The 281,082-nt window shown below is 39.8% G+C and overlaps 3 protein-coding genes across 8 annotated transcripts; 2 read left to right on the top strand and 1 right to left on the bottom strand.

The window, feature by feature from the left end:
* Nucleotides 1-90,907: 90,907 nt before the first annotated feature.
* On the bottom strand, nucleotides 90,908-157,930 carry PHKB (phosphorylase kinase regulatory subunit beta). Of its 5 annotated transcripts, none has more exons than XM_058034364.1 (33): nucleotides 157,808-157,892; nucleotides 154,673-154,785; nucleotides 150,801-150,818; nucleotides 148,664-148,753; nucleotides 147,638-147,776; nucleotides 146,896-146,995; nucleotides 145,091-145,198; nucleotides 143,125-143,205; nucleotides 140,443-140,558; nucleotides 134,894-134,957; nucleotides 132,207-132,302; nucleotides 130,435-130,632; nucleotides 129,802-129,859; nucleotides 127,832-127,909; nucleotides 125,808-125,966; nucleotides 122,738-122,832; nucleotides 115,966-116,021; nucleotides 115,707-115,800; nucleotides 112,221-112,304; nucleotides 111,930-112,034; nucleotides 111,083-111,165; nucleotides 110,912-111,002; nucleotides 108,539-108,600; nucleotides 108,288-108,450; nucleotides 107,402-107,483; nucleotides 105,250-105,307; nucleotides 103,426-103,516; nucleotides 101,679-101,881; nucleotides 99,492-99,626; nucleotides 96,078-96,207; nucleotides 95,580-95,687; nucleotides 94,113-94,253; nucleotides 90,908-91,890 (listed from the first exon to the last, which is right to left on the bottom strand). In XM_058034364.1, the coding sequence occupies exons 2-33, from the start codon at nucleotides 154,725-154,727 to the stop codon at nucleotides 91,753-91,755; spliced, it is 3,279 nt and encodes a 1,092-aa protein (XP_057890347.1). In that variant the 5' UTR covers nucleotides 154,728-154,785; nucleotides 157,808-157,892; the 3' UTR covers nucleotides 90,908-91,752. The 5 variants fall into 5 exon arrangements, with proteins under 5 accessions (XP_057890347.1, XP_057890348.1, XP_057890346.1 ...); XM_058034365.1 differs by lacking the exon at nucleotides 157,808-157,892 and adding an exon at nucleotides 155,519-156,429; XM_058034363.1 differs by lacking the exon at nucleotides 154,673-154,785 and having other exon boundaries at nucleotides 157,808-157,930.
* A 115-nt stretch (nucleotides 157,931-158,045) lies between these two features.
* On the top strand, nucleotides 158,046-228,849 carry ITFG1 (integrin alpha FG-GAP repeat containing 1). The gene is made up of 18 exons (XM_058034369.1): nucleotides 158,046-158,240; nucleotides 161,504-161,576; nucleotides 162,946-163,091; nucleotides 164,777-164,834; nucleotides 165,424-165,498; nucleotides 167,626-167,720; nucleotides 179,815-179,876; nucleotides 181,811-181,895; nucleotides 193,444-193,538; nucleotides 200,827-200,999; nucleotides 207,519-207,669; nucleotides 207,908-208,016; nucleotides 210,592-210,635; nucleotides 212,500-212,578; nucleotides 221,048-221,172; nucleotides 222,030-222,112; nucleotides 223,717-223,834; nucleotides 227,211-228,849. The coding sequence occupies exons 1-18, from the start codon at nucleotides 158,051-158,053 to the stop codon at nucleotides 227,268-227,270; spliced, it is 1,821 nt and encodes a 606-aa protein (XP_057890352.1). The 5' UTR covers nucleotides 158,046-158,050; the 3' UTR covers nucleotides 227,271-228,849.
* Nucleotides 228,850-234,825: 5,976 nt separating this feature from the next.
* NETO2 (neuropilin and tolloid like 2) lies at nucleotides 234,826-265,090 on the top strand. 2 transcript variants are annotated; one of them, XM_058034372.1, is made up of 9 exons: nucleotides 234,826-234,945; nucleotides 246,757-246,813; nucleotides 248,251-248,391; nucleotides 250,188-250,436; nucleotides 252,520-252,564; nucleotides 252,654-252,781; nucleotides 256,996-257,224; nucleotides 261,032-261,145; nucleotides 264,089-265,090. In XM_058034372.1, the coding sequence occupies exons 1-9, from the start codon at nucleotides 234,912-234,914 to the stop codon at nucleotides 264,667-264,669; spliced, it is 1,578 nt and encodes a 525-aa protein (XP_057890355.1). In that variant the 5' UTR covers nucleotides 234,826-234,911; the 3' UTR covers nucleotides 264,670-265,090. The 2 variants fall into 2 exon arrangements, with proteins under 2 accessions (XP_057890355.1, XP_057890356.1); XM_058034373.1 differs by lacking the exon at nucleotides 234,826-234,945 and adding an exon at nucleotides 242,002-243,429.
* The last annotated feature ends 15,992 nt before the right edge of the window (nucleotides 265,091-281,082 follow it).

The following is a 281,082-nucleotide window of genomic DNA, read 5'->3' as shown; positions in this document are numbered from 1 at the left end:
TACATCCAGTGTATTCCCTGGATGCACTTCTGTCCCAAAGTGTCTTGTGGGAAGGGCTTGGCAGATGCATTGACCGTCCCTTCAATCCCGTGCCCTCTGAATTCTGCGTCTCCTTCAGAACGAGACACGGATCCGGAGGCCTAACGTCAGCCAGCCTGTCACCGTAGGGTGCATTCTCCTTCTCCTCCTCCTCCTCTTCCTCTTCCTCCTCCTCCTTCTCTTCCTTCCGGGCTCTGGTGGAGTTTCTCCGCCGTCTGAGCCGTCGTCGTAGCCAGGGTCGCCGTGCCTGGGCAGCCAGTAGGCAGCAAAGAGCACGAGCAGCATCTCTGCAGAGACCCAGAACCACCAGTGCTGGCAGGCTGAGAGCCACAGGCTCTCCTGGGCGCTTTCGGGCTCCTCCTGGCTGCGCTGCAGCATCTCCAGCCGCAGGGCCATCTCCTGGCTGCGCTGCTCCTCGCGGTGCAGCCTCTCCAGCACCAGGGCCATCTCCCGGCTTTGCTGCTCCTCTTGCTGCCGCAGGAGCTCCAGCACCAGGGACATCTCCTGTCTGTGCTGCACCTCGTGCTGCTGCAGGAGCTCCTCGGTCACCTGCACGCTCGGGTCATTCATCTGCACCAGGAAGTGCAACACGCTCAGCAGCGCCGTGATTTGGGTGAAGATCCCAGCCATGGTCTGCAGGGAGAGGGACAGAAGGGGCTCAGCAGGGCTGCCAGGGACACGGCTCCTGGGCTAGTGGGGCAGGACATGCAGGGCCCTGGCAATGGATGGCAGAGGGAGCTCAAGGGAAAGCTCGGGCCACATCCCTGCGGCCCCGCTGCAGCTGGCACCCACTCTGCCCAAGGTGGCCCCTGCACCCTCAGCCCAGCCCCAAAGCCCCCCATGGCAGCCGCTGCTGCAGGCCCAGGCCTTGTCCAGCAGAGCCTTCCCCCCGCTGCCGCACTCACCGCTGCCTCGAGCTGCACTGAGAGTCAGCACTGCCGGCCGCTGTCCTGGAGCTCCCGGCGACGGTTCCATGGCTTGGCCTCCGTGATGTCACAGGCCATGGAAGCCAACGGCACAGCCCGGCCATGGAGCCCAAGGGCACAGCCTGGCCATGGCCGTTGGCCCTGCCTCTGCTGCAGGCAGGGCACCCAGCACCTGCCATCCACGGACCTGAGAGTCCTGCAGGCACTTTCTAGTGCCTCTATTGCTGCCGTCCCTAACAACTCATAAGATGTAGCATAAAATCTCCAGGATATTTTATGTTCCAAACTATTCAAAACCATGATCCAGACCCAGCAGCCTTTGAACTGCAGAGTAAGCTCAGCTTTGAGCTGAATAATTCCATGCTCCCGTGCTACAATCATCGTTCTCCAAACCAGAAATCTCTAGAAACATTCCCTCTACTGTGGCCTTGTTGTTGTCCAAACCAGAAATCTCTAGAAACATTCCCTTTACTGTGGCCTCTCACCCCCTGATGTATGCAAAGGTGCAATGAATATACACACACATGCATATATTCTGTTGGAACATTTTCTGTATTTATCTCCAAAGATAACTTTTTGTCATGGCAGGAAAAAATCCCTCTAGAGGTACTTCTAACGTTTTTTCCATATTTGCCTTAAAGAATAATCTTAAGAAGCTCTGGAAATGGAATATTAACAGAATGACTAATTCAGCACCACGGAAGGCAGATGGACAAGTGAGGGCTCTCCCCTTCAGAAATATGAACCTAGTTTAATAATGATGACGCCTAGCCCCACCAAAGCAAACTAAGTTGCATCAGGAAGTGAAAAATTAAATGCAGAAACAAACAGATGAAATGTCATTAGCGGCAATATTATGAAAGTGTCTTAGCTTGTTTTTAAGTGGGTCAGCGTGTTGCCAAGACAATGTTTTGGACCCCACCGCAAGAGGCAAAAAAATAACTGATGATGAGGAGCTACAAAGTTGCTGAACCCTGCCGGGCTGCCCAGCACCCTGAGGAACAAAAGCGGCGCCGAAGCCCTCCCAAAATGGCGCCCGCGTGGGGGGAGGCAGAGGGGCAATGGCGGACAAACCCCCCCTGGGCTCAGCCTTGGCCCGAACACAAAACCGGGCAGCTGCCGGAGCTGCTGCAGCACTTGTGGAGCAGCAGGCGGGAATCTGTGGCACAGCCTGGGAGCTGCGGCCCCTCGGCGAGAGGCTCGCCCGGAGCCACGGCGCTGTCTGTGCGGGGTCGGTGCTGCCGCCCGCTGCCCTCTGCAGCCCCGCGCGGGCTCCATCGCTGCCGCTGCGGCCGTTCCCGGGCCCTTGGGCTGCGGGGGGAAGAAGGGCTCTCAGCAGGCACCCAAAGGGCCCCGACACCTCGGGCCCCGTCCTGCCCACAGGCCTTGTGAAATTCAGCCGGCAGTGCCGCTGCTCGGCCGCCCAAAGCACGCCCAGAGCGAGCCCCGGCCCGGGGGAAGCCAGGGAAGCGCGTGGCCCGCGCGGCCACAGCTCTGCCGCCACCAGGCAAAGGTGGCAGGGCGCAGCCTGGGGCCTGAGAGAGCATGGGCACTCACTGCATAACGTGCGGCTCGGGGAAAATGTGCTCTCCGTGTTACTGCTAAAGACGGCCTCCAATAAACTAGCTGACAGTGCAAGAAATACATTTTATTTCTTCATTTCTTTCCTACAAAAACGTTTTACACCGGAAAGTCCATCAAGTATATTACTTTTGAAACAAGGGAATTTTTTTTATTGATTTATTTACAGATTCTAGCATCTTAAAAAAGTACAGCTTGCAAACATTGAAACAAAACAAAGGTTTAATTGAGTAAAAACATTTTAATTGAGTAAATACTATGGAGATTACAAAGAACAAAACCTTTAGTGGATATCATATCACATTTAGATAGCATTACATTTTCTACTTTCATAGATCCAAGTTCTACATGCTATTGCTGAACAACTTTACTAATATTCTTATTTCATTAAGATATTCTTTACAATATTCTTATATTCTATTCTTAAAAGGAAAACTTCTTAAACATCTAGATACAATCTGCATTTGGAAAGGTAAAATATCTAGTCTAAAAATGAATACTACTCTATGGCCTAGAATAAACCTGTGCACCTTGACACAGCATTACATTTGCTACTTTTACTGAACTTCTTCCTATTTACGAAAAATTTTACTTCTATTCCTGTACTATTTTTCTTATATTCCTATTCTCTATACATAAAATAAAAACTTCCTAAACGTCTAAAATACAATCTGGTTCTGGGAAGGTAAAAACATCTAACCTGGGAATGAATACATCCAGTGTATTCCCTGGATGCAGTTCTGTCCCAAAGTGTCTTGTGGGAAGGGCTTGGCAGATGCATTGACCGTCCCTTCAATCCCGTGCCCTCTGAATTCTGCGTCTCCTTCAGAACGGGACACGGATCCGGAGGCCTGACGTCATCCAGCCTGTCACCGCAGTCTGCATCCTCTTCCTCCTCCTCCTCCTCCTCCTTCCGGGCTCTGGTGGAGTTTCTCCGCCATCAGAGCCGTCATCGTCGTAGCCAGGGTCGCCGTGCCTGGGCAGCCAGTAGGCGGCAAAGAGCACGAGCAGCATCTCTGCAGAGACCCAGAACCACCAGTGCTGGCAGGCTGAGAGCCACAGGCTCTCCTGGGCGCTTTCGGGCTCCTCCTGGCTGCGCTGCAGCATCTCCAGCCGCAGGGCCATCTCCTGGCTGCGCTGCTCCTCGCGGTGCAGCCTCTCCAGCACCAGGGCCATCTCCCGGCTGTGCTGCTCCTCGTTCCGCCACAGGAGCTCCAGCACCAGGGACATCTCCTGTCTGTGCTGCACCTCGTGCTGCTGCAGGAGCTCCACGGTCACCTGCACGCCCTGGTTATTCGTCTGCACCAGCAACTGGAACACGCTCAGCAGCGCCGTGATTTGGGTGAAGATCCCAGCCATGGTCTGCAGGGAGAGGGACAGAAGGGGCTCAGCAGGGCTGCCAGGGACACGGCTCCTGGGCTAGTGGGGCCGGACATGCAGGGCCCTGGCAATGGATGGCAGAGGGAGCTCAAGGGAAAGCTCGGGCCACATCCCTGTGACCCCACTGCAGCTGGCACCCGCTCTGCCCAAGGTGGCCCCTGCACCCTCAGCCCAGCCCCAAAGCCCCCCATGGCAGCCGCTGCTGCCGGCCCAGGCCTTGTCCAGCAGAGCCTTCCCCCCGCTGCCGCACTCACCGCTGCCTCGAGCCGCACTGAGAGTCAGCACTGCCGGCCGCTGTCCTGGAGCTCCCGGCGACGGTTCCATGGCTTGGCCTCCGTGATGTCACAGGCCATGGAAGCCAACGGCACAGCCCGGCCATGGAGCCCAAGGGCACAGCCTGGCCATGGCCGTTGGCCCTGCCTCTGCTGCAGGCAGGGCACCCAGCACCTGCCATCCACGGACCTGAGAGTCCTGCAGGCACCTTCTAGTGCCTCTATTGCTGCCGTCCCTAACAACTCATAAGATGTAGCATAAAATCTCCAGGATATTTTATGTTCCAAACTACTCAAAGACCATGATCCAGACCCAGCAGCCTTTGAACTGCAGAGTAAGCGCAGCTTTGAGCTGAATAATTCCATGCTCCTGTGCTACAATCATCGTTCTCCAAACCAGAAATCTCTAGAAACATTCCCTCTACTGTGGCCTTGTTGTTGTCCAAACCAGAAATCTCTAGAAACATTCCCTTTACTGTGGCCTTGTCATTCTCCAAACCAGAAATCTCTAGAAACATTCCCTTTACTGTGGCCTTGTCATTCTCCAAACCACCAATCTCTAGAAACATTCCCTTTACTGTGGCCTCTCACGCCCTGATGTAAGCCAAGGTGCAATGAATATACACACACATGCATATATTCTGTTGGAACATTTTCTGTATTTATCTCCAAAGATAACATTTTGTCATGGCAGGAAAAAATCCCTCTAGAGGTACTTCTAACGTTTTTTCCATATTTGCCTCAAAGAATAATCTTAACAAGAAGCTCTGGAAATGGAATATTAACAGAATGACTAATTCAGCACCACGTAAGGCAGATGGACAAGTGAGGGCTCTCCCCTTCAGAAATATGAACCTAGTTTAATAATGATGACGCCTAGCCCCACCAAAGCAAACTAAGTTGCATCAGGAAGTGAAAAATTAAATGCAGAAACAAACAGATGAAATGTCATTAGCGGCAATATTATGAAAGTGTCTTAGCTTGTTTTTAAGTGGGTCAGCGTGTTGCCAAGACAATGTTTAGGCCCCACCGCAAGAGGCAAAAAAATAACTGATGATGAGGAGCTACAAAGTTGCTGAACCCTGCCGGGCTGCCCAGCACCCTGAGGAACAAAAGCGGCGCCGAAGCCCTCCCAAAATGGCGCCCGCGTGGGGGGAGGCAGAGGGGCAATGGCGGACAAACCCCCCCTGGGCTCAACCTTGGCCCGAACACAAAACCGGGCAGCTGCCGGAGCTGCTGCAGCACTTGTGGAGCAGCAGGCGGGAATCTGTGGCACAGCCTGGGAGCTGCGGCCCCTCGGCGAGAGGCTCGCCCGGAGCCACGGCGCTGTCTGTGCGGGGTCGGTGCTGCCGCCCGCGGCCCTCTGCAGCCCCGCGCGGGCTCCATCGCTGCTGCTGCGGCTGTTCCCGGGCCCTTGGGCTGCGGGGGAAGAACGGCTTCCAGCAGGCACCCAAAGGGCCCCGACACCTCGGGCCCCGTCCTGCCCACAGGCCTTGTGAAATTCAGCCGGCAGTGCCGCTGCTCGGCCGCCCAAAGCACGCCCAGAGCGAGCCCCGGCCCGGGGGAAGCCAGGGAAGCGCGTGGCCCGCGCGGCCACAGCTCTGCCGCCACCAGGCAAAGGTGGCAGGGCGCAGCCTGGGGCCTGAGAGAGCATGGGCACTCACTGCATAACGTGCGGCTCGGGGAAAATGTGCTCTCCGTGTTACTGCTAAAGACGGCCTCCAATAAACTAGCTGACAGTGCAAGCAATATATTTTATTTCTTCATTTATTTCCTACAAAAATGTTTTACACCGGAAAGTCCATCAAGTATATTACTTTTGAAACAAGGGAAATTTTTTTTATTGATTTATTAACAGATTCTAGCATCTTAAAAAAGTACAGCTTGCAAACATTGAAACAAAACAAAGTTTAATTGAGTAAAAACATTTTAATTGACTAAATACTATGGAGATTACAAAGAACAAAACCTTTAGTGGATATCATATCACATTTAGATAGCATTACATTTTCTACTTTCATAGATCCAAGTTCTACATGCTATTGCTGAACAACTTTACTAATATTCTTATTTCATTAAGATATTCTTTACAATATTCTTATATTCTATTCTTAAAAGGAAAACTTCTTAAACATCTAGATACAATCTGCATTTGGAAAGGTAAAATATCTAGTCTAAAAATGAATACTACTCTATGGCCTAGAATAAACCTGTGCACCTTGACACAGCATTACATTTGCTACTTTTACTGAACTTCTTCCTATTTACGAAAAATTTTACTTCTATTCCTGTACTATTTTTCTTATATTCCTATTCTCTATACATAAAATAAAAACTTCCTAAACGTCTACAATACAATCTAGTTCTGGGAAGGTAAAAACATCCAGCCTGGGATTGAATACATCCAGTGTATTCCCTGGATGCACTTCTGTCCCAAAGTGTCTTGTGGGAAGGGCTTGGCAGATGCATTGACCGTCCCTTCAATCCCGTGCCCTCTGAATTCTGCGTCTCCTTCAGAACGAGACACGGATCCGGAGGCCTAACGTCAGCCAGCCTGTCACCGTAGGGTGCATTCTCCTTCTCCTCCTCCTCCTCTTCCTCTTCCTCCTCCTCCTTCTCTTCCTTCCGGGCTCTGGTGGAGTTTCTCCGCCGTCTGAGCCGTCGTCGTAGCCAGGGTCGCCGTGCCTGGGCAGCCAGTAGGCAGCAAAGAGCACGAGCAGCATCTCTGCAGAGACCCAGAACCACCAGTGCTGGCAGGCTGAGAGCCACAGGCTCCCCTGGGCGCTTTCGGGCTCCTCCTGGCTGCGCTGCAGCATCTCCAGCCGCAGGGCCATCTCCTGGCTGCGCTGCTCCTCGCGGTGCAGCCTCTCCAGCACCAGGGCCATCTCCCGGCTTTGCTGCTCCTCTTGCTGCCGCAGGAGCTCCAGCACCAGGGACATCTCCTGTCTGTGCTGCACCTCGTGCTGCTGCAGGAGCTCCTCGGTCACCTGCACGCTCGGGTCATTCATCTGCACCAGGAAGTGCAACACGCTCAGCAGCGCCGTGATTTGGGTGAAGATCCCAGCCATGGTCTGCAGGGAGAGGGACAGAAGGGGCTCAGCAGGGCTGCCAGGGACACGGCTCCTGGGCTAGTGGGGCAGGACATGCAGGGCCCTGGCAATGGATGGCAGAGGGAGCTCAAGGGAAAGCTCGGGCCACATCCCTGCGGCCCCGCTGCAGCTGGCACCCACTCTGCCCAAGGTGGCCCCTGCACCCTCAGCCCAGCCCCAAAGCCCCCCATGGCAGCCGCTGCTGCAGGCCCAGGCCTTGTCCAGCAGAGCCTTCCCCCCGCTGCCGCACTCACCGCTGCCTCGAGCTGCACTGAGAGTCAGCACTGCCGGCCGCTGTCCTGGAGCTCCCGGCGACGGTTCCATGGCTTGGCCTCCGTGATGTCACAGGCCATGGAAGCCAACGGCACAGCCCGGCCATGGAGCCCAAGGGCACAGCCTGGCCATGGCCGTTGGCCCTGCCTCTGCTGCAGGCAGGGTACCCAGCACCTGCCATCCACGGACCTGAGAGTCCTGCAGGCACTTTCTAGTGCCTCTATTGCTGCCGTCCCTAACAACTCATAAGATGTAGCATAAAATCTCCAGGATATTTTATGTTCCAAACTATTCAAAACCATGATCCAGACCCAGCAGCCTTTGAACTGCAGAGTAAGCTCAGCTTTGAGCTGAATAATTCCATGCTCCCGTGCTACAATCATCGTTCTCCAAACCAGAAATCTCTAGAAACATTCCCTCTACTGTGGCCTTGTTGTTGTCCAAACCAGAAATCTCTAGAAACATTCCCTTTACTGTGGCCTCTCACCCCCTGATGTATGCAAAGGTGCAATGAATATACACACACATGCATATATTCTGTTGGAACATTTTCTGTATTTATCTCCAAAGATAACTTTTTGTCATGGCAGGAAAAAATCCCTCTAGAGGTACTTCTAACGTTTTTTCCATATTTGCCTTAAAGAATAATCTTAAGAAGCTCTGGAAATGGAATATTAACAGAATGACTAATTCAGCACCACGGAAGGCAGATGGACAAGTGAGGGCTCTCCCCTTCAGAAATATGAACCTAGTTTAATAATGATGACGCCTAGCCCCACCAAAGCAAACTAAGTTGCATCAGGAAGTGAAAAATTAAATGCAGAAACAAACAGATGAAATGTCATTAGCGGCAATATTATGAAAGTGTCTTAGCTTGTTTTTAAGTGGGTCAGCGTGTTGCCAAGACAATGTTTTGGACCCCACCGCAAGAGGCAAAAAAATAACTGATGATGAGGAGCTACAAAGTTGCTGAACCCTGCCGGGCTGCCCAGCACCCTGAGGAACAAAAGCGGCGCCGAAGCCCTCCCAAAATGGCGCCCGCGTGGGGGGAGGCAGAGGGGCAATGGCGGACAAACCCCCCCTGGGCTCAGCCTTGGCCCGAACACAAAACCGGGCAGCTGCCGGAGCTGCTGCAGCACTTGTGGAGCAGCAGGCGGGAATCTGTGGCACAGCCTGGGAGCTGCGGCCCCTCGGCGAGAGGCTCGCCCGGAGCCACGGCGCTGTCTGTGCGGGGTCGGTGCTGCCGCCCGCTGCCCTCTGCAGCCCCGCGCGGGCTCCATCGCTGCCGCTGCGGCCGTTCCCGGGCCCTTGGGCTGCGGGGGGAAGAAGGGCTCTCAGCAGGCACCCAAAGGGCCCCGACACCTCGGGCCCCGTCCTGCCCACAGGCCTTGTGAAATTCAGCCGGCAGTGCCGCTGCTCGGCCGCCCAAAGCACGCCCAGAGCGAGCCCCGGCCCGGGGGAAGCCAGGGAAGCGCGTGGCCCGCGCGGCCACAGCTCTGCCGCCACCAGGCAAAGGTGGCAGGGCGCAGCCTGGGGCCTGAGAGAGCATGGGCACTCACTGCATAACGTGCGGCTCGGGGAAAATGTGCTCTCCGTGTTACTGCTAAAGACGGCCTCCAATAAACTAGCTGACAGTGCAAGAAATACATTTTATTTCTTCATTTCTTTCCTACAAAAATGTTTTACACCGGAAAGTCCATCAAGTATATTACTTTTGAAACAAGGGAATTTTTTTTATTGATTTATTTACAGATTCTAGCATCTTAAAAAAGTACAGCTTGCAAACATTGAAACAAAACAAAGGTTTAATTGAGTAAAAACATTTTAATTGAGTAAATACTATGGAGATTACAAAGAACAAAACCTTTAGTGGATATCATATCACATTTAGATAGCATTACATTTTCTACTTTCATAGATCCAAGTTCTACATGCTATTGCTGAACAACTTTACTAATATTCTTATTTCATTAAGATATTCTTTACAATATTCTTATATTCTATTCTTAAAAGGAAAACTTCTTAAACATCTAGATACAATCTGCATTTGGAAAGGTAAAATATCTAGTCTAAAAATGAATACTACTCTATGGCCTAGAATAAACCTGTGCACCTTGACACAGCATTACATTTGCTACTTTTACTGAACTTCTTCCTATTTACGAAAAATTTTACTTCTATTCCTGTACTATTTTTCTTATATTCCTATTCTCTATACATAAAATAAAAACTTCCTAAACGTCTAAAATACAATCTGGTTCTGGGAAGGTAAAAACATCTAACCTGGGAATGAATACATCCAGTGTATTCCCTGGATGCAGTTCTGTCCCAAAGTGTCTTGTGGGAAGGGCTTGGCAGATGCATTGACCGTCCCTTCAATCCCGTGCCCTCTGAATTCTGCGTCTCCTTCAGAACGGGACACGGATCCGGAGGCCTGACGTCATCCAGCCTGTCACCGCAGTCTGCATCCTCTTCCTCCTCCTCCTCCTCCTCCTTCCGGGCTCTGGTGGAGTTTCTCCGCCATCAGAGCCGTCATCGTCGTAGCCAGGGTCGCCGTGCCTGGGCAGCCAGTAGGCGGCAAAGAGCACGAGCAGCATCTCTGCAGAGACCCAGAACCACCAGTGCTGGCAGGCTGAGAGCCACAGGCTCTCCTGGGCGCTTTCGGGCTCCTCCTGGCTGCGCTGCAGCATCTCCAGCCGCAGGGCCATCTCCTGGCTGCGCTGCTCCTCGCGGTGCAGCCTCTCCAGCACCAGGGCCATCTCCCGGCTGTGCTGCTCCTCGTTCCGCCACAGGAGCTCCAGCACCAGGGACATCTCCTGTCTGTGCTGCACCTCGTGCTGCTGCAGGAGCTCCACGGTCACCTGCACGCCCTGGTTATTCGTCTGCACCAGCAACTGGAACACGCTCAGCAGCGCCGTGATTTGGGTGAAGATCCCAGCCATGGTCTGCAGGGAGAGGGACAGAAGGGGCTCAGCAGGGCTGCCAGGGACACGGCTCCTGGGCTAGTGGGGCCGGACATGCAGGGCCCTGGCAATGGATGGCAGAGGGAGCTCAAGGGAAAGCTCGGGCCACATCCCTGTGACCCCACTGCAGCTGGCACCCGCTCTGCCCAAGGTGGCCCCTGCACCCTCAGCCCAGCCCCAAAGCCCCCCATGGCAGCCGCTGCTGCAGGCCCAGGCCTTGTCCAGCAGAGCCTTCCCCCCGCTGCCGCACTCACCGCTGCCTCGAGCTGCACTGAGAGTCAGCACTGCCGGCCGCTGTCCTGGAGCTCCCGGCGACGGTTCCATGGCTTGGCCTCCGTGATGTCACAGGCCATGGAAGCCAACGGCACAGCCCGGCCATGGAGCCCAAGGGCACAGCCTGGCCATGGCCGTTGGCCCTGCCTCTGCTGCAGGCAGGGCACCCAGCACCTGCCATCCACGGACCTGAGAGTCCTGCAGGCACCTTCTAGTGCCTCTATTGCTGCCGTCCCTAACAACTCATAAGATGTAGCATAAAATCCCAAGGAAATCCTAGAACATACAGCAGACCTTTTATTGGAAATAATCCCTTCATATTTCAGTAGTTCTCTTTCTGTAGGTTTATATATATCTATATCTATATATCTAAGGAATGATTAATATATTTCATAAATATATAAATTACATTTATATTCCTCATCAAGTAGTTATTAACATGCAGCTCTGTCATTACACAAGACTTTTTAGGTCCTAAAGCTTTTCTCCCCACGTTCCTTCACTTACATACTGCAATGATTACAAAAAGGGAAACTTGACTTTTTCTTAGTGAGCAAAAGTGACCTGTAAGAAAAAATAAAATGTAATAGAAGTCACAGTAGCAAACAAATATTCAGTGGTTAAATTTGGAGCATATATGCTTGGAAAAATATGCGTAAAATGAGGTATCACAAATACCACTTTTCAAAGTGTGACACAAGGTTCATTACATTTCTACTTTGTAACACTTATGACCTATTATCTTTTTTATGTTAATTTTTTCTCAGATATTTTAGTATAAGGATATAAGGCTTTTACAGCTTGATTGCAGATGAAGATGGCTAAATTCACAATTGAATTTCAATGAGTGGCAATTTCATTAACTTCTAAGTGTACCCAAATAAAGAATGAGATTTTAACATGCATTAAATTGATTACAATGTACTATTGGGAAACAGCTTTTGAAACAACCACCTAAGCCATAAAAAACTGTGATTCAAATAGTGAACACAACTATAATTGTGGGTTTTTTCCAATATCAGTTCACAAAAACAAGGTGAATTAATGTAGTTTCTGAAACATTTTATAAAGAAGGATCTTTATATATTCCTCTTCTGAGATCTTTTTCCTAATAAAAGACAAAGACAACAAAACATCAGAAATAATCTCAAGAGGGTAGTATTTTTTTTGCTCCATCCCAGTGGAACAGAAGGCCTCTGTAACATATCTGGAGATTCAGATTTCTTTTCACAGTCCTATTCCTCCAAATTTAGTTTTCCTAAATCACTGGGGGCCTTTTAAAATCTGTTACAGTTTTGTAACAAAATGAAACCAAACAATACCTAAAAAGAAAACCAAGTTTTGCTAATGCTTTCTCAGTGCATGCTTTTCCCTGACATCTGGTACCTGATTCACATCCAGTTCAAATGTTCCAAGCACCTAAACTCTTTATATTCATAATTCCAACCATTTTAAAATCCAGACTCTGTCTTAACAACCATGACACACAAATAGTAGTCTCAAAATCACATGGTTCTTCTGAGACTTTGAATTTTGTAACTGATCTTGGAGCATACTAAAGGTGCTGACCTTTAAAGCCTGTAAAGACTTTTATTATTTGTACCATTATTTTCTCTCTGATTTTGAGATACTTATAAAACTCCCAAATCTGCTCCTTTTCCTTATTCTAATCAAGTGACTGATAGTGCCTTAATAATTCTACTCACAATCTCTTTGTTGTTAAAGATATGTAGACCTTTATGAAAAACTCAGATCTTTCTTTAAGTCACACGTATTTAACTCAATCTTTTCTCATAAATTATTCCCTTATTCTCCAAGTAACTTTTCGTGCAGCTTTTTAAACTCATTCCAATTTCCCTAATAAGCATCAATCTTGAAATGCTGATAGAAAGACAGATAAGGAGAACCAGTTTTATGGGACATATAGAACTGGCTGCCATACCCATGTTGGCTTAAGATAACTATTAAAGGCAACAGTGACTGTGAAAATGGGATGAAAAAGGCAAATAATCCACCTGATAAATCTGTAACCCCACTGTTAGGGCAAACTGGCTTATTACAGGAAAAAAAATCCTGTACCTTGTATATACTAAGTAAAAGCTTATGTCAAGTCAGTAACTTGCTGGTTTGTAAATGCTCAAAATTTCAAAGAGTGCTGCTTGTCCAAAATGTAAGCTAGAAAGTGTAACAATTTATCTCTTCTCATACAATCTGTAATTTTAGAACTAAAGAGAATACCACAGGTCTCACAGTAGGAAACAGCTGCAATTCTACAAAAAACACATCAAAGCAAGATGAAGGACTGAACCTTAGTCATGGAGCTGTATGGTTCAGAGCACACATTCTACAATTAAAAATGCACTAAATTTTATTCAGATGGGGAAAAATAAGAAATACTGAAGTCATACTTTCTGATACAATTATGTGGTCTATATACAACCTAGAGTTAGGTATAGAAATTCTTCCTCATGGAGCTAAAACTGAAATATTACAATTCATACTAAAATGCATCCAAATATGCTGCCATTTAAGAAAAAGGGAGAAAAAATAAAAGAGAAAGACTAGATTTCAAATTGCTTATAATTTTTTAAGTGAAGAGAACCAAAACTGTGTTGTAGGAACAATCTTATTGTAGCAATTTATTAATAAAATTAACCCTAAGAAGAAAAGTCTTCAAACATAGCGTACTTTGTGTCTCAGGATTTCTTTCACACACTTATGTTTCTTAAAAATTCTGCAGAGCAGCACATGTTTAGCTGCAGTCAGATGTGAGTTTGTAGCCTGTCAGAATCCTGTCATAGGTGGAGGCCTGAGGATCCAACATGCCCTTGGTTGTATCCATGTGCTCTCCTAAGCACAATCATCTTTGGGATGTATTTTCCTTCTACTGCTGGATTTGCCTCTAATAACCTGAAATAAACTGTGCAATATGTACTCCTCATGGAAGTACTACTACTTATAAATAGCTCTGTGTTTTACCATCTTTTAATATTTTTCTTCTACTGCTAATAAAGTTACATCACATCCTGTCAGATTTAGCAATCAAGCTGGTAAAGCAATGAAATAGAGAGAGGTCCACTGAGCATCTTCATAAAGAAATTCTCATTAACAGGCTCAGGAGAATGATTGTGTTCCCTTCTGCCATTTCAGTGTGGTGACTGCCTGAGAGTCATTTACAGTCCATTAACAAGGGCCAGTGTCTCAGCTGGGGTGGATTGAAGAGAATGAAGCTCTATTATATTATAGCTGCTAAGCATCTGTTACTGAATGTTACAGGCAGTTTCCAAATGGTGAATTAAGTGCAGAATTTTGCCTGTTTTTTCTCTGATCGTGCATTTAAGAGCAAACATTCTGAAATGTTTTGAAATTAGGCATATTTTTTTAACTGACTAATCCGTGATCTGCATTAAGGGATTCAAAATGCAAATGAAAAATTATGCTATGACTGATTAAACTAATCCAGCTACTCCAGAGGCATGCATTTCAAATTATATAGTTGCTGCTAATAATCAGAGCAAATGCTAATGTGATCAGTCACAAAAGTGATACAATCAGGGCAGCCTGGTACACAGCTACTTTGCTCCCCTTAAGATTTCATCCTTCTCTTGTAAAAAACTTGGAATGAGAATGACCCACTTCCAAACTGCACAAGAGGAGAGCTCTGTATGCCAGTTTATAATAGATCAGTTATTCCCTGACCTGACCTGTGCTGAGAAAGGTCTTTTCCTTGGCTGGAGAAGTAGCTGTCAGAAGGATACATTTAAACAGAAGTTTTCTATATTTATATTCCTCTCAACTCACACTGAAGATCGTATATTAATTTCTCCAAGTGTACATTTTGGCTAAACAATTGATAACTGCAACTTTTATTTCAGGTTTGGGAAAGATGGGATTACAGCCTTCAGAAAGATTTGGAATCAAATGCTGTAGCCCAAAAAAATTGTTAAATCTGGGGGGCAGCTGAAATCATAAAGGACCTTTCTACCCATTTTCCATCTGCCCCTTTTACTACCTGCTGATCATCTCTGAAAAGTACTGATTAGCTAACCCATTTTGAAAACTAAGAAAAATCTCATGTGATTTATCTGAGTCAGATAAAGAACAATATGCAGAATTTTAGGAAATATACAGCACTTTGCCTGAGCAATAGCAATTTTGTCAAATGCTATGAAGTAATTTTGAATGCAAGTTACTAATGCCCACAAGATTGAATGCTATCTTTTCTTTTTTCCTTCCCTTCAGCAGCTTTAAACAGCCACAATCCATTTTTCCAGAATTCCCTGCACTAATATGTCTTTTTTTGTTAAAAATTGTAATTTTAGTGACTCTTGGACTGAAGATGGAACAACTGAAGTAGCAAATGACATAAAATTGAAATCTAAATTTCCTGCAAATGTCCCTAAATTTTGGGATTATGTCTATGAGGTTATGCCTAGCTCTGTGTGGGAACAGTTTCTTATATTATTAGCAAAATCAGCAAAGATCACGAGACAGGTGCCAATGCTCTTTTATGAAGATGTGAAACATGAAAATCAGTAACTGCAACACTAACAGCAAAAAAAAAAAAAAAAAAAAAAAAGAAAGAAAGAAACAAAAGCACAGAATAAAGCTTCACAAAATTTGTGTGGGGTTTAATAATTACGCTCCATGGAATGCTAAAACTATATCAGGTAAGTAAACCCTCATCTGATTATGAGCACAGCCTTTTAATCACGGATCAGTTGTAATTTTGCTGTAACAGTGTTTTGTCTAGGTATCCATCCTCTAATTTGTGTAGTTTGCTCTTCCCCCTGCATAGATGAAAGAGGTCTGGTGATCAGCAAAAAGGAATCATCTTTGTGCTTGTTGTTTATGGCAGAAGAGATATTTATTTGTTGGATGATCCCCTACCAGCAGTTAATGCACATGTTGGAAAGCTTATTTTGGAACAAGGCATGAAAGCTGCTCTTAAATAAAAAAAATATCAATAAATAAAAACAATACTGTTGGCACTGCTTTGACTACAGGAGGTAAATAGGGGTCTTTTTATTTCACTTATGAATGCTGTGGTATAAAATATGCATATCTATTTTCGTAAAATAGTAACAATTCTTCAAAAAATGTATGCAAATAAGTATCAGAGAGACACCACTTTCCCTTTAGAAATGGAGCAGAAAGCAAACAATACATCTGAAGGTTGCTGTAGTGCAGGCAGAAGAGAGGGAGTAGCAGGTAAATACAAAGCATTTGACTTTTCAAGGGGAGAGAGATTTTTGTGACAAATTCACTATGAAGATCAGTAACAAGATAATATTAACATTAAAAACTGATTTTAACTTCATGGCTATTACCTGTTGAAATGAACTGAGCTTATTAGTTCTGTCAGTCTCATCTCAAGAAAAGACCAATCTACATGGCTTCACATTTGTTTCTTTTGATTTTGAGTATTTTTCATGGCCTTTGTTTGTTTGCAAAGAGTAAGTACCTTTCAGAAAGTAAAAAAATTGTCCCTAAAAAAAAATTAGCTGATGTACAAATGTCCAAGTTCCCAACTGTTTAAAAATATAAATCATTAAATAAAAAGAACATTTCCTTTTTTGTGTGTGTGGGGTTGTTTTTGTTTTTGTTTTTTTTTTTTTGGCAAGCTAACTAATTGTCTTGGATCCCCAAGGTAAAATAAGGACACTAAACGAGAGCTAATATTTACCAGTTGTGTCACCTCTGTGTGTTCTGCCCACTGATCATTCCAGAACAGTTTAAACAAAAGCTTAAGCTGTCTGTCCTTACTGACAACTCATTTCTTTGAACTTGTACACTGTCTTGACCTGATTCCTGGTTTGCCCCAACACAATCCTGGAACTTGATATTCCTGCAGTTTCAATAAACAGGCAGAAGCACACTTCTACTTCATCATCTCCCATGGCAAAAAAACCCCTCACCAGTCTTTGAGATCAAAGATATTGTAGCATTCCACCTATGACACTGGTTATGGTAGTGAGTTTAGCTATTTGAAGGCCATATTAAGCAATCCCTTAACTAACTGTAGTTTCTGAGTATTCAGTAATCTATGAAATCTATAGATTTCTTCCTCTTGAACTTGCCCAGTCTGCCTTTGGAACTACATAAAGCACAGACAGTAAATTCCAGAGATTTACTGCCTATGCTATAAAGAATCCATCAGCTTTGGCTCAGAAAAGTTTTGGGCATCCCAATTATCACTGACCATCTAGTTCCTACCCATTTTGCTTGGTTTGTTCTCATCTTTTCAGATCTCTCTTACGTCATCCCTTAGCAATTTTCTTTATAGCTTGAAGGTTCATTTCAAGATGACAAATCACTTTTTAATCTATAAAAATTCTGCCCTGCCAGTTCAATTCAGAAAAATAGAAAAGGGGAAGGCAGAGGGGGAAATGAATCTATAACTACTTGTCTATGGAACAAAATTTGGCTTTTGCATTTCTTCTTATTGACATTTTGTTTTGTCAAGGATGAGAAGGGGGAAAATGGAATATCAATGCAGTTCCGTATGCAGACCTACTCATCATTCCAAGTAAGTACATATAATTTATTATAATTTGTTAGTCAGTCAATAAGTGCTACAAAATGGAAGGAGCAGTCACATACAGCAGCACTTAGCAAAGGCAAGGACTCTGTGTATGAATAAGTACATTTCAAAAAAAGTTCCTGCGAAATAGCTACCACAAAGGCACTTTTATGTGGTTATTGTGCTAAAGTTTGCTTGATATTGGCAGACATTAGCACAAAAACGACCACATTTTGTTCTACAAAGCATTTTGGATTGCAGCTCCTGTGAACCACCTGGAGCTCTGCATCCAGCTCCTGGCTCCTCAGCACAAGGAAGTCATGGGCCTGTTGGAACTGGTCCAGAAGGGTCAAAAAACAGTTCAGAGGGATGGAACACCTCTCCTATAGGCAAGAGTTGAGAAAATTGGGGTTTTCTCTTTTTTTTTTTTTTTTTTGCCTGGAAAGGAGAAGACTCCAGGGAGACTTTATTGTAGTCTTGCAAGACTTGAAGGAGGCCTATAGGAAAGCAGTGCCTGTAGCAAGGGGCAATGGTGTCAAACTAAAGGAGAGTAAATTCAGAGTAAATGAGTAAGGAAGAGGATTTTTATGATGAGGGTTGTAAAACACTGGCATAGGATGCCCAGAGAGGTGGGAGATGCCCTATCCCTTGAACCATTCAAGGTCAGGTTGGGTGGAGCTCTGACAAACCTGATCTAGTTGAAGATGTCCCTACTCATTCAGAAGAGTTGGATTGGAAGAGCTTTAAATGTCCCTTCCAACCCTAAACTACTCCATGATTCTGTGTAACTTGACAAATGCATAGGGGGCATGTGAAACTAAAGGAAAGGAAGGAAGAGATGTAGCAACAGGGCTGACAACTGCAGACATCTACATTATGGATACCTGAAGCAGATTATATGAGTTACAGCCTTTTACATCAGGTTTGCTATTACAATACAAAAAGTACCACCTATAAAAGCTCTTACTCAGTTAATCTTCATAAAATGTCAAAAAGCCTCTAACAGGGTGTCTCAGTGAAGCCATCACTCTGTGTAACCTCAGTCTGCAACAGCCTCTCTAATCTGCTTTCACTGATGTTGCTGTTATTTGTGTACAAGACACAGAGCTAAGTGGAGTAGTAGATTTTGTTATGAAATCATCACATCCTTGATATCCTGACTAATGCTTTTCTTTATTTTTCCTTACCTATGAAAGCAACAGGAAGACTTTCAGACTTGAAGAAATTTATTTTCTTTTCAAAAGCATTACTTAAGAATGTGCTTTATAAATGTTCATATTGTAAAAGCTGTAATAAAATTGTGTGGTTCTCCTATAATTTTAAACTCTACCATCTGATTCTGTTCTTTCCCATTATCCACAGAATTTACAGAGTCCAGTGAGTTTCTGTGGTACAATTCCCACTGGCAGCCTAATGAACCATTTTTGCTAATAATACACAAGAATTGGATGTGAGCCCTCCATCTCACACTGAGAATTTTTTGCAGCAGTTTGAAATCTCCTTTATTCTAGTCAAAATAGCTCTTGTTTTTCTTTTTCTGCTAATTGCAGTTGCTATCATAGATATCAGTCTGGGGTTTGTTTATACTGTTTAAGTAAGTCAATGTACTATTCCTTCAAGATATTTTTAGTGGTTTCAATTGTCCTTTTTGTTTGACCAAGAGAAATTTATAGCACATCCTTTTGATTTTTAGCCTTAATCTTCAATTCTTTTGTAAAGGGTTATCAGAAGCTGAGAACAGTAGAACCAAGTATCCTATATAGTAGGCACATTCAGCAGGGCAAGCTGTTAATTATTGTCTGCTTTTTGCACAAAGGGCTCTGGTTAAACCATTTTTTCTGATGTAGTCAAGTGTCTCCATGTGTGCAGAGTGTGATTACAAAGGTTGGTGTCCAGCACTGCTGCCTGTTCACCCAGAGTCCTGAAGCCATCCACAAAGATCAGAAATAGGCCAGTTAGAATGGCAGACTGAAGTGGCTGGAAATTCTCTGCTGTAGCACATGGTAGAGAGCACCCAGCAATGCAAGAATTTAGAAATTTCAAAGCTCATTTCTCCCCTTCAGTCATCACTCCAGAGAACACAGGTGTCCCCTTTTGAAGAGTGTATTCTTGATTAGGTGTGCTGCTATTCTTCAAGTATCTCTCCCCTTCTGACAATACCTATTAAAGCATTTTCACTCTTTTTCTTGTATGTTTTGCCACACTTCAATATTCCCAAAACAGCAGTAATGAAAGGACACAAAATAATGTAAGAGAGGTTTTGCAAGGGAAAAGATCTTGCATTATTTTGTTATTAGTGTATTATGAGTACTGAAACACAACAGGAGATTATGAATACAAAAAAGGTATCAGTAACATTCTCTATGCTAGAAGTTTCAGGGAGGAGATGGGGACAAAGGAGACAGAAGTAGCAAGTGCAGAAAGAGTTTTCAACTGACCTGAGATAACCTGAAGGGAACCAATTCAAGTGCTGGTAACTACTCCCTCAAACAGGTTTTTGAAGGCATCCTAAGATAGATGTGTTAAAACTGCAAGTTGTAAGGCTGTCCTAACTCTCTACATGCCAAACCTACATAAAATTGTCACTCTGCTCAGTGACAGGGGACTACCTTCTTCCTTCTTGCAGATTTCTGAGGGTGCAGGGTATTTTAAAACTCAATTTTACACTAAATTGAAAGCAGAACTCAGCTGATAAGAAAAATCAAAGCAGAGGCCAGAAGAACATGTAGAGTTCTGCATTCTTGGGACATTCAGGCAAAATTATAGAGCACAAATGAGCAGAGGGCTGTCACTGTGCACACACTGCAGCATTTCAGTTCAGATCACTGCATGAGACAGCATCATTAACATTAACAAATGATCAGCTGTGGTTTACAGCCAGGGATTTTACAGTTAGTAAAACTGCTAGTACAGTTTGCATTTCTACTGTTTCAGGTTTTTTCCTGAGAACTATCTAAGCACTAAGAAGAATGAAGACCAGCAGATCTCCACTGCTGTCTCATACAGACTCCTCTGTGCAAGGTCTCACTGTAATTCATGCTATGAAAAAAGACAACTCTATCAATCAGTAAGACAAATACAGTTGAACATTCTGTATTTAATTTTTGCTCTAATTTAGATAGGCAATGCTGCCTTTAAATTCTGCTGGTTGTGGACACTCTAGGCTGATAACCCCATTCAACAGAGTGATAAAACACAGTTTTTCCATCAGTGTTACCGAGCTACACAAGCTGCAACAATCCTGGAGCTTTCTAAATTTACAAATCAAGCAGTAACATGAATGCCACCCATTTCCACTACAGACCTTCTGTAGAATTCAGCACCATGAAATCCAGTCTCACTTTGCCAATCTTTAAACATAGCATATATTTTTACCCTTGAGTTTTAAGCAGCCTTTTGAAATGTTTCAAAGAGAGAAGGCTCGGGGATCATGAGAGGGCTCAGATGCTGCTAACATGTATCCTCACCAAAGCGCTCCCGAGGTTTGAGCAGACCCAGCAGGCACAGGAGAATTCACTGCAGTTCACTGGTAGCCAGTGATCCATCAGGCCAATTAAAACAGGCTGATCTAGCAGGGTTCCAAACAGGGACATAGCAATATGGTGCAGACCTGAGGTGCTCTCATTGTCAGACAGAAATTGGAAATGGGATGGCTCCCACCACATAGAGGTTTGATTCTCAGAAACACACAATTTCAGCAAGACAGGATCATTCTCCTCAAACTTCCCATCTCCAGAGTTCCTTGACTAATCTTTTGTCTAATCTGTAGACAAAGACATACATATAAAACTTAATGCATAATTCTCTTTTCTATGTTTGAGCAGAATTTAGCTTCAATTTCCATGCTTGCAGAGAATTTTTCACTGAATTTACTGAAGTAATTTTACACATCAATCTGTCTGCCAGACTTAGTAAAAAACAGGTAATACTACCACATTAAATGTTAGTCCTTTATATTCAGTAAATAGAAAAAAAAACCAAGGAAGTCTCAAGAAAATGCTTCTCAAAGTGATAAACATTCCATTGGCAATACAGGGCATCTTTCTGTGCCTTGGAAAAGGATGTTTGTTGTTCAGCACAGTTCTGCATGTAGCTCATCTGCGTGTCACTATTACTGAATATGGATTTCATCTCAAATTAATGTCCTCTATAACATATCAAACTTGCTTTTAATATCTTCTTAAAATGAGCTTGGAACTATTTCACTAAAGGCAAAGCATAGGTTGTATTTTCTTTCAGTACCTGTATCCTATTCAGTAAAGTATGTCCCAAATCTGATTACTTTCCTTGAGTGCTGGTAAAAAAAATCAACAAAAATCCCAAAAACTCTGGGTGTTTAGGATGCATAAACATAACTCAATTTTTTTAGAATGCATGAGAGAAAATTATTTTCAGTTTGATTCATTTCATAAAAGGAATTAGAATGGCTTTCTTCATTATAAGTAGAAATGTGTTACTATTGTCTTATCATCATTGTGCAATCTCAGGTTAGTGCCTCAGGTGGAGGGAGAGATGTTCAGTTTTTGGGGATTTTTATTCTTAAATAGTGTTTCACCCTGCAAAAATTTCAAATAAGACCCTAACATGCAATAAGTATCTTTTTTCCATCTTAGCCTTTTTCAACTCAGTCTTTATTTAAGTTTAAAAGTTAGATATCTACTAAAAATGAACTTAGAGAAACAAACTCACTTTAGTAGCATTTACTATTTGATTGTTAGTGTTGCTACTATATGTATTTAGTTTTAAAATTCATGCTAAATGTTCTGTTTATTGCCTTTTAATAACTACATGAAATGTCCTTAAAGCAAGAAGGGAGGCCAGGAAAACACAAGATTTCATATCAAACTGAAAATTATTTTTCTAGCTACTGCAGTTTGGCAGTCTCCACAGGCAGTTCTAATAGCCTGGAAATTGCCCTGGGCTCTGTTGTTAAATTCTGTTGTTGATGAGCTTTTGTATTGCTTCACTCTTAAGCAGCCTTTTTCTTAGATTAGTCATTTTTCTTTCCTCAGCAAAGCTATTACAGCTTAAATGAAGAAAGAGTGATCTTCCAATAATTGTATCAGATTTTTTTCTCCTTAAATTATAGCTGAGTTGTCTCCTCCAGGTGTGTGTGAAAACAGGAACTGAAACAAACAAACAAAATCTACCTCACTTGAGAGATAATGGATTATGCCTTGCTAAGACCTACCTGTAAATATGGCAGCAAGACTCCAGTTTACACAGACACTTTAAATTCTGTTAAAAAGTGATAGCAATGTTAAAGGCACCGTGCATGCATTACATGATAGACTTTTCTCCACTGTTTCTGAGACATATCCCTGACACCCCAAAACACTGAGTCACTGAACTCTCCCAAAGGATGGCCAAGTCAAGTAGAAAATACACTTAAAGATTATCAAATGAAATACAGAGAAAACAGTTCTGGGATTCTGCTAGTATACATATAAAAATGTAGGTTTTTCTTTAAAAATCTAGCCAGTGGTTATGGTTCCCAAAATGTTAATATTTAGACACTGGGAGAACATGTCCTTTTATCCCCTAGTAGGTTCTGTATTTGGGTGCAGAAAAATAGGAAGATGTTATTTAAAATACTGTATTATTGAAGTAAAGTGCATGGTTTTTATTTTTAAATAATTGGTAATAATCTGATTTTACTATCTTGCATTTTGTCTTTTCAAAGGTTATCTCTTTCTCTTTCAGCTACAAACTAGATATTTTCTGCAGCTGTAGAGATGATCAGGTCTGGTAAGCACTTGAAACAACTTTTATGAAAGACACAGAATGTACTTTGAGGTTTCAGTCTGTTTTCTGATAAAAGCACTAAAATGAATTATGGCATATAATTATCATGAAGGCTATCACAGCAATGCTAAATGACTGCTCTCAGGAGTGCCAGTGTGCTACAAGCAGAACGTGCCCTGCTCCTCTCACCTTTGTGTGTGTGTACAATACAGCCAGAGACCCCTGACACAACTGGAAAATCAGACAAATGCACAGTGGAGCACAGTCAGTATAAAGAATATAAGAAAAGCACTGCTTTATATTTTTTAACCACCCTCCAGATGTTAAAACTGCCAGGAAACCTTTAAGCAGCTAGAGAAAATGGATGGGCACAGCAGCTACCCTGCGTGGCAGGAGCACTGCCTCAAAATTCAGAGCTAATTGAAATTAATGTAGTTGAGTAAGAAATATGATCACTGTAATTATCTGAAACTTCAAGTCAAATTCCAAATCAATGTGGCATATAATTCCACAGGTTAATGGCACTAAGAGGTGTGAAGTGTTGCATTACTGGTCATACCTCATATATAGTATTTTTCTTATACTCTGTTAATTATGTAGGATTGAAATTATACTGCACAAGCTGCTTAAATACAGAAATTATTTAATCAAAGTGAAATTCACTGCTGATAGCTCAAAATTCAATTATTGCTTCCAGATGCCAATATTTGCCCAGCCTCCTTTACAGAAGGAATCCATGGATTACCAGCCAAGCCCCATCAGCTGCACAGACAGTCAGTCATACTCTGAGCAGCTAGCAAGAGAGTTCACAGGAGGACCAGGTTTAGCAAAGGCTCTCTAGGGTTTCTCATTTACTTGCAGGACATTTGTTCAACCAAACAGGCACACACAGACCAGCAAAGCCTCCAACTATCCTCCCTCCCTGCAGCTGTGCAGCCTTTAAACTCCATGCAAACAGAACCATTATTACATTTCTTCTCCTGACTTTTGCTTATCCTCCCTCAGGGCTACTCAGACCCTTCTCAAGTTTTGAGCCTGAGCAGACAGCAAGAAAGAGGATCAGGGAGGCCTCTTCCATTGAAAAGCTGAAATCTTCTGACATTTAGTACTTCAGCCCAAAACACAGCTTCTCCCAGTGGGGCTGGCTGGCAAACACTGCTTGGTGCAGCCACTCCAGACACCAGCCAGGGCTCATTTTCTCACTCAGCAGCTCCATTTCCAGCCTCACAGCAAATCTGTGTTGCTGGATACTGAGCAGCAGGTGGTGTGCAAGGAATAGAGATTTTTATTTTCTTTTTTATTTAAGATTTAATCTTTTTTAATTTTGTCTCTGAACTATAATAAGGCTGTGGAGGCAATCTTTTTAGGTGTCCAATGTACCTTCTAAATCTCAAAAGCCAGAAGTGTTGTTTTAATGGAGATATGGAAGAGAAGTCCAACTTCAGCAAAATGAACATTCCTCAATTAAAAACCAAAGCCCCAAAGATGTGAACATAAATGCTCCTGCTGTCTGTATCTAGACTGAAGAGGCCAGACTGCACACAGTAATATGTCAGATATTACTGACAATCCTTGCCATTTATAGGCTTGAATCCTGCTCACCCACAGAGATGCATTTCTCTACCAATTTTACAACAGCCAGACCAGTTCTCTGTCTTAGTTTATGTATGTCTAGAATTTGACAAATAGCACAGACCAGATTTATATAATTCCATTCCCAAATACCCAGAATGCAGAGTCCTTTGCTTTCCCATGGATGGTCATTCTCCTCATTTCAGATTCTAAGCAGTTCCTGTGGGCAGAGATTCTCAATGTCTCACAACAAAACACTGGCACAGCCACTCTGAACATCCAACTCCTACTGTTCACAGTGCTCTTTGGTTTTCCTCTGCTTAGACTCAAAATGGATAGTTTCACCTATTCCATACTCCCAGCAACACAAAGCCAGCTAACCATAAGCCATTAAAAAATCTGCTCCAATTAATTTTAAGGCAAGTTTGTTGCCTTATCCCTGATTTCCCCAAGATCTCAGATATGTAAAAGTCAGTTACTGTATGAGCTCTGTGTTTGTAATCAGTATTATATTACAAATAAAAAGGGGCTGGAACAGTGTGCAGCCTTTTCTTTTACAAATAAACAAACACCCATTCCTTTATGAGGTAGAGTCTTTCATTCACTAACCCTACTTGACCAGAATAATTGGCATAAAAATTACACATCTCTGTGTTTAGCTCCATTTGAATAAATGTGAGCAATGTCAGTGTTAATTAAGTGTAGATCAAGAGCTATCGTTCCACTATTCAAAATGTAAATTCCCTCCCAAAGAGCTGTAAATAAGCAGTCACTGCTTTACACTGCACAAAACTGCAACTGAGCAAACCTGGAGAGCCACAGAGCCAATGTCAAAGAGCCTTTGACAAATCAGTTGGGCTGAAGATGGAAATAGCTTTGTAGATTCAGATATGCTCATTTTTTCCTTATTAACAGTCCTTCCTTACTAAATTAATTTCAGAGAGGCATCTAATGCAGCCCCCAAACCTTGTCTTGATTCTAGTTTTTCACGAGTGTCCAGATTTTCAGAATTGCTCATACCTATGTTCATGTATATACAACTGGAAAGGACTGGGAGGCAAATCCCTCAGTTCCAGCTTTAACATTTAAATGAAGCTAAACTTTCACAACTCATCAGCTGCCATTGTGATAGTCAATGCCAGTTTTTAACAGTTCAGAATATGATTTTTCTGAGGGTTTTCTTTTAAATAAAGGAAGTCTATTCTTAGCCCTGTATCCTGCTGAAATGCTAGAAGCTTCCAAACAGACTGAAATGGCCTTGCTTTCTGCTTTTACAAGTTTTTACACTAAAATCTACAGGGCTCTCTGCAGCCTTAAGCAAGGTAAAAGCTCTGCCATCTAAGATAAAAGTAGAAAATAGTGGAATAGGATACAAATGACATTTTCTAGCTCTTCCCCCAGTATAGCTACCTGAATTCATCCTAAGTTCATGAGAGATACACAATGACTGAATCCCAGTGTAGAAACTATGTGCAACAGCTCACAAGATGTTTCTCTTCAATGCAAAGAAGAATAATATCCAGAGAGACAGACAAACTTCTAGATTTTAATGTCATTGTAACCAAATGAGAGATTACTCCAGGTCTGGAGTGAATACTGGTTTCTAATTAGAAACATAGTTGTCGTATAAATAATATTTAACATCCAATCTCTTTTTTCTACATAAGACAGTTATAAATCTTAAACTATATTCAGCATCCTGCTGAGCATCAGCAACTTTTTATTCATTTTTTAGTTTCACAGATTTCAAAGTGCTTCCCAGCTGCATCAGGTCTGCTCCCACTGAGATTCTGAGCTGAAGATTCCATGGGACTTATTTTGGTGTTTGTAATCAAATTGCATTTAAGGTACTTCAGCAGAAGATATTATGTAAATTACTGTAGCATTTAACTGAGTCATAGTAATTGTGCAGTCATTGCTATGGAATTATGCCATGCATGATCAGAAAGTCTCTCTCTCCTACTCTCCAAACACCCAGACCCTGCTCCTTTTCCAGAGCTGGATGTTTTTCAGCCACTGGGTGCTGCTCTCGTTAGAGAAAACAGAACATTGAAAAGAAAGCTCAGAGATCATTTCATGCCATGAACGTGCAGTTCCACCAGTCTCTGTCAAATCAGCTTTCTCCTTTGTAAAATAGTTTTTAAGAAAACTTTACCCCAGGTTTAGCACAGGGCTTGCTCCACTTGTTTCCTTTAGTCTGGGCTGTGACAGATCTTCCTTGAGATGCTAAGAATGATAACAAGAAACCTGATTGTGCTCTAACACTTTCTTGCTTTTTTACATTGCAACATGTAAAACCAGGCTAAAAAAATCTTTATCTTTGGATTGAATGTACACATATTAAATGACTCAGCAATTTCTTATATTTTTACCCCCCAAAATTTGCTTGATTTTCAGCATTTTCATAGATATAACTTTATTTTTTTAAAGAAAGTAAGTACTGTAAAGTAGTTTCTTATCTTCTACCAGTTTCAATCTTTATGTAAATTCAATGGAAGTCTTATAATGTCATTCCAGCTTTTTCATTTTCTCATCACAAAATCTTCCCTGCTAGAATTCAGTGTACATAGAAAGAATTGTTTCTTTGCTAAATCATAAGACTTAAGGAATGTACAGAAAAATGACAGATTTAATAATTTGCAGAGAGCATAGGTAATGCAACATTTGTTTCTGGGATAAAACCACTATATAATGAAAAAAGAAACAGATAAATATCTCTTACTGTCTTCCTGATATGGCCAAATAAAATGAATTTGCTCTTCAGTAGAAGACTCTTCACACACCTGTCCCACTCAAAAAGTACAGTATAAAGCCAGCTAAAGTTTTTTTTCCCCATATGCAATTATCAGTCAGCATTCCTATCTCAAAAATCAGAGTCCCAACTGGTAATTGAGAGGAAAATCACCTATCCAAATAAACATTTCAGAGAAAGCATTTACCTCTGTTTAAGAAAAAAAATACTTTAATAGAGTAAAACATGCAAAATAAACCTAGGACTCTGTCCTGGACCCAAAATGCACGATTTCTGCTTTTTATGAACACAAATAATATTATACCTCTGTGGGATTGGTGAGACTTCTCCCGTTTATAGACAAAACTGAGTTCTACCATTACAGATTTAAATTACTGCTCATAACAAATCTGACACCCAAATGGGGCTGCAGCAGTACAAACATATGAGTACATCTATCTGCACAGACCCCTATAATAATGTGTACACCTATAAATAAGTAGATCACATGTGTATCAGAAGAGACACATCGGGTATATGAACAAAGAAGAGAATTTGAATTTCACAGCCTCTGCATTGGAAATAAGTGTTCCTTGGGGCTTAGACTGCATCTTGCTCTGTATACATTTTGTGTGGGGAAAAAAACCCAAAAATATACTATAAAAAGAGGAAATTCCAATTAATATTTGGTTAATAGCACTCTGAATCCAGACTCTAATACAGTCATCTGTAGGCTGTTCCATCTCCTCTAAATCTGCTCTTCATTTGAACAAAATGGAAGAACTTGTTTCTAGACTGAGGTGACACTGCATGGCAGGACTTGGCAATAGCAAGGGGACTGTTCCTGCCCAAAGGGCTACAGTCTGAACCAGCAGAGAAAAGGATGAGACAAAATAAAACACAGAGTTAAAGTAACTGGCCAAAAATCACCTTAAAATCAAATTCTTTTTGCAATTTTTTATTTCTGTGTTTTTCTACTGCTTATTGCCCCACCTTGCATTTTCCCAGGAGTTAAACACACAGATATTTTTTGCTGATTATGTAGGTATGCCCACACTGTCATATTATAGGATAACAGAGCTGGAAATACAGTAACTTTCTCCACTGCCACTCAATGTAAAACCATACTATGGTTTGTTTGTTCCAGAAGAGTTTGTGCATGTCACCAGGGAAAGCCTGACTTTGGGGTTTAGGAGTAGAAAATGTCACTGTGCAGCCAGCCAAGCGTGAGGGGTAACAGTGAATGAGGACACAGTGTAAGTCAGTGTGCATGGAAACTACAGTGAGTGTCCTTGTTACTCCATGGAAGCAAAGGGAGGACTTGGGACACAAATCCAGGGCACAGCAAGGAGGTTTCAGATACACTGCTCCCAGATTTTTGTCTCATTTCAAGCTGCTAAAATGAATTAACATTTGGTAACGCCCGAGCAGCTCTTTGATATACAACAGAAGTAAAACATGTCTCTCTAATTCACTTTTGATTGATGTTGCTGAGCCTATGGGAATAGGAACTGTACAGCTGTGGTTGTAGACAGCTTTATTACTTTATTTATCCCTGTTCATTATGTTGAAGTGACAGAGAGAAAACAGGAAAGAGCTGTTTGGGATTCCTTTAAGTGTTTCCTTTCCCTAACCCTCCCTGCAAAGGGCTCCTCAGAGGGGTCTGTCCTGATCTCATATCCATACAGTAATAAACCTGTTTAAGAGCATGACAATAAAATAAATGAGCATGTCAAAGCTCCATTGGGAAAAAGCCTCACTCTTCTCCTGGCTGCTTCACCAAATACAGAACAATGTGGAGTTTGAGATTTAGTCCCATCACTTCCTTGGGGCTTTTGTTTGTTTGCTTTTAAAATACCAGAACTCCAGAAGAATGGCCTTCTTTATATCTCATACTCTATCCCCAAGCCCCTGGGCCCATCTTATTTGAAGGAAGTTGATTCCACACTGAATCTTTGAAAGAACCATTTGCTGCTTCCAGGATTCTCTATGTAAAATAAGAAAAGGCCACAAAAACCTGAAAGCAAGAGCTTTTGTCATGACTGACCTCATGCATTTTACAGACTTCATTAGTGCCCACATTGGAATTGGTCAGTATTTCCCTGTCTCCAGTTCCTGCCACCTGAGCTTTATGAGCTGGATTGAAATACATGGTCTGATTTGACTTTAGGGATTTTTGCTGTTGATGCTTTTGAGTGCAAAAACATTATGAGAAAAAATGAAGCAACAATGAGCTGATTTGTGGGCTCTTCAATAACAAAAAGAAAGCTAGAAACATCACTGGAAGTGATCTGTAACTGCTGATGTCCACTTGTAACTCAAGAGTTTCACCTCACCTATCCACAGCTTCACCTCACCCATCCAGGTTTTCCAGCATTTGCATATGAAGAGCACGCACAAAAAACATGGAAGAGCACAGGCAGCAGAGCCACAGAAGATTTTTTTGAACAGTGATACCATTCACAGACATGAGTGAAGTAACTTAATCTAAATGTAGGTGGCTCTGATTATCAAATTAAATGTTACAAGCTATTATAAAGCTTTCATAAATAGTAATCTAAAAAATGAATATTTGTACATCTAAGATCCATAAATCCTACAATTTCAGAATTTTCTTTACTCTCTGCTCTTTTGTGCAAATTGCAAGAACTAGGAAACATTTAGAGTATTAAAGATTCATTCTGTATCCCTTAAATGTAGAATTAGCTCCTCAGCCACACTGTGTTGGTAACAGTCCATGAAACATAAAAAGGTGATTTTCTTGCGCTTCAGTGGGAAAGAAAAGGTCAGGCAAAGAGGAAGAAAGGTGTTTTACACTTCTTTCTTGCAGAGTAGACTAGCACACAAACAGAGCACAATCTCACTATTATTTCTCATAGGTTAAAGCATTGGAAGATGCAGATTGTCAGCAGCTGAGCTTTTTCTGAGCAGCTGGTATCCCTACAAATGCCTTACCTGGGGTGGTGAGGGTGTTGACATGAGAATCTCTGTGCCCTGGACATTAATACCAGATGAATTTATTATGACCACGTTATGTCAGTGAAAACAGTGCATCCAAATGAATTAGTGTTGCCATGGATAACTCAAAATGTCCAGTCAACTCCAATGCTGTTTATTTCAGATGGGAAGGGTCAATACTTCTGCACTCCAGAATGCTGCTTTTAATTCAAGTTAAATTATATACTCAGACTTTCTTGTTATAATGATTTCTTCCTTTTAAACTACTTTGACCTCCATAAAGTCTGTGCACATCTCAGGATGCTGACTAGCTGGAGGCAGCAGCAAGAGCATCGTTTGGAAAATGTAAAAAGGGAAGCAATTTAAAGAAGATATTTCGCCTAATCTCCCATACTCTGTTGAAAAGATCCAATGAGTTACCAATAAGCCTGAGATTAGTTTCAAGTGAAGTGTCCCACATCACTGCTGCCAGTGGAATTGCTGAGTTACTTTTCTTTATCACACAAAGAAAATTCAAATCCCCCCAGACTTTCCTCACATTTATCCTGAGCCATAGAAAAATAATTTACCCACCACATAGCTCATTACACTTTTGGAGATAACTTAAAAATCTCTTTTTAAAATTCTACATAATGTTGAAAGCATCGCATTAAAACACTGCTGGAGAACTCCATTCCAAACACCAATTTGCTTTGATGTTAGGAACAGTTAAGCTAAATCATGAGCTTCCAATGTGTTCCCAGATCTCTTGTCCTCACTGTGTTTGCCAGACTTTGAAGTCTGGGTGTGTGACTGTTTGGAAGGTAAAGCTCTGCTTAGTGGTAGGATTTATAGCAGAATCCATTTTGGGGTGAATCAAACTACACAGTGATTCATTTCTAAACCAGCCACGCAAAGTAATGAGACATCACAATCCATTCCACACCCTGAGACAGGCAAAGAGTGAACAGAGAATCACAGGACCATTAAGGCTGGAAAAGACCTCCAAGGTCACTGAGCCCAGCTGTCAACCCAGCACCACCATGTTCACCACTAAACCAAAAGCCACATCCACACATCTTCTGGACATTTCCAAGGGCAGTGATTCAGCCACTTCCCTGGGCAGCCTGCTCCACTCTACAAACAAGCAGAGAGAGCTGCTGTGTGATGTGTTCAAGGTATCAGGCACAAGCATGATCCAAGATAAATACATCTTTAAATATTTGTATTTCTATTTCTTCCTGATGTTCCTTTATAGTTTAGAAATATAGCATCACTGAAAATGTATTCAAAACACTTCACTGAGCATGTGCGTCTGTTTTTCCTGCTGGATTTAATTTAACATCACAACAGGCTAAGTATTACAGTAAAGGAATAAAATATGTTTTTCCAGGATTATTTATGCAAGCTGTACATAGGAAATGTAGGAAATTCACACTCAGTGTAATGGCACAATTAATGATCCCCTAAAAGTCCCCTCCAAGTGCAGCTGGACTGACCTGCAGCTATAGAAATTTCTGATACCTGCAACAGCCAGCTGAAATCACTGTTAACTATTCAACATCTGCATCCTTCAGTAGCTGGAATGGTAGGTGGTACCAGAAACCAGGCTTTGGAGAGCAAAAAAGGTGGCCTAGCTCTTTATTTGATGCTGGTCCCAAATTAGACTTATAAGAGCAACTACCTGACAGAAACAGTCCCCTAAAATACATCATAAATACTCACTGGCTTTAATTTGCATCAGGCTGCCATTTACATACTTCATACACTGCTTGAACAGCTTTCTTTGGTCTTCAGGGAACACAAACCCAAGAGGTAAAAACAACACAGCCCACAACAGAGCCATTCATTTGCAACATTCCTGAAATACATCAGAGAAATGAGAAAAACATAAGTCCAGATTTCGCCTTGGAGTGTGTGCACAAACTTCCTATAAAGCCATTTAAAGTCAGATGCAAGCAAGCAGAAACAACTAGGAGAAATTATAATTAAGAATTCATATTCCATTTTATATCACTGAAGCTTCATCTTAATTGGCAGAATTCCAGAGCTCCTACCCAGGGAACACCAATCCCTCTGTCTCTGGTGCAGTGTCCTCTCATCCAGAGTCACTGCACAGCAGGATAGAGCAAATTAAAAAAAACAAACCAACAACACTATTTCAACCTGCCTTTGCACATGCCCACAGGCATTTTGGAGAGTAAAGGAAAAAATCTGGGACTGAGTTCCTTGTATTTAGATATATTGTATTATCAGGAGGGGCCTTCTGTGGCTCTAAAATTAGAGAGGTTGGAGTAGACTGTACCCATTTTATCTCCAGCACCTCATCTGCCAGTTCCTGTGCCAGAAACTTCTGTCTTCCTCCTCTATCCCTGTCTTGTCCCTCAGCAAGGAGCCCTGCAACCCCAGGGCAGGAACACAAAAATCCAAGGCACAGAAAAGTCAATGCTCTGTGCTCTGAGAACTGCACAGCCCTTTCAGGTCAGACAAAGAGGCTGGACAATGGAAATAATGTGAAGAGCTGGTCAGATAAAGAACACGGAGAGCCACTTGGTGAAGAAAGGATTCTAGACATACACAATCTAAACCATGGCCCTTTGCCATCAGTTTTCACTTTTAAATGTTGAGGGGGGTGGGGGGTAGGTGGGGACAGCACACAAGCTTGTGTGAACCTGAAAGCTGTGAAGGGCAAAACTGAACCCAAGTTCATTTGCTAAACAAAGGCCTGATTGGATTTTCTGGTTATTTGCAGAAAAAAATGACACATCTGCATGTGTGTATTTCAACACACTGTCTCACAAATAACTATTTCTTCACTTCTGTGTTCAAAAAGAAGAATGACAGATGTATTCTGAAAATAAGATGTGGTCCCCACATGAAGAAAAAGGAGAGAAAGGATGAATCACAATCATGAAACAGGATCCTACAGTGAGAGTCAAAGAGTTTTTAGCTGTGTTCTTGAAAAGGAGAGGCATGAAAGCAGTGAAACCATTAACAATTACTTCTACATACCCACTGCAAAGCCAGTATAAATGAAAAGTTAACAGGGAGGCACACATAACTTGATTTAAAATGCAGTTCCAGGAAAGAGACTTTTGTAAAAAAAATAGCTTTTTAGAAATACTGAGGATAATAGGAACTGTAGGTGGATTCACAATATTATGTTCAATCACATTTCTGAAAAGCCTAAGATGAATTACAAAAAGTTATCTTAAACACCAAAGACCTTTCAAATCAAAATGAAGGAAAAAGTTAATTTTCAGGGAACTTCTCAAAATAGATCACTACCAATGGATGAGATTGTTAACAACTGAAGAATTTTTTCATGATCTGGATTTTTCCATTTGTTATTACAATTATTAAAAAGTCATTGATAAAGAAATTAATTGCTTTAGTGTCATTCCCAACTCCTATATTTCCAAATTGCCTCTTTTACAGGACACCACTTGGCAATAAAATTGAATATGTAACAGTACACGAGGAGGACTGGAGTTCACCATCTAGATCTTAATAAACAACTGAAATATCCCATAATTTACATTTAACACCCACCAGTCAGTCCATTCTGGAAAATTCATGACAAGCTTTACTGATTGTATCAAAAAAAACCGCCATTCCCAGCTTTCCATCATGCAAAACTGACATCTCTCAGCTTCTGTAGGAATTAAGGTAGCAAGTCAGGATTGGAAAGCACATTTTACCTTTGGAAATAATATGTTCTGTTCTAAAACACCAGAGTGATCTAAAATTCAAAAGGAGCAATACAGAGTTCTTTTTCTTAATGCTCTTAACAGCAGCAAGGAAATTGCATAAAGTTTCTATCTTTATACTGCAATGTTTGACATCAAACATCAACTCAATGAGAAAGAGATCTCAAATCAAATTTTTTCATCCCTTGTATTTTTCCCTACATTGCTCTTCCTCTCTCATTTTTCTTTCCTTTCCTTGCATTTCCTAGTGGTTTTTAGCACCTACTGTACATTCTCTATACTCTCCACCCATTCCTCATGTTATCTCCTCCACCTTGTTTCAGTTTATCTTTCCCCCAATACAGATCCAGCTCTTGTGTGGTACCCTGTGGCCACACTACTGCTGATGCAACAGAAATTATATTTTGGCCCAAATATATGATGCATATAAGAATATATCTCTTGTGGGAGAAAAGAAAAAATGCAGTGCATATGTCTTAATACAGGCAGTCAAAAGTTTTTTAAAACATCCATATGGTTCTTTTACAGCAGAAAGGAGAATGTTTTCTACATTTTATGCAATGTAAATTGGGGATAATTTAATCCCTTTTAGACTTTAACACCTTAGATTTCTACAAGTCCAAAGTATATTCGTGCATCTTCTGAAGAGGAGGATTTTACTGCAAAGCATCTGGGTTTGACTATTAGACATATTTAAATCTAGAATTCTGTGAATGAATCTTTTATCTCCAAGATTTTTACTATTTTTTGACATTTCTCCCTTTGACAGCTACACACTTTATGAAAAACAGTGCATCAGAAAAAAATGCAAATTCAGAAGCTGTCGCTCTCAAGCATTGTTTCACATATACATTTATTTCAATTTTATATATATACTTAAAAATTAATATTATTAGAAGCTTTGCTATTTTGCTTTCCTTCATGATGGGACTGATCATGTCCTTGTCCAAAGCAGGGGGGCTTGAATTAGGTGATCCTTAAAAGTCCCTTTCAACCATCCTATGATTAAGTAAACCAAACAAGGATACTTGATTTAATATGACATGGCAGGACAGATCTAATATTTTTCAAGTGCAAAACCAATATTTACTGTAATAGAAAGGTAATAGAAATCCTAAGTAAGATGCAAGGATAAATAAGATGCTAAAGAAATATCTTACTGTTTTACCTATCTAAGTACATTTCAATACCTGATGAAATCCTACTACCTGGTGAATTCCTTTTGCAGCTGTTCTCAAGCTGAACAACAGAATAACAGATGAACACACAAAATGCTGAAGTCTCAAAAACTGTGATTTTCCCATAGGTGTAGTAGAGGTCAAATAAAAACTCTGAGTGTGCATTAATTACTTTGCAATAAAGCAAATACCAGTCAGAGAAAATGGTACATTTCAAAAGCAAAAAAATTGCAAAAACTAGCAAATACTTAATTAGCCACTGGCAATACCTTTAATGTAGCCAACAACAGAAATTTATGGAACATCTATTGCAATTGTTTTTACCTTATAGACTATACAGTTTCCATCAATTTAGACTGGAGATATATTCTGAGGATGAGATTTTTCAAAAATGTGATGTGCCATTTTAAGAACCAACCATAAATAACACCTATTTGAATAAAACACTGCAATTACATGAAATTATTCTGCCAGTTTTGCAGTCACTATAATTTTAAATGCAAAGTACAAGTTAGAACTAAAAAAAAATAAACAAAAAAGCCTTCAGTTAATTCATGCTTCTGTTCATGCTCAGGGAAAAAGAGCTCTGTGAAAGTAAAGTCAATCACATATAAATCAGAACAAAATTGAAAGTCAATAGTAAAATTTGATATGGCAGTTGAACACATGTATTGTCTTTGTAATAATGAACTGTTTCAGGTACAAGGCATGGAAACAGGAGAAGGTCAAACTGTCAATAGGTCCAACATGTATGGGCTGACAACAAAACTGTAAATATTTATGAATTCACAAGAAAATGAATTATTTGGAAGACAGCAGAAGGACCCAGATCTATGGATATTCAAGCCCACTACAGTGAGATCAGATCAGAGTAAGAGAACAGAATGAAGCACTTTCAGCCAGTGCTGCCCAGCCACAAATGGTGTTCCCAGCTTAGCCAAGTCCTAAACCCCAGCTCAGCAAGGCTCCACATAAAACTCAGGGCCAGCATTTTCCTAAGCATAGTTCCAGTTCGCACCTGGAGAGCTGGAAGGTCAGACAGAACAGCCAGCATCTACCTTCAAATATCACATATCACATACACTTACACCTTGATTAACATAATTCAACATGGTTAGGTCTGCAGTCAAACTAGAACAAGCTGATAGCCAAAGTCCAGCCTTAACTCTAGTCTGGACTAGGAAATAATTCTTGTAGACTCTTAATAATAGTCAGGCCTGTTAATATTGAATGCTTTATATTATAGTGACTGTCTTCATGGGAAAACAGCTACTGCAGAAGCAGACTAAATTAGATAAAAGATTCAAGTTCAAAAATAGGTTACCTACAAAGTGTTTGCTCTTCCAATTAGCAACCCCCCTCCCACACACACTGATTTCATAGCAGTTTGCTGTAGGCTGGAATAGGACATGCTTGACTCATTATCATGGGATTTAAAAATTAGGTTTATATTCGATAACCCTTAAAAGAGTAAGAGAGAAGGAAACAGAGTCTTAACAGACTGACTAAATAGAATACACATCCTTTATTCTGGCATAAGAAATCACATCTAGAATTTGTCATGAAAAAATCCATTAAGAATACCCCACAGCTAGAAAAAAACTCAAGCTGGTGCTAGGTTTTGATTACAGAGGAATAGAGCAGCTGTTCGTAGAAGGAAAATGAGAATACTTTGCCATTCTGCTCTTTTTCATTTTGCCAATAATATAGCTGCATTTTCACCTCCAGATTGGTAAATTTCAAAACCAACAAGCAGGTCAGTAATTACATTTTTGTAATCTTTTTTTTTATTTAACAGAAAAGCCTACTGAGATTCTGCCCAGTCACCTCAAACTCTCCTTTGTCCCTGTTCCAATGTACTTGATCCACTCAAATGTCACGTTTTCATCTCCAAAGCACACAGAGAACATTTTAAATTGGGTCTTTGAGCAAAACAAACCAAGGTGTCTATACTTGTTTCTTTCTTGCCCTTCCTTCCTAAAACCATAGGAATTGCCTGAAGAGGAAAAACAAAAGCATGTATCCTAGCTTCCCAAACCAGCCACTTTCCTCAATTTGATTATTTTCATTTCGGTACTTCTCAATACTGTGAAGTCTGATTTTCCCAAATCCAAGAGTAAGAAATGGCTGGAGGGTTGGCAGGGAGCACTGAAGAGAAAAACACTTCCAGATGTTAATAAAGACTATGGTTGGGATATTCTTGTCACAAATTCCCACCTTTTTCCAGAGAACTCAGCTCTTCTAGTGAGTGCTGCATGGTTCTCCATATTCACATACCCTCTCAAATTTGCTGTGTGCTGCATGCCCTGCTTCCCCTGTTGGTTTCACCCCTTGTTCTCACAAATTTCTACTTTCTTCCATCCACCCTGGCTTAGCCAGGATATTTTTGGAGATAGCTATCTTCACTGTTATTCAATTCTTTTCTATGTGCAGATGTATTTACTGTCAGAAAGCTGGGTCCTAGCAAGTGAAATGAAGACTGAGAGGAATTTGTTTTGTCACATTTTGAAACAGAGCACAAACAGCCCTTCTTCTGTGGCCTCTAAACACATGCTGAAATCTCCTAGTTCTTAAAGAATAGGAGCAGCAAAAAGTGCTCCTGGCTTGGTCAGCAGTTTGCTGGGTTACTTTTGTAACCTTTTTCTCCTTTGGTTTTTTCCCTGCAAAATGCAGAGGCAGTTCTGCACTCACAGCTGTCATGGTTATTATAAAAATGAAGTTTAAAATGCTCTGTGCCTTTTAGATTAAAGGTGCTAATGAGATGAGAAGTGCAATCATCATCTCAAGCCCAGCCTGTTGCACTTAAGCTGTTCATCCTTTGCTTTGATTACACAAAACTTTATCAATGAGGTTTCTCTCTGGCTGTAGCAGCAGTAAGAGAGCACTGGCACATGCAGAGAAGCACACCGCACATCAAGTATCTGATTTTTAAAATGCATGTCTAATTTTCACAGGCCAAAGCCTTCCCATGAACTACAATTCAGCTGCCTGAATAATGCATACAAATGAGACAGGACTGCAAGCCTAACGATTTTTAAATGGGGTGTTATATGCAGAACATGTAAAAACTTTCCCATCTTAGATTGTAAAGCTGTCAAGGCACAGCTTTAGTCACTCTCAGTATAACAATATGAGTGTACCCAGCTGAAAACCTGAAACTCTCTGGAAACTTTTCTAAAATCATCAAATGATCAATGAGAACAGGCTGCTACTCTTGACTTGATCATTCTCTCTCTGCTTGTCACATTCTTGCCATGACTGAATTCCAGGACACCTTCTCTGGCATGCAGCCCCTTCTTGTCTGCATTCAATTTCAACCCACTCCCAGCCAGATTATTTTAGATGATTATCATAGAATAGTTTGGGCTGGAAAGAACCTCAAAGGTCATCTAATTCCAACCCCCCTGCCAGGACCAGGGACACTCTAAACAAGTTATCCCAAAACTCCAGTGCTGATCACTTATTGGTGCTGTAATATTAATTTCTTATTCTATTAATAATAATTCCTAGTCATGAAGGGATGGAGGCTATGCTGTCCCATGGAAAGACTGGGTTCTCTACCTTTGCTTTCCCTTGCCACTCATTCCTTCTTTTAACTCTGGAAAACTGTGGTATTCTACAAAATTTTCCTTACCATGGCTACATGGGAGAAACACTTTCTATTACTGGGTCTGACCTGACCTTTTGGGACACTTGCAATCATTTATTTTATATGTACTTCAACTTATTCACATAAAATAAAAATAAAAAATGTAATATGCTTAAATATTTATGCATATCAGAATCTGTTATTGCTCTTGTAATTTCTATCTGTAAATCTCTGAAAAGACAACCTATCAAATCAAAACTTCTTTTTTTTAAATTAAACTGTATTTTCCTTACTGCTATTTTCTAATATAAAATTTAAGGACAGTTACTGATTCAACATCAGCGTGGCATCTTTTTTTCTCTACAGACATAAAGGACCACCAATTGGGACAGTATCCTAAAACAAGATATATAATTAGCCCAAATGGAACTGGCACATAATTATGATGATTTTATGACCTTCTGTGACTTGCCCTGAAAACCCTCTCTATGATGCTTTTACAAACTGATCTCATCCTTGTCAGTCACAGCCAGACTGTGAGTCTTTAATCAGTGCAGTCCTGCAGTCAGTGAGAGAAATGAACTCATACTCTGTGACAGATTATCAGTAGAATTTCAAAAAGAAGATTAATGAAAAAGTGTAAAAATAGAATAAGCAGTTGCCAAAAATGCAAAGGAATAAGGAGATGACCTTAAGTGGCCAAACCCAAAACCTTAGTGTAGAAGGCAAAACATCACATGGCTTAACATTAAACAGTGGTGATCTTCCAATCTTCAAATGGTCACTAATCTACAGACATTAATATTAATGTATAAATATATTAATATATTAACCTATACAATCTACAGACACTCATCTGCATCATCCACAGAAAAGCCATACACTCCCATAATGACAAAGGCAAAGAGTTACATTCATGTGCAAGAAGAATTTCCATGCTTACAATTCCAGAGCTGCCCTCTAAATGCAGGTAACATTCTTTTCACAGTCAATACATAATTGCTCAAAATTATCAATGCTAACTAAAAATCAGCACCTCTGGATAGACTTGAGTTAAACAGTGGCTGTTTGTTGCAACTTTCAGGACACATATTTGGTGGGGCTTGAGTTTTGTTTGGCTTTTTAAAATATAAAACATACAAAGCTTCTTCCTAACTGTTCTACCATGCAAAGCCTGCATTTCCCACAGGCAGAGTATGCCTTAGCATTCATTAGATGGACAACATTGAACTTGCTTAAAAATAGGCAAGCAGTGTCATAGCTCATTTGCTCTGATGCAATTGTGAGAAGATAGAGCCTGTATGCTCAACCACAGGGAACATCTGGCATAAAAACACTCAGCAGGAACCAAGTTTTGTATAAAACTAAGCACAGTGGTTTGGCAGGTGGGGGTTTTCATGCTGTAGGCAAATGGTAACCTACACCCCTTTTGTTTCTTGCATTGAAGCCCTGCCTGAAATTCAGATGTGGCACTTGGTGAGTTTTAGGAGTTTTCATGGAGACAGTCATGCAACGCATGCTTGCTTTTAACTAGCAAAAAACATCCCACATGAGATGGTATAAACTTAAACCAGCCCCAGCAGTGCTGAGAAGTGTGCTGAGTTATTTCAAGTGCCTCAACAAATCCATAGGAAAGCACTACCCACATAGACCCAGAAAACAGTAGCAGAGTAACAAGGGAAACATTAGAATTTGACATGGTTTTGAGTCACATCTATAATAACATGTACAGCATTTTCTCCTCCTGTTTTTCATACCACTCTTCATTGTTTTCATTATCATATTATGTTGTGCAGAACTTACACCATCATGCACCAAAATCATACATCTGAAGGGTGCTTGCCACAAAAAGTTTCATGTGTACAGTAACAGAATGCACACAAGTGAAGCTCCCCAGTATGAAACACTGCAGCAAAGCAGGTTTGATGAGAAACCTTCCTTGGCTGCCATCACAGCAGGTTCCCTTGAAGCATCTCAACTTCTATGAACCTTTAATAGAACCATGACAGACTCCTGTCAGAGATACAACAGCTTTGTCCTGGAACTGGATTATTTGGGAAGATGCAGAGTCCACCTTCTGTGGGTAGACACAGACAGAAGACCTTGGCCACTGATCACCACCAAGAGCTGCTGAGCTAGAAATAACAACAACAACAATAATAATAATGTAATGAATCAAATAGTGTGTTTTTCAGGGTTACAAGTCTTCTTTTCTGGACCATGAGCAGAATCACTTCCTAAAACACCTCAGGAAATCTCTCTCTGGAGCAGTATCTATGATTTTTTTTTTTGTTAGCTTGTAAAGTAATTAAGTGTGTGGAAAACCCTGATTTAATTCATATCCAGTAACATCTGGGTCTTTTCTATATATTAGACACTTGCTGTGATATATATGTGACACTTGCACATGATAGGAATGCTGGTCTGCAATTTCTGCTGTTCTAGAAACATCAAAAAGCATTTTGTTACCTAGAAACACACTAACCAAACTGTAATTTGCTGCATTATTTTCTGAAAGCTTATCTCTTTTTTTTCATGTTCAAATCATGGGGCAATCACATTTCTAAACAATCTATGAAAATACCCACATATAATGGATGATTATATATGTAAGTATATATAAAATAAGCATAGGATGTAGGTAAATTAATAATACCTTGTTCACTGAGTCATTGTGCAGAAATATTTCACAATAAACTAACATCAAACTCCTTAGAGCAGCTGGCTTTCAGCCTCATGAAATACCTTTGCACTGCCTCGGACATTTGTTTTTTAAACTGATCGATGTATGGGTTAGCTCCTTGATTCTGAAATGAGCATGAAGAGTTTGTTCAGAGGGGAAAAACAGTCAGTGGGGAATGTTCAGAGAGGAAGTATTACAAGAGCTTAGTAAACAGATATAAAAGTACAGCTTGAGGTAAGATTTTAGACAGCCACAGCAATAATAATGCTCTAAAAGGAAGCAAAACAAGATTTAGAGATACTGTGAATATAGATTTTAGAGCAAAGAAAATACAGACAAAAATGGAAGGAAGCCTTATGAAATGCAGAATGCTGGAACCCCAGAGGTCACACAATATAAGAGAGCCATGGGAACTGTGTGAATGGCAGGAGGAAATGAGAGTGAGCAGTGATGACAGCTGTGAGTCAGTAATGCCTTTAGCCACAAGGGTAATGCAGGGAAGGCATTTTTAATCAATAGCTCCAAGATCTTGGAAGGAGCTCTCTAATCCTAGGCCAGCAAAAGGAAAACATTAACAAGGTTCTCAAAATAAGCAGAAGGTGTGTTATTCAGTCAAAACCCTAAAATACACACTTTCTGAAACACAGGTTCTCTTTACTCCCCTGTAACACCCAAGAATTTTCCTGCAATAAAAGAATTTATGGATGAAACCTTGATAGGTCATACAAAGCATTGGGAAAATTTATGTTGATTAATAGTCAGGAAGAACTGAAGAGTACCTGCTTTTGTTCCACTCTTGACACATGTATGTGTAAAGATATATCCCTAGCAAGTGTCTGGCTTCTGCAACTCCAAATATCTTCAGTTGTTCTCTGAAAGTCTGTAAATTCATCTTGGGACATTAAAACCACCAAGACTGCAATCTTCATAATTCCCTTAACAAAATATTGCTGGTGGATTATTTCTCAGCCCTGTCTTGTTAAGCAAGGATGGAGAGTAGCTTCTCAAATCCACACTTATGTATTCATTGTCTTCTCTTGTTCTTTCAAAGCTTGTTTTGTACCTAATCTGCATTTAGATATCCCTGTATACATGTGGCTTTTATAAGTAATAGAAATCTGAGACAGCACCAAGAATTTCCTTTGCCTAAATGACACAGTAAGTGGGGGCAAAAAACCTCCACACCCAAAAGAGTTACCAAAAGACAAATAGATAAAGCAAAATTTTGAAATGATAGCATGTTTTAATAACTGTGAGTGTTTTGCTTCAATTTTTTCATTATTGGTAGAGACAAGTTATCAAATAAAACAAAATTATCTCAGGAGTGAAGAAAAAAAAATCCAACATTTTCCCCTGGACATTGCAAATCAGTACAAATCTGTTTTCTTAGAATCTTTCAGGTCAGAGGGAGCCTTAGAAGGGGATCTAAGTCCAACATTTTTTCTTGAAACAGGAGAAGCATTGGATTCTGACAAGGTTGCTTAGATCTGTGTGTAAACAGGCCAGAAAAATTCCCAAGACACAGATTCCACAACCTTTCAGGGCAACCTGTTCCCACCTCTCCCAGTCTCCAACTTTCCCAATACCTACAGCTTGGCAAATCTAACAGAGAAAAGCTTTGCAATGACATCTGCCAGTTCTCTCAGCTATTTCAAACCCATCCCTTTTGGTTCTAGAGACACATGTAGCTCAAGTTCAACAAATCCCCACCGAGTCCCTGAAAGGTAACTACATTTGTCAGGAAAAAGCAGTCCTGGGTGATACAGTGACCTGATGGAGCAAAGAATCACATTAAAAATTAATTTTCTCTCACTAAAATATAAAAACCTTTTGGGCAGAGGGAGAAACCTTTTAGCCCCTTTGTAGCTAACAAAACAGCATCCCATCAACAGGTGGTCAAAACAAAGGACATGAGCTATTTCAGCAAGGCAGAATCTTATACATCTATCTGTAAGTTCAAGACTACATGCATTTGTAAAGCATTTTTAGACTGATATTTCTAACACTGGGCGCTGATTTTGAAGATCAAGTTTGTTCTTAATAAATACTGTTATTTGGAGATAATGCTTAAAGCCCACATTTGCAGATGAAACATCTACTTTAACTGTAGCTGAAACAACAGTAAAGAAAGGACAGCCCTAAGAATTGTACTAAGTTCAGTATTCAATAAAACATGAAATAACAGAAATTAGATACTGAGAAGCACTAATAATGATGATGATGACCCACATAAGTTATGGTAGTTTTATATCAACATAATTGCAGACAAATGCAACTATCAAATGAGAGTCAATTGATTTCAGCATCCCTTCAAATGTTATCAGTGTAATAAAGCTGGAGCCATTCTCAGTATCTGAAGTGTTTAAAATATCCCATATATTCTGACATTTCTTTTGTGCAGCAGGATCTTCTGTTTTGTCAACTAAAAGAATAAAACCAGTATCCATATCCACTTCTGTGGATACATTCATTTCAGAGAGCAGCCGGCCATGAAAAGCTTCATTTATCATTTTTACCCAAACAAAGATAGGATTAAACACAGAAAGTTTAGGGTTTGCACCTCTGATTTGACTGTTACAAGATGTACTTATATACATACAAAAATTTTACAGATTCTCTAAATGACCACATTATTTTGCCTACCCTGGTCTGTCTTGTTATTGTAACCTCTTCAAAACACTGCAAAATGAAGGCTTTCACAAAAGCCATGCTAAAGGCACAGCTGATAGCAGACTCCAGGATGGAGGGATGAAGAAAACTCCCCAGAGCACATCTTAAACTGAATCACTTTTCTTTAGTAAAATCACCTACAAAGGAAACTCTCAAGGGTGTAAGCAGGAGATGGAATGCATAGACCTAAATTTTGATGACAAGGCTTAGGCTTGTCCTCATAGAGTTTTAGTACAAAGTTTCAGTTTGGGTAGAACCCAAGACAGAGGTTATTGATTTTGTTATTAGCATATATCACTAAAGCCCACTACACAGACTAAGGTGCCTCCATGTGTTAAATGTTTAATGCAGTTAGTTTAACTATAAACTATATCTGTCAGGAGGCAAGCAACCTCTCTTTGTGGCAGTCATGGCCTATTTTGTTTTGTTGATCTAAAAATAGTTGAAACTATTTATTACCATGTTCAGACAATAAATTGCATCCACATATTACGTCTACAAATTCACTTCTCTGAAGGCAGTGTGAAGTCAATGTCAACAGCAAGAGATCCTGCCTGAATTCCTGCAGCAGCCAATACTTCATATCTGCTGCAATAGAAAAATAACCCATCCAGAACCACAAGCTGCTATTTGTCTTACAGCTAGAACTTAAAATAGTGTCTTTAAATTGAAGCTGACGCACAAGCAAAAAACCCGCAGAGAAACAAAGCCCCGAACACGAGCACTGGGAGTGACAGCACCAGAGCACCACCCAGGCCTGATGGGATAAAGATGTCTGGAGATCTGCTGGCAAAGTGAAAAGCACTAGGAAAATATTACCAAACCACATAGCTCAGAGAGGTAATATATCTTTGACTTTTGCTCTTAACTGCTTCCTCAGGAAAAAAAAATCATCCAAAAAATGTAAATACCATGCAGGACAAATGTTAGATTTTTTTTTTTCATGTTATAACTGCCTCCAAGACCAGTAATTGGCATGTGAGCCACAGTATCAAATGCTGTAAAAGAACATAGCAAAATGTACCTCCTTTATGAATTTGCTTACTAGTCCACATGGAAAGCAGAGATATAAAAAGGGAAAGAAAAAAGAAAAGACTGTACCATAAGCTACAAGGGTAAAGGTCTCCTACTGCCATGTTAGTGCTGCAGGTCACTGCTCACTTACTATGCTGATGTGCTTCATATTTTCAATGGAGCTCTGACAGGGGATGCTGGAAAGCAAAGAAAACACAAGACAAAGATTAGATGGACAAAAAAACTTGACCATGAACAGAGAATTAAACCATCTCCTAAGCTGCCATTGAGATGCAGTTGTGATTTTCCCTCTCTTCCCCTTCCAATGCGCTCTGAGGTGATTGCACAGCCTGCAGCACTTCCACAGGCAGGGCCAAAACCTCCTGCCCAGCCCCTGAGCACAGAGACAACTCCTCACACACAGACAGGGCCAGGCTGCAAAGTCAGTGACCAACTCCAGGGGGGAGTTTGTGTAAAACAATAAAGGACTGTGCAAAAAAGGCAAAACTGAGGGATACAAAAACCATACCTGCACCTATTAGGCTTAGAAAATCTTCTTCTTTTGGTATCCAAAAATAACATTTAAAGCAGCTAATTTTTTATTTAATGGCTATTCACTTTTTTCTCTTTCTCCTCACATTTCTTCCCTTTCAGCAAGCCCACCACCTCAGTATGTGTAAGTGTCCTTAGGACGCATTTTCAGTGGGGAAGGCCAAGCAATAACATATGAAAGGGAACAGATCTCACTGTATTACAAGTACAAACAAAGCAAAACAGAACTCTCAAGTGATGAAGCTAAAGCAAACAAATTCCTGGGGTTTACCACACTCACTTACATGCACATTAACTCATCTCTAACGTCACTTTGTTTTTTCAGGAGATTCCTAGAGGCTGACCTACAAGACACAATATGGGAAAATTAAGCTGTCTTGGACCTTTAAGAAATCAAACATCAGTAACTGAAATAAAGCATAAATTTCTAGATAGCAAGCACTACAGTAAACCTACAATAAAACAATTCATAATGTAAGAAGCCTTACAGATGGCATGAAGATAATTTTGACATGTAATCCAACATAGCATAAAACTAAATTAGATCTGTGGGACTTGGAAATTATAGTTCCATATGGCTGCCGTTACACTGAACCACAAGAGATTACTACCAAGTTTGTCAAGCTACTTAAAATAAAAATTTATTTTCTAAACAAGTAGGTTGTAATAATTCTTCAGAAAAGACCCTAGTAAAGAAGTTGAAATTGAATGTTTAACATTTGTTGTGTTACTAAGAATATATGACTGACACTTTTATAAGTCAACTTCATTAAAAGATTATGTACAAACTGATAAAAACACTGGAATCACATAAAATGGGTGTTGTGCATCAGCATTGCATGAACAGGGACAAAGGAGCAAAAGATGCTAAAATTAGCATGCAGAGGCACTCATGTGTTCTGTGTACCAACAAACTGTGGGCACCTGATCCCTCACAAATGCATTCTAGGCCTAAGCATGTGAAGATTTTTCCACAACAGGAATTACTATCAGATCCATGTGCTAATAAAAACATTTGACATTGCTTTCCCTTGATCAGTAAATTGGCCTTAAAAATCCCAGAAGCCAGAAAAGGGGAGATGATTTCAGGGTGTCTGTGTTGCCCAAGCCTTCAGGGAGAGGAGACCCAAGCAGATACTTCTGACAGCACTGACACTGAGAAAAGATTGCAGGCAACTGCTTTTCTCTGGAAGATGCAAGTAGATGACAGGCTATAAAGTCTGCTGTGAGAACAGCAGATGGAAAACTGTTACATTTTTTAAAGTGCATTCTAGAGTATGTGTTAAATGGAAGCAGCAGGTCACCAACAAGATGTGCAAACAAAACCCAGCCAAGTGATTCGGTCTGACCTAGAAAGTGAAAATTCACAGTAAATTTGTCACATTTGAGCGCCATGTGCTGAATCAGCAATAGGATTTCCTACTCCCTATCTTTCCTTTCTTTCCTCTTCCAAAGAGATCACATTCTAGCTGGTCTTGCTATCTAAATGACCACGTATTTTAACCAGCAAATGTTTTTATTTTGATCCATTCAGCCACCTCTAGCAATTTATCAACAGTAACTTTGGCCTTTCTTCCTTTTAAATTTCCTTTTTTTACAAGATTGAAGCATATTAAAAATGCTTTATATGCCCAGTCTCACCCAAGTACTTTAAAAATACAGCTACACAAACTCTGTAAAGGAGGAGCCACATGTTAATTGTCTTGGCTTTCCATATTGCCAAACAAAAGTGGCATTACATAACACATTTTCTCTCAACAGCTACATTGTCATCTTGCTTTTTTAACTACAGGCTGAAGTAACAGGAATAGTATGATGTGGTCTAAAATACACAGTAGCTATAAAATGCCACCTTGATGATTTACTACAGCATTTTCAGGCATTTGGGTGTGTTTACACAAAGAGTAACTAAAAATTCACCTGTATCAAACCAACAGCTTGAGAAACACATGGAGGACACGAGGAAGCAATTGTAAAATGCAACTCCTGAGCACTGAGGAACACAATCCTCCAGTCAGACAACCTGAATATGCATTCAGAGGAGCAGTCATAATTATGTCAAAAAAACAAGGGAGAATCCTATAAATGATTCACCACCAGCTATTTCCCCAGCCAGCCCTCGTGTTTCACACCTCTTTCCTTTCAGCAGAGGGAGCTGAAATGCAGCTCTGAGACCATCTGTACAGCCAAAGAGAGGTTTGAAGAGGCTTTCAGGTCTAATATGCAGTAAAGGAGGAAAATATTCTCACAGCACTATTTTGGCTCTTCATATGGCTTGCCAATCTCCCAGACTCCTGCAGCATTCATGGGAAATGAGGATCATCTAGAGAGGAAGCCTGAATCAGGGTCTTAATCACCATTCACATCCTCTCTGTCTTCAACACTGGCTGTAAAGCAAGCCTGTGAAAGCTACCTTGCTAACTTAAAGCCAAACAGCTGGACAGCAGAACAACTTTCCAAAATCTCCACCCAAGATACATAAAGAGCAACCACCACTTCAAGTGACAGCATTAAATTATGGACAGATAAAGATGGAGCATGAAGATATGCTCAGATGCTCTGCAAAGCACAGCAGGGATACTGAAGAACCCAACAACTGAAGACACACAAATGTGACAATGACTTTGCTTTAATATTACAAATCTAGACACATCCTGAACACCTTGTATTTGGTGTCCCAATATGCTGGGAAATTAAAAGCAGCATAACACTGCAATAATTAAGTAATGTTTTATAATTTATGTATAGCTATAGAAATGCAACTGTACTAACTGAAATAGTATGATTTCTGTAGTTATAATTAATTCATCTACCAATCTACAGCATATTTCATGGTCTTTGTTAAATGCTCCTCCAGGATGAAAAGATCCCACTGTCATGGTAATTGACCTTTGAAAAAAAAGACCCAAGGAAGCAAACCAAAGCAAAAGCAGTCTGAAATATACCACACATACCACAAAGGAAAATCTTGCTAAGACAGTGTTAAATTGTTCAGGCATCTTTTATACATGAGAAAAAAAGGGGAAAAACAAGTGAGGAGGTTCAATTAACCAGAATGTACTCTTCTTGTTACTCAGAGGAGCAAAACACAAAATTCATAGACTGAATAAATACTTCAGAAGTTTCTGATAAGAAATGTAACTCATGGTAACATGAAGTACAAATCTGAGTTCTAAGCTGTACTTTAAATTCTCAAGTTCTTCTCTCAACCACACATGGCAAGAACTGAGGTGGTTGAGAAGTGATTGGTTCATTTATTTTTCCTGTAAGATGTTCTTTACATTCAAAAGTCTTGCTGCAGGGCAAAGAACCAAACTGACGTGGGATGACACCAATTGCCCATGTGACAGAGCAGACACACACCAAATTTCAGAGATCATTATGTGCTGGATGCTGATTACTTCCCTGCTGAGCCTGATGTCACTTAACTGTTGCATTATGCACTCTGATCAGGAAAAGTGTTGGCAATTTGTTGAATTACTTTTTATTGAGAAACTGTCAAGACTGCTGTTCAGAACTATAAATTCTGCTTGCTTCTCAACTATTATTTCTGCTCCCAACTCAAGAACAATGACTAACACATAAGGGTCATAAAATGCAATAGGCAAGAATCAGATTTATTTCCTTTTTGTAATTATTTCTAAAAAGTCAAGCCCTGGATGCCAGAGAAAATTCTCCCTGGATTAATTTTACTTTCTTTTTTGTTTTTGTTTTTTTTTTCAAAGCAAATGTTCAATTTAATGTCTCAGACTAGACAATATCTCCCCTGTTCCTCTCCAGGCTCCTTCTCATATAGACAGCAGCTTATTTTCTTTGGTACCAACTCAACTTTGAATGCTCAACTTGATATGCTTCAGTCACTCTGCCTGCTCTGTTAAATCCTGTGGGTACAGCAGGGTGAAGATCACTGGGTAGAGAGGTGTAGGACCATACTTGGATGACAGCTCTAATGTTCTCTCACTAGCAGTCCTTTGGTGCAGTGCCAAGTGCCTTTCCTGAATAGAATGACATTCAAAGTACAATAAAAGTTGCCCTCAGACAGGCTCTAGAGTAGTCATTGAAATATTACATTTAATAGCTCCAGCAACTGGATACAAACATATCCTTAACATCTCAACCAGTATCAGTGATGATAAACCAGGTAAGAGAAACTGGCACAAACACAGGAATATCTAAAAAAAACATGACACTAGCTCATCAGCAAGAAAATCCAGCCCATACTTCACTAGCTTCTTGGAAATCACTAATTCCATCATGAAAGCTGGAAAATTAAAGTGTTACATAGAGAGGAGCTTAAAGAAAAGATGATCTTAATCTGTCCCACTAGGAGCTGAATGACTTCAAATGCTCATTTTGACTTGATAGACAGAGTGTCAACAATATCATGTAGGTTTTTTTGTTTCTTTTTGGCTCTGCTTGTTCCAATTATATGGAACCTTAACTGCTACTGAGCTATTGAAAGGAATTCTAGTGGAGTTAAATTCCCAGACACAATTCACTTAGAAATACACTGGCAGCAAGCATCTATTGTGCTCAAGAAATGAAGCTGTGTTTCACTGAGTCTTGTATCAGCAGTGGTGGGGCCAGCAGGACCAGGGCAGTGACTGTTCCCCTGTGCTGGGTACTGGTGAGGCCACTCCTCACACACTGGGTTCATTTTTGGCCACTCTCTGCAAAAGGCATTGGGGGCTGGAGCATGTCCAGGGCAGGGCTACAAAACTGGGGAAGGGGCTGGGGCAGAAGTCTGATGTGCAGCTGGGAAAGCTGGGGGAGTTTAGCTGGAGAAAAGGCTCAGGAGCACCTTATTACTCTCTAAAACTTCCTGGCAGGAGTTTTTGGTGATGTGGGAGTTGGCCTCTTCTCCCAGGTAACAAGACAAGAGGAAATGGCCTCAAGTTGCATCAGAGGAGGTTTAGATTGGATATTAGGGGAAAATTATTCACTAAAGGGTTGTCAAGCATTGGTCCAGGCTGCCCAGGGAAGTGGTGGAACCACCATCCCCAGAGGTACTTAGCAGACACAGATGGGGCACTCAGGGCCATGGTTTGCTTGGCACTGCTGGGTAAATGATTCTGTGACTCTGCATCCCCTCTACACCATCATGAGGCTGCAGTGATTGTTCAGACAGTGACAGAATACTGAAACATCAGAGAGCAATAATAGTAGAAATGACAAAGTAGTTTCTCTGCCTAAAAGGAAGTAATCAGTTTTGAAGCTCTTTCAAATTTGTCTTTATAAATTTATAGAGAATGGATGTTATTATATACAAGTGTTTCAAAAATTACCTAATATGGAGAGAACATATTACTCTTCAGTGAGATAAGTGTTAAATGATAAACTGCTCCAGTGCTGACACAACATAAATATGCAGTATCCATCAATCCATAAATCTGCAAAGAGCTAATGTAAAAGCTGTGGATAAGAACTTTAGGAATAGTCAGTTTATGTCTCCAGTGATTAATATTGCCATGTATTACATGAACATAAACATGTCTGTCTCCATGGAAACACAATGCAATGCAAGTTGCAAGTCTGCTTGTAGAATACCAACCGATAAATTGTCACTGAAATGAACAGGAATACTTACATGAAAGACTCAAAAGAATGTTGGCATAGCCATTTTTTCTGTAACTCTGTTCAAATGAATCTTTGGGAGGGGAAGAACCAAAACTGATGCTACCAACAATATCAAGTTTCTTTACCTCCTCTTCAGCAACCAGATCAGTTAATTTTCCATAGTTCATCATGAATATTAATACTCAGTTATGAAACATTGCTATCAACCTATTAGCCACAGAAAGAAAAATATTTAACTTGTTCTAAAAATTCTTTGTATTAATTTTCCCCCCTCTTTCTTTTCTTCTCTCTGGTTCCCCTCATTGCTTGCAGAAGATCCTCCACTGTAACTAAAAACAATGTATAGAGGGAGAGAGAAAGAAGTAAACCTCTCCTGGCTTTTTCATTTTCTGATTCTGAATCACACTGTTTGTCCCCAGTAGCATCAGGTTTTAAGCAGGCTAAGCATGCCTGCTCAAATCACAGCTCAGGAGGGTGGGTGACAGCTACTGAGAACAGTAGATGTTGTACATCTCCACTCTGTCAAGGGCTGACAGACTCCTTATCCCCAATTAGTGACTTGCCAGCTGGGTGAGTGGACACAACGTGCACTGAAAATTGTATGGTCAGAGTGCCAGGCACAAGGTCCAGCTGGCAGCCAGTCACAAATGGAAACAGATCCCCAGGGACCTGTGGGACAACTTCATTAACAGCCTGGATGACTGTCCAGAAGGCATTCTCTGCAAGTGTGTGGGTGAGCACAAACAGGGGTCAGCACCCTGGGGTGCAGGGCTGCCTCTGAGGGCAACCTGGGGAGCATGGAAAAATGTGGTGACAAGAACATTAAGGTTCAACAAAATCAAGAGCAATTTTTTACATAAAACCATGGAATGGTTTGGGTTGAAAGGGACATTAAAGAACTGATTTTGTTGTTGGTTGTAGTTCCAACCATCTGCCATGGGCAGGGACACCTTCCACTAACCCAGGTTGCTCAAAGACCATCCCACACAGCCTTGAACACTTCCAAGGATGGGGCACCCACAGCTTCACTGGACAATGTGTTCCAGTGCCTCACAGTGAACAATGGCCCACGTGGAATGCAGTCAGTCCACAACAACACAGCTGGGGACTGAGCAGGAAGCAGCTCTGCAGAAGAAACCTGGGGGTCCTGGGGGATGCAGAGGTGAACACAAGTGACAAACACATCCCTGCAGAAGAAAACAAGCCTCCTGCAGCCCAGGCTGAGGGAGCTGGAGGGGCCAGGGAAGGTCTCCTCTCCCTCTTTATTTGGCACTTTTGAGTCTGAATCTGGGGTTGTGTGTCCAGCTGTGGCTTTGCAGGACAGACACACCAGAGTGTGTTCAGTGGAGGGTCACTGTGATGCTCAGGGACACAAGGACCTGGTAGGAGGATGCAGAGAAGACAGAGACTCTTCTTAAAGGTGCACAACAACAGTAGGACAAAGAGGTGTGAAGTTGGAAGATTGGAAATTCCTTTTTTTATCTTTTTTTTAAAAAATCAGATGTGTCAAATACTAGGACAATCACCCCAAGAGTTTATGGAATTGCCATCCTTGAAGGTGTTCAAAAACAAGCTGAAATTTTTTTCTGAGCAGCCTGATCTAACTCAATCTGCTTTGAGCAAGGGGTTACAACAGATGGGGAACTCTGGAGGTCTCTTCTAACTTAAAATGTTACACATCCAGACTCCTGGATAAAGATTCTTATCTTGTAATTGATTCTACACTCACTGGAACCCTTCACAGAATCCCAGCCCCTAAGTATCACTTCTGGCTGCTTTCCTCAAGTACCTTGTGATTTCAGATTGTGCATTTTATCCACTTTTGAGGGAGAACAGTCAATTGGAACACAGGCATTAAATTCTCCCAAGGACTCCCAGGTCTCCAACTTCAAACCAGGGTGACTCCCAAATGAAACAAAGACCCCTACAGCCTGAAATGTATCCACAGACTATAAAATGAAATTGAATCTACCACGCCTCTCTAAAGGCTATGGCTTAGTTTTCCTTTCCAGATTCAAACCCTACCAAAATTAATGAGAAATGATAAAGGTCCAGTAATCCTCTGTATGAGTAAGTCATAGCCTGAGTCTAAGGGATGACCTGATGTCAGTGAATGTATAAACCACGATGAAGGAATTTTATAGTAACAAAGAGAGTGTGAATATAGCAGAAAGTAAGGGATTGTTGCCAGAGAAACAGAGATAAGCAAGGATGGTGTTGCCATAGCAACTGGGTGACATCAGAGTTTTCCTATTCAGTGCACCGGGTGATAATGAAGTGGTGAAACAGCAGCTTCTCTCTCTGCCGACTCCTGGGAGGTGGGCAGAACCCCAAGTTTGATTGTTTCACACTTAAGACATGTCTAATTAGGAGGTTTACAGGGTTTTTGACACCACCATGTTAGATCCTCTAATGTCTAGTTCCTGTGTGGGAGTCCAAGGAGAGTCACATTCATTCCAAAACAAAAGCATTGCCATTTCTCTGTCCCTCAGGAGCTAAAAGAGAATTCTAAAAGAGAATGAGGAGAGTCAAGGAAAAGATGGAAATATGGTCCATAGCACAGCACTGTGCCTCTCAGGCATCATCAGGCCACAGCTGATCAGCCAGCTGCACAATGAAATTTAGTACAGGATAAAATAAATTAGGTTATAACTCCTGCCAAATAAATGCTTATTTTTAAGCTTGTACATTTTCCAAGGATAATGGTGTCTTCCTGGACCACCTTGCACCATAATGGACAATGCTTTAAAGACATTTATTTTAAATTTTTTTCTTTAACCTTGGAAAAACCTCTAGGTTGGAGGAATAAGATATTCTCAGTATTGTAGAGGGACAGTAAATGGAAAAGTATTTGTGATAATATAAATAGACATTTAAAAACCCTTTATATAACCCTATTCATAAAATGCAAAAAAACCCAAACAATATTTTTATTTCAAATAATAAACACATCCCCAAGTAGGGACTTCTATCAGTTTAGTCTGCTTCAAGGACTGAAAAAGCTGTGGTTTCATAGCTGTTGCAGAGAAATCCACAATATGAGTTGACATTTACTCTGCAAGAGGGACTACTGAATCTGCAATAAAACCCCACACTTTCCATCCACCTCAGCCTGGGCTATAACTCCTCTTTATTAAGTACACAACAATAAGCAAGGTCTGCACTTCATACACTGGTAAGTTGAGAGCTTTGTTAAATGAAATTGTGCAGGCTGCTTAGGCACCAGCAGCAAAGTAGCTACAGGATCAGAGCCCTCACTGCAAGCTGCAAAACCTCTCAAGGAGCTGAATAAATACCCAAAGAACTCAGTGAGCTGCTGGCTGCAATACTCCCAGTGAGACAGACAGATGGACAGATACACAGGACACACGCCCACAAGCTGTCTGGCCTGGGCAGAGCTGTCACAGCAATGTCCCCTCACAGACATCCAGGTAAGACAGTCCTGGCAGGAAGAATTTATATTATGAGAGCATGAAAAACAGGAGACAGTCTCATAGAAGTGAATGAAAGTTCTTGGTAAAGCAAGGAACAATATAAATGTTTCTTAATAATTCTATTATTTAGATTGTGTTAATACCTGGCATTATCTAAACTTCTGAAATGTTTAATATGCTTGATTTCTATAAAGTTGCATAATGCAGCTCAATTGGAATAATTTCTTGGTATTTGCAACAGCAAAGAGGGAAAAAGGAATAATACAGAAGGAAAGGTATCTGACAAGTTTTGACTTCTGATCTTTGATCTCTCAGTTCTGCCTGGTAAGGAAGTAATTATCTGCAGCCAGAACTGAATTTCATTCTTGATCCAAAGGTGACAGTCCTGCTGGATGTGACATGAATATCTAATGAGAAGTCCATGTGTTTAATCACTGCCTTGTGGCAGGAATACCATCTTGGGTCAAGACCCTCCTTGGATCTGACTACCCTGTGACAAGAATATTTTGCCATATCAAGTGGGTCATCAAGGCAAAATTATCTCCTGTATGAAACAACAAACAAGTAAAAAGGGCTTTGCAATATAAAAAGTTCAAAGCATCACAAGCAAGGCAATTTCAGTTCAAACAAACTTAGACTATGGAAAGTCAAAGAGCTTAGCAGAGATAAATATGACTCAACAAATCTCAGTGTGCCAATACAGAGTTAGATGTATCCAGCTGCAGTAGGGGACTGAAATCCATTTCTTGAGTAACATTTTTAGCATTCAGATACCAGTAGGGATGGTTGTAGATGGCTCAGTTCCTAAGGGAAAAATCCAGGAGACAGACTTTCAACATTCCATGTCTGTCTTTGTAGGATACTGCAAAGTATCTTATTACTTAAAAATCATCTCATGCAGTCATTTAAAGAATTTTTTTCCTTCTTTTAAGTGTTCTTTGCTGGTACCAAGGAGTCATTTTACTGCCAAAGAGCTGGATTCTGACAGCCCACACTAACAAGGAACAATGCAATGCTGAGGTTTAAAGGCCATGCTGAATCATACACCAATGAATTCTGCAAAGTGTGGGCTTCCAGACAGTGGCAATTTTGGATATAAAAAAGATTACAAAACAAACAATATAAATCAACATTGCAAAGCTTAATCAGGTTACTTTTTAGAAAGTGAAGTTAACTTTTTAAATGCCACTTTACAACAGGAAACCTTTTCTGGTAAAACTGAGCAGTGCCCTGAATAGAAGCCTGGAGGTAAACAATGGCTGGGTTTAGATTTTCTAGATCACCTTACAAGAAATGCAGCCAGCTCCAGATAGCAATTCCCCTCTCCCACTTTATCTTGTTTATAAATTTACATCTGATAAGCAACATATCTAAAGACATTTCCTTTGCATGAAATACAACTAAAATGGAAATTGTTTTGTCTTGGGAAATGAAGTGAGGACTCAGATATAATAGCTTTCAATCTTCTTCCTCTCCCTGACTCCAGAGACAGTGGAAATCTCATTGGAATTTTGTCACCACCAATACATAGATGCAGTCACTGATTTTAGGATCTAAAAGCTACATAGAATTCCCAACTATTTCAATGAGGGGCTCTGCTGAAGAGGATTTTCATGTATCCCTCAGGTCTTTTGGACCAAATGATTTATCAGTTTGTGAAGGAGGAGAATGAGCATGAGGAAGGGATTTCCCCAGGACTGGGGGCAGAAGAGAAATGGTACAATCAGAGGAAGATCACATAAAATGACTTGTCATCTCTCCTGAAGATGTTTGCACACAGTTCTGAATATATTCACTACTACACTAGTTGCTCTCTAAAGTAATTCCTAAGATCAAAAACCAGTGGAATTTATGTGGAGTCTTTCAGTTACATCAACAGGCCCCACAGCTTCTTTATTTTGTCAAACAGGTGACACATTGAGCAATTTAGAAAAGATGAAGCCTGGCATTCCCCACCTGCAAACCATCTGTATCTAATTATCACAACACTAATGAGAATCATTATCAAGAGAGACTGAAGCAACAAAACCTGACTCTTACAGTACACTTTGCTCTTTTGGAAAGACAAGGGGAGCTGCAATGCAGCTCAAAGGAATTTGTTTCACTTACCTCTTACATCTGACTTCAGCTGCATAAGTGGCATTTGTCTTGTGCCATGGCATCTTGAATTTTTCATTGAAATAATACTATGCAGGCTGGGAGAAAAAAAAAGTTAAAAAAAATAAGTACTTAGTGTACAACATCATAATTTCTAATAGTCATATGCACCAAAATGAAAATGTTCATTTTCTACATGAAAAATGTAGAACAAGATATGTCTTTGGGAGTTGTTCAGTGAGAGATATTCTATGCATGATAAGGTTCATTCTGTGCACATTATAATATTGCCTTTTTGACTGAGGAAACACTGTAAAATCAAAGAAGATGTCTCATTTATAAAGTACAGGTTGATAATTTCTTAAAATTGCTCAGGTGTGTACAAGCACATTCAAATAGAACCCATAAGGAGACATAAACACTTTCTCAACAGACTCATTAATAGTGTTCTGGAAGAATTGATCATGTTTCTTTCTGCATAGTATGGAAAACTATTCCACTGGTTAGCTCTGAAAAAACCATTGTATAACATTTCTCAGGCACTCAACACACATATATGCAATATTTCCTTTCTAATAAAAGAAAGCCTTGTTTTCTGATGATAAGCTAACTTCATTTTCATTAGCTTCTCTGGAACTAGTAAGTAATTAGGAGTTCATCTTTATTCAAATTTTTTCAATAAGATGCCCAGTACTTCTGAGAACAAAAAATTTGATGCAGCTGGAATGAATCAAAATATTCCTAATGACCTGATTCATGCCAACTTATACAGAGAGCAATGCTGCAAGCACAATTTCTTAATAAACATCAGATCAATAGACAATGCATGCCAACACTGAGCAATTATTCACTAGTAGAGCAGATTAGAAAAATTTAATTGGCTTTTTAAATTTCTACTTTGAAATTTCTTCTTTACTTCTGTATACTTTTTTAAGAGATAATATACACTTCCACTGTACTTTTTCCAAAGGAAATAATGTCTTTAGGATATCTGACTTTTTCTTTCTGCAAGCTTTTATTATTTGGCATCACAAATTTCTCATTTGGAATAACCAAGTTCTGTCTTGCAGATAAAGCAGTGGACAGGGACTTTTTAAGACACCAATTACCATTTCAAAGCTTTGTCTTCACTTGTGTATGCACAGGCAGCAGTAGCTGTGTCCCAGTCCCAGGCCTATGAGACTTCAGAACTGATGTTTGAGAGCAGTTCAGTGGAGGGGCCTTTCTGAGCACCCTTCCCAGAGGAGCCCCCTGAGCAGCCAGCCCAGCTCCCAGCTGCTCCTCCAGGGCAATGGGACAAGCAACGTTCAGCTGCAAACTGAGGGCACAGCTATGTGTGAGACACTGGAAACCAAATCAAACCAAAGGAAATTCACTTCCAGTGCCAGATCCTCCTCACTGATGCTCCCCTTTTCCTGAGAACATCTATAGTCCCACAGGCAGGCTCTTGTTTGGATCAAAAATCCTGCAGTAAGAATTCTGCAAGCTGAGTAATGCCATATGAAACAGTGAGAAGCAGGACCATAATTAGCCTTGCTTTTTATGGAATATTTTCCCTGTTATGTGATTCTTTGTGACTTGGACCACAGCCTGTGGTATAATCATTATTGTTACCTTTGAAGCACCATTTCCTTGCTTTATAAGTTACCTCTATAGTTCTTATAAATATGGTTACATCAAATAGGAATTTAAAGAGTTATAACTGAATAAAGTTAAGTAAACTCACTCATTTTTCAGGTTATCAATATATTGATCAGTTCAAGCTGAATATGGAGTCACTGGATAAGCAATTAAGGTGTGTGATCATCACATGAACTACCAGTTTTGTTTCCCAGATCAATCACAAAAATATAAATATCATAGTTCTGTTCCTCCCCTTTCCTTGTTCCTTCCCCTCTTCCTTCTGGACACGAGCTGTGGTGACACAAGGACCATTTCTGAGTACTCAGGGAAAGCAACCAAATTGCTTCCCCTGGAGTTAGGTGATCCTCATCCTCTATCCAAAACTGCTCCATCTCAAAAGAAAGCCTCTTGTCTAATAGAAACCATCCCAATCTGAAGTGTTCTTCTACAAGAAAACAAAATTATTTCTCAGACGCTACAAAAAACCTCATCTCTGTGTGAAAGTTCTTCTCTCCACTTAGAGGGAGAAGAAAAATAAATCATCATTTTATTCTTCTCTTTCACCCAGGGGAAGCAAAACATGCTCAGTGAAGGTCATTTTTCACTTTCTCCTTTGATTTACCACACAATTAATCCAAATGTGAGGTTTGATTTTAGTTCTTGGTTCCTTATGGCCATATTACTAAAAACTTTAATAGACTTACTATAAGAATTTTTTACAGTTCTTGAATTCCATTTGCAGGGCCATGTAATGTGCTTAATAAAGCACCAACCAAGCCTCTGACCCCAGCACAAATTCACTCAAGTGAACAGAAAAACTGAAGAAAGGCAACAAACAAATTTTCATTTAATTCTGGAAAAATAATAATTTTGGTTTTGTATTATAAATATATTCTTACTACAGCTCAATTTCTTTCCTAGTTTAAATTCTTCAGTCTTCTATGTCTTTAAAAGGAAAGCTTTTGTCAAGTGGTCTTTTATGGCTTTTTTTCTTTCCAAAAGAGTGGGTTTTTTTAAACTAGATTACACTAAAGAAATCCTTACCAATCAAACTTGCAGCATAAGCATTGTTTCACTAAGGTGGGAAGCTACAGATGTTGCAATGACTGTGGCAGTTGAATGTTTCCTTCGGAGGCAGCAGCGCACAGCAGAGGGAGCCTGAGGCGGGCAGGGATCAGCTGTGGGCGCGGCAGAGACAGCGGGAACGGGGAGCGGAGCCCCAGGGCCCTCGGGGCACCCCGCACCCCTTCAGGAGTGACAGAGCACAGGCACAGCATCCTGCCAGCACTGACAGGCACATCCTGGCCACCTGGAGTCCCTGCACCCTGCAACGAGGCTCTTTCCTCTATGTGTAGTACAAAATCCACCTCTCTAAACCATAGCTTTTCCACTTTTTAAACTTGATTCCTTTACAAACACTAAATCTGTTACTACTGAGCATCCTGCTGCTCTCATGATCATTTATTTCCTTCCTCATACAGTTTTGGATGTGTCCCTACCAAATCATTTTGCTGCATATCTGTCCTGTGCTCTTCAGTGATATTCAACAGTGAATCCATGTGAGAACCTTGTCCATCCATCCATCCATCCATCATCCATCCATCCATCCATCCATCCAGGTGTGACACAGCCCATAACCCATGTGAGACCCTTGTCCATCTGTCCATCCAGGTGTCACACAGCCCATAACCCATGGGAGACCCTTGTCCGTCCGTCCGTCCATCCATCCATCCATCCATCCATCTCTCACACAGCCCATAACCCATGGGAGACCCTTGTCCGTCCGTCCATCCATCCATCCATCCATCCATCCATCCATCCATCCATCCATCCATCCATCCATCCATCCATCCATCCATGTCTCACACAGCCCATAACCCATGTGAGAACCTTGTCCATCCATCCATCCAGGTGTGACACAGCCCATAACCCATGTGAGACCCTTGTCCATCTGTCCATCCAGGTGTGACACAGCCCATAACCCATGGGAGACCCTTGTCCATCTGTCCATCCAGGTGTGACACAGCCCATAACCCATGGGAGACCCTTGTCCATCTGTACATCCAGGTGTGACACAGCCCATAACCCATGTGAGAACCTTGTCCATCCATCCATGCATCCATCCATCCATGTGCCACACAGCCCACAACCCATGGGAGACCCTTGTCCGTCCATCTGTCCATCCGTCCATCCGTCCATCCATCCATCCATCCACGTGTCACACAGCCCATAACCCATGGGAGACCCTTGTCCACCCATCCATCCAGGTGTGACACAGCCCATAACCCATGTGAGACACTTGTCCATCCATACATCCAGGTGTGACACAGCCCATGACCCATGTGAGACCCTTGTCCGTCCGTCCGTCCATCCATCCATCCATCCATCCATCCATCCATCCATCCATCCATCCATCCATCCATCCATCCATCCATCCATCCATCCATCCATCCATGTGTCACACAGCCCATAACCCATGTGAGAACCTTGTCCATCTGTCCATCCATCCATCCATCCATCCATCCATCCATCCATCCATCCATCCATCCATCCATCCATCCATCCATGTGTCACACAGCCCATAACCCATGTGAGAACCTTGTCCATCTGTCCATCCAGGTGCCACCCAGCCTATGCCAAGCCTGGAGAAAATGGAAGCTTTTTTAGGCTGCTTTAGGTAACCTGAGGAAAACCAGTTCAGAACCTTGATTAGCACTCATCAAGTCCTACAGAAATTGCTGCTATGTCCTAGTACATTATTAGGCCCCACTTTACAGACAGATTTATGGAAATATGGCGTTTTCTCCCAGCTGACAGGTGCCACAGAATCCCAAATTCAGGAGCAAAACCCTTAATGCAATTTGAGCAACCTCACTCCAGTGTGAATAAATAATTATCAAAGTAACCTGGTAGAAAGAGCACAGTTCTAAACCTTGTGAAAGCATCCCTGAATAACCTTGGGTAAATTATTATCTGCTTTGGTCTCAATGAAATAGAGATAATGGTATTTCCTTCCACCTAGGGGTACTGTTCACATGAATGGAGCCCCTCAGGGAACAAGAACAGGCCATAGGAGTGCCACTTCTAGAACACAAATGTTACACAAGGTCCTTTGAAAAGTCACATTGTTGAAGGCTGTAAAGCATTGTAACAGACAAGAAGTTAAATACTTTGCATATAGCCTGATGCATACAGTTATTATAAATCACTCACAGGGACAGAAACATTCATTTTGAAGATGAATTAACACAAATAAAAAGGACAAAGAACTAAAATTATGGTAAGACATTTTCCACAAGCACAGCAACAAAGAGGTGCACTCAATTGAATACAATGTCTTTGTTCCTTTGTGTCTTTTTTGTGAGCCTCTTAAATTGTAAGGCTAAATATATGGTGTTTAGGATTCTTTATTGAAAGTTGGATGTAGTTAAGCTCAAAACTCATTCAAAATCACTTTTAGACAGCACAATATGGTTCTTAGTCAGTATTTTGTGTAGTATGCCTTCTGACTACTGGATTGCATTACTCTCATTCACAATAAATTTAAAATAAAAAGGAGAAAACCATTGGACCTAGATTTACCAAGTACAGCAAGAATTCAAAGCCAGTAACTACAAAACCACCCTGTGAAAAGCAGCAAGTTCTATTGACTAAAAGCCACTTTTTTTAAAACACCAGAAACTGTACATATAATTAAAACCTTTTCTTATGACAACACTCAATACAATATCACTTAGATACTGAAGAAGTTATTTGTGAAGCTGGCCTTTATGGTATTTTTTCCAAAACTCCAGTATTGTTCAGAGATCTTTCCCAATGCTGACAACTTAACAGTCTCCAATATGCAGGGAAAAGCCCCTCAGAGAAACTCTGAGCTCTCGGGTGCTTAACACTTCACAGATGGGGCCATAGCTGAAATAAAACTGCATTTACTGCACAGCATCAGAAGCAAACATCTGTTTCTAGATTTCATCTTAAATCTTGTTATATTAAAGAAAATAAAAAGTGGGTGGGGAGGGAAGACCACTACAGTAGTTATGGAACACAGTCATAGCCATAAAATGTTAAGTTACATTCAGATTCACAGAACTACCAGGAGTAATTTTTTTTTATAACTGGTATGATACTGATGCAAAAAAAATTTCTAAATCTGCTAGAACAGAGTATAGAGCTGTTACATGATGGTTAAGGGGTATTGTAAAAGGTTTTGCATTAAATGAATTATCTACATGGCTAAACAGCAGCCAAATTTTACAATACTTCCCAGTTCTCCCAGGCATATTTTCAAAAATCCCAAATTCTGCAACTACATCTGTACACAGTCCTGGGTACAATTCCACAGTGACATCTTTCTTTTAATGACAGGGCTGTGATTGAGACCTCTTATGGCAAGGATCATTTCCTTCAAGTTCAGATGATATTCAAATCAAATAATGCTTTGAAGAGGGAGCAAAGAAAACAGAAGAAATAAATTCATTTTTGTAGAAACAGATGGAGAAAATGCAGAACATTGTTATATTTCATGAAACTGCTGTCTGTGTAAGAAATGAAGCACAATTTATTATGTATTCATTTTGCCCATCTGCTAAGTGCATCATTAAGACAATGAATTCAGTTCATTTCCTTCACTCCCCAGCTAAGCAGTGCAATTAGAGTTTTAGAACACAGCTACTGATAAAAGCAACTTTTTTCCATTATTGTCTTTATTCCAAATATTCTATCATTAAATAGCTTGAAAGGTTTTCTTCTCCTCTCTTATTTTCTCTTCTAGTCTCACCAACTTCTCTTCCATGTTTTCAGACATTCTGAGTTGCAGGGTTCAATGCCCTTGGGGGCATTTTTTCCCAAGTGCATTTCTAGCCACGTTAGAACATCTAACATCACTCTTAATACCACAAAAAAGCTTGTTTTGAGTTGCTGAATTTTTTTCCTTCTTTTTAAGAAACAGTGTAATTTTCTGTAAAATGTAACACTTCAGAGATGACAATGTCAATGGTGAAATATGATAACTCAGTAAGACAGGGCTCTTTATTGGTGTTACTCTACCACAGCCATGGAGGTGAGAGGTTGTGGGTAATAAACAACAATAAATTATAAATGTCTCCTCCTCAATGTGGAATCTCAAAGGCTCAGGGATCACAGTAAGCAAGGACCAGGACATTACCTGCTCCAGCACTGGCAGTATAAGCAGCTGGAACAGAGGATGGAGTGGGAACCCTCACATCACCTGAGTGGCTTCACAGAGCAGCACAAGAGTTCCACAGAGCCTGTGTCACTGGCAGTGATGAACACCAAGCCAAAATAGAGGCAAACTGGGCCCTTCTACAATTTTCTTCTGCCCTTTTTATTGTTTTAACAGTATTCCAACACATAAAATAGCAGGAATATTTAGCTATATGCAGATGAGGTATAAAAAATCCCAAGAACAGAGTTCAAAGCTAGCAAGGTAAGATCTTCAGTACCATGATTTCTGCTATTCAAAGTCTTGGGCCTCCCTCACATTGTAATGTCTCATCTTGATCTGTATGAGGATCACTCAGCACAGATCCAAGAGGGCTGCAATTAGCAGCTCCAACACATCCCTATTTTTGGTAGTGTAGAGCAAGCAGCTTTTGTCAGCACAGTTATGCTGGACACAAATTATCCCTCAGATGCCACAGTGGTGTTTGTAGAAGCGTGGTTTGGACACCAAGCCAGACCATGCAGCTTCTCAGCAATCCTGTTTTGGCAGCCACCCTGATAGTTAAAGCTTTATCTTTGACAATTCTGACTTCAGCTTTACTGCCAGGCATCAAATATGTTATTTCATTAACTCCCTGGGCAAGTTCTCCAGCAGTAAAGGCTTTAGATGTAAAAGTACTTGCAACAAAGTGATCAGGTGGGCTACTTCCACAAGAAACCCAGACAAACAACAAAACAAATTTTAAAAATCCAACCACCAAAAAAAAAAAAGCATAACAAAAACAATTTGAAAAAAAACAGTACAAACCTTCCATAGTAACACACAAAAAGCACATCGTTCTCTCAGGATAATGTGCTCCATATGGCTAAAACATTAAGGATGCCAATCTTTGTACATCAAGAAAATTGTTCAACAGAATTCAAATATACTGCAACTGAAAAATGATTCACATTAAATCATTTTCAGCAGAAGTTCCAACTAATATATGCTAGCCACAAAGTTTTCTAATTGTAATCAATGTGCACTACATCAATTCAGCTCAGATGCATTCTTTGTTCAGCTCTCTAGCTGTTCTGACAAAATCCCTTCAAAAGAGAACTTGAATAAGACAATTAAAAATTGTGCTAAATGTCCCTTTCCTCAGTACTTACATCTCTCATCAACAGTTATCTTTACAGATGTAGAAGCAGCAGTGATCTCTTTAAACAAACACAATATTCACAAAAGCAAGAAAATTCCTAATTAAGGCTGATATCTCCAATTCATCCCATCCACCCTCCGTGCCCCTGCTTTCAGAGACTGCCAAGTCTGAAGACTGAAGCTGCACCACAGGATTCAACAGGAACTGAGAACAAGCTGGTTTGGAGCTCTCATGCTTTGAAATGTACTTGAAATTATATCAATCAGTAGTGGCTCCTGTGGCACTTAAGATTTAATTCTCAGTGAATTGGTTTTCTTTTCACAGTATCCAAAATGTCCTGCTGCACTCACAACAGATTTCAATTCTGGTTTCATGCAGATGTTTGCTCTGACTCCAGTACTAGTGCTGCATCTCATGCATGTCTCCTCCTCCTCATCAGGCACCCACTCACTGCTGGGGACTGAACAGGGTCCTTGGAACTCAGCAAAGCAGACACTGCTACTCTGACTGAAACCATCTTAAGAAATCTGATAACAATAACTGGGTTTCTTCCAGGAAGAGCTGACATTTTTCAGGCAGCTTCATTACACCTACATTTTCCCAAATATTCTTAAAGCCACTGCAGACTGAAGCAAGAAGTAAGTTTTAGTCAAGATGAAGTATTCCATTGCATTTATCTATTTGTGATGCAAAGGAAAAACTCGGGGGAGGGGTGGGAAATCAGGGGATTCTCAGGTTTCTGTAATGCCCATTAAATGTTAAGGCAGAAAAAGTATTTTGACATTAAAAAAAAAAAGGACAAACTCCTCATGGCTTCCCTCATTTGTTTGTATTGTTCCACCACATTGAGCAAAGGAAGTTAAGAGAAATAACTTGGATCAAGACTGAAGTTGAGAGCATTCCTTGCATCAAAGTGAGGGAAATGCAGCAGGGAAAAGCCAGGTGAGGTGAGAAACTGCAGGCTCAAGCCTTGGTTTTACAGCTCTAAATGGCTGGTTTAGGAATGCCTGGAGCTAAGAAATGGTAGGAAAGGATATGTCTGTGTAAAGAGAAAAATCAATATAAATATGGCTTGCCTTTGTCAAAGGCAGGGAAAATGCAGAACTGACTAGTGAGGTCATCTTGTTTACATCAAAGTGCTGCATGGCTTTGTTGATTAAACTGGTGAATATGAAACTGGCACAAGTTATGATAAATCCAAAAAACTATTACTTCAAACAGGTAAAATATCAAAGCATTCCTTCACTTAACAGAATTTCTACACAAAAATTTCACAAGCCAGCATCTTTAAATTTTGCTGAACTGCAGCACAGAGTGTGGAAAAAATGGAATCCCACAGTCCCATTACCTAAAGACAGTTCATCCATCAGACACAAAATTGTTTATCACTGGGGTAATTGTTTGAATTATTCCCAGATCCCAAGGCAAAACAGGATGCCCAGATCTAATTTTTATTGTACAAAATAAATTCTCCTCTGGAAATTTTGCCATAAAAAAAAAGTTTTTCTGGAGCCAAAACTGTCACATCTTAACATAACTTGGGATTACAGTCTAAAACCTTTCTCCTTAGGGGAGGCCAAACAGGATCTCCCAATAATGTAAAACTATTTCTGATAAATTAATAAAGAGTAATTGTGGGTTCATTGACTCTTGAACTTTTGCAGCATGTTCATGCCCAGTGGCTGTCAGACATTCCCAGCACAAACTGCCCAACATAATCCACTCATGGGGTGCAGGATGCTCATCCCATGACTGTAAAAGTGGTATTTGTGCATATAAAACCTCATCATGAGGAAAAAGGTTTTATTGAAGCAAGAGTATCAAGATGTTAATGAATCAGAAACAGACAACTCATCCAGGATTAAAGGATATTTTCACTTATTCTCTAAAAGACAATTATCCAGTGCTAAAAGTGACAAAGTGTTAAAACCTGGAGCTCCAAGAGAGGAGTGTGGATGCCCTGATCCTGATGGGCCAGCTGAGCCCAGGATGGAGTGGCCACACCAGCACATCCTTCTCCCACCCTTCTCCTCATTCTTGAAAAACAATGTGAATTCTGCTGCAGTGAGAGCTCATTAAAACAGGTCACTTAGCCAAGGAGAAGCACTAAATATCAGTAGCCTGGAACAGAACTAAAGCAGAACTGCCCTAGCATGGTTGCAATTTTGTGAAAATATTTAGTGCATACACTTTTCTCAAACTGTTCTATTGCTTTATAAATTAAAACAGATTCATGAAAGGTTCTGCTAGAATACTGATGAGCACACAATGAATATTACTTTCTGGTTCATTTCTTGATATTAAAATATTCCCCACAAAGCAAAAGACATTTTTAAATGACCCCTGAAAGAATAAGCTATTTTCCAGGTATCAGTAAACAAATGTGGTTGTGCCATTTCAAACTGCTGATTTCTGAAGCACATCTCCAGCACCTTTATCACTACAGACCTGGCTGCATTTTCCTTCTTATCCCTTCAGACACAATCTTTTTTGTTTTGCTTTGGGTATTTTTTGAGCTGGAAATCAATCAATAATCTTTGGCATGACAAATAGTTTACTTGCATTGTTTCCATGCTGGTGGAAGCAACCCATTAAAATCAGAATTTTCTTTTTCTATGTGAGGTAGCTTTACAGCTTTGCTTTCCAGCAAATAACACCACAGCTGAGAATCACATTTCCCCCCTTTTTCCTTCCACTTTCAACAGCTTTCTGTTATTACTTTTATCCACTAATGTTTTCTGAGTCACTCTGTTTTGCTGACAAGTATGGTCCCTCCCATAATGAGAAGATGTGCAATCTATTGTTCACCAGAGCCATTTTGTTTTTGACAATGACAAAATACCTACTTTATGTCATGTCCTACTGCATGGCTAACAAGAATACAACATTTGAGCTGTACATCTGTATTCTTAAAGCCTCAAATTAGCACCATTTTTAATATAACAATAATCCTATTAGCATAATTTCTCTGCTGTCGAATGATAACACACTCAAGTTAATTTAAGTGGTTGAAATTATAGACTTTTATAGATCATTAAGACTATTAAAAAGACCAAGCTAGCCCATTCTTGATCCAAAATTACATATCAGTCACCCTTACTATGGTTTGAATACAGACCCAAATAGTCTCATGTAATTTTTTTCTAATTGTTTCCAATTTGCTCAGTTCTACTCCTTTGCAGTTTTGTAACCTCCACATTATTATATCTGTTGCAACCAGGAATGTTTACACATGGCAGCTGATATTAAAGAACTGTATAAACATTTTTGGCTTTGTAAGCATTCACAAAAAGCTTTGGCAATTACAGTCTGATAATGCAGTTTGAAGGTGTCATAGCCAATTTTGAAAAAAGTTATGCTGATGAACATCACTGGAATTGATATTTAAGTTAAATAACTCAAATACTCTTAGTTATATGTTTATATCCTTTAAATGAAATATGTTAATTGTTTTTCTTTCCTGGAGTGTACAAAGTGGAAAGCACAAACAACTTTAACTTTTTTGGGGAATTGTAGCATTTTAGTGCATCCGTCTTAAAGCATCAGCACTCTTACATTTTGTTCTAGTTTTCCTCTACATAAACCATGCACAATCTTTTTTCATTTGTAGTTTCCCCAATCCCTAAGCTCCTGAGAAAAGTCCTGTGGAGCCTTAGAGCCCTGTGGTGCTTTGTCCCTCCCCTGATGGAGCAGGGACTCCATCACTGCTGGAACCCGTTCCTCACCTGCTTGGCACCCACCTCCATCCTACGGCTGCCCCCTCCTCAAGGTGCATCCTCGGCTGAGTGGGGAAAACGGGAATTGCCCCTCACAACTTCAGTGATCCCTCACCATCCTCTAGGCCAGGAATGTGTAAGGAGAAGGCTGAAGTGAGGCCGCCCCCAGGGCAGGCCAGCTCTGCTCCCTCACCAGAGCCCCAGGTGAGGACGTTGTGTGGAGCCTTTCCCAAAGCAGCGCCTAAGAAGGGAGCAGAGCACCAGAGAGAAGAGTGAAGACATGGCAGCCGACACGGAGGGGCAGCAGGAGCTTCCCCCGCTCCTCCAGCGGCCATCCCTACCCTCAGGTGTGAGGGGCGGGCCCGCTGCCCCTCAGCTGGGAGCCCGTCCCGGGCACAGCGGGGGTGGCTCAGCCCTTCCCTTTTCCCGGCCCTGCCCTGCCCGCCCCGGGCCTTTCCCATAGAGCCGCTGGGTGCCCCGAGGCCATTCCCGCTTCCCGGGGCTTCCCTCAGGCTCCCCCACACGGCGCCCAGCGGCCTCTCGCACCTTCCGAGCCGGGCAGGCCCCTGCAGGGCGCTGGGGGAGGCTCAAACCAGTCCCCTTAGCGGCTCCTTCCTCTCAGGGTCCCATTTTACCATTTAATCTCTTGAGAAACCAACCCTGCATCGGTCTGGGGGCTTTGCCTCTCCCGGGCGGTGCCAGCTCAGTGTTTGACAAGAGGACTTTGGGCAGCTCCCGCTCCTCCATCCCACAGGGGCTGCTGCTCCTGCTCCTCCAGCTGGAGCTTCGCCAATGACTCTGGAAAGAGCGGCACGGAGGAAATGTCTTAGGTACAGTCCTTGTATTTTTCTTGCTTTGTATATACTTGGTGTTTTACTGCCCTGGCAAGCTGGATGGTTTTTAGATACATAAATATGTAAATCTCAGTCGATAACGTTGCATGAGATGATGTATAGAAAGCTCTCTATATTTTGGTAGCAAGATTTTAGGTGCAGAAAAATGAAAATTCCTGCAGCTAATAGAAGGGAATAAAGATACATCGGGTTGGTTGGTTGGTTGAGTTTTTTGTTTTTGTTTTTGTCATTCAATATCTACTGGCCCTTTTCATTTGGTTAGTGGTTCTAGCAACAGAAATCTCCTTAACAGTTAAATATCTTGGCTTTTCCCCAGTTTTATATCTTATGCAAGATTTCTGCCATGACAAAATCATACATGTAGACACTATGTAAGAATAGCATGGACGTTGCTTCAACCACTCTCGTTGATTTAGCAGAAATAAATGGGGACACAAAGGATAGGTGCAGCTAGAAAATGAACTTTTAACAGAATGAAAAGACTGAAGTTGAAGAGCAGGTATGAAGTTGGATGTACAGCTCAAAGCTCTGTTTCTGTGCATGTGTATTGCTGTGCTTGGCATTAAGGACCATTTGCTGCTTATCTCACTGCTAACTCTGATAAATATCCCTAAAGCAGCCATTTTTCTGCCTAAATCCAACATTCAAAATCAGTAAGTGATGAAAAGCACACTGAGGTTGTGCCAGCAGGAGTGGTTGCTGCACAAAACCCAAAAGCATTCTTATTCAAGAATAAGGCATCTTATATTAAATTTGTGTAGAGGGCAAAAAGATCAGAGCTCCGCTATCAGATGAATTTTAACTTTGGTGACTCAGATTGCTCTAAGGAAGTCATCGTTTCAAAATTAAAACAAAAAACAACCAACCAAATGAAAACAAACAAGAAAGTCAAATCCCAAGGGCCACAAAAGCACCAAATATTTAATTCTTAAGGGAATGTTTTGCTTATGTAAGATTGCACCAAGTGCAGAGAGGGCAAAGAAATAAAATAAACCTGCTACAGGTGTTTCTATGGGTGACATTTCTTCCATCCCTCTGACTGGTAGAGGTGGAGATACTATTCTAAAACACTGCACAGATATTTAAGAAATGGCTAGGAGTAATGTTTGCAGGCAAAACTAAGAAAATAAGATGGGAGGAAGGAGGTCAGAACTTCAGGAAAGCTTTTAGCCCTCTCGAACTGGTGGGTTCTCTTTATCAGAATAGCAGGAAAAGGTTAACAAAACTATCATAATCAAAGTTTTAGTTATCTTTTTGCTGATGCTTGAGTGTTATTTTCTTTGAGCTAGCTGTGCATTTCTCCTTCTGTCTCCTTGTAGTTGATGCATAACAATTTTTAATTTTAAAATATTACATCCCCTCAGTCTGTAAATAGCAGTTTGGCACCTGCGGCTTTTCCAGGACTAATTATGGAGTTTTATTTCCTGATGCTTTAATTAATCTTGTGCAAGCTGTAAATGTCAGTACACAGTTTTACAGCATCTTTGCTGTTGGGAAGTCAAATAGTTGAAGGATTTTCTAACAGAATAACTTCCTCTTCCCTTTCAATTTCCTGGGTCTAAATTTATGGCAAGATGCATCTGCCTGAAATGACTGCAGTGATTTTAGTTTAGTTGTGCATTTCTAAGCTCTGTTTCTTTGCAGACTGTCACTCACTGTTTTGTCTGTGCTCCATTGGAATCCAAGTGATCCATGTTAGCTCAGACTCCATATCCTCTTACCTTCACTCACAATGCCTCCAGGCTGGAGCTGCCCTTCTGATGTTGATGTAACCTCAAGTTTTTCTACTCCAGAAATAAAAATAATGTTTCTGCCCAGTCACAGTTGGAAGAGTTGTTAGCCAGAGAACTGCATAAGAAGCAATTTCCAAACTTGTGTCTCCTCTGGCTATGCAATATCAGAATTATGAGAACCTAATGGCTGATAATGAGCTGCCTGTTTTTAATGAAAACTGTGTGCCAGTCTCACTGATAGCTCTTCCCTGTCCTTTTGCCAAAGACTTTTGGCCTCTTTATATTCTAGATAAAGCTTTCAAAATCTACCCAGTGTGCTTTTGATCTCTTCTTCACATGCACAATCCAGTGTTACATTTTCTGGGAATTGTTACAGCAGGCATGTCACTGTATGAACTATTGGCAATCAGTTCCTAGTTAACTTTCAAAGTTTATATTACTCTATCATCCCAGCAGTTCTTTGCTGGTTTAGAGCTGAAGGCTGATTTGCATTTGAGGGTTTGGCTTGTTGGTTTGGGGGTTTCCTCCTTTGTATTGCCACTGCCACACAAACAGTTCTGTTTGGTTGCTTCATGCAATTTACTGAAGTTTTGTGATGATACCTAAAGTAAAATTAGAGCAAGGTAAACTCAAAGATTTTGCTTTCAGGTCCTGGGCAGTAAATAACTTGTGGCCACACGTGGAAGCAGCTTGCCAGGAACAGCTGCACATCCAAATGATGCCAGCAGCATTTTTCTGGTTATGGAAACAGTGATCTGACAAAAGATCCCTGGACTTTAGATGTTGATATCAAAACTTTAGATGTTGATATCTTTGCCAACCAAGTATTGTAACACCCATGATAAGCAGATCTGAGTTTAACAGTTTGTTCAAGTCCTCTAGTAAAATGCTCTACCAAAACACTCAACTTGTTTCATGCTTCTGTGTGTTCAAGGGGATTTTTGGAGAACATTGCTGTATAAACAAATATGTTAACATCAAATATTTCAGAAGCAATAGGGACTCATGGGAATAAGATCAAAGATTACTTTTTGATGTCTTGAGATAGAAGCCAGACAGGGATTTATGGTTCATGTCATCAGTAGGAAAAACATGGCAGAAACTAAACATGAAAAGCTGTTGTCTGGTCTGACTGCTTTGAAATGGAGCACACCAAGACCTCTCAGTGAGCTGCATTGTAAAGTAACAGGGGCCACTGAGCCTTTTTCATGTGTGTGAAGTTAAAAGTAGTTTTGCTTTTCATTTTGCTTCTCTCTGTGAGTCCTACAATATGCACTTGCATTGATACATTCACAATGTCCAACATAGTTTTAAATAAAGTGGATTTACATCAGTGTATCTGACAATTGCTGAGAAAGATGCTCACTTGCTATTTTTTAAAAACAGCATGTCTCCAAATAACTTTGGGTTTGAAATGTTACTTTCTGCTTCAGTTTCTCCTTTTTTAAAAATTTTGTGATATCCAAGTGTCTGTACATCATTTATTTTCTACTACATTTTTCCCACTTAGTGCTGGTTTTATTTCTTTTCTGCTTTTCTCTTAATTTTTCTTTAGGATTATCTCGAGCGATTGATTTTCATACCAGTCTACTTTTAAAGCAGTGGTTTATAGGACTGTGTTGCCATCCAGAAACATCTTTCTTTTCCCTCCCCTGCTATGTTTTATCAGCTGTGCTGGCAGAGATGTGTGTGAGTGAGGCAGAGGATGAAATCAGGCAGCAGCCTGAGGGGACAGCCAAGGTGGCACTTCCACATCAGGATCAGGATGGCCCTTGCACAAGAGGGGCAGGGGGCACTGGGCTCCTCTGCTCCCTGGTCTCACCTGCTGGACAGTGTCAGTAGAGTCAATAGTTAGATTTTTCTTTTGCTGTACTGTTGCATTAAATCATGTGGAGAGCTGGGAGTGCTGTGACCTAACCCCAGACAGAAATGAGGAGAGCAGAGTAGAACAGAGCCATTTTGGGCTCAGAAGCTGTTGTGCTCCTTGCTGATTCTTCTACTGGAGCCTCCTGCTTTTGGGTGTAGTGTCAAAAAATGTCTGAACTGATGCAGTGGTTTGCTACCAGGGAGGGCAGAACCACCTCTCACATGGATTGACTTTAGCAGCTGTAATCAGGAGCCAATTTGGCTCATTAAATGTCCTCATGAGGATCTTAGGGAAATATAATGAGCCCATGAAGAAGTGTCTTGTGGAATCTTCTTTTTGCCTTTTTCCTTATAATGGGGTCATGTAGTTCTGTGTCTTTAGCAGCAACACTGGCTCATGTCAATTGACTGACATGAACTTCACCATCAGCAAGGGTGACAGATTAAGGGCACTCTGGCAATCTGTACAGACTGAAATGGGTGTCAAAATGCTGCATGCACTCTTTGCATTTTAAGGTTTTAGTTTCATAGATATATATGAGTTCTAAGTCTGTCAGTACATGAACTATAAATGCAGATCCACAAGCCTTGGGAGCAAATATTGATTTGTTTCACTTTAACAAACTTAAAAATTCTGCTCAGTATGATGCTGATGGGATCTAAGTACTCGCTCACAATAGAGTAAAAGGGGTGGAAATCTGTTTCTAACTGAACTTCCAGTGTGTGATTGATGCTGTTGTTGATGTGCATTCATAGATGCTTGGCTCTGGATTATGCATGAGCTAATACATGGAACCAGAATGTCAGCTGAACTGGTGTGGAATTTATGTCCCCCTGTGCAGGAGAATGGCCATGATGGTGATGCAGCTGCACTGTTTAGAGAATGCAGGTGTCAATGAAGTATTTTATCTGGTAGTGGTTTTTCCTCAGATATTAAAAAATAAGCTGATGTTAAAAATAAAATATGTTTCGTGTCACTGCAGCATTAGGGAAGTGCTTTTTCAGATTTTACAGATGACAACTCAGGTTCTGTTAAGTCAGGACGGATTGTGTCAGCCCCTCTCTGTTACATAACAGGGTATGAGTGATAAAAACTGACAGTGTGCTGTGGATGGGAAATAAAATCTAGTTTCCTCAAACCTGGAATAGAATGAATGCAAATTCTCATGAAGCATTTTGGTACTCTTCTTGACACGGAGAGAGCTCTTAAGCAGAAATAACTCTGCTGATGTCTTGGAACTGGTTCTCTGCTCTGTACACCAAGTACTGCTCAATGCAAATAATTCTGCTCCAGTGGTGCTAACAAGAGAGTTTTGTTTTGCTGCTTATTTGTGTCTTTAAAGCAGTCCTTTCAATAAACATATTTAACTCTTCCTAGTTCGGAATTAAAAACCAAATATTTTGTGCTTAGATTATTCTCCTAGCCTGCTTTTATTTTCTTGTTGAATATTCTTTCTGAGGTGGTTTTGCAGCCATAGTAGTAGTAACTGAGGTAGTAACTGCATCCATAGAAACAACTTAATGGCTCATTTTGCTCTTTGTCTTTTAATATCTCATTTCTTTTTTGTTTCTGCATAGCTTCAGAACCTACAGCATGTCAAATACCAATTTCCTATTTTTTGTCCAATACAGATTTTTGAAATGTTGATGTTTTAATTTAACATAAACCTTTTAAATATTATTGTATTATTCGTTGTGTTCTCAATTCTAAATCTATTGAGACAATGAATTTCTTTTTTTACAGAATCACTCCTGTAAATAGTGTAGTTATTGCACATACTCCAGAAAAACACAGTTTGGAGTACAATAAGGTATAAGCTGCACTAAACCTTATTTTTGAACTGGGCTTGGCCTAATGATGGGATGCAAGGACTAGAACAATTCCTGGTCAGACTGGGAAATTCTCATTTGGTGCAGCTGCTTTCCTAACCAGTGCTGGGTCCTTTCCTGAGGCTGACCTGCCCCAGTTTATTCCTCAGGCAGCATTGTGCAGTTTGTCCTGTGCTTTGGGGGGGCATTTTCAGCAGTTTGCCCTAGGAGGGAGGATATAAACTGTAATTCCAAGGCACCTGCTTTTTCTTACCTCTGTCTCTTTGAACTTCAAATTGATCCCTCTGATTCTCCTTTATGTGGAATTCTTTCCTGGAGGAACAACTCCAATCTCCTTTCAGGGTTGATTCTAGACTTAGTGAAGAGACAGAGCAGTTTGGGGCACAAAGCACCCCAGTGATGCCCTAGTTAACCTCAGAGGGAAGGCAGGAGTGCAGTTGCAAGGAGGAATATTCTGAGTCTGTGTTGGTTCAAGATTTGGTCCTGTGGCAGGTAAGGAGCACGGGCCCATGGCTGTGCAGGGCAGTCATGGCAGCTCTTCCTGCCTGTTCCCCTTCCCTGAGTGTTACACACGGGCACTGGGCACTTCTGCTGCCATTGTGTCACCAACACAACACCCTGAGCACAGACAGCAGCTCAGTGGGAGCCCTGCCTGCCTGCAGAGCTGTGCTGGTGATGCTGCAGACTGCACACCCTGAACTGCATTGCTGCTGCAAATGTGCTTTTCCTGTTTGACATCCCAGCCTGGCAGCTGGGATTCATGTACAGCATAGCAGGTGCCACACTTTGGCCATTTTCTGTCCCTTCCTCACACATGGGCAGCTCTGGGGGCTGAGAGTTCCCAGCTGCAGTGTTGGTTATGTGTGCTGCAGTTTGCTTTAATCCATGTGGTAATGCTCAAACTGCAGCTTCCAGCTGTTCCACTACATGCTGAACAAGTTTTTGACAATATTTGGTGTTTGAGGGATCAAACTCCCCTATTTATTCAGTTGGAATAGATACTGTCCTTTCATGGTGGTTGTTTTTAACACTGATATTATCTGTGTCAGTCTGCAGGAATTTCCTGCCACCCTAGCAAGCCACCCAAGGTGTCTGTGTCAATGGGAAGAGCAAGTTTGGTACATAACAAAGGTACAGGCTGTGCCCTCTGCATGCACTGCTTCACTTGTACTCCTTTCTTTTTGATATTGTGTGATGTGTGTCCCTTCTCCCCCTTTTTTTCCACTTTGGAAAATTGACCTCATACTCTAGTTTCCAGTTTTCACCTGATTTTTTAAACTGTGTATTAGAAATAACACAAAGAACACAATAAAACAAAGAAAAAATTTAATGATGGAAGGAGGTTTCTGTTTTGTTTTGTTTTTTAATTCAAAGTTAAAATAATTTCACTGAGTGAATTATAGCCCTTGTTTATGGGGGTTTGTCTCTGGAGTTTGTTTCCTTCTAAATTTCCTCACAATATTCATGTTTTTCACTCTTTATTATACCCAGTTACTAGTGAAAAATACTTCTATACCTTTATATTTTGTGGTAATACCTATTTAATTCTCAGTTATTACTTGTTCTCTAATGACCCAAACCCTGATGTGTTTCCATTCTCTGGTTTCAGATCTCTTAGTTTTCAATAATTTACCAGCCCATACAGAAGAATGGCTAAATCAATAAGCAACCAAAGAGCTCATCCAAGCTACTTAATATTCACTTTGTTAACTGATGTTGGTGAAAGCTACACATTGCTAGAGCCTCATGGGGCTCTGTATAAAAAATAAAATAATTCATTTATACTCTTTATCTCTTTGTCACCAGATACCTTTCATATGTGAAAGTTATTAAATATTCCTTCCCCCTCCCCCCCACCAAATTCTTTTAAATTTGCTGATGAAATATGCTGGCCTAGGTGTTCCTAGCAGATTTTTCTAGATGTGTTTATTGGATACCTGACTGTGTTTCCACTGAAAGTTACAAACATAACAAATGATATTTTCATAGTAACACTGCAACATCGACTCTCAGTGGAACTCTTTGAAAATATGCATGAAATTAACTAATTTATTTTACATTAAAATAATTGTATTATAGGATCATTACAAGTCAGATTTGAGAAGAAGAATAAAAAGACCTAAATGTAAATATTTTCTTGGAAAACTCCATAGAACACAAATCTAATGCTTGCCCAGAAACCTGCATTAATGCATTAAGGGCCTTAGCATCCCAGTTCAAGAGAAATTATTGTAATATAATGGAAAAGAATAACTGAGATGGACATGACCCCAGATTAGGGCACTTTCATTGACTATTATATACTGTTGACTTAGTCTGAGAAATTCATTTTCCAGCTTTAATGGTTTTATGTTCCAGGACATTGTGGACTTGAGGGTTTACCCTTGCTGCTAAAGGGCAGAAGACCATTAAGGTTGTTATTTGATTTTTGTATCAATGTCATATTTTCCCTTGTGAAGTCTTGAGGGCTTGCCAGCAAGATTCCAAAGTTTGTGCTTTGGGAGCAGGGTACAGTAAAGCTTTTGGAAGTCTATGTCTCTGCAAATGGTTCTGTTTTAATGCAGATCTCAGAGCAACATTTTGACATAAGGAAAAGATCTGACTAAAGGCAGGTTTGGTATTAAAGGGACTCAAATTCCTCAAGTATCTTGGACCAGCATAATCTTTTCAGGATAATTGCACCCCATTTTTTCTTGTGCACAAGAATATTTAATGTGATCTCCATAAAACATTAGTCACCAAAGATGTACAGCGGGGTTAAAAGTATGCCTCAGATATTGTAAAAACAAACAACCAATTCAAAAAAAAGAAAAGAGAACCTTAATGCCTTACTAATTACCCTAAAATTGTTCCCATTATCAGGGAATTACAAAATCGGTGAGTTAATTATCCTGTGTAAGGGCAAATGGAAACCTCCAAGGGTAGCTGAGGTATTTTTAGATACAGAATGTGCCACATCTGAGGCTGAGGAGAGATTTGTTGTTCTGCAGAGTACATTTTGCTGAAGCGGGAAGAGCTGTGATTGCCTCAGTTTAGGAAATAAAGGGGGAAATCCATCCTGGAGAGGCTGGTTGTGTTTGGGAAAGAGGTCTGGCTGCTGCTGACTCACTGTGAGGGGAGGAGAAATTACTGCAGCTTTCTGGTTGGTTCTTGAGAAGCTTCTTTAATTATTTTGTAGCACTTCCTGAGTATTCCACCCTGGGGAAACAGAAGCTGTTTTCTCCTATTTCCAGAGGCCTAAAGAGAGTCCCAGAGAAGGGAACTGGATTGAGCACAGCTTTACAGAGTTAGTCAGAAAGATGGGTATAGTACTGACACCCCCAAAATTCATGTTGTGCAGTTTGCCTTGAGGCACACTGGCGCTGCAGACCAAACAGCAGAGGCTGCTCCATGGGCAGGGCTAAAGGCAGGGGCTGTTCACCCTGTGCACACATCAGTTTGTGCACAGCTGTGTGCAGATATACACATTAGTTTGTGCACAGATACACACATCAGTTTGTGCACAGCAATGTACAGATACACACATCAGTTTGTGCACAGATACACACATCAGTTTGTGCACAGCAATATACAGATATACACATCAGTTTGTGCACAGCTGTGTGCAGATATACACATCAGTTTGTGCACAGATATACACATCAGTTTGTGCACAGCTGTGTACAGATATACACATCAGTTTGTGCACAGCAATGTGCAGATCTACACATCAGTTTGTGCACAGATATACACAGTTTGTGTACAGATATACACATCAATTTGTGCACAGCAATGTGCAGATATACACATCAGTTTGTGCACAGCAATGTGCAGATACACACATCAGTTTGTGCACAGCTGTGTACAGATATACACATCAATTTGTGCACAGCTGTGTACAGATATACACATCAGTTTGTGCACAGCTGTGTGCAGATATACACACCAGTTTGTGCACAGCACTGTACAGATACACACATCAGTTTGTGCACAGCTGTGTGCAGATACACACATCAGTTTGTGCACAGCTGTGTGCAGATATACACATTTGTGTACAGATATACACACACGTGCAGCACACACAGGGGCATGACTGAAGCCTGTGGTGGATGTGCTTTTTCAGCTCATGCTTAGAACACCAAACTCCTCAGCTTTAACATTTTCCTCTTTCTGCAGGGGCTGAGACATGGTTTGTGGGAATCTGACTTGGCTCTCATGTTTAAAGAAATCCTGGGAATTGGGGGAGGATGTGAAGGGTCCAGGTCAAGATGAAGATTATTACACTTGCTTAATGTGAAATGCTTTTATTTTTCTGTGTTTTGCAAATATCTGTGTGAGAGTGGATTGCCAGTTATCAGCAATGAATCTGAAATACATGTTGGGTCTTCTTTTGGCTAACATATATGATTTCATAATGCAGGTTAAACCTGGCCTCTTCTCACTTACAACTTAGAATTTTTAGTGTCAAAACCATTTGTACTTTATATGTAAACCATAAAACAACTAATATGACTGGTAGGATTTGATAACAATTCTTGCCTGTCTAGGCACTGGAAAAATGAACAGATGCAATAGATGCCATCAAAGTAATTTTTTGGAAGTAGTGGAAACCCTCTTCACCTCTGGGTTCCATTGCCTGGCAGAAGTGCTGTTGATGCCCAGCTTTCCTCTTATTCCCATAACATTTTATGTTACACTACATTAAAAAGCTCACTGGAAGAAGCAATAAACAATCAAAATTTTCATGAGTTAAGCTTTGAATCCCCCATTTGTCTAACTGATATAGCCTGGATGTTTACTGATATAGCATTCCATGAGAGACAAATTGTCCTCATGTGCTTCTAGGTATCCCCAGAAATCTGTAATAGCAGCCTTTATAGTGACAGCAAGCTAGGAACATAGTGTGTGGCAGGATTAGACAGGGAAAGCTATCTAACAGAAATAAATTCTGCTTCCCCAGAATAGCTGGTGCTATTTCAGTCTTTAAATCATTTCATTTAAATAGTTCCTGTCTTGAATTGTTGACAGTCTCCACATTAATGTCTTAGGTTTGTTTAAACCTTGCCATGTAGACTTGTGATGAATATGTATATGTATATCCCCTGCCCTCTGGTTATGGACTGAGACACTAAACAACATCCAGGAGTATTTACTTAATTTTCAAGGCTTTCTTTAATCTGTTATTGGACTAACTTTTGTAGCACATAATATAAATTGGTCCTCTTCCAGTGGCCTAGCTCTCTCCTTTATAAAGAGAAAAGGAGAGATGTAAACTTGCCTGCTTAAGCTCTAGAGACAGGAAAAGAAAATACAGCAGTGCCAGTGAAGCTGTGCCATTCTCTGGTGGATTTTTCCTTTTTTTCCATTTTCCCACAGTCCTCCATGCCTGTTTTCCTTCTGCTGGTTCTTGCTGACTCTCATTTATAGTGAATATAGGGAAAGCTGTTTTAGAGGGGAACCTGAACAGTTCTTTTTCTCTAAATACAAATCATGTTTGAACTGTTTTGTCCCACAGTGACAATTGGGGTGCCAGCCCTGTCACTGCTCCCTCTGGTGTCCCACAGTGACAATTGGAAGGGTTTGCATCAACATTCAGTTCCCTCTCTCTGATATCTGAGTCTAGCACAACTTCTAAACCTAATTTGTCTCCTTATTTAGTGTGAGACATTCAGTCTTTAAATTTGCATGCTGTGAGAGTCCCTAAAACCCAGTTGTGCCCCAGTCTGTGACTGTGTGCTCTCTGGTGTAAATGCTGCCTGTTTGCTCATCAAAGGATCCACAGAGTGCTTTGTGGAATTTGTACAAAGTGTCTGAGGGTAGAACACTCTGAAAGGGAGTTCAGTTTCAGTGTTGCTAGCCCTTCAATTGGGAAAACTCCGAGAAATCTGATACCACTAGTACAAAAAGGTTATTTGATGTACTAACAAAAAAAATGTAATTAATATTCAAAATATATTGCACTTTTAATTTAAAGAGATCATTACAACCTTGGTTTTGGCTGGTTAATGGATATAGGCTTTGAATTTCTGAGTTACGAATGTTTTTAAATCATGGAAGAATTAATAACACTCGTAAAGGATCTCAGCACAACAGTTCTTCTCAGAGAATTTAATAATTAATATCAAATCTGTAAGAGGAAGCTGTTTGTGGTTCAAAATAAATTATAGGAGAAATCAACAGAGAAATCTCTCCTGGCAAACTTTGTGTGTTTAAGTCTGTAAAAACAGTGCCTGGTGAGAAGGGAATCCAAACTTTCCTTCCTTGCATTCAGTCATGTTTTCCTGCATCTTGGAGCAGGCTGAGCTTTTCAGCTGCCTTCCCACTAGAAACAGAAGGCATTGGATTTGTTACACAGTGATACAGAAACCACAGTGGATGTCTAAAATGAGACCTCTTAGAGAGACCAAAGGTAACAAAGCTTCTGACAAACTGTCCTGATTACCCAAGATTATTTTGTTTTGAGATTTTTGCTCAGCCTTCTATCTTTACAAGTTACCTGCTTGCAGTTATTGCATATTCCTGTTACTGGCTCCAGTGTATGAAGTATTTCCAGTCAGTTTAATAATTTTTTTTTTTGCTTGGCTCAGAATTTGTGTCTGTATCATATTTTGAGATCAGCAGAAGCAAGTTGGATGTATTTGCAAAGCTCCTGTTGCAGTTCTCCTGAAAGTACATACAGCTTCTCTGTTGGTGTTGCTGGTTTGGTTTGATTTCCCCACCCCAGAAAAGAAGGTGAGCTTCTTTCTAAATTTTGTTGCTATTGCAAAAACACCTATGTAACTTGAAATAATTTGAAAGTAAATATTAATAGTAATCTTTCCTTTGCCATGTAGTCTTCCTTATCTAAAATGAGAAGGTAAAATGTTGGATTTATTTTCTTCTCTTATACAACCTTTATTTTAACAGTGTTGCCTCTGTGGGTGGGCTTTCAACTAAAAAATTTCAGTATTTTTAACATGTCTATTGTCACCAGGATTTTTGTGCAGAGGGTGATGTAAAATACTATTCATTTGAAAATTTCAGCTGCTTTGTTTGTGCTGATCTAATTGTTGTATCCATGGAAACTGCAGGGCTAATTCCAGACAGCTGCTGAGTTCTCTGCTAAAATGTTATTGAAGTTTGTCAGTACACAACTTCATGGGCCAGTTGCCAGCGTGCAGGCTTGGGGAGTGGAGATTTTCTGAATGATTATCTAAAAGGCATGGTGAATATTCTAAACTAATTTTTTGTTTCCTATCCCCCTGTAGACTGTTATTGAACAAAATGAAAATTTGAGCTGAAAGCCTCGAACACCCAATGCTGTAACCTCTGGAACAGCTGGATGGAGCAAGGAGCAGAGAGGAGTGACAGCAGTCACAGGAGGAGTCAGTGGCAGCCTCAGGGGAAAGCAAACGTGGGTAACACTGGGGGAATTGTTCATTATTCACTCAGACACTAATGGAAACCTTACCATTGGTGTAGCAGAGAGCAGCATCCCACAGTTCAAGTGAATGGATTTGAAAATCCTGTCCAAAAATAGCCCCCCTTGCTGGCCTGGGTGCATTTTTAATAAAAGTAGTTTAGTAGTGCTGTAGTAAAACTCATGAATTTGTTGTAACTTTATGGCAGAAGTTTTTTAGCAGAAAAAAGTAAAATGTGGTGTATTGAATTACCATGAACAGGCTGCAGTGGATTTCTGCATTAAAGAACTGTTGTTCTAGGAAAGTCTGGGTCTAGCTAATACTTTCGTATAGGTGTGGCTTTATTCATGAGCTGTCCTGAGTCTGTTACCAGGGCTCTTCTAAGACAGGATCTAAAATAAAGTTTGTATCAGTTTTCACTTGACTCTTTGATCCAAACCACTGAAGGTTTCAGAGGAAGTGTGATTTGTATTGAAATTTTACATTGAAAGTGATTTGTCAGTGGGATTGTATTGGAGTCACCTTTCTGTACAAGACCTGGTTTTCAGCAATCTAAAATTGATTCCAGTTCATCTGCTAGGAAGCTCTGAGTAAATTAGTCTTACTGCCTTAACAGATCCCTGACTGAGATACAAATGAAATGTTGCCCATCTTGTCAGTGGAATGAACACAGGAATTGTTTGTCTAAAAGTCCAGTAGAATTTGAAGTTCTGATTCTGTACCTATGAAAGTTCTGTAAGAATAGAATACAAATAACTTCCTGTGCATTAACTGTCAGCTTTGAACTACAATTGAAAGCAGACTCAAGCCCTGCAATGACACCTTTGTGAGGTTTTTTGCTTCCTTGTCTTACACTGAGCCTATATCCTGTGGAGGCCTTTGCACTGATGACAAAATCCTCTGCAAAAGCTGTTTTCAGGAGAGGGCTGGGATGGAGCTGTGCTTTGGGGTGAAGCCCATGACAGGGTTTGGAAACAGGCCAAGTCTCCCCTCTAGGTTATCTACAGTGTAACTTGCTTATGAGTGCAGTGAAAAGGGAAATATTGCTTACAGTATGCCAAGGTGGTATTTTTTTTTCATGGAGATGTCATTCCATCTTCCAGCAGTCATTACAGAGCATTAATGTTATAACTGGTGGCTCTAGTTGGCAGTGCCATGTAACAGTCTGCTCAAAGCCACAGCAAAACACAGGTACAGCTTTGAGGGAGCTGCACAGAGGTTTGTGCCAGCTCAGGCCAGAGTGACTTTGGTCATGGAAACAAGGGGGGCCACTAACAGAACATCCTACAAAAGCATTTTGGCTGTGTCTGCTCCTGTCTTTGTAGGAAGCCAAATGTTTTGATATCAGCTTTAAATATTTGCGTGTGAAATTTTATGTATGGAATTTGCAAGCCCAAAAACTGTATGTGTAGAACTAGAACTCAGCTTAAAGGTGTGCAGGAATGCAGAACAGGTGTTTGCTGGTTTGTTGACTGCAAATTTGAGTCTTTTATGCTGCTTTTTAGTCTCTTGATATTGATTTCAATCACTTAGTGATGGTTTGGTTGTCAGTTAAGGCATAGGTGATTCCATTCCAAAGCAATGGCAGCAAAAATCTTTAAATGATTGGAAAGAATGAATGGTTACTGCCTGTGCAGTGTAAGGACAGGTAAGCAGTTCTTGATTTGTCCTTGTCCTCCATCTTCTCTCTTACATAACATCTTCCATCTCAAATTCTTGCTTTGCAAGGAACTGCAAAATACTTGTCAAGCAATAATTTCTGTAACTGGAGCTTGGTTCAGAGCAGCATTCCAGTCTGACAGTGATTTAGGTACAGAAGAAATAATAATGTATCATGATGGACTGGAAGAGCTTGCTGACACCCATGGACAAATATTTACCTCTGCTTTATGCATTTTTGGGTGGGTTACATTAAAATTAATGAACTGCTGCTCTCTTTGAAGGTTTCTCCTTTTCTATATGCAAATTGCAGTGTCATTAGAGCAGTTCCACTGCAATCTGTGTGAGGGGGGAGGTGTCAGTGACCACAGAACATCCACTCCAGCTGTCTCTTAACCTCTGTTATTTATATCCCAAAATGTGCAAATTTTGTGCATTTTGTTTTATTTTTGCATGACAAGTAAAATGTTCTAAAACAAAAGCATTTCAAGCAAACCAGAGTCAGGTCCAATACAAGACTTGATATTGTAGCTGGATAAAGACTTTTTTTAGTCAGTTGAGGCAATGGGATATTTAATATAAAGGCTTCAAGATACAAATGAGTTCTCATGAGCACACAATTAACCTGATCTAAGGTAATGAATAGGAGGCAGATAGCATTAAGCTGAAAAAATAAATATCCAGAAGCAGTAAATTCATTTTGTCACTTGAGGCTTGATCCAAAGCTTGTGTGAATCATGGAACTGAAACAGAGGCTGACAGCACTGAATCTGAAACCTGCATTGTGAAGAAAGCTTAATTTGAGAAGAGTTGATGAGTTTTCTCTGTCTTGGCCAATGCTTCAAAGGACAAGAAGGACATTACAATTTCTGCATGATAAGAGGATTTGGGAAACAACTTCAAAGATAAATGAGATCCAAGTACTATTACTTGTTTTCATATTCTCATATCTCACTATAAAATGTTTTTAATACATCTAACAAAAATAAACTTTCAAGGCTAAGGCTTCCCAATCTATTTGCATTTTAAAATGTATATATTAAAATATTCCAATACTTTTTGTTTATATGTGGCATAAAAGGTGTTAGCAGAAAATATACAGGAGGAGGGACTGTAGCCTCCCCAAGCATGGTACTTGAGCAGGTGCCTTCCTGCTCATAAAGGAGAGGCTCAGGAACCTGCCAGGGCTCTGGAGCAAAAGTCTCTTGGATCTTTGCTGTAAAACCTATGCTTTGAAGAGAGAGAGCATCTATTGCAGCTGGAAATACAACATACTTAACTGGGTGCTGTGAGGGCAGTTGCCCATTGGTTGGTTGGGAGAAGAAAAATTTCTAACCATGGATCAGGTTCTCTCTAGCAGAGATCAGAAAATCAGACTGCCAACCTGGACTTCCCATTTTGAAGGATTCTTGTGAATACAATAATTTACCATTTCCAGCAGCACACCAGTGAGGTGTGTACAATCTTTGGGGAATATTTTTGATGTTACTGCTTTGGCTGAGTGAAATCAGGCACAGGAACGTGGCCAGAGTGAGGCTGGTGAGCAGCAGCCTCTGCTGTCTGCATGTCCAGGGGCAGCTTATGAGGGATCTTCTGATCCTGCCCAAAATCCTGTGGCCTCCCAGCCAAGAGGGAGCATCATGGGGGCTTGTCAGCCTGAGCTCCAGTGCAGATCTGGCTGCTGACAGTGGTGGGAGTGCACTCAGGTGAGGATGAGGGGATTCATTGATATTTTCACTGCCATATCCTGCAGGTGATGCAGGAGAAGGCTTGAGCATTGATTTCCCTGTGTGTGGTGCTTGCAGGGCTTACAGCAGCATGCTCAGCCATGTGACAAAACACCTTTCCTGAGTTCCTTTGCCTGGCTCTCTGTGCATCTCTTTTCTCTAATTTTACACTTGGGTCTTCTTCATCCTTGGAGAACAGGAAATCACCAAAAGTAAGACCAAAGTACAGCAAGTGCTTAAATCATTTCACTTGTATTTATACCTCTGAGGTCCCTAGCACTGCAGAGAAAACAGCATTGTGGGAGGGGTATTTGTTCACAAAGAAAAGCATTTGGATTTAGTGGATTTAGTTAGCTAGCTCAGTCTGGAGATATGACATGAAACTGCAGGGGTTCGTTTTTGCATTCTTAAAGGCAGTTTTCTTTTTTCTTGCAAGGCATTTGTGTCTGAGCCAGCAATGTTAAACACCTTCCAAGTACATGAGAGTCTTGTTAACATTTTCTTTCTGCTTTGTTTTTATTACTTACCATTGATTATAGAGAGGATGCACAAACACTCAGGTTCACAGAATGTGCCACAATCTTCTCTAAGCACATGGTTAAGGTTTCCTTTAGAACTGCTGCAGCATAATTTATCTTAGGCAGTGCACAGTTCATCTGTGCAGCTCACCTCACCAAACACACCTGGCCTGTTACAGGAACTCACAAATCTGCTGGGTTTGCTCAGCCACAACTCAGATTAGTCCTGTGAGGGTCTGAGTGCAGCCAGGTGACCCCTCCATGGGCAGGAGCAGGAATTCCAGCTTTCCTGGCACTGCTGGCAGCCCTGCTGCAGGGACCCCTGACTGATCCAGGAGCCTCAGCAAGCAAAGCAGGAACCTGAGATGCTTGTGGGCATCTTGGGCAACAATGTCAAAAAATACACACTTGGACAGAAAATCCCAGTCCTGTTCAAAGAGCAATTATGTTTTAACTTTTGGAACATAACCCAGGGGGACATCCATACATTATTCTTCAGTGATGGGGTAGAAAGTGGGTTTAGGAGGTGTTATTTACTTGCAAGTTCTTTTTTAGTAAATTGTGTTTCCTGCCAGAATGGAGTGATATGCAAGGTTTAGGTCTGTGGTGCAGGTACAAACCAGCATGATGTCCTCTCCTCATACAGGCCCTTGCACCTGGATGGATTTCCTCATGTGGCAAGTGGATTTCTCAGTGGATTTCCTCAGTGACAAGTGGATTTCTCAGTGGATTTCCTTGTTGTGGCAAGGCACAGAGACCTCTTTCTTTTGTTTCACTGATATGAAAGTAAGAAATTATTCCTACATAAATTTTTTTTCCTATGCATGATGTCACCCTTTCCCTCCTTCTGTCTGGCCTCAATTTCCCTAAAAACATCAACTATGGCATTTTTTGTGGGCTTCCTGAGCTTCCTGCAGCTTTCCCAAAAGGACAAGGCTGAGGTGAGATCAGTCCTTATTGTTGGGTGGTAGCAGGACCCCCTGTTCCAAAGAACATCTCTTTTGTCTCAAAAGGCTGGTTTTTTATAAAATGAGAAACTTAATTTTTGACCTGATTTGAAAAAAGTAGCAATTATCCTGTATGTATTTATGTGAAGGGGGGAAGGAAGTTTTTAGTTCCTGTCTCCCTCCCCTTGTCAGAAGCATGCACTGTTATGGAAGGTTACAGAAGGAACCCTTGCAGCCTTTTAGGAGACCCTGATTCAGGAAAAGACCCACCACATGGAGACTTTTACATTCCTTATGTCTGCTTTTTCTGCATTTGTTTTTGTTCCAGCTCCTGCCAATGTGCAAGAGGAAGAAGCATGTTCAGGTGGAGAGAATACCATTGGTAGTTCCTAAAGTCAGAATGCTGCATGGGTAAATGCACATTCCTTATTCCACTCCCAAAACCAACCCCATAGGGGAATCCTTTAACTTCTCTCCAGCCAAGACCCCAGCTGTGTTTCCTCCTTACCTTCTCCCCATATTCACACATCCCCATGACTGGAACTGAGTGTAGGTATGGACAGTGGATATAACAACCCTGCACATTTCCTTTGGGCTCTCAGCTGTGTTTTCCAACATTGTTGCATTTTGTGTTTATAGCACAGCAAAGATTTTCTTGCTCATTTAATTTTCTCTTCCCATGCTGCAAGGCTTAGTTCATTAGCTTAAAAGACTGTCACGCTTCTGGAGAACAGAATATATTTGGCAGGAGTGGATAGTAATTATCTAAAAATTCAATCAAGCCATTTTTTGATTGATTTTTGGGAAGAAATATATGGGCTTCAGTGGAATTAATTGCATCCTAGTATTTTTTAAATTTATGTTTTAAGCATCAGATTGCCCCAGCACTCCCACTTTCTTTGGTACATTTATTTTTTCCTCTTACCAACTATATACAAAATCTCTTGTAGGTAAATGCTCTGACTGTATTGATTTTTTAAAAATTACATATGTCTTCCACTTCCAGTGATATTAGTATTGTAACACCCATGTAGCTGAAAAGAATTTTTACAGAAGGATAATTTTCAGTCTTAAAAATGCCACTGGCCCAGCAAGTAGACTTTCTTGAAACCTGCAGAAGGTGCATGAACATGACACTGATTCTGACTGATGACCATTTCTTCAGGAATTTGTTTTCATGACATGAACTTAATGTATAAGGCTTAAGGAAGTATTTTAAATAGCAGTGAAAACAAAAAATATGAGACCTAAATTACAAAAGCAGAATGGTTTTATGACAGTAATGCTAAAGCTGCTGTTATCAGACACTGCTTGCTGATGGACCTTGATGAGAAAACATTGCTCAGAAAAATGCCCCATCAGTGCTGTGATACCATCACATCCCCTGCTCCAGGGCCGAGCCAAAAAAAGCCTGCTCAGATCTGCATCTCTTGCTACATTCTCAGCTGTGATAGATTAGGAAGTAATGAAGAAGATTTCTCAGAGACTGATTTATTATTAACCTGATTGTGCATTTTTTTCTGTATCTGTTCTGTATCAGTTGTGCAGACTGATTTGTAAGAGAATAAGACTGAAAATTCATGTGGAGAAAAGCAACAAAGCCAACAGCAAAAATGCCAAGAGAGCCTTGAACTGCTTGTGTCACCTTCTTCCCTGCTGAATTCTCCTGAGGACTCCTGCAGTCTGAAATGTCTGATGCACTGGGAACATGACACCTGTTAGGGGCACAGGAATCCAGTGTGAGGACTGGTTTTGGTAAAATGGAAGGTGACTGAGTTTGGGGGTGGAGAGGGGAGTGGGGTTATGTGTGTTTAAATCAGGAGTTGATACTGGAGATTGGTATATCCTCTTTTTCTAACAGTAGAGGATTTTTTTTCCTATGGTTTACTTAACTAAAATAATTTGGTCTTCTCAGGAGTGTCTGATAGAGGAATCTGGAAAAAAAGTGGTGCTAAAACCAACCTGCATTTACTGCACAGCTGAACTTTAAGTTTTTCAGCTGCTGTTTTCCTATTGTTTTAATGGATGTCTCTTCCCCTGGAAGCAGAATGGGTTCTCAGGTTGTGGAGCACTGTGAAGGTGTGTAATAAGGGACCTGAATGGTGTGAACCCTTTGGGACTTTCTCCTTTCATACCTGGAGCAGCTCTATTGCCAGTAGGTCCTGCAAGTACACAGGGCCCTGCAGTGACTGCTGCACTGCAGTTACTCCCTTGTAACCCCAAAGGGATCTCCTTCCTTATCCTTTTGAGGCACAATGTTTTTAAAGAAATTAGGACCAAGTTTGTTAAATATTAATCACACATCACTCGGGATGTGACTGTTTAAAAAATGTCTGGTTTACCCAGAAAAATATTGAATATATTTTAGTTTCTATTCCAATTGCCTTGTGTTATCTTATAAAACTATAATTTAAAAGGTTCTACAAGAACCATTTGTGGCAAGCTCCTGTGTCTTGCTCCTGCTTCACCAAGAGAAAAATTAATGGTGTTGTCCCTTCAGATTCAAGAACCTTTTTCAGAGAATATGGACTCTGCTGGATTTTGGTGTCTTCATCTTCCCATTTATCCTTATTTTGTAGCAGCTGAAAAACTGTCCCAATCATAATTTCATAAACCATGTGTTCAAGGTGATAAAGGAAAACAGGAACAGTTTGCATGCATTTTCATTCCAGGTTTGTGTAAGGGTAAATGGTCACTGGCATTTTCATTCATTTGCAGTTCCAAAGTTCAGACCAAGATCAGCAAACCTGAGACTTGCCAATAACTGAGGTGCAAATGGAAGAAGAGAGAAGGAGAAAGCCAGGGGTAAGAATTAAACTGAGTTACACTTTAAATCATGTGCAATTGCAAAACCAGAACCTGAGCTGCTGTCTAAGAAACTCCAGTGCTCCTGGAGTCATGGGGAGGGTCTGCATGTAAAGGATTGTTTCCTTTCAATAGGATTTACAGTTTGCAGACAAGAGTTATGTTCTGGATTATATGGCCAGAGATATGTTCATTTCAAATATTATTGGTAAAATCTGCTGGAAGCAGAGATCTTGGTGCTCATGTGGTCACTGAGCCAGGGCCAGCTGCAGGCACCATGGAACAGAAAGGACAAGGGGAGTCCAGTGCAGTTGGTACCTCACCCCCAGGGCAGTAATGCAGTTGGTAACTCACCCCCAGAGCAGTAATGCAGTTGGTACCTCACTCCCAGGGCAGTAATGCAGTTGGTGCCTCACTCCCAGGGCAGTAATGCAGTTGGTAACTCACTCCCAGGGCAGTAATGCAGTTGGTAACTCACCCCCAGGGCAGTAATGCAGTTGGTACCTCACGCCCAGGGCAGTAATGCAGTTGGTAACCCCCAGGGCAGTAATGCAGTTGGTACCTCACTCCCAGGGCAGTAATGCAGTTGGTACCTCACCCCCAGGGCAGTAATGCAGTTGGTAACCCCCAGGGCAGTAATGCAGTGAAGTGCCAGGTCCTGTTGCACTGCTGGAAGCAGTGGTGGGGCAGTGTGCTCAGCACTGCTGCCAGCTGGGGCTGCTGCTGAGCTGTCCCCTCCTTGCTGCTCCAGGGACAGGCCCTCCCCAGCCCCCCTGAGCCAGGGCTGTCCTCTGGCTCTGCTTCCCTGGGCCCTGGCACCCCCTGCGTGCCCAGGGAAGTGTGTCACAGCCAGGGGACAGCAAGGGACAGGGGCTTTGCCCTCTGCAAGCAGCTGCCTGTGACAGCAGTGTGCCAGCAGCTCCTTCACAGGGAGCTGCAGCTCCTCAGCAGCAGGTTAATTAGCAAAATGTTTAAGGATCTGATCTAGAGCTTAATTGTGTTGTGTGCTGCTGGAAGTGGCACTTCAGTGCTGCCAGGTGGTTCTAGTAGCAGGTCAAAGGTGGCCACTGCAGTCAGCAGGAGGCTCTTTGCATGGCACTTAAGAGTATTTCTGACAGGTTTTTCTTTTTTACAAGCATTTGCTTTTTATTATTTCACCAAAATAAAGCATATAGCATACAGTGTTTTCACACATTTAGGAGATAAATAAGTGTATCTTGGATTCTTTAACACCATGATAACATATGTAATACAAAGTTATTTCTTCGTTGATTTTAATTTAAATACAGCTTGTTTGCCTTTTTTTAAAAAACAAACTTTTATTGTGTTACATTTCCCTTGTTAACTTACAGATGTTTAAATAACAACTGGGAAAATACAGTGATGTGTATTGCTAGAGATAAAAAGTTGCTCTGTTAGGATGAAACCTGTATATCAAGTTACCAGCCTGTAAATTAAAAACCCCAACACATTAAATGAATGCTCTCACTTGAACTGATAAAGAAAACCTTAAGAGAATAACAAATACTTCACCTCCAATTTGTTTGTAGAATAATAAGAAAATAATCCAGTTTTTGTATTTCCACACTGATTGGTATGCATATTAATTTATCTTCTACTTGTTTGCAATTATAAATAAATAGAGGTATAAAGACAAAATCTCATACTGCCTTCCCTTGAATTTACCAGCTACAGTAGATGCATTTTTAAAATCATAAATACATTTCCATTCAACTTAATCAAATACCACAGGACTAACTTCATGTGCTCAGTTTCATGCTGCATAGCTGAGAAAGGAGAAAATCTGGTGGCACTTGGTATCTTTAATGGCACTTCTTTCAGCAAAGGAGAGGATGCATTTGTGTCACTAGCCAGGGTCACCCTTCAAACCAGTCCCTTAGAATTGGCCTGAAAAATACATGGAGCACTAAGTAAAGCAACAATTGCTGTGCTGTGTGCCAGCCTTAGCTAACGGTGCAAGGATCATCGTGGCTTGATTTCATCTCCCCTTCCAGCAGCAAAGTGATCACAGCCTTGCTCAGGTAGCTGCAAGTTCCCTTCTTTCCAAGTGGGTGGGTGTTGTAGAATGCAGTCATGTCACTCTGCAGAGGAACAGAGGCTGCCATTAGTGTGAATGTGCAAAGCAGCCACACACAGGCAAACAAGAGCAACATCAGGATATGTTCAAAATGCAAATGTGCTTTTTGGACTCTAAAACTAGAGAATAATTCTGCTCAATTTTCAGAAATCTCCCATATGTACTTACCTGCTTCTCTTTCCTCACTGAGTTTTCCAGGACTGCACAGATTCCACCTTCTTAGCATTTCTGAAAATGTCAGAGCTGTCAGAGAACAACTGCTCTGCTGAAACATGCAGCTGTGTGGGGGAATGGTGAGCCAGGGCCTTGGGTGTACATGAGGTGTAAACTGACTGAAGATTTATTCAGAAGGAAAGAATCCAAGATCCAAACCACAGGTAGCACATGAACTCATTCATTAATCAGATCACCAAAATAGGTGTCCTTCACTGAACACCTGTTTTTCTCAGTTAGTGACATTAAAACACCTGCTTACTCTCAAATTATGTATTAGCTGCTCTAAAAAAGGTTTAATGCCTTAATTCAGGAAATTGGTTACTTTTATTAAATCAAGGGCAGAGATTGTGTGGAGAAAGTAATAAGACTTTTGTAGTTTTAGGGTGTGTCTGAACATACTAGAATAAATACTTTGGATATTTATTACATATTAACAGGGAATCAACAAAGTTCAAAGTATTTGCAAATCCATTTAAGGGAAGACCATATTTCAGACAGATCAGGAGATTTTAGCAGTGTTAGGAAACCTTGAGGCAGCACCCTAAGAACAATCCCAGCCAGGGTTACAGCCACTGCCAGCAGGGATCCACCTGGGAATATGGGAGAGCCAGGTTCCAGAAAATTTCCATGCAAGGAGCTGAATTTCCAACAACAATCTTAAATATTACTCAGAACTCTAAATTGGAGGCTCTTTCTGAGAGACAAAAAGGCATTATTCTAAGTAGGTCTGGGCTTGGAGAAAAAAAAAAAAAATCTGTCACTTCAACAGAGGCCAGAGCAGCATAAATAAAAACTGGGGTTTGCATGGAATTTCCCTTTCTGTTTGTAGCCATTGGGGATTTGCAGCTTGTGACAAAAGTCAGCAGCAAATTCCAAATTCCAGGTGCTGTGTGGAGCTGGCACTTGAGAGCCATTTGTGTGTATGATGGCCACAGAGTCACTGCCCTCCAACATGGACCAAAAGGATCATCACTTCCAGGAAATTGTGTTATTTTCTAAACAAAGGCATTGTGCAAATTGACACACTGCTGGGGCTGCCCATCTGCCTTGCTTTCAAATCTTAGTACAAAAAATCAGTGGCACAGGAGTGAACACTGAAACATTTGAAAGAGCTCTTAAGCAGCACATCCTTCCTCATCTTTTAAAGGAACTAAAAATTCAGCAAGAGGAAGGGCTGCTGCATGTCAATGTTATGAATCAACACATCCTTCACAGCAGCACAGATAACTTCAAATATCTGGTCCACAATAAAATGCCAGCTGCAGTGAGGAGGATCATCCTCAGTAGCTCTGGGACTTGTCCCACTGTTCTACTCTCATCTCCTCCTTCTACCAGGCCAATAAACCTGGCTTTATTACAGAATTTCAGAGCTTTGAGGCACCAAAACTTGTACTGAGACTATCCAGAGATCTTTAAAGCATAAAACCTGTAATTCTAGTGAAGAAAATACTAAAAGCATTTATTCCTTTATTTGAATTTTAGTCAAACTTTTGCCAGTTCATGAATGCAAATCTAACAGAAAAATCAGTAACTAAGAACAGTTCTGTATCTCAAGTTCTTACTTTAATACTGTCAATATGAATTCTTTGGTTATTAAAGTTTTCTTGGTCTCTGTGTTCATAAGATCCTGAGTTCACACTTCCTTGCTGAACTTTAGTTTCTTTTATTTTTAACTCTTCTCAGTTCTAGTGCCCCTCCTTAATGAATCCTTTCCCCTTTGAGGAGAACTCTCCCAGCTCACTGTTGGTCCCATTTCAGAGCCATGGAACACAGAGTATTCTCCTTACTGTAGCATTTTGAATTTACAACTCAGCAATAAAGTGCACCTCTTTCATCTCTGCTTAGAGGCTCTTTGCAGACCTAGGCAGCACTTGGGTATATTAATTTCTTATTTGTGTTCCATTCTGAACTTCTGTCAATTGCTTTTTACTCTGAACTGTACAGAATTAACATTTAGAAGTAACTTCAATAAGAATGGTAAATTTGGTAAGACAGCAATATTTTACTCACTTGATTTTCAGCTCCCTTTGGACTGCTGTGATCTTTCAGAAAGTCATGAAAAGCTTCTTGCACCACCTTGTCCAAGTCCACTTTGTCCTGGAACTCTAGCTCAGGATTTCTCTCCAGAATAACAGATATAACCATCAGCAACTAGAAGGCAGAAAAAGATTGTAAAGCTTGAAATTTCATTTTTTAAAATTCAGGTTACATAATAGCACTGTTAGTAACTGCATATGCCTCTCCCAAGCAGGAAGCCATTTAATAATGGCACAGGTAATAATGCACAGATAATAGAATCCTGACTTGGATAAAAGAATCACTGGAAAAGCAAGCTTTTATCAAAGGTTACAATTGCTGGGGACTGCCTGGGTAAGGGCATGGTGCAAATGATTGACATTAACATCCAGCTTGGCTGGGAGCCAGGGAAGTTATTTTCCATTTTATTCAGTTCATTCTGTGGCTGCACAAATCCTGTGGAGAGAGTGAAAGGCAGCAAACACTGAACCTCAGCATTTGGTGTTCTGAGGCACAATCACAGATGCTAAAATTCTGTTATGACAAAGTTTATCAAAACCAAAGAGAACAGCCAGCAGCAAAGCCTCAGCTCATCAGAATTGATGTTACTTACATCTGAAAAGGGTTTAAAATAGGAAGGTGAACATGAAGAGTGTTCTGTTTTAACACCTGCAGGCAAGCAGTGGAGTCTGCACTGGCCACCTTGGGTTTGGGAATTTTGTTATCTGTTAGCAAAACCTGGGGGTGCTCCAGCAAGCAGGCTGAGCATGAGCTGTGAGGCAGAGTTTGGGGTGGGATGTTCCTGGGAGGGGCACAGACCTGGGCACCAACAGTGAATGCTGCTGAAGGTACCAGGTACCAACAGTGCAGTGCTCCTGGTCTGTTCTAAAAGCAAACCTTGTGTGCACTGGGGGAAGGATTTAAACAGCACTGGGGGAAGGATTTAAACAGCACTGGGGGAAGGATTTAAACAGCACTGGGGGAAGGATTTAAACAGCCTCTTGCCCTCCTGTGAGGATGGGGAACACAAGGCAGTGGGAAGGTGGCTGACTCAGTAGTGCAAAGCTACTCACTAGGCACCCTGAGCACAAAGGGAAAGAAGAATCGTTCAGGGGGCAAGCTGGTTATTTTATTTCAGTTTTCCTTAGATCTGGGAAATTGTTAGGAAAAGGCACAGGCTAAGGACTTGAAGGAAAGCTACTCTGGAATTATCAGATTTTTATCTCCTCTGACCTAACTGTATTGCTAGTGTCATTAATATTTGCTGAAGGGGAAGAACACCAGGAACTCACTCTGTTCTGAACATGTAACAGGAACCTGTTTAATCATCAAAACCTCTGAAGCAAGTGTTTCTATGGAAAATCCTGTTTCTTCAGATATTTGAGTCTAGGTTATTTTTTTGTTTTAGGCTGTAACATACTAATGCACAGTATAAAATGTCATTTATTATTGGCCACAGACCTCCACGATGATCTGCCTGTATTGAGGCTGGTCAATGTTCTGCAGCATATCTTCAACTAGGAGGGAAAAGTTCATTTCATACATCGTCATATCCGATAAGGTTGGTTGCTGGAAAACAAACCATACTTTTATTAAAAGACCACATGCATTAAATCAAAGCCACCCCCAGGCAGAGCCTACTGGCTTGCTGAACAAATAATATTCAACTAAGAAATAATAACCTTTTTGTAGGATCAAAAAGGCTGCAGATTTCAGAGTTCATGACTTGGAAAGAATCTTCTACACTTACAGTTTTATAAATGTGCTTTAATAGAAATTATTTGCTTTCATTCTATCCCAATTGTATTTTACTCCTAATGAAATAGAAAACTTGAATTTTTTTTTCCCCAATTAACAAGTTACTCTAAGTAAAACGTGATGGCACAAATAGCCATTAATGATAATGTCACCATAGCTGGGCAGGTGGAACAGCAGGGGCTGAGCCTGTGTTGGGATTACCTGGGGCAGGAACCTCCCTGCCACGATGAGGCCGTTGGGGGTTCTCTCCAGGATCTGCCACACGCGGTCGTAGAAGCCTGCAGGAGTTCTGTTCAGGGAGCCATCCAGCTGCCTCCTGTTCAGCCAGCTCCTGGGGACACAGGAGGGGACAGCTCAGCACACCTGCACCCACAGCCTGGCAGCTGAGCAGTACAGACCCCTCTGCTGCACACACAGCTCAGCATGCAGAGAGCACGGGGGCACCCCTGGGGCTGGCTGTGCTTCATGGAGCTGCAGAAGAAGCAGCAGCTCTGAAATCCACCCAGTGCAGGCCAGTAACAGTAGCAGATCAAATTCATCAGGTCTAATCATATAAGAAAAATGCATTGCAGCAGAATTGTTGAGGGCAGGGGTTTTTCCTGATGGTCTGTAGAAAACAAGTGGCCTGCAAATTTAGAAAATTCAACAGAATGGTTTTGTAAAACTAAGGCTTTGAGCAAACTGAGTCACATTCTTCATGAATCACAAATCCTTTTTGCCTTCAGAAAAAACCAGCTTTTTTCTTTTTTACTTATGCTATCAAGTATGGAATTTAATTTTCCTGTTTTTTCTTCTCAGTGTTACTAGAGAAATGGGGCTTTAGCCAAAATGTTTAAAACACCAGCAATGGAACTTGAAGAACTGGCATCCATGGGTATGAATTAATTACTGGATTCACCAGGTAAATTTAAGTCTTGTGTGACTGTCCTGAATGTATTTGACAGAGAGGAGTTCCTCAAATTACTTAGTCCTTAGATGCTTTTTGAATTTTAAGTAGAAAAATCAATACACATTATTTTTTAGAAAAACTACAATTAAATTCCTGCTTTGCAACATGCCTCCTGCCTTTCTGTATTTCTGAGACCTGGTTCTGGTAGGCTGCTTGAAAAGAAAAAAAAAAAGGGAAATTCCCTGGTCAACTTGAACAATGTTGTTTTGCAGCCCTTTCTCAGCCTGGCTCAAATGAATTCAGCATTAATAACCTTGGGGGTTTAGGTTTTGCTCCATATGTATTGGGAGATTAACATGACATGCTTAGAATAAAAACACTTGTCTATAAAATTATCTGTTCCTGCAGACACCAGTGTGCTGGATGAAATTGCTAAAATATCTTGCATTAAAAAACTCTTATTAAATACTGGAGAAATTGTGAGAATTCCTTCTGAGATACAAACAGTAAAGAAAACACTAATTCTGACAACTGCATGCATGGTTTTACAGTTAAGTTTCTTAGTGTAGCTCAGTCCCAGCTACACCACAAGACAAAGCAGTGTGTTGGTTTAGGTTTTTTCTGCGTTTTGTTTTTGTTTTGTTTTGTTTTTAAGAATAAAAGGGAAAAATTATCACTAGGTGGTGCATTTTCTGAGCAGGGTTGAGCTCTGGGTAATTGGGGTACACGTTCTGAGAACAAAGGAGATGTTTAAAGTTAACCCTATAAAGCCAGGGCTAAGCCAACATGCAATGTGGGCTCTTTCCCTGTATAACTGTATTGGATAAACATGGCAAGGGAAGAAGAAGTTTCTCATAAATCACCTCTCAATTAAACACTAAACTACCAAAAAGTCATGTCTACTATGGCAGTTTCATCTTATTCTCTGTACAGCTCTGTCCTTGGATTAGGATAAGAAAACTTCCATAAAAGCAAAAAGATCACTGGTGTATTAAAAACAACAAGTTGTTTTCTCAAGACAAAAAAAGAAGAATTTGAAGATGTCAGAAATGCTCTGACCCACCTACATTAATAGGAATTACCAGGAAGAGTCTTGCAAACTGAATAAGCAAAGTGAGTTTCAGAACTGTTTGGACCATTAAAAGAACAATGCTCTGTTTAAAAAAGAGTTTCTTGCAGTCTTGTGACCCACATAAATAGATTTAAAATGTAATATGTGGAGTCTGTGCTTGCAAAAATGTCTTCTGTGAAAACCTGGAGAGAGGTGAGTTGTGGAGAGACTGTTAGGGAGGTAAATAGACCATTAGCCCTTTCTGTATGACAAATTAATTGGCAGTGAGCTATGGTATCACTTTACCAAAGATTTTTTTTTCTAAAAATATCCTAAGAGTAGGAAAAACTGTCCTCAAAAAGAAAAAAAGAAAAGGAGGAGGAAAAAGAAAAGGAGTATTCTGTATTTCCTGTCAGGAAGAAAACTTGTAAAAACAAGTCACTAATGGGCAAGGAAAAATGAGTTAGCAATACTGTACAGGAAGAAGTTAGAAAAGAAGTTAGAAGACTGAAAGATTTGAAGGATATGCTGGTGAGTTTTTGTACTCAGATAACCACACAAAGAATCCTCATCCTCAGAAACTCAAGCCAGTGCCCTTCAGTGACCTACCCTGTGTGTTACAGGCATCAAAAGCAGCAGCAGCTGTGGCAGTGCAGGTAAAATCTCTGACAAAAGGTGGTGCTTGAATTCCTTACTGAGACTGAGCAAGTGCTTCCTAAAGAGCATTAATTCTGAGTGGAGAATGCTGCAAAAGGTTCTGCTGTGGCTTCACAGGACAGTGGCAGCACCAACATGAGCAGAGGCAGCAGCAGGGACTGCTCAGCACAGCCAAGGCTCTGCAAAGCATCTGGGAGATGCAGAACAGAGCCCGTGGGACTGGGAGATGAGGCAGTGACTGAAGGAGCTCTTTTCTCAGGGATTATAGACTGGGGAAAGACACAGGTGTGTTTTGAATGAAGCAGGAACATAAACAGCAGGATGTGTGCTGTAATTCCTCTTTGCTGAGAGGAAAAGCCCATCACCCATTCAGTCAAGGACTGTGGAAATTATCAGCAATATTATGTGCCAAAGTTTAACTTAACCAGAAGTAAAACCAAGAGGAAGAGCTTTGACTTCACTCTTATCAATAAAGTTAAGTGGAAATATTGCAATTTTAACTTTTGTCTTGCATACCTGGTATCACAATGAATGTTCTTTTTGCAGCTGGTTACAGCTTGGAGAAAAGATTGCAACTTTCAGGCAGTACCACTGTCTTTTAAGAATTCTAGAGAACATCTGCTCTTACTCATACAATAACCTAGAAGAAAGCAGGCACTGAACAGATAAACTGTTCCTACAAGTCACTTAAGTGGAGGTACTGAGTAATTTTTGGCTTCTTTCCCCACATCAAAGAGTGTAACAGTTCACATTATAGCAGACAGATCTCCATTCTCTGGCAGTAAAGAGATTTCCACAAAGATAAAGCTGAAAAGGGAATATGCAATAGAAAAGAAACAATTCTATAACCTGGGCCCATGTGAAAGAATGAAAAAGTGGTTTTTTGCTATCTTCCCTTTAAAAATTACAGATGATTACAGATGCCTGGTGATTTCAGGTGCACACAAAGCAGCTCAGGAATGAAATGCACTTGAACTGTTGTGAATGAAATCAGGAGCCCCAGCTCAGCCCCCGTTACCTGCCCGGCTGCTGAGGCTGCAGAATGTCCAGCAGGAGCTGCTTCACCTCGCTGGGGGACATCTGGTACAAGTCCTTGGCTGGCATCTCCCCAGCTCTGATCTGCAGTTCATACTTCATAGCATGGATAATCCATCTACACAAGGAGAGGAATACAGTTAGTCATTAAATACAAAGTTTCCAAACAGGAAAAATTAGTCTTATAAAACAGCTCCTAAGAATTCCACACAATCCTGCTATTTGGCTGTCAGGACTTGCATAAAATATCAGACAAATATTCTCCTACTCTTCCTGTTTGATTGGAACATGATACAAACTGAAAGGGATAATGCAATTAAGAAATGTGTTGTGGACCATGTTTTCCATAGAGAAGATTGACTGGACTACATTCCCTGTATTCCATGTTCATTAAAACCAACATTTACCTGCCTTTTGATGTTCAAATTCCTATTCAGAATTATGCTCTGCCTATATATGCATTTTGCTGATGAGTTTTAAAAAGCCATAAAATTTACAATATTTTACATTTACCAAGACTTCGGGGCTTATTTCTAGTTTTAGCCTTTGAAATTCAATTTTGCAATCTATCACACTTTCTTTTTCTGCTCCTTTTTGAAAAAAATTTGATTCAATAAAAATATAGCAGCAGTGAAGATTTTTAGCCTGAGGTATCAGAGGAGCAGAACTTGGCAAAGTGTTGAAGGAAAATGCTGAGCTTTATTGTGCATATTATGTAAAAGCAGTGCTCCAGCCTCTGATGCAATATCAAAGATGAAACAAGGTACATCAGAAGCCAGGTAAGCACAGAGCTCAGCCTCTTACCCTCTCCACTGGTTCAATTCCAGTAGGCATTCCTAAAAAAAGGAAACTGAACTAGCTTTTCTTCAAACAGTCCATAACAGCTGATCAGAGCCTTTCTGTGTTTATCTGAAAATGCAGTGAGAGATTCAGGCTGTCATCTCCACAGCCACATTCCATGGTCATTTACCTGTTTAGCTAGCCAGGTGCAGAATGTTTCTGCTTACATAAGTCAAGTCACACTCCTTCCCAGGGAGTTCTTAGGAACTACACACAATTTGGAGATGCCTGGCCAGCTGATGCAGTGTTGATTACATCTAAGGTTTCCAGGACTGTGCATTGGGAGGTGCAAGATACCAGGGAGTATTGAGGTCCATTACATTAGCAGAACATGCTACTTTCATTTAATTTAGCAGGTGATGAGCCCTTCTCTTGTTACTGATGAACAACACAGCTGGCTGAGGAGTTCTTTCCCCCTCATGCCTCAGCTGTGTCTGTGTGAGTCCCTCACTGGTATTTTCCCTTTGCAGTGGCCTGCAAGCCACACCAAAGTCAAGGGTGGAGCTTCTGCTGAGCTCTTCACTGATAAGAGGTGAATTCAAGTCACTTGGCTGGGAGTTTTTACAGTAATAGGGCTGTCAGAAACTTGATCTATTTCAACATGAAACCCTGAAAACAAATCAATAACAAGACACTAAATCAAATCATTATCAAACTGGAACGGCATTTCTGTGAGAAGGTTAATTTTGCTCACTGGAGTGGGTGATAACACTGAAATAAAGGAAATTGAATCTCTAGCATTAACCTTGGGAGAAAGAAAAAAAAATTGCAAAAAGGATTAGCTATAGAGAATAAGGAAGAGGAGGAAAGAGGAGTAACATGGATCTGTGGAGGGGACAGAAGAGCATTTAAGTGCAAAAGGATACTTCCAGTTAAATGTAATACAGGCAATTTTTTGTTTTATGATGACTGGAATGTACTGCTAAAGAAGAAATACGAATCTTGTATGCTAGAAAAAAGGCTGCTGGTATCTACCTTCAGTGCTGAAATGCTGTATTTTTCTCTATGGAAAAAAATATGGAAAATGAAACACTTAAGTTCTGATTCTAAAGCATGCTCAGTGATTCAGTAAATCTCAGTCAGTAGCACCTGGCCTCTTCAAAGGAGTGCTTATTCAAATGCATGTCTCTTCCTAAATGTGAAAAAAATAATTAACTTCTGTGGGTAGCAAAGTAAGTGCAGATACCATGGAATGTGACAGCACTCCAGCACAGCCTGTTTGTAGGTCACCTTGTCAAAGAACAAAGAGAACAGGTGGGAGGCAGATGATGTTTGAACCTTGATTCAGGTTTGTGGCTCTCTGAAGTCTCCATTCCCCTGCTTTACTGACCCAATCCGTATCTTCAGCATTCCACTGAAGAGTTCTGGGGAGTTGGAGATGATCCAGCCAATGTGGATGACCAGCTCCTGCTGCAGCACAGCCTCTCTTTCATCCTGCAGCCGGCGTTTATCATAGATCATGTCCTTAATCACTGCGGGTGATAAGGGGTTAGAGATAACAGCTTCCTCCTGGCCAAACGCTCCCAGCGTCACCTGTGGCACAGGGAAAACAGTTCAGAGGCTGGGGCAGCAAGAACAGCAAAGCAATTCAGAAACTAAACTGCACCAACTTTCCTTTGTTTGTTAAAAGTTTCACAATACAAGGGTGATTTTATGTCAATGGCTGATGCTTGTTAATACTGTTAATTAGATGCTATTGAAGTAATAAACTTCAATAACAACCACAGTGAATATGGAATCTATTTTTCCAAATTAAAATAAAAATACAAGACCACTGCTTTATAATCAGGACTGTACATTAGGTTTAGACAGTTATATAATTTCATACATTTCAGCTGTAGAACTCAATTAAAATTCAGAATTAAATTTATAGTTTTGTTTTCTTATTTCTACTAGCATGCTAAAAGTTACAGCCTTAATTTTAAGAAAATATATTGCTGGTACCAGATTGTTTAACCACAAAAAAGGAATTTTATTAGAATTCTGTTTTGTTTTTAATCTACTGTCATTAAGACAGCAACACTAGTTTTTCTGCTGTAATAAAGACCAAGGAAGGGATGTTAGGTTAAAAAGTTGCCAATAGCCTCAAATTCTGCTGCATGCAGGTGTGACCTCCTCTACAGCAGAAGCACAAACCCAGACCTCAGTCTGGAGTAAGACAACAACATTGCATGGAAGCAGGTATACACATACACATATTTAACACAAAAATACAGAAATATTCAATTTGTATTATTTAGAAGCAACTGTTCATGAATTTAATTAAAATTACTATGCTAGGGAAGAAAAACAATGTTCTCCTAGGAAAGGAAAAAACACAAACTTTCTTTGAAACAGAAAACCCTGACAGACCTTTTGCTCAGCTGCCACCCACGTGTTGTGTTATGCTCAATCACACAGAAAATGATTACATTTTCATTAAAGAAGTCTCTCAAGAGATGCCTTTATACTTCATCTACTTTTGTCAAGTAAGAGGGCATATAGATGCAATCACACAAAGGTTTGGGTGGGAAGGGACCTTAAAGATCATCATGTTGCAACATTCCTGCTCCAAACCCCATCCAACCTGAACATCCCAGGGATGGGGCAGCCACAGCTTCTCCAGGAAGCCTGTGCCAGGCCCTCCTCACTCCCACAGGGAAGAGTTTCTTCCTAAGATCTAATCTGAACCTGCCCTATTTCATTTTAAAGCAATTCCCTCTTGTCCTGTCTCTACATGTCCTTGTCAAAAGTCCCTCTCCAGCTCTATGAGCCCCTTTAGGCACTGGAAGGGTTTCCAAGGTCTCCCCAGAGACCTTAAACCCAAGGAGTTTCAGAAATCATGCCCCTTCCTGTCTTCCATAAATGCTGAACAGTCTTTTCAGTCTTATTCTTTCATTAATTAAAATTATTATTCAATTCCAAATACAATTATTAAACACATATTTATTTTCTCTGGATTTCTCTTCTTTGGTAAGGTTTTTTTTTAAGCCATTGCATACTTTTAAAAGAAGCATCAGAGGCCTTGAAAATGAACAAGCCATTTGTTTAGTTTCTGTTATCATTCCTTAATGCAGTTCTGAGGAGCAAAGACTTACCTGCTTGCCCTGAACTAAAACATTAGTAATAGATGGTGCAAGGCTGTCCACTAGTTTACCTAAAAGACTTGCTGCGAAGCGCACAACAGACCTGAGGGCAGAAAACAGAGCAATCCCACTACATATCACATGCTAGTTTAATGAATTCAGATAGAAAGCTGCAGTCTGCCACAGCAGAATCTCAAAATTAACTCAGTGAATACATACAGTATGTACAAAGTGGAATTTGGATCAGATTTTATGCAATCTTCTGTAGGTTCTCATTTTTTAGTTCAGATATAGGTTAATGGATCAGAAGTATATTTAGTTAGAACTCATTAAACTACCAGTTCCATAAAAAGCTTCTTGTTCTCTTCTCAACACCATCTTAACCAAAGGCAGGTAAGAAATGCCAGCTCCTCTTTTATGACATGTTCATCATTTTGCAAAATAACTTTGGTAATTTTAAAATCTATTTAAAAGAGTCAGAAAGATTTTGCAAGAGAAAGTATAACACATAACACCAAAGCCTTGCTGTGTGTTCCATGCTGAGGTAATATTTTGCATGTGCAGCATGAAAAGAAGAGGCTTGTGTCACCTGCCAGGTTAAAACAAGCTGTAACTTCTAAGAACCACATTTTTCTAGGTATGCAGTAGGTGGTTAAAGATATGAACACATTTAATAGCAATTTTCTGACAAAATACAAACCTAACAGAACTGTAATTGAGCTTTTCTAGCATAGGTTTTGAGGCTACTAAGAATCATTTATTCACAGAGATGAGGAATAAGCTGTAATATTCTAAGGTGTTAGTAAAAAACTCAAACAGTTGATGTTGATTCCTGTGAAAAGTGCTACACACTCCTTAAGATCAAGAGCAAAGCATTTCAAAAATGCATTAGCTGATACTATCAAAATGCAAATAAGCAAAATAAAAAAATCTCACAGAGCTGCACTTCAGATTTCTGGGCACTTTACCTGTTTCCCATGTACCAGTAAAGTAGTAATATGTGGGGTTATAGAAGAAGAAAATTTCTGTGCAAATGCAGCACTGTAGCGCAACACCAACCTATATGTGTGTCACATGGCAATCAGGGAAGAGAAATGAAAACAGTTTACATATTTTGTTCCTAAAAATACTTCTGATTTTTATTAATTACAAAAAATACCATCAAGGTATTTTGGGTCTACCTCATTATTGGCAAAGGCCCATTTAACCATACGTAGAGACAAAAACAAAAACCAAATTTATATTTACTGACCTGTTAGGAATAGTTACAGACTGAGAGAACAGAGTTCAGGACAGGCTTGACTTTGATAAAAAGAAATTAAACTTCTACTGAGCTTCAGGGCAAAGAAATTAATAAACAACATGTAAATATCAACCTACTTGCTGAAACCTTTTAAAGTTATTTAAAGTGTCAAAGTCAGGCTCAAAGCAAATGACTTCAGGGCAATAAATCTGAGTTAGTGCATCAGCTTAAATGATTTATATCTTATCACCAGCCTTCCTACATGGAGCTATTGACAATATTTTTTCATGCCCTGTAAGAAATAAGAATATTAACATTCTTCTCACATTATTTCAATGTAATGGGGCCTGTGTATTGGCAATAGCACTCAGTGCAAAACCAGCCTATTGGTTTTGTATTTCAAAAGACAACAGTAAGAAACTGCTTCTTCATTTTTTAAACCAGACCTTCGGCTGCCATGCACCAATACAACTGTCAGGAAAGCTGCCATTTTCCTCCTTTAAGTGTGTGAGAATCCAGCCTTACTTTCTATATAAACATTAGGAAAACAAAACTGGTGTAAGCCAGAAGGAACATGATATTTGTATACAAACCAGAGCTTTCTGCTGCCAGCTCGTCTGTAGATTCTTTCAATGTGCTCAGCAACAGTACCTAAAGGGAATGAACAAAGAAAAGAAAACAAAACACAAGCAAAAAAAGATGCACAGGCTTTCACTTAATAGTAATAAGGCAAGTATGATGAGACCAGTTAATTCTGAAGCTGCTTTATAAAGCACTTATCTATTATGCTGTACATCTAAAATTCAGATGCAATCAAGTCCCATCTCCTAGTTTATGTTCTTATGAAAAAGCCAAACCAGATTTCAGCTGAATTTGCTGTGCCTGCTGCAGAGACACCTATAATATCACCTGCTCTTGCAATACACTGGGGAAAATTAATCTACATATAGATTTGGCCTGTAATGGTACACCCCATCACAAAGTACATCCTCATACTGCAGAACCTGAAGTTCTTCAGCCTCTGTGTTCAGATTTGTGTTTTATTGATTGGGTGATTACTGATGTCAGTCTCAGCAGTGTCCATGCACAGAACTCAGTCAGTGACTCAGCCCATCCAATCCAAGGTGCATGTTAAAAGGTGATCAGCAGCACCATTCCACATGGGATGGCACTGAGAGGTCTGCACAGGTTAGCTCTGAGCACCCAGAGGCACAACTGCACATTTTTGGATTGAATTGATTTCAACAGCGTTTTTAAGTTCATCATCACGACCCAGTGGTTGTAGTGGTAACACTGCTTGCTCACAGGGGTTAGGGAATCTGCCCTGAGCTGTTTCTAGAGCAAAGAACACAACCTGCAAAGGACTAAAGGAAGCTCCTGAGCTCCCAAAGCCTCCCAACACTCCAGGTGACTGCTGGAAAAGGCCCCTGCAGAGCCCACATGGCCTAATGTGCAGATTGCAGCCAGGACTTGCAGCAATGCACTGGGTTTCCAGCCAAGGGGCTTTATTCCCTAGAGGTGGCTTTCCAGTCCTGTGGGCAATTTTGGGCACCACAGCAGAGGAAAGATAAAAAGATATTAGAAAGTATCCAAAGGAGGCACGGGAAGATGGTGAAGGATTTAGCAGGAAACCATGTGAGGAGAGGCTGAGGTGACTTGGCTTGTGGAGCCCAGAGCAGAGGGGACTGAGGAGGGACCTCACTGGGTCTGCAGGATCCTCATCAGGGCAGCAGAGGGGCAGGAGCAGATCTCCTCACTCTGTGACCAATAACAGGACTCAAGGAGATGGGTGGAGTTGAGGCAGGGGAGGTTTAGGCTGGAGATCAGGAAAAGGTTCCCCACCAGAGGGTGGCTGGGCACTGACCAGGCTCCCCAGGGCACAGCACCAGTCTGGCAGAGCTCAGGAAGCTCTCAGGCACATGGGGGGATGGCTGGGGTGTGCTGTGAAGGATGATGATCCTTGGGGGTCCCTTCCAACTCAGAATATCCTATAGATTCTATGATCTTTTTAACACAGCAATGCAGATATAATGTATGTTTATGTCAATATGACAGCTCTTCTCCACATGAAGCAGCCATCTCCTACCAAAATTAAGAAGCAGGACTCTGTAACATGAGGTGGGAAGTCCCACTGCTTGATGAATAACTAAGAGTATATTATTTGATTTGAACAGCCCTCTTTTTCTCAGTAATCATATATAAAAAGGCAACTAGAAAGCAATCTTTGGGAAAAAAGACAAAACAGCAAACTTTGCAGCACAAAACCCCAAAGCCTCAGTGGCCTTCTCAGAATTACATTACAGAAATTTAGACCCTCTGCTCTAAAACAAAGCCATAACACAAAACCAGAACTTCACCGAAACATTGAACTCAAGTGAGATTACATCAAAGCAGAATAAAAATTCAGTATAAAGCCTCATATAGTACAGACTGTTACAGACATTTAGACTTGTCTTTTGTTTGTTTTCTTCGTAAAGGCAAATCCTGTATTTTTTTTCTAATCTATGCATTCAGAATTACAACCAGATACAGCACTGGCCTACAAACAGTCTAAAAGCATTCATATATCCAGCAGCTCATTCCCCACCACACCATCAATCAGCATCTCCTATTTAATGCAGAAATTGCTCTAAATGGCAGAGAAAAGAGCTCCACAACTGCTGGCAAGCACAGCTGTTATTCCTGTTCATTGCAACTGAGCACAGAGCTGCTTCCTCAGGACAGTGCCATGGCAGGAGCTCTTACCTTCCTTGGTGATGAAATTCGGCCCTTCCCTTTTGAGCAATATACTGGAGAGTAACACTTGGCTTGCCAGGCAACTGCAGTCCTTAAATAAAAAACAGCAACAGCAGAACCATAAACTGCCTTCAGATTGTCACTGAAGCAAAGCCAGAAGAGCTATTAAAAATTTCAGGTGAAACCAAAGGGCCTTTTCTTCTTTTCAATTTAAGGAAAAGTATAATTATTTTATTTTCAAGGGTTTTCCAATTATCCCATACCCTGTGTGTGCTGTATCCTTGTCACTGCTGCTTGAAGAGCCTTCTCTGTGGATCATATTAAGCTGTAATAATTTGACCTTGGAAAAGTTTCCTGATTTTTCATTCTCAAGTCCTTTAATTTACAGCAAAAATGCTTGTAATGAAATAGGGAACCAAGCAGAACACTTGGTGTGTTTGTATCAACACCAGACCTAGAACAGTCACTGGTGGTTTTCCTCTAGGTACAGGAAACAAGTGGCAGATTGGAACTGTCCCTTGAGGCTATTAAGAAGTTCCCAGTCCATCCTAGTAAATACCCATTGCTCAAGTCTCTTTTGATTAGCAGTTTATCAATAAAATATCTGTTCTTAGGACACATGCAAATGGATCCAGAGGGTCACCTGGCACCAGGGATGATTGGGGCACCTGGGAGAACTGAGAGCCAACAGTTACATGAAGGGCCAAGGAGCCCTGTGATGAGATAAAGAAGAGGATTCCCTGAGTATGGACAGGAATATCAGATATTTCATGTTACTAGCTGTACCCCAACACTGATCATGCTGATCTAAGGCTGCTGGTAAAAAGAGTATCAGCACAGAATTTCTTATTCCACAAGAAAGAAGTTACACTGTACTTTTAGCAAGTTTTCTTACATGAAGTTTCTGCAGGATCTCATATGTTGACTTGTTTATCCAGTCATTAATATTTACATCTGGTTGCTGCTCAAGTTCAGAAGCATTGGGAGTACTAGATTGTCTCTTGACTTTTGAATGTTTTGGAAGATCCAGCTCCTCCAAACTCTTAAATACAGGGGCCCTGAAAAATAAGTATTTAATTTCTTCATGGTTCAGAAAGTATTTTAATAATCACATAAATCATCACTACTGTTTACACATAGCCTTACTCTTCTGTTTCAGTGATGCTTAGGAAGTCAAGTTGTTCAACAACTGCTCCAGATATTAATGTCTGCAATGAAAAATTGAAAACAAATTTTAAAATATATACAGAACTATATAGCTGTCTTCTAATCTCAGTATGTTGCTGCTGGTTTCCATTGAGAAAGTAGTTTTTTTAACTAAAGTTCCAAATATTTTATGCTTTCAGAGTATTTTTGCTCTTTCATGAGGAAAAAAAGCTTAAGGCAGCAGAAGTCTCCTGGGGCTGCTGTCTCCTTTTTCCTTGTGTTCCATTGTTCTTTTGTCCTGTCCAGCCCCATCCAGCACTGCCCACCCCAAAATGGAAACACTGAGACTGAGGATTTGCCTTCCTCAGAGTCCTGCACAGTCCCCACGTTCTGGAGCCCAAAGCTCATTCCTCCAGGCATGGCTGAAGGCCAGGAAGTTTTCCTGTCAGCCTCACTGATGTTTCAGGCAAAAACTACAAAGAGCATTCCCACTCTCTGCTCATTCCCTAATCCAAGCATGCCTGGCCTAAGTCTGCACATCAAATGCAGTTTACAAATACATCTCAAAAGATTACAGAGCTGAAACTCAGTGCTGCATTTATCTGATGTCATTACAATTCATTCACTCTGAATCTATAGGAATTCCCCATTTATCTACTGCCAGAGGAAATGTACTGTAATACAGCATTTTTAGGACTGCTTTTGATTGTTCTCATTAGCTAAATAAAACTGAGTGTGTTTTGTGAACTTTTATATTCCATTTTCATTGCACATGAGTTGCAGTAAAACATTGATCTGTTACACTGTGAGATGACAGAATATAAAAACCCTGCTTTGCTTTTATTACTGGTGCCATTCATTCTTTGCCTTGCACATCTGCTTGAACACATGATGACAATGAAGGTAAAAATCAGAAAAGAGCTACAAAACTTCTGAGCATACAAATTTTTAAATCAGATTTGATATACTTTATAGGAGAAAAAGAGCATTCACCCAATTAGAGATACACATTCTCTCTCAGGCATCTTTAACATGTGCACCTAAATGAAGCAGCTGAATGCAACTGACAAAGATCAATATATATTTTGTTGGAATAAATGAATTATTCAAGAAAACACCAGGAATTAGACATGTCCCTTGTTCTTTTCCCAAATCCTCCCCTATAATGAAACAAGACTGTTAATGAAATGCCAGCTGTGCAGTAAGACAGAGATTGCAGCTCAGCTGCTGCAGAGGCACAGGGTGCCCAGCAGGAAAGGCACCCACCACCTTCTCACTGGCCTTCAAGTCAGACAAACATTTGTTTGTATCTTCCCATGTGCTCTGTTTAATGGCTAACAAATAAAGCAAAGACCAGTGACTGTCACCATCTTAAACCCTTTAAAACAACTCCTTACTGTTTATATTGGAAAAAGATCTTTCCAGAAGGACAGGGAGTATGAAGGCAAAGTTTACTCCCCAAAGGCTGTCCAGTGTAGTGCTTAGAATAAGGACACAGGTGGATGGAGAAATTTCTTGTCTGATAAATCTTTCTTGCAAGGCAAGAAAGTCATTGCAGTTGAATTCAAAAAACAATAACCAAACCAAATCACAACAACAACAGCCCTGTAGCCAAATGAAAGGTTTGCCATGGGCAGTGATGGCATCTGCTATAGGAACAGTCAGTGGTACCAGGAGAGACTCCATGACCTGCATGTGAGCCCTAGAAATACATAAATACTTAAAGATTGCAAGGATATCTTAAACCATCCCAGCTAGAAGCATTCCCTTTTCCAAGCTCTTCTACAAATTAATAATCTTGTAGGAAACAAGAAGGCATTACTCTGTCCTTAGTCTTCTCTCTTACATAAAAAGTATAGTTCAACAGGTGTAAACTCAGATTAACTACCACACAGGAGTATGTAAAATCAGCACCTGTCTTGGTAATTTTCACATTTTAATGAAGGAATGTTCCTGCTTTAAGATTCACTCAAACAGTAAAGATGTTAAAACTAGACTTTAGTTCTTGTAAGAATTTTAATATATGTGAAGCACCTTTTTTCCCCCTCTGTGATTACCTAATCAAAAGAAATCCCTCAGTGCTTGACACCGTGGCTTTATGCTTTGGTAGTAATTTCACAAGATTGCCTAACAAAAAACACCCCTTTCCCTTCTGAAAATCCTCTGTGAAGATTATGACTTTCAAAAGACACATCAAAAGGAATGAAAATAAACCCATGTTTCTGTTGAGACAAAACAAACAGTACTAAATGTCTTGACTCCTTATTTGTATGAAACTAAATAAAATCAGAAGTCACATAAAGCCCCAAGTGGTAAGAATACATGTAGCAGTACCAGGAGGGAAGAACAGAGGAGTCAGAAGAGACACCTTACCTGTACTCTGTCAACGTGAACCTTCACTCCTCCAACGAGTCCCTTTCTAAAGGCTGCCAGCATATCCAGTATGGGATTGAATCTGCTCCCTCTGCCATGTGAAACAGAACTCCATGAATCTTGCCCTCAGGTGAGCCCCACACTGCAAATGCTGCTTTCCTCCCTCCCTACCTGATGTTGTCCTCCCGGATGAGCACCACGAACAGCGGCCGGCCGTGCATTTTCCAGTACTGCTTAATGAACTGCAGGGCATTCTGGGCAAGGAGGAGCCTCAGTCACAACACACCCCAAAGAACACAGCCAGCACAGCACACAGTGCAAGACAGCACAGCACCTACAGCCCTGAGAACCCAGCAGCCTAAAAACTCCTCAGCTACTACAGCACCAACAGATTTCTGCAACAGAAAGCTGCTGTCAAGCCCTGCTATTCCCTAAGTGTTCTGAAAATACTCCTAAGAAAATGCATGGATCATGGAGCAAAGCATGAGACAGGGCAGTACTCTGAACTACAGGCAGCAACCTAGAAAAAGTGTGTGGGGACCCAGGGCTTAAATCCCAGCCACTGGGATGGAAGCACCAGGGCCATCTTCTGTGCGTGTGGGGAGTGAGCTCTGAGCTGCTGTCAACCTTAGAGCAGGTTTGAATATTTGTGCAAAATCAAGTAGTGTTTCCTCCATGTAAGGCTTTCATATCTCCTGTAAACACCAATCTTGTTCCTTTTTTCAGGCAAGAACATTTGTTCTCCCAAAGAAACTAATGATAATTTGCTTGCTGCCCTACAGCATTCCCAGTCACTTGGGGGGCAGGATTTTTTGTCACAGAGAGATACTCACTAGAACTCATACTGGGCTGACAGGATATTTGTCTCAATACAATTTCTAGCTGCAGGTTTATTTTTTTATTATAATAATACACACTGTACTGTGTTCCCCTTTCAGTCTCCTGTTTCATCAGACTGCACAGTTAATTCTTCTGCAGACTATTTTTGTCAGTCACTCAAATGAAAAGTTACAAATACCTTAATGTCATCAATCAACATCATAACATCCTGAGACATGTAGAAATCACTGAGATCAAAAATGATCGAGTAGCAAACTACAGTCTTGCCCAGGATTCGATAAATCTGTTGAGAAAGAAAACTTCCATTAATCTTGTCCTTAAAACATCCATCAGAGCCAAATACCAGGACTTGAACATCATAAAATATGTATAAAATAACATTAGATTTCAATTCTAGTTAAAATTACAGACTAAATGTTTATCTGAAATATTTATCAATAATAAGAATATAAACTTTTCTTGTAACAACCTTTGATGTTCCAAGGCATCCTATGGGTCTGTCTGGTCTTCCTGATAATCCCAATTTCTCATTGACTCCCAAATGGAAGTAAGCCTGTGAAAAAGAGTCATGAAAACTGATAAAAACCTAGATCCCAGCCTTTTTCCTGCCACATCTCACAAAGAAAGCTGTGTGCAGTCTGCTTTGATTAGAAAATGATTTAGAAAATGTGGCTGCTATTGCTGTTCAGGGCTGTGTTTTCTAAAAAACACTTGTTGTTTCCTATAGTAGGTCTTCTTTTTAACTTCTTCCTCTGATTACTTTTCTATTCTCTGTAAGTAAAATATTTATTGATTTTTCAAATTGCTTATTGAAATAATTTTAAAGGATCATTTGCATTTATTGGCTAGCCAAATTTGCCTTCTGTAATGCTTTTCCAGAGTGGATACAAAAGTAAAAGAGTAATATAGGAACCCTTTAAATATCTTTGTACAAATTTGTAAAATTAATGCATCAGCAACACAAGCAAGAGGGAATTATCTCATTATTCACAGCTTGATTCTTATTAGTTATTTGTGCCTGTCATTCAACTGATGCAATTTTGCAAAAATAATCTTCCCTTATTACACTGTATCAGTACATAACCATAAGGAAACAACTAATCTGTGAGCATTACAGTATAAATGCATCAGTTAAACCTGACTGAAAGATGTAATTTGTCCTTACTTGGCCTGTTTTGGGTAAGGAACACACCATTTCTGCAGAATATTCAGAATTCTGAACATTTTCCAAAGTTCAATCTTTCTTTGTGTTATAGGAAGATAATTCAGAAGCAAGTGAAAGCAAACACTTGAACAAACATTACACTCAATAGCTTTCTATTGCTGTCAGCTTGGGGTCTTCCTGATCCTGCCCATGCTTCTGCACTAATACCAAGAGCTATCTAAAAAAGAAAATAAACAAAATTACCTACAAGACCTGTTCATCCAGAGTAAGGAACTGGATTCAAGTGGGGCAGGATGGAGACATCAGAACACTGATAGCCTTTAATAACCCACCTGTACATAACAAACAATGCTGACCCTCTGCTGGGGTAAATAAGGGAGACTGGAAGAATGGCAGCAGTCAGGGCCAGTTCATGCTACAAGGACCTTCATTCTACTGGAATGCAGGACATGATTGCAGTATTGTCTGTTTAGCTTGAGGCCCCTGTTGGCACACAGGCTGCTGCAGCACTTTCCTCCTCTAGTGAGAGTTCTCCAGCCTGATCTGTTACAATCAAAGCTCAGATGCAGCACCAGGCACAATTCATTCAAGTCCAGCTGCTTCAAGCACCTTTGGGTTTTTTTTATTAAAAAGCCCTTCAATTCTGGATTATTAAGCTGCTAATAGCAAGAAATGGCTGTGAAAGCAGACTGGGCTGTGGGGTTGATTTATGAGCATGACCCAAAATGCAGCTGTCTTGCACACCATCTGCTTCTGTGCTCCCTCTCCTCCTCTCAGTCTGTGCCCAGGGGTTCTGCTCCTCTCCTGTGCTGTAATTCCACTCCACATGTGCTTTTTTCCTGTGTATTACATGTATCTTGTCCCATTTTATTGTTTATCACTTTGTTCTCTTTTCCCCACTGCCCTCTCTTTGTGGATATCTTTACATGGCTTCAAGTTCTACTTTCAGTCCCCATCCATTTGTTTTACAGTACTTTTTTGGACACATGCTTGTTAATAAGTCTAGAGATTTAAACTGTTACCATGTGCTACTAGAGCAGTTCAAAGATTTCTGATTAAATTAAATTCTCCTTAGAAATGACAGCATCAGAGTAGGGAATATTGAGATCCATATTTTCCACAGATCAACCTTCTATTCCCCAAAATACATTGACTGTTCCACTGTTGGCTTCCTTTCCCCTCAAAGGATGACAAATACTGCCAGGAGCTTTTGTTTGTTTGCTTTTTGGTTCATTTTGGTTATTGGCATAAGCCCCAAGATCAAACCCCAGTTCTCATAACATCCCAAACACTCTCTTTACTTCACAGCTCTGGCAGAGCCTTTATTAGAAGCCCATTAAGAAGAGGTTTTGTACCAGGTGAATTAATATTTTCATGGCACTCCTTCACATAGAAAGTTTTGATGAGGCAGCTGTACCTACCCATCACGAGGATAAAGGAAGTGTCAGAATTGCCAGATATCTCAACAGCTTTAGAAAAATAAATCCTAACACAGACTTTTCCATAGATAGGAATTTAAGTGATAATAATAAAACTTAATGAAGGTCTCATCTTTCTGGCAGGGAAACCAAAAAAGTGATGGATGACAGAGAGACAATGTATACCTTTACAGTAAAGTTATGGAGTATTCATTTGTTAAACCAAAGTTTCAGTACAGAATTTCAGGACAGATACAGACAGAGAGAACATATTTTGGAATATATTATCATGAAAGCTACTGAGTAAAAATGGGTTCAGAAATGAACAAGGATGAATGGAAACATGGATTTTTCTCTTCCCCCTGTTTTAGTCCTTCTCAGGTGTTAGTGGCAGCCATTATTTGGGGTAAGCATTTTTCTGAATAAGCCACAGCCAGGTTTAGCACATCCTTCATCCTCACAAACTTAAGAAACCTGAAATATGCTGCTATATTCTCTATTTTTGGGTTGATTTTTTTCTTGTGTCCTACAGATCCTGATACATCATGGCACTGGCCATGTGACCTGATTTCTGAGGGAGAGCCCTACACAGAGATCTGTTCTACAATGGGGCTGACAAACAGGATTTGTCACTGCACTGCCCCAGACATTCATCACTCTCATGTGTGACACCATTTGCACAACACAGGGCCAGCAGGAGCTTTGTGTCTGACCTATAGCCAGGACCAGCAGGGCCAGCCCAGGCCTGGAAGGATGTGATTGACCCTAAGGAGACTCCTTGCCCCAACAGAAAACAGATTCTTCAGGGAGGATGAAGGGGATGCTGAAGATGATCCTTCATCCCAGTCATTTCTAACTGAGCTATGTTAAATGTGCTCAGCTAAAGGGGTAGACCAAGAAGGATTTCAAACCCAAAACTTCCTGGATATAGTCAATCCAAGGAAACCAGTGACAGAGCTGTGGATATTGCCTGTTCCAGGGGCTGCACTATGAAATCCTATGATGGTTTATGCCTACTGCCTTAATCTATTTCTTTGACTATTGCTTATTTGCTTGTTTCTCCATCAAGATTCATTCAGTTTACCAAGCTACTAATGTTATTAACATTTTATTATTCATTCATTATACTTTGAAAGTGGCTCAGGCAATAAGCCTAATCAGATAATACAGAACATGTGGGCTCCTACATTTCCCTGAAAGCTGCAGGAATCTGTAACTTCCAGTGCCAGCACACCTTGCAACTGCTTTAGGAGGACAGAAATATGTAGACAACAGCTTAGGGAGATACAAGGCCAATAGCTTGATATAAATCTTTGTTTTTACAAAAGAAATACAGAGATGGAGAAATAATTTTAAATGCAGAATTCCTTACTTTGACAAGTTCTTTCTGAGCCCATATCTGAATTGGTTCCACCTGCTGGGGGGTCTGAGTTTGGATTCCATATGTGTTCAGAAATACTTGCAGGCTACAAATCAAATACAGATAGATTTAATGACAAATCACAGAATAGTTTCAATAATTCTCTTGGCAGCAGATGTATACAAGTAGCAGCATTTTATTCTACACCATTTCAGATGTATTGTTTAACCCTTCCTTAATACACAGGTACTCAACAAAAGCAAATACATACCGCTGGCTTTCTGCTATCAGGGCCACATGGACCACCAAATCATTTTCTAAGGGACCCTGCAAAATAATGACAAAATCATTACTGGCATTGCTAACTAAAGATTTTATTCAATATAGCATGACCAAGGTCAAACAATCCACAACTATGACAGACAGCACTGCCTGCATTGCTTTTTCTTGTGAGCAAAGGTGTGAGCAAATTGAAAGATTTATAAATCTTAAGAGTACAGGAAGCCTGTCCTACCAATAATAATTCTGCAAAACAAATTTTGGAGAATTAGTAATAAACAGATTTCTGTAATCATTACACTGCTTGGATTAGTTTGGGGGTTTCTTTAATTAAGAAGAACTACGTAGGGAAAACATTTTATTTCATACAAAAAATTGGAATTTATCCAATCAGTATATCTCCTATATGCCTGATATGACCTAATGTTTTGATAAATATTTTTGTAATGAGCAAAATTATTCAGCTTTTTGGGTAAACAATAAAATTCCCTTAGAAATAATGACCTATGATTTCAAACCTTTACTGTGAAAAATTGTCATCACACAGCTGCTCTTTAGTGACATGAAAGACATATTACATTTACTGCAGACAGCTCCATTTCCTTGCACTGCTTATTACACTGACACTTCATGTCTGAAATAAATACCAGTATTTTACATCAGGAAACCATGCAGATAGGAGTGAATTCAACATGCTGGGTGAAATCATTGACTTGACTCTCTGTGTTTTGATCTGGCAGAATGAGCCATGAACACCCCCTGGTCCTTGTTCATCCTCTGGCATTCACTGACTGTAGATCAACACAACTAAGAGCAGCTCACATTTTCATTGCTAAAATGCTTTTGTCTGCTTTTGTCTAGAAACTACCAGAACATGAATGACAGAAGTTAAACACATCTTCTATCAATTGTACAAAGAGACAGCATTTTTTGTGATGATAGAGGGATAGACATTGATTTAGAAGGAGAGGTTCAGAGGGAACACCTTGCTTGCTCAGGCAGCTGTGAGCTGTGAGCCTTCATATCAATAAAGATCTTAGGGATTTGCAGGAGAAATTCTTGGTAACTTTTTCCCAGAAGTCTGCCAGCACTACATTTGCACTAAAAATTCTGGACTTTTTGCCACATGAAATGTTTCTGATGAAAGTATGTGCACAGAAACTAGATGAAGCAGTCAGAAATTCAAGCAACATTAGATTTTCCTGCTCAGAATAAGATCATTGTGCTATCACTTGTATTTATACAAACAATAGGGAAACTCAGCCAAAACTCAGCCATAATCATTGTGTATAAACAAAAAGCAGAGCCCCCCCAACCTGAAAATGAGAGAGCCCTTCCAAGAGTAATGATTTGCAGACAGCCTGTGATCTAACCTGGGCAGTGGCCTTTGAGCTAAGACTCAGTTCCCCTCTCACTGAAGAGCTGAGCAGGACTGTGTAAGCACAGCCTGTAAATTGTACATAACCCATGAGTTCTGCCTCACACACAGCCAAGGACAGGATTCACTTACAGCCAATCAATGGTGGCTCTAACACAGGCCAGAACTACATAAATGCAGCTACAGCACAACTGGCACAACACAAAATCTGTGTGAAAAACTACTAGACCTTTCAGAGTATTGTGGAAAAAATATAACTATCATTGCAGTACAACTACAGGACTGCTGCAACATTCAACAGAAAGTTACTATCATTTGACATGTCACAGCCTGGAGGATCACAAGTAGTGACCTAGAGAGACACAGATCAAAATAATAGATAAAACACTCAAAAAAAGGAAGGCACCTTTTCCAGTGGTGATTGTGCTATATAGTATTTACTGTGTATTTTAATAAAAGAGATATGGAAAAGCATTAAACTGCTAAATATTCCACTAAATAAATCTTCTTGCTAAAAATTCCATTGTAATGTCTTGGCTTTCTCATTTCTAATAAGGCCAGCTCAGGTATTGTTCCCACAACATCCATCACTGTCTCCCCAAGACACCAGGACAGCCCCCCTGCCCAGGCTCCCCCTCCTGCCTTGTGCTGCCCCTTGGATCCTTGGCAGAAGGGCTGGTTTCAGCTGGATTCTGCATGCTGTGCAGATGATAAATATACTTCAGAAGAACAAGATAAAAGACTGATTAGTTGTTCTTCCTCTCCAAAAAGGAGAATAAAAAAAGATTAAAAAAAAAAAATTCACAGTTTTTAACAAGGTTATAAACTGCTGGAGGTAGGATAAAGGGAAAAATCCCCGACTCCATTCCTGGCACAAGGAGACAAAGCAGCTCAGTATCAGCCTCTCACTGCACAGATGTTATCACTGTGCCTTTCTGCTTCCAGTGCCAGGAAAGCTCAGAACTCTGAAAAACCATTCATTGAGCATGTCAGAAAGGGGGCAGAGCATTGAAGAGCCTGATGGAAATGGCACCCACAGGGATTCCTGAGCACACGGAGTGAGGAGAGGCAAATGGGAACAGCTCACAACAGGAGAGGCTGCACTGCCCCCCCATGACCCCTGGCTGCTCCTGAGCCACACCCCAGCTAACCCAGGGCTGCCAGGCACCACTGACCACTGCTGACCACCCCGTGCCCACTGGCACTGAGCTCCTGGCACTGCTGACCACCCTGTGCCCACTGGCACTGAGCTCCTGGCACTGCTGACCACCCCGTGCCCACTGGCACTGAGCTCCTGGCACTGCTGACCACTGCTGACCACCCTGTGCCCACTGGCACTGAGCTCCTGGCACTGCTGACCACCCTGTGCCCACTGGCACTGAGCTCCTGGCACTGCTGACCACCCTGTGCCCACTGGCACAGACACACCAGCCCCTGAAATCAAACACAGCATACTTATGTGCCTCAAATTCCAAACCAGCATTGGCAGGTTTAGAACTGTGTTAACTGTGGTAGGCAATTGTATTAAAGGGAATAAAGCAAGGACATGTTTACAATTAACATGACAAAACAAATCATCCAATATGGCTCCATCCAAATTAGACAGGCTCTAATCCTAAACATAAAAATCTTAAAATATCTCAGTCTATCTACAAGTAATAAATTTAGTTCCTTATTTACATGTTATCTACTTCCCTGAATAAATAAACAAAACAAGCAGTTTATTATTTTGACTATTCTCTTCCCAATTCTCTTCATCACTAGGCCTTAATCTTAATTCCCAGTACCTGAAATAAAATCCTTACAAATGCTTATTAACTCTACACAGTAAAACATTAAAAGAATACAGTAATCACATGCAGAGAATCCACTTACTTAACTGTAACCCTAAACACATATTTCAACTTAACTCAGAACATAAAATAATCCTGCTCTGGCAATTTAGTCAGATTATGATTTTTTGCTAAAGATGAAATTTACACAAGACAGCAATAAATCAGCTTTCACATGTGCCAGTAAAATACAAAATTCCAGAAAAGCCCCACCCTAGCTCACTTCTCAAATGTTATTGTTACCATCCAGGCCCTCTCCTACACCACATCCTCCCAACAGAGGATGCAACAACCCCAACCAAGACAGAATCTCCTGAATGTGGAGGCACTAAAGAGGAGTCACAAAAGAAGCTCTTGAAGGAATTCAGCTCTGAAGAGTCTCCCTGAAGCAGAACCCTGCAGGATCTCCTTTCAAAGTAAAGGGAGTATGGCTGGTTCCATTTCTCTGGAACTCCTGGAGGGGCTCTGAGCTGACTGTCAGGAGTACAAAGCACACACAGTGTCCCAGTGTGCTCTGAACACAGACTGAGCCCACAAACACAGCCCTGCTCCAGCACCACACTGGCACTCCCCCAAGAAACAACATATGGACACAGCCTCCTCAAAGTGGGAAATAACAGGTTCTGCCATTGAATTAGGTGAAAAACATTTCCTTCAAACTATAAACACACCAAATGAGTACTGGTAGCCATTATGTTTTTACTGTACTGCTCATTTGAGGCCTGTTTTCTACAAGCAATGAGATTGTCCTTGATCTGATTTTCTGATGCACTCCCACTGTAATTATACACAGTTATATATACACAGCTTTCATAGAACTTTTACCTTTGGAGGTCTATATTACCTTACTTTCCTTTACCTAATTCTTCATTGATGCTTCTAAGCTGTAAAAATAAGGTTGGAATATTTGAAACACTTTCCATTGCTTGCTTAAATCTACACTATTGTGTGAGTATCAGACATATTTTTGTAGTGGCACCAAAGCCACAAATATATTAAATTAATCAAATTTTCAGTGGCAAGTGTTTAGAGTTTATAATTAATGCAACCACAAAATAAAAATATGCCTACATGGAAAACATATTTCTTGAAGAAATATTTACTTAGCACAGAGCTTCAAATAAAAATTTTAAAAGCCTTCTTTTTGGTACATCTCCTTTCAAAACACAGTATCACAACAAAATTTATAGACACAGGCTTCTGAAATGTTTACATATCCTTGTTTATTGCTTACAGGAATAAAATTTAATACAAATGGAAATAGTTTTCTGTTCAATTTAACTGACTAATTCTTTAGCTATATGGAAAAGAGAAGACATCATTAAAGAGAAGAAACTACTTTTGATTTCTAAAGACATCATTAAGATGTGCTGTGTTCTCATTTTGTATGGTATTTTTAGTCATTTTTCCCTGCACTTTAAGGCAAATATGATACTGATTTTGCATAAATTAGCTCAATTAGATAAAATGGCATAATCAAATATTCAGACAAACTGGTTAAGCAAATCTAAAACATGGATTAAAAAAGCCAACCTCAAGATTCTTGTCTGGAACTTGAAGACCTTTGCTGGTACAGCTCCCCTGAGTCATGTCAGGGCATCTTTAACCTTCTCTTAACAAGGACCCATTTGACATCTGCATGAAGGAATATTTTGCTCTGATACTGCAGCAGTAAAACCACCCAAAATACTGCAGCAGCTGTTCCAGTACAAACTATCCCAAAGAAATCCCACAGCCTCCTGGCTGCCATGCCAAAGGCCTGATGCCACAGTCTCTATTTCCCACTAATTCAGAAGGGCATCCCTCCCTTCTAACCCCCACTGGGTACCATATCTTTAGTTCTGGCATTTACATTTCAAAGAAACACATGCACAGTCATCTCTGGCAAAGGAGTATCACCACTGGGAAGAACACAGCTAGAAGCAGACCTGGGCATGCCCAGAATTTCCTTCCTTCTTCATGTACTGTCTGAAGATGAAGTAAAATATCAAAATGCAACTGTTATTCTCAACACTGCTGACTTTTAAACTCCCTACTGCATTGCTGAGTTTTACTGGGTAGCTGCATTTTACTAAGTTCTTTAGTGACTCACTAAGTGGCCCTCAATGTCTAAGCCATGAGAAAACAAATTATCATTGCATTATTTATTATCACTTTTGGGAAGCTCTCAGAGCAGAGGCTATTTCTCTCTGAAGATCTGCAAACTGCCTGTCACATACTGGGTACCCCAAATAGTTGTAAAAGTGCTTTTCTGCTAAGACACTTCCTGATGAGTCACAGAGTGCCTGCAGAACAAAGCCTCATCTTCTTCAAAGTGCTCAGCTGTGGCATATTAAAACTGACTGGTTTGAAGAATCAAAGCAAGAGGAATCAGAGGGGCTGACTCAACACAGGCCCCTCCTGAGGGCACCCCAAAAGGGCCAGCAGCCCCCAGGTTCTGTCACATTCATAATCCCATGATGAAGAACAAACAAAGAAACCAGCAACAAAGGACATCACTGAGCTTTCATTATGTCACAGGAACATGGCAAGTGCTGCACTGTGAGCAATGAAAGTCTCCTTATGAATGAACCAACATCAGGCACATGGATTACCTTGGAAACAGGAAATAGTAGCAAACTGAGGGGATAGCAGCATTTGGATAGAACAAGAAAAACATTGTTCAGGTCTGAACTTGGAGTGAATCTTAAGATAAATACTTCATCTCTTATGCTTCAGTAACAAATTCTCAATGCTGAACAAGGAACTTCTCAAATATACATTCCTCATACAAAAATAAAAAAGGCTGAAACACATCTTTGAGCTAGACATTTCCACAGTTCTTACGTGTTTAACTCAAGGAGGTCCCTACACACAGACATGTACATATCTTGCTGTCTCATTCACTACAGATTTGAATTACCATGTTTCAAGCATTCCCCATCCCTGGTCACTCATTCCTGCTGTGCATTTAATCCAAATACAGAACATGGAATCATAGAATCATTAAAGGGCCTTTACAGTCAGAGTCCAACAATTGAGCCAGCACCCCTAAACCCACTGAACCCTGTCCTTAAATGTCACATCTGCACATCTTTTAAATATCTTCAGGGATGGTGTATCAACCATACAAAAAGAAAAAAAAACCCAAAAAACCCAAAACCAACAAAAAAACCCCAAAACCCTCATTCTTATAGCTCTTAGGAGCTCCAAATACAAAAAATATTAATATATTGCAGTTGAAATTACTTTGAAGGAGTAAGAAAAGCAGATTCATTCTTGCCTTCCTGACACAACTTAAAACTCGAGACACATACCTGTTTATTAGCAGTTATTGATATTTACATTTTATCTATCATTTTCACTGCATCACTTAATTTGAAGGCAAACGCTCATCACTTCCTCAAAACTGAAGATGTTATAATTTCCTTCTAAAAGCAACCCTCCATCAGTTCAGAAAATGTACACACACTGAATATTTTCTCTGCACTTTAGCTGCAATATCAGAGGAGCATGCATAGCACCTAGATGACAATTTTTCAGTACAAATATAATAACAGCAGGCTGATGCTGACCTGGTTGGAGAACCTCATGCTGACGTTGCGCTGGTCCTGGGGAGCCACGTAGCGGCCAATGGGGTCCAGATCTTTAGGGCTCACTAATTTATCAGCTGAAAGGAAATGAGGATAGAAATGCAGAATGACTTCAGTACTTTCTGCAGCTTTTGTGAAGACATGTCAACTTTTGTGTTGTAGTTGGTTCTGCTTTGTTTTAGATCAATGATTCATAAAAGCACATTTTGAAAAATTCAGAATTCTATTAATTTTAAAATGGATGACTCAGGCTTTGTTCTTGCCACAGCTAATTACAGCACTGTGGTATAAAAACTCAAGCCTTTATTTGCTCACAGGGATATGTTAATAGATGATATGCAGACACCAGACTCCACAACATAAGTCACTAAAAAAGCCCTTAATCCACAACCATGGAATTATTCTAGAGCGTTAACTATGAACTCAATAACCAGAAAAACAGCCTCTATTTTAAGGTAATCACATGACTTGAATCCTGGAAAGAACAAGAGATATCAAAGGTGCCTCTCAATAGGTTAATTCAGGAAGAAATTGTGAAAAAAAACTAATTAAAAATATTTGAAATCTAGCAGTTGCTACATGGAGTTCTTTTACATGGGGGAGAAAAACCCCACTAAACCTAAACCCCCAGTATTTTAACCTTCTCCTGAAAAAGCACTCCAATAAAAATACACAAGTAAAAACTTTCAACAAATTCCTTGAATACAGGTTCATAATCTAGTATGAGCTATTATACCCTTAAAATAAGCTTTCTTCTACCAAAATTGTATTTTGACAGGAAACTGTCCAAACTTGATCTAATTTCTAACACAGAGTAAGTCACAATATATCAACAGACTAATATAAAACTTAAGCTAACTGCTAGTGAATATTCATCACCATTAGCACAAGTATAAATGTGCTGGACTGCAAAAGCAGGTTCTTTTGTTAGCTCCCTATCTGCATCAGCAGCAGCTGACAACATTTAATCCATTTGGTTTACAAAAATATTTCTAAAATTCTTAGTTCTAGGCAGCACTGAATCCACAGAACAAGATATAAGAAGTCTAAGGAAAAACAAAACAAAAGGAGCTACTACCCAAAAGACTGAGTGAATTTTCAGTTGCTAAATACCAGGGACTCCTTTCCCTTGCTCCAAAATGGGGACCTTAACATAAAGGTTTTACAAACCTCATCCAAAGCAAGAAGGAAATTCTGTGGAAAACAGCATCACCACCTGCAAAACACATGCTTTTTTCCTTCATAAACAGTTTTTTCAGTTGCAGAAATGTGCTCTCCAACAGTGACACACAGGCACTTTCACTCTGTTACTCAGCATTTGTAAGCAGGATCAAGATTTTGACTTCCCTGTTCCTGTTTGCCCCTCTGTGGGAGGGTAAGAATTGACTCAGGCTCACGTTGCTGCATTCAGAAATATCTGCACCTCGAGAGGCAGAGCCCAGGCCCAGAGACAGCAGCAAAGGCTACAAAGGTGGTACTGTGTGCTGCCTACACAGCACGAGCAAGGAGGCTGAACAAACACAGATTAATTGATACCCTGGAGGCAACACAATGATTTCTGAATGGATAATGAAATGGGAAACCAATACCTTCCCAGATATCAAAGTATTTGGAGCCAGGCTTCCACTTAATTAGCAACCACCAACAAGCAAAGTAAGACACACAAACACTTTCACCAAGGACAAGATTGTTATTCCAGTAGGTTTTCACCAGTAAGGAGCAAAATTGAATGCACCAAACTCTAAATTAGCAGGAATAAATGGAGTCCCTGATATAACAACCCCTGATGAACACACTATGAGAGAAGCAGGGAAAAATTGCTATGAAATTTTGCATATTTTGAAAAAAAAAATTAAAAAATAAATAAAATAAAAAAGCAGTGTGTAAGAATGCTCAGCAAAGAACTGAAACACAAGAATGTTTATGTTACACAAACAACAGCTAGCAAACTATAAATAGAACTTATTAACCAGCATTCTGCAGGTACAGAAACACACAAAGATCAGTACAAGATCAATACTAGCTGAACTACTACAGCAACCTACACACACACTGGAGGATTACTTGGCTAATACTCTTATAAGATAAATTATTGTTTTAATTATTAGTGAGATTGCCTGCATTTACTTTGAAGTGTTGGCAAAAAGAGGAATTTTGCAAGCAAAACCAAACAGGTGGAGTACCAGACAGACTCTGTCCCTCTATACCTAAAGATACATCCACTCTTCTTGCCAACTGCTGAATTTTTAAACTCCTCTTAAATTTCTCTCATTTTTATTACCAACAACCTGTTTCCCTTCTGTGCTAACAGAAAAATAGTTTCCAGAACCCCATCTACTGATTACTAGGTAACTGCTGATCATGTTAAAATAAAGTAATATATATTTCTCCTGAAAGAAATACTAAAGGAGAAACCCAACTGTGAAGATTTTTCTGGATTAAATATTCTTTTTGCATTAGCCTATAAAATCATTCCAAGTGAGACTGAGAGTTTGTGACTGAAAATCACCAAAACAACCTTCACTGGTCAAACTTTGACACACACATTCAATTGCTCATACAATTGAAAAAGGGTAAAAATAACACAGACGAATGAATCATTGCCTTTCTCTGAGACTGCAACGACTCAAAGTTTCAACTTGCCTTGCTTAAGCAGTCAATAATTGGAATTAAATGCTATAAATAATTTACAATGCAATGTTAGTTCATAGGTGTTAGCATGAGGAGAGGAGGGTTAAGGGGAGGAGTATTGCAGTTGGGGTGATGATTCTTAGTGTATCTGTACAGTGATGAAGCTGATACACTTAACCCAGAAAGCATCACATTAATATACTCTGTCATGAAGAAAAGGAAATAGGAGGGAAAGCCAGAAAAAAAAGAAAACTCATCATGTTTAGGTTTTCAGTACTCTATGAAATATTCCACTAAGCTGCATAGTACGCAGCATAAAACCAAGAAGACTGCAAAGCAATTTTGATCTGTGCCAGATAAAGGCAATGCCAGGTTGGATTGAGGAGGAAGGCAGGGCAAAGGGGCAGGAGGCAGCTCTCACCCAGCAGCTTGGCAATGATGTACACGGCCTGGCCCCACAGGAACAGCTTCCCGTCCCGCCCGTTGTTGCTGGGGAAGCGCCGCTGGCTGCCCGGGCTCCTCTGCTCCGCCTCCACAAAGTCAGCAGGCACGTAGTAATACTTGGGGACAACAGGGCACCCTGGGGACAGCAAGCACAGCCAGAGAGTAAACATCACTGCCAGGACGCGACTGCAGTGCCCTAAGAAAGCTGAAGTGGATCCAGACCAGGAAATCTTGCACCCCAGTAACAGTTTGAACAGAGATTGTCATTTGTGTTATCTCAGTGAGCAATCCCAGGGCAATGTTAAACTGCTTTGGATTTCACCAGACATTTCCTCAGAATTTCTTCCCAGAACAGGTATGTTGTCTGTGCAGCACCTTCTGTGCCAACTGAAACTAACAGAAGTCACCTGAAGGAAAAAGCAGAAAGCCTTAAACAAAAGCCATGAAAGCTGGGTCCCAGTGAAACACTCAGGGTGCTGTGCCCCCAGTTAACACAGGCTCAGTATCAGACAACTCTTTCTAACTAAAACTCCTGCTCAAAAAAGAGTCAACTTGGTTTTGGATCATTTTATTCATCAAATGTTTAAAATGATTCTTGAAACACCATGAAACAAAATGGCATAACTTCTCTACTAAAGATATATACCTTGTACCTAGAATTATGCCACAGGTATTGCTGATCATTTTAAACTTTATTTCAGAACTTTTTAAGTGGACATGCATCAGGAATTTAGAGACATGATTACAAATGACTGACCTAATTATATGAAATTGAAAAGCAAATTAATATGCTTCCTGCATAATTAAATTCCACCTTAATATTGCTCTACTCTTGAACTAATTTGGATAAACAACAGGTGATAAACAGAATAAAGCTGCAGTGTCTTACTATTTGCTTAGGAAAAAATCAAATTACGGGGAAGAAGCAGAGAAAAAATGGAAGAGCAATAGTTATTAGAGATATTAGATTCAAATGAGTGAGGCACCAAACAACACCCAGAAATTTTAAGATGTGACATTTGTGATGACATGCAACAAAAGGAACCACAAGATTAATTTAGTGTGCACAAAGCTTCACATACTCATTATTAATCAGAAAAAAGTGACAACCAGCAAGAAAAATTTGCTACATAATGCAAATTTGGTAAGGGAATGTTTGACTGCCTTACAGAAATTAGTTCACTTCAAAAAGTTTAAAGAACAAGGCATATTCTGCATGCACTTGTGTAACTGTACCACAGATGTAAGAACAGGTGACTTAAATGCTGAGTTTTAAAATTGGATTGTTCTGTTCTCAGGCCATTTCTTTTCCTCCCACTCAAACTTATGGCCTTTTTCTTTTTTTAACTGAAGTTTGGATGGCTGTGCCTGTAGGCCACCACTAGCCTTTTCTGCAGTGCCACAAAAATTCTGAAGTGCTCACTTTAAATAAGAGAACATTTATAATAAAATTATTATGTAGCCACTTTCCCAGCTCTAAGGTAGAAACAATTTCACATGCATATTCCAAATTATTTTTTAGAGCTTGCAAAATTAAGTGACAATGAATGATGAGAGTAATTCTCAGCTGGGTCCAGGTGGGACATTGAGACAATCTGACTGCTGGTAGTTAATATTTGCCTGAAAAGAAGTGAACTTTGTAAACAATGAAGCAGAGGTGAAGGAGGGGAGGAACGAGTGGGCACAGTGTAAATCTTACTTTAGGATCACATAAATTGTGATAATTAAAGTAACATTTCTCTGGGAAAATGCTACTGATTTTTCCAGAAAAATGTTACCTTTATTATCACAATTTATGATGCAATATATCTACATAAAAGGTAATTTTAGAATTAGTATTTTTCCACTAGGAAACATGTTGATGCCCTTACTTCTCATTTGTTCTGACCACAATATACATTAGGAAAGCAATTAATACATTAATAGGTAAGTCAGGATTTTTACAATTTCAGGTCAATAAAAAGGTACAATTGTTTCAGAAGAACAATTTCCAGATAATACCTTCAGGTGTATGTTGAAGCAAAGGGTCCAGAAGATCCTGATATTCCTTTACTTGTGTAGGATTTCCTCTAAAAATGCCTAAAAATAACCAAACAATAATTGATTTAATGGAAGAAATAATTTTTCTATGACCTCAAGGTTCATAAAAGAGGAATAAAAAAAAATCCAGTGTTTTACTTTTCAAAACTATTAAGTGCCTAGACAGTAAATAGCTCACAAAAAGGAAAAGACTGAGCTGTAGATCACAACAGTCAACTCCCTGGTGCTGCTTTTGGGGAGACACTGATATGTTAGGGATTACCAGTCCCTTAAAAGCTGTTTTAGCAGAACTTCCCAAGATGAATCTGATGAATGCTAGCATGAGTAATGTTCAGTTCATGGAAAGTTCTTAAATGAAAACACATATTAACAATACAAACCCCATTTCTGTTCATCAAAGAAAATATTGATCTATTTGACAAGCAAGATGATGTTTTAAAGCAGAATATTTTTTAACATTCAAAGAGGAACAAGCTAGATGAAAACTTGGCATTATAAATCTTATACTAATATTCCCTTCTTCAACTATCAATTTTTTTTTCTTTCCATGGCTCTTCAACACTCCATCCAAACTCAAAGTTTAACAAGTATTGTTCACCATACTCTCAAATCTTCCTGAGTATATACACAGGAATATTTACAGCTATCAAGAGACACAAATGCAATCAAAGTTTGCACACAAAAAGGTGTGTGACAAGTGACACACTGAGCATTTCCAAACACTTGAGGATACTCATGACATAGGAGCAATGTCTGCTCCTCCCACATCCTTGTCTTTTTGCCATTGCTGCACTTCAGATTTTGCATTCAGGAAGTTTGTGGATTTGGAGATATTTGCACAAAATCTACCAACAGAAATGTTCGGTTTCCTAAAAGTGTGGTCCAGGCAAAAAGGACAAGGACAATATGTGCAAAGTATGTAATTTTTAGGGTTTTTTGGATACAAGAAGCGTAAAATGCTTTTTTTATTATTTTGTTAAGCTCAGTTGAAGATGACTATCTTTTTGTTCTCAAAACTGCAAGTGGGCAGCATTAAATGTCAGTGCCTTTCTCCTCAGTTTTGGGCCTCACTCTTTGAAAAATGTCAAATATTTCTTTAGAAATATCAATTGTGAAACCTTATTATATCTTCAAACACAACATTTTAATCTGTGGGTGGCCACTGAGCAGTTGGGGCTGATGGAAGATTTCTGTGCCCCTCACTGTCTTCATCTGCAAACTATTCAACATGCTAGAAAAGATGGACAGATTTTAATCCATTAAAAAATCTTTGCAACAATTGTAACCCTACTCATGTTTTTATTCAGACTTCTGTTCTATGCAAGTTCCAGCTTCCATCCTGAGATCACCCCTTGAGCTCCTTTGCTGTGTCTCCCGTGCTCACGTCAAGACCGAGGGAGGGTCATTTTTGTTGGTTTTGTTTTGATGTTTTTATTTTGTTTTATTATTCAATCAGACTGACTATGTGAAAAATTGTGGCTAGAAGGAAATGAAACCTTTCCTGGTTGCCTTTCTTCTCTTCTGAATTCTGATTGAATTGCCACACAATGCTCAACTTGAGAAGCCCTGGTGCACATTGAGTGTGGCAGTGTGCTCTCCCTCCCTTTTCTTTCCCGTGCTGCTCTGAAGTTCTGATACATCTGAAAGTTTTTCAGGCTTAAAAGGCAATGCAGAACAATGCCACAGACTGAAGCTTTTAACAAATCCTTACCAAGTTATATTCTAAAAACAGTTCACATTAGAAATGCTGAAATATAGCGGGTTGGGATGCTTGGGGTTTTGTGAGCCAGGAGGCAGAACTCTCACTGAGATATTTAGTGCCACTGCATTATGGTTTATTTTGGCAGGACAGGAAAGTAATTTTGTATCTTTCCTCTAAAAGCTCATTTCTCTTATGCCTTTAAGGAGCAGGAATGTAAAACTATACTTACCATCAATTATCATGAAAATAAAAAAAATAGGGAATTCACACTCAATGCCATCAAAAAGCTGCAAAGAAGAAAAATTCATCAGACATTTCATCATTTTCATTTAAGTAAATATATATCTGAATAATCCTGCAGAGTAATTTCCTAGCAACAAAAGGCAAACTTGAATGCAAAAATATTTTAGTACATTTAGTATCAGTTAATTCTATGGGCACTTTAACTGTGCCTTTACATCTGCTGTGGCTTTTTCTCAAGCAGACTATTTAAATAATCTACTTTTCATTTTTTAGAGAGAAGCTATGGGGGAAAATATAAATAAATTTTCATTTAGATAACCTTAACTGATAAATACTGTGATCAAAAGCAAAATTGTTTTCCACACACTCAAACTGTAGTCAGCTGTGAAATTAAATGAAATGATAAATAATTTCCTTATTTGTTATGTGAAATCAACTGTACCCTAAATGTAAATGAAAGCACATTCATTACAAAACAAGCCAATGACTCAATGCTGACTGAGCAATCTCTGAAAACTGCAGATGCAAATTCCAGCAGGCACCTCCTTGCCTTGGAGGCTGTGGGAGCCCCTGAGCAGTGTGGCTGCAGGGGCTCAGGGTGTCAGGGGGGCAGATTTACCTTGATCTCTGCTGGTTTGTAGTAACGCCGTGTCCTGTCCTCCAGCGCCGTCCTGTAGCCATCCCTCAGAAACCTCTTAAACCCATATTTGCCTTTCAACTTCCTAATAATTTTATCTAGTGTTTGACCAAACAGAACCTCATCATCCAAAGCAAATCCAGGATAACTAAGGCAGGGCAGAAGAGCTGCATCAGTATTCTGTAGGAGAGGGAGAAATGACATTATGAATTTAATTAGATCTCTGACAATTATTTGATGCACAAACAAAGACTGTTTAACTTACTAAGTGAAATATACATTTGGAACATTATCTTATCAAAATCATAGTGCTAATATAGGAAATAGTGTGCAAAATAAGACTTCTTAGGAAGTATCAAGATAAACTACAAACCAAATGTGCAGATATACAATTTAGAAGATAACTAATTTCATTCAGAATGTCACCTGTTTTACGGCTGATAATGTGCAGGCACATTTGAAAACATAAAACTTTGTGTTTTGGGACTTTTTTGTTTGTTTTTTAAATACATTCTCCAGATTATTCCCAGAGAAAACACAAACATGTGGGTATCATATGCTCAAAAAGAAGCACAAGTATTTCATAAAGGTGCAATGCTGAGAAGTATCTGTGATTAAATCGTCATTTTTGAACAGCTTTTTCAGAAACATTCTTAGGGTGCTGGAACAAACAAGCCTATCTGATTTACAATTAAGAAGATAAGGGAATAATTCCAGGAAAAAATATGAGAAACCTTCTCAAGAACCATGCAGATCGCTCATGAATTACAAACACTAGAAAAATTACTAATTAGTGCATCACCTCTACAGGTAAGCTTCCAAAAACACACAAAAAGTATCATTTTCTGCTGATATAGTCAGGATACTTAACTACTTAAAATTTCTGCCAATATGACTGAAATTAACCCAACAAAGGAAGAAAAGAACACAAAGATTTGTATGGGAGAAGTTATAAAATCAGCTTCTATTGGAATATTTCAAGTCTCCAGCAAATAACAAACAGCAAGAGTTCAAAAAGACCATTTGACTATAGAAAAAGTAGCTGACAGTGCCTTTTATTTAAATTATCCAGCACTACAACTCTGCTATAATTCTTCTACACAATAAGTAAACTATTAATGTTTCAGATTAATAGCCTGTTTCATGAACAAAACTGCTATTATATTCCAGAATGAATAAAAAAGCAGAACCCTATTATCACTCATTTTAAATTACTGATTCTCTACCACCAAATTTACCTTTGATGGTAGCACTGAACTAGATGTTTTTTTAGCTCATCTATATTTATGTCATTTAGATTTACTCACTAAGGAAATACATTTGTAACGGTAGTTTATAACAACAAGAAATTGTTCATATTCAGCAATTTATGATAAGCCAAGCTTAAAGGCTTTTTTCCTAGACAAAAGAAAGAATTAAAGCTAAAACAAAGGGTTTCAAAAGTGCAGACACTGTGTATAGTGGAAACTAGGCCAAAAGAAAAACAAATCCCCAAGGCTGCAAATCTCACTTAAGTTATTTCAAATTTTATTTTAAAATTGTCTGGAAAGCTACCAAGAGGTTACCATTTTAATCTAACTATTAAAAAAATAAAGAAGATCATATTAATTCCATATTAACTACAACGCAGTGACACTTAACAAGCAGAACTTTAACAGCTTCCCAGCAAATTTCACATTTATCAAGCAGATCAGAAGGTCATATGCACTTGCTTCCCCCACACTCTGCTGAGGTGAATTTCTTTAATGACTTACATGAGACCTTGACTCCCGGGGCAGCAGCGAGCACAGGGTCTGTCTGTTCCGGTTATGGGCATCGAAATCCACAAATATGACAGACCAAGAGCAGCCCTGGAACACAACATTGCATTTGTTTAGGCAATTTTTTATAATTTGTTTAAGCTTGGTGCATCCTGCTGAAACACTGCTCCTGTGTTTCATTTAGGTTATGTTGTCGTTGCTGAAAATTCTAATCAGAAAACACAGCACAACATCAAGTCGAAAATATTTTGATTTTTCAATATATTGAAGTATAGCCAAAATTAGATGGCTTTATCACTGATTAGTAATTATATGATTCATTCAAGCTGTTAACTCTTCTATTAATACTTGAAAAATGAGGCTTCTATTAAGGACAAACAAAAAAGAGTAGTTGTTCTTCCCTGTGAATACAGGAAATGTTCTAAACAGTGATGCTGAATATTTCATTACAAGTCAGAACACAAACAATTGGATATTCAGCACAGGTACTGCTTTGGAAAAGGACTTTCATAGCAAATAAAAATAGTCTGCTTTTAAGTTATTGTAAGGTTTGCATTATCAACATCTATTCCTTGGTAAAATTCACTTCCTAATAAAATCAGTAATTTCACACTGTATTTCTCTGTCAACTTCCTGATACTTCCTGAAACACTAAATTCCCCTGGCTGAGACAGAGTTTAAATAGAATCAATATAATTTAGAACTATTACCAGGAGGCAACTTCTTCTTCAGGTTTGTTAATGAATAGGTATCTTCATAAGTGTTGCAACTGATAATGAATTTCAGAACGTGAATCTCAGTCAATGTGAATTCATTCCACTAATGGTCATAAATCCTAGAAATTTTCATAAATCCACCAAATTTCTCCTAAACAGCAGCCAATTTTTTTGTATACAACTTTCCTAGGAAGACTGTTCCAGAGCCCACCATTCTAATTATTAAAAATTTCAATTTCCAGTGAAGTTTCTACATAAATACCTCACCACCCTTCTTTGTGTGCCAGTACCAACATCCACTAAGATGCTTCTCCAAAGGGTTTTATTCTTACTTATACTTTACTGCACTCTAATTATATATAGTTATCATAAAAATGCACAGCTTTTGCTTTACTAGGGTAAACAAAACCCCAATTTTTTCCACTGTCCCCAGGGGAAATAATCTGTTTTCTCAGTCATTCTAGCAAGATACACACTGACTAGTGTTGCAATAAGAATGTACACAAAAAATAAATCACATTGGCTTTGATGGTTTTAACTTTCTTCTTAATCCAGGTTCTGATTATTCACAATTCTCTAAACTCACCTACAAACCCTGAACACAACCTGCCTCCACGTGCAGTTCCAAAGTCTGTGCTGCAGGGAAGGATCCTCTGGGGGTTCAGGAGCAGCCTCATTTGCATTCCCTAAACCCACAAGCACCTTGTTTGACAAATGAACTATTTTTCACTTATCTAAAGACTGTAAACTTCTGGAGTAAGAACACTGTACAGAGACTTGATTTATGAAAAAAAAAAATTAAAAATTGTTTTTGCCCAACCCAGTAGAGGGCATGCAGCTCATACACAAACAGCTCTGCCCAGGTCAGGCTTCAATGTGCTGTCTTGCTGTGAGCAGTGCTCCCCAGCAGTGATTTCTGCAGGCTGTACCTGTGCAGCTGCAGGTGCAAACAAATCTCTTGAGGGGCTCAAGGGGATTTCTCAGACCCACTGGAACACAGCTGGAGCTAAGCACAAAGGCAAACTCTGCATAGACTGAAGGTCAAAATGGGTTCTGTTAATGCCGGCTACAGATCTCAGAAATAAACTCTCAAACAATCTCTTAAAGCATTTAAATGGGTCTTGCTTCAGCAATTTATTCATCCTTTTTAGAATTCAGCAAAAAAAATTGAAAAAAACCTCAACAGCCACATTTACTGGTGCCTGAAACTATTGGGAAGGTAAAGATTATAGATAAATGTCATTTCTGAAAGAATAACAATGCATATACAGTGTGTGGTCATTACTAAAGATCCTTACTACTCCTAGTTCTGAACACCTGACATCAGCTTTTAGAATGCATGGCATCTCTCTCCCATATATACATTTTCTAAACCATTAATTTGGAAGATTTTAGCTACAGACTACTGTATAGCACCAAAGACAAACACGCACACAGAAGGGGAACCCACAGCAGATAGAAAAGTCTCAGAAAAGGCTTGCTTCCCTAATTGATCCAAGCCATATAAAGGATGAGAAAAGACTTCACAGATGTGCAACACACTGAAATTAAAAACAGGTTAAAAAGTGAGATTATATAAAAGCAGCTTGTTTAAAGTCTTGATCAAAAGGCACATGAAGGAAGCAGACAAAAGGAAGGTAATGCTTGAAGGGGGAAGTATATTCTAGTATCAGCAACAGATACAGTTCTGAAGGAAAAAACATTTTGGCAACAAAATTCTTTTTCAGACTAAGCTACAACCACTTTGGAATTTTTCTAAGGAAAAATCTCAAGTGATTCTTGATAGAAAGGGCACTAATGATTTTATCAGATAAATTCTGTACCTGAAACAGCAGCAAGCAGTTTGCTGACTTTCTTTAAAGCTGGACTCTAACAAACTGTGCTAGACACTTCTAAATATCCTCTGATTTACCTGGTAAATCATTATTGCTAACAACAAAGGAGGGAAACAAACACTTCTATTACCTGATTTCCAAAGAGATTGAAACCATTAATTGCTTCTAAAGCTGCTTTTGCCAGTCCCACGGAGCTGAGGAGAAAGCAAAACAAAACCCAGAGGTATCACAATTCAAGCCCAGGCTAAAACTTGACACACTTGATAGCTTTGAGTGCCAGGACCTTTTCTTGATTTGAATTTCACGCTTATCCTTCATGTTACTAAAATGATGATGCAGCAAATTTGGGGTTGGTTTGGTGGTAGGTTGGGTTTTTTTCTCTGAAGTATTACTCAGCATTTTTATTTGTCTTCAAATGTCAGAGACCATCTCATAAATGAACTTTTGTTCTCACCTTGCTATCAGACATTGGCATTATGCATTTCAAGGTCTTGCTAATATCACAGAGACAGAGGATTTAATTCAGCACAATTTTTCAAACCAGCTCTCGAGCATTAAACTTTAAAGACTGATTTCTAGCTTTCAATATAATAAAAGAGCTCATCAATCTGAACTCACAACAGAAGGATTTTCTGATGTCAACCATATAGTGACACATCTTTAATTTCACTTCATCACAAAGAAAACAGGACCCAGAAATTCCATCAACAATTCCACTCACATTTTAAGACACTATGGATTAAAATCACTAATAATTATATAATTAAAAATATCAAATTATATATTAAAATTATTTATTAACCCTTATGTAAATGCCACAGTACAAATAAAATACATTTTAACAAAGTTTTCAACATTTTCATTTAAAAAGTGTCCTTTTCTATTTACCTTGTGAGAATTATTTAAAAAAAGTGAAGGAGCATTCTTTTCCTTTCAGCTTCACTTCTCTTTTTCTCAGTTTTTAAGATTACATAAATATAGATAAATATTCAGATAATAAGCACTAACTCACACTTCTATGTAAGAGGTGTTGTGACTGTATTGACAAACAACATCATCATCGAGCCCCCCACCAAAAAATTGACAACAATAAATTGGCAGAAATCTGCAAACAGGGACTGCTTCAATCTTTATTTTTCTATACTCCATGCAGCACTCTGGGATGGAAGCAAACATTTTACCTTACTCTAAATAAACTGATTTTTACTATCTAGTATTGTAAAATATGTAATTTCAAATGATTACAAACAAATTCATATTATTAATATGGGGTCTAATTATGATTACACAGGAAATACTGAAAAGAATGAAAATAATTCAATGCAGTTCCAGAATTTGGTTTTTTAAGTATTATTTTACCTGTGTTAGTTCTAATATTAGAAATACTTTGTACTGTTTTCACACTTTATCATTTACAAACCCCCATGCTCCTCTCTGAAACACTGCCAGGAATGATTCTCCTGGGCTCCAGTTCTAATTGCTCAACAAGAGAAGGCTGAAGCAGCCTAACCACAGCCTGCTCTGAGCAGCTGCCTCTGCCTGGTGCCCTCTGATGCTGAAAGCTTTGAGAGCTGCAGAATGAGATGAAGAAATAAACTGAACTCAGAAGAGCTGGGAATGTAATTATTTTTCTGGCTTTGTTTCATACCTAAAAAAAAAAAAAAGGTAATTGTTCTAAAAATTGCTTTATTCTAATTATCACCTAGCCATTGACCAAATAAATTGGTATGATGACTCAGAACAGAACTTTTCAGACGAATTCAGTATTATCAAACTGCGTATACAGAAGGTAAAAATCAGAGAAATCTTGCACACTTGAGGTTGTATCACATGTTAAAATCTCATATTTTCCTTTCAAGTAACAGTCCTAATATCAACATGATCCATTTTCAGAGTGAGAAAAAACTTACTGATACAAGGTAGAGAAGTAATAAATGTTCAGTTGGTATTCAGATAACGTAAAACTACTCAACCTGTCTACAAAATAGGCTGATACTGCTTGAATGACATTCAAGACAAACATGTATTCCTTCCTTGAAATCATCTCTGCTTTGCAGACTCAATCATTATTCCACAATAATAGTAGTAAAAAATTTAGTAATTTACTGTAATTTATCAGCATTTTTCTATCTCTAGTTATTGAAAGCCCCTGGAAACTTCATTATTCTCACAATTACTGGCCAGTGACCATATAAACATCCCAACATTGTCAATCACTCTCTTCACCACACACACAAGTACTACTTAAATTATCAAAAGTTTTATTGGGTAAATGACAGGAGGAAGTCCTTTAAAAGAAAAAAGAAGTCTGTGAAGAGCCTTTGTATCAAGTGTGTCTTTACAAGAGTGAACAATCACAGCACAGCACTCTTCAGGACTGTGATCACACTTCACACTCATTTCATTGCTACTGATTAATGCCTTCCTGTTGGGAAAATTGCTAAAGAGGTTCTGTAATAAACGTTATGCTTATGTCTTTATATAGAAAATACATTCCTCAGACTCTACAATTTAGTAACAAAAGAAATGGAGTGTCTTAACTGAATGGATGAATGGCAAAATGTATTTTAATAAATGTGTTGCTTCCTCCACTCATTAAGCCACTATGAATAGAGCATACTGACCTGTGGGACTCTGCCTGGAGAAAAAGGAGATGGGCACAAAGCAAAACCTCACCCAAACCCTCTTCAAACAGCCCTCTAAAAATGTCACAGGATGATGAAGTCATTGGCCACAAGGGACATATGGAACTTATCTAGCCCAACACACAACCTCACTTGAAGGCCAATATCTAACCAAGACCAATTTAAGTAAACCACAGCCTATACTAGACAAGTCTCACAAACCTCCAGGGATGGTGACTCTGCTTTGAGCATCCTGCTCTTTCCTTCTCTGTGCTTCCAATGAAAAGGTTTCTTCTTCATGTCCCCACTGAACCTCACCAGGTGCAATTCTCAGACCTTACTGGAGCTGCCAGTTATTTCAGTGTGTCAAGGATTATCAAGAGCAGCCTTTCAATCATAATGCTGCTGCAAGGTAACATTTGACCTTGAGCCATATTTAGGGCAGGGCAAGATGAGACTAACCTAGAGGAACCACTTCCAGCTTGCTAAAAGAGATTTACTAAACACACTTAAACAACAGTCATAATTCTCATTACTTTTTAATTGTTGGATTCAACCCCTCAGTAAAATACCTAAGGGCAAACACTAAAATTTGCACATTTTTAGCAAATGTAAATCAAAATACACCTTCAAGTATATCCATCCTTAATCCTCCTCCTATTCAATTTCTTGCCTCTATCTGAATGCTGTGCATTTCAACTGGAACATCAAGCAGATGTGAAAAATAAGCAAATGAGAAAAAAGTTTCTACATCACTAATAATTTTGTAACTCTATAACCCAAAAAACAACAAGGAGGGACAGCACTACAGCAATGTGCTATATACCCCAGAGAAGAGCATGACTGAGGCCCTGCAGCTCCACATTTGGGATATGAGGATGCTGCTTTGGTGATTTCCTGATTCTCAGGGTGCATATGGGAGGTGTCAGAGGCACTTTGCACAGCTCCTCAGCAATGCCTGCACAGCAGCTGGATCAAACAGCTACAGGACAAATTAATTTCTGTCAAGTTCAGCCGTATGGGAAGGGATCTCACTACAATAAAAGCTGTTACAAATCTTGCCTTTGAACCAATAAAAGACATCAATTTGCATACATCAGTGCAGACGTGCTCCACAGAGTGTTCTGCTATTTATCATTTATCACAAGTGTTTGGAGCTGTACTAAGAGACTGTGAAGGCTTAAAAATATCTGCATCTTTTAACATGGGCCATAATGTGCAGCTATTATTCACAGACTTCCAACTGTAAAATATCTTCTTTGAACAGAAAGCCTCTTTCAATAAAACACAAGAATTACCTACTTATTCTGAAAGCAAACACAGCCTGTATGGAGATTTCCATCACAGAATTTAAGGGTCAGGAGTGCACCATCCTTAACACTGCCCCTGAAGAGAGCACTTTGGGGTCCCTAATCACAGGAGACCCCCATATAGCATTTGTGGGTAGACCTGATATTCATAATTGCTTCATCAATTTGAAACAAAAGGGGGTTTTATAGCTCTCTTTGGTAGATACAATTGGAACATAAAGTATAAAGAACATTTCAGTGTACACAGAGCTTTCCTCAATAATATCTAAAAATGCCTTTTGATGCATGTTGCCCTCCCATTTTTCCTGATTTATGAGAACCAGGGAAATTGCCGACCAGCTTTCCACAGCGAAGCAGAGTATCCACATGTACACCAAGAATGATAAATAGAGGCAATACTTGTTTCTGATGACCAAAGTCTACTTCTTCAATTAGGACCAAGCTCTGTGCTTCCCCTTATGCTAGCTCAATGATCTGTTAGATTGGCCCAGTCCATCTCACTAAACTTTACCCTTAGAAAAACCAACCTATAAATGTCAGCCTAGATTAAGATAAAACAACATGCCCATTTCCATCTGTTTAAAAGATGCTCAGTTGTCCCTGAAGAAAATTCACATATTGAATAGCCAGGATGCTGAAAACAGGAGACACAGGAGTTTCAGTGCTCCTTTTGCACATTTTTACAAGGTGAGATCTGGAAAGAAGCATTTGTTTCTCTATGTAGTCTGGCATTTGACAATTTTACAGACACAGTAGGAGAAAAGAAAATCAGCAAAGTCAAAAAGCAGATTATATAACAACTCTTTTTTTTTTTTTAGCTCTCATATTGATAAAAAGGTTCTATAAAAGCCCTGAAAAACAGCCCTACATTAATAGTTTTTCTGCAAGGACATGTAAGTATATCTAAAGGTTAAAATATACATGCCTGCATGTGGGCTAAGAAAAATAATTCATTCTCAAATGACATGACAGATTTCTTTGGCAATATTGAAGGCTGGAAGAAATGTGTATTCTTTACAAGCCCTTGATAATAAGGATGATCAATAATGTTTTCAAAATCCAAAGATATCCAAGCTATAGCCATTTTTATGATTATTAAAACCTCAGAAGTCAAAAGGTGAAGGAAACAATAGTAACACTGGAATAATCAAGTTGTCAGATTACAGATTTGATCCTTCAAGGCAGAGAGCACATGAGTGATTCCACTGAGGTGAGCAGGACAACTCCAGCATTAAAATGCTCCCAGGATTGCTCCCTGTCCCTGACAGGACTCAGAACTTGCAGCATCTGAAGAACCTGGAAAAGAGCTTGGCCCTAGGCTGCTTTCCAGTGTACAGCATCTCCTTCCCACCACAGTGCAGAAGAGAAAATCTAATCTCACGATTCCACACCTTTTTAAAGCAGGATAATCCTAACCAGTTTTTTGAATATGATTCCAATCCCACTGCACATGCCTAAAGACCCTGAGCTGCTCTGAACACAAGTCTCAGAATTATATACATGCAGCTGCACATAATTACTGGAATTTGAATACTCAAATAGCTAAGCATCCATGTGGTTATTTCAGCATGCATATCATGATGAAATTATCCTCACATTTTCCCAAAATACATCCCTCAGTCTTTAGAGAACCTTAATCTAGTTCAAGCAGTATTTTCATGCATTATTATTTATAGCTTACCCATTATGAATTCTTTCCATTGATTTACTTGCCCTGGCTAACAGAGCTGCATTTGCTCACCCACCTTGAGTGCAGCTCTGGACAGCCATTGTTGTACTTGCTGCCTCTCTCCCACACACCAAAGTCTGGCACACGATAGGCTCTCTCCACACAAAACACAAGGTTCTGGATAAAGGACACCTACAGGGAAGAAAAGTGACTGGAGGAAAATGAAAGCACATCTTTTCTGTCTTTTTCCAAAAGATAAACTTGCTATTCCTTGTAACTGTTCTTTCCATCCTTTTCTGTCTCAACTCAAAGGATGGTGTTCTCAAGTTCAAATATTCTCCTTAAAACCAGTTTTTAACCACAATATGTTAAGAGCTGTCCCAACTGATGTGTGAATTTACAGAGAAGTTGCAACAAAGGCAGGGATAAAAATGATTTCATATTGAAGACACATATTTGAAGAGCTCCAATAAGCTCTTCAAAAAGGTGATACCCAAAAAGGTGATATTTTGATATTTTCAAAAAAAATTATACTAACAACATCAGAAACAAAACCAAAATTAGAACACAGAAATCCTGGTGCTTTTTCTTAATTCATTTTAAGAGAACTGATATGCCAAAGTTTTATTAAATAAACTCCAGATAACATATATTTATGCAGATTCAAACACACTCCTTTGTAAACATAAATAAAACTCTAAGCCAATTTATTATAATTAAAATCTCTTCTTGGACCAACACATTTCAACTGAATACCAAAGTACTGAAGGTATTTAAGATGTATTCAACTATAGCTGGGAACTTATTTAAACAGATAATTTTTCCTGATTTACACTGTTGAAAGAGACATTTGGAGTTGCTTGACTGTAGAAAAATGAAATTTTTCTATAAGTTTTATAGTTCACTTTAAAGAGTCCACAGATTGGAGCTTAGAGAAAATGTAACCACAAGCACAAGATTTACACTGGTTCATCTCCAAAGCAGGGATTTCATCCCCTCCCATCCAAATTATTCTAGGGGACTGTGGAAAAGAAAATACTGCAATGGCTATAAGTAAAACCTTACTGAGGAACTACAGAGAAGCATCCACTTTGGTTTTTTTTTTTCCAATGAGCTATGTAACAAAACCCCAATCTTTTACTGAAAGGTATTTGCCTGTAAACCTTTGTTTTGCCTTTTTTCTCCATTTTTCTTAAAATTTTAAAAATTTACTATTTCAGATTTACTCTTTATATTTTTATATTTACTCTTTTATCTCATACCAATATTATAATTCTAGACACACTGGTCTGTCTTTATTTAATGTCTCTGCTAAAATGTCACTATGAGGTTCACAATTATCTGCACACTAGATCTGGTCATAGTTACTGCTTCCAAGAAACCTCTGTCTCACTCTTCAGCTATGCCCAGTATATTCATCCCTGTAATTTAGCATTTGGTTCTATTAAAATGAACTTTCTCTGAATGAAGCCAAACACCCAAATATTAAGAGTGTGGCTTTTCCCATGCTCTATCAGTAAGTGAAATTTCTATGAAGGAGCAAATAGCACCACATAGAATCAGCCACACAAACCCAACAGAAAGTGCAGGTCTGTGGTAAAAAATCTGAGTATGAATGTCCATAGTGCAGACATTTAGAGGGGACAGTTGCTAGGATAAGGACATCCTGGCAAGGAAGAGGAGAATATCCACTGATGGAGAGTCTATAAACATGCACTTCTTCTGCAGAATCTGTAATTAAATGCAAACATCTGGAGGATAACATAAATTATATATCAAGCTAATTAAATCCTTAATTATATACATTTGCCTCCTCACAGATATAAAGGCAGTTCAGAGGAAATAATATAGGCCTATCATATGATCTAAGAAAGAAAGAAGGCATGTTGCAAAATTTAGTTTTGTAATTATGTAAAAAAATAGATTACTGAAGATATATGTTATACAAAAATAATGCAAATTCACTATTAGTGGAAAAATCTTTCTTTTTAATAGTAGTACTGCAAGCACATTTAAGCTTTTTAAGGCAATACAGCAGCAACTATCAAACAGAACAGAGTAAATTTAAACAAATCCAGATTAAGAAAATTGGAGAAAAGAAGAATTAAAAAAGTATGTACATCTGTGCTTTCTATTCCAGTTTCAAAACATAACCTCATTTTAGAGCAGGCCAGCAGGTTGTCCTGACATGACTTGTACTCAAGCCAAGGCTATTATTATCTTATTTACAGAGGAGTTAACACTCTCTAGAAACATCCCTTACTATGATATAAAATTCTTTTATTTTCAATTAAAGATACAGCAAAAATTCTTAACACTCATATTCATATTGTTTGAAGAAAGCCCTGCAGCTTCCCTGAAAATTAACCCCAGTATTTATTACACTGAATTTTCATTGGACAGGGTGAACTGACAGAGTTTGAAATAATGTGAAAAGTGAGAGCAATGTAAGTAGAGGTTAATTGTCCTAACATGTTGTAACTTTGATCTTTTAATTCTTGACATTGCAGCTATCAGAAATAGCAGAGAACTATAAAATTTTCAATGTCATGTTATATTTACTCTTTGCACATCTAACACTTTTTTAGCTATTATTTCACTATCCATTCATTCCATTACTTTTTCTGAGTTCCACTCAAAGCACAGAATACCTGCAGCATATTTTCAGAACAATTAATTTGCAGTTGGTAATGAAATAAAAGCCAGAAAAAACAGAAACAATTTGAAGCATGTTTTAGGACAGGAAATCAATTTGTACCTCATCTGTGTTGTAGATAATCTGCAGCCCCGAAGAGATCATCTCAACCAAATAGAGAAGAAATAATGACAAAGCATTGATCTGGAGCAATTAAACACAGAAAGGAAACTGTAATTAACTTTATGTTCATTGGAGTCATGTAAACAAAATAAACATGGTATAATTCACTAGCAAAGATGGTCCCACTGTAACACACTACTGCTTCTAAAAAAGCCTGCATCTAATGATGTGGAAACAATCAATAGGAAAAGGTGGCACAAACAAGCCTTGTCTTCTAGAACCTCTGATGTTTTATGACTTTTAAATTTCAAACTGTGCTAGCAAAATGTTCTCCCTTAGGCACATGCTTTGACCCACAGGTAATCACTTTGTCCCAAGCTGTTTTCATGTTTCCATACATGACAACTCACTAGCCAGTGGGTTACCAGAAAGGCAAGCAGCACACTGAATAGTGCACAGCACACCCAGAAAGCAAATCCCTTCTGCCCTGGTGGGAATTTTGGCATTATCAGCTGACAGGAGGAGAATTACAACATTCAGATATGATCAGATATTGAAAAACTATATTTTTAGTACCCATAAGCAGCATTTATTGCAAACAGTAATTACCTTCAGCAGCTGAACATCATCATGTCAACTCACTGAGGAATCAAAGGAAACTGCTGGTTTGGTTTTTATTACAGAACTTTCCTATACTTGAGAATTTCTATAACTTCAATAGAGAAACTAAGCTTATCACAGTATGAGGTATAAAACAATCTCATTACATGAAATTTAAAGAAACCATCTAGAACAAAAAAAAAGTGGACTCTTATCTGGAACATAGCAGATCAAAAATTCGGTCCAAATTCTAAAAATCTATAAATATTTAAAGACAATTGACTCTAGTGTCTTAATACAAACTGAAAAGCACCAAATAGAGCAGTAAGGGCTAGATAACATATTCAGTGTTTCCCAGCTGAGCCCTCTCAGTTACTCTGTACTCTTGTCTCCACAGAGCTGAAAACCCTCTAATTCTTGAGGTATGCAGATGACAGATGGCAATGTGCATTCGTGTTTATGGGAAGGGTTGAGCTGCCACCAAAAGCAGACTCTAAACTGTCATACAGTGCTCCCCAGGTCCCCAGATTGTCTCCTCTCATAGATAAAACATGTGCCTTTTCATGACATTTCCCACAGTCCAAAATGCTAACTTAAGATAACTCCATAAAGCATTTTCCCCAGAACATACAATTTCTGAACCCAACACATTCACTGTACAAACTATTTAAGTAATACTGTCACCATGAAATGAAATAATCATCAACCCACTGTGTCAGTTCTGAATAAATTCACTAGCAATTTCTGAGCTAGAAGTTGTGTGCAGACTTATGGAATGCAAAATAACAAGATCATGAAAGGAAAGGTGGGTCTGAAAGTAAAGAGAATGGGAAATAAAAGGAGTAAAGATTAAAACTCTGGAAAATGAGAGACAACAAAACAATCAGTTATGCAATTAGTCTGACTAGGAACCACTATGCAAAGCAGGGAACAATTCCTAACTGCTGTCAATGTGCATTAAATGAATGAAAATTGCTCAAAATGATGGAAAATGAAACTGGGAATATTCACCATAAGATTACTCTAAATCTTTCACTTTCCTGACCACAACATTCTTTTGCCAGGATTATTTATTGACAGCCATCTGTTGGTTTCAAAAAGAAGCAACTCTGTAAACAACCAACCATCTACCTCTACAATCTCACAGTTATCTCAGTCCCTTCTGACCAAAGCACATCATTCAGTTATGTTTCAAAACACTCTGTCTTTTTCAGCAGAAGATGCAAAAGGAAACTGACTCACTTTTACCACACACAGCACATCTAACACAAATCTAACCAAACTGAGACAGCTGCATGGAAGAATGGAAGACAATATTATTAAAAAATCAGCCAAACTTGGATTTACAACAGCATGGATGTGTTACCTGAAGGTGTCCATACTCCTCATGGGAGAAGACCTCATCTCCAGTTTGTGCATTGAACACAGAATGCAGACATGCAGATGGTTTGGGGTCTTGTTTAAATTTCTGAACCTAAAGGTGAATGAAAGGCAAAACATAAAAGCAAAGGCCATAATTTCAGTATGTTTGGCAACCACAAATTCACCATATACCTTATTTAAATTATTATTACTATTGTTATTATTTCCAAACTAAAAACTTTTTTAATTTGACCACTATGTAAACCTTATCATCAACAGTGTATTTTCAGAACAATTACTTTATAGCTGGTAATTAAATGAAACCAAGATAACTCCATAACTCTTTAAGTCACACTTTGCTCTCCAACAAATTTAAAAATTTTATAACCATCATTGCCAGTACCTGATCCACATTTCACAGAATTGTCAACATTGATGCTACCTTCATAAGATTTTCTTCTCTACCAACAAAACACAGCACGTGCCTCAGAACAAGCAAACAAGTACTGTATTGGAGTCTGCTCTACAAATACATTTAATAGGCTTCAGGTCATGACTCACATTGGCAATAGAATGCAACATCTGCATTTTTGCTAAAAGCAGCAGCATTTGCTCAAGTCATGTCTTAAACAAATAGAACTAAAAAATATCTTCCTTTTGTGAGGCCACACAGTCTCTCAGAATAAAGTCCAGCTTGACTTCTGTCTGTTGGCTACCAGAAACTGTTTATTACTACACTGTAGGAAGAGAAAAACATCTGTAGTAAACAAAGCAAAAGCAGACAGGCAGTGTGCCAGCAGTGGGACACCTCTGGTAATTTAATGCTCATTATTCTTATCTGGCACTCCTCACCCCAGAACAAAAACTACACATCAAAGAGAAAAACAACAGCTTAAATGTAACAAGATCAATTTAGGTCAAGATTATTTAAAGATATGAGACTCTCAAGAAGCAATCCAACCCCTCAGAAAATATATGTCAGCATATACTGTGGCAATACAATACTTGCTCATTATTACTGCTACTGATACCCCATACCTGTGGGCTTCCCATTTCAGATTGTGTGCTCAGTTGTGAGGGAAGCTATGGACTTACACAAAAACTATTTCTAATAATACAGTTAAAAGTCAGCGACCTGAAAATTCAAATAACCACATGGAATATGTGTATCTAACTACTTCTAGATCTGCTGCTGACCAATATGCAAAATTTATCCACCACATCAAATTTTAATAAGAAGGCCTGAATATTCAGAGTATATTCACAAGAGAATTAAGGGCTGACTAAATCAACTGTGTTGCAACATAAGTAGACTACTCTGTTTCCTTACTCATTTTGGAAATGTGTGCCCTTCTGAAGTTATGTCATTACATAAAATAGTGCTGGAAAATGTCTGCTAAAGAAACCAAGCAAAAAATTAAAATGATCACCTAGGTAAGGAGAACAACTACAAACACAATAACCAAGACAACAGTGCAAAAAAACCCTCTCCAGCCTTAACAAAAAGTACTTCTACATCTTTCCAATTAATCACTATAAAAAGACATAAAATCCCCCCCAAGTACTAATGGTGTAATATTTGAATGGGACAAATAACTGCAAAATGAACACAAAGAAGTTTCAAGCGTACCCTGCACTTTCCTACCCAAAATGCTCACATGTACACCCTAAATTGATGCTGCCACAACAATGAAGCAGCTGCTCTGTTAGGGGCACCCTAGCACTGAGAATTTGCTGTGTATTTAGGATTTGTCTCCCAGCTGAATGAATCCCTGGAGGGAGGCAAGGCTGTGCCCACAGCAGTCTCACCTTATCGGCCTGGCGCATGTAGCAGTAGAGAATTCCCCTCATGCACTTGATGGCAGAGTGCTCCAGCTCGTGGGTCCTGCCCTTGTCATCATCAATGCGCCTGCACAGGGAGAGAACTCACAAACAAACTGCAAATGCAGCACTGGGGGGAAAGGGGGACATTGGTGCTTGGGAATACTCAGTATTTAACTAACGCTGGTGCAGAGCGGTGCCCTCACTCATATTTATTTACAGCCCTAGCCATCCTTCCTCATTAATAAAAATCATCATAAAAATAAGAAAAGGGGTTTTGTCTGGCAACTTGCACAAGCATTCCTCTTTCAAAATTTAAGAATTAAAAAAAAAGTCCTTCTTGATATTATAACATCCAGTCCCTTGCAAGTAAATGATTCTTAGGACCAGCAACAAGGCTGCCAATGCCCTGAACTCTCCTGCTAGATTTAAAAGTATCCCCTGAGTACAATTTGCCAGAAGAAGCTCTATTTTTAGTAGCAGGCATTAATTCCACTGCAAAAAATGCTGGCACCAATTACATTATATGAAAACATGTTTACTAACCTAAAGAAGAGTGATATTTTTAACCTAACACCTTCATAAATATTTTTACTGAGATTTGGAAATGCACCATTCCCTATGGGTTTACAAATCTATTTTTGATAAAGCTTCATCTTTTAAAACTTCCCCAGGGAGCTGAATAAGAGAGGGGTAACCTGGCAGAGACATGAGGGTAGAAGTTATTCACCTGTAAGCAAGGGCCAGGGCCCAGGCACAGGCAGCACAGTAAAGGCTGTCATGGACTTTTGCCCTTTGGTTACTCCCAAAAGTCTTGGTAGGGAACAGACCTGTGGTTGGGCTTTGATAGACCAGCAACGTTGATTTAACTGGAAAAAGGAAAAATAAAAAAGATTGTTAACAACATTTGTATTTCTTCCAGATTCTAAACAGATTTCCAGGAATAGATCAAGGTGTAAACAACCTGTTAGAGCATGCACAAGACAAAATAAGGGAAAGAAAGGTAAGGAGAAACACACACAAAAATTTGTTGCATTGTTTTTTCAGACAAATTAGACCTTTTTACACAAAACCCCAGCAGTATTCAAAATTATTTCTATGACTGTTCTAGCACAACCCACTTTGTACAGAATTTCTACAAAGCAACCCAGTAACTTCCTTTCTATGAAAACAGAAGAAAAAAGTGACTACAGTATGTCAACTGCCCCCCAGTCAATTAAATGCTTAAACTCTCCAGAAGTCTACATTCATAAAAATTACATTTTTAACTCAGGCCTGATGATTGTATCAATACTTATATAAGTAGAGGGGAGTAAGCAAGGAGAAAGGACAACTACAATTATTTAACTCAGTACCTTGATATGAAAATAGATTAAGACAGGAATTTTCAGGTTGCCAAAACCAAAAATACATTATGGCACCATTAATAACAAAAAAGAACTGCCAGACTGTTCCAAGTACTACACAAAAGCTTTTGTCCATTTAAATTTTTCCTCAGCTGGACCTGGTCAGTGCTACAATACTAAGCTACCCCTTTATCCAAAATAATTCTAAATTCATACAGCTGAACTGGAATTTCAACAGACATTTTGATTTACAGAAAAAAATGTAACTCAGCCCTTCTCTTTGCACCTTCCAAACTTCCAGCAGAAGTTTAGGAAACTATCCTTAAGTAGGAATAATGCAGAGCTGATATTTATCATGCAAATATCAATTCTAACTCACATCTGGGTTAGTTCAAGCATTATTAACTTACCAATTCTATAGTAATGATTTAATTTGTCCCACAGAGTTTCCCCCTCTGGCTTTGGGAGGTTAATACATTTAAGTGGCTCATAAATTGAACCTAAAATAAGAAGAAAAAAGAATACCAAAATCAAGATCAGAATGAGTTTCATAATTGTAATATTGCTAAAAATTACTGTGATAAGGCATTTCTTCATGTTTGTTATTCAAGAGCACAATTTATCAAATTTCAATTGAAATAGAAAAGTTGTTATCTCTACAGTCTCAGAGAATTTTTTTACACTACCTGTCTACAAAGCAGACCTCCACCTGTATCTCCAGCAGATACAGCAAATGCTACATAAGTGTAGAATTAATTATTGAAGACAACTATTAAATGTTGAGAATTTTCTATGAACATTTTCTTAGAACTTAAGTATGTTACAGAGAAAATTCAAGAAGTAGGAAAACAGAAGAGGGACAAAAGTAGACCATACTCAATTCTTAGTGCCCTACCTGCCTTCTAAATTGTGAAGGTGTTCAACACCCTCAGTGTTTCACCTACCCAACCCTGTTTGCACCCACCAGCCAGCCCAGCTGATTCATGTCAGTACAGGGATTGGCTTGTTCCCACATGCTGCTAAAGCTTAAACAAGTTATCCAACAGATAAAGCCCTCAAGTCACCTCTATTCCAGAGAAATCCAATGCTATCAAATCCCCATCTTTCATTCTCACTACTTTCCTATCTGCACCTGAAAAGTCACTTTTACTGAGAGCTGAAATGAGCCACCCATTCCAAATTATTGGGGTGAACCATTTCCAACTTCTGATTTCACAGTAATCCTGCTCTCCCCCACAAATCACTCAGGATTTATTCAGTGTTCTGGATGGCAGGATCCCCACAAGAGCCATGTGCTAACAGAAGAATGAGAATTTCCCTTGCCAGCCTGCACCCTGCCCCTTGGGACAGCTCAGGGGATGCAGTGCCAGGGCAGCCCAGCCAGCCAAGCAGTTCTGGCAGGACACAGCCAGTGCTCCTTTTCCCAGAGCCTCCTTGGCAATCCCAGCACCCTCCCTGGCATCAGACTCGTGACTGTCCATATACAGGACTCTCAGCCCAGGAAATAAAAACACAAAATGAAGAAAAAGAAAAGTGTTCAAGAAACAAGCGGATGTGGGACTCAGTGCCCTGCCCAGTTGCCAAGATGGTGTTTGGTCAGATGTTGGAGTTGATGACCTCAGAGGTCCTTTCCAACCTAACTGGGATATGTGCAGAATGCTGACAGAGCTTCATGAATCAAGTCCTTTGGGGGACAATGAAAATGTGTAGCCATTCAAGATTGCAAACCTCACCCCAAGTTAGACTGCCTTGGCTTTGCCAGCACAGGAGAGAAAAAACCCCATCCCTCCCCAGGCAGGGCCCTGGGTGCCAGCTCTGCTTGATGTCCTGGTGATGCTTCCCAACCCATCTGAGCTTCCCAACCCATCTGAGCTGCCCCTCCAGCCTTTCCTCCTTGGGACAGGTTAAATGAGAAATAAACACCTGCATGTAGGAAAGGGCCTGAAAGGGAAGCAGAGAGAGCCCAGTGTATTTAAACTGCCTTAAAAAACAAAGGCAAAAGAAATGAAATTGTTCTGTAATGGAAAATAAAAACTTGCAACATATCACAGCTTTTGTATCTTCTATTAAAATAAATAAATAAATAAATAATGAACATTCTGAACCAGTTTAAATCCATTTTTGAAGCTATTTTGTTTTCCTACTTCTTTTAGCCTATGAATCCCTGTCCATGAAATGATTAATAATTTATACAATTAATTACTGTTACACAATTAATTCAGTTATCTTGCAAAAGCACACAATACAGTGAGCTGCAGTAACTGTAATCTTGTACAGTGTTGTAGTGAAAGCACAGAATAGACAAAAGAAAAAAATCTTCATAAAGAGCAGCAATTTTATGAGAAATTCACTTAGAAATTTTCAAAGGCAAAATAAAGATTCTAACTCTTAGATTAGCTGACTGAATATCCACCATTGTTTGTGTGTGAAACAGGTTCAGAACGTTCACCTCCTGCAGGCTGCCCACCCCAGTGTGGCACAGGACACACAGGCACACACACAAGTCAAAAGGTCCTGAACTAAAATTGTTTTCATTTAAATACTCACCAGACAAACTGTGACCCTCTGTGGCCAACAGAGAAACAAAACAAAGGTATCAAGAACAAAAAGCAAGCATATTCTTCTATTTCAGAGCATTCAAAGATTTCAACTTAGTGCAGAAAGAAGATTAAACAGAACAGAAAGCATGAAAATGTCAAAATGTCACTACAAATTACATTATTCTAGATGTTTGAAACTTTAATACAAATATAGTAAAACAGTCAGAGTAGAGTGCTGATGGAACAGAAAGGTGAACAGAATTCAAAGTCTGAAAAACTGAGAAAGAATAGTTTTAAACTTTTAAGTATTCCCTAAAATTACTCCTACTATAAGGAGGAGAACTTGTTTAAATCAAAGTTTTTTACATATTCTTCATTAATTCCTTATTAGCATCTATATAGTTTATGTTTTGCTTGGCTGTTACAGCATTCTCCTGGAGAAATCATGTGGTAAATTGCATTTCATTATTGCCACAACCTAATCAAAGCAAGGAACAGTCAGGACAAACACGAAGCTGCTCCTTCCTTGAGCTTTTGGAGAGAGCCCATAACAGAGGAAGCTATTTTAAGGATGGCTAAAAAAAGCCTGACTCCAGTCTCATCTAAAATCTATTTGAGCTCATTTCAGCAAGATAAAAACCTGTCACAGAAAGCTATTTTCAATTACATATTTAAAATCAATTTTCAAACTAAAGAAAAAAAAATTAAAGAGATGACAACAGCAAGACTGCAGCACTCTAAACATAACAGAGTGACATTTGCAAATGGGAGCCTGGAGGTCTCACTTTGTACAGCAGCATTCAGAAGAAACAGAGTGAGGACATCAATTTTAAATACTGTTTTTCATAAATACATCACTTTGTTATAACCATACAGTGGGAGTTTTATTTTAGGCAAACAAGTAGGTATGCTAGGAGGAACACAAAAACCTGTTCTGTTGATTTACTAGTTCGTCTGCTGTCTAGGGGTGTAACAACCCCATCCAACATTTAAATAGGTTATTTGGGAATTCAGCTTTTCTTCCTACAAAGAATGAAGTGTGCCCATTATTTCCTTACACCACAAGAGCATTGCTGCAGGCAGTACCTACTTCACAATCAGTAAAAAACTGACCAAAACTCCCAGTGTCACTTTCTGGGTTAATATAAATAATGTCTGATAAGAGAACACTCAAAGTCTTGATCCCAAGTCCAATTAAATCCCTGTTTGTCATCAGACATTGCACTGACTAAATGCCTATATTCCTAATCTGAAGGAAAACTAATCCCCTTTCATTTCCCACCATTTACAGCTCCCAGAGTAATATGATTTCAACTCTCTTCGAGTTGATTAATCACTAAAAATGATAGAGATTCCTGTCAAAGTAATAGAGAACAGGAAGAAATTTCAATTCTATGCACAACCTCTGGATACTGAATAAACTGTGTCATCCTGATGCTACTTTCCCATCCCCCTCATTTTTATTCCAGTTACACCTGAGATCAGCATTAACTGTTCTTCAGGGAAGAGATGTGAACTGCCCAGATGTTTGGATTCAGAAGCTATGGCCAAAATGGCTTTAAAACAGCTCTGTTCCAAATTTGTATATATGGAAGCTTTGGACACACACACATCCTTGGAGATGGCAGTAATTGTGCAAATTAAAGAAAAATAGGGATTAGAATGGAATTCTGCACTGAGTCTATGGATAAAGATTTGCATATTTCAACAAGGACAGTTTATTGAAATCTTTCAAAGTACAGAATTAATATAAACAAACACTTCCACAAAGCTAATCCCACACAAATGGAAGCAACATGGCAAGAAATTTATTTCTAATATTTCACATGCCAGAATAAGAAAAGAAAACATTGCTTTGCCTAATTCTATCAGGCCAGGCCAAAAGAAAAAAGCTGAGAACACAAGATTTCTTTGTATATTTGATAAGAATGAAAACTGATCACAGGCTCTGATGTGACATTAGGTCTGGACATAATCTAACACTTGAGACAGAGGAGCCCTGGAGCTCAGATCCCTGTAACTTTCATTACCCAGTAAGGGCAGTGGTAGCTTCACCTTACAGAAGGCACTGGGACCAAAGAGGATTTGATTTCTACTCACAGCAAAGTTTAACAAAAGATATCCCAAGGGGATTTTAATCACTACATACAGGAGGAAACCATGATCTCATAGTTGATCCTGCTTTGAGCAAGAGGCTGGAGTAGGTGACATCCTGAGAACCCTTCCAGACTGAACTGTTCTACAAACCAGGGTAAGGAAACACCAGGAGAGGGCTTGGAGAGGCAGACAGAAAAGGTATTAAAGTATTCCTCTACCTGAATACACAGCAGAAGTAAGCAAAAAGTCATAAACCTTGGTTGAGTGACAATTACACATTAAAAAAATGAGTAAAATCTTGTAATAGTTTAATTTAAATAACACTAAAGAGAAAAGCTTTAAAACTATAATTGATCAAGAAAAATCACATGTTACACTGTGCAAGTAATTCAGTCAGTATTTCACAGAGTGACAGAACATCCTGAGCTGGAAGGACCCACAAGGACTGTCGAGGTCCAGCTCCTGCCCTGCACAGAGCAAGCCCAGGATGGCACCCTGTGCCTGAGAGCATTGTCCAGACCTTCCTGAGCTCTGTCAGGCTGGGTGCTGTGCCCACTGTCCTGGGGAGCCTGTTCCAGTGCCCAGCCACCCTCTGGGTGAAGAACCCTTTCCTGATATCCAACCTAACCCTCCCCTAACACAGCTCCAACCATTTCTTCACTGAGCACCACAGGGGAAAAAGAAAAAAATACACACCAATTTATTCTGTCCTTTCTCTATTTCCTACTCATGCAAAGGCAGCTCTTTGTCAAGTATATTGCACTTAATGGAAACTATGATTTCAGGATTTACAGTAACAAACAACAAAACCAACAAAAGCTACTAAACAGCAGAAATAAAATCCTGACCATCGTGCCAGTACACAGGAGCTTCACACAACCAAAATGCCAAAGTCTACCACACCAGCCTTGTAAATGCTACAAGCAAGGCTGGAAACCACTCAGGATATTCAAGGCAGGCATTGTCATTTCTGAGAATTCAAAACAATACGTGTCAAAACTATTAAAAATGTTTATTTTGCATCATAAAGGAGAAACATCAAAGATCTTTACAAGAATTAGGAAAGAGTAATTTTTCTTTAATGCTGTCAACACGTGACATTTTTTGATGGGTCAGAGAGGCACAACTGAAAAGCCACAGGAAGGGCAGGGGAGTCCAAGCCACCCAGTTGTGTTGCCTGAAACTTGTTCTCCTACTGAGTTTCAGCAAGGACTACCCAAAAGCTTCCCCCATCACAGAGTGTCACATATGGATACACCTCATCCCAAACTCCCTTCAAAACACTCAGGAATGGCCTTGACAGCTTCATATATTCCAGCTTCTGCTGCACCTGAGGAGAAGCTGTGCCAGGGGGCTTTACTTTGCTTCCACTTAATTTCCAAATGTCCAACTTTGTAACCAGTGACTGACTGACTGGAAATTTTACTTCTCTCTAAACTTGTCACACTGGGGTTTTTTAGGAGTCAATTACCAACAGCATTCCTAATGCACCTTTTACATGACTGTCATCTTAAAAGAGAAATTAGAGGTCAGAGGTGGTTGCACTGAGGGGTACTGACAGGAACACTAAACAAACAAAGCAGGAAGATTTGATAGTAGATTTCAATCTAAGTAGATTACAATTGTCAGAAATTTTTACTGAAAGAGTTCAAATTTTTAAGTTTTATTGTACAGTACTAAAGAGCTACTAACACAGAACACTGCATGAAACAAAACATACAATTATTTTTTGTTGAATTAAATAGCCACAAACAAAAACAAAACACAGAACTGCACACTTACCAAATTTTAAAAAAGCATGCGCAGAGGAGGCTCTGTCATCATCCAAACTGGCCATTTCAAATTGGTGCAGCTAATCACAAACGGCTCAGGCTAAGCTACAGCCATTTTCAAAACTGTTTAGTAAATGTTAAAGGCAATCAGCATTAAATTAAGTGAAAGCAATGTTAGTGGAGTTATTAACACAACACAGTGCACAGCACAAACTTTCATTACATCTTATGTTTCTTTCTTCTACACTGACCTCTTGGTTTTATTTTGTTTTACTTCCATAAAACTTAGTAGTTTACTCCTTCTGAGTGAAAGGACACAGTTTACAAAAAATTCCATCTTTTGGATATTGACATGAGCTTCCTTATTCAATAGGGAATTAGCTACAAACACCAAAAGGTGATCAATACCATCTGATATATTTCTAGATGAAATACAGATACTGATTTAACTAAAGTGTTAAGGAACAATGATAAGGAGCTAAAACTGCTTATGGACAGTGCTGCTTTCATCCCATGTGAAATCTACACCAGGATGTTTCCTGCAGTCATACACATTACTTATGCACTGAATATCTCAGTTATTGGGGGTAAGACATCTTCCACTTTAGGAAAAACATGTCTGCAATTATGATAACAAGTTTTTCCAAATCTTTAAAGTTTATCTTTTTTAAAGTAAGAAAAATTTTGTGGGCTTTTAACTAATTAACTACTATATTTAGAATCTGCTCCTAATCAGAGTAGCAACAAATGAAACAGTATTTTATTGCTTCAGGAAGGGAAATGAAAATTTCTGAATAAAATTTGGTTTTACTGGAAAAAAGTAATTCACATTTAATACACATAAACATGAGGATACAAATTCCCTCCTACAGGATTTGAGTCTTACATGATCCATTGCTGCAGGCTATAAAACATGAGTCACTGGTGCATTTCAGGCACGTGTGTCTATACTCCACATTTACTACATCTTACTCCAAAAAGCACACTAGTAAAAAAAAAACCCAAATCAAACAAAACAGTGCTGTCTGTGAGCTGGGACTCCAGCACAGGCCTCAGCCAAACCAGGAACATGTGGGGGACTTTCAGTCACTTCCTATGATAATCCCAACCATGTCTCCTTCTGACAGGGCCAGGAAGGAAAAAAAAGCCCTGAAGCTATACAAATTTCAACATAAAGATGCAGCAGTAAACTTGAAATGTAAGAACATTATTCTTATTTTTAGCTATGAATGTTACCTGAAAGATATTAAATAAAATTTGATTTTTAAATCAACTCTTTAATCAGGAAAACTTTTCAACTAAAAATAATGTTTATTTCTTGACCAAATTTATTCAGTTGTTATGTAAAATGCCATGAACAAATCTCTAGACAATGGGAAAGATGGAAGGGAACTACAACCTGTCATTGCTCAGAATACAATTCTTTATATATGTAACAAAAAAGTAACAGGCAGCAGCAGCAGCAAAGAAAACGTGAAGTGTTTGAAACCATCAAACACCTGCAGGCAGGCTTGACCCTGCAGGGGATTCCCTTAGCCCTTGGCTCCCTGAGGCCTGACCCTGCAGGGGATCCCAAACCCGAGTGCTCCCTGAGGGCTGACCCTGCAGGGAAATCCCAAACCCTTGTGCTCCCGGAGGGCTGACCCTGCAGGGAAATCCCAAATCCTTGTGCTCCCGGAGGGCTGACCCTGCAGGGGATCCCAAATCCTTGTGCTCCCTGAGGGCTGACCCTGCAGGGAAATCCCAAACCCTTGTGCTCCCTGAGGGCTGACCCTGCAGGGGATCCCCAAACCCGAGTGCTCCCTGAGGGCTGACCCTGCAGGGAAATCCCAAACCCGAGTGCTCCCTGAGGCCTGACCCTGCAGGGAATCCCAAACCCGAGTGCTCCCTGAGGGCTGACCCTGCAGGGAATCCCAAACCCGAGTGCTCCCTGAGGGCTGACCCTGCAGGGAAATCCCAAATCCTTGTGCTCCCTGAGGGCTGACCCTGCAGGGAGATCCCAAACCCGAGTGCTCCCTGAGGGCTGACCCTGCAGGGAAATCCCAAATCCTTGTGCTCCCTGAGGGCTGACCCTGCAGGAGATCCCAAACCCGAGTGCTCCCTGAGGGCTGACCCTGCAGGGGATCCCCAAACTCGAGTGCTCCCTGAGGGCTGACCCTGCAGGGAGATCCCAAACCCGAGTGCTCCCTGAGGGCTGACCCTGCAGGGGATCCCCAAACCCGAGTGCTCCCTGAGGCTCGGGATTCCCGATCCGCCCGGGGCTGCACTGCCCGCCCCGGCCCTGCAGAGCCCCACGCTCCGTCTGTCAGTCACACTCCCGGCCCCGGTAATGGTAACCGGCCGCCAGTGACACCTCCTTCAGCGGGCAGTCCTCAGCGCGGGACTGCCAATCAGTTTATGCACAAACCGAACTTTTAAAGCCAAATTAATCGTACCAGACTTTAAACAATCAATTCTTTAGAGCCCTCCTAAAGCCCCGTTTTGGTCTCACAATGTCTGATCAGTTACCAGCAAAACAAAACTAACCAAACATGCAAATAAGCAACAACTGAGTGTTGCAAGCATGTGTGGTGTATAAATAAACACAGGGATCTTCCCGAAAAGTTTTTCCGTTAGAACAACTAAACGCCTGCTATGACTGTACTTTACTTCAAAAAAAAAAAACCCCAAAAAAAACACCTACAAAGTTTTTTGAAGTTTAGAAATTCAGGCTAACTCAGCAAACATCACCCTTTGGTTTAGGCCAGAACGAGCTGCCCCACGCTCAGAACACGGAATTCCCACGCTGTATAGCAGTTACCTTTAGCTAAGAGAAACCTGCCAAGAGCTGGGACTTTCCCCTAAACACTGTATCTGCTCCACAGCCGCAACACTTTATACAGCTGCGGGGCTGAACACGCTGCCTTTGCTACCGTGGGCACAGGTGGCACCTGAGGGCACCAGGGGCTGTGCCAGCCGAGGAGGGCTCGGGCGGGGCCGCCACCCCCAGCCGTCCCCTGCGCCCCTCAGGGCCGGGCCCGCCCGGGCACCGCCACCCGCGGTGGGGACGGGGAAACAGCCCCGGGCCGGGCCGGGAGCGGGGCGGTGAGTGACAGGAGGCACAGGGGTCCCCGGAGCTCCTCCCGGGCAAGCCAAGAGGTCAGACCTGAGCGTTTGGAGCGAGCGCGCAGCTCCAGCATCTTCCAGCTCACGTCAGCCATGTGAGTCGCCGCCATGGCGGAGCGGTCCCGGAGAGCCCCGGGCGCGGGTACGCGGCGCCGGGCGGGCCCTGCCTGGCTCCCGCCGTAAAGCGCTCGCGCAGGCTCCGCCGCCGCTGCCGCAAACCGCGGCCGCCGGGCCGGGCCCGCCCCGCTGCCGTCAGAGCGCGGGCGGGGCGAGGCCGTGCGCGATGGGGGCCCGCGGGCCGTGCCCGCCGCTGGCCCCGCTGCTGGCCCTGGCCCTGCTGGCCCTGGCGGGGCCCGCCCGAGCCCTGCAGAATGTGACCACTCAGCTCTTCGGGCCCGAGGCCCGCGGGACCCTGGCGGCCTTCGGCGACTTCAACTCGGACAAGCAGACGGACCTGTTCGTGCTGCGCGGCGGTGAGTGCGGCGCCGCGGCGGGCCCGGGGGCTGCGGGGCACGGGCGGTGTGAGCTGGGCTCCCCGTCCCTCATCCAAGGGGGACAGCCGAAGGTGCTGCCACCCCCGGGGCCCGGCAGCCCGTGCGGGGTGATGGCAGGGCTGGGGCTGCGGGGCAGCGCTGCCGGTGCCAGATGCCCGGCCCGAGAGGGATGGGCTCGCCGGGCCCTGCAGTCCCTGCGGTCCCTGTGGCCTGTCCCTTCCTGGCTGCTCGTTCGCTCCCCGAGCACGGCCCGAGTGCCGGGGCTGTGCTGCCAGGGCCGGCGCGGTGAGCACAGCGTTGTTTGCAGGATGAAATTGACACTTGTTTTGCTCCCAGGTATTTCCTGTGTGACATACGGTGTTCGGTTTGCACTAGAATGGTTCACATAGGGCGCATTTGTTTTTAAAGTTGAATTTCTGGTTGTGAAATAATGTAGAGACTTCATCCTACTACTTGAATGGTCACAAATTGTTGTTTTGCTCCTGCTTTCACTCTAGTTTTGGAAACAAAGATGAACATTTCACAGATGTGAAGGAAAAATTGCACATTGTTCTACTCTGACCATTAAAAGTTAAAGTGCCATGGTAGCTGTCACTTGCCACAGGTTTCTCTTCAGGCTTCAGATATGGGGAGACTTCAAATCAGGATTTATTTTCAGTGGTCAGTGTTATTTGCAGACATTAATCTTAGAATATTTTACTTTCTTGAAGCACATTAAGATAGTAAATTTATTCTCAGATTCACCTTTTTTTATTCCTTCCATCTCAGAAATTTTTTTCTGAGTAGCTTTGGTAAAGCATGAGTGATTTTCCCATCTAGTTGAGTTATTGAAATGCATGGCTCCCTGGAAATGCTCTACTGGCTCATCTACTGAAAAAATGGTCAGACTTAAAATGAATGTCTATGATAAGAGATTTAATTTTTACTTTCTTATCTTTCAGATGAGTGTGTATAAAAATGTGAATAGTTATAAGTTTCAGGAATGAGATTTGTGATTTCTTTAGCAGCACTTGATAAATAATTTTCCTATGTGGTACTTACTGTAAAAATCTGATTGAAATAACATAGTTATTCAAACATTATTTTTCATACCATAAGCCTTGGTGAAAAGTAACTACAGAATACTCTCAAAACAAAAGGTAGTAGTTCTAAATGGTGGCATTTATGGCAGCCAGTTGTAAACAGCATGAGCAGATGAGCACTGGAGATGACATGAGACTTTGAGGAACAGGAGTCTGTAAAGCAGCCCTGTCCTAATAATCCTGACCCTTAATAAAGAAATGGGGATGATGCCTTGGACCTTTGGCTGGATATATATTATTTTTCTGATCTTGCCTTACTTCAGTTGAGTGAGAGTAATGTTCCCTATACTCAGATACAGAAAAGAAATTCAGATTGTGCTGATACCTTTGTAAGAAATAGTCAGCTCGCTGAATGTAAGGGATAGTCTGGATCCAGGAGTATCCCATTGCAAGGCTAATTCCAAAGTACCAGTGGCCTCTGTGTTTAGTCACTTTTTGAAACTCAGAATCTACAAATAAATGGAATTGTGCATACACTTACCTGTTTGTGGGTCTGTGCATGTAACAGCTCAATGGGGAAGCTTGTGCTGGTTGCTTGTTTCATGTACCAGCTCCTGGCTATGCTTGATGCCTCTGCTGGAAGTGAGTGAGCATTCCCTGTTCACCTGCTGCATTTCATTGGGGAATTTGGGAAATTTCTGTGCTATTTATTTCATATATACATATATATGTGTGATATATGTCACACAGATACTCAGCCTGAAGACCTCTAATCTACATAATTGTTGTTTGTATGGAAACTGTTCCTGTTTTTTCACACCCTCCAATGCACTGATTTTTTCTTACTGTCCTCTTATCTCAAAAAGAATACAGAACTGCAAACAGCTTTTAGGATTGATTTTAGTGGCATAGTAATTCTCTTTTCTGTTCATGTAATAAATAATTTTTAATGGTTAATTTGCTTTGACTTGAGCACTGAGCTGAAATTTTTATATCTCTATCTTTAATGACCAAAAAAAATCTCATTTCTCAGTGTTGCAGCTAACTTGGAACCTGATATGTGTAAAAACACATTTCCTTCTTCATCCTAGTCATTACTTTACCAAGTAACCAGTAAAAGGGCAGGTGAGAGTGAGGGGTGAGAAATGGGAACTCAGGTTCAGCAGGCAGCCCCCAGCTGAGGCAGCCCCAGGTGAGGCAGCCCCAGGCTCCCAGCCCTGGCCTGTCCAGGCCTTTCCCTGCCCCAGGAGCGTGGCTGCAGCTCAGGCAGGGTCACTCTGGCCTGAGCTGGCCTCTCTGAAAGGGCTCCTGGTCATTTGCTCATCTGCTGCTGGATTCTCCTTCTCCTCAAGAGGTTTGTGGCAGGAGCCTTGTGTTCCCTGCTATTTCCCAGCTCTGAACTCTGCCACAAAACAATACTCTAAAAAAGTACTGTGGTAGCTCAAGTTTGGAGCCTTAGAATTATTCTTTAATAGAGAATGATTTTGTGGTGCTGGAGGTGGGTTTATTGGAGAATGAAGCAAAGAAAAAATACTATTGTGGCACTGTGAGCTGTGTTTTACTTACAGAGGTGTGTGTGTGTGTTTTGTGGTTTACTGACTGAAAATTTTTATTTCATCACTGAAGTTGAAATTCTTCCTTTCCTCCCTGAATTTCAGTTATTTCTTCAGCATAAAATATGGGCTTTTATTTAGATTATCCTGAAATAATGAAACAATACTTATATCATTGCCTCTAGATGGGGAGATGCTGCAGGGAACCAAGTAAATTCTGAGTTTCCTTTAAAGTGCTTTGGACAGCTGACATGGGAGAGCAGTATCAGATCCTGCTATGTGAGACATACTATGAAAAGAATTAATTTGAGTTAGACTTTAAGCTTTAATTAGTTTTGTGGAGCTGCTGCCTATTACTTTTCCATGTGTAATATTTCTTAATTCATTACAGAAAGTTTTATTTTAAGCAATGTGATAAAAATAACAGAGGGAAAGTTCTAACACTAAACCCCCAAAGAAGATTTGTGATATTAGCATTCCTTTAAGATGCAACTGAGTTTGTGTTGAAGTGCTCCTTTTGTCTCCTTTTGGATGAGGAGGAAGTAGTGGTATGAGATGTCTTTGAAAGTTCTTGCTGCTGTGGGGAATGGTCATTTGTGGCAGTTGGGTTTGTATATAAGCCATTTCCAGTCTTCCTCTGTTGCTCATGGTCTGTTTGCCTTGGCAGGAAATGAGCTGGTGATTTTTTTGGCTGACCAGAAGGAGCCCTACTTTAAGCCCCGTGTTAAGCTACCAATGAAGTAAGTATGGCTGTTCAGAGTTTGCTTGGAAGGGCCTCTCTGCTCTCAGGGGGAGCTGCTGCACTTGTCTGTGCTCTTGTTGCCTCTTTGACTCATTGTTCACTTGTCATTCCAGCTCTGGTTCTTTGACCAACTTCCTGATCCATGCCCTGATGCATTTTTGTTTTGTTGGTCAGATGACAGAGTCTATGGAGATGAGTTGTGTCATTCAAGTTGTTTACTAAAAAGTGTTACTTCCCAACCCTTATGGAATATTTATGGTTTAGGTTTTGTCCTCAAATTAGTATTTAAACTACCCATATGTGAAATATCTTTGCAGTTGATTTGGATTTTCAGGACTGTATTTCCTAGTGAGGTAAACTGTCATTCCGTGGCATACATAGGTCTTTGTGGTGGGCAGGTTTAGTATCAATGCCAAGACATGTTTTCAGGGAAATTCATGCATTTGCTGTAGTTACTAATGGAATCCAGCCAATATCATCTGATTTAGAAGAGATATGAAAGGTGGTGTTCTGGTGTTTCTGTGTAGAGATGTTCCTTTGTCAAGTTTACATGTGGCCTTTAAAAAAACATCAGCTTTTAATAAATGTAAACCAATCTGTTTATATGTGCATATATATATGTCTAGCTTCAATATCCTGTTATATTATTATGGCTGTTGCTTAGGAATAATGCTTACCAATAGTATTATGTTTATTAAAAGTTAAAATGCCTTTATAGCTCAGCTTCATCTTCTGTACTCTACATATTTTTATTTTTCCTTATTCCTTCCTGTCTTGGAAGGAACTAATTTGTTTAATGCATTAGAAAGGATCTGCTTTTAATCCTTAATGTGACCTGTGTTTGTGTGTGTAAAGCAGAGTAGGTAAGCAAATAAAAAAAGACAGAACAAACAAAGGTAGGAAGGAATAGTAAGACCTGGCAGAAGGTGTAGGAGGAAATGGAATTGTCTTAAAAAATCCACCTGTGCCTGACTCCTGCTGTTTAAACAGCTCCTGTTGCCTTATGTTCTTGCTCTTGGAATGCAACCAGAAGATCCTGCTCTCTGAAACACGTTTGGTTGACTGGTTCTAAACAAATGTGAGGATTTAATGAAGTGTAGATAGCATTAACAGGATATGGCTGAAGAATGTCTGGTAGCTGAAGTTTGAAGTGTCAATTTCCTTAGACAGGGACAGCCGATCAGGTGCCTGACTTTGAGATACTTTTGCAATAGGTAAGGACTTACCCTTCAACAACCTGGTTTAGGATTAAGATTGTATTGGACCAACTAATAATAATAGGGCAAGCCTTTGACTACACAAGTGCTTTTTACATGCACACCTTTTTACCATTATTTGCATGTGGGGGCTTTTGTTTTTAATTCCAGATCCCTTGGTGTCACCATAACCAGTGTAGTTCCTGGAGATTATGATGGAGATTCCCAAATGGATGTGCTCCTCACTACCCAGGCCCCAAGTCATGGCAAAGATGAACTTTCAGTGTTTATTTTCTGGGGACACAACCAAACCTTGGGTGAGTTGCTGAGACTGGTTCTTAGTAAGATTGTTAGATTTCCTTATTCAAAGTATTGTCAAGAAGTTACAACTCATTTTTACAGTGTAATGATTGTTTTTAGCACTAAAATAGGGATTAGCAGCTATTCAGCTGCACACCCATATATTATCCTGCTGTTAAACTGTGTTCAATAATTAATGAAAGAGAACAATACTTGCAGTGTATTATGCAGCAGATAGAACCAAACATTATTCTGATTTGGCAGTACCTATTAACTGAAGAGCTGCTTCTCATGGCTTCCCCATCATGCATGTCAGCTTCACAAAGACTATCTCAAAAAATTTATCTTCAGTTTAAAATGCACAGGGAACCTGCTGTGAACTTAAGTGCATCAGCTTTCAAAATCACATCCCTAAACCTACCACCAGTAATATAATATTTGTGTTAAACAAAATTCTTTAAAGACGGTGACACACTAAAGTGAGTATTGGAAGAAAGGTTTCTAGAGTCTCTATTGCTGAAAGTTTTCAAGACCTTTAGAATTGATTTTTCAGGAGTCTCTTAGTTGTGTTCAAGTTGTAGCTGATTCTGTCTTGGGGTAGAGTTATGGATTGTGTGAACTCTTGAGGTCTCCTCTGTTTTCTGTTGACTTTGCTAGGAAAGGGTTTGGGGAGGAATTTAGGGTTTTAACAAGGACAGATAAGCAAAAGAAAATACTGTTTAATCTACAAAAACTAGTGAAGAATAATCACTATTGTAAAGAACTGTGTCATGGCATAGTTACAGGTGAGGCAAGTTTGCCTCAGACACCATTGCTTCTGGCTTTGATCAGAGCTGAAACAAGCAACCTGGAAACGTGCAGTGGATCAACATTAAGTGAATAGCAGGTATCTCTATTGGATTGGGAAGAATATGAGGACTTGAATTAGGTTATTCTGTTTTGTTTCAGAAAAAAACCCAAGTGTTGGGGGAAACGCAATGAGCTATGGGGGCTGGAGGAGGAGTCAGAGGTTAAAAATTCAGGCAGTGGTTGGTTTGTGCTGAGGCCACTGGCAAGGTATGGGGTGTCCCCTTGGGTAATAGGAGTGTGACACACAAGTCAGTAGGAGGGGACTGCTGTATGAAATGTGGAAATTGTAAAGACAAACATTGTGGAGAGAGAAGGGAAATGGGAATAATCTGGCAAGGAGTTTGGATTACAAGTACAAGTGAAGTCTAAGGTGATAACCTGATTGGAGCTTAGTGCTCACTTCCCATTTAGAAAGTCTGCCTTGATTGCTTATTGCAAATACTCAGTGTGTATAATTAAGAATGTTATTTAAACAGAAGTCTACCATACAATTAATGTTAAACTTCTAGCCTGTCTTCATCCCAACTGTTTCAGTTTCCCTGTATTGAGTTTGTAATCAGTTTCCTGACTGAGTGATTGCAGTCATACACAGAAATAGGTTTCACCAAGATCTACTTAGAATAATTTGTTTAGGAGTTTGGTGGAGAGAGAAAAAGCCTGCAGTCTTTTAACTGTAACTCACCTTTCCTGCAAAATTTCAGGAAGCCATTTAGTTTTTTATATTAAGTGGTGCCTTTTTGTTTTAATCATATGACAGATAGTTTTAAATAAATAGAAGAATTATGTCTTAGTTGCAAATGCAAATGTCAGAATATATTGGTAACTGAATCAAGTTAATATTTTCATTTTTCAGATCTTAACCATAAAACTATGTTAAATAAGACTTTTCATGATGAGCCTCTAGTAATGGAGTAAGTATAACCTACTTTTTTAGAAAACCACATTTATAATGGTGACTAAGAGCAACTTAAATATATTTTAATGCTAAAATTTGAAACATATGCTCATGTTCTTTATCTTTTAAGAACAGGGTGGTTTGTGTAATGTCAACTAATCCAACAAAAGATGATGAACCAAAATGGTTATCTTTACAATTCTCTCTGTTGTATATTATATTATCCTGGCAATAGCAACTGCATGATCTTTTAATTTCTTTCATTCCAGTACTGTGAGTATTCATTAAAAAAGCCATTCATTTCTCAGTGAATTTTGTAAAGCAAAAACCTTACTGGTTTACCACAGTGAGCAAATGTCCCTTTCACAACGTGCTTGCCTGTGTGTGAAATGCTGAACAAAAGTGGAGGGCAGTAGATCTGTAAGGCAGAGTGGGAAGCACTGACAGACCTTTACAGCAGCTCAGACAGGAGCCAAAATTCAGAGCCACAGCTGAGAGTTCTGCACGGCCTTTGTGAAAATGTCCCAGTGCAGATGAGTTTGGGAACAGGTGGTTTGAACTCCTGTGGGGACTGAGGTGGCACTGACATTGTGTTCCATTTTCAGCTTCAATGGAGACTTGATTCCTGATGTGTTTGGTGTCACCAGTGACTCGAGTAAGCCACAGATCCTGCTGGGAGGGTAAGCTGAGGGCTCAGCATGGCTTTGGAACTTGGGCATTGTGTATTCACTTCCCATTAAAGTGTAGGATTTGTGTGTGACTCTTCTTGCTGTCCCTGGCAAACACTCAGTGACACTCTTCATCTGCTCTTTAAAGTGCTATGTTATAGTGCAAGTAGTAATTCCATGAGAGCCGAGGAAAACAGAGCCACTGACACTAGACATCAGAAAGAGGAAAATTGACTCTTGGAACAATTAGTTCCTAGAAGTTATAGTCTAGTCCCATTTGTTTAGTACATTTTTGGTGTTTAGTATTATAATCTGTTATGGAACTTGTGCTGTATAAAAGCTGCTCTCAGGTTGATGATGCAAGAACTGCTGAAATAGATTTTATAATAAAAGGGATGGCAAAAGAAAAATCTGCAGATGTTTGGGGTAAACTTAAAAAAACATTCATTCATCCTAATGGGAAGGTTGTGCACCATAGGAAATCAAAAGCACAGGAAGTGCAGGATGTAAAAGTATTGAACTAGATATATAAAGAAAAAGAGGAAGAGATTTCTGAAGTGGCATAAAGCAGAGGTGACTAAGCAGCAGCACAAGTGTGCATACAAGTGATGTCTGTATCACATCCCTTGTGTTAAGGAATGCCTCAGGCCACTCATGAGCAGATAGAAGTTGACTGAAGCCTTATTAGATGAAATTGCAGCAAAGGGGACTAAGTTTCATGATTAAATTTCTGCTAGCCCTAAAATTTCTAGAATGGGCCCAGTTATCAAATACTGGAGTAAAAATAATGGCATACTTAAATGTTTAACAAGGACTGTGAAAATGGTTATTTTTAACTGTCTTGGATATGAATGCTGAAATCAAAATATAACAAAAGATTGTCTCTACTGGCTCAGAAGAACCAGTCTGTAACCAAGTAATATAGAGTAGCAAAGTCTAGTATTGGGCAGGATGCCAAAGAACTTAAAGTCTATAATTTGAAAATAAAAAACCTTATACCTGTAGTTCCTGTCTCTTTTCCTTTCCTAGGTTAAATAACATTTGACTGTGTCAGTGGAAGCTGTGCCCTTCTTGGCAGAGTGCTTTTGTTCATTAATCCTAACTTGAATTGTATCACCATCCTTGTACTGGTGGCTTATGAAACAGATTTCAGGTTCACAAGGATGTTTCTGAGCACTTTGTAATGATTATATATAAAATAAATATATATAGAAAAACCTGGAGAAAATAATTATTTCTTTTGGATTAAGGGATGCATTTTAACATTTCTAAGACTTGGTTATGATCTTTGGGAATTAATCAGAATATTATTTATTTTCTTACCATAAATTAGTCAAGGAAGATAAGGACTTCAATAAAATGTATGTAATGTCACTGGAATAAATAAAGCAGCTCCCAACTAGTAGTAGTATTTGTACCTGCTGTTGTATAGTGCACATTGAGATTTTCCTGAGTGTTTTAGGTAAGGGTTCTGAAAGTCATATTGTGACTTTTGAAGGATTTGTTGCACTTCAAATCACTGCTAACAGGGAGGTGTGCTGGAATTTCAGCCATTTTTAGAACAGACACCAGCAGGGCATGTATATTTATAAATAAATAAATAAAAGTATCACCTGCTTGGGAAATTACATAATTAGCTAGTAGTCCATCATAATGTGAAAGTTTAATTCATATGTTGATTTTTAGGTGAGCTGAAATAAAGTGAATTTTCATGCAGCCGGCATGAGCTGCTCTAGCAGCATGTGCTTACTTCTGCTCATGTTTATTAATCAGAAAGTAAATTCCAGAAGTACTTGCAGCAGTAAAGCTGCTTGGGGAAACTGAGGACAGGGATCAGTGTCTCAGAATCTGCAGTACAGGAGCCTTGGCACTAACTATAACTTCGTGGCTAGTGACACTGTTCTGTGCAAAACAAAAAAAGTTGCTTTAGAAAATTAATAAAATGGAACTCACAGAATCTTTCAAGCAATTCCTGGAGTTACTGAGTATATTGTAAGCTAAACATGAATTTTGTTTTAGCATTGGGAGAACATGCTTTCTGTCCCATTTTTATTTAAATTTTCACTGTTTTTTAAGCTATAGTATCATGATTAACAGTCCCTACACATTGATGAAATGTATTTTTATTCTTGTCTGTAGGAACTTGTCATGGCATCCTGCACTGGAAACTCAAAGTAAAATGTATATACCACACTCCCATGCCTTTATAGATTTAAATAATGACTTCACTGCTGGTAAGTCATAGAAGTGTTAGATATCATCCTAAAAATAATTATCACTAAGTGTCAATGTCATGTGTTGCAGCTTCCTTCAGTAATTATATGGTTTTGCTACTTCTGATTCGGGTTTTCCAGTTACTTAATTTTAAAATCTATGATTTGAAAATTCTGGGTTTTAAAAAACAACTTTTAAAATAAATGTCCTAATAGCATTTGCTACTTCTTGATGATAATCATAACTGCTGCATGTTCTGAATGATGTTGTGTTCACCCTTAAAGTGTTGTTTGCTGCTCTCCACAATTCTGTACTCTAGTATTTGTGGCAACTGCTGCAGGGCTGCAGTTTTTCATTTGAGTATGGAAATAGGTAGTTTGATTCAGCAGAAGGTTTTTAAGACTGGACTTAAAATTTGCTTTCAGGATTTCATTATGGCTTCAGTCTATTATGTTGTAGTTAATTCTATCACTGATAGAACTAACTGTGTTCTCCCTTTATTTTGTTGGGGTATTTTGTCAATGTGATTCAGTTGCCATGGTGAATCTGTTTATCATTTCCATACCTGGCTCATATTTCCAAGCACATTTAAATATTGTGATAAACTTAATTTCTTCACACACTAAATTAATTCTGAAGTGCTTTATCTTCTGCTAGATGTGCAATGTACACCAATTCATATATGGTAATTTTGGAAAGAGAGCTTATCTTTTTCCTGTTTAGTTGCATGGGAATGAGAGAGGAATGATTCCATAAATTTAATTAAGATGCTTATAAATGTTGGGGATTAAGTTAATTGCTTTAGTATGCAGTCAAACCTTAATATCCAGTTCTGGCACATTGCTATGTGAAGCTGTCAAGTGGAAATTCCAACTAGAAAATTAAATATATGGTTGCTTACCATAATCAGTGTCATGTAATAACCAGTTCTAACACACTTAGCTCTAGAAGCCTTCTGGAATTTTTTTTTAGTGGCATAAACAGCATAGATGAGCATTCCAGGTAGCATTTTAAGTGGAGTACATTGAAATCTAAACTCAGAGGTGAGTAAAGGTAAGAAGTCTAAGATCCTTGCATTGATCGGTCACACACTGATCAATTTTTCAGGGTTTTTGACAGCTGCCAGACTAAAGAATGTTCCAAGAGTTCTGGTTAGTGCTGCTGCTGTGGAAGCTTCTCTATTAAACAGAAATGAGAGTCAGGATCTTTGTGTGGGTAGTGCTGGGAGCTTTTATAGAGTCACATCTATTTTTATATCTCAAGATGGGAGTAGAAGCTCCTGTGAAGCTCTTCCCATAAAGATCCTGGCTTTTACTTTCTTGTAGCAGCAAGGCTGTGACACCTCAAGCTGAGGTACTATGTTAGGGTGTTAATGTTTAGTGCTGTGGGAAGTGTTTGTTACAGGAACCTGGGGAAAATTGTAAGGAAAATAATTCATCCTGACAAGAAAAGTGGAGAAACTATTGCAGTATTATTATTTTTTTAAGTAATGTTTTACTTCTAAGGTGGGAATGATAATTTTTTTTACTGTCCCTATGAAGATGGGACTAACCAAAAATAATGCTGAAAAATAGTATCAGTATATCTGATATTTCATGACTGATGTGTTTTTCCTGCCAAAATGAAAAGTTGCCAGTTTTCTAGTCCTGCCTGTGCATTTGTGGCAGTTCCCTGACATCAGCTCTAGTAACTGCTTGGAACTGGGGCTGCTGAGGAGCACAGTTCATTGTCACTGGAGTTATTAAGTTGATCCAACTCCCTATGCAGGATTGTCAGAGCAGATGTAAGCACAGGGGAAAGGTTGACTCCTCTTTTAGTAGCAGCAGTTGTATGCTGCCTTTAACCAAGCATGAAATTGTACCTTGAATCTCACTGTGCCTCTTCCAAAAAATACCTGTGCAGTGTTCTCACCACGTCTGCTCTAATTGTGTCTGTACAGGGCTGGGAAGTGACTCACAGGCAGTCATCAAAGCAGTCAGGTGATAGAAATTCAGGGGAAAAAGGGCAAAACAACAGGAGCTGGAAGTGTGTGCAGGACTGGTGGGAATCCCTGGGGCAGGCAGGGCACAGCAGTGCTGGGTGCCAGTGTTTGCCATGGGGCTGCTGGGGAGGGGAGTGTTCTGTGACTCAGAGCTCACCCACACAGCCACTCTGCAGGGGGAGCAAAGCCTCATCAGGAGCAGGGCTGCTGCACGTTACAATTGTATTAATTAAAAAGGAGGCATTCACAAGATGCAGGGGAATAATCTGCCTGCTGAAATCATGTGGCCCAAAACACTTAATAATCATGGGATTTGATGCTGCTGTGGGATTTTTGGACTGAAATATTCAGGCTGTTTACTCACAGGCAATGCTACTGTTCATGATTATAAGGATATAATTGCACCTAAAATTGATGGAGTGATTTTTGTTTACAAATAGATCACCAGGACATGCCATTTTACTTACTCTCCATGGGGTTTTTTTGCAGGTATTTTCAAGGTTTTTTTAATATTCTGCAATATTTTGGCACTCTTTGTATTCTGTAACAGATGCAGCCAATTTGATGATTTTTAGCTGGGCTATTTTTGGCAACTCTATCATTATAAACAGCTTAGGAGATTTAAAGTGTGCTTGACATAAAACAAAAAATCCTCTCTGGGCTGAAAAGCTTTTTGCTAGTTTATTGCCTAACCCGTTTTCAACCTGCTGATATTAAACACTCAGAGCAGAGCTTTTAATTGCCACACTTCTCATGCTCTGGGTGAAATGAAGTTGAATTGTTATGATTTCATTATATGAGAACTTGCTCATAAAGATGTGTTTAATCCCTGACAATGCTTCATGAAAGGCTAACAGTGTAAGGATTTTATAATCCAAAAATCCTCTAACCACAACAAAGATAATACTAATCTTTCTTGGTCAGAGATAAACTGGGCCATTTCAGAGAGTAATGCTTCTGCTGTTTTTAAAGAAAGCATCCTCATGCAGACGTCTCAGCTCCCTATAGTTATTAATTCAGTAAGGAATTCTGAGTTAGACCAGGAATTTCATTAAAACCATGCAAAAATTTGCAGGATAAAACCTTTACTAAAGGGTCTGTATGTGCTTAATGGATAAACTAAATAGCAAACTTTAAAGTATTTTTTGCATGCATATTAAGCATGTGTTGCTCCAGAGAGGAGTATCTGCTTCACAGAGAGGCTGAACTGGGAGGGATGTCTGGGAATGGGCTGGTCAGGCAGCTCCCATCACTGCCACTGCTGGGACAATGAGGCTGCAAGGTGAGGAGCAAATGTGCTGGCCCCTGGTAGAACAGGGCTGCTGGGTGTCTGGAAATTCATACTCACACTTGTCATTAGTTCTTTTTCACAGCTGGCTTAGGACAATGATCTCCAGCTAATAATAATAATAGGCTTGTGTGAACAGATTAACATTGGGTGTATTTTAGGAAGCAAACAGTCCAGGTGAGCATTTCCAAAGAAGGATCATCAAGAGGCCTTTCTTAAAAATATCACAGTTGAAATTTTTAGGATAGTGATTATTTTGCTGTGTCATTTTTTTCTAATTAGACATCTTCATAACTTTTATTGTAAACATCCTACCATGTCAGGTATTCACTTAGTGCTAGTGCTCTCTTTTTAAACTTGAGGGGAAAAAAACCAGAATTATTAAACCATAGATTAGTTTGCATTCAGAAATACAAGTCTTCTACCAAGAAGTTAGGCCCCACAAACACTTTTAAAGTGCTCAAATACATGAGACAAGCTGCCTTGGACTGTGAGTCCCACTGTAACTTCATACTGTACATGTGTCACTGTATCCTTGAATGCTGTGAAAAATAGCTGATGTATTAAATACTCTGTGTGTCACTTGGATATGTGACTCCACAGCTTGGAAGTCCTGATCTCATGTTGAACACTAGCACGTGGTGCGTATAGTTGGAGATATTTCTGGAGCTGTTTATATAAAATGAAGGAAAAATCATAAATTTGGGTTTGGGAAAACTAAAATGGAAAAATCATTAGTCAGAAACAGCTTGCTGTAAGCTAATTGCTAGTCTCTTTACTGATTTCTGGTGTTAATTTTCTTATGTTGTTTTGCTTTGGGAATTTAGAAACCTAATGTACCAGAACGTTCACAATGTGTTTTCTTTTTGATTCCCACTTAGTTTAAATGTATAAATGTAGATTGGTTTGCAAGAAGAAAACTATCATTCAAATCACAGGTGATATTTCTGTTGTAGTCATTTAAACCTAGATTCTGAAAATAGTCTAATGCTCAGTGTCAGATTCTCTGGTCATATTTTCAGGGAGTTTGCTCTTCATGGAAGCTGGTAGTCTCTCTGCAGCTCATATTACCAGCAGAGCTGATTTTCTGCAGTAGATCTGCATTTATTCACTATTCAAATCACTGGCACCCAAAGTATCTGGTGGCATTTTAAAACTTGGGTGGGGCATGGGGGTGTGTACATATATTTGAAGTTAATTTGTTCTCTCTGGTTCTGCCTCCTCCCTTATATCTCTTCCTGAACAAATATTCAGTAAAGCCATGTCACCGTGTCATTTGTTGAACAGGTACAATTTCTAAAATTTCTCAACTGTTTTAGCTCTGATAGCAGAGCTTACCTCTGAGTTTACAGCAAATAATGGAGGCAAAAAATGTATCATGTAAGATAGACAGGATATATTTCAGAGGGCTTCAGTCTGTAAAGTTTGGTTTGTTTTTCATTACTTCTGCTCCTTACGTGTTTGTTATGTCTAATTAAAAATGTTTAGGTTATATGATACCCTGTCACCCTCATTCCCCCACTTGCTCCTTCCCAGGGTTCAATCCCACAGGAAGTTCCAGCTCATAAAATCAAACCACAGCTGGGTGTAGCTGCATCTCCTCCTGCTGATGGGACTGACTTTTGCCAATGCCTTTTCTTACTCACAGCTTTCCTTGCAGAGAGAACCAGAGGATGGATAGAGATCATTAGAGAAAAGAAAGAGCTTTAGGTTTAACTTTTTTCCTAATCTTTCTAAAGAAGCCCATAATCTCTGCTATCTGCTTAGCAGTTTTAATTTTAAAATTGCCATTATGAAGTGTCTCAAAAGCTATTCCTTTTGCAGTTTTTAATTATATACTGATATAGTTATATACACTGGGGAGTTATATTATATTTTTATGGGAATCAATAACTCAATACAGGTGAGAAGTAAATTGGTTCTGCCCCAAATAGCATTTTGTTGAGAAAACATGAATGTGAAAATGGGTTCTGAAAGCACCCTTGAGGGACATTATTTTTTGTTCCTTAAAACAATGTTGTTGCCCATATTCTGAAAACAAAGAGCACTTTCTGTCTGAAAGCTCATGTTTAACAAGTACCACATGTAGAGGGTTTCTCTAACTGAATAAAATACTTAGAAGCATGAAATTTGTAAGATTTTGTTTTCTATTTTGATGTAGTAAAGAAATAAAACTCATTATATCTAACTTTTTGTGTAAAATTAGGTTTGTGCATAGTAGAAGTATTGTACAATTAATATTGTGTAGTTACAACAAAAAAAATTGTAAGTAATGTTTGGTTTTGAATACTTTCTTTCCTACCAGTGTTCAATCTGTAATGTAAATAAAGTTATCTTTTATTTTGCCTTGGGTTCTAGGGTATTTAATGATTTAATACAGTTGTTACATTACCATTCTGTCAACACACTGCAAAGCAGAGATTTTTACTTCAGTGCATTATTTACATATAGATAAAGCAGGCACTTCTATCTCCAAAAGTAACTCCTACTTAGAGAATATGCACAGACACTTCTGTTCTTCCACACTGATGAAATCATTTTTAGGCATGTTTGGAGTGTACACATAAATGTTCTAATTGGGAACTGCCTTCTCCATGGCAATAGTGTTTATAAAAAGGGCACTTCCCCCCCTCCTTTATAAACTTAAACTTCTAAAGTCAGTGTGAAATCAAACAGTTACTTCGTGTTGCTTGTACCCTGGTGGCTTCTCAAGACAGTCAGGTGCTGGGGGGTTTTATTCTGAAATAAAGCCCTCTGACATTAAACAGAAAGGTCAAAACAGTCATTAGTGAAATTAATGCTCCATCTAAAAATAGCACTATTTTTATAACACTCAAAAGTGACAGAAAATAACAAGGGTAATCAGAAGTGAACTTGCAGCAGGTTCTGTACAGTTAGGTTTTATTGCAATTTCTAGTTCTAGTAAGTAAAATCAGGGGAAGCAGGGTGAGACTGCACTGTACTTTTTTACCCTGACCTGTTTTATTTACTGTTGATTCGAAGATTCATTGAAGCTAACCAGTTTGAAACAGGTTTCAAATTCTCAGCTGGGGTGCTGTTGCTGTTTTCCTTACTGGCTCTCACTGCCTTTCTCAGGCAGCCATCAGGAGAGGCCAGGGGTTGTGGAACCTTTCCCTTGCATGGTGCCTCTGGGCTGTGGTCAGTGTTTGGGTGCTCAGCTGAGAGCAGGGGCACAGGCAGGAATGGCTGCACAGGAGTGGGAGGGGAGAGGAAATCCAGACTGAAGGCAGAGAATTTAGTTGGAGATGGTGAAGAGCAAACCCTGGATGAATTTCTATAAAAGAGGATGTTCATTTCAGATGGACTTGAAATTCTGAGAGGAGGACTGACCTTAATGGTGTGTGGGGTAAAGGAAGCACAGCTGCATAAGGCTGGGTTGGGGGGAGTCTAGGAGTCTTTCTGTGTGACAGAAACCATGGGATATGGATCAGGGCTGGACCTGCTGTTGGGTGTGGAGGTGGGTGGTTGGAAACTGCCTATATGTTTAGTTCTGCAGCAAAAAGATTTACAGGAAAAATAGAAATGCTTTCATGTTTAAGATGTTAGAGTGCTGTCCTGCATTTTAATCTGTCTTGTTTATGGATTTCCCTTGTCATGATCCATAAGCTGTTGCAATTATCTCAGAGTTGTTTGTGTTAGAAGGTACCTTAGATCTCATCCAGTTACAACCCCTGCCATGGGCAGCACACCTTCCACTATCCCAGGTTGCTCCAAGCCCCATTCAACCTGGCCTTGGGCACTGCCAGGGATCCAGGAGCAGCCTGTGCAAGGCCTCACCACCCTCACAGGGAAGAATTTCTTCCTTGTTTCTAACCTAAACCTGCTCTCTTCCAGCCTAAGGCCATTCCCCCTTGCCCTGTCTCTGCATGTACTTGTCCAAAGCCCCTCCCCAGCTCTCTTTATGTCCTGGAAGGGGCTCTGGGGTTCCTCCTGCAGACTGAGCAGCCCCAGCTCCCAGCCCATCTGCACAGGAGAGGTGCTGCTGCCCTTGATCAGTTTGGTCCAGGCACTGGGTTCTCAGCAGCTGCTTCTCTCCAGTGCAGCTCTCTGGTTCCCAAGCCCCATGGCACAAAAGCTGTGCTCTTGCTGCCCAAGGTGGGCACCACAAGATGGGCTGTGCTGTGTTCAAATTACAGTTTTAGTGTTTGTGGCTGTGTCTGGGGTGACTTGGACATTGATACAGGGTAGCTCTAAATGCACTAAATAAACTCAATGCAGTCTAGCCAGTCAAGTTTTATGTTGCTTTTGGGGGAGATTTTTCAGTCTTCAGTGGGCAGTATGTTGATGCAGTGTCAAAATTCCCTGATCCTATCAAGAAAAGATGGATGGGAGTGCTGTGCTTCCTCTGGAGCAAGCTTTAGGATCTTGGAGCTAGGAGCACTGTACTCAAATAGCTTCCCTTTTACAGGCAGAAACATACATTCTAATAATCTGTTTCCTTTTTTTTGTAAGAATGAATGCTGAATTCAGTATTTTTATATATATATATTAACTGGTGATCAGATGTAGCAGAGGTGGGGTAGCAGCATCTTATTACTAAGCCAGTTACTAAGCTAAATTCAATTATAGCCAAATTTGCTCACCAACTCACTTTTTAGGGTGAGTTGTGAGTAAAATGCTAATACACAGTGGTTTTGTGCTGCTGCATTATGAGATATCTTTTGTATTAAGTGTCTGGTGTATATTTTAGTTGATTTTCAGTATTGTAGATCTAAAATGCTGGATACCTTCCATGCTTCCTTATTGTATTCTCAGGCTGTTGAATTTTGTTGATGAATATTCCAATTGCTTATCTTGTATTTATGTTAATCACTGGCTGTTAAATCCAAAATAGGAAAGTGTATTTAAATGTGAACACATTTTGCATTTCTTTAAGAGAAAGGTTTCCTCTCAGGCAGTATTTGTTTTTTACTTCTATCCATTCATTTATGCCATAGGTGCTACATCTCAGGAAATCTGCCTGAATCTGACAACAAGATCTTCCCCCGTCCCAACTATTGAGTGTTTTCCTTATCTTTGCTGCATCATGTCACAAATTAGGGATGCAAGAAATGGCCTGCAGGCTTAGTCTAGTGCTCCATCCAGCTAGCTCAATATTCTTTCCCTGGCAGCAGAAAAGTGGATTTTTTTTCCCCTTCCTTTTTCATATTTCCATTTTTATATCTATAGAATCTACAACTACCCTAGGGCTGTTAAAGGTACCCCCTTGCCTTTTATTTTTACCATCTCTTCTTGTACCTGTTGTCTGGTAAAACCATCACCTTTGTATTCTGTGAAGAATTGCTTGTTGAGCTCCAGATTAGTTGGTTTAATAACCTCAGGTTGGAAATATCTCTCACTATGCTGCCATGAGGGTCATAGGAATTTGAACAGCCCTCAGTACTTTGTCTGTGCTTTTTAAACTCAGAGATCTTTATGGAATAGATTCTAACAGCTGAAATTGCAACCTGAACTGCCTTCCAAAGGCAGTGTGCAGCATAGCTACAGACAAGTGACTTTTTCTGAGCATATTTAACATGATAGGCATTCCTTGTAGGAACAAGGGGCTGAGTTTTCTTGATGCAGCCAGAAGCAAAACAGAAATGTTGCAGTTTTCAATGTGATTAGTGTATTGTAACACAGAAAGTGTAGAAAAGAACTGTACATGTCTTCATTGTTGTGTAACCCCAGTACTGATCATAGAGATATTAATGCATTTGTTGGCTCCATCTGTTCTCCTGCAGCTCTTACATCTTTAGGAATTTAGTAATAATAGACATGGAAAGCGGTGACAGTGAGGTGGGAGATATGTTGTGGACACCATTCTTTTGGAGAGGAAACATTTGCAAGGATTCTTTGCTATGGCTGTTAGGTATTTTAAAGTGCACATATTCTTGTTGCCTCTCTCAGATTCTCTTGGGGTCAAAAACTTACATAATCAAACCAGAAAGAATCATGAAGTGAGGTAGGTTGAAAGTAAAATTTGGGAATTAACTGATCTAGAACACTGTTCCAGACAGGACTTGTGTTTTCTTACACATTTCTTTCACAAACTTAGGAGAAAATACTTGTAATTCCGAACTATACAAATTTGTGAGTAGTTATTTCAGGTGTCTAAATTGCATCACCTTTTTATACTGCTGTTGCAAAGAAATGCTTTTGTTTTCCTTGGTTTGAAATCTGACATTCTTGATCCAAATGGATAATTGCTTGTAAATATTAACAATTTGACTTGGATTCAGTGCAAGAGAGTTTAATCCCAGAATCATGCATAAGCATTTCAAACTTGTAGCTTCTAAGAAGGCTTAAGGATAAGAAAGAGGACAATTGGCAATAAGGTACCAGTGGAGCTGGCTCAGAGGGCTCTAGAACTAGAGGTGGTGTTGTTGTACCTGTATTAAGTTGTCCTGTGGGAAATCACAGCTTGTTCCTTTAATGCAGGAGCAGCGTGGCACCAGCTCCTCTAGACTATTTTTAGAAGATTATCTGCTCTCTTAGCCTGCCTTTGCATTTGCCAGTGTGACATTACAGCAGCCTTGGAGCTGCTCTGCTGTGTTGGTTCCATTTGTTCTGTACAGTGTTATGTGCCTGGAGTTAGGAAAAAGGAGATGGAGGAGAACAGGGAGAGAGGCAGAGAGCAAAATTATTTACTGACTTTAAAGAGAAGCTGGTTTGGGGGAGGGAGTTCAGTGCAAAGCAGGAATGTTGCTGAATGGAATTGTCTTTAAGCTGCCGGGGAGAAAGGCAGAGCAGGGTCCTGGGCAGGAACAACCCCAGCACCAGCACAGGCAGGGGGTGACCTGGAGCAGCTCTGAGAGGGGGCTGGGGGGTCCTGGTGGACAGCAGGAACCAGCACTGTGTCCTTGTGAGGCCAGTGGCATCCTGGGGGCTTTGAGAAGAGCACTGAGCAGCTCAGGGAGGTGACCCTGCCCCTCTGCTCAGCCCTGGTGAGGATCACTGGGAGGCTGTGCCCAGCTCTGGGCTCCCCAGTGCCACAGTGACGTGTAGCTCCTGAGCAGGGCCAGCTGAGGGTGACACAGATGGTGAAGGGACAGGAGCAGCTCTGCTGAGGGAAGGCTCAGGGAGCTGGGGCAGGTTCTGGCATGGTGCCATTGGGTGAGTTCTGTCTGGTGTTGGCAGCTGGGCCACCTTGTCTCAGTCTGGGGCAGAGTCCCAAAATGTGGGTACAGAGCATTAGCAGAGGGAATGCTGAGTTACCCCTGGCCAGGATCTGCCCTTGCACCGAGGACTGAGCAGAGAGGACTCACTCAGCAGTGGAGATCAGCTCTGCAGTGAGAGATGGAGTCAGAGGTGCTGGGCAGAGGTTACAGAGCAGACAGGATGGCTGAGGGTCACCCAGCCTGCCCCAGCTGGGGAGCAAATGCTCATCCTTGGCTGGGCATTTCAATAGAACACTTCAGAGCATTGCAGCATAACCTGGGAGCACTTGTAACATAACCTGGCAGCAACAGAGCCCAGAGCTCAGAGTAAATTTCAGTAGCAAGTACAGCAAGAACCCTACTTGAAATGATTATTTAAACCTCAAAAACATTTTTAAGAGATAGGTGCATTTTGACCTGTAGGAAAATTAGTTAAGGCTTCTGTTATTTCATGTTTCTCTTTCTGCCCCTATGAAAATACTGGATTTTTAATATTTTTCTGGCTTATACCAATGGTAATCAACAGTATTGCACAAGCTTCCTTCTAGATGCAAAGTTAATATTTGAAAGTATATATAAGTTTTCTAACTTACATTTATAGTGTCTTCAGATTATTTTCATTACTTCTGTCTCACCTTCAGGAAGTCCTTAAGTATCACTGTAATTCATTCCAATGAAGCACACACTATCATGCTTTTCATGCTGTAAAGGAAATAGCCATTTCAGATATTCAGAGGAATAAAATTAAATAGTAAAGCTTTTAAGCTGTGGGGGAGAGACATCTGTAAGGAGAATCTTTGTTGTTTTTTGTGAGTATGTGGGGTTTTTGTTTGGGTTTTGCTTGTTAGGTGTGGGGAGGTTTCTAGTTTTGTGGTTGTTGTTTGTTGCTGGGTTTTTTTCCCTGGAATACAATATCCCTTATTGTGCCATTTGAAATTCCCTGTACAGCCATCTACCTGCTTATTCAGTAAAACACCTCAGGGTAAAGCATTAATATTCTTTTTTTCTTTTTTTTTCTTTTTCCTGCAAAGTAACCATTGTGTTCTAGCTCAAAGAATGGCAGTTGAAATTGCAGGGAGGGAGGAGACAAAGAAAAAGAAAACAGGTGTTTAAATCTTAAAGAGTGGTTTTCTTAAATCTTGATTTCTAAACACTTGACTTAATTTTTAAAATTTTTTTTATTCCTCAACTGTAAGAGACAACCACTTTTTTTTTTATTTATTTTTAATAAAAGCTTTTTCTACCCATTTTCCTCATTTGGGGACTTCTCTCAAAGGCAGCAAATAAGCTTCTCTGTAGGCCTTGCCAGATAAATCCTTTGAAGCTCTATTTTGCCCTGGTTTGATGTTTTAAAGAATTTTAGTGTATAGGAAGCCAGAAATATTTCTCCATCTACTTTTCTTCTCCTGTCAACAGTGTATCTGTTGCTTAATTCACCATATCCCAAATAAAAGGCTAGTTGGTATTTATTGATATCTACTTGTACAGAAGAGTACAAGACATGAAAATAGTTTTGAGGGCTGTGGTTTTAGTCTTTCTTCCTAATTTATCACTAGAATACAATGTATTTATAACTTCTAAAATACAGGTAATATTTTTAAACAATATATATTTACTAAGTGATCATATATTTGAGAGTGTGGTCTACTGTTAAATATCTCTTTTCTCTTTTATTTTCCTCACAGATTTGTTCCTTACCACATCACCAAATTCCAAAACCATTCAGTTTGAGACATGGGTAAATAAGGTAAGAAAGAAAAAGTTATAAACACCAAAGAGTTCTCTTCTGACATTTATGGTGATTTATAGATAGAAGACTGATCAGTTTGGTTTAATTCTTGCTGTCTGAAAGATTTTTTTTTATTTTAAGTGAGCTTTATTAGATATATGACTCTAGGTGTTGGGTGAGATTTTCTGGGACAGAGGTTCAAAATGTCACTTCTGACTGTGCAAGTTACATTTGAGGAAATCCCAAGTCCTGTGTTAACTAAATATCATAACTGAAATTCAGGGGTGAGGAGTAATAGATCAAGGGATTAATAATTTATTGAGATTCTGCTTTTGTATTGTCTAACCTGGCCAGGGGCATCCTTTGTACCTTGTTATCCAAAAGGACTAGAGCTATCAGTTCACTTTTTAATGATGATGGAAAGTGCTCAGTGTGTTTCTTGTTAGTTAAGGGATGAGGTTTTGCCTGAAAATGAATCCAGCAGATCACAGTGAGTCACTGCAGAACAGAGTCTTGTCTGAGATAACCTGGCCATCTTCTCCCAAGCAAGAGTACTGAAAGCACTGAGTCATGAATCCTGGATTTACAGCTTTAGGTAGACTTTAAAAATCATTGCCTGGTGAGTGTTTGTTAGTACACAAGGTGTTTGTCCCGTTAGGGGGATTTCTTTGAATTTTCTTACAGATTTTGGACTCGTATTGTAAATATAATCCTGCATTATACATTTTGTACTGATAGATTTGCTTATCTTTAGAAAGAAAGAATTCTGTTCTTGGGAATCAATCAACCCAGGAAAATAGGTTATACATGTAAAATGATTGGACACGTGTATGAAACTACAAATACTTTAACTGATCCATTAAAAGCTGGTAAACTGCTCTTTATAGAAAAAAGTAATTCCCTTCATTGATGCACTATAAAATGCTTTTTAAATATTTGCCTTACACAAGATATGCTTTTAGGGCCAACTCAGGACCTCTTCTATTTCACTGCATGGAAATGCTTCGATATTAATTTTTCTCATCAGAATCACTATAAATTATGTGTCAAGGTAAAGATAAATAGTCAGACATGCAGTACAAGTACCACTGTGTCCAGAGTTGCAGTGAAGTCTGCAAACTAAATATGATGTGGGTCCTGTTGGATATGGATAACTCTGCTCCTGTTGGATATGGATAACTCTGCTCCTGTAGGGCATGGATAACTAACTCTGCTCCTGTTGGATATGGATAACTAACTCTGCTCCCTTCCCAAGCCTTTGGCTCTGTGCCTGTGTGTGCAGAGCCCTGTGCTGAGCTGGTGGCAGTGCCTGGGGAAGGAGCCTTGGCTCCTCTAACATGGCTGCAAAAACTCAACACCTTCAAATGGGTTTGTGCCAGCTGTGATCCAGTTCTGTGATGAACAAAAACTCAGCACTTTTTATCTTTCTGATGGTATAATGAACTGTTGTTTTCTCCAGGCATAGATTTTAATAAAGGATAAATAAAACAAGTTCTAAGCCAGACCTAATAAAAATCAATTTATTTCCTAATTAGAAGGCAAATCAGGACCCTATTTTTAATTTTTATGCAGGTGTATTGTTATATATTACACATGTCTATAAAATCACATGCTAATATGCAAAAATGCACAGTTGTATTCATAATCATTTAATTATCATTTAGATAATGTTGCTGAAATAATCCAATCTCTTCCTCATCGCACAGCAAAATTTATGGAAGGTGTATCTGAATATTACTATGGATGGATTTCCACAAGAATCCAGGAAGGATTAGAAATGCAAAATCTCAGTCCCAATTTTTGAAGAGTGCAGTTTTTTCCATAGCTGAGATGTCTCTCTCTTATCTGCTAAAGCCCTTCCCTAGTGATCTGTATTTTCTTTGGTTCAAAAGTCAGGTTTTTTCACTTACTCTGCAATTCAGTCTTTCCATCATCCTTGTTCTGTTTTCCAGGATGGGAACTTCTCTAAAGTTGGAAAAAGTAAAGAAATGCCCAGTGGTGCCAAAGCTGTTGGACAGTCTGTGTTTGCAGATTTTGGTGAGTTTGCTTCTTTTACACTGCCCTTGGTGTTGCTTTCTCTTGTTTTGGTTAGCTGCTTTACACCAGAGAACAAATAAATGTGCTTAGCTCCAAATGGGGCTTTTATGTTTCTCTGCTTTTTCTCTTTAATGTGTTATATTTGTTTGTAAATCTTGAAATGTCTGGGAATAATTATTTACAAATTCAGCTTTGGTTATCCCAGTACATTCTGCCTCACATGTATCTAATTTTAGTTGCTTTGAGGTGTGATGCTACACTAAACTTAATTTTATCACACACTTATTTTATTTGTCATGATTTTAATTTTGTTGTCTCTAACCTTGTTGAGAAAACATTATCTGATTAAATGTTTCTAAATTCTTCACTTGCACAAACTAATAAAGACTAAATGAAATAAAATTACTTGAATAAAAATTGCTGGAACATGGTAAAATCTTAATGGTTGTAATTGAAAATTCTGGAAGGCTTTTGGACAGAAGAAAAATTTAATTTATATGTAAATCTATTTTTGCAAGGGTTAGTGAAAGCCTATATTTTTCTATTAGAATGTACCTTCCCAGTCAATTGTGGCTTATCAATGTTTTGTCGTGTTACAGAGAATGGGGCATGTTGGTTTTGTAGTGCTGACAATAATATTTTTCTATGCAGTAAAATAGCAATTTTCCAACCAGAGGCAAGGTGTTGCAGGCCTGACTCTGCTGATATAATTGACTGTAAATAACATCTTAAATAAAATAATTTACTGTATTTATACAACACACTTGTTACAATGAGACTGACCCTGTCTTCAAATGTTGAAACAGTGCTATTGTTTGACAACATTTCCTTCAAAAACTTATTTTAAAGAAAATGACAATTTTTAAACTCCTCAGAGTGTGACTCACTTGCTCTGTGCTGCCACTTACAAGTGTTTGGAGGCTGACCTGTGAATGCAAGGCACCTCTGCTGGATGGGCAATGGTCCCTAGATCAGATCTACAGGAGATGAACTCAGGTAGAACCTGAACTGTGCCCCAGGCTCTTCTGTGAAATGTTTGCCCCATTTTCTAAAATCTTTGGCAAAGTTTTAATAAAATATTTTACTATTTATCTTCAAGTTTGAATACTTACCTATGTAATATATGAAGGAAAGAATAGAATAATACAGCTTTTGCAGTTAAAAAAATTAAATGTGCTGGGTCTTTTGTAATAATTTTCCAAGCTGATGTTCTGAATAATGTGTCTTAATAGGTACTAAATAGAAATTTTTAATAAGTTTTTAACAATGGCAATGTGAAGAGCTATCTTAACGTAGGATAATTTTATCTCTAATGAGCCCAAATGATAAATCATAATCTTAGAAATTCATAGTAATTAATAGAATTGTAATAAACCCTAGATGTCTTCACAAAGAGAAGTGGAACTGTTCCAATGTTAAAGTTAAAATTTTGACTGTGTGGCTAAATGGAGAGCACAGTGCTGTGGCAGGGCAGTGGTTGGTACAGCTGAGCTTGGGAGGAGGGGCAGTGGCCCAGGGCCTGCTGGGCTGGAGCTCCAGCACCCTTGTTCAATGCCCTCACTGCTAATTATCATCAGATTGATTTGTTCTGCACCAGCCCAGCCAAGGGGCAGCTTCTCCCATGGTGGGTTTGCTGCTCTGGCACAGTACCTGCATTTCCCCCCTGTGCTATGTCTGCTCACATTTAGGTACTTCACAATGCTGGCTTTGAGCTTACAGCTGCTTGTGCTGAGCTGCAGTTAAAGACAATGATTACTAGAAATGGATTGTCAGACTTGAACCTCTCCTGTTTTCAGTTTTCCATTTCAAAACTGACAGAATCATGATTGTGAGTCAAAGGAAGTTAAGGTGTGGTGGTTTGCAGTTTGGAATAATGTGGCCATCTATAATGGAGCTCACTGATTGCACAACAAATCAAAATACCACAATGAAATGGAAAATGAGATATATTAGAAGATTGTGCTGCCTCTACCTTTGGCAGGTTCTGCCAAGCTGTGCATGATGCAGAATGTGCTGTGCACTCACACTCTGCTGTGCCACAGGCACCCTGCTCTTGGCACGGGGACACAGCCACTGGCACTAGAAATGTTCAAAACACAGCACAAGCCTCTGACATTCTTACTTCTGGCTTGCCTGCCTCTATTTTTCTTCCCCTCCTTGACATTTTCTGTACCTCACAGCTGATGTGCCAGCTTTGCCATTTGCTCAAGGTCTCAGAGGGTTCTGTATCTCTGTGCTTTCCCTCTGGCACTTGCCATGAATTAACTGTGTGCCTGTTGGGCTCTGCAGCAGTGTCAGACCTGAGCTTGGGGCTGCTGCCTTCCCTCTCACACCCTCCTTTGTGCTTGTGCCTTCTTGCACTCCTGCAGTGCAAGGTTCTGATTTACTGATCACACCTGCCTCTTCACAAAACAAGCATTGTTTCAAAAGGTCACTTTGTCTAACATTCTTTCCTGCTTCTGAAAATTTTATTTCAAATACCCTTTCCAGCCATGAGTATTTACAAGTCATTTGAAAAAAGGGGGGAGCTTTGTATAAGCTCTGACTGAGCTTATACAAAGCTTATTCTGACTGAGAACTTCCAAAAGCAACTAATTTGGGGTAAGATTTCCTTTCTTAAACTAAGCACGTTGAACAACAGCTATCAAGTATAAATTATTTGGCTAAGTGGAGTTGGAAAAACCAGCAATTAGGTGACTCATGAGAAGCTGTCACAGATGTTGGTATAATCTTAGTACCAAGTGTTCCTGAATACTGAAAAAATAAAGATTTTTTTTTTCATTAAAAAAATATGCAGATCTATGTTTGTATGCATCTGAAAGTCCAGTACATTTATATGTGTGTGTGTGTGTGTGTATTTTAATGGAAAATTACATAGAAGGATGTGTGTGTATATCAATACACTTATGGTAATGGAGTAGACCTTACACTTTATGACTGAGTTGGAACCTCTGTAATAAGTAGCACTTCCCCCTGTTACATGATAGCAGTGATTTGTACATCAATCTGACCAAAGGACAGGGAACAATTGACAAATTTGTATTGCCCTTTTAAAAATAAATCAGAAATGCTTTTTGACATCTATTACAAATGGCATTTCAATTGATTAAGGTGAGCAGAGTTGGACGCTCGAGAATTCTGCACTTATTTAGTTGCCACATTGCTCCAAACAAGTAAGAGCTCTTCATTATTACTTTTTCTATTCTTCTCATGTCACTATGGTAATTGCAGTGCAGTGGTTGCTATAGCAAAAATGATTAATCCTGCACTGTTGTTATCTGTGAGCTGGCAGAGGAGTTTTATAAGATCTGCTTGTACTGTCTTTAGAGGAAATCATAGATGTTGTCTAGAATCCTGATAAATACTTGCAAGTATATAGAGAGTTTTATTAAATGTCACTTAAATTACTAGGAAAATGCTGTATTTTTAAAGAAATTGAAGGATTTCAATGGGACAATCTGAAAATGACCAGTTTTTTTAGCATTAGATGAATGTGAACCATATTTTGGACGCAATAACCTGCTATTTTCTCATTAATGTAAAGATTAATGACATGGTTTTGAAGTAGTGAGTCAGAAATTATTAGCACAGGATATTGTGCTGATTATACGAGCCATTAATTCATTTCTATAGGAAACTAGTGTTGTAATTGGTATTTAACTATGATTGCTTCAGTTGGATAGCAGAGATTTAAGATCATCCTTTGGTATCTGAGACTGTGAAAGTTTGATTAATCACTCATTGATTTTGCTTAGTTAAGGCAAAGAACTTTGTTTTGGCCTGTATTTAAAGGAGGGAGAAAATGGCTTTTTGAAATCAAACTTGATCATGGTGTCCTCATAAGTAAATACAGTGCAACTCCTCGTTTCTCTAGGTAGCTTTTAGCCAACCCAGTCCTTTATTTTTTAGTCACCATTTGATTTCTTAGCTGCTGCCCTTTCTCTTCTCTAAGAAGTTTGCATTCACCTCTGCTGTGCACACTTTTTGAACTATGCTATGCTTTTTGAGCAAATATGAGTTGAGTTTGTTAAAGTTCCATCAAAGTCTTTTGAACTCAATTTCTTCTCATATTTAAAATCCAGTTATCCAACTAATAATCCTAATAGAATCCTCTCTGTTCTCCCCCCTACCAAGTAATTGAACTATTTGATGGATGTTAACTACTTGTATGACATGTGGTAGTAATTATCACTTTCCTTGTAGGAAATGATAGCTCATTATTGCCAATTAATTATGTTTAAAAAGGATAACATAGTGCCTAACCTTTGGGGGTTTTTCAACCTTTCATTGCACAGTGCCAAATGCATTTTGTTGAAAGATTTTTTTAAGGTAGACATTAATTATCCTGCAGCTGAATATACTTTAAATGCACTGCTTTTCTGCCTGCAGTTGCATTTTGATTTTGTACCTTTTCATTTTATCTGTCAGCTTCATTCTAACATCTGAATTTCTTTTTTCACTCAGAATGTTGCATGCTCAAATGCAGTAGCAATGTATCAAAAGGAAATTTTAATATTTCATTTTGGTAAATATGCCCTTAAGAAAACCATTCTCCTTTGAGCACTGTGTTGTGAAAATATTTAGTGCTCCTGTAATCAATGGAAGGATTCTCTAAGAACCTTAAGATGCAGGGTGACAATACTTCTGTGTGTGAAATGCTCTGCATATGAGGATAGCTGGGTTTACTGGGATCAGTTTGGGTGGAAAAGGTATGAAAGTTAATGGAAATGAAGCCCTATGAGAGACTTTAGATATGGAAGAGATTCTTTTAGTACCAGATGCACCTCTGAAGCAGCAGTGTATAGAGACATAGCAAGATAATTGGCACTTGTGTTTTGAGTCTGGGAAAGTGTCCTTAGGAGCTAAGTCTGTCTTCTTTGTTAATTTGTAACCAGCAGTGCTCTTCAGTGATACCTCAATGTTTTAAATGTAGGTCCCAAACAGTGTCAGTTTCTGAGGGGCGAAAATCAGGTTCCCATGTTTTGCCAAGGTCTTTATGTCCAGACAAATGCTAGAATCTCCTGGGAAAAAGAACTGCTGATGCTTCATATTATTTTTTGTCAAAGGGGCTTGAAACTTAAGAAGAACCTTTCTTTGTATCCAACAATAAAATTGGTGTAGTGCTGCATGTGTCACTTGGTTATCTGTTCCTTGTTGAACAACTTCACAGGATTGAGTTTTTCTTTGGCCCTGTTGATGGTTGGTGCAGGAGGAGCTCTGGGCCCAGGCTGAGCTGACCCAAGGCAGTTCCACCAGTGCCTTGCCTTGCTTTGTGTTACCCATCCCTTCCTTTGGCAGCACCTGGAGCTTTGTTGCCATGGGAGCTTTGAAGATGAGGAGCATCACAGAGTTCCAAAAGTACAGCCAGGCTTGGGAGTTTGTTTTAATGTGAAATGGGTGAAACAAGCATCTTTCAGCAGAAACAGCCCAGGAGTTCAGCAGTGATTTTGTGTGGTGTGGGGGCAGTTCACATTGTATTTGCTGCAGTTTCTTTTCCCTGCTTGGATCACAGCTAGTGCTGGAATTGCCATTTGAGGCAGAAGGCTGCTCTGTTGGCTCTGCTGCAGCCTGGAAGTCTCACTGTGCAGTTTGCTGGCACGCTGTGTTTAAGTGCTTCTATGCAGTGGAGCTGTGAATATGCCTTCTTTGGAAGGACTTAAAATCAGAATTGATTTAGTGTGAAGAAGAGGGTTATGAGACTTTCTTTAATGTCCACAGAACTTTGAATCATCTGTAAAAGCTCTTTGCATCTGTTTTTTGAAGTTATGATTCACATTTGCTAAAGGCAGCTGACATTGATTGTTTTAATAATGTGTAATTATCTTAGTAATTTATTATATGTCATGACCATCTCACTGAGCACCTAAAGGCACAGAGTGACAAAAGAATTGTAATGATTTAATTTAATTAATAATTTAATTCTAACGATTTAATTACTTGAGAAGATAAATTTAAGATAATCAGCTTTCAAACAAACCTTTATTTTATTTGAATATCAAGCTCAGTTGTACTTATTGTAGGCTTCTTGCCTGCCCCAGAAGGGTATTGCTGTAGTACAACCCTGACAGGGCTTTTTTCTTCTTTTTCCTGTTATTGTTCTTGAGAGCTGTAAATTGGAAGAGTCATGAGAGAGGATACTGAGAACTGAGCAAAGACAAGAGGGAGAGATGTATGAATGAGAACTTTGTGGTACATGAATGTTCTTGTTTTTATGTTCAGAATTATGAAAGCTGACTTTCTTGGCCTGTATAGTTAACATATTTCCATTTCACCAAATAGGGTTAGAAAGGACCTCTACAGATCATCAAGTCCAACCCCAGCTTGCTAGAAAACTTCTTCTCTATTTAACAGAACTTTCAGAAGTTACAATGATCAGTCTGTGATCTCAGAATAACCCCAAAAAGTTGATTCCATTTTTGTTTTTAAAGGAGCAGAAGATTACACTGCAGCAAAAGTACAGAGCATTTAAATTAAAAAGGTTTAGATCATACACCCACCAAAAGCTGTCTTGCTCTTCATAGCTACAACTTTTTCTTGCAGTATTATGAAACAGTTTTGGAGTGAGTGATCACAGAACTTGCCATTGCCATCACAGAAATTGCCCAAGTGCCATCTTCTTTTCATAGCCCATGTTGGAAAGTACATTGCACAAGCATGAATCTAACAGTCCTTGAACCTGGTGTCACTTTGTGACACCTTTTTCTATGTTTGTTAAGGAATTTGAACATTGAGGTTGAATTTCTTTTGCCTAGGTTTACACATGCTAAGGAAGTTACAAGTGTGTTTGTTTTATAAGCACCTCTGATAGCTCTGAGTTTGGGAAGAAGTTTCTTGTGTGGAGCTCCTTTGACCATTTGCTGTTTGTGAATTCAGTTTAAAATGTGTTCTCAGACTGCAGTTCCTTGGTATTGCTTTTGGAGCATCTAACAATTCCAATAACATTATGTTGTGTTTAATCTGATTGACAAGACTTTTTCTGCTCACTCCCATTCAAATTTACTTTTAGAACAGATTGAAAATACTTGATCTGTGTGAACATTGACAATCAGTGTTAAAGCTCAGCAATGGCTCTCACACAGCCTGTCTGTGCAAGGTGTGCTCCCAGGACAGTGGTTTTGGGGGGCTGGGATGGGGCTGCCAGCCCTTGGCAAACATGGGCAAGTGTTGGAAAGAAGGTTCTTGTTAGAAATACAGCAAACAGGCAGTTGTAGGTAATGATTGTCACATGATTCCTAGATGGAATAAGACTTTTCTAATTTTATCTTTACATATTTAGACATAAGTGCAGTTTTGCAGGTGATGAGTACATAGGACTGTTCTTTTTCTAACCCTTTTCAAGCCTACAAGACTTGATCTTTATTAACCATGGGGTTATGCTGGATCACAGTCAAGCCAGAATTTATGTGTAGAGAACTTGCTCATTAACAGTTGAGTTTTTGTTTCTTGCTCCAAGCTGAGTGCTACTAGCACAGGACATTTGGAGTCTGGAGTGTTGGGGCACACCTACTGCTGCAAATGATATTGAAATTGCAAATAAGATTTCCACCAGTTTGGAATGAGATTTCAGTTTTAAATGAAAGGGACAGAAAGACAGAGTGGTAGACCCCAGAACTCAGTGAAGATTACAGAGGGTCTCCATGACAGGTTTCCTAGGTAGGCCTAGGCTGCAGGAGATTATTAAAGACATGTATTGCAAGGTATTTTTCATAAATACTTGAAACCAGCCTAGGTGTGATGGGATCATCCAGCTGTTGTCACCAATGCATGTTTTGTCACCTGTGCATACCTAATTGCACTGATCAGTTGTGCTAATGATACTCCTTTGAATTTGTGTCTTCCTTTGTGGAGAAATTTAACTTCAAGATCAGAATTAAAAACTGAAGGATGTTTATTTACATTGGGATTGAAACCAGGCAGGAAGATAGGAAGTGTTTCTTCGATCCAAGGTGAATTTGTTGTTAGTTAAAACTCTTGAATTAGCTACTGCTGGGGGTGTTTTTTCTGTGGTCTTCAAGGCCAGTAGTTTGCATTCCAGCAGGTGCTTCCAAGGTAGAATCATGTAAAGATGAAAAAGGAAATATTTTGGAAAAGCTGCTGTATCGATTTGTTGGTTTCACAGTGTCTTTGAAAAAGCTTCAGAAATGCAGGAAATATTTTATTTCTGGTTATAAAAGATGGATATGTACATCCTAAGATGTGCTTTAGAAATAAAAACTTTAAAGGAAATAAGATGAAATATTATGATAGAAATGAAGAATATTGGGCTTTTCTTCCTTTGATTGCTACTTTTCTGTAATACAGAATTTGACTAATTGTGGATTTTCTTAAACTATTTAGGTACAACTCAGAAGATATTCTTGTTTCATTGATGTCCTATTTCCATCTACATGTTCAATGCTGGAGCTTTACTTGAAACCTTTTAACATTTGTTCTGGCTGCTCTAAGTGCCGAATTAATGTTTTTATATCTCATCTTTGTGATCTTTAAATTCAGCTGAGCAGAGTGTAAAAGAGGAAAATAAAGACCAAACAAACAAAATCCAAGCAATCTGATCCAGTCTCCATAGTATGGATGCCTTTATCTGGGAAACTTCTGTGAGGTGGAAACAACAATAATTTGAGTTGTGTCAGCTTAAGAATGGCCTCTCATCTTGTTTTCAGGATGCTTTTTGACAAAAAATTTTTTAAATAAATATTTTTTTCAAAACTGTGCTGTAAATTTTCAACAGATTTTTCTCTTTATCTTGAATTTTTTTTTTGACTACTGGATTCTTAAATATCTGTTACACAGAACTGAAGAGAAATTGCAACTGAAAACATGATTCTGTAAGAGAAATTATGTAAATGGAGATTTATCTTCTGGTCAAAGGAACTGAGGAAACTCTGGCCTACCAATATGGAATATATATCCTAGTATTTTCAATTTGCAGGGACAAAGGCGTGGTGTTTGATGCATATTTGTATTTATTTATTCTTTGATCATACTGGATATTTTAATCAAATCTTTTAATCAAGTCTTGAGCTTGTAATTTATCTGCAGCACCTTCACGTGGAAGGTGATGGCTCTGTGTGTAATTGTGTGCCAGTTCTGTCCCTCCTGTCCTATGCATTGGTTATTCCTCAAAGCTCCAAGGGTGTTTTCATCAATGTCCTGCCCTACTCTGAGCATCTCCTACCCACACTATCAAAGTGAGTTATTGGTATAACAAGATGAATGTTTGCAGTATAAGTAGAATCAAACATTTTATATTCTCCTCTGCTCCATAGCATAATTTAAAATGAGAACATCCTCATTCTTGTCCCTTTCTCAAACACAGGAAGGTGGCTCTTTGTCCTTGTGTGTTATTGAAAAACTTCTAAAATCACTTCAGACTGAAACTTTTGTGGAAATGTATTTAAAATGTTAGGGCTTAGTTTACATTTTATATTCAGAAAACACATATCTCTGCAGCATTAATTAAATTTTAGCAAATCCTTCAATATTCCCATGGTTTATAATTTGCAAATTGAACACTTTCTTCCATTTAAGTTTAGAAAAAACTGTAGTCCAACAGCATTTTAATGTGTTCATGCAAGCAAAGATTGAAGATGACAACATGTTTTAATTGTTGTTCTTGAATGATGCAGAAGGAAAACCTGTGCTGATTTCAGACAGATTCAATAGTTGCTGTGTTGATTTCTCTGTTCAAGAGTGGGGATTCCCTTTCCCTTCTCTTTGGGTGTGAACTTCCTGGATTTCTATCACCTAGGCTACTTCACTTCCTAAATTCTCTATCCTGGAGCAGAGAGCTGCCACGAGGATTTGGGAGGGCTTTGGTGGTGAGATAAAGTAATTCATGAGGCAGATGGGATGTAGGAAGCCACTAAAAGTTTGGCTTTATCACTTGGAGATATTTGGGGAAGTCTGATATTTTCATCACTCCTCCTCCCCTTATAACCCTCCTTTCCATCTCCCAGCTTGCTGATGGAATAGGGGAGGGACCCAGAGCTGCAGCTGCCCAGCCATGGATGTGCACACAGCCCCAGAGGGAGTGCAGCCTCAGAGTTATGGGCTGGCAGCTGAGGGAGCTTTCCCATGGGGCTGGTGAAGTATGACAGGACCTCTGGGCTGGGGCCGGTTCTGGACTGGAAAATGAATAAGGGCTTCAGTGACAGGCAACTCTGGGTTTTGCATATTAGCTCAGGAGATTTCATCAAGGAATTTTACAAAATCCACTTCCCTAAATAAACTGGTTTGGATTTCTGCAAAGCCAAGCAGTAGATGTGCTTGAGGCCCCTTGGTGCTCTCAGCACCTTTGTGGTTCATACAGAAATCTGTTTTGTAGCATGTTCCTAAGCTGCATTTCTGAAACATCAGACCAGCACAAATTTCATTTCTTGTGGGATAGCCAAGCAGCTGTCAGGGAGCCAGACTGAGAGGATGTTTGTGGCTGTAATCTGCAATATTTTATAGGTATAATATAAATCCAGTGTGGAAATGATTCAAGTAATTAACGTGCCAGCTGAGGACATCTCTCTGTTTCAGTGCTCACAGTGAACACTGGTTATCTCAAATGAAACCCCCAGCTCCTCAGAGCTGCACAGGCTAAGGGGCAGGGTGAAGAGGTGTTTTTGTTACACTGTGAGCTTTGGTTCCATGGGCTGGAGAGGTGGATTGCCTGCAGTGTGCCTGAGCTGGGGTACCATGGCAGGCTGTGGTTCTGGTGGGGTCTGGCAGCCCAGGCTCAGTTCCTGCTGCTGCCCTGGGCACTCTGCTGCTCTCCCTCTGTGCCTCCCAGGGAGCTGCCACTGCTGGCCTGGCCCTGGAGGAAGGCAGGGCTGCAAGCTCACCATGGCAACACTGAGATTTCTCCTGCACTAGATAATGGACAGTAAATTATTACTTTTTCCCCACTCCATGCTCTGTGTGTCAGAACTCCAGATGCAAATAGTCATTGCTTGTTTAAATATTAAAAGGTCATTATTCTACTCAAGGTTTTGGAAATCCATGGATTAAAGGCTCTTAAAGAACATTTTTGAAAACCTGTAATTTACTCAAATTTACCTAATTCTGTAAGCCTGGGATTTATTAGCCATTGTGTTAATCAACTCCCCAGTGTTGTGTTTTGTGTTAAGTACAGATTAAGATATTACTTGTGAACTCATGACTCTTTCTGAAGTCTTGCTGACAGCACAAGAGTTTAAAACTAGTTCAGAAAATTAAATAAGTTTTTATGGTGGACTTGTAATGGTGGACTGGTATCAAAGGTAATTTTTTCCCCAACTGAACACAGGGATTAAATTACTAAGGACTTCCTCTTCTCAGTATGTCAGGAAAATTTCAAATTCTCTCAATATTATGGGTCAAGATGAAAGTACATTAGCAAAGGCAATCTTCAAACAGAAGACATAAATTATTAGGTTAAGGATTTGAACAGGTCTAGTTTATATAATGTAATTTTTTACATTTAAAAAAGGTGTAAATTATTCACAGCTGATTATTTCATATAAACAGGGTTTCTGATTTTGCAGATACAAAGCTGACAAGCTTTTTTTTTTCTTTTTGACAGATGGGGATGGACAAAGTGAACATTTATTACCAGTCTGTGAAGATGAAGCATGTCAAAGAAGTGCCATCTACCTAACCAAGCTGGGACTGGACCAGGTAATGAGAATTTGGAATAGCAAACACAAAGCAAAGTACTGTGTTTATATAATTATATAAAAGAGAAAATTTTCAGGAAAGGAATAAAATCTCCTCACCTTTAATTACAGAATACAAGAGACTTGTATTTATGTACTTGTGTGTTCCATATCTGAAAAAAATATGGGTTTGGTGAAAGAGGTTCCTAGAATTTTTTATAATGGATAATTCTACTCAAAGAAATGATGGAGGCTCCTGAAGAGTGACTTTCTTGTAAAACACTGCTTTCTAAGCACCATAACTGTTCCAGCATGAGATGAAAAACAAGGTTTGTGCTAAGAGCTGGAAACAAATCTAATTCAAATGAGCTTGTTTAGTTTAACTTGGGGAGTTATTTCAGAGTAAAAATAGATATGCACACACATATATCATTGAATCAGCCCTCACTTCTTACCCCTAATTTCTACTTTGTCTTTGTTTCTTACTAATGAAGTAAATTTCCAGGTGGTACAGAACACTTTTTAGGCTGTGTGTCTTCAGGGCTGGGATCTCTTAAATTATTGGAGGGTTGTTTGTTTGTGACACTACTGGCTTTCACAGACTTGGTTATAATTCATGGAATAGATTATTATATGTTCATTTATTTAAGGATGTGATCATCTGGTTTAAGAATATACAGGCTCTAATAAAGTTGCAGCACACAATAAATTAGCCAGATGTCTGTTGGATGGCTTAATAAATGTTTTACTAAATTAATACTTTGCAATGTGAACCTAAAGGCCAAGATGATATGTAAAGTGCTTGTAGCTGACAGCAAAACCCACTGTAGGGTACTCAGAGAAATCTAAAATGTGTGCCATACATGTTGCTAACCATGTTATGAATTACTGATTATTCCCTCACTGAAAAATTTTAAGTTGAATTTTGTGCTAAAAGTAGTACCCTCTCTGACCTAAAATTCAGAATTTATAGCTGAACTTGTTACAGTCTGCAGCCCAAGTTTAGAGTGTAGATTTTGTCATTTAAAGAATCAAAATTTATAGAATACAGGCTGTGGCCTGCTAGTGAGGAAAGTCACTCTGTGTAGGAAAGGAAAGCACAGAGCTCCCAGTGAGTGCAGGGGGGATGACTGGGATGGAACATGATATCAGAGTATGAAAGAATAACTCTAAATTTGGTCATTTATATCTTTCAGCCTTCTGAGCTCAGCAGCTCTGTTCTCAAAACCCTCTTTTGCTGTGCACACTGGTTGGTTGGTTCTGGGTTCTTGGGTTCTTGTTTGGGTTTGGATTTATTTTTTTTACATTCATTCATCCCCTCTACACACAGAGCACAGCCAGTGGAATGGAGCATTGCTGGGTGCTGGGGTACAGCAGGGTTTGAGTTAAGGTCAGAGCCTTTGCAAAGGCAAGGGGATGCTCAGTTTGTGATCCTTGCAGTGCTCCAGGAGAACCAGGCTGTGTGGAACAGGGGTGCCTGGGCTGCTCCTTGCAAAGGACAGCTGCACTGGAGCCCTCAGCTTACTTCCTTACTCTGGATAATACAAGAATTAAAAGGAATTTGAGTTTTGCTCCTCAAGTAAATTTGAGACAAACACTGTAAATTAAAGTAATTTCTTTGTAGAAAGTGAACCCCTCACAAACAGCTGGAACCACTGGGAGCAGTGGGGTCTGAGGGTCCTGTTGGTCAGGTTATGTTCCCAAAAGGAAGTGGTGCAGTAGTGCCAGAGGAAGGTGTGGGCCAGTTTGCATAATTTCAGAAAGTTTCAAGATAGAGTCTGTGATTGTAACCTGCTCTGATCTAACATTGCATACAGCCAGTTTTTATAGTGCTTCATAAGTTCAGTTTTTGACAATAAAAACTACTAGTTTGAATAAACTACTTAGTCACAGATACATCAGATATTTAACCTGTATTTAATTTGTTTACTCAATTTAGCAATTTCACCGTGTTGTTTCAATTTGAAAAAAAAATCCAAGTATAATGACTTCTGACATAAAAATTAGCAGTTAAATATTGCCCCTTTATTTTAAACAGTAAAGAATCCAAAAGATTCTCACCCTGCTAGGAAAAAAGTGTTAACAAGTATTTGGACTTACCTAGAAACGTTAAAGCAATTTTCCCTCCCTATTTTTAGAATGACTTTAATTAAAAATGACAGTATCAAATGGCATGCAATAATGACTTATTCTGGTCTAACCTTTTAAAGAATTATATCTGGAATACTCTTTTCTTGCACTCATCTGGAGGTGATGCAGCTTTTTGCTTTTGAAACTTTTTCTCTTTTCTGTTCTGAAACAGTGAAAAGTATCATGTCTTCATTCTGCAGCTTTTCCCATGTGCTGCATGCTTCCTTCAGGTAGAAATCTATTCAAATATGCCAATTCTTATATTTATTTGGAAATAAATGTTTCATTTCACTGAATTTGGTCATTGTGAGGTCAGATGATTTTACTAAATCAGTTACTCTTCATGAGAAATGATAAACTTTGTGGCAACAGACTGGAATAGATTCTGTTCACCAATCCCTTCACAGTTTGATGGAAATAATAAGGAGCCCTTGTAGTGGGCAGAATGTGTTTCAACAAGGCGATGGTACTGGAGGGGAATCTGTGGGAAACTGAGAAATTGCAGGACTATTATTAAAAAAATAGAAGGCTTTGTATCTCCATTATCTTTGTTCCATTTTTGCTGTGGGGTTTTGTGGCTTTTTTTTTTTTTTTTAGTTAAGGGTGTAGTAACAAATTCTTGTTTTCAGAATTTTTTATTTTTTTATAAGAAACTGATCTCAAATCTGAAAGACCTCAAATGAGATTACAGTCTTATAAAAAAATACTTTGCCTATTGGGCCTGGTTCTGTCTTTCTTGCTTGTTTGCTGTAGCATTTGATAAAACCAAACCGAAACAGTTACTGCAGTTCCATGATGGTGTCTGATGCTTTGGGATGAAATGCATAAAAGTCAGAAACACACATCTGTACAATTAGTGGCTCTAGAACTTACACTGAGGACAGGCAGGCAATGGCTTGTCAGGCTTTGGTGTTGTTCCAGAAAGATCCTGTCTGTCAGGATATTTCTCCTGATGTCTTTGGCACAACTGGATGGCTCCTGGAAAGCCAGGCCAAGCTAGGAGAATTATTTCAAGGATAACCTTTCATCATAGGTTTTAATTTATGTGATGCTGGTTGGGGGGGTTAAGTATTAGGAATATCTCAGATTTTTTCTTTCAGATGATGGAGCAGAAGTAAAGGCCAACAAAATACACGAGTGGCTTAAGGAGATACAGACCTCCTAAGGTTTTAAAGGAATGTGAGTGTTTCCATAGCAACAGCAGAATTGCTGTCAGATCCAAGTGGAATCCTATATGCTGTTTCAGATTGTGGCAGGTGTTAGGACACCTCAGACTTCTTTAAATTCACCTGCAATAACTACAGTCTAATCTGGGAAATGTTTTGAAGTCCTTGGTACTGTTTAATGTAGGAACTCTAGATGCTGTGATATTCTTAGAGATGACTAATTCTTCTTTAATTTTGCCAAGTATTCTGTATGATTTTTCATTTGTTTCCTGAGGCAAACACTATTATTTCAGTCCCTTCATCTGAGAGTTTCTTTGTGGGCTTGATAGTTCTCATAACCTTTTTCTGTACAATAGGAAGGTTATAGCTTTATTCCTCTAGGAAATGGAGCAGGTCTGAAGTAGAGCACAGCAGTACATGCTGCAGCAAACCCCAGGTCTTCATGGTGTCATTCTCTGGGCTAGGGAGGGAGGTGGCAGCATCGATTATCAGCTGCACTCAGTCAATGTCAGAAGTTTTTCCTCATTCCTGTGTAGCAGTTTAAAGGGGGAAATGGATTCAGCTGCTGTAGTTTTTATAAATGTCATTTTCTGCAAGATCCTCTCATCATTTCTAAGTTGTTTCTCTTTCTGAAAGCAGCTGGGGGCTGTGAGCATTGAAAACATGACTTCTACTGCTTTGGTTACTTTTTTCTGTGATTCTGAACCAATGCTGTGGATTGTCACCTTCTGGGCTTTGAACACCATAAGTTAATGGTGCAAAGCACAGTAATTTCCTCAGCTGTTGAGGGATTCAGGTGCCCCTTGCATGCACTGAGAGCCTAATGCATGCTGAAATCCTGAGTTATTTGCTGTGTGCAGTGCACTGAGAGAGGGAAGGGACCTGGGGTACTGCTGGTCCTGGGGCAGCTCTTTCAGGCCACTCCTGATGCTCATCTTTGGCATTCCCAGGAAATGCATTGGCCAGGAAGGGGCTACTCATTTCCCAGCTTTGTGACTCTCAGCTGGCTCCCTGCCTGTGTTCTGTGGCCTGGAGGCAGCAGCTGGCTGGGGGTGGGTTTTGTGCTGCTGGGTTTCTGGCCATAATTTAAAAATGGAGACGTTAATCCCACAGGTTGGGCTCAAAGACCAGCTCACAGGCTTTTGAGCAAGAGAAGTGCCTTCCCCAATGTATGGCAGAGTGTGAACTTTGTAAGAAATGAGCCCTTGACAGTGACTGCAAGGAGCTTTACATTTTTCTCAAATCCCTACATCTTTTTCAAAATGAGAATGATGCTGTTTTCACATTTCCCAGCAGGAAAGCATTCTCCATTCTGCTTCTTGAAAAACAAATGTTTGAGGAGTTTAAAATTTTCAAACACATAAATATTTTTCCTGTATTAGCCTACAAATCATTATTTGAAGGATCCAAAATATCTATATAAATGTTTTAAGTGATGTTAGCAGTGATGCTATGCAGAAGAATTTAACAGAAAAGGAAGAAGTGAATCTGATTTCTCTGACTGAATTTTATATGTTCATTTAAAATTTCTTTTAAAAATACACTTACTCAATTTTTTTGTCTTTCTCATTTGAGCTGTGTAGGAGAAATCATATGATCAGAAAACTGGAAAAAAATAGCTTCATGTGTCCTCATTATACCCTCCAATTTCTATCTTAGAAATTAAAAAATTAGTTTTAGTCTTTTCCTATTAACAGCAAATATGAAGCTTAAAGTAATTGTCTGGATTATCAAATACAAAATAAGCAGGAGATTTATATTGTTGACAAACACATTTTCATTTTTCTGCCTTTTGTACTTAACTATATGTCCCGAGGCACAGGAACAAATAATTTTGCATTACATTACACAAAGTGGAGTTCGTAGTAGAAATCTACAGAAGGAGTTTCACCAAAAGCATGGATTACTCTAAATTTAAACTGTCAGTAAGGCACAGCTGGTGCTGGGATGTGATCTGGTTATGCATCAACCAAGGCTGATGTTCTGGGATGTTACAGAGCTGCTTTTGGGAAAAGTCCCACAGCTGCTGCAGTGGCAGGGATGGATTTGCTCTGTGGTGTCAGGGGTGCTGGTGCTTGGTAGCAATAGGTGGTGGTGTGCTCACCTGTTGTTTTGTATCTCATTGTAGACCTTAGGAATGTGAAATTGCATTCTATTAATCACTCTGAATAGAGGGAAAATTTGTATTTCTACCTAAAAATTCATTTTTAATTTTGTCTCTTTAAGATAGTATTACCATACCTGGGAACATTTAGGAAGTATATGATGGATATAATTGGATTTTACTGCAATGACTGTGTGAATGATACCATGTAAAGGAAAAGCTGTATTATATTTCATGGTTCTGATTTCAATCACTGTTTTTCAAAATTAGACTATTTTGCAATAATATTGTTTCATCTGTCTTCTGCATGACAAATAAGTGCTAAGAAATCCAACCCTCTGAAAAATTTCCCTCAGGATGAGAGTATTGTCGTTATTTTCTGTTTCTTAGATTCTTCCAAGCCTTCAGCACCTCCAGGTAACTAATGAGACACGTGCACGTTGTGGGTGTGAGGGTCCAAGTGTGTTTGCTGTCAGTGGAGTTTGCAGCAGGTGCTGCAGTCAGATCCAGCTCGGGGCCGTGGCACACGCTGGGTGTGACAGTGACAGGCAGGACTGGCCCAGGCTCCTCAGCCATGGCTGCACCCAGCAGCCCTCAGTGCACTGCTGCAGGCATCTGGGGCTTCTCCCGTCTGCCTGGGGTGGTTTGTAATCCCAGGGGAGCAGTCCAGTGTCACACACAGCTACCATGTGGCAGGAGTCCTGCTGACCACTGGACTGTGCAGCAAGGGAGTCTTTCCATGGCAGGATATGATACTGCCATGATCTCATTCTGGTTCCTGAAACAGTTGAATTGAGGCTTGGCTGAGAGAGAGATGCAAGATCTGTTAAGTGCTTTTGATGTTGGTGATAGTGATCCTTTAAGATGGCACCCCTCTGTCCTTTTGAAGGCATTGTCAGTTAGTTGACATATAAAATTACTCCTGACTTTTAAAATGACACTGATGGTTTTTTCTGTAGCATTGAAATGTTAACCCTGCCACTTCAGCTTCATACTAACTTGCAAAATTACCTTGATTTTAATTAAGATAAATTTTTATTTAGCACCTCGGCAGTACTTTGGAAAGTAAGTGCAGATGCATTCTATTTCCTGTCCTGGAGAAATTATACTTTGCATTTCTTTTGTAGTCTCAGTTTGATACTTTAATCTTAATTTCTTATCAAACTGTTCAGTATCTGATGCTTCTGGGGATATAAGAGGGGAATTGAAGCTCTTGAACTTCTAAATATCCATGAATAATAAAATTGTTCAAGCTGAATTGAACCTTAGGAGATCCAGCCTTCTGCTTTAAGCAGGAGCAAACTGAATTCAGACCATGTTGTTTAGAGCTTTGCCCAGGCAGATTTTGAAAACCCCCAAGGACAAAGATCCTGCAACTTCTCAGGGCCTCGTTTGCTGTTTAATTAGGTTGTTTATCCCTAGTCAGAACCTCCCTGGTGTCAGTCTGACCGTTTTCTCTGGCTCTTCTGCCATGTATCACAGCAGAGAGCCTGGCTCCATCTCCTCAGCTTTAGTGGTGCCTATTGCATTGCCTTGCAATTCCAGAGGAAAAAAGAGACTCAAGATCTCATAGCCCTGATGGTTTGGTCTTACCTACATTTAAAGATTAGTAGAAATTCCAGGCAAGCCTGAATTTCAGTTAAGGTGTTCCTGAATGTTTCCATATTCTGGTTGTATTCTTACAACCTTAACTATATTTCCCTGTTCCGGAATAACTGAGTGCATAAAAAATACTTCAAATTATTTTTTTCTTTTGGTGACAGAGTTAGGAAATAATCCTTACTTGTACATGGTTAAGAATCCTGATGATGTGGTGTCAGCTGTTTTAAATAGAACTACATTGTTTAAATAAATAAAATTAATTTCTTTACGTTGTTGTTCTTTTTTGTTTTTGTTGTTTCACGTTACAGTGGATTCCAGTTTTGCAAGACTTCAGAAATAAAGACACAGTCTGGGGCTTTGTACCATATCAAAATGACAAATCTTCAGCAGAAATTTCATTTCCAATTACACTTCACATTGGAGATTACAATATGGATGGCTACCCTGATGCACTTGCTATATTGAAGAACACTTCTGGAAGGTAATGCAAACCTAGAAATAAAGCTATCAGATTCATGTTCAATCATCAGTCATGGAAATTACTAACTTTAGTGCATCTCATTCATTTTATCAAGTGAACAAGACTTTTGATCTCTGCTAAGTGTTTTATGTTGAACCCAAGAGTGCATTTACATGCTGTATTCAGAATACATCCTGGGACTCTGGGTGGGGAATTCCATCAGGGACTGGAGTATGAGGCAGCATCTTAGGCACTCCTCCCAGAGCTCAGGGGCTGATTCTCTGCCTTTCTTTTCCCACATCATCTTCTGTAAATTCCTGACTTCAGCTGTCAGTGCTGACTAGTAACACCAGGCTGTGTGAGCTGGGGAACCTGTTCTGTGCTCTCATGGAGTGAGCACTGACTGGTGACTGCTGGAAAATGCAGCCAGTAGTGCTTTGCCCTTTTTGAGAACCTGGAATTTACCAGTGATTTTTACATTGTCCAAGAGAACTGAAAATAGCACACACATCCAAGCCCCTCCAAAAAGAAACTTCTAACCCTTCCTATTAAAATTTTCTGTGTAATTTTCTCATCCTCCTTTTTTTAAAATTTTTTCATCATTGCTTGCTTTCCCACTACTTTCTACTGCTACCATCTGGTGCTAGGTGGAAGAGGGCATGTGGGGATGCTCTCAGGGAGCCTGTTGTACACAGAGGAGTCAGTGATCCATGTAAGAGCTGACCTGGGTAGGTGAGCTCGTGCCGCCAGTGATGGGAACAGATCAGCCTGTGGGCAGCTCCCACCTGGCACCTGGGGATGCTGCTGCTGTCATGTCCTTATCTTTACCTTCAAGTGCAGCAGCATGTTTGCATGTGAACATGCTTCTGCTTGACAGTAGGGATGATGAATAGACTTGTTTACTTGGGAGAGAAGCTGAGAGCCCCAGAGACCAGGATGCCAGGGAAGCTCAGCAGAGGCAGGATATGTGCACATGAGGGCAGTCTGTCTGTGCTGCACAGCTGACTGCCAGCCTCTGCAGGGATGGAACCTTATCTGTGCTGTTCCCTTTTGCTTCATGTTACCACTTCTAAAAGGTTTTTTAACCCTTGCTTTGTGGAGTCTTGATGTCTTCCTTACTTGACAAATACTTGCACTAATGCATTACAAAGCAGAATAAGTCTCTCATAGGTGTATTTGGTATCTTCCTCTTGGTATTTGGAATGATCTTGGGTGCATAGTTTGAATGTATACTCCATATGGAAAACAAGTGAGGACCTCACTTTGATGCATCTGATAGTAAGAGAATTTGGTGCTGAAGTCCAAGAAGTCAATTCGGGTCTTCTAGTGGTTGCCTAAACATGAGTCAACCCACTGACATTTTTGTGTTAGAACTCTTCAGATAGTGACACACCTAAAAATGACCCAGTTTGAAGAGTAGCGTGCCTGTGTTCAGCCTACATGATGTGATTCATGACAAGGCTGTGAGCAGCTGAGCTCTGTCTGTACCTCTGAGCCTTAAAATAACAGCAGAGCAGCTGTTTCTATTCAGACACGGCAGACGAGAGGGAGGTGATGCTGGTAGGGCCCAGACCTTGCCAGGCAAAGTTAAAGCGCTCAGGCCCTGAATGTCAGGTGTTGCACTGCTTTCCTCAGCTGGCACTTTGCATTTTCTATTCAGCAGTCACTGAGCAGAGGCTGCACAGAGTCCAGAGAGTGAGCTGGAACCTGCCTTCCCTTTGCCAAAGTAACACAGTGATGTGGGAGCTGTAAAGTTGCTGTCTTTGCTTTTGCCTAAGCCTCAGAAATTTTGTGTTTTGATACATAGCATGTGTATCCTGATAGCTGGATAGCCTGCATGAAGGTGTATGGAGTTCAAAAATGTACTTGAAGCTGTTTTAAGTCTTAAGAGCCTCTGTCCTCTGGCTGGAGTATAATTACACCAATGTAATGTCATGTAAAATCATTAAACAGTTTGTAAATAGTTACTCCTGTAGAAGCCCAGAAGTCACCTATGTCTTGTTGCAATGAACTACTTGATACACTTTTATTCTCCTTGCTTCTGAATTGTTTGCTTATTCAATTGAGTGCATTCAAAATTATTTTTAAACTTGACATCAAAGTTGAGTGACACAATAAGGCATAAGGACTGAAAGCACTGGCAGATGATGTGACAAGCTATTAAAAGGAGATTCAGAAAACTGAGGAATTCTGGCAAAAACAGAGTAAAGTAACCTAAAAATCAAGAAATAAATTGCATATTACCATTGTATCTATCCAGTATTTCTAGAGAAGGAATGGAAGCATACTTTGTAGTTCGAGATGGGAGCAAAAGTCACTTTTTTTTTACTCTCACTATGAAATGACACATTCAATAATAATTCATTGGTTCTGAGAGACTTAGGCAAATACTTTCTTTTAAAATGTATAACTGGGTCACTGATTGGAGAGTATTAAAACAGTGTGGGAATTAAATTAAAAGCTGTCCTTAAATTAGAGCAAATTAAAATGAAAACCTTATTTAATCGATTTTAAACACTTCTGGATCAAGCTGTTTATTTCTTTCTCTGAAGTCTTTCATGCTACATCTACAGATCTAATTTCAGTGATTGATTACTGTGATTAAATGATAAAAGCATTTTTGTAAACTCTTGACCTCAATCTGTGCTATCGTTTAGGAAGCCTGGTTTCTGCTTGCTGTCTGTAATGTAAAGAAATTAAAGCAGGCAGAAACAATTTTGTTCATCTGAAGGTATACCAATACATGATAATGGAAGAAAAGGATTAAAATCAATTATATGCCTCCATCACAATTCAAGAAAGTACTTTCAGATCAAATCCTTACAAATCCCTACAAAAGACTGAAATAAAGATACCACAGTTGGGCATTATGTTGGTTTAGTGTCCTGCCCAGTGAACAAGTCAAGAAAATTATCAACAGCTTCAATTACTGCCACAGCCATTTTAAGACTCTGGTGTTTCATCTCCTGCCATAATCCTTTGATTTGGAATTACACTGTGTAATATTCTGACAGTGTAGGGACATTTCTTTACCAGAAACAGCAAAAAGGAGTCTCACTTGTGGTTGCAGGTATTGTGGGGAGTTGAACCTTTATTAAGACTCAATGAATTCCATCAGGTACTCAATAAATTCCAACAGGTGAAGGTGCTAAATGCCCTGTAGATCTTTACGTATTTATCTGTTCAGTCTGAATTCTTGTAACTTCTGACTTGAGTCAAAACCTGCACATTAGAATTCAAGTCCATGGGTTTTTCTTCAGGCTAGATATATACATGAATTCTGTATTAGAAATTGTGTGTGTATATAGAATAATAATAGGTGAAGGGATTTTATCAGTAGTTAGTAATTGGTTCACCTATACCTCCTGTCTTACCTAAATGAATTCATTTTTTCACATGCTGATTTTAAATTGACTCTGGTAACATTGGAATTGTAAGTACAGCATGTGAGTTTATAAGCATCTATCTCCCATCTAATTAGATGAAAGGAATTTTGTTTAACAATTGTTTCCAATTAGACACTAGTAATTGGCATCTGGCATTGTAAATATGTAATCTAAGTCTTTCAAATCCATTTTTATTCAAAGGGAATGTTTTTCACTGCTCAAATTGACAATACTTTATCTCCAATACATTGATAACAGTAAAGACTGAAACTTGGAGACAAAAAGCAGCTGGATATGGAAAGCTGAATAAAAAACTTATAAGTATGAGAGACTTCTAGAAAGTTTTCTAGGTGTCCATGCTCAGTTTTAAATTAATGTATATATATTAATCCTTTATATGGAAGGACTCTTATTTGACCAAATTATCTCTTCCTATATCATTATTAGCTGTCACTTGTCAGAAGGAAGGTTGGATAGAGGACTTCTTTTAAATGAAGGATTGATGAGCACCTTGTAATTGAGCAAATCTAAAAAACCAGAGGCAAATTCAATTATTCTGAATGTCTGGAGTAAGATAGTGGTGATTTAGATGTCCCTGGTATTACTTTAAATGAACTACCCTAAAACTGACAGCATGAGAGATGAATGAAATTAGCAGTAAATATTTAATTCTAATTGCAAAGGAATATGTTAAAATAAAACTAAAATAAGTCTTCAGTCTGTCTTTGGTGTTAAGCCTTATTAAATCTCCTTTTCCTGCACAGATGCCTTTGGTCAGAAGGTACCAAATTGGGATATAATGTCCTTTGGAATAAAGCTGTGGGTAGTGCACCATTTATCTGCAGCTGTGGATTGGTGTGTATAGCTCAGTATCTGAAGTGCTGCAAATGGCATGTTAAGGGCAATGAGCTGGTCTTAGTTCAGAGTTCTTGTGCTCTCTCTTGTAGCATTGAAGCTGAGTTGTTTGGTATTGACTGTTACACTTTGTAGAGCACTTTAGCATTGATTTTTTAGGTTTTACCATTACAGTAGTGTCTGTCTTTATAGGCTTTCAAGGACATTGTTTTATCATTTTAAGGATGCAGATGATTATCTTTGTTACAGGGAGATTCTTTCTGATGGGAACTCTTCAAAATTATGTTCAAAATAATAGGAAGGTCATAAGCTTGCACTTATTTATTACAGTATGCATCAGAATGAAACATGGCAGTAGATACTTCAATTCTAGGGATCCTTATGTATCACAGGCCTAAATCATAGAAGAATTCAACTGGCAGCTCACAGACCAAATCCTAGGAACAACCCGAGCAGCTGAGGAGGCAGAGAACAGCAGGTTCTCTCCCCCCTGCAGAAAATCAGGGCCTGCAACTCCTGTGGCTGCAGCATGGCCTGCACAGCAACATTTCCTCCTCCCAGGCATATGGGACAGGGGATGCTACATCTATGAATTAATTCATTTCCTCTACAAGAGAGCTCTCCCACATTGCATTTCTTGGGTCTTCAGCATCTGTTTAAGGTTTCAGATTGCTTTTTTCTTCCTGCTGTTTGTCTTCTGTTTCTCTTGTAGATACAGAAGGGTGAAGGAAAGTGGCATTTCCATACTCAGTGCCACTTTGATTAATGCTTTCCTTTTTTCTCAGTTGTAAGGAAACAAAATAAGAAAGTTTCCTGTAGTGAATAAACTACGTGTGTCTATCCATTCACAAGGCTTCTAGCTTAGACTTGAGTAGTGTGCAGAGTATAATGCAGACGTCTTTCATTATTAATTATTATCTAAGTAATTTCTGACAATTTAAAAAAATCTGAATGAGTCTTTGAGTCTTAAAATGAAAGAGTGTTTGTAAAAGTTTGTCCAAATTTTAAAAAGCTCTGTTGAGATAATGAAAAAGAGAAATTGAAAAAAACTGCGTAGCTCAGCTTGTCACCTTACCTTGGAGTTGGCTATTCTGATGTGGTCCTTAGGTAATACATTAAATGAATGTGAGCACTTAAGAATTTCAAGTTGTGATTATGAGCTCTCAGATACAGATAATGCAGCACCTGGAATATTGCAGATGACCTCATTTCCCTTTGGCCATAGTTAATTCAGTGATTTGCCTGAGGAGAAGTGCCTGTGTGTGCCTGTGCATGCTGGCTGCTGCTGAGGCACAGGAGCCACCTCGCTGTCCCCACAGAGCCAGCAGCGTGTGCAGGGTCACACTGAGGACATGGCTCTGGTGTTGCCCTGGGCTCTGACAGCTGAGCTGCCTTTACACAACACTGCTCTGGCTCCTGGCTCTGCCCCCACAAGGAGAGGAGGAAACTTCATCTGTTTCCATTGCTGAGGCAATGAAGGATTTTAGCAGGCTCCCAGGATGCAAACCTGCCTGAGGAGTTGGAGGCTGGTAAAGTGTGAGGTTTTCCCAGTTCCAGAAGCACTGATACATTCTCAGGGAGAGTGGGAACCTTGTGTCTCCCACTGACCCATAGGCACCTATTGGATAGTCTTAAGAGGGGAGATTTTCCTACACTAGCCCAGGCACTCTGCTTGGTTTCTACATTTCTTGTTTAGTTTTGCACCTGTCTTTGTGTTACGTGTGCCTAACTTGGTTTGTATTGCCCTATTTTTACTGCACTTTAGCAGGTTGGGGTTTGTGTTTTGTATTTTGCTTGAAACAGTGGAAAATATACAAATAGAGGTTTGGTTTAATCTCAGATTTGCTTAAAACATGCACTGTGTAAGAAAAAGTATTAATGGAGCTGGGATAGGAAGAAGCTGTCATGCAATAATGAAAAAGCATGGACATGTTTTAAATAATGTTTAAGCTGACAGACTGTGGCAGGGATTAAGAAAAATGGCAGATAAGTTCATTTGTAGTTTTTTCAGAATAAAGTAAGGATATGTTCAGTCCTTTGACTGAATGGTTAAGTTACTCCTGTTGGTTTGGATCCATTTATTTCTTTTTTTCATTGTTCTAAGTCAGGCATGACAATGACTGTAGTTCTGTCTGTAAAGTTCACATAAGTACTCATGGATTTTTCAATCAGCTGCTAGCTGAGCTTTTATTACATCTAACTCCAGAGCACTTAAACTATTTAATGACAATATTTTTAAATTTCTGTAATTTAGACTTGTCTCAAGTTGGTTTATGTATTATATATGTATGTTTTACAGCAATCAACAAGCATTTTTGCTAGAAAATGTCCCATGCAACAACGTGAGCTGCAAGAGTGTGCGGCGCATGTTCAGGGTGTTCTGGGAGCTCTCAGATCTCAATCAGATCAAGGATGCTGTGGTTGCCACCTTCTTTGACATCTATGAGGATGTAAGTGCAGCTCCTTACCCAGCAGACAGGCTCTGGGTGTGACTGTGCCCATCCCTGGGCCCTGCACAGACCTTACTGAGCTGTGGATGGCCCTCTCCATCCCAACTTGGTTTGCATGATATTCATAATGTTTGCAAGATATTAAAATAAATAGAAAAGGTGTAAACTTTGCTGCACAGCTTTTTTTCCCAAGAGTAAATAAGCATTCTAATGTAAACTTGGGATTTTTTTCCTCCAGGGAATCTTGGATATCATTGTGCTAAGCAAAGGCTACTCCAACAAGGACTTTGCTATCCATACATTGAAAAATAACTTTGAAGCAGATGCCTATTTTGTTAAAGTTATTGGTAAGTTATCAATGCACAATAAAGTCAAAATGGAATATTGTGAATATTTGAGCCTTTGCCTATGAAAACCGTATGGTAATGTTCTGTATATGTGCCATGGCAAGCCTGCTTTGCTGGAGTTCGTGTGTGTGTGTCATGTGGGAGTGATGCAGAATCACCTTCCAAAGGGGCTGCTTTCATTTCAGGGACTCCTGCATGGTGTAGGACCCTCTGTTCTGAGGGTCACTTTGCATCCCTGTGGGAGTCACTTCTGTGTTCCAGCCCAAATCCATGTGGCACAAACCACACCTTACCCTGAGAGCAGAGTGGCCATGAACATGGCCAGGGTGTGTGAATTAATGAGAGCTGGTTTAAAAGGCTTCAGTTAAATTACAATATTCATAATTAGGATTTTTAACTGCATGCCCTTCTGTGTTCTTCAACTGCAAAGGCATTGAGCTTTGAGCTCATTTCTCGTCTGTCTTGCTTGGTTTTTTGAGATTGAGTGAAAAATGAGGCTGTATGGGAGCCTATGAAGACAGAGCTCAGTAGCAACAACTGGAGGTTCACCTTCAAAAATTGTATTTGCCTTCATGTTATTTAAATGCACCCAGTCCTCTAAAGCACACATTCTGCACACCAGAAGAGAACAGAACTGCAGCTACTGCTGGGGGCTGATGCTATTATTACTTTGTCCACAGCCTGAGCTCTGTTCTCATCGTGATAGTGTTTAATCATTTATCATGTTGGTGGAAGCCTTCTTTGAAATAATACCATGTATCTGTAGTGTAATTCACAAAAGCATGCAGAAAATCCTCTGGGAAAATCTTGCACTTCACAAAGCCCTACCAGAACTACAATTTTGTGATATTTTAATGGGGAAGGGAGTAATTTGCAACATGCTTTTTTGATTCACTCTGTGTAAATCTGTCTTAAAAACTGGGGCAAGCCTTTTTTTAGCACCCTTTTAGGGTGTGAGTATTTTTGCATAGAAACTCCAGGAAATGGGAATTAATGAGAGTCTAAAAATATTTTTGCTGTGATATTAGGGAAAGTATTTCTAACAAAATGTGCTTTGTGTGATTTAGTGTATCAATAAATGCATTGTGTTCACTTATTTGGCATATGGACAATGAGAACAGCTTTGCTCATTATAACTGATGTCAAATATACTTGGCCAGGTAATTTGTTCCAGGGGTGAAACTGAACAGCAAATTTCAGTGTGCCCTTTTGCATCAAAATGGGAAGAGTTGGATCCACTTGCAGACTCACCTATGTTTAACAGATAAAATTAAAGCTGTAATGTTGAAAGTCTATCTGTAGGTGCATATAGTTCTCAAATTCTGCTTTGCCACACACATTTGCCTTAACCGTTCAGATATTGGGGGGTTTGGACTGCATAAAATATTACATCTTACTGTATATAGAAATTTCAACATTTTGAAATCACAAGCAAAGAATGGTAATTTAAGAGTCTTGACAATTGTTAATATTCACACACTAATTATTAGAAAACTTCGTTGACTAGAGCAGTGCCATTTCTGACTCACACAGGGAGTGATTTCTAATCAGACTGTGAACATCTTACATGCACCTTTCAGTATTTCCCTGGTCCTAAACATTTTGTACCCTTAGCTCAGTGGACCCTTAAAGAAGACAGCAAATGCTTTAAGAAGCTCCTGATGGTTAGGATGACCTGCCCTCAAATCTGGTCCAAATCTTCATTTTCTGTCTGCCATGTTTGCTTTGTGATACCATAATTCATGGAGCAGTAATGTTTTTCCCTGGCCTCAGTACCTGGTGTGCATCCTCCTCCCTGCCCATGGCCATTGCTGGCCTGCTGCTCAACCAAACTGTTGTCATTAGAAGTCCAAATTTTGCACCAAAATGGACCTTAGATTATTGTATGTGTGTGGGTTTTGTTGTTTTCTTCTAATACTCAGTGTGACAGGATGTCCTGGCTTACAGAACAGATGGCTTTCACTGTCCCTCATTTAGGCTTTTAACAGAGATTTCTGAATGTAACTGATTTTTCAAACTAGTAAGTTTTAAACAATTAATTGGAACAAATGTCACAGGCTTTAGATATTAATTAGCATTATATACACCTGCTTATAATACTTTTGAATTAATAGACTAAATTGGTAATGGGATTTTTGCTTGTTACAGCTTTTTTGAATTGCTTTAAACCAAGTTCTAAAATGATGCTTTGTATAGAGGGAAAAGCCTTTATCTTTTACCAGTTAAAACAGTAAAGCTGAATCTCTGCCAGTATTTTAAATGATTAGAAATGAAGAATAATGAATAAAATGTATAGTTCACTGTTTTACAAATGTTTTAATTTGGAGTTTTTCTAACTGGGAAATTTGCCCTTTTGAAGCTGGTTTACCAGTGAGGTGGAGTAAAACAGTGATGAATTTCTGCCAAGTATGTTTCCAACTGATTACATTACCATAAATCACAAAGAAGATATTTATTTTCTTTGTGTTTTAATGACCACCTGACACTTTTACCAGACTTTACCAGATTCCAAAGGTGGTGCTTCTAAGATGGTTTGTGAACATAAACACAACATGCTCACTTTTTGTTCTTGCAGTTCTCAGCGGCCTCTGTTCGAATGACTGCCCTCGGAAAATAACAGTAAGTGCAACCATGGCCTTGTTTAGTGTTTAGCCTCAAATCAGCTGAACTCTAATTATACCAAAAACTCTCAGCATATTAAAAGAGCTATTGACTGGAATAATGTGTAATCCAAGTCATGACTGGCCAACTTCTGCTTCTGTGAGACCCATAACTCTGGGCAGCTGCTGCTCGGAGCTGGAATCAGTTGATGGTTGTTGTGCAGGAGCTTTGTTACCCACACTGGGGGCTGGGTGGTACCAGAGACAGGAGGAACTTGGGTGCCCAAACTGTGAATTGTGCCAAGTCTTGGTGGGCACTTAGAAAGTCCAGGCAAAACTGACTGTGGGGTAGAGGCAGCCACTTCTGGGCCCACCTCCAGCAGTGGCACAGCCAAGGAAAAGTGCACTGGGCTCTGATGATTCTGCAGACAGTCATACACATGTGGTGTTTTCTGTTTAGATTATTTTATTCATCTCCAGAGACCTGCAACTCACCCACCAAACTGCCAATTAGCAAATTGTTTAGCAATGTTCACAGTGAAAGTTGGCCTGAAAGAAGAGCTTAGAGTAATCAGAGGTAGCAGAAGCACTTTAGCGCTGCAAAAGTTTCACATTTAATTTTGACTTGAAAATAGAAAAACTGCTTCAAATGGGGCTAACCTTTGCTTCAAGCCTATTTTGAGACATGGGGTTTAATTTCTGTTGTAAAATAATGAGGTTTGATAGTATCATTAACTTAATTACAAAAATCGAGGGTTTAAAAAGCGAATCTTCACAGCAGATGTTGGTGGAAATTTCATTATTGAGATCACTGAAACACCATTGCTCCCATTGTAATAGGAGTTCTCTGACAAAGTAACATAAGGCACATTTTGCCAGAGTACAGCTATGTGGCACCAAAAAAAATTAAATTTCACCTTATTCACTCATCTTTCATAGATCTGCATTAGCATCACCTCTGTGGTCTCCTTACTTTTCATTCTAATCAGTTATTATTGTCAGGCTTTGATCTCATCTGTCATCATTATCACTTACTCTCATGGTTTAAACTTACTACTTTTGAGGCATGGTGTGAAACATGTCATCATCTCTTTTAGTGTTCCTTCTGTAACTTACTTGAAAGCTCTCTGTTGGATTTGATGTCCTAATATCAGCTTGAATTCAGACCTAGGAAAAAAAAAAAAGGAAAATTCCTTTAAAATCTGTTCTTGCAGTTGTCTCTCATCCTCTCCCTTCCCACCCTTTCTTACTTGGGTGCATTTCTTATGGTTCATCACTCAGTAATGCACAACTTCCTTGGGTGTTTGTTTGTTTTATTTTTCCTCATGACTTTACTTTGATGCTTAAATACATTTTCCTCCTCAAGAAAATTTGCTTAATAGATAACACTACTTGACAAGTAACTGTTCAACCACTTTCATTAATTAAATTAACTACTGCTAAATAATGATAAAAAAGATGAAATTTGTGTTGTATTTTTCAATTCAGAAATACCAACAAGATAGTGCATTTTCTTGATATCAAATGCTCTGCTTTTCCAGAACATGCAGTTATTTCTTTGAATTTTTAGGGGGTTTTACTTTATTAATAGCTTCCAAGGAAACATTAAACCTTTTGCCAGAGGACTGAATAGTAGAGCTTTCTTCATGAGAAACTAAACATTACTTAGCCAGCTGATTACTGTGATTTTGAAAATTGATTTCCACATAATGCTATGACCAAAACAGTTGCAAGATTTTGAAGTTAAAATATAAAAAATAAATTCTTGATATAAAAAAATGAATTTCTTAATGTAAAAACGTTTTTCTTCATTTTACTGTTTAATTACTATAGCTTGTTCTGTTCCTAAAATATTGCCTGCCTTTTTCTTTGACCCCTTGTAGCCCTTTGGAGTTAATCAGCCTGGTCCTTACATCATGTACACCACTGTAGATGCAAATGGGTACCTGAAGAATGGGTCAGGTAAGAGAAACTCACTGTGGGAGTACCCTGGGCACAGTCTGGCTGTGCTTGTGCTTCTCAGCAAGCTAAGGAGTTGGAAAGGTGGCAGAGGGAATGGGAATGGTTTCAATGTTGCTTTCAGTTTACAATGCCAAACCCCCCACTGTTCTCTTCCTTCTTTACAGATTGCATTTTTATTACAAACATTGCAATTGCATTATTTTTTCATTTGTCCTGTGCCAGTTAGGTTTGAACAGTTGGCTGTAGCAAAAAAATTGTTGGGTAAAATATCACCAGTTTGTGAAATAGCATAAGCTTCTAATTGCTTCCTAAGCAATTATGCATTAAGAAACAGCAGAGGCCTTGAAATAGCTCAATACAGTCCTAGCAGCCAGATGAGAAAGGGTCAGGATAATGTTCAGGACACACAGGATGTGTTTGTCTGGAGTTGTTCACTACCACTGGCAGGTAACAAAATCACATTCTGAGTAGGCTGAGGAAGCTGGAGAGGGAATTCCTGTGTCCTTCCAGGTAAAGCAGGGAATCAATCCTCAGGGACCAGGGTCAAAATCAAGGGGAAGGGGTGCTTGGTGCAGCTTGGAGCTAAAGCTTTAGTGGCTGAGATGGGGCAGCTGCCACAGGAGCAGGAGTCCAAAAACAAAGCAGCCAAAGAGAGAATCATCCATTGGGCTGTGCTCCAGGCAGTGCCTATTGTTAGAATGTCCTGGGGTTTGTGCTGCCTTCCTAGGTATGTACTGATGGCTCCTAGAAATTACAGGAGACTGTACAAAGTGGTTTGTTAGTCTCATTTATGATTGGTAATCTTAGGGCTATAATGGACTCATTTCTTGCTTAGGCAAAAATCCCAAACTCATAAGCTGAACATGATCAGTAGGTGCAGTCATCTGTAGCTGTCACTCCAGTTTCAGTTCAGATTAAACTAAGATTTTTTAAAAATGGTTCCAGTAGTTCCAGATTATATTCTGCATAACTCTAACTTAAATAAAAGCAATAATTTAGAAGGGAAAATGCTGATATGTTAAGGTCCTGAGTCAATCTGAGTCACTGGCAATGCTCTCACCATGAGTAGTGTGCTCAGGACTGTTAATTCCACCTGGGAAAAATTAAAGACAAAGAAGATGTACTGAAATACAAACTAGATAGCTTCAAAAACATATCTTGATACTCCAGCATTTCTGTGTTTGTACATGCTTAAATAAAGACATTTTTCCAACTCTGCGTCATGGAACAATTTACATCTTACAAATTGAATAAAACTAGCTGAAAATTTGGACCTATTCCATGTATCATTTTTCTAATTTTTTTCTGTTTCTCTCTTCCAAGAACAAAAGCAAATGCATTTTCCTTAAACATTTTCTTTAGGGTGTGCTGAGTTTGGTTGGTTGTGGCTTTGCTGGTTTTTTGTTTGTGTTTGGGGTGGGGGGAGCAGTTCTTCTAGAAATGCAATGTTTTTACTATTTACTCTAAGAAACAGTTATCAAATGTGATTTAATACTGCTATATTCCCTTCACACCATGTTTACAACAATAAAAACCTAACAGAGTCCAGGCATGATGAATTTCCTTTTCTGTTCTGACATTATGAAATAACAGTAATGAATTCCAAGGGTATTTATGACCCCAGCAGCATTGCTACAGGGAATTTTCTAATGCTGTCTTTGATCAGTTTCTCAACACTAATAAGTTAATAGATTTTTTTGAGTCTGTATAATTCCTGCAAGAACTTTTGAAAGTCATGTTTTCTGAGGGTGTGACATTACATTTGTAGCTAGATTTTCTTCTCTTGCAAATGTTATGTGTAAGATTCAGTAAATGTTCTAACTAGAATTACTGGCCTATACAGGCTGTTGTCTGGAAAAACAACCCATTACATCACAATCCTCTTTCATTTGACTATCAGGATAAATCAGGATAGATCATTTGATATATCAAATGATATCATCATCATTTTTGGGCCATGTATAAACCTTCAAAACATCTTTTCCACATTAAGCTTTTATTTGTATAGCATCCATATGCTATTTTAAAACTAATTTAATTTTCATCAACCTATCTGCCTGCCTTATGTAATATTACAGGACAATCCATGCTTGAAGCTTTTAATTTTCTGAAAGGAGTAATGAGCTAATCAAAATTTTAAAATAATTAATCCCTTTCCCAAGAAATAACATGAGTAAAAATATAGTTATTTTTCTGGTGAAAAGCAAACTCAGCATTCCTTTTCATGTCCCTGCTGTTATTTATTGCCTTTATGGCTGCACTCAGTGGGGGAACAGTTGTTGGCTGGACACTGCAACCAATCACCTTAAGTTATCCCTCCAGCCCTGGGCTTAAGTACATCATAAAGTACTCAAAGCCATGGTCCCCACTCTGTTTGTGATCCCCTAAATCCTGCAGGACTTCAGTTGTGAGTTATGGCATCTTTCATATAGGCAATATTCATGCAAAGAGTAAAATAAAAAAGCCCATATGGCTGTCCTTATCTAATTCATTTTAAGGTTCTTTGATCTGCCAAGCCTTAACTACAGGAAATTTGCATAATTATGAGGGTTTTCTTCAAAACATTGTTAGAATTGTTCTGTCTCCTATTAACATTCCAGTATGTTGTTAAAAGATAGCAGAATAATAATTAGCATGTATTCTGTGCTTTTACTTTCACATTGCTCAATCCACTTGTAGTCTTACAAGAAATACTGTTAAATTAGCTACAAGGAGTAGCAATTGCCAACATGGGCATTAAAATTGAGAAGTTCTGGGCCTTACATCTGCAGTAAATATCTCCACAGAACTTCTCTTCCTGAGAGGAAAATCAACTGCAACAACTTCTTCAAATATTTAAGGAATTTCATGCTTGAGATCAGACCAGGTCCAATGTAAATTCAGGAGAAGTACACCAACTCAAATTTAAGTCATGCTTTCTGATCCGTGTCCTGCAACCTGCCTTCTCCCTTTTCTTTTGGAGTTATTATTTTTAAGGAGATCCCACAGTTAAGTGTGAGTGTCAGGATTTTCAGCTCTACATACACATTTCCAGGCTTTTATTGGGAGAATATCTTCTGTGTTTCAGCCTGTGCTATGCACATCTGAATTTTCTCTCCTGAAGTAAAAATATGCTGATAGAGTTTGGAATAAACAGGCTCATACTTGCAGCTTGTGTCTACCAAACATTAATTCTGTGGGCCAGGAACAGGTGGCAGTAAATATCTCAGGTTTCCTCAAAGCTCCATATCCATGGGAAGATGATAAGAGTAGTTTCACTGAATGGCTGATATGCATCAAGTCATAATTTGTTTAAGCATCTGTATGAGTGAAGCTGTGTGGACTGATGGCTCTCATTCCAGACCTCTTTCATTTTGCTGCTTTTGCTTTGTTTTGTTTTAAACCTTCCATGGCAGAATGACCTTTCACATGCTGTGAAGTCGTGCCCTTCTGGTTTTTTGAAATCTGCTTACTCTTCCCTGTTGTTGCATTGAGTTCTCCTGCTGTTTAACTAAATTGAATTGTGAGGTGAACACAAATGTCTAGCAGCTATTATAGTCGTGAATTTAAACATAAACATTGCAATATGTACCAGAAAAAAAGCAAAATAAGCTTATTTTCAATGGCCATTTGACACTGCAAGGTTCATTGTGTCGAATTCACTACACAGAAAGAAGAGTGTATTCATGGAACAAGCTGGAATAATTTAATAATTGAATAGCTGCATTCAATGAGAGGGATTTTCTGTTTGCTATAGGTAGGAGTAGCCTTCTAGTATGTTTTTCTGTATAACTCTGTTCTGTTTAGAAGGCTTACTTGAATTTGTAATGTTGCTTGCAATATTACCAAACCTTGGACATTTGGGCATTACAAATGACACAGCTTCCCCTATCAGCAATATGATAATTTTATTGTTTGAGGGGGTTTTTAAGTTACCAGTTTTACTTTTATAATTTTATGGTGTAAAGATATTTTTCACAAAAATACATATTCTCATAAAAATGCATCAGGTTTGGAGTTTGGGCTTGCAGAGGTGTCCCAGGTGTTGGCAGCTCTGCAATCATTGGTGTCCAACTCCCAGGAGTGCTCTTTGAATTCCCTTTCCCATGTTTGTTATTTCTGGTACTCCAGAACCAGGTATTGCAGAAAAGGTTGAGAGGTGAAGCTGTGTTCTGCATTAATCTGGAATTTCCTATTAGGGAGACTAAGGAAAAGAGGCAACCAGCTGGGGAAAACAGGGAGGCACTCCCAGCCCTTAGAAAAATGAAGTTACCATTGCATATTCTAAGCAGAAAAAGAACTCTTTGACCACTACATTTCTTTTTTCCGACCAGTGACCCCAAAGGCAATATGAAAGGAACTGAAGTAAAGCTTTCAACTAAAGCCAAGCAATTCAATTTCTCCAACTTTCTATGAAGCTTCCAAGTTTGAAGTTGTTGGGGTTTTGTTAGATTAGTTTTTTTCCTGCAAGCTTCTTTGTAAATTCTTAGGCACATTCCATGGGTTTTTCATTACTATCAGTTATATTTTCCCTTTCTCTTACCAGCAGTAAGTGGTTGGCATATTTTCAAATAAAAGAAGGAGCTGCCAGCTTTGAAAAAAGGGAGAATATTCAGTGCACTTTATGCCAGTGCTGGTAATGGCAGCAGTGGAAGCATCACTGCAGTGCTCCAGCTGTGCAGGGAGGGGACACTCGGTCACTGTGTGCCCCCAGACTGCCTCTGTCCTGCTCCAGCTTGGCCTGGGTGCTGCTCCCAGCTGGGCAGCAATCCATGCAACCTCTGCATGGCAGCTTTGGACTAATTTTGACTTTTTCTAGGATACATGTGTTTGTCTAATCGACCTAAAATGTCATTAATGTGCTGACCTCAGTTATGATACAGAAGAATTTACATGCAGGTCTGAGACTAAAAGATACACTTTTGGAATCCTAAATAGTATTACTGAATTTTGAATTACACAGAACGGCTTCTAATTGGCTAATTAAATGCAAATAATATTTTGTTAAGAAGAGCATAATAAAAATAATTATAAGGAATGCTTTGGGAAACCACAAGTTTGAAATCAGATTTTCCATTAGTCTTTCAGTTTTGTGTAGTGATCTTGCATGTTCTGCTGTTATTTCACAAAATAAGTGTATTTAAACTGACTGAACACTATCAGTATTGTGCATCTATTTCTGTGGGTTCAGTGAGGCTGTTCCTAAATCAGCACCAGGTGTTGTCAGTGCTGTTTAAACAAGAGAAGGCATTGCTCCTACACGTAACTGCAACCACTTTGCCCTCACAAAGTTAAATTCTCCAGCCTGAAATAAGCTGTTGCGGACATTTCAGTTCAGCTCAGGGGAGAACAGGCTACCCTTGAGCTTTCAGCAAGTTTACATCAGGATAATGGAAACAGAAGGAAAATGACTTAATTCAGGTATAAAAGAACAAGTACTGGATCTGTCACAGACAACACATGGCTCTGGTTGTCAGACAAGACTTTAGAAAGGTTAATGATATGAATTGCTTCCAATTTTATATGCCAGACTTCAGAGGTAAGGAGATTGATTCCAAAAGGTCCAGAATGGTTTCTGAATATCAAACTCTGCAAAATCTTCTGAGGTTTGGCTGCCTAACATCATTAGCTTTTTCTACAAATTTGATCTCCGATAGGCTGAAACCACAGAAAACCATGTCCTAAAATGTTGGGGATTTTAGTCTGCTCAAGGTTTTTTGAAGCAATAAACTTAATGATTTATTATTTAAGACAAGAATATATATACCACCACTAATACCAATACCATAGCCCATGATATCTGCATGCTTTGAAATGGCATTTTTGAAACAAGAAGCTTAAGGCAAAAGACATAGTATTGAATAGTCTTAAAAGCAATATTAAAAAGATCATGTGTAGCATGATCAGGAGAAGGTTTTCAAGTCTTGTTTATAGTAACAGTTCTATGGATGAAGTAAAACAAACTGTGAATCAGCAGCCACTTCCTCCATCTTGCCTACACTGACCTCCAAAAACCTAAAGAACAATTTGAATGTAAGAAATAAATCCCACTTCCCTCCTTGAAGATGTAAAACTATTTTCAGATTTTCTTGAAGCAAGTAGAAAGTTGTTTCCAGTAGTTTTACAAGAGGGGAAATTGCTGTGGTTGCCATTTAATTAAATTTTAAATATTTTCATAAATAAATTAATTACCAGTGACTGGGAACCTCAGATAATGTCAATAAACTGTTGACAGTACTCTCTGTAATTTCTCTTTTTATTTTTCATCTTGGTTCAGGGCTTTTATGTTTCTCAGGTGAGCACTTGTCATTCTTAATTACTTGGTTGCAATTCTATGTGGAACTTTCCAGTAAGCATCAAACAGAATTTATGATAGAAATAGGCTGAGGAAAGCAAGGAACAGTCTCAAATTTCTGTGCTTAGTCAGCTTTAGTAAACTGGAACCTTCTACATGCTATCATCCTGCTTAGCCAACACCTCCCAGTTTTAAAGGCAAATAGAAAATAAGTATATGCACATTTCTGCCTGCTGTGTAGAAGAAAACATTCTTCTCTGACCTTTGCAAATGATCTGTTTACATCCTGAAGCGTAAGATTTTGTTATCTTTATCTTAGGCATAAGAACCAGCATTAGTAGCCATGAAATTATTCAATGCTTTAAGAATTCTGGATGCAGTATGTGACTCTCTAACCTCTTTAAGGCTGACTGCACACAGTATATGACATTTTCTTCTATTCTCTTTAATTTAGTTGACATTCATTTCATTTGTAAGATGAAAGAAAAAAAGCAAGATCTTAGTTGCAGTCTTCTCATGATCCTAAATATTTCACTCAAAAGTAATTCTAAAAGCTTTTCAATGTTACAGCAGTACCTTGTTCTTTTGGGGAAAGTCCTTCAGCATGCAGCATTAGTGAAAAGATGCTAAAAGAAAATCTTTCTTATATTGCAGTATGATCAAGTAACATACTTGGTTTGTTTCTATAACCAAGTCAAATTAAATACACCCACCTTTGCTCCTGAATATTTGTGTGTTGGTAACTGGAGGTGTCAGATATTATGTACTTTGACAATTACTACCAGTTTAGATTTGGATACTGACACCTGGAGATTGAGCAGTTAAGCCAAGATGATGTTAGGGAAGTCGCTGGCAAGGCAGGGACAGACTCAGGACTCAAACCCTTTCCTGTCCTATCCTGTGTTATCTCAACTTCCTGGAAAAATCCCTGTTCCTAAAGAGAAAAGCTGCTCAGTCAGTGCTTTGTGCCACATCTTCTGTAATTGAGAAATCTACCCAACAATGTGCACAGTGCACCTTGTCCTCCCAACAGAGACCTGAAAGTACAAATCCAACTTCAATATTTCCTCATCTGCTTGCTCATTACATGGTTCTACGTGAGGAAAAAATAAATCTACAATGTATATTATCATTAGGAAGACCATTATTGTTTCTTTTTGCTAATAGCATTTTTGCTTTATAACAAGATAATTGCATCAAGCTGATTTTTCAGATCTCAGTTGACATTTACCTTGCTTTTTAAAATATAGTTATTATAATTCTAAATGCACAATAATACAGAATATTTACCTCCTGATTAAACAGGCCTATCTCAAAACATGCCTGACAGCATAAGGCAAGTGGGTTCCTCCAAAGCTGGTAGGGGAAGGGAGGTTCACAAAAGCAGAGCCACGAAGCAATCACTGTAATGAGCAGTGTCAGAATCCCCAGCCTGCACTACCAGTTTGCCCCCAGAGGAGCGTACAGGAGCTGAGAGAACAAAGAACCCACACAGGAGCTGAATCTGTTGGCCAGAAATTAAACTACTAGAAGATCTTTTTATTTAAATTGAATACCTAGATACTTTGGAAATGAATCAACAGTGAACTTGTTGATAACTGCAACACTTGTCTGTTTCCCCACTGCCTTTTCAGGAAACCAAGAATCTTATTTTCCATCTACAGTTTCTTCTAGAATTAACTTGCAACCACTGCAATCCTGTTTTCATTAAATTAATTTATTCTTTGAAAATTTGTTCATGAGAATTTACTTAGCTAATTTTATGACAGTAGTAATTACAGTTTAACACTGACAAGAATTAAAGTGAACCTTCACATGTTGAGTCTAATCTTGTAAATCAGTGGGCAAGAAACTTGGCACTAATCATATAAAAATACATGCAGATAGTTGATTTCTTCTCAGCTTGTAACAAATAATGGAGATTTGAGTTAACATAGAAATAGTACTCAAAAAAATATTTAAAGTATTTAAGCTCTTCTCCAAGTGAGTACTCACAGATGGTTTGGAAATGTGGGACTGCGCTTTAAGAATTAAATAATCACGCAATTGGTGAAAATCTTCAAACATTTTTATTACAGACGGGGTAATGTGTACTTGTGTAGCAAGTTGGTAGTTTGGGGGGGTTGATTGGTTGATTGACTGGAGGTTTTTTTCCCTAAAATACCCACTTGGCTTGCTGTGTGCTTTGCTTGCAGCTGGCCAGCTCAGCCAGTCAGCACATTACGCTCTGCAGCTGCCCTACAACGTGCTGGGCCTGGGCCGCAGCGCCAACTTCCTCGACCACCTGTACGTGGGCATCCCTCGGCCCCTGGGAGAAAAGGTTGGTTGGCATTTAAGGTTGTCAAGCTAATTGTTTATGGTGTTGCCTTTCCTAAGAGACTTTAGATGGAAATACTGCTGGGACACTGCTTTTTCATTTGCTGAAGTAAGAATATCAAAGAAGTTTGCATATAGAATGGTTTGCCCCAAAGAACCAGTTTGCCCAGTTTTTTGAGGAGTGTATAAACTCTGAAGCTCTGAAGCCAAAATAAAACCAAAAGATGACTGAAACTGTCTATAAATGGTATTCAGTGCTTGTTTGTAAAGCAAATGGGTATTAGGTCTGAGAGTCCAATTATTGTGGACTGCAGTAGCTGCAGGGCTTTCCCAGAGTTGCTTGGGCTGGGCTCACGTAATCCCTTCTGCCTCAGTGATAAAACCATGGGCACTGTCAGGATGGGGGGAGATTGCTGTGATTCTCTAATCTTCACATGAAACATAAAAGTGGGGTCCTCACACTTTCAGTCTTTAAAGATCTGATGGTACTACTTTGAAAAGTGAGATACTCAAATGGGCCAAAATTGTGGTTTGGATAATTGTTTTCCTGCCTCCTTTGTAGAATCAGCTCTTTTCTTCTTGCCCTATTATGTTGTTGCTTTGTACTTTTAAAGCAGATGCTGTGTTTCATGTCATCAATAGTTATTTTGCTTTTTACTTTTGAGGAATGGGTTTTAAAGCATTTTGGAGCTTTTAGAGGAACAGGCAACAAAGATGAAGGGATTAATCACTTATATTTAAAGTTTTTTTAAAAACCCACAATGTTTTTATTTCTTCTTTTGTATGTTTCAACAGAGAATTTCTTTGCTTGTATATATGTTGATTTGTTAGGAATTGACACAGCCTTTGTTTTTCTTTCAGTCCATAAGAAAACAAGAATGGACTGCTATCATACCAAACTCCCAGCTTATAGTCATTCCCTATCCACATAATGTTCCTCGAAGGTAATGGCATCATTTGGATTTGCACTTCCCAAAATTGCATTAATACACAGGGTAAATTAGGCATTCTGTGTAGGTTTAGAAATAGTTACTTGTATAGAAAGTTACTGAAGAAGAAGGGCAGGGGGTCAGTGCTGAGCTGGAGCTGAAAATGCTGCTCAGGTATTTACAGAGCCTCTCAGATGGTGCCCATAAACAATCTACTAAAAAAAAAACCCTATTACCAGCTCAGGCAAACAATCAAAATGTATTACTAGCTCCACTCCTGTAAATAATAACATACTTGCTAGATTTAACAGCATCCTCGGTGACAAATTATAAACATGGTAATGGTTGAATTAAGCATTTTTGTTTCACCAAACATGCAATTTCTGTCTGGTTCCATAGAAGAGCTTTGCTTCAGCCCTTCTGAATGCAGTAGCTGTTGCTACAGGAATTAATGTTTGACTCTAAGTAAAGGTGAACGGGTTGGTTTCATGAGAGCTTGAACGTGGAATTCACTTTGCAATTAAAATGTTTCTCCCAGAAAGAGAGCGTGTTTCTCTTTTTGCTATTAGAGAAAACATTAGTCAAATATTCCAGCTGCATTTTGCCGCTTGATCTACCAGTGAGGTCAGTTGCATTTATCATGCAGAAATGATTCTGACATCAGTTCAGCAGTTAATTTTACTAGAGAACAAATAACAGTGGAGAATTGATGTGCTGCTTGAGTTGCTAATTAACAACCACAGAAATAACATCTGCCAGATGAAAATTTAGTTACAGTCTTGCTGTATTTAAAGGTACGTGTTATGCAAAACCATTTCTGTTATAGTATCCTTAAACTATTTGTGCTTTCATATAAAGTCTGTTTATGGACATTGTAGAATAGCAGAGGATGGAATCCCCAGAAGAAATCTGATTTCATAATAAAAGCTTCTTAATTTATATATTTTTTAACATAGTATGTGATTGCCTGAGAGGCCTCAACACAGAGCCTGCTGCTGACAGCTTTCCCATGATAGGAAAGCTGTAGTACAAAAAAGGGGTTCCCTGGGACTCAGGACCTCACATGATTTGAGATGTCTTCCAGGAGCCCTAAAGGGTTTAATTATGTTGATCTTCAGCCATAATCAACTGCTTATGTTTAGAACTGCAGTTGTCCCTGGGTAAACTTCAGAAAAAGGCCCATGAGCCTGTCCAAGAGGAGCTTCCCATGTGGTGGAAAAATCTTCCAGAATTATTTTCCCCTGCTGTTCTGTGTCCCCAGGCCCTAGGCATTCCTGTGAAAGGTTTCCCTATGCATTTTGCTTCGTCCTAGGCAAGGGCAGGAGATAAATCTCCTAATGAGAAAAAGCTAATTCCCTGAGGATATCCATAGCATTCATGAAAAGTTAAACAGAAACTGTACTTAGACATGGTATTGCTCAAAAATAATTCTATTAAGCCATGTATTTCCAAGTAAACATCATTAAGCTTCAGTCTCTAAATAGAGCTGCTCATTTCTGTAGACCAGGTTGTCACCTGTCTTATCCTAACAGGTTCTTTTCATCTTTGTAAGCAAAATCTGTTTTCTGCTTCTTAATGAAGGGTATTAATGTTTCCATGGATTTTCTTCTTTTGTATAGCTGGAGTGCCAAGCTGTATTTGACCCCAAGTAACATTGTACTGCTAACAGCTATAGCCTTAATTGGTGTCTGTGTTTTCATCCTGGCAATAATTGGCATATTACATTGGCAAGAAAAGGTAAGCTAATTTACTAGAATATTTTACACTCCCTAATATTTTACAGACCTGTACATTAGTTGTTTTTTTTTTTTTTTACATTTTTCTACAGTATAGTAACTTCTGACACAGACTGAATTGTCACAAAAGGTGTTACTACTAATTCAGTGTTTACCACAAGTTTAAAAATTGGCATTATTTTTATTTAAGTTCTAAGACACTTGAGCTTGTCCATGTTGCTCTTCATTCCTTTTTTCCATTAAGCTGTTACTTCCAATTGAAATGAGCCATCTTTGTTTTATATCTAAACTTTCCATTTTGCAGTTTTAAGGAGAATTGTTTTGGAAAATGGAACATAAACTCAGTTTACTTACCTTAAGTTCTGCTGGTAATCTAAAAACAAGGAGAAAGTCTTTTTTGTGTAACCCTCTTAGCTGATTGCACTGACATTAGCATTCAGGAACATATAGGGAGTCAACTGTGCATATTGGCTGCTTTGCTGTCTGAGTCTGAATTACACATGCAGGGTATAGAAATCCATTGATTTGAAGAAGCATTTTGAAAGGGGCCTTTCTTGTCACAAAAGAAATGCATTCCCATTTTTCTTAACTATGCTCAGTTCACAGGCATACCCAGCTGGCAGAGTTGCCAATAAATGCTACTACATACCCAAACCATAATCTTAGCTGTCAGATAAAATTACTGCACATTCTGACATGGAATAACTGTTTGTTTTTGTGATGGTGGAAATAAAATGACCTTGTTAAACATTCAGACAAGTTTGCGCATGCTTCATATTTAAATGTTATTTGTCTGCCAGTCTTCACTCTTCAAAATTTTAAATATAGTCTCCAACTAATAACAAAGCTGGGAATAAGACATACAAAGCAAAGAAATACAAAGCTTATGATGGCTGTCATTAGCATGTCCTGTTGTACCAGGAAAGCACTGCTCACTTGCAGCTCAGGGCTGGGCACTGCCTGGGTTTGATTCTCTTTCCAACACATCTTTAGCAAACAAGGAGAGCAGAAAAGGTACTTGGACTTAAGTTGGGGAAGGATTACCTGTGCATAATTCCATCTGGAGAAATGGAGATTTAATGGCAACATTCAAAACAGTTTCTATACAATAATCCAAGCATTGTAGTGTAAGGAAGGACTGAGCCCAGAGTGCTTTTAGAGCTGTTTTCAGTCCCAGGTTTGTGTGAATGAAACCTGGGATTTTATATTGTAAACTCATTTCCAACTCTGCAGCACAAAATAGGCACAAATATTTGGACAAATTGTGTGTCTTTTCAAACCATTGTATAAACAGATGTTAATTCCTATATTCTTCCTATAGATTTTTACCTTCCCAATGTTTAGAAGTACTTGAGATATTGAACAGATAAGAATGTTCACCAAGGCTGTGTTGTGCATCATTGACATGTGTAAAGTTAAACTCCAAACAAAGTTCCTTGTTTCTAAGCTTGTTCTTAGTTTACTGTCTCTCAGCAATCCTCTCCTAAAAATCCTGTCCTGGCTAAATGCCTGTCCCTTGCAGATCTCTGGAGTACATGTAGCAAAGAAAGGCAGGGGAAATGAACTGGTACTTAAAATCTTTTCTTTCCCCCAGGGAACATATGTTACTGTAAGCTGCAGTGTTTTATTCAGCAGTTTAAATAAATCCTGGGCTTTGACCTCTGCAGATAAATAGCAAAGCCCTTTGTCTATACTAGTTCTTACACACTCATCTCCAGCCAGGTATTGGAGTACTGAAATAACTGTAGGGTTTAAGGGTAGGTGTTGCTCTGTCTTGCCTTAGAAATTTTGAATGCATTGAAGAAAAAAAAAGCTTTGAAATCTCAGTTACCAGATTTTAGTTTTGATACACCAAATGAAAGAGAAAATGAGGAAGAATTGACACCATTATTCATCCTACAACAAAGACAATCCTGCTACATTTGCTACAGCCCTCCATAGTCCTTATCCTCATTCTTGAGAACTTGCTTTGGGGTCGTGAGGCCAGTCATGGAAACACTGCACAGTGATGGAAACACTGCTGGAAGGGGTTTGCTGGATCCAGCAGAGTATCAGTTACTGTCAAATTTGAAGCAGTAATTTTTTCAGGAAGCATACAAGAAATGGAGTGGAAATTGTTTTCTAAGTGAGACTGTGAAATTTTGTGGAATGTGACAAGCATTTCAGTGTAGGAAAGAGTGTGCCACTCCCTCCTTCCCACCCCTTTTTTGACATGCAGAATACTACTGACACTGATAAAGTCCCTGCCAAAAAAGCCAGACTGATATATCTTAAACCTCACTGACAGCTCTGCTGCTGCTACAAAATGCAGTAAAATCCATATTTAATCCAGTGGAGTTGCTATCACACATAAACATTGTGTAATGAGGAAGTCTTTGGCCTTGAGCCAAAGCAGAAGATGAACTCTCATGGCAGAAGACGGGCACCGATTTCTGCCACAATTGTTGTGTATTTTTATCAACTGAGACACAGTTCTGAATGCCCACGCAGCACCTACTGGAGAGGCTTTTCTTCATTTTACTCCTTAAGAAAAACAAAAAAGAAAGAAAGAACATGGGTCTGTGCAAGCTAAAAAGCATTTCAGTCTGCTTTGCCAAATTCTCTCATGCTGGGATTTACACATACTGTCTGTCATGACACAAGCACAAGTTTGCACTCTGTGTTCAAGAATCTTGAAGAAATGCTTCCATCCTCTGCTAAGTGCTTTAGCACACGAGAGCAGACGAGTGGGAGAGGACTTGTTTTGACACATGACATGAATTCTAGGTGCAATTTAAATGTGCTGTTTTTTTCCAACCACCACCCAATTCATTCTTTCAGCAGGTCAGTGTGTGTTCTGCATAAATAAGCAGGGAAATGCATCCTACTTCACATTTTCATAATACAAACAAAAGACACAGAACATTTTTCACCTACTTGGTGCTGTTAGTTGTTGGTTGAACTGCTGTCTTGCTCTGAAGTTGCATTTAACAGAATGTTTTTTTAAATGAGATTCTTTGTACATGTAACATAAATTACATTTACAGTTAGTCCAGAGTAATTTCATTTTATATTTCTAATGTAGACAAAATGGATACCAGGAAACAGTCTTCAGGTTTGAATCATTCCTTTTAAAAAGCATTATTAGAAATAACAGAAAAGAGTGGGTCGTAAATACTACGACAGCAGAGCAGTAACAGCAGAAGCCAATTTTGCCTAGATTATTGCTATTTCAAGCTGACATCATTTAAAAGTTAATTGTTGGGGCTTTTACTAAGCCTTTTTGCCTTTTGTCAAATGGCTTGAAAAAATCAACCATTCTCTGACACTTGACAGCTCATTTCTGTAACAGTGTTGCTCTAGATTCCACAAAGTGTTTTTTTATTATTATTTTTCAGAAAGCAGATGACAGAGAGAAGCGACAGGAGGCTCATCGGTTCCATTTTGATGCTATGTGACATGCCTTAATATTTATGAAGGAGCTGCTACTCATTTGCTTAATTGAAAGACTAAATTCTGATTTTTAAAATTATTACCATGAAAGTACTGTTGGTGTGTTATTTGTAAATGTTGCATTATCTGGTATTTATTTGGAAAGTATTAAAATTAGACCTGAATGTCTCACAAGGCCTTTCAGTTAAGAGACTGTATATAATAGCATTTGGCCTTTATTTAACAGAACTGTAAATTTATTTTTCTTAGTAAAGGGATCAATTGCATGTACCATTGTTTATGTACCAATTCTTTAGTAATATTTGATAGAAAGAAAGGTATGTAAATGAAGTGTAGCATTTCAGCGAGCAGAATACCTTGTATCACTTGAATTGGTCTTGTCCTTTGTTCATTCTGCAAAACAACCTGGTTTTTGAAAATTAAACTTGTGCAATTTCTCAGATGACTTAATTGTTAATTGTTTTGATTGTATTAAATGGTGCTTAACCTAAAGTATTCTGTATTTTTCTTTGTTTAAATCCATATGTGCAGTAGTTAAAGAGCTTAGGAATTAGAGAGCCAAAAGGAACCTGCAGTGTGATGTGAGTTCAGTCATCCTGGGATGGATGCAGTATTTATGTGTGCTACTTCAACAGAGAAGACAACGCATTAAAAAATTAAAATCATAAAAATGTATCAGCATTACATAAACTGCTTTTATAATTAAACTACAATTACATTTGTTTTAGAAAGGCACAATGTTGTTATGAAAGTAACTATTTTTTTTAACATAAGAAAGGTATGGGATTTTTTGTTTGGTTTTGTTTTTCAAGAAGTTAAAAGAAACATTTTTGAGGAGAGATTGAGGATTGACACCCTAAAATGTATTGCTAAGTGATGAGATATGCAAAGATTAAATTAAGAATGTAATAGGACACTCAGAATAATCAATGCACATTTTCCATGTACACTGCTATGCCCAGATTTCCTGAGGCTGTAATAATGACAGAAGACGTATTGCTCAACTTTAGATATTTTTAGTGGTGATAAAGTAATGGTTGCTCAGTGTACTTGGGATCCTGGAAGAATCTCTGAGAATGCTTTTACTTTACATGAGTTTACACTATTAATTCTGGAGTTACATCAGTTAATTTGCATTCCTAATACTGTTTGATAACCTAGAACATCTTTCTCAGCAAACTGAAAGTGTTGGCCATCGAGGCACTGCCGTGTGCAGGGGGTCCCTGCCGGGGCTGGCCCTGCCTGGAGCGCTCCCTGTGCCCCTGGGCAGCCCTGGGCACGCAGGAGGGAGCAGGTCCAGAGCTGGACCTGCTGGTGGTGCTCAGCTGAGTGCCAGTCAGCCCCGGGGTTAGCATGGCAGTGCTGAGCACTCACCCATCCATACAGCAGCGCCAAGCACCGGGCACAGCAGCCTTGTGTGCTGTGTCCTGAGCTCTGAAGGGTCACTGGGTGTTTCCAACATGCACTGATCAATGCCAGCACAAGAGACTCTCGTGTCACATTGCTCTTATTATTCGGGATAGAATATTTCCTTCATGCACACCTTCAATTTTTCTCATGAAAAGCTTTTTTTTTTTTTTTTTTGAGAAATACTTAATGCTTTTGGTCTTTTTAAAGCACATTGATAGAATCGGCTCCTACCAGCAAAAGAAAGAACTAATTTCATGATTAGGAGGATCCACAGTTCAATATATTTTCCTGTCTTTTTCAGATGGTTGGAGAATAATGCTAAATGCATAATGCACTGTGGTAACAAAGTTGTTTTTACCTTATCACAATACAGTACACATAGATTAGCTTCCTTTTGTTTTTGAAAAAGCAATTAGGAATAAAATAACCTCATGCTGACATTTAAGCTGTTGTACAAAACAATGAACTTGGTATCTTTTGCTCTGAGGTGTTTTGCATGCTCAGTAGTGCATCATTGCATCACTATATACAATATAATAAAGTTTACCCCAGGTTCTAAGTTCTTGTAGCATGGCTCACAGTCTATGCATACTGTTTTGAATTAAGGCATTAAATATTGTTGAACCTGTCATCAGAGGTTTCATGTTGTACTTTGGTTCTCTATTCTCTATTTGGGTAAGGTTATTGCCCTTCTTCCAGAAAGTTTAAGAAAGCAGCATCAATTAGAAAGTTGTAGTTCCAGGTGATTGTCACAGTAACTGAGAAGTGAGAAATAGTTTGAGCTACATAAATTTTCAAACTGCAGCCACTGTAACACAGCCCTGGTGAGAAATGCTATTGGAAGCTTCCTCGGTGTGAAATTTCACCTATATAAAAACACTGTTGACAGGCCAACTGACAGATGGCTGTTGAAATACCATCTTTCTTTGTTCTCATTTTCCATGAGAAGCTTTAAGACTGAATCTTCCTACCAGATTTATCATTAATGCACTATAATCCCCCAACAAAAGAACCAAGTTTTCTGCTGCAGATTAATAGGCATATTCTATATAGTATGATATTCCTCCTGTGCTGAGGCCATCATGCTTAACAGAGACATTAAAAACCCTACAGTTAATGGAGAAGTAATCACTACAAACACAGCGCGTTTGGTCAGTTCAGGGCTTCTGTAGAATCACAGAATGGTTTGGTTGGAAAGAACTTTAAAGATTATCCAATTCCAACCCCCCTGGTATGGGCAGGGACACTTCCACTATCCCAGGTTGCTCCAAGCCCCATTTTTCACCTGGCCTTGAACATTTTCAGGGATCCAGGGGCAGCCACAGCTTCTCTGGGCAGCCTGTGCCCAGCCCTCACTGCCCTCACAGTAAAGAATTTATTCCTAACAATCTAAACCTCCTCCCTGCCAGTGTGAAGGCATTCCCGTGTCCTGGCACTCCATCCCCTGTGCATTGTCTCTCTCCATGTTTCTCTGTAGGCTCCTTTCAGGCCCTGCAAGGCCACACTGAGCCCAGCCCAAAGCTTCTCCTCTCCAGGTGAACAATGCCAGCTGTGCCAGCCTTTCCTCCCATCAGAGCTGCTCCATCCTCTGCTCATCCTGGAGCCCCCTCTGGCCTGGCTCCAGCAGCTCCAGGTCCCTGCTGTGCTGGGGCAGCTCTGCAGGTGGGGTCTCACTGAGCAGGGCAGAGGGGCAGGATCCCCCCTCCCTTACTGCCCCCCCTGGTCCTTCTCTGCAGGTTTGCTCTTGACCTATTGCCCCAGGCTGTGCCAATATTTGATTTTGAATAGATACCAATGGATTGTAATTGATATATAACTTCTTTCAAATTAATGCCACAAAAACAGAGCAGGAGAAGTCAATCCATAAGCTTCTGCTATATTATAATCAACAGTGTAAAAGCATTAACTGTCTCTGTTTTGAAGGTATTAATAAACAAATATTTTTTTAAATTCAGAAAATACAATTATGCTTAAAATAATCCCATACTTTGCAAATATGTAGTACTAGTTCTATAGGGATTCTATAGGGATAAGCAAATATTTTGTTCAAAGAATTATGTTATGAAATCAAGAGCAGTAGAGGAGTTAAATCTGGCACTGCTGTGCTGCTCTAGTAACCCTATTATCCACAGGAATAGGATCTAGTTGTTGAAGCAGTGGTAATATTGGCCTCCCTGTCACTTGAAAATAATCAGCCACACAGCACTATTTTTATAATTAATTCCTGACTTCAGTGAAAAATGGGATCCCATCTATGATACAATCCATAACAATTATAACCATTATAACCTAATGTTCAAATTAATGAGTTTTTCAACCTAAGCCAAAAAAGTCTGTAGGTATATTCTAACAGTCAGATCTAATGATATTACCTACCAAACAGAGAAGTACACTGTAAGCTTTCTGAAAACTATGAGTTTCTTCCTGACTATTCAAAAGTTTGCAGTGTTCATTACTTAGTAGTAAATAACAAAGCCAACTGTGCATATTTATGTATGATTATGTATTACATATTGTAATGCAATTACATTTGCATTGAAATACAATACTGAGGTACTTGCATCTTCTATAATTTTCTAATTATAGAAATTATATCACAAAATTAGGATTTATCAAAGGCACCTAAACTGTACTGACAAAACCAAGTACCAGAACATTTAAAACATAATTCCTCATCTCCTTTCATAATTATCCACTGTTGACATCTATATTTTGCAACCTCTTTTAAAAACAATGTCCTAATAGCTGCTGGTCTAAGGCTGTTTGGGTTGTACACTTTGCTACTCAAGAGCAGAAAATATTTCAGGTAAATTAAAGTTAAAACTTCTCACAGAACAGCAAATCAAATGAAGTTTTAAGGAGGATGCAAACCCAGTTCTAATAATTCAAATGTAAGCCTTTAGCTGCAGTTCTAATAATTCAAATGTAAGCCTTTAGAGCACTGTTGTGACTCATTCCTCAGCTGCTCATGCAGGTGTTTACCTACATCAGAATGAGTCCCACTGCCTTCCCTGAACTACTGCTACTCAAAAATAATCATGAGGATAGAGCATCAGACCAATCCACAGCTGGCTGTCCAAAAGCTGTTTTCAACCTTTCTTGACTCCCAAACTTCAGTTTAATTAAGTGCAGCTTACTGCCGGCGTGACCCAGCAGCAGAGAGTTTTCCTCCCTGGAAATCTGCACTCTGCAGGCTCAGAAGACAAGAACTGAAAGCTCCTTCAGACCTGTCACCAGTGAAAGCACTGCCTGTAACAAGAACTCCAGCAAAACAAAGCAACAGGGATGTCCACGGGAGAAATGTCTCTGAAAGCAGCAGTAAACAGGGGCAAAATGTGCTCCAAATCTACAAATTGGTGCTACTCCCTGCCTCTCCCACACTGACAGCTTGACACAGCCCTGGAAAGAGAGAGGATGGAAAAGCTGTTCACTTCCCCAAGTGTGTAATAGCTCTGTTCAACCTTCTAATGGACAAACCAGAAGTTGAGCTCTTCAGTTAAATTGACTGTAGCAGATTGGGTCTTTGCAATTACAACCCAAACTTGTACTGAGCACACAGCATTACAAGAGTTTTCTCTCGTCTCTTTGGTGAGAGACAATTGACCACAAATAGTTCTCTTGAATGCAAATTCAGCCCAAGATCTAAGAATTGGGCCAGTTCTCATTTCCTATATCATCATGAGTAATAAAAATATCCAAGTCAAATTTTGCCATCAGCTGTACTGTTCATTCCAAAAAAATAAAAAAAGCAGGCAACCCCCTGTTTCCTAACAATCTGCACAACAGCACAGTCAGATTTTAATGATGTACTTGCAGAGAGGATAAAAAATGTGAACGATGCCAGATACAGCAGTCTTGGATATTTTCTTGCATTACTACAGTAAACATTTTTGTTAGTAAAGAAAATGTGAAGTAGATACGCCTACTGAGGACTTCTCTATGTATAGGAGTTTCCACTAAAGAACTTCACATTTCATCACACTGCCCTAAATACATGGTTAAGAGGGGAACAGAGGAATCGCTTTGTCCACTGCTGGAATGTAGCAGCTATTTCACAATTCATGGAAAAACTATGCTTGGAGGAGGACTGTATCATCTCTATTTGAAATTGAAAGGACAATTCAAGTAAGTAGAATAATATAATTATGTAACTTGGGATTTTGCCAGACCATCAACCTTAATACTTCATGAAGCTTCTTGCAACACTGAAATGGATCTTTAATACCCAGAAAAGCTCAGGACCTTTGCTGCGAGGTCTCGCCGGGGGTCTGGGAGGAGCTGCTGCCCCCGGGCCCGCTCCCTCCCGCTGCTCTCCGCTCACTTCTCCATTGAAATCGCCCTCGCTGACAATCACACTGACTTGAAGCGCCTGAAATATTTAACAGATAATCTGAAGCAAGAGAATGACCTTTTCTAACAGGATAGGCTGACCTTTGAACATTGTAGAAAGAATTTAACATTCAAATACACAGCACCTAACCACAAGGAAATCAGAGCTTCACCTCGCACACTCGTGTTAGACACTACTGAGCTGCCCTACTCCTTACGCAGACGGACTCCCAAGAGGCAATTACGCATATAATTTACAGTTGGCACAATCTGTTGGATGTAGCGAGTGGGTTGGTTCCGAATTGCTCCCACAAAGTGCCTGCTCTGGGGCAGCTGGAGGTGCAGCCGCGCTTCGCTGCGCAGGACCCGAGCGGGGACCGGACCTGCTCCGTCCCGGGGCAGCTCCGGGCACGGCGCCCCCGCTCAGCTCCTGCGGGCCCGGACCGCTCCTGCCCCCTGCGCAGAGCTTGGCAACACGCACAGGTCTGAACATCTCCGCGTTTCAGCACTCCTGCAGCCTGAGTGAAAGATCCCAGCCTCGCCTAAATCGGCAGATGCAGGGAGGAGACATCCTGTAGGAAATGCCCAGCGATTCTTCAAGCCGTGTTGCTTATGGGAGATTTGAAAGCCTCTCTAGGGGACTACCGTGTCGCTATCATTTTACACGTAGCCTATGGGCAGCACAGCCTTCTCCGGGCATGCCCCGGCTGTCCGGCACGGCCGCGGCTCTCGCCTCACGCACCGCCCTGGGCAGCTCGGAGGGCTCTGGCAGGACGGAGTCCCCGCGGCGGGATCTGCTGCCCTTCCCCCGACATCGCCACCTGCCTCCTCCTCGGGCCCTTTCCCGAAGTAACATCTCCCCTCACAAGAGAACCCGATGTGATGGATAACCAGAGGGACGGGAGCCAGGGCAGGCAGCAGGCTAAGTGCGCCTTTTTATTAACTTCTTGTAAAGTAATAGCTCCATTTTAGCTGTCACTCTTATCAAACAACAGCCGCACAATAGCGTGTGATGGGCTCTTGCCGGCGCCGGAGCTGCAGGCAGCACACTGCAGCCAGGCAGGCAGGCAGGCAGGCAGCTGGGCACGCCGCACTGCCGGGGCCGCGCGGGCTCCCTGCCACCAGCGAGGGGGCGAAGGGGAGCCACGGAAGACCGAGGGAAGCGCCGTGTCCCTTTTACCCCATGGGGACACACTCAGATCTCAAAGCCGAGCAGCCGGGATTCAGGCTTATCCACCGTGTGCTGGAGTGGGGCCGCACGGCTCGCCCCCAGCGCCGCGGGGGACGCTGTCCGGGCACCCAGCACCGCACACGGGAAAAGCCCGGCACACGGGAGCAGGATGGGCCTGGGCGTGAGGCACGGCGGGGGCCGAGGTACGGGACCGAGGCGGGGCGCTGCACCGGGGCCAGCCCCGGCTCCCCGTGGGGACGGGGTGAGAACGGGCGCTGCTCCGGCGCTGTCGCCCCCGCCTCGGTGCCCGGCCGAGCGGGAGGAGCACAGCGGCCCCGCCGGCTGCGGCTGTGGCTGCTTGCGGGGCTCCGTCGGGGGCGGGCACATGCGTACAAGCGGCTCATCCAGGCAAACACCCCTCACATCTTAAATGAGCTTCATTTAGCAGCAGCCGCTTCAGTCGGGCTGGGAGCTGCCGGGCTGCGCTCCGAGCGCCGTGCGTGGAGCCCCCCGGGGCAGGCCAGCCTCGACGGAGCCCGCCGCGCCCCGCTCTCCATGGGACTGAGCGCGGCGGCGGCTCCGCGCTCGGGCGGCGGAGGCTGAGCGCGCCCCGCGGGGGCGCCGGGCATGGCCGCGGGCGGGCGGGGGCCGAGCCGTAGCCGCGGGCACAGCGCCCTCGCGGGGGGCACCGCCGCGGCCATGGAGCGCCGCTGATCGCCGCCGCCGCCGGGAGACAATGGCCCTGCACAAACTCTGCTCGGTGCTGGAAGGTAGGAGCCGCGGGCGGCACGGCGCCCGGCCGGAGCGGGGACCGCGGTACCCCCGGCGGTGCCGCCCCTTCGGCCGCCCCGCGCTGCCCCCGGCGCCCTCCCCGCGCCGGCAGAAACTTCGGGGCTGCGGGCGCGGGGGCTGCGCAGGGGCTCCGCTTCTGCCGGGGCTGCTCTTTTCGGGCAGCTGCCGGAGCTCCGCACCTCCCCATCGCACCGCCCCGCGCCCCTGCCCCGCGGCCGCCGCTCGCTGGCCCCTCTCTGCCCCACGGCAGACACAGCGCTGCGGCGCCGGCTCGGGGCCGCGGCTGCCGGAGGCCAGCGGGGGTCGGCCCGGGGGCCCGCACCCATCCCGGGCTGCCCCCGGTCCCGCTAGTGCGGGCGGGCGGCCGAGACACCTCGGGCTTGGGGAGGGTCCCAGCGGCGGGGACACCTCCGTACCTCGAGTTTGGGGGTTTTAGGAACACCTCGGGTTCGGGGGGGTCCCAGCCTGCAGAAAGGTGGGTCACAGTAGCAGCGACCCTACCCCGGTGACCCGTATATTGTCGAGACACGCCGGCGGAATCCTACGCTCGTCTTTTCACAGTAAAAATACTCTCTGCTTTCGTGACTCTCCTGACGAGCTGCTCCACACTGTTCAGCTTATCACACTTGTTATCGGGAACACGGTCTGGTTTCAGTAAGGTTTTCATAAAATCAGTCACCCGAGTCACAAGCTACACGCTGACCGGTGTTTACATGTGCTTTTCTTCTTGAGGCTTTTAAATCTTGTTTCTAACTTATTTCTGTTCAGAGGTAAACAACGGAGCAAGGCTCCTCATCCGAGTATTTCTTTGTGCTATTATTTATGCAGCTCGACAATGGGGGAGAGGTTTCTGTTAGGAAAGAAATCTTGATGTGGCACTTAGGCTTGTGCCTCAAGAGATCATTTCTAGCATTCTGTATCTTCTTGAGCAATAGCAGACTTGATGGGGGTTCCAGTCTGTTGTTGTTTTGTTTTGTTTTTTTTAATGATGATTGTTATTTTAAATTATTCTGTTAGGAGATGTTGTGACTGCATGCATTATTGAAGCCAACAAGGCACTACTGCAGAGTGGAGAATTGTTTAGTGTATACATTGATGTCTTCTCACAGTATGAAAGTTGTAAAGAAGTCTGTTTTAAATCCAGAATGTTTCCATGGGCCATAAAATCCCATGTTCCTGGCATGAAGGACTTTATGTCTTTAAGGTTTCAAAAAATATTTTTCATTTATTAACATCATAACTGAGAGACAGAAGATACTTGTTCTTAATAAATGTCTGTCTCTATATTGTTAACCACTCACGGAGTTTAGGAACAACGTAGGAACATATGGCTTACATGGGGAATACAAGGCATTTAGATTCTTTTTTCTACTACCTCTTTTAAGTAACATATCTAAATATCAGAAGCCACTATAAAACAACCATAAAATACATCTGTTGTATCTACTACTTAAATACTTTATACACATGCTGGTTTAATTACATTTCCAAAATATGTGATTGCTGCAAAAGTGACTGTACAGGTTTTCCACTGAACAGACCTGTATATTTTTTTATGATCACACTAGTGTCCGGGTAAAAAGTCCCTCTACAGGAAGTTTTTTGTATTATCCATAATCCATAAATTGCACAAAGCCATTAGTCAATAAGCTGTTAGTATTCTAAACACATCCCTTGCCATGACTACAGAAACAACCTATCATTACTTAGCATCATAAACTCCCTTTTAGCTCTGCTTCAATACAAGTCCTTACATAGTCCCATTATTACACCTAATCAGAAACAAAAAAGTGTATTCCTGTAGATAGGGGTATAGATTCAGTTCCAGAAGGAAATTGCTGGGAATAAAATTCAAAGTAAGCATCCATATTTTAAAAATGGCATCTTAAATTCTGCATGGAAGCTCTACCTAGATTGGCAGTAATTTTTTTTTTCTCCATACAAATAGCTTCATGTGCAGAACTGGGGGAGTTCTGCTAAACCACATGTAAAGTACTATGAAGCTTAGTGTATCATGAGAAGTCATATTTTATTTAATACTTCTTAGAAACAGCTTCTGTTCTTAACAGGGAATGCACGTATACATTTCTGTCATCCACAGAGATTCTATTTTGTGGCTGTTACCTCAGAGCAGAAAAGAGCCCCTCATACTTTGTGGCCGTTGGAATTTCTTACATTAAGCTTGTTCAGAGCTATTCATCTGTTTTTCCTCAGCTATCAATATCAAGGACTATTTAAATAAAAACCTAATGTAATTCTTTGTCTGCAGTGTTCAGCAGAACTTTTAAAAGTCTCATCCTGAGCCCACCATCCTGCCTGGATTCTTTGCTCTCCTCCAGCTCTCCCGGGCAGCAGTGCTGCTGGAGCACGACAGCCCTGAGATTTCAGTGGCTGCAGCTTTTGCTCGAGTGGAGCTCAGCCAATGCCCACCTGCCTTCTCAGTGGGCTCTGGAACCCTTAGGAGGCCAAGAGCTTGCTGCATTTGGGCTGTTGGAGGACAAAGCCTTTGCCTCCTGCCTTCAGTTCTCAATGCCATCTTAAACATGCTAGAATCCTTCCCTGAGCCTGGCACAGCTTGCAAAATGCAACTGCTCTACAAGAGTGAAGCACCAGAACCTCCAGTTCATGAGAGAGAAAAGCAGCTGCTTTCGTAGTAAAGCCATGCCCCTGTCAGGCTTAGGAAGTAAATATACCTACCTTGAATTTCCTCATACCTGGTGTTCCCCCAAAATGGGTTTGCTAAGGGCTTGTTCCCATGCTTCAAATATGCTCCCTCTTTCATTTCCATATGCTGTTATTTGCTTTAAAAAACTGTACAAGCTGTCAGTTAAATCCTTCCTCTACATTAGTTTTGGTCTATTTCAGTTAATATATTGGATTAATTTAGAAAGCCAAAAAGAGAATTCTCTAGCTTCTGACCCAGTAATTCAACAAGCAGCCAGGGGTAGAACAAGTTACTGCTACATTCTCAACCTTCCAGTGGACTACAGAATTATTTCCAACTCCATCAGGTTGCAAGAATGTGGACTGCTATGATTTAACTTCCTGCCATTCTGCTCCAGCTCCTCATTTGCATTTTGGCATGATTTTAACAGTTAATTTCTCACAAACAAGTAGTGTTAGGAAGTAATGCTTCCTTCCACACAAAAGCTAGAAATTATGGCTGCCTATTTCCAAAACCAAAAGGTGTAGTAATGCCACAAAAAGCTGAAAACAAGCAGGAAAAAAAGGTTATTCAAAAATCTCCTAATAGTTTCATGATTTGTTCATTGAAGCCAAAAGCAAAAGTACTGACTGTAGAAGCTACAGTGACCCTAATAAAGGCAGTATCAAGTGATACTTGATATTTTTTACTTAAACAGTATCTACTTTCCACCTTTTCTGCTGCACTGAAAGAAAAAAGTGAAGCTCCAAACTGCTTGCAGTGCTAAGCAGTTCAGCAAAAGTAACTCAGGTAACTGCAGACCAGGATTCAAAAAGCTGCAGTTAAAAACAAGGCAAGTGTTTGGTGGTGTGTATTACACCTTGCTCTTCATACACATACAAACTTCATATTCAAAATGCACCACCCTGAAGCATAACTTGAAATACATTAACTCCCTCTTTTTCCTAAGACATAGATGACAGTGACTGCTAAAATTCTTACAGAACAGCTTGGTTACAATTACATTGATATTAATAGCAAATTTTGGTGGGTAAGTCATGTATATGGCTGTAGCCAGAGTATACTGTAACACTGGGTTGAAGCTAAAGGAACTACTAAATTATGTATCCCTATCTAATGAAAAAGTTAAGATTTTCAGCATCTTCCTTAAGGTTTAATTCACAGGGAGAGATTAGACAGAAAAATTACCCTTGAAGTAAAACTTTATAAGCTATTCATCATTTATGAACCTGTCAGAAAGTCATAATTCACTGGAGGAATGAAGAGAGCTGCTAATTGCACATACTCCAGTACTTGCAGTTTACATACAAAACAAACCCAGCACTAGGAGTATAACTTGTCTGGACTGAAGCAAAATTTCAGTGTCTTGGATTCAAGCTGGGATTCTAACACTGCAGACAAGCTTGCTGCTTGTCTGCCTTGTACATTCCAATTTGGTTTTTTTTAACTAACGAAGCACTTAACAGTTTAGGACAACTTAAACAGCTTGCTACCTTTAAACAGCTTGCTGCCTCTGTCAACATACAACTGGCAACTGCCACCTCAAATACTGCAAGATATGGGATTGGGTGAGTGTAAATTTTACAACAAAAACCAGCAGGTAACTTTTAATTTAAAAAATCCACATTTCTTTCAGATTATCTTTGTGCTTCACTCAGTTTTCTCTTACTACAAAGCTGACTCGACTATGCAGCAGTAAAGGATGGCCAATATGTTAAGAAAATATTTCACAAAACCTCCTTCTATATCATATGGTAAAATTGATGAACACTAAGTTAAGTCTCTTTTTAAGGGACTGAGAGTGAAAAGGGGGGAAATAAAAAATTATAGTCTGTACATAAATTGTTGCTAGACATGAAGGAAGATAGCAGAAGAGAGCTTTAAATACTAATTTTGTAATAGACATTCCAGAAATTATTTCCACTGAAAAATATAGTATATTGCTAATAAATAAGAGGAGATAAAGAACTCTGGTATAATCTGATCGATTTTTAAGTCAAAAGTATCACTATCCAATTTCTCTAGGAATAAGCTATTTCTGGGAAAGATGTATTCAGAATAGTCATATGCAGCAGGATTAGCTCTTAGCTCTGTCAGCCAGAGGGAAGTCATCTGAACTTAGAAGTCAGTGTACATATTTTAATAAGGTTTTGAAACCCCTCATCAACATGGTTTGCACATGCAGTCTTCTCATCAGTCTCTTGCTGCACACAGCTTGGAGATGAAAAAAGGGCTCTTCCATATAAAAAGGAAAGTTTCTATTTTAAAAATGAAAGCTATCATTATTCTGGCAGAAGTTTTGCTGGCAGACAGAGCCAGGGATGGATTATAAGTAACAGGATGTGGAGCAACTGGTAAAATGAAGCAGCTCACAGCTGCTTATACATTTCTAATGGGGGACAGGATCAGAAACATTAAATGTTCTTAGCCAACCTAGAGGGGCCTCTGTCACAGATCCATCCAAGCATGAATTGTTCTGGAGATGATTTTTATCAAAGGGACGTGGGAGAACTGCACTTACTTCCTGGATCAGTTAACCTGGTTTCTCTGCAGAGATAGAGTCCCAATTTGTTTCTCTGGCAATCTTAAAGAGAGGAATCCCTACTGGAAACAGCTGGAGTGAGATGAAACTGTTATATCTGAGAATAGACCTGAGTGCATTCAGATACCCTGCTGGCAGTTAATGGCTAACAAGATTTGGATCTTAGAAGGCACCAGAGTCACTGTTAATAGCTGGTGAAGCCCACTTCTGCTATCAAGCTTCTGTGAGAAGGATTAAAAATGTGTTGGCAGCTCCACTAGCATGCTCTGGGTAAGACTTAAACCAGCTAAAATATGTCTTGCCTGATGCACACCTTCATCTCTGTACTTTATTCTGTGACAATCCTGCTGTATGTTCCAATATGAGGAAACCACTGGAGCTGTTAATAGGATAAGTTGTAGGCAGCCACCTTAAATGCTCTTTGATACTCATTTTACCAATCTGCAAATGTTCTGTTGAGACTGCGATAGATTAAGAAATGTATACAGGCTATGAACTATAAAAATGTTGGGGATTCAAAAACTGCCATGTTTTCATCCTCAGCAGCAGAACTGTTAGCCTTAAATACAGCAGCAACAGATGCAATCCAGTATTCCTTTTGTCAATTAACAAACACAGCAAATGCTAGGAAGAGAGAGAAAAGTCTCATTCCTTGAAATTTACAGTTTCTGTTTCTGAGCTAAAAATGGCTTGAATCCTAAAGCCATTAACAAGCTTTTTGAAAGAAAAGGAGGTGACCATGCACACAGAATTACATGAAATCCAAGGTGTCTGGACACTTTACCTGTCTGTCTAAATTGTACAAGTTCTTTATGAGACCACCCATCAAGGATTCACTTTGAATTTGTGCAGCAACTAATCCTTGATCAGAGTCCTTACAAGCAACCAAACATGTAGTTAATGTTGGCCAGAGAATAGGATAGGATATAATAATCATAAATGTCCCCAACTCATTAATAGCTAATATTACTGTTTCGATGCATGAGTAAAACATGGATATAAAACCTGAAATACTGTGATGAGCAGTTGCTGAAAGTAACTCTAATTTTAGTACACAGGGCAAATGAGGAGCTAAGTTTAAGAAGAACACACAGAAAAGGAACCATTCCCATAAGGCAAAACAGAGTACATAATTAAGATCAAGCATTTGTTACTCCAGGCTGTATCTGCCAGAAAGAAGCAGGCATCCTGGCAACATCTTCCAACATGCATGACCCATGTGCTGCCAATTACCATCCCTCTGGACTGTGTGTGTACAAGGTGCTGCCTGATCCAAGGAGCAGAGCACAGAGATATCCAATGAATCCTGCTTTAAGCAAAGCCTGTCATCTTTATCCCTAGGATTCTGGCTACCACTATACTAAGAATGTGTAATACTCTAAATGATTAAGTCTTTATTTTAAAACATGGTGGAATGTTTCTCAGCTGTGCCTGACTGCTGCCCAGTTTGATATTCAGCTTGCCCTGCATGCATAGATCCCCCATTGTCATCACTGAAGACAGACACTGCTCTCAGAGCCACACAGCAAATCGAGTCTGCTGTCTCTGTGGGAAGATCCCTAGAGCATGCAGAAAGAGCAGGGGAAAGATGGATCATAGGGAGCTCAGAGCTGAACTGTATCCCATGAAATCTGAAGAATGTGTTTTGCCATAAAGTACAAGCATATGTCAGATTTGCAGCCTAAAGCACTTGTTTATCCAAGCAACATGCTGATTTCTCAGTATTGGGTTGAGCACCCATTTACTACAAAACTAACTATAGTATTCTCATTTTTAAAGAGAAGTAGGAGCCACACATTTCTGAGCCTCCCTCTATACTCCAATGCAGAAATTGCCTTCATTTTTTCTTTTTTAGCTTAGATTTACTTCATAAAATTTGGGAAATGCCAACAAAGAACATCTTGACTTCTGCAAACAATGCAGTTTATTACACCAGTTCAGGGGCTTCTTTTATGTTATTCTGTAAGCCTACTTCAGCAACAGAATAGTAAGAACTTGAATTGCATGTTTAGTGTCTTCACTTTTCAAAATGTATACAGCTGTCTGCAGGCTATGTGATCTAAAATATTTAATGCAAAGAAGTGAAGAAAATGAAAAATCCATTATTTGAAAAACAGACAGAAGCTGGCTGCTTTTTCTGTGTTTCTAGTTCATGCTCACACAGGTATAAACTATCAGAGCTCTAAATAGGAGTACAAGAGTGTGCACCATAATTCATGAAATACAAGTACAAATAGCAGATTCATGAATAAAAGAAGCTCCTCAATCTCTGCCTTGTGTGCATGCTGCTGTTGGCTTAAGGATGGCCTCTTCTGCAGGGTACAGATCATCAGGGGGAAGCCCACTGTAAGGTGCAGAAGCACTAACTTTTATTACATTTATCACCTAAGTGTCTCTGAGTTGATAAGGTCAGTGTCCCATAGCTCAGGCTCCTCTGGGAGAATTGTCATCATACTCCTCCAGTGAAAACAAAGCCCCCAGCTCTCCCCCTGAATCCCTTGGATATTCAGTGCAATCCTGCACTGTGCTGTTGCTTACATCAGCATGCCATGTTCCAATGGCATCACTACTTGTGCTTCCTGTACCATAATAGACTATGGAGCTAAGCCTAGACTTATCTTTCATCCACACTGAAGAATAGTCATGTCAGAGAGATCTGTGAGAGGCTTTAAAAGAGGAAAAAAGGAGCAGAGGAGTACTGTGTCCCATTTCAAGTTCAGATGCACAATAAATATTTGAATTGCAGTTTATTAGAAATAAAAAGATCATTCTTCATCCTTCTGGAAGTGCTACAAGACTGTTAGTGAAAGTGTTCAGTCTCTCATGTCTGTTCCAATTGCTGTGACTGTGTCCCTGCTGCAGCCCCAGGATAGTGGTTCAGCAATGGCTCTCTAATGCACCAACTTCCAGGATTTGTCTCTTCCCTAGACATCTTCCTCCTTACGGATTTGTACTGTCCAAATTAGTCTTTGAGATCTGAAATTATTTTTCCAGGAAGTAGTATGAATTTAGGACACCAAGAGATTGCTTTGTTTTTTTTAAAATGCACACAAAAATGGAAACAGTCTGAAAGGTATCAAAATATCCTGATTGATTATTTTTTTCCTTTTCTTTTCCTCCTGAGTATTGATAGACCATGTTTACAGCCCCTTAGCTCCTGTTGGCTTTCCCACATGATACTGTGTCATGTCAGTGCACTCAGTTCAAGGCAATACTACCTCAGGCAATCCTGCCCAGTACTCTCAGGAAGAACAGGTAAGTCCTCCCCACCTTTCTGCCAGCAGTGTCTCTCTGATGAAGACAGCACACATGCAGACCATTAGCCAGAGACACCTCTTTTCTTCATCAGACTGTCACCCCAGATAAAAGTGCCAAAGGAAGACCCTGGAACATTTGCTACCTGGGCTACTGAATGCACCTTAAGGGTTGTTGAGAGCATGAGGAGGATAGGCACTGCCAGGGAAGGGCAAGAACAAGGTGTAAGAGATTAAAACTGAAGAGGATGGAAAGGGCAGGGAACAAATGGAAGGTGGCCCATACCTTCCCAGTCATCCACAGAACATGACAAAAGAAGCCAGTAAGACAAATATTCAACCCATATCTTCTGCAGTTGCCTGAATATCCATGTTCCTCTGCAAGGAATAGGCTCTGTTTGTTTGCATTTGCACACATACAGGACTATTTATAGAAACAGCACAGCTCTAGTGAAAGCCAATCAGGCTTTCTGAAGTCCTTTTAGGGGGGTTGTTGCTTTATCCACATCAGCAAGAAGGGAAATCAATGGTTAGTGTAACAGAACATCTATTCTTATGTTGTTTCCACCAGTACAATCACTGAAATAAATGTAGATGCATACTGAAATTTTTAAAAAATACTGTATTGGAACAGTGGTAGCCATAGGAAAGAGCTGTACTAAATAAAAACCAAATCAAACCAACAAACCCTCAATTTTTCACTGTTACTTGAAAGTGACTATTTGCATTCATTTTGTTAGTCACATGTTAATTTCACTCACATTTCTCTGTGTGTTTGCTTTAAGAAAAAAAGTCAAAGCTCGTTTTGCATTTTGAGAAGCAGCATAAGTTACACAGAGCTTGCTCTGTCCTTGCGAAACAGAGGGTGGGCACAGCTCATCTTTAAGAAAGGTGAATTCAATAGAACATACTGCCACATGATTTACACAGGACTGGGGAAACTGCTTTACTTTAGCAATAAAAGTCAACATTGAAGTGTTGCACCAAAACCAGTGTAGAAAAGAGAGTGACAACTTCATAACCACTGTCAAGATTCTGTGTAAGGGACCAGCGATCTCAGGAGTAAAAATGCATTGGAAGTTCATGCAATGCATAAACTCAGATTCTTCAGTGTACAGTTTAAACAGAGGAGATGCAAAAATAAACTGTAAATAATTGTAAAATAATACCTATGTAAGGAATAGTAAAAACTAAAATCAGCTGAAAACTGTTGTCAATCATGTGTTAATAAAGATGGGATATTTGTTCATTTGCTTTAAAGACATCCATAACTGAATACCAGTAATGGGTGCTAGATACTTTCTTCTGAAGGAGGAATTTTCAGTTTAGGATGAGTCAGTAATGATTAGCAGCATCTGCTTTGTATTTGGATAATGACAGATAGTATATTTTTAAGTATATTAATATTGATGAAAATGCAGAATTATTGCAAAAATGGAAATTAAAAAACTGCTTAAATCTTCACCTACTCTAACATAATCCATCTCTAAAAATCAAATAAGCTTCTAAGAACATAGCACTTGTTTGCAAGACCCATATGGTATTTTAGAAGACACCCACAACTATGAACTGACTTACACAGGAAAAAGCAGTTGTTGGTGAGGAAAGTTTCAGAATGAAACACAGTCTACTTCAGTATGCGTAGAGAGAAGAAAGGGCAGCAGAAACATACAAAATAAAATATAAATGCTGGATGGACACTTTCAGGAGCAGACTTTGATCCCTTTAATCTTTTCCCAAGGTGATATATCCATGCCAGTGTTAGAGGAGCATCTGGATGAGTTGAGTCAAGATCGCTGTGGTTCACAGTCAGTGCATGCTCACTCTGCAGCTCCAAAGGGCTCAGAGTCCAACAGCAACACAGGGAAAAGCACAGATGGAAAAAATGCCATTTCAACTGAGCCACTGAAATGCCAGCAACAAGGCAGGAAGGCTGGGAAAATAAAATTAACTTCTTGAAAGTGACAATAAAATTCCTGCTGAAATCTCTTTTTTGCCCTGCAGTGCTAAGGCCATGCCTGCCTGACAAGTAGATTAAGAACATGGGAAGGGCCATACCAGGTCACATCAAAGGTCCATCTTGCTTGGTATCTTTTACAGAGATATAAAAGCAGAATGACTATAAAAATAGAGCAAATTATATTTGCCCCAAATACATCCCAGAATTCCAACAACTTATGGCTTAAGGGGTTTCTGAAACAGAATTTTCTACCTCAAGGATGCATTATGAATTCTGTGCATTTAAAAAGAAAAAAAAAAAGAAAAAGCTTTGTTTAATTCAAGCATGCCACCTGCTTGCTTTGTCTCACACCCCCTGGTTCTCTACTGGAAGAGACAAGCAGTAGTTGCTCAGTTCCCAATCTCAGTGATACTTGTGGTTTTGGAAATTGTCTTATCTCCCCTCAGCTGCCTTCTGTCCAGGGCAGTCCAAGCCTGCTTAGGTAGTTCTGTAAGAGCTGTGGCCAGGATTTCTGAGATACTCCAGATGCAAGCAAATGGAAGATTTGAAGAGTGGCATATTCATTTATTCAATTTCATTCTCTTTTCCCCTTCCAGGGAATCCTAAACAATTTGAAGTGACAACGTTGACAAAGCATTTTAGGACAATCTAAACATTAAGGCTGCTTTAAAATTGCTGATGGACTGTGGAATATGGAGTTTTTCATATGGATGCTTCTTGGGTGCAGGGAATGTGTAAATGTAAGGGAAAGGCCAAAAATAAAACAGCCAGAAAGGAAGGAAAGGAAGAAGGAGGCTGTCCATCTCCAGAACGTGCATCTGCCCATTTTCTACTGCTTCATCATTTGCAGAAACCACTGCTATTGTGTGGCAGCACCACAACAACCACTCTTGCAAGCACAAATCTGTGAAATCTATGGAGGGGTTAAGACCACTCAGTGTCTCCTGTGGTCGGGATTAATTTCCTGGAAGCTGAAGAAGTCTTTTGCACACATTGTGCAAATAGAGTTTTAGGATAAATATGATTGATTGTAGCAGTGAAACATCTTGTTGCAGGATATAAAAGTTTTATAGACAAGAGATACCATGTAAACTCTAGAAAATATTCTTAGAAGTCCCCTCAAACAATGAATTACTGTTCTCATTCACACTTTCCTGAGGAACCTAGAAGAAGGACCAGCAGTGCACATAGACTGCATTGGTTTCATAAGTTGAAATTTAAAGAAAACACATTAATTAATTACATCCTTTGTGTGTTCTGAGTTGTTTTGGTCAGTGATGCCAGGATTTGCATGAACTGGGACTGCAGAAAATGGTCTGTAACTTTGAAGAATTACTGATGTTTCTCCTGTCCAATTTCTCTCATCAGTGTTGCTTGTAACAATCCTGGTAGTGGAAGGCATTGCTGTTGCACAGAAGACACAAGGTACAATTTCAGTTTGATGATTTTCTCTCAAAAAATTGAACAGTTTTATAACTTCTAATTAAGCAATATAAATGAAATGTTTGTATTCAGATATGAATAGCTCTTGAATTACCAGTATGAACTTCAGGATTTTCCATTTCCCCCCATTTGCTGCATTTTCTCCCAAATGAACAAGGCCGTGCAGTCACAAAGAACATGGAATTTCACTTTCCTAGGTAAAGTTCTACACTTTTAGATGTTAGAGGTGGGAAAGAAACCACCACAGAAATTCATGTTTTCTGTATCTGACAACAAGCTTTTCAAATAGTCCACCCACAAACATTTTTGAAACCTGCTGAGTGGGGAAGGAATCAATTGCACAAACCTTGTTTTTTCATATGTGGGATTACCCACAGTTAAGAGAGAAGAATTCCTTGAACTGCCACCTACAGAATTTCCTTGAAAAATTTCTGCAGAATAGAGAGAGTTTTCACCCCCATAAATCAAAAAGCTGTCAAGGTACCAGTGGAAGGTGATGTAATTTACTGGGGGCATCTAAGACCTGTACCAGCATGGATGTCCTCTCACAGGTCTGCAAATTAAAACTGTGCAACTATAAATAACACTATGAGTACCCTGTGAGATTTAGGAAATACCTAGCTGAAAATATATATCCTGTATCTTACTCTCTCCAATTCTGTGGATACCAAGGAGAAGGGCCAAAGGTACTTAAGAATGTCAGAGATTCCCAACCTTATCTCCGTGGATGAGGAAATCTGAACCAAGCTCTGTGAATGATCCAGCATGAAGAATTACCTTACTAAACTGCATAATCTCAGTCACAGAACACATTTCCCTGTAGATCCAGAAGAGGAGCTTTGATCCTAAATGAGACCTTTAGCTACCAGGGCAATCTAGGAATTTCATAAACTACCATTGCTGTGTTTAGTGTATTTGCATATTGAAATTCATTCTGTTACAAACTTCCTGTATTCCAGCAAATTACTGTAAATAGATATCCCACCTTAGCATGTTCTGGAATCAGGGTCAAGACCAATGAAAGCTGACAAATATTTCTGATTATATTTACATAGGAATGGAGATGACATAACCCATAAAATAATGATATTGGCAGCCACTGTGACTGTTTAACTTAGAAAGAAGAGTATCAAAAACATGAACTGAGTTGGGTTTAAAAAAAAAATTACTCCCTCTCCTTTCCAAGGATCTCTGGATATATTTGATATTCAAAAACTGTGATTTCTTTAGGATATACCCCACCAAAAAATTAAACATAAGATTTTCTTAGATAGATATTAATGAGTGCTTTACAAGAGGGCAACCAAAATAAATTACTTTCTTCTTTATAGGCTATGTGTCATGCCAGAATTTTACTTTATCAAATCTGCATGCTTGCAGAAGAAACTTATTTGATCATTTTTTTTCTTTTTGCTTAAGGTGGGCAAAACATTGGAGTGAATCGCATTCCTCCCACCCAGTGTGACAACTGGGTCCGGACCAGTAATGGAGGACATTTTGCTTCACCAAATTACCCAAACATGTACCCACCCAATCAAGAGTGCATCTATATCTTAGAAGGTACATGCTTCATTTCTGTTTTGTTTTGCTATAATCTTGCTGTTAAATAGAAAATCTTGAACTGTTAAAACTGTCATCTTACCCTGCTGTAAAGTATTGCCTGGCCATACTGGTAATATAATGAATTTTGCAGTCATTTACTTGAACAAGAAATGAAAATTTCTCTCTTAAGTAATAACAACAAATAAATAAGAAATGCAAACATTAAGAAATTAGCTATGTAGAATAAGACATATCCTCACAACCAGGAAAAGGAGCAGCATATCTACTGTAATCCATGAAGATATGGAATTAGTAAGATAAAAATTGTAGCTTGTTACCTTAATAGCATTAATAATAGATTGCAAAAGAAGAAGGCTATTTCATACCATGCTGTAATGTTCTATCTCACCAGCAGAAAACCTTTATGCTGTCCTTCATTAATAAAAAGATATATCTGGCTGCCATAGCACTGTACTAAAAATACAGAGATTTGTTAGCACTGCTGAGGTCACTATTAAAATAATGTGATGAGGACAAAAAATGTCATTAACTAGAATAAAACCATATTCCAATGAGAATGTCTTGAATAAAGGCTGCAAGACTTGAGACACTCCAATTATTTTTCCTCTTATTAGAATGCACCCAAACCCCACTGAAGTCAGCTAAAAATACTAGTCAGCCTAATCATCAGATTCATATCAATTAATTGAAATATTTCAAGTAATGAGGTTTGATGAGTTTTTATTTGTACAGCACAGCGGTGGTTCACAGGCCCCTCCTTTTTGCTTGTTCCCATGCACATCCTGGTTTTGCACCTTTCCTGCCCAGGAGTGCCCCAGGGAGCAGCCAGGCTGTCCTGCTGCAGGGCTGGGGCACAGGAGCAGTTCCAGCTCTCCTCATCCTCCCACAGAAACACTCTGGGTGCCTGAGAGGGGCCAAGGCCCTCCAGAGCTTCTAGCCAAGATCTGCTCCTTCATGCAGAGCACTGCCAACATTGCCAGCAGCTCCAAATGCGTGTGGCTCTTGTGAGTGAGGCAGAAGATCTGCTGGGAGGGATGGAGATGCCAGAGAAAATCCTTCTGGCACTCAGGACAAGCAGCAGCGTGTGATTCCTCAGGGCTGTCACTCCAGAGCCAGCCAGGATTGGGAATGCAGCACAGCTGATGTCAGGAGTGAGGAACACTGAAGCCATCCATTCACACAGGAGAAGGTTCTGGGATCCAAACCATGGATGTGAGAGTCAGGACTTAGGGCTCTGATCCCAATCCTGATGTGAGGCTGCCATAGGCTCACACTCACCTCATTGATATATATGAAGCACTTTCACTTCTCTGAATATTCTAATAAAAGATGTCTTCTGTGAAAAGATCTACAAATTTGGACTTTATGTTTAAGAAATATTGAGTGCTTATTCTTATGTTTCTCTTTTCCGTTCTTTTCTGCATAGCTCAGTGCTTTGTCCTTTTTTATGTGTTTTGCTTTCACAGAACACGTTTTAATTTATATCTTAATATTTAACCTTGTTTGAATACCTTTGTACATATGTTCATAGCTGTTATATGTGCTGCATTCAATTAATGTGATTTCTGAATTTTCAACAATTAAGATGAGCAAGCAAAAAATGTTGTATGATTCTATGCAAAAGTAACTTTTAGAAAATAATTTTTTAAATTTTTGTAGTTGTGTGTTTTGAGAAGTTTCCAATTTCTCTATTATCTTGCTGTTTTGGAGGCCTGTCTCTTCATTAATTAATGTCTTTATGTGTTTTATCAAGATCTTCATTTAATCTTTTGTTCAATTTTTTTTATGTCTAGCTGCTCCACGACAAAGAATTGAGCTGACCTTTGATGAACCTTATTACATAGAACCCTCATTTGAATGTCGGTTTGATCACCTGGAGGTTCGAGATGGACCTTTTGGGTTCTCCCCTCTCATTAATCGTTACTGTGGTCTGAAAAGTCCTGCACTAATTAGATCAACAGGGAGATTCATGTGGATCAAGTTTATTTCTGATGAGGAGCTGGAAGGAAAGGGATTTCAAGCAAAGTACTCATTTATACCAGGTAAAGATGTCTAAAATTCTGATGGAGTTAGTGACTGTCTGCTCCCATTGAGCTCTGTGGGTGTGCTTGTCCTCTCAGCCTAGAGCTGCATTTCAGCATGGGCACTTACAGAGGCACAGTGACAGTGTGATAGCTGCAGTCTGAGTCCTGCTAATCCTGCTGGGCACATGGCTAAAAAGACTTGGGGAACCTTGACTGAAGGAAATTACAGATCTGTAGTTTGCTAGTGAGGAAGACAGTTGAGCTTGTCCATGCTGGTCTTCCGCAGCACCCTTCTTCATTTCTCTACTTGTGCCAGTGTCACCAGTGGTAGGAAAGGAAAGACAACGTATGCTTGAGCTGCCTTTTCACCAGCCTCTCTTCTGGGCATGTAAGGCACTGGACAAAAACACCTGAACCAATTTACAATAGCACTCCAAATGCAAAACATTTATATCTCCATTCTGAAAACCCAGAGCAAATATCTGCACAGTCTAAGCACAAGCTCTCAGTGTAACTGGATTCCCTCAAACCTTGGGCTCAGACAACAGAGCTGCTCTTTGCTCAGAGTGCTGTGTAGTTCGCAGGTGCAAAGGAGAGGACAGTGTGCTGACAGTGCCTTTAGACAAACAAAAATTACATCTGCTCTGTAGAGCTACTTAAACCTGGCAGAGCATCCTTCTTACATGAAAACTTGACCTGATGTCCTTGTGCAGTGCTTGACTATTGTATTCATAGATACTACACATGTAGTTATCAGCATTTTATTGTCCTTTGGGACAAAAGGCAATATACAAATGTCAGCTCTACCACTTCAATAAATGTATACACAAACATAACTTCTTAATGTTATCCTTACCCCTACAGCACATGAAAACACAATTCATGATTATATGTTACTGCTTAGGGATTTAGACTCAGAAACTGCAGATTAACATGGTGACCAGACCATTGGGAATTACATGATAAAATGTTTTCATGGGGACAGTACTTATGCATTGTGCTGAGTCCATTTCCAAAGCCATTTATTTCATCAAGATCACTTTCAAAACTAAATTACTGTAGTTGCAGGGCTGGAATTTTAAATACACATTTAAACTGTATATTATTTTCACAATAGATTACAACAACTGAAGGACACATATTTTTCTTTTCCTTGCTCTTTGTTTATGTGAAGTGTGGTAAAATATTTTACTGTTTTAAAAATGAAAGGGAACATATGCACATACTCCTGCTTCATAAAAAAAAGCTTGCAAAGAAGGTTGAAAACCTTGCAGAATTTTGCATACAATGATCATAGATTTTCATTATAGGTAAATAAAAAGAGGAGGACAAAGTCATGTCCTGGACTGTGCTGAGTCTTAAGCTCAGGACTGAGGCATTCTAGGGGAAGTGATGAACTTCCTATAGAAAAAATAATTTATAGGATCACAGAAAGAGCCAAACTCCGGACCTTCATTTGGAAAAGAACTTTGTACCAAACCAGTGTGCACTTCTGCATGAACTAGGGCTTTCTTTGCCTAGAACAGCATTTCCTAAACCATGTCTAGAGCTGTTCTGCATGGCCCAATAAAAGAGATAGATAACCCAGGGAACAGTACCTTTAGGATTGAGCAGCCTTCTTCCCATACTTTCTAAAGAGCAGTTAGCAATTTCTAAGTGTTGATATATTCTGCTAAGCTCAGTTCAGATTGTTCAGAACTATATAGACAGCAGTCTGATAAAATAAATCTAAATAAGCTTTTTGCACAGAGAAAGATCCCCTGTACTCTTGTGGAGCTCCAGCAGTTTCAGTGAAAACTAACACGGTTAAATTCAGAATATAATGTCGGAATAAAATACTGAATAGCAATTTTTGGTGTTGTGCTGGAAATCTGAGCTGTCAGGGTAGAATTATGTTTTTCAGATAAGGTCAATCTTTGTGGAATAATGTTCTCATCTAAAAAAACTTTGTCTTTATATGCTCCAATTGATTCAGTAAACTTTCTGGCAATTTTTTTTGTGACATAATAAAAAATGGACATAATCTGCAGATAATACTAAAGCTTGAAGTGATTCTCAAGCACTGATAGCCCTTGTGATTCATGACTTCTTTCTATTACAGATCCTGACTTCACTTACCTAGGAGGTATTTTAAATCCCATCCCAGGTATAGTATTACAGTAACAATTTCTTTATACATGAAATTTTAAATTAATGTCATATTGCATTTGACAGCAAGGTCTATCTTCTCCCTAGACTGCCAGTTTGAGCTCTCAGGAGCTGATGGAATAGTACGTTCCAGTCAAGTAGAACAAGAAGGAAAAACAAAACCAGGACAAGCAGTTGACTGTATCTGGACAATTAAAGCCACTCCAAATGCTAAGGTGGGTTTTGTTCATGTAATTCAGTATATAATGGGTTTCTGTGGCAGCAGCAACAGGTAATGGTCACTAACTGTGATTTACATAATGTTGTACTTGACTGAAGTGAGTCATGTAGCAGTGGCTTAGGAAATCCAGAGAGAGAATTGTTTCTCAAATTAAATTTATCTAAGTCCATAGTGCTGGCTTCCTATTATTTGAAGCTTCAAATACCAAATAACTATGAGAACAGTTTAAGCTACAATTTTCAGGGGCATTTGACTTGGATCCTGGTTTTATTGGAAGACTGCAGGCAAAAATGCTGGCTGACATCTTCAGTAATTTCCAATAAATCTCACTGCCAAAACTGAATGTTTTGCCTCCAGTGATTCTATTGGAGAATTTGGTTCTGTTCAAAGTCAACAGAACATGTGCCTGCTTCTCCCATCTAATTCACAATCCTGCACCTTGAACCCCACTTTCATCTGCAGTCTGAGCTAAATGGAAAGGCTTTACCTTGTTAGGCAGACAGCACGATAAAATCCTGTTCACAACCCCAGAATACAAAAGCCTGAATCATATTAGTTTCAAAATAATATTTGTTAAATATGTTGCACAGAAGAGCACCTACTTTTCTCCATAGAGCATACACATCTTTAATTTTGCTTCTGCTTGCAGATACATAAAAATTAAAAAATATTTTGAAGCAGTAACTGCCAAGATAACAAACCTTCCCTCTGCCTTCTTACACACTCCTAACACTTAACTAACCAGCCCTGTTAACCACCTTGCAAGTGCATTCTAAAACAGTAACCAAAAAGATGATGAGAAGAGGACAAGACATGAAAGAAATTAAAAGTCCATTAATATATTTGAGCCTTTGAGGAAGTGAGTCAATTCCCAAGAGCCCTATACTAGGCTAAGTAACAGACACAGTTCTTCCAGAAACAATAACAAACCTATTTTCTCTCTACATTGCCATTGAGTGCACCAGGTCTTGTTCTTAAGTATTTTAATAAATTATTGAACGTTGCCAGAAGGCAGAGTTATAGTTGGGTGAGTCCTGAAATTAGATCATCATCCTAAATTATTGATTTAAAACATTACAGAAAAATAATTCTTAGTATTCTGACAGTGGTTTCTCAAGCTTCAATTCAGGCAGAATTATGATGATAAAATCCATTAGATCTGATACAGTGCAGTCTCTTGAGAAAAATAAGCATAGACATTTTTAAATTCCTCAATTTGATTTTGTAATAAAAATAAAGTTTTAAAACTGACACAAGTGTAGCTATGAAAGTACTTTTTAAATGTGTATAGCAGACACTTAATAAATTAAATCCAGATTTCATAAAATTACTATAATAATCAATATAATGTAAGAGTGAGGACCTTTTATACTTGCCTAGCTCATTAATCCAAAGGAGCATGTGAAGAGGTGAGCACTTTTAATGGGATTATTCCTTTGTTATCATACAAATAATAGCTCCACTAAAAGTGTGCTAAATTATTTTTAGTTTCCATTGTAATTTTGTAGCAGATATATGAAGTCAATCATTAAAGGAAAATACCATCTCTCAGCCCAAATACTAGCAATTACAGCTCCCATCTATGTTTTTGAGAGAAGTCATCAATGGAAAACAGGTTCTCCATGTAGCTGAGAATTTCCAGCAGTAAGTCTTAACAAAAACAGCAGGAAAAAAAAAAAAAAGAAAACGGAAGAAAATAAAAAATACATATGCTAAAAATCACAAAACAGTGAGGTGAAATGAGCTAATATGGCACTGGCTGCACCTTCAGACAGAATGTGCAAGGGAAGGCAGTGCTGGCCAACCTGCCTCTGGAAGCACTGGAAAGGAAGAGCCATGGGCCACCAGTGTCACCTGTCTTTCTTTGTTCTCATGTTTTCAATAAAGCCTGAGAGGTGTAGGAATGGGGAGGGGAATATCTTGTTTTGTCTCCCAGAGGTGTTTGGTAGTGAGCTATGGCAAAGGGGCAGCAAACTGGGTTCTAGAGCCCAGGAGTGGGATTCATCTGCCCTGACCTCCTGCACCCCACCTGAGCAGGGGTCCCAGAGCCCTTGGGCAGATGGACGGCTTGGTCCCAGCCCTTGGGCAGATGCTCACAGCCCCGTGTGCAGGGCTCTGTCCTTGGGCAGATGCTCACAGCCCCGTGTGCAGGGATCTGTCCTTGGGCAGATGCTCACAGCCCCGTGTGCAGGGATCACTCCCAGCCCTTGGGCAGATGCTCACAGCCCCGTGTGCAGGGATCACTCCCAGCCCTTGGGCAGATGCTCACAGCCCCGTGTGCAGGGATCACTCCCAGCCCTTGGGCAGATGCACACAGCCCCGTGTGCAGGGATCTGTCCTTGGGCAGATGCTCACAGCCCCGTGTGCAGGGATCTGTCCTTGGGCAGATGCTCACAGCCCCGTGTGCAGGGATCTGTCCTTGGGCAGATGCTCACAGCCCCGTGTGCAGGGATCACTCCCAGCCCTTGGGCAGATGCTCACAGCCCCGTGTGCAGGGCTCTGTCCTTGGGCAGATGCTCACAGCCCCGTGTGCAGGGATCTGTCCTTGGGCAGATGCTCACAGCCCCGTGTGCAGGGCTCTGTCCCAGCCCTTTGGTAGATTCATTCAGCCCCGGTGTGCAGGGGCTCTGCCTCTGCAGCAGCCCCGGTGCTGCGGGACACGAGGGTCGGCAGCGGGGCTCGGGCAGCCCCGGGACAGTGCTCACACAGCCCCGGCGCTCAGACAGCCCCGGTGCGGTGCTCAGACAGACACAGTGCTCAGACAGTCCCGGTGCTCAGACAGACACAGTGCTCAGACAGACAGTGCTCACACAGTCCCGGTGCTGAGACAGCCCCGGTGCTCGGACAGCCCCGGTGCTCGGACAGACGCAGTGCTCGGACAGTCCCGGTGCGGTGTTCGGACAGCCCCGGTGCTCACACAGTCCCGGTGCTCACACAGTCCCGGTGCTCAGACAGACACAGTGCTCGGACAGTCCCGGTGCTCAGACAGTCCCGGTGCTCAGACAGACACAGTGCTCACACAGTCCCGGTGCTCAGACAGACACAGTGCTCAGACAGACACAGTGCTCGGATAGCCCCGGTGCTCACACAGTCCCGGTGCTCAGACAGCCCCGGTGCTCAGACAGACACAGTGCTCGGACAGCCCCGGTGCTCACACAGCCCCGGTGCAGCAGGACACCCAGGAGAGCTCATGGACAGAGGAGCAGCACCTCAGCCTCCGCCTGGGCACATCGCTTCCCTGGCAGCACAATTTTACACTTTACAAACAAGGCCTTGTTAAAGTGTAAAATGGCCTTTGGAGCATGTGTAAGTGACTTGGTTTCATATCTTAAAATTTTCAGAAGAATTTTGAGAATTCCAACACAGCCATTGAAGATTTCCAAAAACCTTTTGATGTGTTAATGTAATTTTGACTGAATTACAATCTTGCACAAGTTTCCTGCTCCAGCAAAATAAATTATTTACTTACTCTTTAAATACCATCCCAATCTTCTAATTTCTTTGCTGCATGCGTTCTAACACATATGCTGCCTTCTCTTGGATTAGATTTCTGCTTTTAGAAGTATTAAGATTAGCTTAAATTCATTAATTCTTCCTACACAGCCAGCTTACTTCTCTCTCATTTCCATTTTTATTCAAATTACTCCTGACTTCATGGTTTGTGTCTTCCATAACACAGCTATGGTTCAGTAATTAGCTTTCATTCTGAAGCAATAAATTTTAATTTCCTTATTTTACTTCTGAGCTTTTCTGACTAGACTCCTTCCTTCCCCTATATTTTAACATTGTTTTTATGAATTAGAAAGGAAAGAGAACAGTCAAAATACTTTAAAATTATTTCAGTACATTTATGCATTCCTTATATCTCTTTTTAGAGAAACAGACTTCACATTTAGCATAAATTTTTGGGGGGTTCTTCACCAAGTGTGTTGCTTTGTAGTGTTTTTCCAAAGGGAGCAGAAATAAAGTAAATTTTTAAATTAATATTGTTTTGGGGAACAGGAAGAAGTGAAATAGATACCCAAGACAAATGTCAGGTAATGCTTCACATGGACATCTAATGAGAAAATCTAAGTTTAAAAGTGTTGTGAAGTGGGACTTAGATTTATGTGTAAGGGAAGAAAACATCTTATTCAAGATTTGCTAAGAAAGACAACTCTCCTCTCTGTATTTCTTCTCCTAAAGACATTGATTCCTCTTTCCTACCAGATCTACATGCGGTTTCTGGACTATCAGATGGAGCACTCCAACGAGTGCAAAAGGAACTTTGTGGCTGTGTATGACGGGAGCAGCTCCATTGAGAACCTGAAGGCCAAGTTCTGCAGCACGGTGGCCAACGATGTGACGCTGCAGACGGGCACGGGCGTGGTGCGCATGTGGGCCGATGAGGGCAGCAGGCTGAGCCGCTTCAGAATGCTCTTCACCTCCTTTGTGGATCGTGAGTACACTCAAAGGGCCCATTCTCCTGCTCAAGTCTCTTAGTAAGCAGCAGGAAAACATGACAAAGGTTGTTTCTGTTTCCTTCACATACTGGCAGGTAAATTAGATAATTGCTTTATTACATTTCTAACATGGTTCCTGAAGAAAAGCTTTCCTGCATCCTTAAAAGGTTTATTTTCCATTTGAATTCAGCAATACTGCCCTAGGCTACATCCTCCTCACAAAGACACATCCTTCCCTACAAATGAGCACAGAGTTATTTCAAAAAGACAGCAGTGGGATTGGAGCTTGCTCTCCCACCAGCGCCCAGTTCCCTGCCAGACACCACAACAGGCTCTTCTTAAGGCCACTCTGGATGTTCAGAAGAACAGAAAACATGCCTGATCCTGTAAAGTTTTTCCTTCCTAAACACAGCTCTGTCTTCAGTTGTGGGTCTGGACCTACAGCCCCTCCAGCCAAGCTGCTCCCTTATCCTCAGCTGCCTTTGGCTCTGATGGACCCCACATGTGCTCCCTTAGCAAAGCCCTGTGGTGTGGCACAGTGATAGACAAGTGGTTAAATTCAAGTTTATTCAAGAAGCCTGTAATTAAAGCTGAGTTGTAAATGCCATCTGGATTTTTGTTTGGATTCCATAGCCTGGGTTAGTTTTTATTCTCATTGTAAATTAAGATGTCTCTCGAAAGCAGATTTTTTGTGAGATTTTTTTTTCTTCTAAGGGTGTTGTACCTGAATGGAATTTTGTTGCCTCACATATTTACAGAAGACAACACTGTCCACACTGCAGAACCATTGCACTGGTGTTTATATGGCACTAATGCAGACTGACTTCAGAACTGAGAGCAGATCTGAGATACATGGGGAGAGCTGAATGAAATATTCCCATTTCAGGAAGTCAGACCTATGCTGGTGCTAAAGGTTTTCAAAAAGTTCTGCTTGAAGAATAAACAGTACAGATTTGCTAACAAAAAAAAAAACTTTTCTGACAGAACATGTCTGTAGCCAGTCCTGAATAAGATCCTGGTCAATAACTTGCACAAAAGTTCAGGTTACAGGTAACAGGTAGACTTTATGTTATGTTCCATAAACCAGTGAATTTTAACATAGGAGAAAAGCTACTTTTTATAAAACAGCCTTTCTTAAGTAACAATATATATAAGAGAAGTAGATTTTGGCTTACTTTGAGTATATGGTAGTAAGGAACAGTTGCATGCTCTAGAATATTGCTTAGCCTACAAGAAGCATTTAATAAGCTTTAGATATTCAGAATTTAAATAAATGTCAGTTTTAAGTACAGCTTGCAAAAATTGATAACTGCCTTTCCACTAGCTTTTATTTCAATACAATTATTAACATTGGTGATAGTGCAAGTTATTCTAGCTTTCAATGTAGAAAATGCTATGAACTTTGCCAGGGAAATTGTCTATTTATATTACAATTATTGGAGTGGCTTTTTTGTTGTTGTTGAGCTTGGATTTTTTTTGGGGGGGGGGTTGTGGGGGGGTTTTAATGCAAGAGGTTGAAATACTAAATACTCCTAAAGGCAGATAACTTTCCAAATTCATAAGTTTAAAGCAACTCAAAAGTCATTGGCAGAAGAACATCTGCAAAGGTATGTGGTTGTTATTTACCCGAGATACTGCCTCTCTTGGGTAGGGCCATTGAAAAGTATGTGGCTGTAAAGTGTTTCAAGTATTCTTACATAATCTAGTCATAAGCAATGAAACTAACTGAAAAAAGTGAATCTGAGCTTATCTTATTTTCAGATCGTTAAGCTATCTTTCTCTTCTACCTTGCTAATGATTTGTAATTACATGAAGCCAACCATAAAAACAATCAATATTTCTGGAAAGATTTCTATAAATGAACTAATAGTGCATGACAGTCACCTAACACACACCTAGCACTGTTTGCAGGTTTGAATAAGTAATTCAACTAACAGCAATGTGAAAAATCAATGTATTTGATTCCTGGCTTGATTCAATAGATGAGTAATGCTGGATACAAAGAGCACTGTGAGCGTTGCACCACTTTTGGGCAGCTTTTATGAGAGACCAGCTATGTCCTTGAAGTCCTAGGCTGGAATTGATCAACCATTGTCACTTTTAGACTTCAAACTCCCCAAATAACAAACAAAAGGAAAATGAGTCCATTTGTCCCATCTTCATGAACTGTGAAAAAAAGCCATGCCCACAAAAATTTAAAGGAGTACACAAACATGTGAAATAGAGCCTGTGCTGGCAGATGGAGAAGCAACAGGAAAATTCATCAACCAAATACAGAACTGTAAAAAAAATTCACCTGTTCAGGGAAATGAGAAGGAGAATATGTTTAATATGTTTACATTATGGCACAACTGACAGAACAGGCCTGATCTCAACCTTCCAAAGGAGTGACCCTGTTTTAAAGCAGTGCTCTTCAGGCTAGAGCTGCTCTCCAAACAATCACATTCTCAACTCACTTGAGCAAGGAAGTGATGTGATGGTTACTGCTACATTTTTAAGCACTGAGATTACATAGATAAAGTGTTTCAAAATACCCTCTAAGTATGTTCTGTATTCATACTTGCACTACAATTAAAGCAAGTTTCTGTATGGAATTTCTTGCCAGATTGCCAGAGTTAAGCAGTAACAGCAAATACAGAGCTTAAAACCAATGAGTGTAGGTTACCCAGCTTCAGTGGAGTAAGCCATGGAAAGACAATAAATATTTAATTTAGGAATGCAAAATCAAAATTATAACTTTTAATGTTCTTTTTTTTCTTAGGCATAGCTCCTTTTTTTGTCATTGAGATTCTCAAGCCTAACAGAATGACTAAGTGAGAAATGCAGTGCTCAGGAGCAGTCATTCCCTCTGCTCTACCCTTTGGGTTTCCTGTGATGTTCCAGAGAATCCAGGCTGCTCAAGAACACATTCTTTCTGTGAAACCAAATAGCAGAATGTCTACCACACATCTTTGCTGTTTAATATATGTGACTCCACTAATAACAAACATTTCCGTCATAAAAATACTCCATTACTGAAACAAATGAAAAACCAATTTCTTGGTTTCTTGGTGCCCTGAATATATAAATAATTCCCTCTGTATATGCTACAACACCCTGAAAAGAATTTTCACTACTTTCTAATATCTTTTTTCTTATGTCAAGGAGCTGAAACAAATACAAAACCATGGGGCAGCCTTCTAGTTAATTTCTTTCTTCAGATTTCAGACTATATATAGATAGATACATAAAAAACTAAACTGTGCTCTCTCAATCCCTGCATTAGCTCTAATAGGAGGATCCAAGAGCTTTTGATTCACAAGCAGGAATGACTTAGATGCCTCTAGTTACTGAAATCTCTTGCAATTACTGAAACAGTCCTCCACAAGCTGAAATCTGATTTGCCTTAAGATAGTAATGGGCTCTAAAATGCAGATGCTCAGGGAGTGCTTCACAACATCCACACAGCAGATGCTCCAGAATAAATATATCATTGATAGTGAGCATTGGATTTTTAAGTATTAAGTTTTTAAAGACACAAACTAAAACCTTCTTCCATCATCTGTGTTTTGTGACTGTCTCTATTTGCTCCCTACCCCTTTGGAGCAAGAATGGGTTTGTAGCATTGATAATACTGAAATTGCTGAAAGCAATTACACTGAGGGAGAAAAGCATCAGATAGTGACGAGCAAGAGAAATGATTGTGTTTGAACCAGAGAGGAAGAATGCATGTTAAAAACCCCAGATACAGAAAGTTAATAGTTTTATTGCAAGGCATCAGTTACTGAAAATTCTGAATGTTTTCTTTCTCTTCTCTCCTGCAGCTCCCTGCTCAGGCAACACTTACTTCTGCCATAGCAACATGTGCATCAATAATTCTTTAGTCTGCAATGGCATTCAGAACTGTGCATACCCTTGGGATGAGAATCACTGCAGAGGTGAATATAGTGCAAACCACAGCCTTTATGAGCTAGGCTGGTCAGTTTGCCTTTCAAGAAAGTCATGAAATGTCTTTTTCCTGGAAATATGCTGAAGACAGCTATTCTACTAATCTCAGGAAGGTGTTCCAAATTTTTTATTTAAACTCAGGACACATGTAAGCATCCTGGATATTGCTCTTACTGCTTTTAACTAAATTTCTTCCTCTTCGGCATATACTCTCTATTTTAAAAGGGTATCAGCTTGATAAGAAGTAGAATTTAGTATTTTTGAGGCTGCATCCTATCAATTTCTAAACTGTAATAAAGCAAGGATTGTAGGGACAGGTAATACCTTTTAGAGATAAAAATAAAGAGCTGAAAAAACACAGAACTAAGTTTTCAAGCACAAAAACCCTCTCAGGGTTGAAATAGAAGCAACAGTCCTCAAAGACAATTTCAAAACATTTGTTTAGATGTGTAAATCACAGGCTATTTCAGGATAAATTCAGCTGCTGTATATGGTGTGAGGAAGGATGGGAGGAAGGAGGAATAGTTAGGGAGCATGAAACAAACACTTATGGAATACAGACACATGTAAATTTGTGCTTCTAGAACATGGCTTGGGAGTATTATTTCAATCATTACAACTACAGTAAAGACCTGTTTCAATATCAGGCTTTGTAGGAAAAATTCTCATAATTTGAAGAAATTGTTATTCTGTTAAAGCACAGACTTTCTCCTGTGCTTCATGAATAGCTCAGTTGTCAGAGTTAGAACAAAACCAGTCTAAGGTCAACCATTTTTCTTGCTAAAGAAAACAATAGAACAAAATCACATGAGTTGTTTGCGTAGGGTTTTTTGACAAATAGAATGGCAACAATAGGTCTGAACACAAAACTCCAGAAGATTTAAGTATGTATTCCATTTCAAAGAAAACTGACCCTGCAGAAAAAGTCAAAATCTTCTCTATAGAAAGTCTTGAAAGAAAATTTCTTTTCAATGCAAAAATTCTGCTTGCATTTTTAAGCAAATAAACATTACAAAACCCCTACTTGTTAATTGTATTTTGAGTAAACAAAAAAATTCACACCACTAGTAGATATTCTAATGTAATACTGTGGAAGTTTTCCAGTCAACAAAACTGGTCCATAACTCCCAAGTTTGCAATGTAAAACTAAGCTTCCTCTAAACAATCCTTACCTTTGATAATACTCAATATTCCCTCTTAAGTTTAATTTCTAGATCTCTTTCCCATCTTTACCATTTTCTAGACTCTCCCCTAGAATTCACACATCACTAATGTACTTCAGTATTAAAAAAAATAATTCCATAAAAACTGTGTTGTTCCCAATATTTATAAATTGCTGTATCTGATGTTGAATAACTCATCATGTTTTATGTTGAATGCAATCTAAATTCTGCTGTAATACTTGCACAGCAGAAATTAAGAGACAGCTGAAGACTAGAGCCACATTGCCAGCTAAGGGAGACTGATGCAACCAAATAAGCAATTCTTAGCCTTAGAAAGAGCGGCTCACAATTGTGCTCAGTTCCTGCAGGCACCCAGAGTTCTCATTTAGTCCATATCAATAGCTGCATAAATCTGAGCATATTGTGACCTACTTATGCCTAAGCCCTGTAACACAAAAATTGATAGAGAAGTCAGTTGTGTGCAATTTATTTTAAGAGACTGGCAAAGACATCGCCTTTTGCAAAACAACTTTTTGATTAAAATATCTGCCAAGAATTAAGAAACCTCGATGCAGACAAGAGAACTGCCATAGCAGTGAAATTCATACCTCCCACCATGGATGGCACCACTGTAATCTGAGATAGTCAGGACAAGGGGAGAGCTCTTCCTTCACTTCAAAGGTAAAAAGTAGCTCAAAGGAAACAGCCCAAGCTCTGAAGCAGAAATGGAATTTCTTATTAGCCAGCTACTTGGGAGTCTCTGCTCAGCATAAGGATTGTTTCAAATTACATATGATGGTGTGTAACTCTCCCCATGCACTGTGTGTATGTTTAGGTACATAACACACTTATTAAGATGCCAGGAGCCAGATATCTGAAAACATTATGCAAGATTTAGGCTACTACATTTTCTTCTTCATAGTCTTGAATTCTTCTCTGCCACTAGCCAGTGTTGCAGTGTAGAAATCTCTCAGTCCCCCAGGACAAAACATTAATGGAACAGAAGTTCAACTGGAAAACTTTAATCTTCAAATAAGAATTTTAAATATGGAAATCCATCTTGTTCTGATGCTGCCATCTTGTGTGTTTTCACATGAAGTACTAGTCAAAATTGCCAGATGATTTGGGTTGGTTGGTGTATCCCCCTACCTTTTTTTTTTCAAGTAACTTTATCACTGGACTCCTAGAACTGGAATAAGAGTTTTGCTAAAGCTCCCTGTGATGAATTAGGTGTAACTGACTCACACAATAGACACAGCCATTACATTTCCAAGAGATGTTACAACAGTACAGTTATTCTTATCCCTGATAATATTTCACTTTTAAAGAAGAATGAGACAGTTTTAAATCTAGGTTTCCTACTACTGACATCACTGACAATGTTACCAGCAGGAGCCAACCATGGTAAGAAAAACATCATCTGTAGCTGGATTAAAGCTATTTAAGGTTAATTTAAGCCTATTTAGCTCATGGATTTAGGAATATAGACATCAGTAAAGGTTCAGGATGGAAGGCTCATCCCAGCTGAGTCAGCAGGCACTGGTTCACAGAGTTACACCTGCCACTGACTTATCCTGAATTATCATATGGTAGCCACTAATGACAGGGAATTAGACAAATCCCATTGACATACAGCTCTAGTCTCCAGTCCCATTAAGTAATTTTATCACTTGCATGGCAATCACAATACAGTCTTGCTTTGTTTAAATACATTATCAAGAGTGTAGAAACTAATAAATGTCTGGTCATAATCACTTTCTTCCTTTGCAGAAAAGAAAAGAACTGGATTGTTTGAACAAATCACCAAAACCCACGGGACAATCATTGGCATCACAACAGGGATAGTTTTAGTTCTTCTCATCATTTCAATTCTAGTGCAAGTAAAGCAGCCTCGAAAAAAGGTTATGGCTTGCAAGACTGCCTTCAATAAAACTGGTTTCCAGGAAGTTTTTGATCCTCCTCACTATGAACTGTTCTCACTGAGGGACAAAGAAATTTCTGCAGATTTGGCAGATTTATCAGAGGAACTTGAAAACTATCAGAAGCTGCGCCGCCCTTCAACAGCTTCCAGATGCATCCACGACCACCACTGTGGCTCCCAGGCCTCCAGCATGAAGCAGAGCAGGAGCAACCTGAGCTCCATGGAGCTGCCCTTCCGCAACGACTTCGCACAGCCCCAGCCCATGAAAACCTTCAACAGCACATTCAAGAAAAGCACTTACACTTTCAAGCAAGCTCACGACTGCCCCGAGCAGGTGATAGAAGACAGGGTGATGGAGGAGATTCCATGTGAAATTTATGTCAGAGGAAGGGAAGATACAGCACAAGGTTCATTATCTATTGACTTTTAACTTCCTGCTGAAGGTGGTGTCGGTGTATATACAAAGTGCTCATGGTACAATGACAGTGTATATATTAAAGGTGTACCATACGCAGCGTGTGAGATGCACACACTTTTAGCTTACTATACTTCATTCCAAAAAACAAAACCAGTCTTCATAATTAATTCTTGCTGGAAAAAGTGGTGGATTTCCTCCCATCTTCCCAAGCTACCTATCTAGTGGAGGAATAAGATGGAGACCTGCATGGAAATTATCAGATAGGATGGTGGAAGAAAAAACCCTACAACTACTAATCATTGAACACTGAAAGCAATGACTACTACTCTCTTCTTCATACCATTTACTCTTCTTTAGATGTCTGCTTTTCAAGACAATTTTAATACCTCACTTGCATAAATAAAAGTAGTTAAGTGCACTATGTGTATGTCAACATAGGTGTCTTATTGTATTTGTCAAATTGAAAGTAGAGTTAGTGTTAAGTGCCAGTTAAGACTCACGAATTATGTTACAGCCATCTGTTTCACTTGCCTTTAATTATCATTTCCACACTCTAGGCTTTGTGAGAAATAAGTGAAAAGGGTCACTGCCTTTTAACAATATAAAGTTATAATAATTTTAGGACATGTGGAAATAACTTTGCAGCTTTCAGTTAAAACACAAGTGAGTAGTCATTTTATTCTAGATGCAGACTTTTACAACAGTTTTCTTTCAAGAAGGTTTAGGATTTTAAAATATTCTGCCATATATTATAGCTCCATATGGCACATTGATTTCACAGCTCTGTACTTAGGAAACAATTTTGTTCCTGAGTTTTCCAAGTATTTACATAAATAGATTGTACTGTACATTTGTCTCTTAAAATAGCTTTTTACTCCTTGGTGCAGCCAATCTTCCCTACTGAAATCAGCAGTGATACTTTTAGCTCATGTCCTACTTGCCTGAAGAGAACTGCTCTGAGGTCTGTGTGATTACTGGGTGTATGAAGGAACTGGAAACAAAGAAATCACAAAGCAACTCTAATTAACCCCTATGGAATCCTTCTTGTGCCCCTTGTTTCCATTTGCAAAATTGCACATTTCATACCTTTTTAAATGGTGGTTTGGACCTAATTTAAAAATTTTTACAATATAGAAGAAAATTTTTAAAATATATTCTCATTGTGGTTTTTAAGCTTTTTATATAGTTTGATACTGTACAGCCTCTTTCTTAAATCCCAATCTAGCACCTGGACAGCAGGCTTCTTTCAGGGTCCCTCTTAGCAGTTCTGACTGACCTGCAGTTGCTGCTGCACACATCACAATTTCACAATTTGCCAAGAATACTTGTCCTGACTTCCACATTAGCCTACACTTTCTTCCCTGGGTAGTTTGAGCTTATTTGGGTATTGTGTTTACAGGAAACCTTTGACTAAAGCTGATGCCCCAGCTAGCACTGGGCACAGCCTTTATTTACAGATGGATGTCAAACCATAGTGTTTGTTGTGCTGATTGTAGTACAAAAAAAGCCCCAAAAAGTCTTAACCTATGACTCTTGCAACTGAAAATAAATTCTTTGAAATAAAGATGAAAAACAGCTGTAATCACAGATTTTCACTAGAATGATAAAGATTTTTTCAAATGCTTAAAATGTACAACACTTGAGGGGAAAAAAGAAAGGGGAATTGAGTTTCTTCAGCAATCCCCAGCTTCAAAATTAACCCTGTGTCTCCTGTTTAAAAAGAACTTAATCAGCTCTTATCTTAGACCCACAAGGCTGGATGTACCCTGGTGCCAGTTTTTGTGCTGGTCCCAGAATGTATTTCAATCTGAATGAATGAAAATGGGCTTTATTTTTAGATGCACTACATGCAGAAAATAAATGTTAAAAAAGTCTAGTTAATTGTTACTTGGAAAATTTTGAATATTTAATGCGAACATTTGGCAGATTTTATTTACTTCTCATTGATCTAAGGATGAAATATCTCACCATGACCTATAGGACACACCATGCTATTTGTGACAGTTTGTTAGTTCCAGATTCTTTCAACAAGTAATATGTAGTTTTACATGGGTCATTCTAATCCATATAACTTGCAAATGCTAGGTTTGCATGCCTGAGTTTTCTTTTTTAGGTGTATTTATCCATGTGCTAAAAATAACATGATCCCTACTCTTTCCCAAGCTAGGTTGCCTTTGAGCAGTAAAGCTGTACTAATAAAACAAACAGGAAGCCTGCAGAGCCCAAGTGTGTGGAGAAGAGGGAAATTGAAGAAGTTCCCAAATGGTTTGAGTAATATTTCAGTCTCTGTGGTAGCCTTGTGATTACATGGTCAGAACACAGCTGCCTTTTGGCTGCCCCAGAGCACAGCAGAGCTCCCACAACCAGTCCTGGCTTTTGAGCATAACTGGTTCCAATATCCCATGGGGTGTTTGAAAACCAATCTGCCTACACAGCCCATGGCAGGCTGGGCTTCAGTCCTGAACTGTGCTTTAGGAAATGAGTCAGAACTACTAGAGCCATACTTGCACTTGCACTAAAATCCACTTCCCTTCACTGCAGAGAAAAGCTAACTGGGTGGGCTGCTGGGTACCACGGTACAGAGAGCTGACACATCTAGAACATGAATCTAGCAGTGGTTTGGCAGTCTCAGTCCTGTTGAAGCTGATGTTGTGGTCTTTAAACTTTTTGGGGGCATTAGTGAAAAATGTCACATTTCATACTACTGCAGTATCTAAACACCATTAGGCTATTTCCATTGTGTCCATCTTAAATCCATGCATTTCTAGGATCAGCCTCATTTTGCACTCCATTGTACCCATACCTGCAATACCCTCTGCTAGCACTGAATGCTCCTTAGCAATGTCACACTCACTAGGAACACACACTGAGCAGGACAAGACCAACAGCATTGATCACTTTTTGGGATTTCAAACTCATTTTTACTTTTATCATAGTAGGCTAGATTATCTGAACAAACTAACATGAAGAATGAATTCTGATGAAAGTTGTACAAGTAAACCTACAGCCAACATGAAAATAAAAGTGACTGTGATTCACAACTCCAGTTCTCTGAGGAGACATCTGCATTTACCGAGGTGATGGCAGTGGCACAGGAAACTCAGGTTTATTGCTGTTCCTGACTCCTCAGTGATCACAGAAATACCAATGTGTACTTAAAATGCACAGGATTCTCTTGTCTGCTATAGACAAGATGACCTCACAGTATCTACAAATTCCAATGGCACATTGCAATAATGACTGTCTATTTTTACTGAACCAATAGTAGGAAGGGTTATGAAAAGAACTGTCATTGATTTACAAGAAAAGGTGCTTGTCATGTGAACACTTCACAGAATCTTTTTGTCATTAAAATATGCTTTGCTTTGTTTTTCACTTGGTACAAAAAATTCTGTGCATTAACAGCAAACCCGTTGAAAGAGGGGGAAAGGTTTGCCTTATTTGTAAAACTAATTTGTCCCTAAATAAGTTCTTACATCGTTGATCACAACATTTAATTTTCCAAACTAAGTACAATCCTTTATCTGAAAGGATATCAACAGCACAAGTAGTAAATAAAAAGGTTAAAAAAATTAAAATATTCAGCACATATACCTAGGAAGATGAGTAAATTACTGTGGAACAACTGAATTCATGTGGATGTACCAAGCCACAGGTACAGTCTGAGCTTCCTGGATGCTCAGGCTCTGTGTATGTGTTCACAGCAAAACTCAGAGAGCCCATTTACTTTTCCATGTCCTTATTTCAAAGTTGACATGTAAGCCCTATGATTGCTCAGGTCTGTAGACTGTTTATCAAAACAAGATTCCTAATCCATGCCAGCCTGAAAGATAAGCTGATTTTGCACTGAGATCACACTGCTAGAACTGAATATTAATTATAATAGGAGAAAGGATTTTAAAATTAAAAACCTGGATGAGTTGATTCATGCTTTGAAAATTAGTATTTACAGCACCCATCTCAATCTAACAATATAAAAGCTGCTATTTTTGCAACTGCAAAAATCATTCCTGTGATATCTAATAAGCATCTCTGTACAGCATCAATCCCCCTTGTAAATGCTTAAATCACATGTCAATATGCTGTAATATTCTGTGACAGGTTTATTTTCATATTCAAATTCTTTTGCTACATTCCATTTTACACAATCAGCTTAACAAAAACTCTTTTCCATCTGTTTCATAAGTCAACAACAGTAATTTCTGAATGGTCAACTTGTTCCCTCTTATCTCACTATTGAAGATAATCTACCATATACCAGATAAATCAGATTAGTTTTTGTAAGTGTGTTCTTACAGGGCCAGGCTCAGGGAGAAACAAACTTGATGTCTTTGTACCTCTTTCCACTAAGATGCCATAATTTATAGTAATAACTTGTATATGGAGAAACCCCAAGAACCCTTCATGCCAAATTCTGTTCAAGAACTAAGTATTGTGATAAACCAAATAACAGGCACCTAAGACCTACATACTCAAAAATTCAAAATAATTTCCTGGTTTGGAATATGTATAATTTCTTCTGAAAAATAGAATTATGTCCGTGCTCTTAAAAGATGCACATCACATCACTTTCCCCAAATAAATACTTCTCACCCAGATTTCCTAGACATCTTTTATGTGCTAAAACTTATTTCAATATTTTATTAATTCATATATAGAAATATATGCATATTACAACTTATAATTAGCCTCCAAGTTCATAATCACCTACATAAAGTTACTTCTGTGTTCCTTGCAAATGTTATTTAGGAGCAAGGATTACACTGCATTTATCACTAAACCACAGCATTTGAGAGATGAAACATTGTGTTCATTTCTGAGACTGTACTGCAGCTTATTTTCCACCAGAGAAGTGAGAAACTACAAAGGAAATTCAAAGCTCACAGGATTATCTGCTTAGCCTCAAATGAATATGGCTAAACTGGAACAAAGTACATCAGTGTTCTAATACTCAAGGTTTAGTGTTTCAGGGGGGAGTAATATCAGCATTAAATGGGGCTGTGGCTTTTTGTGAGCAGATTCTGTTTGCCCCAGGTTTGCTCATAACACATCTGTAATAAGTGCTACATTCACTGTGAATAACACAGGAGCCCAGGGCTTCAGCTGTTTGCAGGGACAGGACAGGAGGTGACAGGTAAAGAATTCATTGTTTAAAATACAAAAGGAGAAACAAACAAATAATAATCACTGGACATCTGATACAATCACCCCCCAATGCAGTTGAATTACCCTCAAGATAGTAGAGTCCATCATTCTACCTAACTAATATTTTAGGCTGCCTCACTTCAGTAAGCACCTTCAAATACTCCTAATAATTTGGAAAAAGCCAGGTGTTAGGACTGAGTTTACTGGCCAGCATTCTCAGCTACTACTGATTATTATAGAAAAAGATGTTTCAGTGGTTAATGGAGGTGAAAAAAGCAGGAAAATACTCTTGAAAGCAATTATGAGATAAAAAATTCCTAGGAAGACAAGTCAATAAATCCCAAGTCTCTTAACCATTGTAATCAATCTTCTGTTTGTAAAGAACAAACAGCCAAGGTACATAAGGAATACCAGTCATTACTGGCTCCTCACTGTATTTTTTATAACCCAACAGAGCAATTGAAGGCCTGAGGCCAAATCAAATAATTTTAATTTTTCTCTAGTAATGAAAAACAAAGAGATCCAGTAGCATGAAGATGTTTGCTTTTCACTTACCAGAGGCGAAGGATTCTGCACAGGCCATTTAATCTTCTGCCATCATTAAATGCTATCTTTAACAGTAAAGGGAATTCTGGAATATAAAAAACAGCACAAAACATCTATGTATCATTCAAGTGTATAGTAGTGTATAGTAAACAAACCAAAAGCAACATACACTTAAAATAACCTCATAGATTAGGTAACTCTTAGAGCTCTGTGTGACCCCTAAGGTTATCACGTTCTCCCAGACATTTCTGCATTCTGTCTGTTTTAATACATTTGAACACAAACTCTCAAATCTGTGCAAGAGAAGTAGGAATAAAAGAAAACTAAGTTCTCTGCCTTTAAGATCCAGACTTATTAAAGCTTCACTGTACTACACTTTCCTCACAGAGTAGAAGGAAGACAGACATTAGCATAAGGAAAAGAAATCCTTTACTTGAACTATCAGAATCCAAACATGGCTCATGAATTGTTAGAACATACAGTTTGGTGGGCTTGGTTGTTTTTTAATTGTAGTTCCAACTTTCTTTCAATTATCAACATTTTAAGATAAAATGCTCTCTAAAGCATGTGTGGAGCTTTGCCCACAGAGCCATAAGAAGTAAATTTAAATATTGCATGACCACGTTTAAAATTAAGAAAAACCTGGTGTAAATGCCAACTTATAAAAGCACAAAAAGATGTACTACATACATTCAGAGAATAGATTCCATTACAAGTTGCCAGATGTGTAACATGAGGATTTAATGACATTTTAGCAGCACCTGTAACATTACTGCAGCTGAAAAATACTAATGCTGAACAAGAGGAATAGAAAGCATAAACCCACTCCTTGTCCAGAACACAAGAAAAGGCTACCAACTGTTCTTTAGCAACTGTACCAAACAAGGAGCTCAAGGTAAGAAGTAGCCCTCAAGGCTTAGGGGAACATAGCAAGCAGTAGAAAAAAAAAGTTATTTCTGCATTAATTTTCCTATTCCTACATAGCTTGTGCATCATTTAAAACCAAAGAAAAATATGCAGAGAAATCATACAAGGACCACACTTACTGAGGGAAACAGATGCAATCGAATTTAGTTTTATGTGAATCAGAACTGGAGGTCATGGCTTATCCTTGCCATAGAACTGCACAGAAATTAATCTTGCCAAAAACCCCAAAAGATAAGAAACAGTCACTTCAGACTGAGTATAATGGAATATTATTTCTGTACAACTGCAAGAAACTGCAGCTTGTTTGGCTGCCTTGTTAAGTTACAAAGAACAGCTGACACCAAGTGAAGGAAGTGGCAGAAAGCCAAGCCTGTCTAAAGCAGAACCTCTTGTCTGCTGGATATTTGAAGGTGTAATAACCTGGCTCCTGCTTGCCTAACCATGGGGCTGCCTTCCCCTCTTTCATCATGGAAGCACTTCCAGGACTGATGGGAGAATATTTGAACTCAATGGCAATCCTACCTGTGGGCCCCAGGCCAGTCTTAACAGAAATACCCAATATGACAAATCCAGGGGGAAAAAAAATACAGCTTTGATTCTCTTTCAGACAGGAGTCAAAATATAGGGTCTAATATAAAATCCACCAGATTCAGTGTAAAAGCATCAAAAAACCCCACACACTCTCCTAAGGAGCAGGATCTGGATGCCCTATGAATAATAGACATTAGCTTCACTGACTGTTCTGGAATACTTTTCTACACAAAAGTACACTCAAGCTGAAAGATTTCAAGACAGAGCCAAACATCTAGAGTGCTATTTTGAAGGGTAATTCATTATGGTAGTGATCCTATTGATTAATAGCAAACCCCTCTTATTAAGGTTAGATGTGCCTATTGATTTTTTTCTTTTTAAGGAAGACTTTGTATGAATATTAATGGCTAATGCCTAGAGTTGAAAAACTGAAGGATGATTTAGCAAATTAAATGAAGCCGGGTTCTCTGTTCCCAGCAGCCAAGCTACCTAAGCAAAATGCCACATCTGATCTAATGCTTATTTTCACTATTTTTAAAAGGATTTTGGATGAAAATCTCTGTTGCAACCTCTTATAGAAAGGGAAAAGTTAGGTAGGAAAGTATAAACAAAGAAAGGTTAGGTTACAAATGTATCAGAACAGATACTACACAACCACAGCCTACAAAGGGCTGAGAAATTGAATTGTGGAAGTAACCCAAGGCATAACTCATGTGTCTCTCTAATGCCAATAGAAAGCTGCAAATTGAAAATAGGTTTACTTTTCTAGAGCTCAGAAACACTACAGCACCACTGAAACACCCCAGTCTTCTAGTGCACGATTTGTTTCGTTTATTACCAGTGAAGTTTATCCCCCATCTTTGGGTCTAATTTTCCTGACACCCCCTGAATCCTTTACATTGTAGCATTTGGCTGCAGAGCTGCATCTCTCATGATCCTGATGGGGCATAAAGTAGATAAAGCACCAAGTTCCTCATTTCTAGTGCAAAAAACCTCTTAAGCACTGACAAATCTGATTATTCAAGAATATTGTCCTCTTTAGCCTGCTCCAGCAGCAAACATTTCAAAAAATAGCTAAACCTATTTTCTCATCAGATGGGGCCATGTGTCGGTAATGTCTGCACACAGCACATCTCAATAAATGTATCTTCATTAGTTTCATGTCAGTGTTAGCTCAAATAATAACAAAAGTACCCTCAGACTGAATGTGCTGCCAAAGCCAGCCAGCTCTGCTTTTTCCTACAGCATTATCATCCATTAAAGCTGTTGATTATGAAATTATTTTCTATCCCTGTCCTTCACACTATCTGACCAAGCCCAGACTACTGCTCTCTGCTGTCTGCATGCAGATAATAATTCATATTCCAACTCAAATAAACATAAGTAAGTACAATGTCATGTTCCTGTAGCAATAATTTAAAATACTGCTCCATTAATATCTGTCACAAATAGGGGAGACAATCTAAACAGTTATCCAGCAACCCTATAAGAATGCACACATATTTCAAATACGTATATTTTCATCTTGGACAACCTAAATTTAAAAAAAAAGTATGTATAAGGGAGAGAAAGTAGGATCTTGTGGAAAATACAGCAGAAGAGTTAGATATTTCCTGTTTTATTAGCAGTTTACTATCAGCATAAAGATGAATAATGCACGACTATCTAGAAATTAGACGTGCAAACAACTGAAGAGAGAGGTAAGCTTGAATAACCATCACATCAATCTGCAGGGAAACAAATTAGGGTACATTACTGCCACAGCTTTTGCTTGACATGGTTTCAGATTTTAATCCAGTTACGTGGAAAGCCTTGGGAACATCAAAGAAATAACTTTTCCCCCCTCTCCTGAACACAAACAAGTGAAAATGCTTTTAATAAATCCTTTTAGCTGGATACATAGCTCATACAGAGGGAAAGAGAACATAAAAAAAAATATTTCTCTAAATTCTGATTCACTCTGCGAGAAGGAATGATGCCTCTGTTACACCCCTACCAAAAGAGAAGCTTTCAGAAAAGTCTTTCACTAGACAGCAGTTCACTGAATTGCTACATTAATGCACCTTTCAGGCTTTGAAGTCAAGGGGCCAAAGCAGAAATTACTCAAGAAAAAAGGCATGCTGTGCTCTCTTTACAATTACATTAATTATTTTTCCCATCTCCATGGAAAGGTTATTTACTGTATCCAGACTTCTCATTTTCCTAGCAAGACTGAATGGGGAGACAAGATAAATACTTGTTATCTCATTTAGAGAACTTGTGCAGCTCACTTATTTCATTAGATTTGTCATGGCAATCAGTGGTCAAAGTAAGAGCAAAACTCCTTTTACATCCTGATAAGCATCCAACAAAGGCTTCTGCTCCTCCCAAAGGCCACCCAAAGCACCCTGAGGGCAAAATAAATAAGCAAAGAACAGACAGGAAAAACTTGCTTGCAATGATGAAATATTCTGGGAATAACTATGTCACAGCATTGCCATGGAAGAAAAATCTCAGGGGTCAAGTACCTAATTCCTGATCCCACTCCACCTGCAGACTCAGAAATCATTCAGTAAAGATTGGGAGTAAAGGTGGATCTCTGTTTGTGCCTTTCTAATTAAGTATTTCAGCAATTTCAAGGTTTTGTCTGCAGCTGTGAAGTGTAACTTTAAGTACACAGCTGTACTACATTCTTATCATAAAATTATACTGCTTGGATGGGGATATGGATGGAGACAAGTTCCAAAAGACAGAACAATAACTTTCCTCTCAGGAGTCATGGTTTTCCTTCCCACTTCTGCCATTGCTAACTGTGTTTTCTTGGTTGAGGCATTGGAGATCAAATTATCCAATTCGTCTATTATTTAATTGATGCAGTAATAAAATGCAACTGTCTGCCTAAATATTATCAATGATGTAACAATACCAGTTTCCTCTAAAATTCAGTTTTGCTTCTAAATGTTACAGCAGACATGAAATATTCACCTGAAGCTTTTCAACTTTAGACTGCTGTGTGCTCCTGAAACAAGACAGCATCAGGAATCTGCATTCTTGTCATTATGTCTTCCTCCAAAACAATCTCGGGCAATTTTTCCACACCTACTTTCCCAGCTTAGAAAAAACCCAAAACAGCAATGAAGAAAGAGGAGTATTAAAAAACCACATACAAATAAGCATGTTAGCCAGGCTAGAGGAAAGAAAGAAATCAGCAACACACAGAAGTGCTCCAGTTCCCAAACAGTTTAACCATCTTCCACTTCCTTCCATGTGATTTCTTCCTGCTGTCTCTGGGCAGAGAGTAACCACTACTCTCCTTTGTGCTAAAAAATCAATAAAATTGTGCTTTGGCATACAAGCAATGAAGAGCAGAACAAAATCTGACCACACTGTCCCTTTCACAATGCAGGGCATGATGATTCTGACACGTCTCAATCACAAGATCTCTTTAAAATTAGATTTTAAACCATACAAAGGGAACAACCAGAACAGCAAGAAGGTAAATACAACTTTTTGCCAAAATGTCAAGTTATCTGAACACATTAGCAGGATCCTGACTACACAGCTATCACATCTTGTCCAAATTCTCTTTACTTTTTGTCTTTTATCCAGATCCTGAAATACGAGCAATTGGAATGTATTTATTAATGAGTAAATTATATTTAGATTTTTTTTAAAAATCAGAACGATTCACATAAAATTGCAAATACACCAGGTACATTAGTGACAGATTTCAATTTTCTGCACCTATAATACTGGCATTGCTGTTGCTATAGGGATTATGCTGCCAGTAGCTTTTGGCAGCATAAGAGCAGGTGACATTCATTACTCAGGTCATGTTCTTCTGGAGTAAACATTTGTAAACAAATTACTGCTTAAACTGCCATTTCCTGGCCAACAGCACACTCATGTCATCTGGTTGTGGGCACAGTTCCTCCCACTCTATCAGAGAGGATACTAGAAGTGAAAAGAAAGAAGTCACAAAATAGATTCAGCTGTTTTGACACAGAAAGGAGCAGAACAGGAGTGACTGAACTCTGTTCTGGACCAGAGGCAACTAACAATGCCAGGGAATTATGTTCCCTTTGTCTTTCAGAAGAAAAAAAGCCAGCAAAACAAAACCAGAACCTAGCTAAAACCTGAAAAGGGTGGGGAAAAGAGCAAGTTCATTTTCTGTACAGCATCATCAACAATTCTAACTTTGTAGTAACTTTGAATTTTAATTCAATTTAAATCACCACAATTCTCTAAAGGTTGGAATGGTCACAGAGAATGGCAGCAAAGGTTAGTGACTATACTTGATATTAAATTGAAATGTTTCCCTTTGCTGGCTTAGATCTATTAATTGATTTTTAAAAAATCTATTGTTTTTTAACTTATGCTTAACTCTTCTCTGTGTCATGTCCAGGTAGAAAATAAAAGCAGCCTTTCCAGCAGGAAGGGATGTTTTAGATTACAATACTGAACAGAACAGTCCATTCCCTGTCGAAAAAAGGCCCATAACATTGCAAGAAAAAAGCATCTAACAAATGGATTATTTAAAGCCTCAAAGAAAAGTTTGCTTTTGTAGAAACTAAACAGAAAATTAGAGAAAATGGAAACAAATACTTCAGTTATACCTGTGGCTATGAAAGCAGATTAAATAAAGAAGATGAAAGGTTTCGAGTTCCACTGCTGCCTATCCTGAGCCACAACAGGCTCAAAGGGCTACACACACATTTTTGCTCTCCCAGGGAAAGAGAGGAATAGAATAGAAATTCTGAACTCCAGAGATGATCCCTATCCTTTCAAAATATACCTCACCAATGGATTCATTTTTTAAAGTAAATATCGAGAGAACAAACTAAATATTCAATAGATTTTAAACTGCTCTAGTATTGGAAATGTTTGAGGATTGGTAATTTTTTAAGAGCAACCTAAGAAGCATGTAAAATCTAGTATAAATAATTGCCTAATGAGTCTCAAGCCCTTTTACATTTATTGCTAGTGACAACATTCAAATACAAGACAGTGTAATAATTAATATTGCAATTAATTATGGCAATTAAGTTTCTTTCAACTGAAGAAACCAGCTGCTTGACAAGAGATAAGGAATACATTATGACTTACTCAGCTGAGCAGTTATTTGTGTAAGCAACATACTATCTCTGAGAAATCTAGTCACATAAATAATGACTGTGTGGAAACAAGTAGTTTTCATGATAAATTAAATCCCTGCTTTCAGGTGCTCATAAAAACTCATGTTCCAGCCAAAGAGGAGCTCTAGAGTCAGGCAAAGCAGGTGGCTGCCCAACGTGGAAGGTCTTGGAGGCACAAAGCTGCAATAGTGCTGCCACCTGCTACTCCTACAAGTGATCAGCTCTACAGAGATCCTGACAGCTGAATTTGGGGGGTTTATGGCTTAGAGAGTGTTTGCTCCTCCAGGGTCTCAACATTAAAATTTAGAGACTGAGCAGTGATTCTGTAGAATGCCTCTATAAGGAAAACAAGCTGTAAAAACCAGCTTGCTTTCTTGCCACAGGACCATAGAATAACATGGCTCCTTTAGGGAAAGGTGTATTATAAAAAAAAAAAAAACCAACAAAAAACCAAAAAACCACAAACAAAATTTTCACCCACATCTGTCTGCTTCTGGGAAATTCAGCAGAAGGTTCTAGAGAGAGCAGAAGGAAGACTGGCACAGGACAAGGCTTTGTTCCCTTGTCAGTAAAGCCACATTTTGGGCTCACAGTGCCCTATTCTCTCATATCTGCACCACCAAGCAAGAGGTCACATGATTTCTGTCCTTTGAGGTGTGTCAGTGGTGCTTTGTTCATGTGTTTTTGTCACAGGGGTTTGCATTCTTTTTCCTGGGAAAAATGCTTACCAATGCTGCTCTAATACAGTTACAATATAACATTTCCCATCACTATTGCTTTGAAGATTTTATTTCCAGACTGCCCTGATAAAATGAGTCTGTCTCAATGCTACTTTATCCAACCTTATAACATAAGGTTTAGAGATGACAGTTGAATGTTACAGTCTTTGTTTTGGCAAAGCACCATATATCACATCTGTCCAAGTTGTGCACTGTGAAATAATATATCCTAAGCACTAGAAACCCAAAATACAGACCTTATGTTTTTAAGCAAGAGTGGATAAAACCAGTCCTTTTTCTATTTGTCTGTGTTTTCTTTTTCTCGATTCAGCATTATTTACAGATAAGCTACAAACTATAGAAAGTCAATAAAAGAAAGCTGAACTAACAAAGCACATGACACAAAACAGCTTATCAGCAAGAGCTGTATCATCTCCTCGCCTGTCTCCTTCAAGTGAAAGGAGATCTAGAATTTATAGGGCGCTGGTAAACACACTTTGGAGATTTGAAGCAGAAGCAGGAAGAACACAGCACTTGCCAAAGCCCCATAAGGGCAGAAAGATATGAAGAATCATTATCTGTGCAGCTCAGCTGGAGACAGCTCCTCAGAAGTGTGCAGTGAGAAAAAGCAGGGCTGCAGAGTCAGCTCACTGCAGACCTTGCTGCCCCAGCTTTCCCAGCTGATGTAGCAGTGACTGACAGCACCATAGAAAATAATACATCACAGAGTTTTGGGTCAAGCTGCTTTCCTCCTATAGAATATGGCCTCAGATTTAGAAGAGACAGAAAATAGATAAACAGGAGGGTAATTGTAACTTTTATCTATAGATATCTCAGACTTGGATGATGCAATCCTATAAGTAGCTTTCAGTGCATTGGCTTTCTTTAACCTCTGCTAAAATAAAAGCCCTTTACTACACAATTGATCTTGCTGCTCCCCTGAAGCACTCACTTCAAGAAGTTTGAATTCTAAAACACCAGTATTTATACAAAGAAAAATTACCTTTTGGCATATAAAGTTGTCAAGACAATAGAGATTTATTAAGCATTAATAGATCTCTGAAAGCCCTCAATTTATAGTCTGAAGCTATTCCTATAATCATCAACATAAATTTTGGTTAGAGAAACAGCTCCTGCTTTGTGCTGCCATAGAGTCTTAAAAGGATACAGACACAAACCACAATGCACCTTCTGCACTACTTATTACATAAAAAGGTAGAGAGGATGATTGGTCCTTCTGAAATATTTTTTTCTTTAGTTGTTCAGCTATGAGATCAGCAGGACACTTTCAGCACTAATGAATGTAGTGCTGTGTTGAGTACATGTCACTGGGATAGCTCAGAGAAAGAAAACCAAAAAGTCTGGAACACCAAGGAAATCCTGTTAAATCAGAAAGATGTATTAGCCTTGAAGCCTTCCAGGACATTATCTCAGAGCCAACTCACAGACAAAGGTCAGAAAAGAAGTAATGAGGCTGCCCTGGCACTGTGTTGAGCAAGAAGACTGCAAGACTGTAATTTAGACAATGTTAAATCAGACAGCACAGTCTTGTAGAAACGCTTTTTAAATTTTAAAAGCACAACTGGAACCACAAATTCTGTTATTTTTTCAAATAATTATTTTTGCAAATACTCATAAATCCTCATGCATTAGTCCAAATTTCTCAAAGGACTAATCATAACTGCTGGTTTAGTTTTTATAAGATCTGTTAAAGGCAGCTTTGACTATAATGACATGAGCCATGTAAGTGTACATTTGTACAGGTGCACATCAAAGCTTCTGAACACAGCCCTAATTAAACTTCTTGCCTGCAAAACTATCTGTACTCCACCATGATGCTCTTCTCCAACTCTCAGTGCTCTGTGATCCATTTTAGCTACCAGTTTACTTTCTTTGGTGCTCCCTGGGGCTTACAGGGAGCTCCTTTCTTCCAGTCTCTATACTGGTTCATGACTGCAGAATAAAGAAACTTGTCATTGTATGTTTTTGGAGAATCGATGGCCACGTCAGCTACAATTCCTACACTGATAAAGGATAGCAAAAAAAATTTAATCCTTGCACTGAATAATTACAGTACAATAAAGTAAGAGGTATTAATGAGTCCTTAAGTCAACTAAAACATGACTTTTTAAAGGAATATTTTTAACTGGAACTACTGCTAGTATAGTATTGCCCTAAATTCTGGCCTCAGGTACAAGGACTAATACAACAAAGAAGCCAAAAAATCCCCAACCTAATAAATAAAAGCAAGTGCAACAGCAGAGAAACATGTCCTGATTCATCACTGTGGAAGCACACCTGGAAACTGAGAAGCTCCCTAACCAGTTTAAGAATTGGCCAATATTCAGAAGGAATCCAGCAGTTTGGCTGGGGAATATAAGACAAACAGAATCAAGCATGTCTGACTGACAGCACTGATAGAGTCCAAATTAAAATACTCATCAATGTAAGTGGATTGTAAAGTATATGACAACTTCAAACTCAAATTTTAATTAAATATCCAAATTTTATATATTTGAAGTCAACCTTTATGGATAGGTATTTTTCAGGAATTTCTTCATTTATGGGCATCATGGCAAACTGGCCCCAGGGACAGAGGATGGTGGGCTGATCTGGTGTACTGACAGTCTAGGACATAAGAGTGACAGCTCCTTAGCACCTTCCAGCAGGCAGGCATGAGGTAAGAGATGTTGAAAACAATCTTGTGGCAATGAGGACACAGGGATTACTCTTTACAGCTGTTATTCAAAGCCTCTAGAAATCCAGTGTGAAAAAAGTCAAGCTTGGATCAACTCTTATTAGGTGTCTCTCCTTACAAGTCACCTGCTGATATCAAGTTAAAAATGCTTTAACCAGGTCATAAAGGTGAAGTTCAACTCTACAAAATACCAGTTTAAATCTCATGCACCACCTGGAGTTTACATAAAATTTAAGAAGCACACAAATCTTGTGTCAAATTCCTGCTCAGGAATCAATTTTGCCTTAACATACAAAGCAAACTACAGTGAGAGAAAGGTTATAGCATAATATTTAAAAGAAAATATGACATTCAGAAAAAAGTAAATATCATCATAATCCCTATAGTCTTCACCTCCTCACTAAGCTGAAAATGAATAGGGTAGCTATCAGCTATCAGTTCACTCAAGAGGCATCTGCATAATACACCTAAAACAGGTACACAATTACACTTATTTTCATATAAAATCCAAAATTTCTACACAAAGAAGTTCTAAACACAATCCCAGATCACATCCATCTTTCTTTGTTGGAAGCATAAAGAAAGAAAAAAAAGAAAAAAATATTCTAGAACAATCTTCATCCTAACACATCCAGAAGCACCAAGCCAGGAGGGTCTTCAGATACATTTGATTGCAAGGATTCTTCAGATGCAATCTTCAGGTGATCTTCAGATGCAATGATTGCAGGATTTCAAACATTTTTCA

The sequence above is a fragment of the Melospiza georgiana genome, chromosome 14, assembly GCF_028018845.1.
Source record: "Melospiza georgiana isolate bMelGeo1 chromosome 14, bMelGeo1.pri, whole genome shotgun sequence".
NCBI classification, from domain to species: Eukaryota; Metazoa; Chordata; class Aves; order Passeriformes; family Passerellidae; genus Melospiza; species Melospiza georgiana.
This window is presented reverse-complemented; position numbering and strand designations above follow the sequence as displayed.

Bases quoted from the DNA above. Each gene is read 5' to 3' on its own strand.
- PHKB (XM_058034363.1), bottom strand. From the start codon at position 157,877: ATGGCGGCGACTCACATGGCTGACGTGAGCTGGAAGATGCTGGAGCTG. The intron at 99,627-101,678 runs GTCAGTAAAGCA...CTCCTTGTGTAG, and splicing joins ATGCTGAAGATACGGATTGG to ATGGATTATCCATGCTATGA. The intron at 95,688-96,077 runs GTAATCCCAACA...TTTGTTTTCCAG, and splicing joins CAGGGAGGTTCCTGCCCCAG to CAACCAACCTTATCGGATAT.
- ITFG1 (XM_058034369.1), top strand. From the start codon at position 158,051: ATGGGGGCCCGCGGGCCGTGCCCGCCGCTGGCCCCGCTGCTGGCCCTG. The intron at 167,721-179,814 runs GTAAGTCATAGA...TTTTCCTCACAG, and splicing joins AAATAATGACTTCACTGCTG to ATTTGTTCCTTACCACATCA. The intron at 210,636-212,499 runs GTAAGTGCAACC...GACCCCTTGTAG, and splicing joins ACTGCCCTCGGAAAATAACA to CCCTTTGGAGTTAATCAGCC.
- NETO2 (XM_058034373.1), top strand. From the start codon at position 243,177: ATGAATTTAGGACACCAAGAGATTGCTTTGTTTTTTTTAAAATGCACA. The intron at 250,437-252,519 runs GTAAAGATGTCT...TTTCTATTACAG, and splicing joins AAAGTACTCATTTATACCAG to ATCCTGACTTCACTTACCTA. The intron at 252,782-256,995 runs GTGGGTTTTGTT...CTTTCCTACCAG, and splicing joins AAGCCACTCCAAATGCTAAG to ATCTACATGCGGTTTCTGGA.